Source organism: Pyrgilauda ruficollis, unplaced genomic scaffold (genome assembly GCF_017590135.1).
Source record: "Pyrgilauda ruficollis isolate IOZ18807 unplaced genomic scaffold, ASM1759013v1 scaffold1, whole genome shotgun sequence".
Classification (NCBI taxonomy): Eukaryota; Metazoa; Chordata; class Aves; order Passeriformes; family Passeridae; genus Pyrgilauda; species Pyrgilauda ruficollis.
Genome location: NW_024508100.1, coordinates 23,357,769 through 23,646,126, shown reverse-complemented (window position 1 = coordinate 23,646,126; position 288,358 = coordinate 23,357,769). Strand labels below are relative to the sequence as shown.

Genomic DNA, 288,358 nt, shown 5'->3' with positions numbered 1-288,358 from the left:
AGCTTTTCCTTTTGCCCTGAGTTAGCTTTATATAGGGATATTTAATCAATGAATCTGCAGAGATGATAATTCACTTGTTATCCTTTATTTAAATTTGGAGCAGGATGATTTCCATAAGTACAAAATATCCACTGATGCTAATAAAGTCAGCACAAGTTATAGGTGTTTCCTAGTGCTAATAATACAGCAACAAAAGTTTAGGGGAAAATATATACAAGCCTGTGTTAAAAAAAAAAAAAAAAAAAAAAACAAAAAAAACCCAAAAGGGTTGAAACTTAGTATTCGTCAGATTCTGACAGAGACAGCTAGACAAAAGTTATTTCCATCTATTATAATTCTGAGGCCCAGAAAAATTGCTACATAAATTACTTTGGTTTGCTTGCTTTGCATATTTGCAAAAAGTATTTTAAAAATCCAGAAAAAAAGTATATTCCACAGCTATGAATTTAGAAACAAATGGCTTAAGAAATTTTTCTGGCTGCTTGCCAAGAAAAATCTTTAAGCTTTCCTATTCAATGTCTGTTGCTAGCAGATGAGGTTCAGTTCTTGTTTGAATTGTGTTCTCTGCTCTGAAATTCTTGGCACTTCCAAAAATAGTACTTAGTCTTTCCTGAGCTGTGAATCCTCTGTTGCCTGCAGTTCTGATGATGTACTTCACTCTTGGATGTTTCTGTGACTGTGGAGGTCTGACAATCCCTTTTAAAGTGAGATCATCTCTGGTTACAGACAAAATATGTTACCTTTGCCTCCCCACCTTTGCTAAGAATAGCTAAAACCAAAGTTAGATTACATTTATCTTCTATCTCTCTATTAAGTAGAATGCAGTTATTCTGTTCCTTGTAAGATTTGTCAGAAAGAAGAAAACAGAGCTTCATACTGGGGCCTTTTCCAAAGAGATTAACACCATTTCATAGAGTTGCACAATACAATGTGTCCAGAGGAGTAATCAATACTATTAAATGTGACAAATATTTTTACAATAATTTTTAGTTACAATTTTTAGTTCTAAAAATTTAGTGAAGCACTGCTAAGCTCTTGCTATAAACGTGCTCTTTTGCTGTTACTGTATATTTCAAATATTCAACATTGACAAAGTAACTGCATGTGTAAATTTAGGGATGAAAGTTCAGCATTTGAAAATCAGACAAGGAATTTAATAATATTTTATATTTGAACACCTGCCCAAATAAGGACTGGCTTTTTATTTTTCTGAGATAGCTACCCTTTATTTAAGAAACCACACACCAAAAAACAACCAAAGACAAACCCTTGAAGACTCTAGTGTGATCCCTTATCAAACTTCCCTTCAATTCCAAACTGTCCAGACAGGGACTCTCATCATATTGCCTATCCTCACAGCCCAGTCAGTTCTTGAATCCTGTGAGCTGTAACCAGGTGCAGAAGGGACACTCAATATGCTATTGTTCCATCCTCCTGGATTCCTAATGCCCTACTAGGTAGCATCTGAGCTGAATATATTAGTTCTGCTGCTGGTTTTAAAGAGCAATGGAGTGAAAATTGAAGATGAGACTCTTGCTTTTTTTCGTAAATATCAGCTTCTTATATTCCATGTATTTATTGAACCAAATGGTTTGCACAGAAGTTCTGAGTTAGTTATGAGCTGACAGCAAGATGTTATGGTGCATTTCCTCTACAGCACTGATCTTCTCAGATTGTTACCTAGAGACATTTTGAAAATCCTCTGTGGTTGTGCCTTAAGATGGGACAAAAATATCTTCAATTTCCTGGCATAAATCAATCTGATGAGAATTTATTGCAAATAACCATATCATAACAGAACATGTGCCGATGTATCTGCGGAACTCATGCCTTTCTATCAAGCACGACCTCCTTAGTTTTTGCAAGATAAAAATTATATTAACAGACTTAAGTATGCTGGTCAGAGTCTGGCAAAAATATCATTTGTGAATTTGCCTTAGGAAGGAATTTACCAATTTCATGGAAATACATTCTTATCATGGTGCAAAGACTTCCTTTCAGTGGGAAGGGAAAAAGGAAAAAATATTACAGAATTTTTTGTGATATTATACTAACGGACTTTTCTCTGTTTTCTGTTCATAGTTATTATTTTGCAGTGCTTGAATATAAATTTAAGGGTCCTTTTTCTTCTTACATGGGTTGAAACTTAGTATTCTTGACACTTTTCTGGAAATCTAATTCTGTGTGCATTTGTAATTTGACTTAGTACTTCTTTGAAAAGGCCAGTACATTATTTTGATATATGTGGGTGGTTACTAAAAAAGCCACACCCAAACAAGTGAAGATGAGCTTGTGTTTGACCAGATTATTTTGTTCCTTGCTAACTCTCTGTCAGTGCACTGATAATTGCTGCACAACTGTCCAGCAAATGCAACAACCATTTATTTGGTCAATCAGTTGAAATTAAAAAGAATGAAAGCTGTCACTTGCCGTTTTCCAGAATGGACAACATACCTCTTCCTATATCTGTCTGACTTAGCAGCAGTTCTCTAAACATATGTTTGTAGGAAAAACAAGGTGTTTGCCTCATGAAGATACAATTTCCCTAGTAGCTTCATCTCCTAGGTTTTCATTGGGCTCTTTGATATTATTTTTGTCTTCAGGATTCTGGTTGCTTCTATCTTCTGATTTACTTATTTTTAAATAAAAATTGCACTGCTACCACAGTTATAGAAAGTAAAGTGACCTGACTAGTGTATGGTATGAAAATTATTCTCATTTTCTGTTTCCAAAATCACGTTTTCTGTGTTGTATCCTCTCAGGTCTACCATGATAATCTGTTGGGTGCTGAGAAAATCCATATATTAGCAAAACAATGATCAGAAGAGGAGGAAAGTGTTGCTTTGATGGAGTACTCTCTGAAAGTAGCCTTATGTCCTGTAATCCCACTATGGTAGTTGACCCTGGCTGGATGCCAGGTTCCCACCAAAGCCATTGTAAGACTTCACTCCTTGGCTGGACAGGGAGAGAATACAGAACAAAAGAAAGTTGGGAATGGGGATTGCAGTGAGTTGTCTCTGTTGTTTCTTCCTCTGGGGAAGTCTTGCTGCTCTCTCCACTTGCTGCTGCTGTGAAAGTTGTTTGGGTTGGTTTCCCCCCCATGGGCTTGGCCTTGTTCAGTGTCAGATCCATCTTGAAGCTTGCTGGCATTAACTCAGTTGGACATAGAAGAAACTTGTCACAGAAGACATCTCTGTAGTCTCTGTTCCAGCCCATCTAAAAACCTTGCCACACAAGCCAGTACCACTTACCTGTGCCTGACTTCTCCATGGTCTTTGCAGCTGTCAGACTGGAGGAGTTTTAGCAGGCTGCCTAGGGTGGCAGCTGTGCTAATGCCAAAACAGAATCAAATGCTGTTATTTCCTTCTGTGTTGTTACCAGGGGCATTGGTACAGCCCCAAAGCTCTTTCAAATGAGATTGAGCGAGGCTTCTTGTTTGAGAGCAATGATATTTCTTCCATTTCCATGCAACAAATTTCCCTTTTGACTGGAACAAATTATGTAGTTCTCACAGCAAAGAGAAATGAAAGAAATGTCAGGGCTATTATCCAAGGTGGAATTCAATTCTTACCTTTTCTGTTACAGAAATTTTTGTCAGAACTACTGTCTATGGAGGCCCTGCTTACTGAACATAAAGTAATACAGTTCAAGTGAAATTGCTAATGATTTTATATGGAGAGACTGGTTGGGAAAATATGACTTACTAAGAGATGATTCTCCTTTAGTCAGAAGTAGTTACTCTTATTCCCTACTAAATTTATATCCTTTTTCCTTAGAGCATTCAGTGTTAAACTCAATTTTTCAGATTATCTAGGAGATGTGCATCTGTCCTGTGGACTCTTTCTAGAAAAAAGCCAGAATTGCAAATATGTATGAATGGTTCACTCCATCACAAGGGCTTTCTAGAGGGAAGCCACAGGTAGTAAAATGTATTTCTTATTGTTTTTCTTATTATTTGGATTTACTGTGCTCCTAACTAGAGCGATGTAACTGCTATATGCTAAAACATTCACTGTGTGCACTTGAATATTAACAAGCAGAAAAAAACCCCAGACCAAATTTGTACCAAATCTACTCATTTGTATTTGTCAGGCATAATATGCAAATTTCAAAAATGTTTCAATAAATTTTGAATGCTTACACAATTTTTCTTCTTAGGGGAGGGAGTGTGGGATGGAGAGATTTTCTAATAACCTCTTTTCCAATATTTTCCCTTTATTCTGATATAATCTTTGCACTAGCCAGAAGGGTGGTTCTGGTTTGAAGTTAACTGGCAGGTTATTCTATTTAATCAATTGTCAGAAGTTAGGCATTTTATTTTCTGTAAAACTGAGTTAGTTTTTTTATAGCTATCAACAAGCTCTTGTCATCTTTTTCACATCTATCCATCTATCCATCTATCCATCTATCTATAGCTAGCTAGCAAGATATATATATGAATATATGTGTGTATGCATATATATATGTCTTGCTCTGAAAAGGTTAAAAAACCTACTAGTACAAACAGCAATGGACATCAGTTGATACTGGAAAGGAATGGAATTGTTTTGGACAGACCCTTGTGATGGAAAGCAATTAAAAAGAAATTTATATGCCCCTCCCAACAGTACCTCTTCTGACTTACCTACATGACTTTCTAAATGCTGCTGTATCATTAATCTTCCTGGACACATAAATAATTAAGAAACTATGCATTTTGTCCAGAGCCTAAACCACATTAACAATAAATATATAAATGCACAAATAGCAGGGAAGGTTAGATAACACTGGTGTACTTCAGATCTTCTGCTTTATCCTTCTCCAAATCTACTAATTGATTCCTTCACATGCACATGTGGTCTTCCAGTCTGACCAAGCCAAGGCTCTGGGTGCGTTCTCCTTCACAAATCACTGCCCATTTCTCTCTGAAGCTAACTAGAAGGACAAAATCTGTTGTTGTTTTGTTGTGGGGCTTTTTTTTTTTTTTCTCTGTGTAAAGAAAAATGAGAATTATTCTTCCTTTGAGGTGATAGCATTGACAGTCAGTATTTTCTTTTCAGAATAGGAATTAGTTTTAAGAAAATGAAAGCATATACTTAAATATGTGCTTCAAAAATGTCTAATGAAAGTGATGAGAGGAATAAACTTCATTGCAGTGGTCAATACTTTTTTAATGAATAAACTCCTGCAGTTATTTCCCTTTGAAACTGAAGTATATCTGAACTTTTTGAGGAGTGGAGGAAGAGGGTTGAAACGAAATCATGGGCATGTGTTGAACAGTGTGAATTTCTCACATCTCCTTTTTATGAGCATGAATGCCTCCTTTCTTCTAATAACTTTGATTCTATTCATTTAGGAAATTGCTACCTCAAAGCAAACTTCATTCCTTTTCAAATTACTTCTCTTAAAAAAAAAAACCAAAACAAAACCAACTCAACAAACTGGTATCTGCCTAACTTTGTTAGTTTCCCTTTGCAAATATTTATTTCTCTGTTAAATACGTAATAAACCCCAAATTTATTTCATATTTATCTCATCCACAGAGGTGCACACTTATCCTAAGTATGCTATTGCTCCCTGGTTTATATGAAGCCATGCATGTAGTTACAGTCTTCACAAGTACAGCACCTTAGAAATATAGAACCAAAATAAAAAACAGAGCCTGCAGTCACAGACAGTAAGCCCACAATGGTTGCCAAAATGCACAGTATTGGGTTGACCTTGGCTGAATGCCATTGCCCACCAAACTGCTCTATGGCTCTCCTTCCCAGCTAGACAGGGGAGAGAAAATCACATGGAAAATGACAATTTACTAAAGCAAAAGCTTGCATCTCCACAAGCAAATAGAAAAAAATACGTTTATTCTCACTTCCCATCAGTGAGTGACATTCAGCCACTTTCCAGGAAACAGGGCATCAGCATGCATAGTGGTTGCTCCAGAAGGCATTATGAATAAAGATGCTCATGTTTTCTCCCCCTGCAGAGATGTTCTGCCACAATGCAGCAGCCCAGATGAGTTTACGCCTGTGATGCCAACTGCTGTGCTTCCACTGCCGCAGCCGCCCCCTTAGGGCATTAGCCACCCTCCAGGAGTCAGTATAGAGTACAGGCCACTTTTCTCCTTCAGCAACCTCTAGGGCTAGTTAGCTGGCTTTCACTTCTGCAAGTTGGCTTGACTCACCTTCTGCTTCAGCAGTCTCAATGACTTGTCCTGTGGGACTCCCCACTTCAGCTTTCCGATGGTTTCCTACCACAGCAGGATCCATCAGTAGATACAGCAGAGCCTCTTGCATCTTCTGATAACTCATTACATGGTGGTGCATTTTGGGCATGAGTCACCTTCTCAGGCAATGCTCCAAAATCCCTGACTTTCCTGGGCAATTTGGTTTCCCTAGTCAGGCTCTTTGTGTAACCAATGCCACCCACTTACTCCGTATAGCATGATGTGTTGAGGGGTGTTTCCTTTGAACATCCAGTGTAGCACAGGCAGTTGCAGTGCCAAGTTCCCTCCCTCACCTCTGTGAATCACACTTTAACAATTATCATTGAAATCCATATTCATCACACAGAGGTCACAGTATAACACAATTTATTAATAAACATACTAATGATAGAAAATTGTGACAGGTTAAGTTTTGAAGATTGCTGATGATGGTAACTGGCTGCTAAAGCAAATTTGAAGCAACATACAGGCAAGCTGAAATCACCAATGAAAGCCAGCTTGAGTAAATCATTTAGTGCTCATGGAGGAATGTTCTTACCCAATAGATGTCCCTAGGGAAGAGAAGACAGGTTCAGTCAACTGATCTCAGAAGGCACTGTGGAGTCTTTCCTAACTTCTCCTCAGTCTTAACCCATTTTTACTCTATTTCATTAGGTGGGGCTTGAGTGACTCTTGCCATATACACTTTTGTAGCTGATTGGTATAAAATTCTCTTGCTTTGCTCTTAAAAGATATAGTCAATAAAATATAGAGTGCATAGCTGGTGAGAGGTGGTCATACTGTGAGAGCAGGCAATTTTGGGATGGTGGTGTGAGTTAGTGTTACAGTTAGAAAATAATGATAACTGAATAATCAGTTCATCTGAAGAGACCGATATCCCCACAGCTGCTGGCTCAGCAGCAGGACGTCCCCTGCTGCTGAGACACATGGAACCATCACAGCCCCAGCCCTGCAAGGATTACAGCAGAGCCTGGCTCCGGTGTTTCTGCTCTGCTCCATCCTGTTTCATCCTGCAGCATGTGCTTAAGATTGCAGGCTGTGGGGAATGTATGTAGGGAATCATCATGGAATAGATTTTGTGCATGTCAACTGCATTCCATTCAGGAAGAAGCAGCTGTACTTCACCCTATCATTTGCATACTATTATAACTTCTGTTAGAATGGGAGTATAATTTCCCAATTTTCTAGTTTTACCTGCAGTCATCTTCCCACAGACACATTGTATGCATTCAAAAAAGGCTCTGTAATAATCCTTATATTGTATCATTGCACAGGACCATTTTAAGTCTGTATGTATTAAAGTATGTGATTATTTATTTGGTAATATTGAAAAGAGTATCAAAAATACCAGACCTGGAACAAGAAAATGAAAGAAATTAAGGTAATTTGTTTAAATGAAAACTAAATACCTTCAAATGTTTTTTCTCTTGTTCCGAGAATGTAATGACTGGTTTATCTAACCTGCTTCTAATGCATGTGATATACCAAAAAATTTACTAATGGAAAGAATGTATGAGCATCAGATAGCCAGTTCACTGATGCATACCATCTTAACAATGATTTTGGGGGCTCTTAGTGGAAAGAAAAGGATTACAAAAACACAAGAACAAATCTAGACAGGATCACTGAAAAACTCCTGATCAGTATTTCTGCGCCAACTTCTTCTTCCTTAATTTGGTAATTACTTATGCAAGGTAAACCCATGCCTGTTTGGAATAAAATATATGAAGATGAAGGGTTACCATCCTAATTTATCCTTTGCTTTAATCTTGAGTGGCAAAGCCATGTGCTTCCCTTTGCCTGCAGCACTGTAACATTTTAGTTGTTGTTCCATATCTCTGTGGTGCATGTAATAGAAAGACTTAATTAAACTGCATCTGGCTTCAGGTGGTCACACAGACTACAGCTAAGAGATCTGGCATTTCAGCTTAGTTAAATATCTCCAAGTACCGATTTCTTCTTTATATTGATAGATACAAAGTAGCATGGCCTTTGAGAGCCATCTAGCATGACTGAAAAATGCATGATGTGTCTTTGTATGTTAAGTAGGTAGGGTGTTCATGAGGTCTGTGCATCAAATAACTTCCCTTGGCTTAAGTAATTAAATCAAGTTTGGAATTTCTCATTCAAGTATGTGACTACTCTCCTGTCAAGTATTGTTGTAGGAATTAACACCTTATGTGTTTGTGGAGAAACAGTTGAGAGAGTTGTAAATCTAATCAGCATGCCTGCTGCAGAAATGTTATCTTGTTAACTCTGTTCTGGCTGTGTGCTCATGCAGGAGATTGGACATGTAAAGAAATTTCCGTGTATGTTTAGAAAATGTGGTAGTATTGTTGTAATGCCAAAACTCCAAAATTGTTCTATATATTTTTAAATATAATATTTGAACTTGAAATGAAAGTAAATTTCTGCATTATTCAATGCTTTTCTTCTTAAAAAACATTATCTGCAAACAAATCACAGAATATTTTTATTTTCATTTAGTGTCCAACTCATGTACTGATTTCTTATGGATTCTGCTTTGGCAAAATTATTTTAAGGAAAAAAAGTATATTTTGATGAGCTTGTTTGATTTTCTTTTATTAAAAAGCAAATTTTCATAAATGAGATGTTGCTGGGTCTGTGAAGAGCAACGCAGACTCTTTTAGGTAGGTAGAATGGGGATTACAGACTAGACAGCCACATCCTAGAGGAACTTCTTACCATTTGATTCTCCTCTTTTCCTTCTCTCTTTACTTTTGGTTTTAATTTCTTTGAAGGAAACCTAGACAGATTTGATCTCTTGATTCCTTTGTACTATTCACCTAAAGGAGCAAGCAGAAACCACAGCATGTTTTGATTTGTCTAGGTTGTTCACATAGCTTCTTTTAAGAATATGAAATTTCTTATGCTTTCGATCACCATTTAATTTCAAGTGGTGTTGTATTTAATTTCAAGTTGTGTTATATTTAATTCTACCTCTGAAATAAGAGGAAATATTTGCTACTATATTACATGTGGGAGGAAGCAAGGAGAAATTTTCTTTTCATCTGCAAGTTCACAGGAAGACTAGAGAAACATGAAACATAAAATGAACAGTATATTTTCTTCCCACAGATCCCTTTCAGTTTAAAGCATCTGTGTTTGGCAGTACATATAAATATGAATTCTCATCTGTCATGAGATTCACAGAAATTATTTCATTTCAAAATATCAGTAAATCTCGATGCTTTAGTTTGTTTCCACCTAGTTTTACAAATTGTGACCTCGGTAGCTGTGATAACCAGGAATCCTACCATTTGACAGACACTATTCCCTTAGAGCCTGCTGGGCCAGCCAGCAAAGACAACACAGAGATCTTTCACATAAATGTTTTAAAAATTGAGGAAAGCAATTAATTCTGACTGTATGATGCAGAACATAATATTTTTCCTGCATGTACAGTACACAGACATTGTGCTTATGTACATTTGCAGCTCTACAAGGGGACTGTGGTGAAATAGCAAAGCAAAGATCTGCACTGATTAATTGACAAGTTTCAACAAAATATTTAATTTCAAATTTATGTGTCTTTAGCCAAACCAATAAAAGGAAATGGTAATTTTGGACATTGCTGTAAAAATGCATTTTACAATGAACTTCTTAGCAGATATTCTACTGATAAGATAAGTCTAGTAAGAATAAATATTTTCTGGAGCACAAAAAGTATTTCTTAAGATTTATAAGCCACAAAATACGACTACAGGTAAAAATACCATCTTTCTTGGGTTCATTGGTAAAACAGATGAAGTAAGAAAATTCAGCAAAAACCCCAAAGAGTGTGCTGCCAAAGATATTGTCAGAATTGGGTAAAAAATAAATGACCAGCAGTAACAGGAAAAAGGAGTAATTGCTTATATTGTCATGCATTTAGATGCATGTTGCCATATGCACATTTTTGAGTCTAATAACAAAAATACTGGACTATGAAATAAAGATTTGGCAAAGCATGTCATAAAAATTGCCATGGATTTTCAAGAACTTTTGAAATTAAACCCTTCAGTTTCGTCAATACCTTTAGTTCAGGAGAATCAGACTCCTCAGTATATGCTACAGAAGAATATGAAACAAATTGTTCATGCCTTGAAAATGATAATGTCTTGTCCTTCACTTTTGTGTTATAGACTCATGCGGCATCAGTTCCATACCCTTCTGCAACAAGGACATGCCATGACAAAATCCTTATAAATTGCCATGTAGAGAGCCAGAATAATCTGAATATCCAAACTGGAAAGAATTTAGGTTTGTTTTTTGAGTATGTTCATATATTATATTTATTCATAAGTTAAATATATCAAACAATTATCATTAAAGGATATCCCATCTTTGCACCTATAAAATTACTGTGGTTTTTTTTAGTCAAATTTCCTGTTCAAAATCATAATCTGTCATCTATAAAAATCACTATAAATATACACACACATTCATATAGATACTACAGAAGTATCAGGTGCCAGTTGTATGAAATTATCTATCCTCAGGAGTCAAATTTGCTGATGTTTTCATAATTTACTTCTCAAATTCTCAACTTCTGTCATGCCTGTATATTGACTCTTATAAAGGAAGGAATTTTTTTAATTACTTTAAAAATATTAATATTGTATGATATTATTCTGGATAAGGTAAAATATGACATTTATTTTGTGTACTTTTTGGTTTTATTCTACTTAATTGTGGGAATTCCAACTTTTCAATGCAAAAGCAGCTTAGTCTACAAAACCTACACTAATGAAACTTTCAAGCACTATTATTATCATCTGCTATTTTGTTTTGGTTGGGTCAAAGCCACATTTTCATCAAGGAATTACTTAAAAGTAGTCATATATTAGTAAAAATTCAGGCTGAAACTTTGGCAGCTCTTAGCTCATTAACAAATCACACTGCAGTGGTGAGCTTGTTGAATAGCTTAAATGGCTTAATATTAGCTTGAGTGTTCACTCAATTAGAACTGATGTGGGCATAGCTTGTGCTTTCTTTGTGATCTTCAACTTTCCATTGAAAAGGGGTGCTTTTAGTTATGGGGTTTGGATTTTGTTCGGTTTTAAGAGAGATTATTGCAGTTCTGATGTATGAGGTTGTTCTAAAGCCACTTCTATATATTAATATTAATATTTTCTCTCATTCCATGCTAACTATGCTGTAGTGCTCCAGATCTGTTCCATCAGGATTAATTTAATCTCTTTCCCTGAATTACATTCTTGCAAACTATTTCCTTTCTTGCTCAATACATCCAATCACAATTTCATTATTGATCTGTCCTTTGGAGAAATAAATTTTCATCAGTGAAAGGTACTGGGGACAGAAGATTAGGAATATGAACATGCACACTTGTTTTTGCCAATTATTTAATGCAATTTTTGTCCATAAATTAAATGAGCTTACTCATACTAGAGTGTGAAAAAGTCCACAGGCACTTCTATGAAAACTTTCTCTTATAAGGCAAAATATATTTGATGAGGTAGCTTCTGAACTTATTGGACCGAGTAAATCTTGGCATTCAGTTAAACAATAACATATGGCAACAGGGATACTGCTTTGAGGCTGTCTTCACAGCTGGGCTGCAGAGCTGTGCATGTAAGCATTTCTATAGCAACTGATTAAAAATTCCACAGAAAACTCTGGTGCCAGTAAATAAAGAAAATTACCTTGAAAGTTTGAATGGCCAGGTTCAGCTGAAGCTTAGAGCTTTCACACTAAGCCTATCAATTACTGTTCAGAAAGCTTAGCCATATTGCTCTCATTTTTACCAAGTTGTTCTCCACAGCAATTTTGTTAAAGACATCAGACAATGCCATGACTATGTTCTACAACCAAGCACAGAAATTTGGAGGTCTTTCATATCTCTGTTTAACTTCTTTTCCCATGACATGGATTTATAGGCAATGAAACAATTAGTGTTGGTAACCTTTTCACGACCTGCAGCTTTTAAAGAGTCAGAGGGGTTAGGGAGAGGACCTATTCCAGAGAGCAGGGAGAAGAACCAGAGACTGGTTTCCCTATTCCCTAAAAGAGTGGGCTAACAGCTGAATTGCCTCTAGCTAGATTTCCCTCTTGTTTAGTGACAGGATAGCTTTTCTTTTTCCTCAAAGTAGCCTACAGGCATATTGTCCCAAAAATGGGTTCTTTTTCCTGGTGTCCAAGAAGCTGAGCCACAGAAAGTGTTGAGATATTTGTTTCTTATTTCATGTCAGTATAGATTTGGGTGCTAGGAGGTAAATGCACAAAGCCAACACACCCAGTTACAGCCAAGCAGTATATTTATAGTTTCAAAATACAACAGTACAGGCTTACCTAATTTCTAAATATATGCCTACTTAATAGCTGTTGGACAATCTTTTGCTCACTTTGATTTAAAGGTACGCTGCATCTTAAATTTAATCTGCATGTTCAGTGGGTAGAGACCTTTAATTGGAGGTGGGTAGCATAAGATTTAGAGGTGTGTTTTTCACATTATAATGAGCAAATTTCATCTAAAGGACAAGTTTTTAGCTGATTTAGCCGACTTGAATAAAACTTATGTTGCATTGCCAAATGCAGCATCTAGTATCTAATTCAAGGTCCCCCTGTTCATGTTATATCTTTACTTGTTTCAAAACTATTCTGCCATTTCCCATTTAATTGGTTCTCAATGGTATTTATTGTTCTTTATGATTTACTCTGCAAAATCTTTTCTTAAACCACTCAGCTTTCATCCCTATGACTAGGGTTGTTTGAGGTGAAGGAAAAGTATACTGAAGTTTCTTCTGAAAAGCAAAACACTGGTCTCCCACTTACTGAATAATTTAACCACTTGGTTTCAAAGCAAAAGGGAGTAGTCATTTCTTCATTCACCCTGTGTCTTCAAAAGTAAGAGCTGGTTGTGCTGGACTTAAGACACAGTTAGGCATATAGATGATTCATTCATTTTATCATAGGTGTCTAACTTTTGAGTCTGGTGCTTAAGCTGGGCAAAATGAATTTCAGAAACAGCAGTAGTTGTTCCCGAATGGTAGGTACAGGATGTACCTACTGTGAGGCTTTCCCTGAGAGGCATGCATTTTGCTATTCAATAACAGTGAAAAAAGTGTTTAAATTTGAATTTATTTAACTTCAGCAGGTAACTTTCAGGCACTTCAATATCATTTGTGTACTTTTGGAAACAGCAGCATGCTACTGCCTGTCAAATATTTAACACTGTATAACTCAGCAGAAATGTAATTTGTATGCTACAAAAGTGATCATGGTGTAAATTTTTTAGTGTCCAGTTCTGTATTTATTATCAGCTTGTATCTTGACAAATAAATGTTCAGTAAATGGACATTTTGCCCTGAGAAAGTTTTCTTTAATTGCAATAGCACAGGAATAGTGGTATTAAAGTACTTCCATCAGATTTATATTCTTTTTTTTGATGGTGCAGGTAATATTTCTTATTTATTTAGAAATGTAGTAATTAGTGGTGAATTTCTTCTTGATAGATGGTCACCTCTGCCCATCTCCTTCACCTAGCCTCAGTGAAGACAATGTGATATCATACACTGAATCTTACTCATTTGAATTGTTACATTGAGGGTAATATAGCAAAGGTTTGCATTCAATTAAAGTTCATAATTCAACCTGAAAAAAGCTAGATTTTGAGGAAAATTTAAAATACCCCAAAACATTAAAAAGTCCTATTTTTTAAAAAACAGAATTATAAAGTTTGAATTGCTAGCTTATTTTTTTTTTAGCTTTTCTGCATCCTACTTTGTTTTAATGGCTTGCTGTTATTTCAAGGGTTTTTTTCCCCACAGATACTCTGTTACTATAATTATTTTCACATGTGGTAATTTTCCAGCACTTTAAAATTGCTATGAATGGATATATTGCTGTTATACATTCAAGGTGATTGCATATATTTCTGCATTTCAAACTGCTACTACCCCTGAGAAAATGGCCTCCTTGTCATGTATATCAAGGACTCTGTTAATTCAGCCAGCGTCTTCATCTGATTAATTTCTTATTCAGTATTTTATTACTGGATATCTATATCTATATCTGTATCTATATCTGTGTCTACATTATTATCTCAAAAAGCTGAGAAAATTCCTGAGCTGCCACTACAACCTCAACCATGCATTTCCTTTTAGTATTTTTGATCATATTTCAGCACCTAAGAGGAAAAGAAATGTGTACTGATTAAAATAGTAATTAATAAATCTCAGAAGAAGGTAATTATTCTTTAGTTTGATTAGATCAGTCTGGAATATGATCTTACCGTGTAGACTCATGAAAAAAAAAAAAGGCAAAAAGCTAAATTTATTCAGTATAAGCAGCTAAATTTATTCAGTATTTCTGTCAATATTTTATAGCAAATGCTAAACAGAGTATGGTAGTTGCTCTCTAATATCTAATTTTTAAGAGTATATAAGCCAGTATCTTGTGTCTTAGAACAGAAACAAATCTGTCATTCTTTGCTATTTTAATACAAAGTAATTAGAAACATCCTTTATAGTTTGGTTTAATATTGTATGTTACAATGTACTGGATGTTGGAAAATAAAGAAGTTGCTTTAATAGAAATATGCAAAGGTAAGATTGCACTTCATTAATTTTTAAATATACACTGAGATGTCTGACCAAAATGTCAATTTTTGTTTGTTAACTTTATTTCAACAGCAGATAGTGCCTATATGTTTGAAACAGACATTTGCACAATATCTATTTGTAGGTCTGCTCTTAGCAGCTCAGGATAGATCTTTCATACTCTGAAGCAGAAGATTAATTTGAGCTGTTGTACTTTGAGGCTTGGATGCCTATTAGGAGATGAAACCAGCCTTTACCACTGACAATTACTCTAAGTGTTTCTTCAGATTTATCTTTCTTATTTAGCACTGGAGCAGAGATAACCTTAAAGATCTAGTGCTGTCGTATTATAATCCATTTATGATAGATGATGATGCATTGGACCAATTCTCAAAAGGGCAAAGTAAACTGTCTGGGTTACTAGAATCTGCTTAATCTTTTATACTCTACCTTTTCATGACTGTCTCTGCATAGCAACCAGGATGGAAGAGAGTTGCCAAGTCACCTGCTCCTCAGATCAGAAGGTGATTGTGGCTTTGAGTAAATATTAAGCAGCCACAGCACTGCCTGGTCAGAAAGAGCAAGTGTACTAGCCTTTTACATCTTGAAGATCTTGGTCCTCATGAAGTGCTAATGTTTGACATCTAGAAGAGAATGCTGTTGCTTCCTCTGTGGACACCACGTTGCAAACTGCCTTTCCATATAATCTGTATCATTTATCATAAGCTCTCTTCAGAAGAATCCTGGAGCAGAGTATTGATAATACAGGTGAGGGATAAAATGCCAGCCTCTGTGACACCTGGCATTTCTTGTACTTTGCCCTATGACAGGAAATTATTTTCTTGAAAATATGCCTCTAATCACTTTTGCAATTATAAACAAAGACATGCTCAGTAGGGAATACTGTAATGTAGTTTCTTCTCAAATGTGAACAAATTAAGCTTTTATAGAGCTGAAATCTATTTAATTTCTCTTACAGAAATAAAGAGTTATGTGGATGCTTTGAAACACTAAGAATGAACACAGTGCTTTGGAACAGCAATACTATAATCTCGATGGAATAAAAATGTGTACCATGTTTGCTTCAGACTGTAATTAGATCCTAAACATCATTGCGGTTGTACTGCATGAAAATACTCTGTTCTTCAAGAGTGTCTGAGGGCAGTAAGACTGTCAACAAATAGATTTAGAAAATGATGAAATTGTATGGCCTCTCTAGGCCACAGGGCTATTGTTTGGATCATCAGCCAACAACAGTTCAAAAAAAGTAGTCTTAATTAAATATCTCACTAAATACTTGGCCTGCCTCATCCATTGAGTTGAGTCACTTTCTTTTGTGATGCAGGTGTGTCACTCTGCTGTCAAGCAGCAGTGAAACAGTGTACTTTATATAGGAAGCAAGTTCAGTTCACCAGTGACACTGTAAATATGTTCAAATATTCACCTGTTTTACTTGATGAAGCTATGTGTCTCAACACTGTGAAGCACAGACATTCTGGAGAAAACAGAATTCCCTCTGAATAAACAAACTGAAAAATGAAGTGTTAAGTTCTCACTGTAGTTCTGGTTCTGCTCTGCAAGAATGGTGTCATGTCCAGTAACTGTTGTCTCTGCTTTAGATTTTCCATCAGTGGGGGCAATCATTTGAATCTGTCTTACTGCTGTTCTAATTAAATAAGTGAAAATTCATTGAGTCTAGACTTCCTTACCAATGTCAAATTTGGTTGGATATGGACAATGACTTTAAAAATGGTAGGATTTTCTTATTCCTTAAAAACAGCCAAGAGCAGCTAGAGAAAGGTCTTGGCATATCACTTTCTTAGGAAACAAAGCTAAGAAATATACTTGCTTGTTCTAAACAAAAGCAGTAGCAAGCTACAAGAAAAAGTGAAGACAAGTTCTTAATCATTAATTCCTGGCTAGATTTTCTTGGAGAAAGTACAGCATATGTGCAGCAATACACCAACCAGGAAGAGAATTCTTTTCAAATAACTGCAGTAAATGAGAAAATCTGAATAAAATAAAATGTAACCCTAGATATTCATGTACTCTGTGTCAGCTCAGTTTGATTATACTATGTTTATTTGAGAGTGGTAAGCTACTCTCAAACCAACTGCAAGTATAGCAAATACTTAATTCTTAAATACTTTATTTCTTTTTGTATAAGAATTTTGGAAGAGTTGCCCATGACAATTCATGGTATGAATTTATTTTTATAAAGTGTTTAGTTTAACTGAAAATACCATAACCATTTGGGTTTTCTTTGAAACACAATGCAAGCAAAGAAGGGTTCTATTATTTCTGCATTGCATTGCTTCAATTTTTGCTTGCTAATATTCATACATGCTTATGGTCATTTTTTCTACAATATCAATCCATAATTTATACTAGATTTCTGTAAGTATGATAGTAATGTTGTAGAGATCATCTTACACATTTGAGTAGGTCTACAGTGCTAACTTCAATGTGCTCACATGTAAGCTCAAACTTGTTTACAATGAAGATGTATGTTCAAATGTGTGACAAAAACCTGGTTTCAGTGTCATTAATTGGACAGAACAGGATAAAAGAAATATCAATGGGTTTTATTTTTGGATACTTTTGTAATTATTACATGCTATAAGGTTGAGGATTTCAGAGGGTCTTACAAAGTCTTAGAATGCTGTAAGAATTATTATAAACAGTCATTAAGGAAATGTTGCAAAGATGAGAAATATTTTGTGAAAATAACTATTCAAAATTTTGGTTAATGTGCATGAAGAATTGAATGAATGAAATATTAATATTTGATTTAAAGTATTTTAATTGTGATATTTTAAATCCCCTTTTCACTAATGTAAGCATATGACTTAGATACACCTACCTATGTTTGTGACAAGTACCTTCTGCTTGCTCTTACAAATGTCTAAAAGACATTTAAGAGAAATTTTAAAGAGTACAGAAATAGAAAAGACACAAAAGAATTTTCCAAACACACTTTATTATTTGAAAGTGATTTATATGTATCTAGAAAGATGGGTAGGTGTGTTGCTTTCATAGAAGAAAATACTGACCTACAAAAGTATTCATACAGTGTGTGCAAATTCTAAATATTAGAAGAACAAAAAACCTGGGAACTACTCATTATAACTTCCCTTTGGTTTTCATTAACATTGCTTTCACCCAAGAAAGCTGTGTAACCTCGGTCTTTTAGTCCTCAAAAGCTTCTTATTATAACTGAGTAATCTCAAACTTCTGAAGCTGCATTTGTTATACTTTGTCCTGGTAAGGTTTGTTCCAATGTGACTCAAGCTGATGCATTTTCACATCTAATTTGTCTTCCTAAATCAAGAACTTGGAATATGTTACACAAAGTATATATCACGATTAACAGAAATCTCTATTTAGTCCTTGTTTGGGAATACATTTGCTCTCAAGACATTACTAATGCATGTTTGCGTGAGTAACTGAAACTGGTCTTGAGATGGAGTGATACTTTTATGTCTTTGTAATTTTATTCTGAAGAATGTGGATACATCGCTGTACTTTTGCAGACTTACCTTTACCTATCTCAGGTTCCACCAATCTAATGCAATCTTAATGAAAGAGCTCTGTCTACTGAGAACTACTTTAGATTTTACAGCCCATGCTAAAATTACTGTTTGTTGCCACAAGGATCTGGGCCGAGAAATTAGAGGTAGCCTGCATGTGTGTGTCAGATTCACATCATTAGTCTTGTATTTGTATATTTGTTACAACATAGCCTTGGTTCCCAAGATAATTTCATTTTTACTGGTGGGATATTTTTGATAGCAGAAATCTTCAGTGTCATCCTTGGTAACTACAGAATTTACTTCTGAACTTTTCCTATTGTTTACGTAAAATAGACTTCTCTTGTATCTTTTAGAAAGATCAAATATGCATATTTCTTAACAAAGAAAGGGGAAGATGAGTTCTGATCACAGTACTTTGGGGAAAAAGTGGCTGCCTCATTTATGTTCTTATGCTTCAGTTTAAGTACCTTGTCTTTCATTGTTCCTTAGAGTTTCTTATTCACATTATAAAAGTGTACTTTTCAAAGCAGACTTTTCTGTCATGCTGTATATTGACTAATAGCCCATTTGGCCATTTGTAGGGCTTCCAAATACTTTTGTGTGTCATATATTACTGATTCTATGCATTTGTCAGTGCCAAGAATGGATTCTCTGAGACAGAATGCCATACAGATTTTAGAAATCTTCAGAATGTATTCAGTGACCATCTGTCACTACATGCACAGCAAGCTTGACTTCAGTGCAGTTGAGATGCTGCCCAGGAGTACTGGAAATTGTGTTCTGGCTGAGAGCTAAACTGTCTGGCTGGTGCAGAAGATGATGACGTGAATGGGCACCAAACTGTTCAAAGCTCAGGCTCTGATGACTTGTGGTGGGGATAGTTGGTGGTTTGTGCATGACTCTGATCAGATAAAAGTGTGGTGGGGTGTTGCATGGTTGTTGTCTCTTCTTTTTCCTCTGACTTGCTGATCTGACAAATTAAACTAACTGTCTGATGGTTCAATGTCCAGTCTGTATGCTACTTCATTAGCAGAACTACAACAGGGGTGCATACACCCAAGACTGTTATAAGATTAAAATATAAACCTAGTCTCAAATTAATATGTACAAATGTTTCACATGGGACTTCTATGAAAAAAAACCAAAACAGCTAAATAGTGAAATATCATCTGCTAGAAATGAGTGGGTTTTTAATATTTGAAGCAGCATAATAAGGAAAATTTGAAGTCAACTTTTTTATGGTGGTCAACTTTTATCTCTTCCTGAGAATTGCATTCTGAGGAGTTTTGTTTTCCTTTTTTAAAATAAACCAAGACATTATTGTAAGTTCAGCTGTTAGGACAAGGAAGGGAACTCTATTCTTGTTTTATTCAGGTCAGCTATTCACAGCAAATAATTGATCAAATATATTATCAAGGAATTTGATTTCATAGTTTAGAGACTAGAGTTTTATGAAAACATAAGTCTATGTCAGTCTCTGTGAAATGAGGACTTTGATATAGGATGTTTAAGTGGAATTTCATTTTTAGTCAGTCCAAACAAAAATTCTGAAAAAATGAACCTTTCCTGTATTGTCTGAGACAGAGAGATACAGAGACTGATGTTACTAATATTCTGATAGATATATGTGGCCCTGGAGAACATTCCATGTAGGTAGTCTTCTTGCTAGCTAGTTCCAACAGTAAAATCTTAAGGGCAGTGATGTGACAAACTATGGGGTATATATGAAAAATGTGTAAAAAGTTGTGCATCACCTTCTGGAACAGAAGTGCTTGTGTGAATCAGTCATACCTCTGACTGGAAATGATTGTGCTTGCAAGTTACACACTCATTTGATGTCTTAGCCCATTTGTATTCAGCTGAATTGCACTTGAACAGAGTTTAAAACCAAGAATGGAGTTGGAAGTTTATGAAGCAAGTGAGAACCCAGTGAAGGATCCCCTTCATTCCCTTCCACCAATCTTTTAGAACTTGTTATATGTATTTCATGACATAGGCATCAACTGTTGTATACTGTTTTTTCAGCCATGAAAACAATCATACTGCTGGCTGCGCTACTTTCCATGGTCATTAGTCTACTACTGTCATGCCTGTTTGAAGACCTTTACTCTGGGATTTTAAAAGCACTGATTTTTTTTAATGATTATTGTTTAATAGATGTATTGTTTTAAATACTGCAGTTGTGTTTCCAGTCTTCTGCATACACATTAATTACAGATGCAAGGGAAATGTAGAATGACACTACTGATTACTTAAAAAAACCCCAAAAACCAAAACTACTTTGGCTTGAGTTCATGTTATTCTGATATTTCAGTTTAACACTGCTCAGCAGACTGTGTCTTAGGTTGAAAAAATATTCTCTGCTGCAGAATTGAATACCATACTTTTCAAGTATTACGAGTGTGTGTGTCTCCCCCAAAATCAGCAAAAAATGCTGATTATGGGAGTATAGAAATTGAGATCTTAACCAGTGGTGATAAACCAAGCAGAAAAAAACCCAAACCCATGACTGTTATCTTTTTCCAAGTTTCAGCACTGTTTCACCAAAATTTTAAAAGAATATGTACTTAAGAGTGTAACATTCTGACTAAGAGGTAGCTAGAAGGATCGTCTTTTTTGTGCCACTGCCATTTCTCCCTGCTGACTACAGATTACTTACAGGTTATTAAACAGAGGGAAATAGACTAATGCTAAAATATAGGCAATACACTGCCTGCATCAGGAAACTGGGAAGAAAACCTAATGCTCTGAATGTCCACCATACTTAACAGTGTTGTTCACAGGATTAGTTCTAACATTAAATAAAATATTTCAGTAGATTTCTTAAGAAAAAATGGAAATTCTGTACAAAATTCAGCTATGCATTTTTGGAAATGGAAACAGCCTCATCTAAGCATCTGGCATCAACACTTCCTTGGAAGAGAAAGGAAACTGAATATGTGTATTGAATGTGAGAACAAAATATCTTTTTTGCCAAACCCCATACAAATCAACAGTGCCAAAACAAAGTGCTTTCAAAAGCTTGGCTGGAGTCCACTAAGACTTACTTTAATCAGATGTAAGGAGAAAGGAACAATATCAAGCTATTATTTCATGTTAATATTTGTTCCTGTTAGCTAGAGCCCACCAAACAAAACCCCCACACACTTTAAAAAAGTTTAATTGATTAAACTGTATCCCAATTCGTCAGAGCTGTTTAACTTCATTCTAGTTTTGGTAGGAACTCTTGGAAACCATCATTGTAACTGATTACCAAAAGACAATGATTTGCACTCAGATCAGTTGTACTGTCTAGTACCTAAGTCTTTCACCTCTAAATAACTCTGTTTACAATAGTTTTTAAGGTAAGCAGGAGCTAAGAGCTCTGAAAGCTACTGAAATGTATTATGGCTGAAATGGCTGAATTATGGCAAGAAACCAAAACTCACAGCACACTCTCCACACCTCAAAAACACATCTAGATACAGATAAGAGTATAAGTTTCTAATGGAAACAACACATTTTAATGCTCTTTCTCTGTCTTTGAACCTACAAAGATAAATAAAAAGCTCCTGCATAATAGACCAAAAAGTACCACGTTGTGGGACCCAGCAACATATATAGTAGTCTTAGGCTCTTAGGATCTTAGAGTATTAGTAAGAAAGGAGGAGAGGAATAGGTGAGTGCTTACAAAATAAAATATTCCTGTGCTAAGAATCTGAATCTTTCTTTTGTCTGCTTCTTCTTAACAAGCTGAGAGACATACCCAGGAAAACAACTATTGCACCTCTGTGAAAATAATAAAATCTGTGTGTACTACATCTTCCTGCTTCCAGTGCCCTCCTCTGACAAAAGACAAGACTGAAACCAAAGTTTTCCTCACAATTTATAATATTTCTCACCATATTTCATTTCCCATGTTCTAAAACAGTTCTAGAAATGTCATGGGTCAGTACTCAAATAGTTCAATTATCTCCCTGCAAGAATATGGAAACCTTTATTTTATCATTCCTTCCAGATATTTTTGAAGTTTGATAATGACAAACGAAACCCCCCCAAAGGAACACAAAAATAATCAGCCTACTCTGCTCTCCCAGCCCCCAGCACTTCTAATGAGTTATTGAGGTAAAAAGTTTTCACTTTTAATTATTTTTTTTCTTTCATTTCAAGGCAGTCTTCCTTTCACTCAGAAGAGTGTTTTTAGTCTGTCCCATCCCTATAGGGAAATACAATTATACTTTGACATGTCTCTCTCAACTCTTCCCAGCCTTAAATGATGCTGGCAATTCCATAGGCTGTAGCTCTCTTGTGATGCTTCCCTGCTGTCAATTTGCTTTGTTTTGTTTTTGGTTGTTTTTTTTTTTTTTTTTTTCATCTAGAAAACATAGTGGATTTGCTGCCTTTTTCATTATAAAAGTAATGTTATCCATGAAGTATCCTTTTACTGAAATAATAATTTTTTTCTTTATTGCATTTTCTGTGATCCCTTTAAAAATGAGTCTTTGTTAATGGAGCTATAGCTATCAGATCTATCTCTGAACATATTTTCTAGCCTCTCTGATAGTATTCTTTGATCACCTTCTCCTTTCAGGCATGATAAAAGGAGTAAAGGATACAATCAGAATTAGTGGGACTGGAACAAAATGTTGAGATTTCTATGATGATGAGAACTCTGGGACCATTCTCCAAAGCCTTCTCTCCTCTGGGTGTTTTGCATTTGCATACAGACACCATCTAAGCTTCCAAAAAACTCACCTGCTCTTTTATGTAGCTCTAGGAAGAAAGCCATTAAGAGCCAAGACTGCTAGCAGAGAGCAGGTCCCGCTTCTGGAAGCAGCACCAGTGCATCCCACCTAGTCAAGCATCTGACTCATGGGGCAGTCTGAAGGCTTTGTAGTGTGTGATGGCATGACTAATGGTATGGTTTCCTTGTTTCTGGTTTTTCCTTGTTTTCCCTTGTTTTTGTGTTTCCTTTTTTCATCCTCTCCTTAAAAAGTGAATTACGTGCAACGTGCCTTTGCCTGCAGTGTCTTTTTCTAACATTTTGTTTTGCCTTCATCTTCTCTCCATGAAAAGAAAATTGCTTCTATATTAAAAAAGTCAGGAGATTTGTGACACTCAGTTGTTGAGAATATTAATGCTGTTGAATCAAACTGTTTCCCACAAAAAGTTTAACAAATAAAGTAGTTAAAATTTCTCACGTAATCTCCATGTTATATTACTGATTACTTATAAAGTAGGAACTGATATGAAGAGGCCTGGTGTTATATTAAATTATATCTCAGTTTTACCCTAACCATTGTAGATAATTTGAAGGCTTGCTTCAACAGAGAGAGTCCATTGGTTAGTCCATGGTTCTAAAGTGCAGATCATAATGACTTCTCTGCACCTTCATGAAAAGATGCAGGACATCCAAATGTGTGAAGGATGGCAGTGTGGCAGGATTACGACGTATCTCAGAGGGGGACATGTGCCTCACTTTACACTGCTGCAGTTATGTGATGCACTAAATCTTCCACCACCACCAGCAAAGAGCTGCCTTGCAGAATGGGAACAATGGGGAAAAGTGGCAGACTGGTCCTGCTGTCTTCGTGCATTCACCAGGGTGAGCAAGGAGACTCCCTATAGCAAATCTGCCTTTTCATGTAACCAGACCTGTGACTGCATAACAAATTTTCCTTTAAGTCTTCCAAAGCTGCAGACTCCAATGTTGAGAGAGTCCAACAGTCAGAAATATAGTCTCTCTAAATTTCTTACCAGTTCAGCTCCAGAGGGGGAACCTATTCTCAAAATCTGGGGAGCATTATGCAGTGCAGGACTCAGTAGAAAAAGGCTCATAATCCATTTGTATTCATGCTGAGTAGTATCTGTAAAGTGAGACAGCGAACTAAACAGAGAAATAAACAGTGAACTTTCTAGTTCACCAGCTCCAAACACTTTGAAATGACCAATCTGCTATGAAAACAGTAGCATTTGCCACAAATATTTGCACATATTTGATACTACAAAATTACTTACGGCTGAAGGAATATTGATTTTCTTTTTTCTATGCTTGTTTTGATTCCCTAGAACAATACTTTGCACATAATGTTTTGGGGCTTGTCCCTTCTGGGAGTCCATGCTTTTTCAGATCAGACTGAGTAATTTTGAAAGTTGTTGCTGCTTTATTGATTTTCTGCCCAAACCCATTTTTCTAAGTAAACTGTTACAGGAAGTAGGGCTTCTGACCATCTCACAGACACAATAGCCAAGCCCTACTCCTTTCCAAAACTCCAAGGCTTTATCATTCTTAAATCTGATTTTTATTAGACTTAGGTGACCTGTAAAATAGGAGAACCTCAGATCTGCTGGGTAAGATGGAATAAAAATAAACAAATTTGCAAACCTATTTTCTCTTGCTCCCTGTGTCCTTGCAGGGTTGAGTCCTTTGCTGTGAGCTTCTACTCCATCAACTCAGACACTCAGCAGCCACAAAACTCCTCCAGTCCCCCCACGTTTTATGAGAAAAGGCCTGTAGTCCATTTCCAGAAAGACCCAGCCCACAGGGCAAGCCAGCCTACTGTCCACTCCTGGGGATCTGCTGCCTCTCTGGTGCTTGAAGGCTCCACTAGGACAGGCAATTCTGGTCCCTTATGGCACGCGTGCAGCCAGTGCAGCTCGCCCTCCCTCCCTCCCACCTCCTCAGCCCCACTGACCCTCCCTGTTGCTCTGCCTGCTCTCCCTCCCAGCCAAGGACAGAAGCTTTCTGTGGCAGGACGGTCAGAGAGGGAGGTGAAGTGGGAGCTGTGCTTCCCACAGGCGGTGAGTCAGCATGCTCTGGTGCCTGGCTGTGTACGTGGCTGCCAGGGCACACCAGGCTCCTGCTTTCCAGGCCTGTTCATACTCCTCAGCTTTTTTTCTGCTGCTCTGCTCCCTGCCCTGCCTGCTGGCACTGGTGGAGCTGCTGGTGCTTTGGTGCACGGGTGGAAAGGGGCACTGAGGCTTCACAGCCCTTTGTGTGCAGCAGGCAAGGCATCTCTGAAAGCTGGGCAGCAGCTGAGACCGGGGCTCAGTAAGTGGCAGGGTTTAGGCGCTTTTTATAAATATGTACATTTTTAATTTACTTTAATAATAGTGAGAGAAAGAGCAGTTACCATTCTGTTTGCCATAACTAAGGTTGCATTGCTCTGATGTCCCTGACTCCTGTTCCTTTCAGAACAGAAGCACCTTGCAGAGTTCAGTGCTCTCTGGGGTAGCTGTTCTAGGGGCTGCCCCACTGAGCCACCTTCACAGACAAGTAGTGTTCCCTTACCAAGCTGCTGCACAGAGTAATTGAGCCTCTTTTTATGCTTGTGTGGAATAGTTAAGAAAGGAATAACCAAACCATTCATAGAGAATGGGGGGGGGAGGAGATAAATATTCCCGCGTTCAAGTGTAGTTATCTCAAATGAGTTTGCATGGTTTATTTCTTTAGGCTTATGGGGATATTGCATTTCTGCTCCTATGATGCCAGGTGCCAGTTCAATACTTTAAATGCACTGCATAATTTTGAAGACAAACTCTGTAAAACTTGTGTGTGAAAGTTTTTTAATAATGGTGGATATTGACTTCTACATTTTATATGGTCAATATATACAGCTATGGATGTCACAATAAAAATATCCCACATTACTGACCAATAGTATTTTGCATGGTTACTGTATTTTCCTGGCTTACTTGGTGGAGAATAGCTCAAACTTCTGAGATGTTTATTTGCATTTCATGAGTAATGGTTTACAAATTTCATGGTATTTAATTAATTTTTGTTTTATCAACAAGAAGGTTTAATTAGTTTTGTAAGCTTTCCCTCATTTCACGTCTCCTGAATATAGGGATAATACGGCTGTTTTAAAGTTGAAGTTGTATCAGGACCATTCTTAAAGTTTATACTGATTTTTTTTAATGGTAAACTATATCATTAAGGATCCATTTGATTTTGTGACCTGATGTCTTTTATATAAGACTGTAGATCTCTCAGAGATATTTTGGTTAAATTAGTATGTGAAAGAGACCTTGATTTAGAAATTATTTGATTTGGTACTTTTTAATTAATTAAAACTTAAAAAGCTGATAATCATCAGTTTATTTAACTTTAGCAAACTAAAAGCATTAATAATGATGTGTGTATTAGAAAAGTATAAGGATACAATTCTTTCAAATCAAGAACGAGTTCTTGACAGTGGAGTGATAGAATTATTTTCAGACCTAAAGCAATTTCTCCAAGGTACTGTACTAAGTCCCGTGTCTCACAACTTGTTTTCACCAAGTAAGTGTAGCTTCTGCAAAAATAAGTTCTTTTTTTGGAGATATAAAAACAATTTCTATGTACTGTTGTTATCCATCATTAATGGTAAGGGATATCCTCGCTTCCTTACGTCCCCTTGCTTTTTTCTGTACTAATTTTCTGTAGGTTCGTGGTTGAGATCTTGCCAACCAAGTTTTGAGAAACAGGTTTTAAAGTCAGTAATCTTATGCAATTGTGTACGTAGAGTTTAACCAAATAATGAAATTTCGGTACATTGTGGGATAATTTCATAAAATCAATTTCCTGTAAGAGCTGCTATGCATAATGTACAGAAGTGCATACAAGGGAAAAAGAGGTTGCTGAGAATGCTGCTTCAAAAATTACAAGTTAAGACATTTTTAAGGCCAGGACCATGATTACTAAAAAAAAAAAAAAAAATAATAAGGCAGCAAACCATTAACTGTAATCTAAGGGAGTATAGTGGCTTTGTTTAAAGGATGGAAGTATTTGATGGCACCAGTACTGAGTGGTATGTGACAGGAGCAGGTGAATGTTAAGTTAGAGTCAGAAAGGATATATTTTACTTGCTGTCATTGGTGACATGCATAGTTACAGATATTTTGCTTTCAAATACGTTTGCTCTTTTTGTAAGCTTTATCGAAATAAAATAGAGACAAGAACAGATTTTGAAATAGAAATAATGAAGACAAGAAAAGGAGAGTGTGGATTCCTATCACTATTTTGTAAGTGAGGGTAGACATAGAGAAGGCTAGAGGAGTTTACTTTTGTGAGTGGTTTCAATTTAGGTGATTCCATAATTTCTTAAAACAGTTCTTTAGGGAACAGCTTACCCTAGGGTGGGAGGAGAGCTAATTTTTGCATTGCCATGATACTCTGCCGTAACATATCTGTTATGTGTGGTCACAGTGAAGGTTTTGCTCAGCTTGAGCAAAGTGAGGAGGAAGAAACCCTAACTGTTTGCAGGCCAGAAGCAGGAAAGTTGTTTTTTCATCCACTGAAGTGACATTACTCATCCATATTCTTAGCTAAGGCTTCACATCTTCTCATTTCAGTGAAAGCCTAAGCTGAGTCTCAGTGGGAGGTTTCAGTCAAACGAATGACATGGGTCCTTGCTTTGATGAAAGTCTATTTCAGTATTTCAGTCTGTTTCAGTAAAGACTGCTTTGGGGAGAGGGAAGATGGACTTGAGGTGGCCAGGTCCAGCATCAGGTAGGATTTTCCTTGGTGGCTGGGGAAGAGAAAATTACTGTAAAGCAAGTGATTAGCTGACACCTACTGATTGGCCACAAGAGTGTGATGTTTATTTTGATGTATGAGGAGAAGGTAGACTGTGGTTGTTTTAACATTTAAACATTTTTGATCTGTGGATTTCATAAGCCACTCACTCTTCTAATTATTACAAATGTTTCTGGCCCCTAATTTCTTTTAATATGATTTTCTGAAAGGATGTACAATGGCATGACATACTTAAGGACTTAGACTGCTTTTAAGTGTAATTCTTTTAGTGAAGAATTCTAAATTTTGATTTTTCTATGAATAAAATAAATTTTTGTCATTTTGTTTGCATGTGCATAGGACTCTGATTTTTATTAGTCATCTTCCTATTTCTTTGTGTCCTAGCTGGCCAGCAAACATAAAATTTCTCTCTTACTCTTCCTCCTCTCCCACTTTCAATGCAGTGACAAAACTATTCCTCCAAATCCAGGAGCTGTGTAGAACAACCATCTGCCCATCTAGAACAGCTTTCTTTTTCTATTGATTGCCAACTTCACTCTTTGTAGCACAAAGCATACTGCAACATTTTCTTATCCAGATGGAAATTGCATTATTTACTTTTTTTTTTTCTGTTTTCTCAGGAAGTCATGAGTACAAAACTGTGTTATGCATTGTAACACCATTGGTAGAACTGACTTAGCCAATCCATTTGCATTTCTGAAATACAACCCATGTCTTTGCATTCATTATTGCTTAACTTTGATAGAAAATATCCTAGAGAGCTAATTTTCTGGTAGTTCAGAACAGTTCATTCTGATTTACCACTGCAGCATCACAGGGATTAGTGAAGTTGGACCTCAAAACCAGAGTGAGTAGTATATGTAATATCCTGCTCGTCTGTAGTGAGCTACAACCAATGTCCTATGTGATGACTCTTAATAAGAACCAGTGTTTGTCCTGAGCTGTTCGAGGAGCATCAGTACAGTATGTTAAAAGGAAATTTCTACATTTCTAATGAGAATGGCCACTAATAGCTGTATTTCCCCACATCTTAAAGACCTAATTTCTGTATTCTGTTGCAACTCTTATAGAGAAGCTAGAAGGTGCCTTAATCTCAGAGCACCAGCTTGTGCCACCGCACCCCTGTGAGTGAAATGTGTTCTCTAGGCCAGGAGTACAAAGCAAGCTGGGGTTAGGTAACCTGCCAGTTTGGCTTGGAGCACTTTTAGGTAGAAAACTTTAAAGTCCTGTCATGATGCTTGTCTGCCCCTACTGCCAGCAACATGTCCTAGCTCTGAAAGAAAACTCCTGTCAGTTCTGAAGCTCTGGGAGTTGAACAGTGGGGAAGGCTTTGATTTGTGCTGCAAGATGCTCCTCTACTGTGCCAGGTGAATCTGTACTCAGCATGTCTGCAGTCAGGCAATGCCCAACATGTACAAAAACAGACAACACTTTGCCATGAATTGACAAAAAAATCATTAAATGTCATTAAAAGAAAACCTAATTTCCTTTGTCTAAAAAGCATTGTATGTATTAGGAAAAGCTGAAGTCTCTTGGTATACTCTTACTTAACATTTTTATAGAGGCAATGGATAAATTCAGAAATATTTAAATCCACAAACTTTTTTACATAGCAGTTCAGATTTTTGTGAGAAATTGATTTATGAAGGTTGTAAAACAAAACAATATTGCCATCAGGGAGCTGAATTATTGTAGTTTATGCGTAACAACCAAGCTGTATCAAGGCAGTGTTTTGCCAATTCTTGCACGATTCTTAAGTATTATTAGAAATTATTCCTCATCGATATCAAAAAACCCTTAACTAAAATTATATGATTAAATAAGTATTGAATAGCTGCTAACATTTGGTTTTGAATAGTGTTAGCTTGCTTTGGGAATAGCGTGGCTGGAACACACTTTGTGTTTTGTACACCTGTGGTCTCCACAAGTATGGTTAGGAGACAGCTCACTCAGTTTTATGTTAAAGCAGGTCTTCTTCTGGTGTTTATCCTCAGTTGCTCGAACTTATGTGTAGCAGTGGAAATGGCTGCTAATCACCACTATTGAGGAAACATAAAAAGCAGCATAAAACTATGATTTTGATTGAACAGATCCACCAGATATCACTTTGAATTTGCAGTGGATATGTTTCTGCATAAACTTTTCTGCATAAGCCTCAGGAATAGGTTTTTTGCAGGAAATTTAATTATCAAGAGTTGACATTCTGGAAATCACACCTTTCTGCAATAGATTTTTACTGTCCAGTCCTTATATACCAGTATCAAATAGAGCTGTGAGGGAGAAGAAGATATTAAAAACCCACCACAAAACACCAGCAGTTGCAGATTCAAAGAATAGATTAATGAATTACATGTTAAGCATGGCACTGTTTTTAAATGCATATATGTGTATGATTATATTGAGAGTAATTGGAATGTGAAAATAGCATAATTATGTTGATATTAAGGCTGACATTTAATATATAATTTAAATTGAGACAAATCCATTTCATTTTGTATCTCACATGTTTCATAGCCATTATTAAACTTGAAAAATTGAAAATTCTTGTGGTGGTGAGAATTTTAGGCTTCTTTACATTTATCTGTAATCAGTTACAAGATCTGTCTTGTATTCTTTTATCCACCACTTCTCTCTCTTTCCGTCCTCACCAGTTTTATAATTCCTTGTGTTTGTTCTATTCATCTTCACCATACCTGTTCTAGTCCAAGAATTTTGATTTTTGCTTGCAGAAGTTTTTGGGTAGGTGTAGCCAATAAAAGAAGCTTATTAGAAAATGTCACACATTCTAGCAATTAATAATAGTAATAAGATGAAGTGTTATGTAATTCAAAACATTATAGCAACCAGTTTATTACCTAGCTAGCCAGCTGAAGGCCATATCACCATATCTTTTGTACTACTATTTCTGTTAATAATATTTCTCATGCTATACATAAACCTTATGTTACACGTATATGATTTGAAAGACTGTAATCAGTCTGTGAATTTCTTGCATCAAAGACTGAGAACTTGATCACTGGACAGTATCCTTTCCTTACTAACACATAGTGCACAGTGTTGTATTTATAAAATGCAATCCCTCATCATCTTGAGTTACTTGCAACAGCTTTTGCCAAAGATTTATTAATCCCTAGCTGATGATATTACTAAGAAATTGCAAACAATTATTGATGATAAAAAAGAAAAATGAAAAAGCGTCCAGAAAAAAATGTGTTGGAGAATAACAGCCCTGAAACCCATTTTTTATATTCAGTTCGCAAATTTAGGATCTCATAACACTAGACTGTAGTCTCTGCTTTAGTTTTAATTCTCTCTATCCTATATAATTTATTATGCATTTATATATAAATGAATATATGTATTTACATATTTGTTGTATTTATATATTTGATTAAAATTTAGTTCACCAAAAATTGTAATTTATGTCCACCATGAGTTTTATATAAGTGATTTTTGTGTTTCTTATGAACTATTAATATTGGAGTGAATATTTTAGTAACTTAATACTATTACAAGTTGTCATTGTCACAACTGAAAAATATCCAAAGGTTGAGTAACTGTGAATAACAGAGTCAAAAGAAATAATAGCAACTTAGCAGCATTTTGCCCAGACATCTTTTGTCACAGATCTTAAAGAACCTATGTGTCTTGTAATGAGCTTTATCTGGAGCAGTGTTCTCTGCTTCATAAAAGAAGCTTTAATCTTGACTTGTGAGCCTTCATGACTGATATTTTTTACTTTGTACTTTCCTCTGCTGCCAAGGCTATGTGCTGTATTGTTACACATGAATGTACACCTGGATTGAAAGCAAAATCTGGTGGTTTTTTTTTATTTTTCCTCTTTTCATAGTTCTACCAGAAAGGTAAAAGTTTATGCCTAATATTCCTCAAATAACTTTTAAAGCTTTGTTCTTATGTGTCAATAAGAACTGAGTCAACTCAAATGTTCATGTTTTATCAGTTTTCTACTAACTTGCAAAGCTGAATGTTTATTGTGAAAACTGAAGAAATCTGGGTATGTGTTTGATTGCTGATGCACACATCTCTAGTTTGCAATGACATGCGTGTTTGTGTGTGCTGAAATAGTTACACACAAATATATCTGTATTTTTTGTATTTATATCTGCATACCCTTCTCTACTACCTTCTCATCTATGCTGCCTGATTCTGTAAAATTGTGTTAAAATTTTATAGTCTGTTTGATCAATCCCATGGCTCTATTAATAGTTCATAGTTTGACAAGTACATCTGCCTTTTTATTAATTAAAAACTCAAAATGTGTGTAAGGCAGAATCTTTGTCCTAACATGTATTGAATAGAATAGATCATAAAATAATTCCAGTATCTTAATCAGAACTCACATAAACATAACACAAAGTGTGTGTCGTTACAGTAGGTTTGAGTAGTTTGTTTTTTCTAAGTGTATTTCAATGTTTATTAATTATTTCATTAATATGTGTAGCTATTACTGCCTTTTGCTATTGCTTTTTTGCAATGGTGAAAAAAAAAATTACTTAATTTCATCAAGTAAAGCCATCAGTTTTCAACAAGTGCCAAAATCTAGGCATTTGAGGTTCAGGTAATCTTGAATCTTTGTCTCTCTGAGTACGTTAATGTTTGCGTATGAACTTTTTTTTAAAAAGACTAAAACTGTTTAGTGGCAAGTTGAGGGCACATGGCAGAGTGTTTAATTTCATTTGGTAGGTTATCAATAGCTTGACTCTAAAAAAAAATGAAAGAAAGGTAATGATGTGATATTATGTGTGCTATAATGCTATGAATTAAAATATATCAAAACATAAATCATGCTAGAGGTATAAAACCTGTAATTTGTGTACATTTTGAATGAAATGATGAAATATGCTTTGAATCTGACTTTTTCTTCTTCCCTGATTGATTTGTTAAGATTTGAAATTTCTTTTCATCAGGAGATTTACTTTCACACCTTTGTTTAGAGAATTAGAAAGGTAAATAAATCCACATTTGAGTGTACTTCACTGTTGGTAGTATGTGAAGTATTAAGTGACAGAACTGTATTACTGTACTGTGATAGTCTTTCAGAATCTTATCTTTTAATGTTTTATTTAAATTCTGGCTCATACATTTTTGGGATATATTGTGTGAACCATATACATACAGGTAACACCGAGATGGCCATGATCCACAGCTGAAGTGGGAAGAAAAGGTTTATTCCATTATTTTGCTGGCAAAACAGGGACATATTCACTGCTAAGCTTATGTCGCCTTAGCAGGGGCAAAAAGCGCTCAGGCTGTTTCCTGGCTCACATACAAAAGAGGGCTGGCACAGGCACAGTTCTTCACAAGGCTGTGTTTTATGATCTCCGGGCTTCTTATCTCCCTCCCCCCCTTACTAGGCCTGTGAACAATAGTTTTTGGGTCTTTTACAGCATTCTGTTATGTGACTTCTCAGGATAGACAGAGACAGTGAATTTTCCCAGACTGAATATTTTTAGCAGTCCCCCAGCCGCAAGGTCATCTTGAGTGAAAACAATTCTAAAAACAAGTCTTTATCCTTCCCAGTCTTCCAGTTTTAACCATTTCCTCCCCACATATGTTAACACTAACCAGGAAATTATGTTGTCAAGAACTTTTTGTTGAGCTGGACAGAATATATTAGTAACATATCATTTGGTATAAGCTACTTAAATTTAAGTATAATCTATTTGTACTTAAATGAAGAAACTGGATTCTCTATAATATTCTCTATAATACAAGCCATTCCTTTATTCCCAGTATATGTGATTTTAGATGTCAATTCTTTCTTCAAATTCAGGCTGACAATGTATAATCTTGTTATGAATAGTTTGAAAGACTGGATCTTTTCCAACCTAAATGATTCTATGATTCAATAACTATATCATGTTGCTGAAGCAAAACCACTCAGTATTAACTTAAATGTGGGGAAACTGTATTATATATCTCAATATTACTATTTTTTTTCCTTCAGAGTTGTTGAAATGTAGGTAAGTGTGCATATAACTACACTTGAGTGCTGCTATGTAAGGAAAATTCACTCTTTGGTTCCTCTAGAGAGGAATGGATTATACAAAACCATTAGAAACAACTACAGTTGTCTGTCTCTAGATTAATATTGTGAATTTGCCTTGATTTAGGACTGAAAAATATGACAATTTGATGGCTGATTTTTGACAGTCACAAAATTGAGAACCAGGAAATTGATTGAATGGAGTTGTGAATGGTGTAAGCAGAACATTGAAATATAGGTAGAAGTTTGAAAATAGAAAAATATGATTGATTTTGAGTCTAGTAAGCAAAATAGCTAGTGTGTCATTGTTTTGAAAGCTTTTCAAACAAGGTAGGCTAGTCTAATTATCAGAAAAGGTTTGTTTTGTAAGGTGGGGAAAAAACCCATCGGTGGTACTGTGTACTGTACTTAGTCATTCAAGCTTACATCTGAGCTTGACTGAGCTGATCTTCAGTCAAAGAGAAGCTCACGTCATGATAAGTAGGAGCAATTTATGTATAAGAAATCTGATCTTCCACAGATTTATTTTTGTCTTGTAGAAGGGCAGTATGTAATGAAATGAAGCACAGTGACTTAATGCTCAGAAATAAGTAATGAGTTCACTCTTCAGAAATGTCTGAGTCTTCAGGGATTGCTGCGCTCAAATTTCTCGAGTTTCAAAACCCACGGTGAATAACATATATGAAGGATAATGTTCCTCAGTTCTTAGCATTATACTTTCATGGGTGAAAACCACAGCTTCTCTACTGTGTTGCTATGTAGGAGAGCTCTAGGGACGGCATAGAAATTACATTTGTGCTTCTATTAAAGCAAAAATATTTGTAAGAGCTTTCTTATTTGTTATTTTTTTTCCTATTCTCCAATTGTAACAAAGCATGACAAGCTAGAAAGAATGACAGGAAGCTGGTTTTGGAAGGTTGGGGAGGAAAAGATGTTATGAAAATGCAATGATAATCTTAAGATGGAATATGCCTTATGCACGGGGAGGTACTTGTTCCTCATTCAGTATATTTAGGATTTTAGAGAGGGTTTTCTTTGGGTTATGGTGGGTTTTTTTGTTGTTGGGCTTTGTTGTTGTTGTTTAGTTTTGTTTGTTTATTTGTTTTGGTTTTGTTTTGATTTTGTTCTATTTTAAATCTGTTTAGGTATTTTATTTCACAGAAGTCTATACAGATAGTAGCAAGAAAGATTTCTGCAACAGAAGAAAGTCAGGGAGATACAAAAACTAGGAGACATGAGCACCTATTTCCTTTCTACATCTTCACTATTGCACTAGTACTTCCCTACTGCCTTATTTTCAGACTTCCTACTTTCAGAAAATAAAAGGCATTTGTCAGATGTGTTCCCAACTGTTAAGGAAAATGTCTGATACTGGGTGGAGGGATATGTAGGGAGCCAAGTGGAGCCCCTCTTGCTTTCCTGGAGCTGCCCTGCTGTTAAAGCAGTTAAAGTGTCAGCAATTAAAGTTTCAGATGTTGGGAGTGTGACTCCTGGAGTGGCTCCTGGATGGTCAGACAGGAAAGTTTCCTTAACAAAATGCTTTGCTGAGCCTGTTTCTCACCTAGAGTCTGTCATGCTTTGCAGCTCAATAAATCATAGGTAATTAAATATTCTCATTTAGTGGCTACTTGAATTCACACTGATTATGTAATTAGATGTAATGATGTAAACCATTGTGCAAAAACAGTCAATCTAAAGATAAGGAAAAAGCCAGAAACATTTACAAGGTAATGTATAGGCATAAGGCTGTGGGATGAACAGTTCTTCATTGCTCTATCTTGCATTTTCTTGTTATTGTGTACTTCAGTAAAGAAAACCTTAACATTCCCTTAAGAACCTGTATGTCAGATGTTGTAGAAATATTCAGAAAAGCAAAACTGCTGTAGAAAAAGAGACGAAAGATTTTCCAGTGGTATTCCTCGTTAGGATGAACTGTATGAAAATTGTTATTTTGGTTACTTTGGTTACTAATTGCAAGTGTGAACTTTGAGCATATAAAAGCCTTTTGATCTCTGTCTGCTGTGTCACTCCTCCTCAAATTTCAGGTTGTGACCACACTTGATCACTTGCAAAGAGCTGTAGAAGATCACAGTGCCCCTATATTGTCAGTGTCTTCCAAACACTTCTGTAATTGCTGCAATTTGAGCTTCAACAACAGCTTCTTATTTCATCTTTAATCCACAAGTTAGATATTCTACAACTGAGTGTAAATGAGCAATCATGATAGGTTCTGTGCTGGTCCTATTTGCTTATATAAAGGTTATTTTAAAAATTTATGAAATGCAAGCTTTCTCTAGTCATTAAGCATTATTCATAACTTCCTCTATCAACTCTTGCAGAGTACTTTCTTTGATAATTTTGCATTGAAATTGTAATGTTTTCCAATATATGCTGAATGCATAATGTTTGTCACTTTGTGAAGTCTATCTTACATGAAATTTTTATGTGTGGTTTAGAGTTTTTCAAATGATCAAATGTTTGAAAGATGGTCAATAGAAGATGCTGCTCTAGCTGGAAGAATAACCATGAAAGATAATGTGTTTTTCCCCCCTTACTCTCCATTTCTAGAGGAGAGCCCTTTATTGTTGCTAATGTCTAGAAGAAAGGATATTAAAATGCTGTGAATCTCTTTCAGATACCTATCCATCCTCTATCACACTCTATAATGAATTATTTACTATATAATGCTATGTAATATTTTCCTGTTTTGACTCCTTTCAGCGAAGAAGGTGAATTGATTGCCAAATCAGTTCTTATTGCTCTGCTCTTTTGGATGAAGCCTAAAACCAAATCTTGCAGGTGTTTTCATACTAAGAGGTCATGGATTTTGCTGACAATGACATCTGCATGACAAGATGCAGTGACTTGTTTTTTATATTGAATGTTAAATTTTACTATAGATTATACTCAGAGTTAAACTTAGTCTTGCAGTTTAAAATAAATCTTATTTATTAGCTAAATAACAAGAGTTCAGGGGTCCAGAGTTTCTTCAAGAGATGGAGGGCTGGGCATTGATGGTAAAGCAACACTGATTGTACTGTTGAAAGTGTGAGGCTTTCTGCTGGGGTATACCAAATCCAACATAACATCAGAACAGTTATATAACAAAATTTTTTACATAAAAATATTAACATAGGAAGAAAAGAGATTTATCTTTAGAGACAGATTTTATTTTTTTTTAAATAATAATTCAGGGTAATTTCTTGGGTTTCTATAGAATTTAGTCAAGGACATAATGTAATAAAATATGACGCTGAAATATTTTGGTTTGGATTTAAGTGCTATGGTGGTAGGAACTGTAAACTTACAATGTATTATGACAGATAATTGTTGCATAATATTTTAGATATGTAGCTTATCCCAAGATATTTTCTCTTCCTAAATATGGCAAGTTGTAATGTCTTTGTTTTGGCTTGTTTTATGAAATGTGAAATAAACATGGACTATAATCTGTATCTTTGTAGGAAAGTAAAGGTGTTTTTTTGCATGATGCTTGTATAAAGAACCTTAAATTCAATAGAAATTAATTTATTAATATAGTTGCTATTAGTTTCCCCTCTGTGAAAATACACTTCTAGAGAATAGAGACCCCTGTTTCGTATTATTTTCTCTCAGGTTTGTATTCATGATTTAATGAGGGAAATAATAGTTGTAACAATATTAGATCTCAAATGTATGCCTTAGAGCTGATGTTTATGTGTCCAGACATCTGCAAAAAATGTTTAAACTGACTTTTATTTCTGTTTCTTAAGCCCATTTGAGGAACAGCTCACATGGAATAGCAATAGCAGATTTCATATTTAAGAAAAATATGCTTTCAATTTAGTTTATAATGATGCTTTAGGGGAACCTCCTGTTATTAAAAAAGTCAGTTTGCTTTCTTTTCTGACTGCAGTTTTCAATTAAGAATAAAGTGTTCTGGTCATGTGTCAAAGGAGAGGGAGGTAGGGGAAGATTTTTTCATTAGCAAATAATGAATGTGAGTAGGTGCTTACAAGAAAACAGTGTATTGTACGTATATGAAAGATTTTTTCTAGATAGAAAGAGTCATATCTACTATGATTAAAGATGTACTTGAAATGCTGCCTGTCACAAAAATTTTCAAGTTCTGTTTTTGATAAATAGTTTAAAAGTGTGTCTGTGATAACAAAGTAGTAAAACCATTTTGAGTTGGCTTACACTAGTCAATAAAAAGATTGAATATTTTATACACACACAGTGGCAGAATGATCTCAGCATTATTTTTCAGAAGGGTGTTTTCCTACTTTTGAATGTTTTGGCCTATTAATAGGTCACAAAGCAAAAATTCATTATTAAATGAATTCATTATTAAATTCAGTATTAAAGAGTAAAGTTGCATTGTATGTGTCACAGTATCTGTATCATAGTATTTTTCCCTTTTCCATACCTCTCCTGTGCTTTCATAGACAGGTAGAAAGATTGTAATGTAGAAAAGCAAGAGGGGGACCTTCAGAATCCCTGGATGGGTGTATGTTTCAGCATGAAGAAAACCTGTATGTATTCTAAGTGTGAATTTAATGAATGTAGAAGGACAGTGTAAGCACTCTCACCTCCAAACTGTAGAGTTTGTTGGGTTTTTGCTTGGTTGGTTTTGGTTTTGTTTGCAGTTTTTGCTTTTCTTCCTGGATCTGGCTTATCGTAGAGGCTAGGGGATGAGAGGTGTTCTGGCTGGAATTTGGGAACCAAGATATAGAGAAAACATCATGGAGGAAAGACCTAAAGAAGCAATCGTAAAAAAGTAATGTATTGTCTTCTCACTTACACTCATTTAAGCATTAAAAAAGTAAAGTTTGTTAAAAAGCTGAGTATGAAGCCTTAGTGAATCCTTAGTTGAATTGAGAGGTGTATTCTCCTACTCCTTCAGAGGGCTGAACATATTGAATGGATTATTCTTGCAGAATTTCTGCTTTATTACAATCTGCTTTAATCAGCACTTCTACCTGATGAGCTATTCACTGTAAACAGCACAAGTTGGGAGGGAGCCCTTTTACTTTATCCCCTAAAATGCCAGGCTGTCCAAACAATGATTTGTAGATGTTTAGCACTGTTTGTAATTTTCCGTTGTAAAACCTAACCAGTAAGCTGTGAATACTCCTACACAAGTTCTTAAAACTGAGAACTGAAATGCTTGCTCAGAAATGTACTGTGTTGAATGAGTAGTAGGATTCCTCAGAATAAGAATGGAAGAAAAAAAAAATTGCACATAATTTATAAGATAGCCTCTGAAAAATAATGTTAATCTAGCCAATTTAGCAGAAAAGTAATTACAATATCATAATATGCTATCTTACCTCTTTTTATAAATTGCCTCTGTAAAATATCTTCTACCTGCTTCCTATCAAGGCATGTTTCATGGATTTGCATCAGGCAGAGGCACCCTGCCTGTCTATCCAAACACCACAATATTCTACTCAAACGTCTTGCACAGCCTGCAGTGCCCTATTGTTCATTTTATGGCTTTCAGCTCCTGGGAGGAGCAGGTTAGAGACCATCACAGAAGGATGTGCTGTGAAAGTGGCAACATTGATTTAGATAATTGCAATTTATTGCTTTTAAGGCTACCATTCTGACTTCTATGCACTTTGCTAGATCAGAAACAACTAGTGACAAAAGCTGTAACTTCTCCTCTGATTGCAGTGCACGAGAGCTGTTCCTATTGAGTTTCTGTTGAGGAGTCCTGTGATGTTCCTGATGGGCTTTGCTAGGACAGTAGGTAAAACCTGAAGGATTCATTGCACAAGGCAGAACTTTATAACAGTTCAGTTCAAATGGTGCACAATAATTGAAGAGAAGGAATGATAAATCATTAAAACTAGACATCATTTGCAAAAAAAAACTTGTATTTGGAAATGGGACTTCCAGTTTAACAAAACATGGAAGTTGTTGTTTGGACATGGCATATGAGCTTGTTTCAATCCTGAACAATATTCTGCAGAAGTAGATGTCAGTGGATTATTTCAGCATTCCTCTGTAAGTCACGTGTATGGAGGCAGAAGATTTGAGCAGTGCTGAAAATTAGCTGAATGTACATCTCATCTTCTTCTTTCCAATATATACAATAACAAAACAGTAAAAATTTGCTGACATTTATCTTCCTCAACTACTTCGTTACAATTTTGTTTTGGTTGACTTGGAAATATCTTTTAGTAAATATTTTTTACCAGGAAATCTTCAAAATTAAGTAAAAGCAGTTTTCTAAAGAAAAATAAACAATGTAGTTTTTTTGTGTCCATTTTTTAAAAATTTATTTACTCAGTAATGGTAATCATATCTTGCCATTATATAAGTCAAAACAGAACCTGTTTCACGTGTGACTTTTAGAAAGATTGCTGTGCTTCAGTAGATAAAATAGATAAAGGTGGGTCTTTTTATGTTATTGAATAGGAATTGTAAGAATATGGTGTAAACTATTGTATTTGCATAGAGTAGAATCTATTTTAAGGATTTTGTATTTGATGTATAAATAAGCTGTCAATAATAGAAAATTATACCTGCTTTATCATCTGTGGAAATTGGAATCCAGCTATTTTATTATTTCTTTTACAAGATTTTCCTTGAATTTTGAAGCTCTGTGGTCTCTTCTTTCTTCAAGGAATGCATACTAAATATTTTTCTGCAAGACTTATAAATAAAATCCGTAAATAGCAGATTTCATTCAGTGGTTTATAAATTAACTAATTGTCTTTTGTTGTAATAGAGTTCTGTGTGCTTTTGGTAAAACAAATGATACTTTAGGAATAATTTAGTCAACTTAGTAAAGGCTTTAGATCTTTTAAAAGAAAGCACACCACTAAGGAGTGGGTCTATAAATTCAATAAGGCAAAATTCTAAAATCTTTGTCTTGCCTTGTAATTTTTATTTTCATGCATCTCTGGAAAAAAAGACTGTCTTTTTGGAACCTTAATAAGGAAGCAAGAAGTGATTGTACATATGTATGATTCTCAAAAAATGTTTGCAACTTGTAAATGTATTCCTTGGACAAATGCTTAACATATATATTCCCTGTCTAATATTCCTACAGTGGGATCATGTATTAGTGTTCAGATGCCTTATTGCGTCATTGTACACATAACTAATTATCATGTATGATCTTTTGTTCTGTGCTTGACAATCTCTGAAATATCAGTGCAGAGGCAGTCCTTTCTGGCCAGCCTCTCATGGCACTTTGGTTCTTATTTACTGTGTTGAATGAAGAGATATGTTAAGCTGCATTTATTTATGCACAGTGTATTATGAACTGCAAGAGAATTTTCCCCAATCTTTACTGGGATTGCCTACCACTTGTTTACAGTTTGCAACTGCCAGTATGTGTGTAGGCCATTTATTTTCCTATCGAGGTCTATATTTCCTGAATCTCCCCACCTTCTTTCCCCCTTCCTCCCACACACTTGAGCCCAGCCTTTTGGAGCCAAGATTTGAGTGGTTGAGTATATTGTCACATTTAAAGAACAACTGATCCTTTTGGCTAGAACTTGAAAAAATTAATTGAAATTTAAAAAGGAAAACCTCTGAAAATAATTGGAATTACATAAAATAACCTTTGGTGTTTGGGTAACTGTACCACTACTCTGAAGCTAACATTTGTGAGGGAATATTTGTGGGTTTGTATATAGTCAAAATGAAAATGAAAGCTGAGTTGATACAGAATTAGTAATATAGGATAAAGGGGTTTAGGGAGATGTCAAGCTGAGTATTAAGGAAAATTAATTGTTATGATTAAATGAGACATTTGAATATATTTAGTTGAAGTCGTAATTAAGACAGTCAACCTTAATTCTGATCTTTTTTTAGTACTATCCACTAGCAGCATAATCACAGTTGTGATAATGCAGTATTTCTCCATATTAGATTAAACAGTTTCAAAAAGTGTCTTTGCTTCCTTTTTGGCTTCTTACCTATTTGGCAGATATTTCCTGTATGATAGTTTATTACTTTTCTGTATCTAATGCAGAGATATTTTGAGGTTTACAGTCTTCTATTGCTCAACATCTTAGTGTTTCTAGAGTTGTTTGTTTTTTTTTTTTTTTTAAATTATATATATATATATATATATATATATATATATATATATGAGAGTGTCATAATCTACTTTAGAAGAATCATATTTTTTGAATGAAACTGTCCATGGTAGAGAACTAATTTTAGCTTATAACTATCTGTCATAAATATTTATTTTAGAAGCATAATACTTTAAAGCATTACTGAAAACGACTTATTTTTTATAAGTAGTTTGTATTCTAATACATGTTGTGGTTAATAATTTTTTAAAAAATAGTTTAAAATTTAAAACAGATTAGAGTCAAAGTAAATTATTTTTGTAAAATTGACAAAGTGATGTTATAGAATTTTGGTTAATGTAAAAGTTTTAAAAGTTGATTTAGAAAGTGAAGTCATATATTGAAGACATCAGAATTTAAATCTATTTCTAAATGCGCAGTTGACCCACCTCTAGAGTATTCCTCAAATGACCTGAAAAGGAAAAAAAAAAAGAAAAAGAAGAGAAAAGTATATAGGAAAAAGTAAAGGATGCTGTGTTCTGTTTGCAGGTTTGTAGATGATATTGCAGAGGATTACTGAATTTTTCATCTGTGAGAATTGAAGGCTTTGATCTGAGTCCTTAAATATTTGTGAATAAAGCCTGTGCCAGTTTTTAATTAGTATTAATTCCAACAGTGAGGATTGAAAAGCAGAAGGATAATATTAGTCAGCAATTGTAAGAAGATGAGAAGCAATATTAATATAAGTTCTGCCTACTGTCTGCATATTAATTATTTTGGGGTTCTCACAGTAAAAATAATCCCAGGTAGTAGAGAATCAGTGCTAAAAGTTAAGCAAAACAGGTGGTGATGGAATGTCATGTTATGGAAGATACTTTTCTAGGTAAATGGTATTAGTGAATTAAAATAATATTAAAAAAACTTTTTACTCACCCTGATAACAAAATAATATAATTTCATATTTCAGAGTTAGGAAATATCTGAAATATTTGTAGCTGTTTATCACCTTCTGTTGCATCTTTCTCCCTTGTGTTTAATATGTTATTCTGTATGTATGTAGTATTTATATGGAGGCTTGTTTAGCTTTTTATTTTTTTTTTAAATTCTCACTTGGATGTGCAAAGGCTGTGCAAAGTTCAGAGAGTGATATTTTCTTTTTTATTACTCTGTACATGACTGATTTCCTATTCATTTTTAAGTATTGTGTTGTGCTCTAAATATAGAATTCCTCTGTTGCCTTACCTTTCTTTAATAACAATTATCTTTATGGTTCCCAAATGCTTCACAATTTTAAATTTATTTTTATGGTATCATGAAAGGTGAAATTCCCATTTCCATCCTTACTCTCATAATACATGACAAAGTATGAATGGTGGGATTTTAAGTCTGAAGTACCAAGTAAACATAAATATACTTTCTGGAAAAGTGAATATTTACAAACAGTTGTGGGTATGTAATTTCAGTATGTTCAAGCTACCTTGGCTTTAGCTCCAGGTAGAAGCTCTGAGCATTTCTGTACATTAGATCCCTTGGTCTAATTCAAATTCCCTTGTTTTGTTTCTGGAAAGATACCAGTATTAGTGTCTGACATCCCAAAAGTTTTACTTGTACATTCATTTGAGTACTTTGGTTTCTTTCTTCTGCTTAGATGCGGAAGTAAAAGAAAGTATAGAAACAAAAAATTCAATACTTGCAGTGCAGAAAGGGTTTTAAACTGACTCTGTGGCATCTAACGTAACCAATTCTTCCAAGAAATTGAATTTATCTGTTTTCAAGATATATGGTTTTATGTGAGTATATTTTATATATTAACTTGCAAAATGCAGTTTTAAAAGTAGGCTAATGAAGAGACTTGAGCTTTTTCAGTGCTTGATATAGGTGACATGACATACACATATCAGTCAAAGATGACTCATTTGACTTGAAAGAAAATGGCCTGACACTTGGAAAGAAACAGTCAGAACTCCTTAATATTCCTTGATCTTTGTTTTGAAGTTTTGCTTTGATGTATATTCAGGCCTGTGAGAAATGTTGCCAGCTAATGCTTGTACTAGCTTTTCCTGTAATTTGCATTGCAAATTGAATCATACACTTACTCAGATGGGGAGGGAGGTCCTCTTATCCAACCCCTTGCTCATAGCAGTTCCAGTTAGATCTGACTCTGTAGGTCTAGCCCACATCAAATTTCAAATGTTTTAAGGATTAAAATTCTTTATTTCTCCATGATTTGACCATTCTCATGTCATATTTTTTTCGTTATACCTTTTCAGATTTTCCTGTCTCGTATTTTATATCTGCAGTCCCTTGACTTAGCTCTGTGAACATCTGAAAGCTAGGGAGCTCGACACTTGCTTGAATTCAACAAAGGGAAACAGGAAGTTCTAGAATCATAGAATCCTTTAGGATAGAAGTGACATGTAAGGTCATTTAATCGTGTCCCTCAGTGCCATATATACAATCTTCAGCTGAACTGCTTCACATACCTTCTGTAGATTAACTCCACCTCCTCTTTAATAACTTGAATGCCTTTCTTTTACTGTAAGGTTAGCTTAGAGTAGCTTACACATACATGTTCATGCAATAAGTCAAGTTTCATCAGTTAAAGATATCTCTTGCTCCAAGAAAGAAGACAGCAAGCATTAATAAGAGAAGCTAAAACTCTGGTAAGAGCATCCTTATGAAGAAAACTGTACCAGTATAACAAGAATGGCTCATCATTATCATCATGTGAGTAACAGATAAAAGATAGCCAGCTTAAGATGAATAAAACCTAGGTCAAAAGTAATTAACATTTCAGAGGGATAGAATGAGAACCTTTCCTATGAGGAAGGATTAATAGAGTTGGAGTTCTTCATGCTGTAGAAGAGAACTCTGCAGAAAGATGTAATTTCAGCTTTTCAGTACTAAAGGGTTCTTATAACAAAGATGGAGACCCTGTAGTGGTAAGACCAGGTATAATGGTCATGAAGTACAAGAGGGTTGATTTAGATTGAACTCAAGGAAGACATTTTTTACAGAAATGGTGTTGAGGCACTGGAATAGATTGTCCAGAGAAATTGTGGGTGCCCTATCCCTGGAAGTGTTCAAAGTGAGTGGGACTTTGATCAACATTGTCCAGTGAAGAGCACCCCACTCTGTGACAGGGCCTGGTGTACTAGGTGATTATTAAAGGTCCCTTCCAGCCCAAACCATTCTATGATATTTTTTTTTTGTTGTTGTTTGCAGTGTTCTTTCTATTGAAGACACCTGGTAATGATAAAAGCCTCTGGTTTAGATTGAAAGCTGGAATCCCTCTTTTTGCCACAGGGCATAAAACACCACCTGAGTATTACTCTGTCCAGAAGAGAACCTCAAGATCTGCATTTATTTGCTGTCATCAAAAGAAAAAGTGACATGTAATCATAACAGTAAAAAGAGTACATTTTTTTCACATTTGAAGTTGTTTCTAAGTTACTCAGTGGAAAAAATGGAAACCATCCTGAAGGACATGGACTGTCTTTTTCTACTTTTATAGAATACAAATATGTGCATTTTTTATGTTTATAATTGAAATCTTAAGCTTAATATTGACATAGCAGTCAGTCACTGGAATAGATCAATGAGAAGACAGTTTTCATTCTCTACACAGCTGCTGTGGGGTTTTGTTTCAGTTTTTAAGTGGTGTGTGAATGGAGAGAGGTTCTATTTTCTGCTTTGTTTTGACTGGAATATTAGCTGGTCCTTGGATTTTTTTTTCCTCTTTTTAGGCATGCTGTGTACTTTTTCTGTAAAGTGACTGTTTTTGAGGTGAAAAAGTTACCTATATTAGTCATAAAAGACCTCCCATGTGGTAATAAAATGATGAAAGATAAAGTACAGCCTTGACTGCATTGCTCATCACTTCATCTTTCTGCTTAATAAAAAACAAACAGAATAGAAGAGCAAAGATGCCATAGGAAATTAGAGGTAGAGCACTGGTGGAATTCTTTGCCAAATATGCCAAACCTTTAGCTTTTTTCTAATTCCCTGTGACTGATACTAGATCCTTTTGTGCATTACCTGCCAGGTGGAATGAAGTCTGGCATACAAAAAGGGGTCGTTTGACATTAATGCACCTTCAGAGAAATTAGATTTTCTGTAATGTTTTAGCAGCACTGGGGATAAATACAAAGGGTTATAAGCAGTGTAATGATCTTTGAATCTGCAGCTTCATCCTATCTTGTTTCCCAGGAGGCTAATGTAATTTCACAGCAAAAGGTACCAAGACACATCACTTATCTTTCTCCTCCATGCATATGCTATCAACTCTGATGTAATGCATTAACATTATAATAAAAAGAATTTGTCAATCTGGAAATAGATAGAAGCATGTATTTGGAGGCAGAAAGGAAGGAAGAGAAGGAGAAATACAGTCATGTTGATGCAGAGATTTTTACAAATTCTGACATGCTATTAATTTATTAAAATCTCTCCTTTGAAGTATAAATAAAAAGCACATATTCTGTCATTGATGCTATCGTACTGATTTTGCTAGCCTTTTATTTATGCAGTACTAATGTGAAAACTTTTATGTAAAGTAATTGTGGAATTCGGAGTTAATCAAGGTATTTCAATAGAAAATCTAAAATGAAAAAGTCCCAATGGTTTTAAAAGCTGTGAATAGATTACAGCACTGGTATGAATTAATTGAAATGTAAATTTTCACGATGACAGAAATAAGTTCAAAGTCTCAGCAGTTCTCATCCTCTTTATTCTACCAACTTTACTGGCCATATTTAGGTTTTTTAAAGGAAATCTGTAGAGGTTCTAACTAGCTAAATATTATAATTAACAATTTTTTTCTCATTATTTTGTATTTTCAGGTAACATGCATTTGGAACAGGAATGAATACAGGTCAGGCAAAAAAATCTTTAATATCCCATCTAGGCAGTTTTTATGTAATTTAAAGTCTAATATCAATATGCCTATTTTCTCAATATAATACCTAAATAATACCTATTTTCTCAATAATGTATCTGATCCAGAGTCTGTTTATTTGGTTTCACAGTTACTGACTGTTGTTAATATTCAGTGTTTCTTTCACTTGCTAGCCACTTTGATTTCTATTTTTTTTTTTTTTTTTTTTTGCTTTAGTGGCCAACAAAAGCAAGTCCCTTACTTTTTGGCCCTAATGATAGAAATCACAGCTCAAGATCTTAGTATTCTTTTTTTTTTTTCTTGTGATTGTTTATAGATTTCTGGTTTTAATTGTGTTTTGTATTATGTAAAATTCTAGTGATCACTGGCTGCAAGAAACCTCGAAAGTACTGCTTATTCTGAAATTGCAAACATCATAAAAATCCTATAGGATTTTTTGGCATAAATTTTGTCTTAAATTGATGATTTCTTAGGGAGCTATCAGAGGTAAATTCTAGGATATTTCCTTGAATTTGGGCTGCGTGAGTTCTGCCCACCCATATCAAAATTTGTTCTCTACTGAACTAATTTTGAGAAAGCGCCAAGAATCTGTATCTTCTCGGAGACCTTTAGAAATATTCAGTAAAAGAAGTCTTTAAAATTGAGAAACAATTTTCTTGGAAAAATATAATTGAATGATTTCCATTTTGCTTCTCAGGTATATTTTTAATTTCATTTTAATGTGAAGGCACAAAAAGAATATAGATAAACCAGTTTGCATTAATATAAATCATAAAATTTAAATTTATAAATTTAAAAAGGAATATAAAAATTTATAAATTTTAAAAAGAATGATTAAATTTGGTTTTGCATAATGGAAACAAGAGCATTTGTGTCACGCGTTGATACTAGCCACTTTATGGCCCCTGTATATTCCAAGTTATTTTCCTGCTGGTAAAATGGAAGTTCTGCCATAAGTATTTTTCTTTCATTTATGAAATTACAGATACTAAAGTATAATTTAACTGTGATAAATTATTCTTATTATTGTTATCGCAGAGGTTCTTTGGAAGCTAAATAAACACTAGTGTTCTATGTCAGTATTTAAAATAAACAGGAAACTTTGTCTACTTTAATGTATGTAAAATACAGTCAGTACTTATAGATTGTGACATTTTAAGTGAGATGTTGTTTTCAGAATAAGAAATATTTATAATCCATTATTTGTAGGATATGAGGTCAATGAGAAACTGCAGTGGTTTCTGTTGTGTTTGGGTTAAAGCTCTCTAGATCTTGGAAATCACTAGAAACTACTCCAGATATAGTTTTAAGTAGTTGACAGCAATGACTGTACCTAGATCTACATAAACTTTGCATAAACATAAAGCTTTTACTTTGAAATTTTCCAGTTAGAATGATTAATGAATTGCAAAAATGCCTTCAGGGAAAAGATGTCCTACATTAGAGGAGAGAGAGCCAGACAAGATGTCTGTTTAGCTTAAAGCACTACCTGTCTCCAAAGGCAAGACACTTACTTTTCAACTAATATTCTACATGTCAAAACCATTGAAGTCTAGGAACTAACTGTAGCTAAGTGATGCTGTCAAATGATTTTTTAAAATTGTATTTTAAGTAAAATTACATCTAATTTTGTGCGCATAAATCTGTGAAACTGCAACTTTTTGAAGCGATAATGGATTCTTATTTCTGAACATTGATTATAAGGATCTTTTTTATCAGTTCATGAATATTTTTAAATTCCTCTGATTCATTTTCATACAGGTACAGTTCTGTAAATAGTAGAAAACCAGTAATAAATAATAATACTCTACAGTAATTGGTTTACATTTACCATACAACTTTTTTGTTGTATTTCTAGATTGTTTCTGTCTGTATTTACTTATTCTTGTAATTACACAAATAACTTTGTGTTTTATTTAGAAATTATTTGGATTAACATATTTGTTTAGCACTTATTGCAGAATTACTGAGGCCAATTGCATTACTCTGAGGCCCAGTGGATTGCTTGGAAAAGTGCCAATATGAATAAACACCTTTTAAGTAAAATTTTTGGAATTTAATGAGGTGAACTATCCTACTTTAATATTCTGGTCTGAATTCCTTAATGTCTTTCACAAGCCTCAGTTTCAAGACAATGAATTTTAGAAATGTTACAGTTATTTTAATTAATAAAACTTAATGTTGTTCCTGAGAGAATAGTTTTTCTCTTAGGTATGCTTCTGAAATACCAACTAGTCATATGTGGCTTTAACATTTTGGAAAGCAGCGCATTCAGTTAGCTGTGGAAGCTGTCTGAATGTTTAGTTCATGAAATGGTAGATGTTAACTTTTTTTTTGTTTTAAAATACAGCTTTCACTTTAAATTCATATCCTAATAGATGTATCTGCAAATAATCCCAGTATCTTTACACAAGCCGTATATTAGGTTTTTGTTTTAAGAAAAATTTACTCCTAGCAAATATTTTCATATTTGGTGGTTTTGAAAGCTTTTAAATATTTTTTTCTGCTAACATCAAAGAATATTTTTGTACTGTTTGTTAGATGGATTATGCCTTTAATTTGTGCAAAATAATGAGTGCAAAACATTTAAGAACACCTTTGTAGATATTATTATCCAAAGTGCTGTTGTGAAAGACTGTAGTACCTAATTTTGTGGGTACACTACAAAGATAAATTATTCTTAGTCTACAAATGACTGAGTGAATTAGAATTATTTCATCAAAAACAATTTCAAACCTGACCATGTAAATTACTTTAATTAATACTATAACTCAGAGATGCAATGGTCATTATTTTAGTGCAAACAATAATTATCTAGACAATATTTCCTTTACAGGATTGTTTAGTATATTATTATAATCGAAGAATCATGAAGGTTTGAAAAAAATCTGTAAGATCATCAAGTCCAACTTTCAACCTAGCACCACCACCATGTTCATCACTAAACCTCATCCTCAAGTGTTACATCCACATTATTTTAACACTACCAAGGGATGGTGACTCTACCACTTCCCAGGGCAGTCCGGTCCAAAGCTTTTAAACCCTTTCCAATCTTCTTTTTCCTACTATCTAATCTAAATCTCCCCTGGAAGAACTTGAGTCTGTTTACTTTCATCCTGCCACTTGTCACCTGGGAGAAGACTGACACCCTCTCACTCCAGCCTACTTTTAGGTAGCTGTAGAGAGAGATAAAGTCCCTCCTGATCATCCTTTTCTCCAGTCTAAGCAACCACAGCTGATAAACAAACCTCAGCTACTCCTTGTAATGTAAGATGGAAGATGTGGTATCAATCTTACTCTTTTTTCACTGGACAGTGATGGTTTTCATTGTGCAGGGATGATGTACAAGCACTGTTTTTAAGTTAGATCTTTCAATTTTTTCATTTTAGCTACCTGGAACATTTTAAAGGTTGTGGGTTTATTAATGGTCATGTAAACTTATTGATAGCTGGGAAAACAACATCATCACTGTACGGAGCCTTTTATTGGTGTTTTGCAAATAAAAAAGATGACCTTAATTATATTTGAGGGCTGAAAACTAAACTAGTCTTTCTGACATGGTTAGACTGATTCTTTGGGTACAAAATGCTGAGCAAGAATTTCTGTGTGAACTGTCATAATATTCAAAGAGGGAGCTGTTGGTGTTTTTTTCCTTCTTGTAGTTGAAACCAAATACCAACTGCAAAATTAACAAAAGAAATTATTTTGTTCTTAGAACTTCATCACTTAGGAATTACCATGTTTCCTTTAACTACCAGTTGTAATGTCACATCTCTGCCTGTGAAAGCAATGACTTAACACTGCTGCTTTGAAATGTTTCCTTTTGGGACTATGGAATCCTTAGAGCTTTCTACAGACTGTTAAACTATAGTGTTACTCTGAAGATGTGTTGCATCATTACACAGAATATAAAATGTGTATCTGGTCCATGCTCTCTAGAGTAGCTGCCTCTCTGGTTTGACATATTGTAGTCTTTTCTGTCACTGATGAATGGCAGTTGTGCAGGAACTCCTTTTCATAGACATTGTAAAATAAAATGTCTGCCTTTAAATTTATAGAGGCAAAAAAATAGCAGGGACAAGGGGAGTAATGTAAGGTCATGTAACAAAGAGACAATTGCAAAAGTGTAAAGATTTTTTTCTTCTGTAAATTTTCATCTAAAGGAAGGATGCTAGCAAATGCTGTAAGGATAAGCTTTCCTTTAGACTGGAACTCTTTCCTTTTGAGAGAGACTTTGAAACTACATTGATTAGGTGATCAATTGGTAATTGATTAACAAGTACTGAGTACACTTAGATTCTGTTTGGGTTTAATTGTCCATTTTTTGTTTAATTTTTTTTTTAATTTTTTTTATGGTGGTCAAAGGATGATTGTGGAATTAATGGCAATAAGGTTGGTTGAAATATCAACTGGTTTTAGTAATCTCTGAGCATAAATAGTGGGGGACCAAATTACTGGGGTTTGCATGTTACAGTTCTTTTTTTTCTCAATTTGTTCAAGGGCTTTATTTGCTCTTTTAGGTTTCCACAGGTAAACTTAAAGTCTTTTATATTGCTTTGAAATGACTGTGTTACAATTTAGAAATCTAATTTTGTGATTAAATCATTGAGGAAGCAAAATATAGACTCCAGATGAAGAAATGTAAGTGCTTCTGGGGGTCTGGGAAGATGTTGTTTATTTCTCCATTTCCATTGTATGCTTTTTTCATGTTTGTTTGACTGCTATATTTTTATCAAAATCACTATTAATCTTAGGATAATTTAATTAGGCTTTTTTTTTTTTTTAGTAGTGACTGGTATCCTGAGAGGGTTGATAATTATGGATTAGAATTTGTATACTCTTTAAAAATGGACCAGTGGGGATTTTGAACAAGCTGTCAATTAGGCAGATGGATCCACTAAGTAAGAAAATAATACAAGTTAAGTGAAGAAAAAAGGTAATTGTAATGTTTCTGAACTCTTGGAGTTTTGTGGGTTTTGTTTTGCTTGTGAGCATTTCTTGATGGTTTTTTTTTCCTCCTCCTACTTTTCTTAATCATATGTTAACTGCTGAGCCAATTCTGAAATAATCTGTGTAAATACAAGAGGGACTCTTATAAGGAAACAGTGGTGACTCTACAGAAAACTGACACAGCTGTGGTGTAGAATTTTTTTCACTGTGTATCAAAAAAAAAGTATAAAATTTCTTGGATCTGCTGACTTCTAACTCCTATCCTTTAATTAAGATTTTTCTTTGTCTTGAAACTACAAAAATATAATTCTTTATCAATGTTATAAAACATTGTCAGTCTCTGTCAGTCTTTTTAAACCTAATCTGCTTGGGCTTTTCCTCTAGTCAATGAAAACCAGGTCCTTTATAGTGTTAAAGGTAAACACCTATTCGGAATTGCCTGTTTTTTGTGATCCAGCAGTGGATGGTAAAGATGGGGATAAGCAGCCACGGCACCCCACAGCAACAAAACCCTCTTCAACTCTTCCTGCTATTCACACCTAAAAGAAAAAAGTGCTATTTCTGGAAAATTAAAATGGTCCTTTTTTGGGCTAAAATATAATATATGAGGAACATGATGGGGTGGAGAAAATCTGTTGACAATATCTGACTGCAGAAAATAATGAAGTGAAATTTCTGCTAAGCAAAGTAGTTTTCAAGATACTCAGCATAGGTGTGCTGATCCTCCTCAATGTGTTCAGTGGTCTGAAGTCTTTTGTCACAAAGGTAATTGAGGAACTTGCCTATTTGTATTGTAACAAAGCAGTGACACGTTGAATATATTTAAATAGCTTTTCCAGTGCAGGAGGCTCCCTCATAGGGGAGAGACTTCTGATGAGGATACTAAAAGGAAGATAGGCTTAGTTATGTGTAAAAGAGTATCAGAAAGGGAGTAGTCTTTCCAAGGAGGAAAAAAGTGAATTTAGGCTTATAAAAATTTACCAAGAGTTGACTGTGCTAATCATTCAGTGGACATTCTCAGCTGAGGTATAACACAAATGGCCCTGAGTAGTAGTAGGGATAATGATTAGTGGTAAGAAAGTGGTTGGATTGAGAAATGAGTGATACCTCCTCAGAAAAGAGAGATAATAACTGAAATTTGTCACAAACTGAAATCTGTTTTTAAATTCTCTCTGGCTGAATGGTTAATAAGCCATAAATAATGGTTGTTGGATTTATGGACTGTTGTCCATAAAGAGGTGAATTCCAGGAAGAGACTATAGACTCTCAGGCAGCACTACATTTACTGTTTTTGGAATATCTGAGAGGCAAAAGGATTGTGGATTGTAAGGACTTGAGGGTAAGAAGAGTAAGAACTGTGAAATTAGAAAATGAACAGGAAGAGAAAAAAAGATAAATTTTTTATCGTCTCCCCTTTATTCTACTGTGCAATAAAAGACTTTATGTTCTTCTGTTTTGTTACTACTACAATAAATAGTAACTGCGGTCATTAAGAGATCTGTTACTTTTCTAGGAGCTCTAGGATCTTTTAAGTGACTCTTGGTGGTTTGTGCTTTTGATATCAGATGGAGTTTTTATTCTAAACTTGAACTTCATTTCCTTGCCTTCTTCTTCTTTTTGGAGGTATTCACTTTGTCAAAAATGCTCACTGTCTTCTGATTGTTTTCTTACTGCAAGCAAGGCTTTTAATTTATTTCCATATTTCTTGTATATAATATTATACTGAACCTCTTAGAAGTACTGCAAAAAGATCTGTTGACTTAATTTTCCAGTCTCTCTAGGAATTCAACTTAAATGATACTTTCTTGAGCCTATAAGCCTCTTTTTTTTTTTTCTCCAATTAATATTATAATCCTTTTGTCTCAGTATTTTTTCTTTCTTTTGATCTTTTTGTTACACATTTTAATAATATATAAGTACAATGGATGGTAAGATAATGTAAATATTGAAACTTTATTTTAGATCTTTATGTTAAATTGAGAGCTCACATGTGAAGTACGTTTTGAATGTACTTTGATACTGTAGTAGTCATAGACAATAGAATAAATTCTGGGCTTTTCAGCACTCTTAGGGATTTCATTAGATCTAATTATAACTAATTTATTTAAATTCCCATGAGAATAACTTAATAGTCTAAAATGCATTCTATTGTACTTACTTAATTACTTTTTACTAAAAATCAGCAACTGAAGGCCTACAAAGAATACCAAACAGAGACATCAGTGACTGAGACTTTCTGAAATCATTAGTTGAAATCTTAACTTGACTTTTCCACTTACGAGTTTGTTGGTTTAGCATATTTTAGAGCTGTATATGTGCTATTTCCCCTCAGAAAATGAACTGATACACCAGTCTAAGTTGTCTGTGTTTAGCAAAGCCATGCTGGTGGTATTTCTGGAAGGAGATTCTACAAAGTTGATTCATTGTCAACTTAGCAAAGTCAATGAAGCCGCTGAACTTGGAACATGCAAAAGTTACTACTGCTGCAACAGCCACACACATCAATATGACTTTTCTGGTGAAAATTGAGAAGACATTTTTTTCTCCATGACATTATTTTGCTAGAGAAAGATTAATAGGCTGTTAGTGTAACAGTTCTTGGTCATAATGAGGATTTGTGTCATATTTGTCTAATACCCTCTGCTCACCACACTCCCCCACAACCCCCACCAAAAAAAAATAAAGGAATTGTAGTGACTTTTCATGCAGTGAAAGGTACCTTTCTTGAGAGTTTTGAATATATTACTCAAAAGGTCTTACAACCTTTCCACACTAAAAAGGATAGTTATTTTCATGTGGTCTTTAGTTGCAACTGTGTTGAATAAAACTGCATTTAAGTTGTGTGGGGCTTTATTGCTTTAATTTTTTTTGAAGAAATGGCTAGAACTGTTATTCTTCCTAATTCTCTATAGTTGCCACATGAATGAGTCTAAGAAATGTTTCCCAAAAAAATAGAATAAAATGGTGTCTGTTGTCCAATGCACAGTTCTTGCTTGAAAAGTCTCTTTTCACAATAAAGCTCAATACCAGTACAAATCTGTTCAGAATTTTAGGTATAGGAAGACTTTCTCAGCTGCACTTAGCCAAAAGCAAGAGTATCAGCCTACAAAATGTTAATTCTATGAGCACTGTCTTGGTTTTTCCTTTTGTTCCAATGACCTGCAATTCTAATAACAAATATTTTTTTGTAAAGTCTCTGGGCAATATTCCTAAGACCACACCTCTGTTTCTACTTTCTTTTTACAAAAATGAGGATTAAAAACCTCTCAAAAATATTCCAAAGAAAGATGCAAATATGACCAAGATTTATAAGAAGCAAAAAAGAAAAGGGATGAAGTGCCCCATGTTTCACACTCAGGAGGATGCTTTGCTTACCTAGGGTATGGAAAGTTGGCACCCAGTATTTAAAGGAAATTGTTTGAAAACATGGAAAATTCAAACTGGCAAATTTGGAGTGAAACTGCTTGATAATGCAGCTAAAATTACAATAGGGCTTCTTTGCTGAAAAGATTGAATCGATGGTAAGAACTAGGACTGTAATTCATGCTGTGCATTCAAATTTAAGACCTATTTTATTAAGTATAGTACAGTTGTATGGGTGAGAAAAGGAAGACAGGAATTGCATCTAAATAACTATGGTCAGATTCTATAAAATTCTGCCAATCTTTCTCTGAACAGGCAATAGCATTTTCAGCTAATGAAATAGGAAGCATGTTAATTAAGTTCACTTTACGCTTCTTTTAAAAAAATATGGAAATTGTCCTTTATCTATAGCAATAGAACAAAATGATTTTTTTTACATGTCAAATATAGCTGGAGCCAGGTACTTTAAAAATGGCTGCAATATTCAGCAGTAGATTGTCAGACTGACTTCTCTTTCTGGTTTTTTTTTTGCTTCATACTATCTGCAGGTAATAAAGAAGACAGTGAGTTATCTAGTTTTAGTACTCTTTCACTGCAGAAAAATAGATGTTTCCTTGGCATGTTTGATAGTAGTGTTCCCTGAAATATTTAAACAAAAAGGTCAAAACTATACAGTTGAATCTTGTGGCATTTTAATCTTCTCTTTCTCTTTTTTTTTTTTTTTTTTTTTTTTTTTTTTTTTTTTTTTTTTTTTTTTTTTTTTTTTTTTGTCATCATGTGTTGCCATGCATTCATTTGTATAAATTAGGGAGGGTGTTAGAAATGAGTAGCCACAAAGCCAAGAGGTGTCTTGTCATCTTTAAAATGTGCTTTAAGCTTTTCAGGTCAAAGGGTGTGCTCTTCTCTCTAATTTTAATGATTATACACCATAAATAAAAGAAATAGATAACATGTTTCCAGGATTTCTGCAATTCCTTTTCCTTCTCCTCTTTGTTCAGCTGATAATGGTGTGTGTGTTTCCTGCTGCTAAAGCTGTTGAGTTTGTCTCTATTATTGTCCATGTGTGTGATTTTTGAATTCCTAATGAGAAGAAAGGCCAGCTGAGGTTTGATTACAGGAAAATTTCTTGGAATATTTGGATCCTGCTTTAGAATTGAAGGAACCACACCTATCTTGGGTGAATACTTGAGCCCTAGATCTCCTAGAATAAAGACTTCAGTCTTGTTTTGATTTTGCATATCACAGGACAAGGTTCTTAACTCTTGAAGAGTGATTTAAAAAACAGTTCCAGGACAGAGCAAGGGCCTTTCCAGCAGGCTATCAAGGTACAATATTTGAGGTAGGTGGAACATCACTTTAATATTTTTTATCAGTTAAGAATATGTTTCTTATCAGGAGCAAAGAACATTTTGTCTTTAAAAGCTAAATAAAAGCATTTCAGTGTATTTGCCCATAACACAAGTGTTTGGTGACCTACCAGCATAAGATGTAGCCATCCTATGTGCTCTTTAGGTAGTCCTGCTAATAAATAAAGGCTTACATAAGAGCACATTGCACTGTGTTCTTATGTATATTGTAAGAATGATAGGGAAGACTGATCTCTAGTACTTTGTAATACTCTGAACGTGTCCCCTATTGGTACAATTTCTGAACACATTCCATAGTAATATCTCTGTGCCTAAGAGAGCAGGTGAGTTTATTGACCCGCTGTGGCTGTTCTGTAAGACTATACCAGGCAAAGCGAGGCAGATAACCTGAAGAAGTTTCAGGTGTCATTGCAGGGATTCTGGGGAGAAAAGAAAGGGTAGTAAAAGATAACTCTCCTCTTAGATGTAATAAATGCCCTGTATGAGTAGAAGTCCTAAGAGCATCTCCTCTTTGGGTGGTGTAGGACTGGTGTTGGTTGGTTTAGGTTTTATTTTCTTTGTCAGTTGTTAGCACTTCCACTAGTTCAAGTGTCATGTTTTATCACTTGTAATGCTGTCTTCTCTGTGGTCTCTTTTCACTGACATGAAATCTAACAGTAAAGCAATTGACACTTTTGTGCTTTTCCAACTTGTGTATCACTGGCTGGTTGGAGATGTTCTTTTTGAGTAACAGACATACTTTCTTCATATTTCCTGCTTCTGCTGTCATTCCTCTTTGTATTGTTTTCAGTTGCAGAGAAGCAGAGCATCATTTTCATGAAGTAATAGCACTTTCCTACATCTCAGATTGATTTTTGTCAGTGTTGGCACGTGTCTGAAAGTTCCCAGCATCATCAATGCCAGTTTTTAACATCACAGGCATATTTTTTCACTTTCATGTTGAAGAAAATGTCAATAGGTGAAACCAAGTTCTTCATTGATGCTATTGCATAATGTGAATTGCTAAATACAACTCTGATCATTGCTCTGTCAAGTTACATTTTTTGTTCAAAACAATCCTTCAGTGTGAGCTCAGCTATGGCTAAGTGACTAGATAAAACACCTGCAGTAACATCCTGTATCCAATAACGAGTGAGTCTAGCTAATTTGTGTTATGACTTCTTAGGGATAGATTAGTGATTACCATGGAGCAGCTAACCCTTGAAGGACATCCTTTCCCATGTGGTCAGCATTTTTACATAGTTGCAATTTCGCACTTAATGGAAAAATATCTTGGTATACAACTGGTCTGTCACATGAGTATTTTGAAAGATTATGAACCAAGCATTATTCTGTTTTAGACAAAATCAACCTGAACTGTAATGTGACTGAGATCACTTTTAGAACAAACTTTTTCTATCTATTAAACTAGAGTTACAGTGACCAGAAAGATAGTTTGCAGACTTTGATTCCATGCCTTAATGGAATTCAGGTAGTCCTCACCATTCTACAGCACGTGGGTGGAGTTCAAAGAGAATGAGAGACAGGGATTTATGGTGATGATGGCATAAAATTGGGATATTTTCTGCCAGACTGCCTCTCCAGGACCCACTGCATTTTGGGGCTGATAGGATACAAGGAAACAATGATTTTAGGTTCTAGTCATCCAGGATTGTTTATGCCATTTAGTTCAAATCTTTTCAGAACAAATAAGTCAGCAGCATAGATTTCAATCTGTGATGTAGTAGAAGAAAAGATAGCTGTGATGATGGTGTTTGTTTTGAGGTTGTTTTTGGGGTTTTTTTTTTCAGTCTGGTTTCATTGTGACCAGTTAGCAAATTTCCAGTAACCTTTTATCTGTGTGGCCATTCTGATTTGTTTATTGCTTCATTGTTTGAAACGCAAGAGTTGGGGTTGTTCAGCCTGGAGAAGGTTCCAGGGAGACCTTACCAAAACCTTCTAGTGCTTACAGGTGACAAGGCTTTGTAGTCTTGAAGAACTTTTTGTGAGGGTATGTAATAATAGGACAGTGAGGAATGGCTTTCAACTGAGAGAAGGTTTTTAGATTAGATAGTAGGAATAGGTTTTTTACTACAAGGCTGGTAAGTCACTGGAACAGGCTGCCCAGAGAATAATGGGGATGCCACATCCCTCGAAGTGTTCAAGACCAGGTTGGATAGGGCATCCTGGTCAATGGAAGGAGGCCCTGTCTGTTGAGAGGGATTTGAACTAGGTGATTTTTAAGATCCCTTTTAAAACAAATCATTCCACAATTCTGTGACTTCAGTAACAAATTCATTATTTAAGACCTATATTGTCAAGTAGATTGTGACATTTGTTTCCTTATAGTCAGTTTCAAATATTCTCTTGATAGAGATTTTTATTTAATTAAATAAGTGGGATTTTGACATAATCTGAGAGAATCCTAAGTTTCTGATTACCATCAGAGGAAATTCAGACTTGACACTAAGAAGCATTTCCTTACCAAGAGGTAGGGCAAGTACTAGAACAGACTTACTAAAAAGCATTGATACCCCAATCCTGACAGCGTTATAGAGGCATTTGGACAATTCCCTCAATAACAACTTAAACTTTTTATGTTTGCTGAAGCAGGCAAGCAGCTGAACCAGATATCATTAGAGGTCTGTTCCAGCTGAAATATTCTATTCTATTTATGCAGTGCTTGGGGGATTCTCACTTTCAGCTAGATTTTTAGATCTAGCCTTTATTTTTTACTATATCAGCCACTTTTTCTTTCAGCTTTTTTTGCACAAAAAATTCACCACAAGATATATTCATGAATCACCTCTGTATATGGTAGCAGTATCAGGAGCAGAAATATTGACTTAGCACCACTGGTTTAGCCTTTCTTTTTCTTTACATTTTTTTCCTTTTTTTTTTCTTTTCCCATAAAAGCCTTTAAAGAGTCTTATGATCTTACTGAAGTAATTTATCCTATGTGCTTAGTCTTGTCACGATCCTTTTGATTCTATCCTTAGAAGTTTCTTTCAAATGCATTCTTATGTTATTATTCATTCCTAGTTGGTCTGCTTATTCTGAACAAAAACACTAGGACAGAACACCCAGCCTTGTAAAGTGTGATGCAAGGCATGAATTTATAGCAAGAGAAACAAAAGAGAAGAAAAAAACCCACAGCTTTTAATTTATCTCACATGGTACAGTAAGTGTGTCAAAGAAAAATGAAGTTTTGTTTTCCTTTTTGTCAAATAAATTCCTTGAGAGAACCCAGGGACTCAATTTGAATGAGGTTTGTTTACAGCTTAGCACAATAGTAATTTTGAAGGAAACTTTGTATCGATAGGTATTTAGGAGAGAAAAAGATCGGTTTGGCACTTAATAGGTCACTATCTCAAAAAGATGGGAAGAAAGAAGTGGCAGTTACTACAAGAGAGGTAAGGTATCTTATTTTTTTTACTGTCAAGAGATACTAATGAGCCAGCAGCTGAGGTACCCTCCTGTCACGTTTGGGGTTTTGTTGAGGTTTCTTATTATGCTTTGGAGAGATTTCTATCTGTGCAACAGATTTCCTGCACCTGCAAAAAGAAAATGGAATGTGCTAAGAAAGCTGTCAGCACTTCTGTCTGCAACGGGTTTCATGGTAAATTGTAATTTCTTTTAGTATTTGTAATGGAACTGTGGACCATTAATGTGCTTGGAAGGGAGCTCTAAAAGTCAAATTTCATCCTCTGTTCTGATCAGTTACAAGTGCAGTGGAGTTCTGGAGTGTTTCCTCCTTTAGGTGAAATTTGGCCCAAAGTATGACGGAAGATGATTTTGAATATCATATAACCAACAGCTGAGACTCAGTCTTTTCTGATTAAAACAGAAGAACATAGGTTTGATTTTCATCAAAGCCTACTACAATGTAGGTAGATTCACTCTAGATCAATTCAGACCAGCAAGAATGCCAAATAAAATGAATAGCCACAAAATATCTGTCAAGTAAAGTGACAAATGAAAAGCAGAGAACCTGTTTTTCAAAAGGTGAGTTTATTGGTTGTGGACGTGGTATCTGAATAAAAGCAGATTCTGTCTTAAGTCATGCTGTATGCTTGAACAGAGAAACTTTTTGAGCCTGTTTGTCTTGCATTTACTTCAGCCTACCCTTTTCTTCTGACTAAACTTTCCAAGTGCTGTGACAATAGAACAGGTAACAGTGTTCAAGTAATATTTGGAATTCTTAAAATAAATTTCAGTTTTCCCAGATCAAAGTTGTGCCTAAATACTTTGATAAACCACATTATTTTCCCTAACGTTAAGTTGAAAGGCAAAGAAACAAAGGGTAAAATTTAATTAATTTGAGTAGAGATCCATAAAGAAAGCCGAAGGGTGCTCAGTCTTGGGAATATGTAGTTGTACATAGATTGATGAGAACTCACACAGTTAGAATGATCAGGTGGCAGGAAAGTCTAACACAAGAGCAGACATCATTGCTGTATTCAGTCACGGGGTATCAAGCTCCAAATGTAAGTCAGTGTGCCTCAATGATTTAGTGAGGTCAAAATGAATGTTTCTAGTACTCCTTAGCTTTCCTGTCAGATGTTGTTTCTAGGTTTTTCCAGATTAACTTTGGTTACTTTAAGCATTGTAAATGGACCATTTCTTATTTACTATGATCTAAAATATCTAAACAATATTGCTTTATCCATACATGTGTCTGCATTTTCAGTGTACATTTGACTTCAGAAGACATTGCTGTCTTATAGTGAATATTTTGTGTGTCATTTGCATAGAAATTTTTATGGGTCCTGTTTAATACACACTACAGGAGAAAATACATGCAGTTAACCAAAATAAATTTGGATTTATTGTCCTTTTTTTAATATATAAATGGATGTTAATTGGTCATTAGACTTCTGTCCTTTTAAAATGCCATGTTAGATGTTGCAGAAAAAATACAGGCTATGGAACTGCCTGTACTTGCTTCTTCATTTTAGGTGACAGGTCCAGGTTATTGTAGAAGCATGTTTCTGGTATTTAGCATATAAGCCCTGATTTACAAGTAGTAATATATATATGTATATATATGTGTGTGTGTGTATATATATATATATCCGTGTGTGTGCGTATATATAAAAATGTATGTATGTCTGGGGATATAGGGAATGAATTATCCTTAAATGCAAAGGTTGGAAGCTATCCTGATTATCATAATGAGTACGAGCAAATAAAAGCAGTGATGAAAAATAAATCACATTTCCAAAGAGGCATATTGGTGATATGTGCATTTTACCCTGCAAATCCAAAGCAGGCTTTTTTTTGCATCCTCATTATTTAAGGTGTGAATAGCATATATTCACATTTCTTGGGTTGAGAGCAGTGCTATGCAGCCTGTTATCAAGCAGTATTCTTTTTGCCCTAAATTGCTATTCCCAGTCCCTTCAATGAGCTGAGAATCTTTTTATTATTGATAAAGCAATCTTTTTGTGTATCTTGGAAGTACCCAGCTTTGCTATTTAATTATCTTCTAATTAAAATACCAATTAAAAGAGTTTATTTGATTATGCAGAGACAGTTAGTAAAAAGTGTATGTTGTAGATTAAAAAAGTGGGTCAGATGTGAGTAGCATTTAACCTTTTTTTTTTTTTTTGAAGTAACAAATCAAAAGGAAGGGCTCTGAAGTGTAGCATAACTTCAATAATGGCAGCCCAAATATGTACCAAACTTACAATGCAATCAATATTTTCAGGCTTACCTTTGAGATTGCTTCAGGAATAGGAAAATTTAATTAGCAGGCCCAGGTTCTACACAATTCTGGTGATGGACTCTCACTGGAGAATACAGCCTTATTTTTAATCACAATGTATATAAACACATTTCCAGGTTGTTTGTATCCCTACCTCCCCATTCCTTCTCTTGCAACTGAATGTCCAGCAGGACCTTGGATACCAGAAGAAATGTTTTGTGGTATATTTTTTTTTGTTTGAGTTTGTTTTTGTTTTTTGGTGGTTTTTTTTTGTTTGTTTGTTTTGTTGGTTTTTGGGTTTTTTTTTTGTTGTTTGTTTGTTTTGGGGTTTTTTTTGGTGCTTCTCTCTGGTTGCCACGAGCCAGGGGAAGACATATCAAATTTATCCTTTATATTTGAGAATGTTGCAGCTGAGCTGCTAGTGAGATTAATAATTTCTATATTAATTGAAGATTAGTACTTCCTAGTACATTTGGCACAAAAAAAGGAATTAAATACAATATTGGATCTTTTCACTAGTTTGTTTGACTTTTTTACTGTGGAGTTATCCTCCCTTTATTGCTGTGTGTGTTGAGAAGCTGATGTACATCTGTGTACACATCAGGGGAGTTCATTATTTGAGAACACAAAGGAGGTAGGTGTCAGGTTTTGCCAGATACTATTATGATGTTGCACACCCTGATGAGCCCAAAAAGACTAATAAATAAGGCAGGACGGAATCTAAAAAAGTCAACATGGTTAATATATGCAAAATAGTTTTTGTTTATTAATGGAGAGTAAGTAGGTTACCTGTGTCCTGGCTGAGTCTCTGAAGTAATCTAAGAATACATATTGAAAACTCTTGAAATATGAAAGACTTGACTATGACATGAGATCAAGTTATAATCATGCTTTCACTTGTGGGTGGAATCAGTTAGTGCTCCTTACCTGTGTTAAAATGAGTAAAATCAATCTTCCTTTGTGACTTCAATGATGCCACATAGATGGCTGATGTCTGAAGAGGTGGCCTATAAAATTTAACAGGTCTAGTGTTTTATGATGGCATCTTTTTCCTAACTGATACACTGGTACATGGCTTTAAAACACTTTTATCTGGCAGCGTGTTTTTTTTTTTTTGTTTTTTATCTGATGGTACATGGCTTTAAAAGACTTTTATCTGGCAGCGTTTTTTTTTTTTTTTGTTTTTTATCTGACATGACTATGAATGGATGTAATAATACTTTCTCTTGAATAAAAGACAGATTTCATTCAGTTCAAATGTAAGTTGGAACTCTTTTTCCTTTTAATGTTGATACACCACAAAAAAGATCTGTTTTCTCCACAAAATAACACATTTTGAAGACATGCAGCCCATCTCTTTGTGGAAAAAAACAGAAATAGGAGAGATGAATGAAGTGAGCTTAGTTCAAGGTGTATGTTTAGGGATGGAAGTAAGGAGAAAAGCTGATTGTATTACAGCACACTGCTACAATATGTGCATAAGGCTTCTTTAGGCAGCTTGTGCAAAAAGAAGCCTAATTATAGTGTTTCAAAATACAAGCTTACTCAAGAAGCAGAACTAGAATAGTTGCACAGTTTGTGTTGATTTCAGCTATTTGGTATCACAGAGAGAATGCTTACAGATATTTTAGATTTATCTATAGTCTGGCATAGTCACAGTGTGATGATGAGACACATGTTTTTTGAGATTAAAACCTATTAACATGGTACAAGTGAAAAAATGGTTATCCATAACTGATATTATCAGGTTTAACTTATCAAAAGACAAAATCTCTTCTGCTAGGATTTTGTATCTCTGTGCTGGGGTGGGGTTAAAGAAAAAGGAATCACATAAGTAAAATGAAAGGCTTTCACATGCTCTTTTTCATTTTTCTGGCTTCTTTCAAAATTATATCTTTGGTTTTTCGGTCTGCTTTTATGTTCATTCTAGTGAAAATTGTGGTTGTTTAGTCATCTGTGTGTTTACTTTTCCTTCAGTCTGAAATTGTAAATTGACAATAAAATTATTGTGAGCCAATTTTAAACAGGATTTATGCAGCAATTGGTGTTTGGAGATGGCAGAGAAAATTGAGCTGTAATCTTGGAGGAGACAGTGGAACGTGAAGGGAATTATGTTTACGTGGATCATAAGGGGAGAGCTGACTGTGATTGTTGCAACAGAGGTCTACAGTATGTCTGCTCACAACTGCTGAAAAAGAGCTAAAGAACCAAATTTGAGGTTGTCCCGGTCTAAGGTCTTCCCTTGTCTCCAAATAAGATAGAGGAAAAAATACATTTTCATGTTGTTTGGTACTGTGACTTACCTGTAGATTAAGATAGTTACCAGTAGACTGTGAAATACCATATTTTGTGAAATGATAGCACAGAAAGCTTTTGAGTGTGGTTCCTTGGGGAAGTATTTCCTGTGGGAGATTCTGGCTGCAGTGAAATGGAAACAGTGGCTCATTTGGGACTGATTTCTGGAAAACTTTGGTCTTTAAAAGTATTTATTAGTAGTAAAATTATTTGATAACTTTTCTTTTCATTGGATGCTTTTAAAATTATCTTCTAATATTGGTCTGTCCCCACCTTTGATTAGCATTGATCCTACATGCTGCTGCATGACTGGTAAAGATAAAAATACTCTTTTTAGTAAATTACAAAGCTTTTTTTTTTTCTAATGTACATTTTGGTTTTCACTGTTTTACAATAGCAGGCTATTCTACTCTTCTATAGTCAGCTTCACTATCTTATTTAGTACACTTAATAACTGCGGAATGGAGTGAATGTTCTCCAATAGCTTGCAGTGTGCAGGCTATTTGGAGAAATACTGATTTGAAATCTGCATCAAATCTTAGTTAAGGGGTGGAAACATAATTTAGAAGCATAATAGAAGTATATCCTAAGTAATGAAAAACATGCTGACTGGCAACTCATGTTATCCAGGAAAAACAGGAATTTTGGAACACGCTGCTTCTAACTAGAAATTAGCTGTCTAGTCTAAATTCATTGTTTTTTCTTATGGAAAAGCTGAGCCATTCCTTCTTTTGACTGTTTTGTTTCAGAGTCTTCAGATAAAATTTTGATTTTAACTACTGACTTAATTCAAAGAATGAAAAATCTACTATGTGTAGTTTCAGTCAAACTCTTGAAAATCATGTGTTGTGGTTTCAGTGTCTAAAGTCTGTGAATCAAAACTGTCAACATTTTTTCCCCTAAGACTGAAGAAACTAAATCCTATTCTTTTTTCTATATATATTTGAGTTTTTAAATAAATTAAGTAAAGGCATTATTTTATGATAATAAAATTGAGTTACACAAATATTCAGAGAAGTTTCTGCACTTAAAATTGTGTCAGTCATTAGCCAGTCCTTCTTCAGGGAAAATCAGCAATAAATTTAGCAGCTTTTGTGAAGGTTAATGGAATCATAAATTGGAAGACTAAAGGAAAGAGGGAATTCAAAAGTGACCTGAAAGTTTACAAAGTGATTGGTTACAAGAAAAAGGGAATACTTCTGCAGTTCTTGTATGCATTTATGTTCTGTGTATATATTTTCATGCACACTTGTGCTTGTAGTGCTGTCTTAAATTTGTGACCTCTTGCAGATTTATGTTTTTCTAAATCTCTTTATTGTTTTGCTTCATATTTTCCTGTGGGTAGAGGGAGTATTCTAATATGACTAGGCAATGATAGGTGAGTGCTACTGTGATGAAATGTGAGTTCTTAAAACCAATTAGAAATATGAGCTTCATCTTCGACCATAAGAGCTAGAGGGAAAGTAAAGATGTACTTGTCAGTATAAGTTAAGATCACCCCTGCTTAGGATAGACTAAAGAATTTCTAGAGAAAGAAAATTAGACGAGTCAGATAAGCTTCAGAAAATACAGACATTTGAAAAATGCTATTTTTATCTAAAACTTCTAATGCATTGCCCTGTGACTTGTCTCAATGCCTTTATCAGATATCTTCCAACATTTTTAATGGGTTTTGTTTTTCCTTTAACAAAAAGTAATTGCTGATGCACTTGTATCTACTGTTATGGCTGTTGTAGCTACTCCTTCTTTTTGTCCTCCTGAAGAGCAGTGATGTGGATTCCCACAATCTGCATGTCCTCTCATTTCAGCATATCCTGTCTTGGCATTCATCCCAATGTCATTAATCTTTAAAACTTCATAAGTGTCTTTTTTTTTTGTAGAAAAATCACTATAGTTTATTATGAATCTTAATTAAGGTATTGGAGGATTAGGAAACTTCTAAGAGGTAATGCATAGATTGGACCAATTCAAGGCAATTTATAAACCAAGTGGCACTCTGAAATTATAAGTACAATTTTAATAAAATGGCTACTCGTATGAAATTCAGGGTTGGAACATAAAGATACTCATTGCCTTTTAGAGACATGAATTTTCTTCTTTTTTTGATTTTAATTAGTAACATAGTTTCATAGGAAACTTGTCGTGGAAGATCAGAGGAAAAACATTGGGAATCTAAATTAGGATGGCCATGAGATATTATTAATTAATATTGGATCTCAAAAGATATTACTAAAAGAATATATTGAAATTAAATTATTTCTTTTTCTTTGTTCATACCACTGCTTTGAATGTAACAAGAAGTTTACTGGAAACTAAAAGCTTAGAAATAGCTTGCAGGTATCAGCCAACCTCATCTATAAGTGGACATGGATAAAAAATTCCATCAGTTAGGAAGCAACCTAAATGGAACATATTTTGAAAATTCTTCTAATTCTTAAATTATCACACTTGCACAAATGAATGAACTGTGAAAGCACTTTAAATCTTTGCTATATACTTAGAAGCCATTTCTATCAAAAAGAGTTACATGTGGTTTGAGTGCAAACGTTATCTGCGATGCCAATGACTAAAAGTTGAGAAGTCATTAGAACTGTTCTCTTTTCCAACGTGTCTTCACAGCAACTTGTACATAATGTTTTATAATTTTTTGTATACTCATTATCATTTTTCCTCTCTGAAAATTGCCGCCTTCTAGTCATGTAATGCGTATATGATTACCTGGCATCTGAAGCCTAGAATTCATATTCAGAGAAAGAAAGAGAATTGATTTTAATAACTAAGTTTAGAGGCAATGAAGTTCTTTGCATGACCAGATTTTAATTGCACAGATTAATGTGTGTTAGTAAAGGCACAACAAAGGTTTCTTAAACCTTTTTGGAAAAAATCTGCTTGGCTAAATAATAAACTGCTGCAGCTTTTCATAGGATGTCCATGTCTTGTTCAGCTGAAGTTTTGAGAGAGCTGTTTGTCCCAGTAATAGATGTCATGTAAATCAAAGTTTCTTTTTTAAAGTGTAGGAGTCTTGTTTAAGTAGGTGGAGAGCAATGAGGAACAACATTAATAAAGCTATTCAGAACCACGTATCTCTGCCCTGCAGAGTAAACATTTCTAAATTCTGCTACACTTAATGGTTTTTCTCCCATCTCTTCTCCCCACCAAGTGTTTGAAAAAAATTTCATCTTGTCTTTTACTGCTTTAACAGCCTCATTAACAGTCATGATTTCAACCCTGAGTTATGTTGTCCTTTCTACCATGTGGAAATAGGCTGCTAAATTTTTCTTCACAGTAAATAATTACTTTTTCTTTGTTCTACAGACTTCTCTACCCACCACCCTTTTTTTACTGGGTCTTATTTAATTGTGCAGTAAATGCATTCAAAATGAAATAGTGTTTAGCTTCATCTAGTCATCAACCTGTATACTTGTCTTCCACCTCCACATCCTGGGAATACCAGTTTGGGTGCCTCAAATTCTGTTTGTGACTGTTTTGGTTTGGTCGTTAATTTAAAAAAAAAAAAATTCTTCTGGCATACACAATTCTGTTTTGGTTCATTCCTATGCTAGTTCTTGTTTTAAAAGTTTGATTTTTTTCATTTTTTCCAAAATACATGAAATAATAATTCATTGAATACCTTGTGTGTCCCAGTACATTGTATTTTTTTTTGTTGTTGCTGTCAGTTTGCAAGTTCTTTAGAATATACAGATTTTGTTTGTCACTGCTATAAGTGAAATTTCAGACAGTTGTAGTCAAGGTAATAATGAACACCAATTTTTTACCATGAAATGGGACTGGGAATAGATTTTTCTTGCAAAGAACACTAACAGATGTTTAAGAACACAAGTAAGACACAGACATCTTGTGAAGCAAAGTGTCTATGTCCAAAATATGAATGAAAATACCTTCCTTTTTAAACAAGGCACTGAGTGAAATAAGTCCTCGGAGTTAGTAAATATTGTGAAATAATAAAGGTAGAAACTGAAACTAGACTAATACATTTGAAATAGAATTGAAGTGTCATAAGCAATGTATATTGCTTTATTGAAATGATGGAGACGGATGTTGGAGAGACATGCCTTGAGCATTAGGCAGTGCTTTATTCTAGATCTGTACAAACTGGAAGCATTATTTAATATGTACTTTAAGGTTTTAGTCACTCATTCTGAAAATAGAATAAACTTTAAATTTTGTGGTTAGGATCAATACTATTCACACAGATAACAAATACGTAGCTGTTAATGAGAGGACCTGATAATCTTGGGTTGGAGTGTACAAGGATGTTTTGAAGTGGGGGAAATGGGGGGTTTGATATATTTTTCCCCCCTCCTCTTATTGGCATTATGGTAATTATGGTGACATAAACCCACAATCTCTTACAGAATGAGACTTTATGAGGAAATAAAATGAACTTTTTACTCATATGCTTTATTCACCATATTTACTTTCACCCCCAATAAATTGTCTCACTGAATGCAGTTTGCTTTTTTGATTCTTTTTGTAGGCAGTCTGCAAATCAGTTGGTTGAATGAAATGTTCTATATATCTTCTCTATTCCTAAGGTATCATCAAACAGTAGGTTCCTTATGACATCTATGAAAATACTGTAAAATCTCAGAAAATCTTTGAGTAGTCAGTTTGATATTTACGGACTACCATATACATTTTTAAATCTCTGTTTAGATGCCATTCATTCAGGATAAAAGTTTCTACAGTTTATATCATTTTAAATTGTCATACATTTGTCCAATTTTGTATTCCAGCTTCTATTGGATAATTGTAAGTGTGTCTTTCATCTGGATGAAAACATATTTGAGTTTGGAAATAATACTGCAGGTTTTACTTAGAAGGTTATACGTAGATTTTCTAGAGGTTGTTTTGTTTTGTTTTGTTTTGTTTTTGGTTTTTTTTTAAGGAGGTAAATATTTTCTGAATGGAAAGACTGACATGAAGATATGGTTAAAATTATTCAGCTAAGCTCTTGAACCTCCTCTAATTCCAGATACCTGAACTGCAAGTCCATCTGGAAAACATATAAGTAGTTTTGTATATTTGCATGCATTTTTAATTGGATGAAGATATGCCTGACCATTCAAAATAGTTTGCAACTAGAGGTTATTTATTGTTGCAATGTAGCTGGAATGCTTCTTAATAATATTAAAAGAAATAAATTTTGCACAATGAACTAAATTTTCTAAAATATCCTTATGTAATGAGCATGCATTGATATTTGGCCCAGCAGCAGAAAGAGTGAGGTTTTCAGAATTTGAAGAGAGATGACATTTTTTCAGGTCATTTAAGTGCTATGTTTTTGAAATAGTTTAGTGATATAATGAAACACAGAAAAAAGAATATTTTTTGCAAACTGCTAGTCTTGTTAGAATAAAGACCTAGCTCTCCAACTGTGCAAATCTTTGCATGAGCTGTGCTGAAGTTATGAACAGGAAGATAGCCAATAAAAGTATTTTCTGAAAGGAAAATTGAAAAAAAAGGGGGGAAAAAGTGCAAATATGTTTTATATCCTCCAGCTCATTTATTTAACCTTACTTTATTACCCTTTTGCTCATTAGTACCAGTCTGGTAGCTTCTGATAGCCTTTTCATTTAAACAGTCACAGATTTTAAAGCTCCAATAAAGCCAGTGGTACGTGATGATACCTAACTGTTACTGTTCCTGAATTTATAATATTCACCTAACTACATTGAAAAGGATTATTTTTCTAAAAATGTTGATGTTTCTGAAACAGGTCTTTTTGGTTTTTTACCTTAGTAACCTGAAGTCTCAAAAAAATATTGTCAAACCATTTCATTTTTATTGTTTCAGGAACTGGAATTCAGAATTTTTTTAATGCCAAGGTTTAATTATTTTTTGCTATAATTTTGTACTAGATTGTTTTGAAAATGCCTTTGAAAATTGTGAGCAAAATTTTCTGACCAGTACTCTGTCACCAAAACCAATTTATTTATGTCATATAACTTATTTTTAAAAATCTGGACTATAATTAGAGAGGTTTTTTTTTTTTTTTTTTGGGGGGGGGGTTTGGGTATTTTTTGTCACTTATGCAATAAAATTCTTTTATAAATTAAATCCTAGTAATAAAACAAAAAATTCTAACTATATGGATGAGTTAGATGTTAGAGACAAATAATACCAAGAATTAAACATACCAGCATGCAGCTTTTTAGTTTGTTTGTTCTTTGCTTTTGTTTTCAGCAAATAAAAAAACCTCCTTAGATATGTGTAATTAAAAAGAAAACCTCAGAATTTGTAACTAAAATGTCATCCCATCGATTGACCACACTGCCCAGGATTTTCAGAGAAGTTGTATGATTGTGATTTTACAGGTAATAAGAAGAAAAATATAGGCAAACTCTGCAAAAAAGCATAAGAAATGATGTGTTTGTTGTGTGATCCTTCTATCTTGTCTGTGTGAAGATGTCCAAAAGGTGGCATGAAAACAGGAAAACTTCTTGCGAAAGATTAAAGATTTTCTCATTGGTTCATACCTTTTTTTTTTCCCTTGTAAATTTTGGAGCAGAATTTTAGCTGAGTTCCAGGAAGATCTTTTTCTTACTGTGGTTCATACGTTTACCAGTTTCTTAAAGAGCACATGGAAAGGGAAATACTAGCTATTTCAAGAAATATGTATAAAAAGTACATGATGTTAGTATCTGTGAATGATTTCTCTTTAGCTAACATTAAGCTACAACATGATACTGTCATCTACTATATTCTTCACTTGTTTTATAAGTGAATAATGCAGTAAAAACATATTATTTAAAATAAAAATATTTGGAGGAAGGGTTTTAATTTTCTCCAATCAGGCCAGTAAATCCATTACAGTGTAATATAGAAATTATCAATATGAGTTTTATGTGTTAATAATCTGCTGAAATATGTGGAATTATTCATTCAAAAATGAGGGGTAGTGATGAAACTAACTTTTCAAATATATCACCAACCAAATTTTCTGTAGCTTAGGCAAGTTTAATTCATTTTAAATATTCATGTAATTTCATGTTTATGGTACTACCTTCTTTTGGCCTAAGTCATGTCAAGAATTTTAACATCCTTTGTAAATTTTTAACCTACTCAGTAGGAGACTACTCTGTTTTTCTTTTTCTTTTTTTTTTTTTTTTTTTTTTTTTTTTTTTTTAACATTTACATGGGTGGGTTTTAGAGCAGATTACTCAAAACCAATTATTTTTTAAAATGAAAGCAGGAATTTTGTGATCATAACTGAGTATGTTAAGCAATGCAGACCAGAACTTATAAACATCACTTTTGTTATCAAAACACCATAGAGTGTTTTCAGAACTTAATATAAAAAGTAACTGTAAAAATCCCTCTGCTTGAAATCTGATAAGACCTGTACAACATTTAAAAAATTATACCCTGTACAACAATTTTAAAATTTCTCAGGCTACTGAAAGTTATTGCTGATTACTTCTGCTTTTATGATTTAGCATTAAAAGCTTCATTCTCATGATTTACTATTTACTTCTACTTCTGAACTGAACTCTGATATAACTCATTTGAGCAAAGAAAAAATTAATCCAGGATTTGTGTTCTAACTTTCTATATTGGATTTAATGTTTGCTCATTCTAGGGTGACTTCAGGTAATATCTGTCACTGGATTCTGTAATAAAAAATCTTACCTTTTGGGGTGGTAGGTAAGGACAAAGTGAAGCAAGGGCATTTGTGGTCCAAAAAGTGTCAGAGTCTTCATTAGAGTTTTGTAACTTTACTTTTTTATTGTAAAAGTTTCAGAGATAGCCTATGTTATTACTTTTTTTTTTAAGTGTTAAAATATTTTTGTTAGGGGTATGATTCATGGGTATGATTAATGAAGGCTGTTGAACTTTTTCATGGAAGAAAATCTCTAGTCATAATCTTAGTTATGCTTCATACTTGCATCAACTAATGACTAACGTGAAATAATTTTAATACAATTTTTTGAATTTTAAGCTTTCCTTTCAGTTTAATCCATTGTGAAACCTATTTCTGTCCTTGGATTTATATGAAATTTTTCTTCAAAGTTTTAATGTTAGAGAAGGTTTACATATTAATTAGTTTTGTGCAACTCAGTGTTTTGTTAGTCTAGCCCAAAAGTTAGTATCTCATACTTGGATTTCCTAACATGAAACATAGTTTCCTAAGATAAGATTTTATAACATGTTTTTTCTTTGTTCTCTCTGTACTTTACAAGAACCTCATTTAATGAGGAAGTATAGGCTAATCACAGACTGAATAAAACAGATAAAATTAAGTTGCTGAATGCCACTTCAATACTTCAGTTTTCTTGGTGGAAATCTATGTATAATTAAAAGCAGATCAATGTGACTCTTAGCGTACTTTGAATAGAGAATTTTATCATCAAAACATGGGAGAGAAAAAGAATAATTCTTACACAGAAATGGGATACTTCATGTCCTCTCTGGATTACTCATAGAAATGTTTTATTGACAAGTTAGAGAAATTATAACAATTGGTCGGTAATTTGTTTCTATGGTTTCCAGTTTATTTCTGGGCTTGGTAGACGCTGTAAATGTCTGACTGGAGTTTTGTTCATCAGAGTGTAAACTCAGTCTACTGGTTGCTCATTCTTTAGCAAATGAACATGAAAAGCAGAAGGGAAATTTGTGCTCAGTACAGGTAATGTAAATATGATTGGTACTAGCTTTGAAATCAATTGATCTGCTGCTGGAATATACTGACTTTTCTTTTAATTACTCTGCTGTGTGTGACACATGTGCCCTGCAATTAGGTGCTGTAAGGCAAATAGTTTTCCCAGTGACCTTGGAAATCAAAGCCGTGGTTTACTTGCTTTGTACCCACAGCAAGAGGAAGAGGAAGGAACTTCCAGCTGGAGCCAAGGTGTGGGTAATGTGGGATCCTGGGGCTGTTCACTGCTAGGCACTGAGCATGATGTGGGGTGGTCCTGAAAGCTACATTTCTACGTTTTTGTGGGAGTGCCAAATAAGTAGCTCTGTGACAGCCTAGATATATTTAATTTTAATTCAGCTTATATGATGAATTAAATTTCATCAGAATAAAATATCAGCTGTTTGTTGTAACAAATTATGTGTTTATGTTATATTACACTTTAATGATTTCATGATTACTCTGACAGCTGCTTTCCCACAATTAGTCCCACATTAATGTCAATGCAATCTGCTCATATCATTTACTCTTTTTTTTCCCTCAAATCTTTAGGCTTTTCCCCTGCATTGTTCCAAAACAACCAATCTTTCACATCTGAATTATCAGAATTACTGAAAATCTGTATTGTTGTTTTGAAGTTTCTTACAATCTTTTTGATTACAGTTGCCTTAATAGTATCAATGCCCATTGAAACATTTACATTTCACTTAACAGTGAAATGTCAGTAATTCACAATAAATTTGCAAGAACTCGTGAGATTAATATCCTTTTACATTTTGAATATTTATGTCATGCTGATATTTCTTAAACACTTTGTCTCTTCTATAACATAATTAATGATTTTATGCTTCCAGACAAGATGGCTATAATTAAGTTATGTTTGTAAAGATTTTAGCTTATGTGATCAAGGTTTTTCAGTTGAGTATCTGTGTGGTTTTCTCTGTAATGACAATAAAATATATAGATGTTAATTGTTTGGACTAGAAAATCTCTTCACTTGTGTTTAGGCAGGAGATATAAGACATGATTGCTTGCATCTAGAATGCAGATTGCAGTTTGTTTCCCTCATCAGTTCCACCTTTCCTCCATCTTATCTAACTAAGGAAATTATAAAATAGTTACAGTAGTTTGAAATTATATTCTGGATTGAGTTCTGGGCAATGACATGATTTACACAAGGGAAGAATCACAAAATACCTTTAGAAAAGGTTATGGAAACCTTAAATATTATATTATCTGACTTCTATGAATCCTATTTCATTTTATGATTCTCATTCTTTTATTTGATGAACAGTATATGTCTAGCTTACAATGAAAAGTATGCATTTATTTCATTTTCTTGTTTTCATTTTCCTTTGTTCAGACATTATTCTTCAGCTTTACAAAGATGAGACAGCAGGACTCCATATCTGCCCAGTAAAAAAATTACAGCTCACCCCTGATTTTTACAATTGCCATAATATAATTCTATTCTCATTGCTCAAAGTCTAGATACCAAGTATTTATCACTGTATCAGGAAAACCTCAGCACTCCAGATTCTAATCACATGTCTAAAGATAATCTTGCAGAAGTTAACAGAAAGTCTTGGCTAAACCTGTGTTTTGAGGTTTATGCACTTAAGGATGGTTTCACGAATAAAATGCCTCATCTAGAACTGGGCATTTTTTTCTTTTGTTTTTTTTTAATCCCTTTAGGCTGCAACAATTTACAAATTTCTGTTGGTGAATTACAGTGCTGCATTTCTGTCGACTTTGACCTGTTTTTGGAAAATAGAATTGCTGACCTGGTAAAGGAATATTAGTTTCCAGCAAGTACACACTTGCTAGGAGAACTTGGCAAGACTCCTTGATTTTAATCATGCTGCCATTGTTAAGAAACAAATAAGGTCACATCACTCAGAACAGGAAAACTTACCATGTATTTAGGGTGCTAAAAACCTTCAGTGTTCAATTAATACTGGCTTGATTGATAGATGATTCAATATGAGTGTGTTTTCAAGAAATGTTTGAATGAGGCATAACTGCAATATACCTTCCGTCAGTGAGAGCTGCAAATAAAAATGGAAACTTAAAACAGTGATTGAAAATTTGCATGTAGTGAAGAAAATGAAGCTTACAGAAGGAGAGATACGCAAGATGGTATTGGAAGAGAAATGGTAGGAAGATATCCACTGCAAAGATCATTACAGAGAAAGACCATTTGATAAAGTCTTGGAGAAAAATGATGGTTCCTTAGAGATTTCTAGAATAGTGTGAAAATAAATAGGTTTAGATAGGATTAGGAAAAAATATCAAGGAAATATCCAAGAGCATATGGGAACCTGTTCTGGTGTCCCTGAGTCTCGTAGCCTGCATTGATGTCAGCTGCAAAGATGTGGGACAGTGATGAGAAAGAACCCCTCTTTTATTGCTTTGCCTGAAGTTACTTTATCCTTCTATAAAAAGCTTGTAAATTATGGAAATGTAAACATTTCAGATAAGATTCAAGTGAAAAGCAGATGGTAAATATGAATTCAAACTCAAAACCACATATCAGTGTTTCTTATTTATTCCTATATTCTCTATATTGTTTCTATACATTACCTTTTTACAGTATATTGTGCATACAGTATATTTATATGTAAACTCTCATTTTAGTACAAATTTTATTTTTATTTTCCTTCAGAACTGAGGAAAATCTCTTTTAATATACATTTTTTGAGGTATATTAAGGCTACTAATGTCTTTTTCTTGCGGTTTTGGTTTGCTCCAGTATTCAACTTCATTAGTACAATTGTATTTGTACTTGTGCGTATAGGCATTTGTTGCAGAATGATGACCTGAGAGAAGTTTAATTTCTCTGGATGGTTCATATTTTGTTGCTGGACACTGAGTGATGCTTCCAGAGTGCAAAAAATCCCGCCTTAGAGCTGTCAAGGTACCATATCAAGATACTTATCTTTTGCTACTCTAATAGAGAATGCTTTCAATATATAGGCTGCCTGTCTGAGAACTCACTGGAATGACTGAATTGCAGTGCTCAGCTAGATGTGAGTACAGTTGGTGTGTGTGTAGGTCTGGAGTGCTTCTTCTTTCTTGGTGAAATTGGCTTTTTTCCACCTAGGAGGGATACTGTAAAGTTCTGGTTCATCATGCAGTGGCCTGTTTCTGGTATATTGTACATATTGTTCAGTATATTTACACTGGCTGATTAGCAAAAGTCATTGGCAGAACTACTTTGCATTTGTGCCATGGAAAATATATAACCTTCACCTCTTAGAACTTTGAACTCTGCTTGTTGTTTCTGTGTAGATGGAAACACAGCTAACTCTGCAATACAAAGCACCAGAAAATTCAGTAGTAATTGATGTATTTTCAATTAGATAGTTGGTGATTAGTACTATTTATTTAGAAGTAGTAAATTTGCCTTTTAATTTTGTACGCTGAGAAAACTGAATATTGCAAGTAGGTAAAGGAAATGAACACTGAATGAAGAGTTGCCAGCTTTTAATTATGCAAATGAGCAGCACTGTAGAAGAATTATTTAGTAATCTTTCTGTGCTTAGAATTGCAAATCTATCTCCACAATTGTGTTTAAAACAAATGAAACTGGATTTTATAACTTCTTTTCTGTAGATATTTGCGGTTAATGAGATTGAACAGAAGTATCAGTAGTCTTAAGAGACTCTATGTAATGTGCAGTGGATCAGGGTTATAGAACTACAATATTATTGCCAATATTCTTTTTGTAGGGAATCCTATTATATAGCAATGTAATACTTGAGAAACAGCAATTATCTATTTCTCCTTATTTTTTAATATTATGTTTTTATTAAATGTTTTATTAATTTTTGTATGGCTGGATTTTTTTTTTATTCTCATTCTGCTGAAGAGTCCAGTTGAATATCTAAGCTATGACTCCTCCTAGGTGGTCTACTTTTCATTGTCTCTCTCTAGTTCTTGGAGCAGGTTTTTATTTTTTGTCTCATGTTAATTTTACAGCCTAGCGTCACTCTTGCTGGCAAAGTGCTTAGTGCTGTGACACTGACTCAATAAGTAAATAGTAGTGAAAGAGCAGGCTCATTTATAGTCTCTTCCCATCACCCTAAAAATGTATCTGAGCTTCAGTAATGCTAGCAGGCAGTAAGAAGTGTATTTTTAAAATCCAGTGGGGAAAAAGCAAGGAATTGAAAACCTTGAAAAAAAGTATTATGACAGAAGGATAAACGATGAATAAGATGCATTTAGAAGATTCTACAGTAGCAGTGAATATCCTTTCCCAACCAGGGAAAGAGCTGGGAGTTAGGTGAAAGAACATGGTACATCACTCCCCACCTTGACTGAGCTTTCATTTTCTGAGTGAGAGAGAACTCTTCACTTTCTAAGTCTAAAAGTCAAATTATGCTCTACCAAACGATGGTCGGAGGCACACATGTGTTCCCCATCACTGAAGACCTGGTAGGTATTGATAAATAGCAGCCATCAGCACCATCCAGTAGTGAAATTCATGCTTGCCTGTAGATCTGGCCAAGGAAATAGAGTCTTGTGGCTGGAAAAATGAATTGGCTGTGCTGCTAGCTCTTGCACCCATGAAGAAATAAACATTCATCACTGTCCCAAATGCTGATCATTTTTCAATATCAGCTTTGATTGTCATTATTTATTCTCATAAATTCCAAGACATGAGACTCCAACAAGGTTGGAAAAAAACTAGCTGTAAGATATTTCTCCTGCCTTCAGATTTAAAAAACAATGTGGACATATTCACACCAAATATTGAGTTTTTTTCCATGCTTTTGCTGCAGGATTAATCATCAGCAACATGCTTATTCTCCTGCTGCTATTTAGAGGAAGGCAAACATAACATTGATATATTCTGCTCATTATCTTGTTGATGGATAGGATAAAGAAATGTGTGTGGAAAAGGTTGTAAATATGATAGTTCTTTACTGAATTGGGAAAAAATGCTCAGTCACAAGAAATAAATTTAGAACTATAGATGGGTGCAATTCTATCTCTTTGCTTCGTTCACTTCTAGTTGCAGATTTACTAATTTGGAGACTGGGAAATGAGTGACTTTAGTCAGCCTTTGCAATGTAGAAAGATTCAGAAGATAGAAAATGTTTCTTCTAGCAATTATATGTTTTACAAGGTAAAAGTAAAGATAGGAAACTGGAATAGTTAGAAACTTTTTCCCACTAGGTTAAAGGGGTACAATATAAGAAATATAATATGTAATTATTTTACAGTAGGAGGGTATTATTACAGGGTGTTTAGTGTGCTGCCTATCAAAGCTGTGGGTAGTTGAAGATAGCTTAAACAGTTTCTGTTTGCCTCGTCTAATTTAGGATTCACAAATTTCTCCTTTCAGCAGAACTGCGTGCTTTTTAAGAAAAGGAAGAGAAATAATGTCATTTTTAAAATCTTAGCTTGAAGACCAAAACCTATTAAAAGTATCTGTGAATGACATTAAAAAAAAAATAAAATCACACAGAGAAACCACTGGGAGGAAAACCCCACATTTCCCACAGGACTTTCAATTACACATAATCTTATCATCAGAACTTTACTGTTTCTGTAAATATGCATATGCAGCTTGGCTTTAGGGATTTTTTTTCATATATTCATTTATATTTTTTTTCATACGCAAAATAAAAGTCACAACTGCATCGAAAAAGGATGTTGTTTACTTAAGGTTAACTCTTTTTTTGAAAGGCTTATGGTGGAAAATGTAAAAATTAATAAATTCTAGCTGTTGTAGTCAGTTGGTGGGAAGATTGAAAAAATCCTGTTTCTCTGCTGCATAGTTTTTATGTCAAATTTTTATTAATGTACTTTACAGTATGGTAAAATCTTGTGTTAGTTACCAGGTTCAGATATAAACAAGGGAACATATTTTCTAATTTAAAAAACCTAGGTAGCTCGTGCATGGTTTTTTGTGTTAGGGTGGGTTTTTTTGGGGGGTGTGGTGTCTGTTAGGTTTGCAGGTTTTTTTTTGCTTGTATGTTTGGTTCCTTGGAGTTTTTTTGGTAATTCCTTTAACTAGCCTCAACTATCTTGATATTTCAAACCCAGACCTCAGAATTCAGGCAATTTTCCTCTTTCATTGATGTTTCTCTTGCAGTTCAAGGATAAAAGTAATACTAAGGGGTACAACTATAAGATCAAAACTGAGTATGTGGTTCATTAATGTGTCCCAGAGTGCTGATTAATTTCTCTCAAATTTCTCCCGAATTCACTGTCAGAATAGAGCTTTATTTCATGGTTGTGGATAAATTACTTGCCACTGTTTTATAACTAACACATTCCTGAAATTTGCCAGCACCCTTTTCCCATTTTCACATTCAACTCTTCATCAGGTATTTGAGGAGCCTTAAAATGTTTTCATAACTTTGGAATTGTTAAACTGGTGTTCTACCTTTTTTTTTTTTTTTAGGATCTTTGCAACATTCACCATCTAGTTGGAATAAAGTTAGAATGTTCTGTAAAATGTTGCTATTCAAACGACTGAAATAAAACAGTCACCAAATTATTTAGGTCAAAATACTTTCATACTGTGTATGTTAACTATTTGTTATTTGTTATAACCACTATGCTTTTATAACTACTTGGTCACACCTCAGGAAGTTGGTATTGACATAGCTGAATCCTTTGTTCTCCATTAGTCCGTCAAGATTGATTCATGACTTAGAAACTCCATAAAGTGGTTGTGCTGTTTTGAAAAATTCAGAAATTTATGCATTATTTCATATATTTTCTTTTGATTTGGCTAAATGATTTAAAAAATACAAAGAAGCTAAAAGCATAGAGATTTCTTGAATTTGCCATAAATTGTTGAATTGTTGGCTTCTTTTTTCTGTATTATTTGATTGTTATTATAATTATTACTATTTCAGCAGCCTTCACATAACAAAATGTTACATAAGATTGTGGGATTGTTTTCACACTTCATTTTGAATTTTGAAGGGCTAATAACTCCAGATATAATGTGCATTGAGGTAAAACTTGACACTGAAGAACCTACCTCAAACATAATTTTTAAAATTTGGGATTTTTAAGAATTTTGTGATTTGAAGGATTGAATGTATTCTGAGTTAAGAAAAAAAATATCTTTGTTTTGAACTTCTTTGCCTACAAAGCAAACACGCTTGAAATACATTAAATACAGTGTGAAAGAGAATTTATTTGATACCTCTCTACATGCTGTCCATGAAGGAGGGGGAAGTAAAGATTTAAAAATAAAAAGCTGATACATGTTGTAATGTATGCTGATGCAAGAGAGAAGCCAAAGATCAGCCTATGCATCAATTAAATCCTGTAAAATGATTGCTACACAGGACATTTCATTTCAGGCCATTGTGAAAAGTTGTGTTGAAACTGGGAGATATATTGCTATTCAACTACAAGTATCTTCATAGATATGTATTATTTCAGAAGTGGACTTTTATTAGGGAAGAATTCTACATATATCTTGAGGTCTGCATTGCATTTTCTGTAATATGAGAGGCCGAAAGAAGAATGCTCTGGAGGTCTTAGTGGTAATAATAAATGAATAGTACAAAGATATTTCTGGAAAGGAGAGTCCAAAATGTTACTTCTGAAATCTGGGTTCCAAAATTATGTTGATTCTGGGGAGACTTTACTAACTTCATGAAAATATACATTCTTTTAAGGCCTTTCATGTACCATATTTCATGGTGTTATTTCAGTAAATGTTGAATTTAGAAATGCATTGTACATATTGCATTGGGATGTATTGTTTAAATATTACCATTATTGGGAATCTAAACTGTAATACTTTTATAGCATTTAATTTGTATATTTTCTATATTTTGACTTTGCTAAATGGTTCAGACAAATGTTTCAACATAGAGAGTGGGATGAAACTGCTTACACAGTGTTATGTGTGAGGCTTCACAAGCTTCCTTAAATGGTCACCTGTCACAAAATTATGTGGAGGGTCAAAAGGCCATGCATTGTCTGGACTCAAGGAAAGGTGAGGAGCAGTTCTAGAGGATGAGTTTGGGAATGAAGGGGGTAGGTGCAGACAGACTGGCAGTGGTTGTCTGAAAATGTTCATAATGCTGGATGCAGTGGCAAAGCCTTTGTGTGTGCTGAGCAGGAAAGTGCAGGACGGAGAAGTTCACATCCAATAAACATTGATGTAACTTCTGAAGCTGCAGGAGCTCCCAAAGTGATGAGAATCACCATCAAAAGCCAAAGGAAAGAGGTTTATTTCTTAAGTAAATGGAATAAAATTACATTTGGATTAATTTACATGGTTATTTATAGGGCTTAACAAATGCAGTAGAAAATAATACATATGAAACAACAAGAGCCTGAAGATAATTCTTTATAGTCATGAAACTATATACAAGTTCTCTTTCTTCTTGATAGGCAGTGACAAAATTAAACTTTGAAATGACAAGGAACAGCCCAGAGAGTGAAAGTCCCAATCAGGCTGGTGACAGAGAGAAAAGAAAGAGACAAAACTGTTTCAGTTGAATGGACAAAATCAAAGAGGGAAGAGGAACACTGTCTTTTTCTGAGGATAATGACTGAACTGATAGTTTAGTGAGAGGAAGAGTTGAGAGAATTGTAATGCCAAAGTACAGAGGATATAAGAAGTTTTTGTGTAGGGGAACTGGTGGTGATGATACATATTTTAAAAAGAGAAATTATGAAAGCTAATGATAAATCCCTTTGGTTTTTCTGATGGTATCAGGAGTAAAACATTTTTCAGACCCTCTAGGAGCAATGTACAGTCAAGAAGGCAAAGCTTCTGAAAGATAAGACTGCAAGAAACATGCAGCAATATTTTTGCATCCATCTTTGTCAATCGGCCTTTAGTCACATTCTGCTAGGAAATCTGTTGACAGAAGAAAAAATCGACAAAATCAACTGTAGTAAAAAACTTACACTTTACTTAAGAATTCTTAAGCAACATAGCAATGGATAGAGAAGGTACAAAGCATCATATATAACCTCTTCCTTGAAGTTGTCTTTGCATTGGGGATGAGAAAGTGACAGATATTATGCAGAACTTTTAAACTGATGTAGAGTTCTAACCCTCAGGAAGAAGTGAGGTAGGAAACAGCAAAGTTCTGGGAACCTACTTACAGGAATTTATGGCTATTAGAGTAATAGATTTTAAATCACTTTCTTTAGAATGTCAAATGCATTACAAGAAAGTACAATAAAGCATAGGATTAGTGGCATAATGAAAAAAATAAATCAGGGAAAACTGTAGTATTTGTAAAAGGAGCTCTATGGATACAGTCCAATAGAATTTTTGAAGAATTCTCTGAATGCATGGATAAAGGAGAATTTCTTGGTAGTTCTTAGTTGACTTGGATTTCCATAATTTATGTAACAATAACTATTGTCTGATGGAGAAATAGAAATAAATTATCACCTATAGAATGAGAAGGAACTCATACTCTGATGTATATTAAGACTATTTAAAAAACACAAAACAAAGGGATATAATATATTAATGGTAAATTTTAGAATTTAACTAGTTCTGGTGATTTGAGCATTAATTCTCTACACATATATTGAAATGAAAGTACAGAAAACAAATGCAATTTAAGACTGTTTGCAAATCTTTGCAGGAGTCTGGTTTTTTAGATACTGTTTTGTTCTTTAAAGAGTATGGGACTGTTATAGAAGAGGTGTGCTGGAATACGATAAAAGTGTCAGGTTGAAGTTATGTTAAATGATGTGAGCAATTTTTAGTTGAAGGTGGAGGAGCTTAACTTTGCATATTTACTGAAAAAAAATCTTCCCTTAAAATATTTCACTATTAATGTGATTTATAAGTTTGTATCTATCTATTTTATACCTTTTTCTTTGCAAATTTGTCTCCTCGCCATCAATTTTGTACATTTATATTTACCTCTAGAAATCTGTGTAAAATTAAATAATAGGATGACTGTAACACAAAGAATGTTACTTATTATATTGATTGTTTGTGAGAGGTTGCTTTTTAACTTCTTTCACCTGGTAGTAACTAATCCACTATATTCAATAGTTTTATTCCATAGGCACAGGTTTTTATCTCTTTCTCCTCAGAATAGCAGCACTCATCTCACTTATCACAGTAGTTCTTTCCTTAAATGACTCAAATGTTTCAGAAAATTAGATAGCAGTTACGATATTTGACTTCATCTTTTTACTAATGGAAATTATTTCTTTGGGCGTATTAAATCAAGTCACAGTTATTTCCCCCTGAAGATATCTGACACTGTAATACTTGCAATTTTGTATTAGTTAAAATATCCATTACCAAAAATTGGACAATTTCCCCCTTCTTTTTTTTTTCTTTAATGTAAAACTGAGTAATTTTAATAACAAGAAGAAAGTTGCTTTAAAGGAAGCAGTAGAGGTATTCTACTCAGCAGTAGAGAATAGCTTAGTGTTTTAGAGCTGACTTTTTTTACTGCTGTGATGAATGTGGATTTTTGAATTTATAATTCCATTTCTGGAGTCAGCCTAAATAACCTAGTGTGGATATATCTCATTATTGCTTTAGAACAGCTGTTGTTTTAAATTCATGCAGCAAATCCTAGGCAAACAACAGGCTGGAGAGAAGCTTTAATGAAGGTTTTCTGAAGTGTCAACACTACATTTTCAATGTCCTTCCTAAATAATTCCCATCATTGTATTGCCTTATTATGGCTGTTATTATTCATTGAGCTGATAATTTCAGAGAAACATTACTAATGACCCTTAGATTCCTTTCCTTCATTTTGCTGCTAAATCTGAGTTCATGGTTATGTAGACATGGCTTAGATTGATTTCTACAGATACGTTGCCTTGCAATCATCAGCTCTGAAGATCATCACGCTCGTTTGATTTGGCTGAGTCCACCCTGCAGAAGTTGTGCTGCCTCTTTCCAACAGACCATGTTTGTCAGCCTTCCCACTGACATCACACTGAGTCTTAAGGGATTGCCAGAAATGGAAGTCAGGATCAGTGGCTTGTAGTTCCTCGAATCACTTTGGAAAGAAGTTAGTCCTCTTTGCAGATGGATGCTGCACTGAAGACCTGAGGCTGTCCTGCTGCCTCTGTTTTTTGCAAAGACATTGCAGAGCTTTGCCAGCAGTTCTGCAGTTCCAGTTGGTCGTTTGGGTGAATGCTACACAGGCCAAGTGATTTACTAGCACCTAACTTACCTATTGATCTAATAATCTGCATAGACACTGTTAAACATACTTTTTGGAGTGGAGATGATAGAGAACAGACTATTTCCCCTGTTTCTTTTTTTTTATTTGATTGGTAGGAGTCTGACCAGTTACTGATTGGTGTTGGGTTTTTTTGTTTGTTTTTGTTCTATTCAAAATGCCAATTGCATCCTTAGATGTTTTCAAAAAGAAAATTAATTGAGAAAAATCAGATAAAACTGAGGACGTAACTTTATAAAAGATGGAAAAGTTAAAGTGCTAACAATAGATAGATACAATCTTAGATATATAAAATATATGAGCTGGAAAATAATATAAATTTAATTACAAAGACTCTCATAAGAGTGTATCCTTCGAATCTCTGATAGTCTCTTTTTTTTTTCCCACCAAAGCTTTCCTGTATGTTAAGACTACATGTGCTTTATTATCTTCCAGACTATCAATTAAGCATCATTAATTTGAAAACAATTCCATATAACATGTGTTAGGATAAAATATGTGTGATTCTACACAAATATGAATATGCTAGACTGGGATTTTCTATCCACTGTTTTATTACAAGCCAAGAATTCTCCCATAGCCAGTTGTGCTCCTGCCTTATTAATCTTTTTGGCATCGTTAAACTCACATTTGTTAGATGGACAACTTACGTTGATGGAATAAGTTATTTTGAGTGGTGCTCCAGTACTCATTAACTTCATATTGAACTACTTTTCAGGGAAATTTTTTTGTCATATTTGACATTTTAAAGTTGTAAATAGAGCTGTTTTATGTACTTTCCTCTTGGCTAAATATGTCAGTCTACATATAGCTTCCTGCCTTTTTTCATAAGTAAAAGGTTTGTATGTTAGCATACTTAATTCCTTTTTTTATTTGTGTGTTGTGTTTCTAATTCATCTAGTGAATTTCAATGAGTATTTGTTATTTGAAAAGTAGAAGGAAATGACTGATTTGTTAATAGAAAGTGCCAAGCCACTTCAGTGATCTTAAGTGAAAATTGAATTGCAGATGTTAAATTTTAAACTTTGTTTCCTTAAAGTAGTTGTTTAATCAAGGGAAAAAAATGCAAATAACAGGACTTTCATTGTGGTGATTAATTTGTTGTAATTCTTCAAGGCATTAAAGTTTCAAAGATTTTTAAGATTTGTGGTTCATAATTAGAGAGTGGAAATGCTGAAATTGATAATGGACAAATTACTAGTTGTTTAATAAGGAGGATTTTAATCGTTGACAGCTTTCAAAGTTTTTTGAATAGATGCAGTTTTTTCAGATATTTTAAAACTTGTCACGTAAGCCTAGTGTTTAAAGGGAGACCCTGCACAAGATCTGTGGTTCTGCCTATGGCAAGTATGTGATTTTGCAAGGAGGAGTAATATGTCCCTCTGTAAGCATTTAATATGTTGATATATGTGATAACTAGCTAGACACTCCCATTGACAAGTACAGTTTTGTGGGACTGTATAGATCACTTGTAGAAGACCAGAGCCATGCAATGGTTATTTTTTAAACTTTGCGTATATTATGCAGAAAGTAAATACAGAACATTGTGGGGGGAGATGCTTCTAAATACCATTTAATATTTTTCTTTGGAGCTACAAGTTGTAGAAAGGACAAGGTGAAAGAAAAAAAAATTCTTCATTTTCCTTTATGCAGCACCTGGTGTATAGCATCATAACATTTTGTACATCTGTCTGAAATATTAGCAGAATGAAAATGGAGCATAAATTAAAAGAGTTTGTCATAACTAATGACAGGTAATTAGGCTGTCAGATACAAAGCAACACAATAATTCAAGTACAGAAATAATAATATGGCTAGTAAGAAATGCACTGGTTTTCAAATATGTCTTTGAAGTTTTCTTGCGGAGACTTAAATGGGAAGAGGAAACATTTGTAATGCATTGAGCATTGTGTAACAGGAAAATGAATAGTGCTCTTCATGAAAGTACTGCTTGAAATTCTGAAGTTCCTTAATCAGAGATGAAAAACAATCTCATTCTAGATAATGTTTCAGTTGAAAATAAGCACCTATTTCTCAATCAGCTTTATTACGTTTCCAAGTTATTATTTAAAAAAAAAACCCAAAAAACCCAAAAAAACCCCAAACCCACCAAAACTAAAAAGCCAAAAAAACCCATGGCATCAGCCATCTGTATGGCTAAAAGCAGCTCTCCATTCTTTAGTGCTTCAGGTGCCTATTTGCACATTTATTTAAGAAAATTAATTCATGATGCAGTTTAATTTAAAAGTAAACAAACTTCCCGCTTTGGAATCTTATAGAGTTTAACTGCAGATGCTAAATTGCAAACTCTGCTTCTTTAAAGAAGTAGTTTAATGAAAGAAAGCTCTTCCAGATATTCCAAAATTACTTTCAAAAGATGTGGCAGTCTATTTCACTGAGCTTCACAGGGATGATTGTGCTGCTGTTGAAGGGTTTTCTCGAAGAACAAAAAGTTGTCAACAGATTTCTCCTTTGAAATAAGGAGCAGAAGCTATTGGTGCAACAGCACGTATAGAATTAGTGCAAAATTCCCTTTTTTCTCTTCTCCCCTCCTCCCCCTTTCACTTATTTCAGACAGTATAAAGCACTCCTGTTTCTTTTTCAGAAAGGCGTTATCAAAATCTCTGTAGACTAGAATACTGCATCAACAAACGTTGGTTTAATTAATTGCTTTTAAAAACTTGTATTCCACTAGTATTCAAGTTTCTATCCATTTTTTTGGATTGGTGGTGTATCTTTTAATATTGAAGAGTAGATAATTTAAAGTGAAAATTATCAGAATGCTATTGAGCACTTTTTTTTAAAAAATTACTTTATATTCAGGATAATTCTGACTTAATGTGCATTTTGGAAACATCAATTAATAATGGGATCAATTTTGTCTTAGAAGAGATTTTATCAGGTTTTAGATCTGTATGCGAAGGTATTCTCTGATGAGTACATTCCTATATGCCAAAATAAAAAAAACCCTCATTCCTGAAACACCTTTTTGTTGTTTGTTTTGAGTAAATGGGATTTGTTAAAGCTTGTGCACATACTTTGGAGGGGCCTGGTCATTGCATTTGGAAGTTTTCATGCAAAACAGTGATGCTGATGTCTCTAAAATAAGGCTGCAGATGGAGATTGGATTTTCATTTCCAGACCATTTTAGACTATATTCATGGCTGGCAGACCTTATTAGGGTTAGATAAATCCTAAATCAAATGTGACAACTAATTAATTAATTTTGGGTGCATTGTTATCTCCTATTATTCTCCTTGCCTCCTAGTTTTCACTGTGTCCTTGTTTTTCTGAAAATAAGTGGAAATTATTGTCCAAATCACAAGTGATCAGAACAATTACATAAGGAGGAATTGGACTGGGCATGATGTGTTAAGGATCTTAAGGATCTTTCTGTTCTCCTGCTAAAAATATGTATTGAGACTGGTCCTGGGCTTGTCCAGCTAAATTATTTCTAATTATTCCTGGATCAGCAGGAAACTTTTAGTTTTACTTGGTAGTTGCAACAATCTTGAACAGTGTGGAGAATTGCAGCTTTTATCAGTGTAGCTATACTTTCAGGTGATGCATTTAGAAACTTAAAATACTTTTTTAAAATGTCATATGTATTAAAATTCAAAGCTAATTACTTCTTGCAACACTGTGGTGATATTTTAAGGTGTTATAATAATTATTGTATAAAATATTGATAATTTGTCTACTTTTCAAATGGCAGCAACTCATCTCTATGCTCAGAAAAAAATGCCTACAAGGAGCAGTTTTTGAAAAATGTGAGGTGGTGATTTGTCTACAGTTACACTACTGCAGTCATGCTTTTGAGATACTTATGTCAATTTAGAATTTGTAGAAGAGAAAAAATCATATATTTTAGGCTAATTAACTTCAGAAATTTTTATTTGAATGCACTTTTTGTTTAAACCAGCTGGTCACATATGAAAAATGACTTATTAAAACTGTGATAACAGTTTTATCAGCTCCCTTGTGAATACTTCTATTCATGTTATTGTCCTCCTGAATCATAAACTCACAAAAGCTATATTTTATAGTAAAATACTGGTATTAGAGACTTCTGAATGTATATCATATTCGTGCTTTCTAGATGTTTATACAGGCAGGAAAAATATATTTTACTGGGAAAAAAAATTAAGTTTTACATGGGAAAAAAAGCAAGAACACCAAAAACACAACAACAGGTCAAAAAACAATTGTCAGTGTGTTATAAGTACACTATTGACTGAAGGGAATGATATGAGAACACTCTTGAATATCGATCTCAAATTCAGGCATTTCTTCATAATTTGCTGCTCTTGCACAGGAAGAGCTTGCGTCTTTTCTTAGTTGTAGTGTTTCCTATTTCTTGAAAATTAAGTTCCTTGGTATGCTGTTAAGTGGGGGGGTTTTTTGCCTCTTTTCTCTTTCTTTTTGCTCAGTGTTATAACTTTTATAACATGTGTAACTCACACATTTGGTGCACAATAGCTGAAATACAGCTGAAGTTTATTTTAAATTGTGGAGTGTAGAAAATACGTTGTTGAGGGTTTTCCAGTGTGTGATGCAATAGGTAGAATTAGGCAGTTTGGCGGAAACCAATTGTGGTTTCTCTCTTTTCTACTCAGAAACGTTAGGGTTTTTTTTTCTTTCTCTCTTTGGATTGTCAGGGACCACATTAATGGCATACAAGGGTTGTATCCACAGTGATGTCTGATGTAATTTCATTTTATAAATTGTTATTCTTCATGTTGTTGAACTTGCAACTTGAATAACTAAGTGAAATATGCCATTTGTCTAGGACTTCACAATGGCCTGGTGCTTACAGTATTAGCTGAGATTGTGTGCATATTTTAGGATATATCCTCAATACCCAATGACATCTGCACTTTTTCCCCCCTGGTTTTGAAATAACTTCTAGAAAAGGGAAAGGACATAAAGATCTTTGTTTAAATGTAATAATGATATGGTGGGGGACTTGATTCTTCTGTTTATTCCAAATCATCATAAGCTGTAGATGCTTTTAATACCCTTCAGCTCTTTTCTATTGCAAGGTTCTATTGCCAGTCTTGTAAAAGTAATGGGATAAATTATTCAAACACATAGCATAGTTAATAAAGTTGCAGCAGGAAATCTTTACCAACAAATATAAAGCAACTCTAAATACATTTCTGTAGATAATAATTTTTACATCTGTAAGAATCTGCCTTATTATTAAAACAGTAGAAAAAAAAATCACACTCAAAAAAGATAAATTCTCAGATAAAAATTTTGTCTTGACCTTTACACATAACTAAGTTTCCAGGGAGTCTAATAATCAGTATCCTGATACACCTGACCTAGAAATTTGAACGACAATATTAAATTCATTCCCTTTCTAGGACAGAGGCCCCAGTTTTAGCTGTATATATGCCAGATGGCCTTGAAAATATTTTCTGTGGATCTTATGAAATGATGTCCCAGAAACTTGACTTTTAAGGCAAGAATGACTCACTCTCTATGAGCTGAATGCATAAAACACAAAGCAGAGATAGAAGTTACTTCCTAATCAATTTTGTCAGTGCATCAGAAATAGTATTTCAGTAGTAGTTTCTAATAAGGTGAAGTAGAACTGTATTTCATTTTCTTTTGGCAATAGGTGCTTCATAATCCAAGCTATTCATAATTAAAGGATGCAATAAATATCTCCTCTAAGCACAAAATTTTTAAATTTTTTTCTTCTTTTAAATTTTTATCCATATTAATTCAGAGACACTGGTCTTGCTCAAGAAAACTGCTACTCATCATTAAATAGATATCATCTTAAATTGCAGTACTTCCCATTCTTACTACACTAAGTATAATGCAGAGACTTCACCTCTGTCATGGTTTAACCTCATCCAGCAACTAAGCTCCATGCAGCCTCTTCTCAGTCTTCCACCCACTGAAGAAAAGAAGGGGATGAGAATCAGAAGGGTGAAAGTAAAAAACCATGTTGGTTCAGGTAAAAACAGTTTGCTAGGTAAAGCAAAAGCTGCACAAACAAGCTAAGCAAAACAAGGAATTCGTTGACTGCCTTCCCATGGGCAGGCAGGTGTTCAGCCATCTCCACAAGAGCAGAGCCCTGTGTAACGATAACTTGGGAAGACAATTGCCGTCACTCTGAACATCTCTCCTCTTCCTTCTTCTCCCTGCTTTATGTACTGAGCATGATGCCACATGGTGTGGAATACCCCTTGGGTCAGCTGGAGTCAGCTGACCTGGCTGTCCCCCCTCCCAGTGCCTTTTGCACCCCCAGTCTCCTTGCTGGTGGGGTGATACGAAAAGCAGAAAAGGCCTTGGCTCTGTGCAAGATCTGCTCAGCACTGAAAAAAGCATCCCTCTATTATCAACGCTGGTTTTGGCACAAATCTGAAACATTTGCCCGTACAACCTACTATTGAGAAATTTAACTCTACCCCAGCAAAAAACCAGCAAAGAATAAAGAGCCAGCTGAAAGATTTTTGTATTCACTCGGTGAAATATTTTTCTGTGCAGGGGGCTCAGGGGAATACAGCAGTTTCCATTTTTTTGGTCTGCCTGGAATTTAAAAGCCTGTATGATAAAATGAGATGTTTTGTACATAAACAAGAAGATCAATCTAAGCTCTCAAAGGGAAACTTATTATGAATGGTAGTGGTTACTCTGATATATTTTTTCTGCTAGATTGATTTATCCATTATAACTGCTTGATTTCAATCTAGATATATCAAAATGGGACTAGCATAACATAGCATGAATAGATTTTACTTAATTTAGAAGATCATAACATCACTAAAGTTTTGGGTTGAAATGTTTAATGATTACAAAAGCCATGCCTATTGTTCTAAAACAAAGAACTAATTCTGTCCTTGAAGGAGAAAAATATATATATATATGTCTTTAGCTCATGTAGACATATTAATTGCATTTTAGGACTTATAAGTCCAAAAAGGGTATGATTACCCACTCTTTTCTAGTATTTTTGAATAAATAAACAAAATCTCTTACCCAGTTGTAGAATCCTGAAGATGTGGTGGCCATTTCCATCCTAGTCGTACACATAATTTTTCACTTTTACAGTACAGTATTGCCTTTTTTGCAATGAATGGCATTGTAGGCTCAGGGAAAAAAACAGTACTTTTGATCTGACATTTCTCTTTGTTCTATGTACGTTTGTAGTGCTTATTGTAAATGCTTTCTTGTGTTTTCCCAAGATGGCCTAGTGAAAACAACAGGAAGGTACTGATGGTGATGAGTGTGTACTTGGTGTACAAATGTGGAAGTGGGCACAGTTTGCTCCTGAGCTTGTGTCTGGTTACAGGGGCTGAGGCTTCAGAGGGGAAGAACTCTACAGTATTTTGGCAAAGCTCAAAGCAAGCTGTGCATACATTGGAAGGTTTGATGAGGATCATGCTTCATCAGACAGCCCAACAAGTAGCTGTGCAATGCCTTGCTACTCCAGTAGTGGTTTCTAGTGAGGAGCATTTAAGGTGAAGTTCTTCTAGGGAATCTAAAAAGAGAGTAGGCCAGTTGCTTAGAATCACTAGCTAAAATATTTGAGCATGAGTGGTTGAGTCTTAATACTCATTTTAAAAAGCCAGAGCTAACTATTTTTTTGTCTGCCCAGTAGTTTTTCTTCTTTTTTATTATTCTCTGTGAAGTACTAGAAATGCAGCATTTGAAGTTTTGTCTTCCCTGAGGTGCAGAAATAGTGTTACTACCCTCCTTTGCACTATGATGCTTCTGACTGTGAATTCTGAAAATGGTCCCTGTTCCTGTCTGAGCTAGACACTCTTGGCTGTACTTACCTTTTTTTTTTCCTGTCCATCACCAGCCTCATGTTTCCTTGTTCCTTTGAAGATTCCTAAAATATTTTTTCCCACTTGACAACAGACTTTTTATTCTTAGTTTCTTTCTGAGAATCAGCTTGCATATTTTGAAATAAAAAATTGCTGTATGATTATTTTAGTATTCATAATACCAGGAATTTTAAAATTCTGTGAATACCATTTCTTAATCTTTAGTGGTGGTTTTGTGAATAAATGATGCTGCATAGTAATTCTCTGAAGTTTTTAATGAAAATATTGAACAAAAAGAGGCTCATAATTACTGCATTCAATCGGATAATACATTAATCAGTTCAGAAAAAATATCATTATGTGATATGATAGCTAATCCACTGAAAATGTGTTTTGCAAAATGTTTAGGTGCACTAATACAAATATTTTATGAAACCAAGTTTTTATTCTCCATTTTACATTTCATTATAAAGTAATTATTCTTTGAGACAGAATTAAAACAGATATGTGAAGTCTTTACATTAAACCTCTTTTTCCTCTGTAAAGAAACACTTTGTGAAAGGATCCTGATTTGTTGACCAATTTCTACTAAACAATGCCCCCTAAATTAAGTATTTAGTTGCTACTTATTTTCCTAGGCCTGCTCCACTGTTGCTCATCAAAAGCTCAGCTATATGATAGCTAATTCCCAATATGTGTATTTCCTGTGCTTGATTTGTATTTCCTCTATTTCAGATGACTAAGGAAGATGAGTCAAGAAAATAATTTCATGCATTTATTATTTTCAATGCACTAATTATGTTGATAGGAATTGAAAGCTTTGAAAGACTAAGAATGCCAGGTTCCCTGTTTCTTTAGCAGAATGGGGTGAGATTAATAAGGAATGGTAGGAATGGGTAGTCTTAGGCAATTATGAGGTCATTTTCTCTAAAGGAATTTCTTTATAGCTTTACAGCTATACTTCATTAGTAGGCTGAAGCTAATGAGGAATTAGCTTTCCACGGAGATAGAGTTCAGCATGGAATGGCTTTAGAGTCTTAAATAAAGGTCCTAAGTCCATTGATATCTAAAAGCTGAAAATCTGCAAAAGCTGCATCACCAGAAGTTTGCATAAAGAAGAAAAAAGTACCAAGACATAGGGTATGTCCACCAAAAAATTACTGTTGGTGAAGAAAAATGCATCAATGCATGAGGAATTTTCTATAAGCATTAGAAACTATTTTCAGTCTTTGTTGTCATATCTGAGTAGGTTGGTTGATCAGAAATATGAAATCTACAGATTTTTTTGTAGAAAAGATTCCTTATAAGAATATAAAGGATGAATTTCAGTACGCTAATTCGGATTTTTGCAAACTCTAACTTTAGACAGGATCTAGTCTGGACATTTCTGATCAGAAGGTTTGATTCATTGATCCAAAAGTGAGTGGGTAGTTGGTCAAATGGGGCATTCTGGTTCTGCCATACTTCCTGCAACTTGTCTCTGTCAAAGGTTATCATTCATGTTGAGATTCTGGTGAGAGTGGATAGGAATGACTTAATTACTGGTGAGCTTACAGGAGCCAACTGTAAGAATAACAAACTGGAATATTCGTCTGACAGATTTCATCTAAAGGAAACTCTGGAGGCTCTTATTTGTTTATAAGACAAGTGCGGTATTGAAAAAATAATATTTTCTCCTTTTTGTTGTTTTTGTGTTGGTGAGGATTGTTGCTGACCCTTGAAATTTCATTAATTTCCTGGATTGTTCACAGTAATAGTTGCTTCTTGCTTTTTGACAGTCACAGATAGTTTCTAGGCTATGCAAAGGTGTTTTCTGCTGATGCGGTAGCTGCCTTCCCAAAATACCTGGAGAATTAGCTTACTTTTGCCAATTTGAAGAGAGAATGTTTGGCTACTTTCCCAGTTCTTTGTTTATTGAAAAAATTGTTGTTTCTTCAGCCACAGCTATGTCCCTTTTACTGAGTTTTTTTGGGGTTTTTTTGGTGTTTTTCTTATTTTCTTTACACATTTTTTTTAACAACCATACTGATTGAATCATCTGGGGTTTTTTGGTGTTTTTCTCATTTTCTTTACACATTTTTTTTAACAACCATACTGATTGAATCATGACAATCTTTCTCACAGCTCATTTTTTATGCTTTCCCCCTTATCCACAGATGTCCAACTAGTTGTAAATTCCACTCTGAATCACTTGTATGTTAAAATGGACTTCTGGAGGACATCTGCTTATTTTTCTGTATTTTTATAGCTGTCTTCACACTAGCATCTTCAAAGACTGTTTTCCAATCTTTTTTTTTTCCAGATCATTTTTCTGACTCTCTTTTCTGTACTTGAGCTCCCTTGAATATCCTGTTCCCAAGAATTAGAGTTAGTAATGACTTTTGAGTAAGAGTCTTCAACAAATCAAGTGTTTGATATTTGTCAGTTTTCCATTTTGCTGACCATGGCTTCTTCAGGGACAGGCAGCTGCACACACTCTATTGATAAAGCTGGCTCAGTAGAGTTGCAGTGAAGAGCAGTTATTTTTTTCTGTTCTTCCAACTGTGCTTACATATATCTTGGAAGATAAAATGGCATTGGCACTGGCTCCTCCCTCCTTCAGTCTCTTCTTAGTATGAAAGGAATGCTACATTTGTTTGACTCCAATCAGTCATCTCTTCATCAAGCTATATTGATTCTTTTTTTCTTTTCACAGCAGGGAGAGCACATATTCTGTAGGGTGAGTCTCTTTCATTTTCGTTAATCATTTGAGGAAAGTCGGGAAAAACCTCTGCCTGCCTGAGACTATGAAAGGATTTAACCCAGTTCCTTACAGTAAAGAACGGAAGGTAGTTGAATGCAGTAAAAATGAGATCTAGATGACCACCTGTATCTCTCTAGTTTTCCCACAATACCTGAAAGAATTGGATATTTTTCATGTGGAAGTTATTTGAATTCACTCATATTGTTTAACCCACAATGTAGTAGCATCCTATTAATTGCTCAAAGAAAAAAAAGTAAAAAACATTCTCAGTACTGCCAACTTAGATAGTGAATATGGAAGAAATATATGATTGAATCATTACATATTGAATGACTTCATTTTTTGGAAGTACTTGAAACCCCTTTTAAATAAGGAAAGAACTCTGGTGTGATTGAGCTTCCTTCTCAGGAAGGAAGCTCAATTTGGATTTAGTATCTTGCTAAATCCAAACAAGTTGACTGTTGGTCAATGAATTTTCATGCATGCATTTTCAGGAAGGAGCAAATGCAAACAGAAGTAGAACGGAGAAAGTGAAAAGGTGAAAATTATTCTAGTAATGTGTGTGATTCCATTTTTGGTGAAAAATATTGCCAGGGTGATTTAGGAGTTTAGATCTGCTTTTTGTAATTAATACTACACATTTAACACTGTAATCCATGTTTCAAATAGTTTGGAAAATATTATTAAAATCTTTTTCATCTAGGGATCTTAAGTGATTTGGGAGCTTGCAATCAAAATGTTTATCTTTCTTTCCAAAAGATCAACATCTGAAAAGATAGTCAAACTTTTTTGCACTTTAAAGCACAGAACTAAATTGTTTAGTTATGGAATATAGTTCTAAAAGTGCAGTAAGAAATAATTTCAAATTTCATGTAATAAGAAATTGTTTTTCCACTGATCTACTTTTAATGCTGCTTTTAGATCATTGATAATAATTCTGAAGGTTCCTATTTCTTGAAGGTTTAACAACTTGCACTTCATGTTCAGCATCTCTTGGTATTGTTTGGGTTTTTTTTTGGTGAGATGTCATTGGTTATGCAGTGCTAGATACATCTTTTGTCTTTTTTTACAGTATTACAATGCCGTGAAGATGGTTTATAAAAGAGGCAGGCACAGCAACAAGCCATCACAGTGAAACCACATTTATAAATTATAAAACTGCTGATCAGGGTTGCATCCATTAGTAACAAGCAAGATGAATAAGCTAATTAAAGGAAGGAAATACTGAAGAAAAAGGGAAACAAATTAGACTCTTAGTCCTGTATATTATACAAAATTAAAAACATGTAAGCTTACATTCCTTGTTTCTGCACAAACTACTTAGGTGTGCTCTGTAGATTTTATGGTATCATCTGAAATACATGGTAAACCTATAGATTAATGACTTGAATCTCTATTCTGAGAGTATTTTAAGAATTGAATTTTTTGTGAGTGTTATTTTAGTAAAAAAACGGTGATCAGAATGTTAATATTTTAAACACCTGGTAAAACACCTCTCTTGTTAAATTTTAAAAATGTTTTCCTTTTAGACTGGAGCAATAACCCATATCAGCAGGTTCTATAAAATTAGAGATTACTGTATGTGTATCTACTGTATGTGTCTATCTATCCATATCTAGATCATCTATCTATATTTACACACATATATGTATTTTTAAATCTAATTCTCACAGTGGTCTCTGTCTTTTTCTATTAAGAAGAATTCAGCTCTTTTCTGCCTGTGCTCTTATCAGGCAGACAGGCAAAATATAGCTTTTATTTTTAGAGCTTTGGATAGTAGTAAGATTTGATTCATGCTTGTGTTACTGTAACACCAGTAACGCCTTTAGTTTGCATATTGATATAATGATGATTACTTATCTATATGATTGTGATTACTATTGATTAAAAAATGTCCTGAAGGGATGGGGAATCTATTAATATTGAATATGAGGATATTAAATTCACATTAAGGTAAAACTGATGAAAAAAAAAAAATCAGTGTAGCTGTGCCTATGTATATTATGAAGAAGCTCAACAAATACAAGTAAAACCCAAAATGTAATCAGTCTCCTTTTAAGAAATACTCCTGTTCTTCATATCATGGCACTTACTCAGTGCAGCTTTTTCTGTACTCTGATACCTGGTCTGTGTTATTTTTCATATGAATTTACAGAGTTCTGTGTTTTAGGCCAGAAGAGAAATGTGGATTCAGATCTACAAGTATTGGTTTTCTAGCCATACAATGGAGTTGTGCTACACATATACGAAAATAAGAGGAAAAGGAAGAGTATTTAAAAGCTTATTTTCCATCTTTCTAAAAATTCAGGTTTCATTCATATTTCCTATCTTTCCTCTTCTTTCATTGTGGACTACACATGATTCCTCTACCACATGAAGTGTAGAATCCAAACTACAGGCAGAAATGAACTATTTAACTAAGGTATTTCCTCATAAAGTGTTCATTGCACCTCTGCTTCCAGTCCAGATGCGTTTGGTGAATCTGCCACTCTTAAAACATCTTTCCTGACTCTTGAAGATTACACTTTTGCCACCATCTACTGAAACTGATTTAACAAAATGTGTAATTCACAGAGGAAAATTAGGTCCAGTTTTTGTGAAGCTACAGAAATATTAGTCCTATCATCTTCCATTGATGTGATTGCCAAGTTTTCTCCTCATGAAATATCCTTAGCAAAGACATTATTTCTTATCTTCTCAGTGGCCTTAACAGAAGGAGCTGAGCAGATGTAAAGTGCTGGTCCTAGCACTTGTGAATGTGCTGTGCCTTACTGTGATATGTAGAGCAACAGGGATGAGGGCCCACCAGGTTTAAGAGAAAAGTCATGGGTTTTTAAACTGGGATCCAATGGTTTGCTGTAGTTTTCCTGACTTTTTGCTATTTCATTAGTCTTTTAGAATTTATTCAGTAAGACAAAATTTATCGCTTTGTCTAGCAGAAGGAATATTTGAGATAAAGTCCAGAGACCTATGACAGTTGCTAGGGCAGAATGCTGCAGTTGTCTCCTTAGGCATCTGCTTTTCTCTAAGACAGCTCAGCTATATGTAATCCTGTGTTGCTGTTACTAAACTTCTGTGATCCCACCTAGTTTGATTAAGGTTGTCCGTAATAGTCAGTGTAGCTAGACAGAGCACCACAAAAAGTTGTTCTCAAAAACCACATGCAGTTGGATAATTATAAAGTATAATAAAGTGAAATAATAAGTTTTTTAAACCAAAGCTTCTTTTAAAATACACTAAAAATGCGCTGAAATGTGGTTCAGTTATGAAAATGTAGCTTAGAAAGGCATATTTTTAGAGAAACATCAAGCCTGAGCTGGATTTGAATCCAGCTTCCTTGAAAATTCAGTACTGCACAATATTATTATTTAAAATATTTCAAGTCACAGAACAGTTGTAAAAAGTATGATTCTATTCATTACATGATTATTTATTCTTTTAACATGCTGTGAACTTCATTGTGCAGAGAACATTACAATTAAATATGGTGAACAGAACAGCCATAAATGCTCACACTCAGTGATAATGGTAATAGTATCAGGTGACTGATATTGATTTTTGTGAAGTGATAATTTTATAGGAGAAAAATATCCAAGATGCAAACATTTATTTTCCTTTTATAGACAATTGTTTCAGTAAGTGTTTAGTAAGCACTGGCATCACAGGGAGAAAATTGTGTACCTCAGCTGCTGTCCTGCCTGTGGCTATAATGAAGTCTCTGTAGTAATCTAACTGTATTGAATTAGGAAAAAATTAAATTCTAATTGTCAACATAAAGCCCAGCAAATTGTCAGTAAAAACATACTAACTTAAGCCTCATTGACATTGATGACAAAACTGTACTTTGTGGCCAAGGAAAAAAGAAGATTCTTCTGAATTATTAAACTTCAGATCACATAAATTATGTAATCAACTGACATTATGTACAGCTTGATGGTGGAGTTGTTTGCATGTGTTTTTTCCTTTAGGTTTTCAAGGATGCAAAGGGATTTTCAGATGTCTTCATTAGAAAACACAGTTTTGGAGTGTTGTGTACAATTCTACCTTTATTTCTAAAGGTTACAAGAAGAAAAATCCACAGCAGAACAAAAAAGCATCCAACCCTCAGAGCAGAATCTTGAAATCCCTCTGATTTGACACCTACATGACAAAAGTAGTCTATGATAAATACTTTTTTATTTTATTGTCACGCACAGTTTGTTTAGTCTCCATCCTTGGGGTTGGACCAGATAATCTCTTTGAAATCCATTCTGTGATACCATGACATATCCTAGTTCAAGTCTCAGAAGAACCACATTCTCCAAATTCTTTTGAGCTGCTGAGGCAGTTTTAGTAATGATCCCAATTATACTAAAGAGAAAAATAAGTAAAATCCAACAAATAAATATTTGCCCATCAGGGCAATAAGGATTTCTGCTGTTTTGCATGAAATGTACAATAGATTCATTAGGCTTTTATCTCATCTGGTAAATGATTTGTGGTAGGGTCAGTTGCTGACACAGTTTTGGCTGCCTTTGAAAGGCTTGAATGGCTAATGCCAAAAGGAGAAGACTTAGCAGGTGTCAGGTGTAGCCCATATAAAAATTTCAGAGGAAGTTGCTCTCTCCCTCCAATATTTAATTCTCTAAGAATGCAGCTCTACTACCTTGTCAATCAAGTCATAGTTGATATAATCCCAACGAAATCAAGATAATACAATACTTTTCTGTTAATTTTGGAAGAGTTCTAGATTACCAAACACCTGCGAAAGAGAAGGAACAATTAATCTGCTTCAGCACATACTGAAAGTCACAGCAAGCATTTTAAATTCTTTCTAAGAAAATTAATCAGTTTATGCATCGGGCTTTTTCAAAAGATACAACTCACTTACTTGCCATCTTCATATTTGTTTTAATAATGAGCTTCTTGATTTCATCCCAAGTCTTGATTTTATAGTCCATGTGGGGATGTAACATTTGTGTATTTGCTACACAAGTGCTATGGTTCTTATAGCACTTCCTGCTCTGTGTGATGCAGTAGGGTAAACTTTCAGATAAAGTCTACAAAGAAACCAATAACATTATTTTCTGCTGTAAGCTTAATGCCACATACTGTGTGAGGGGAGGGAAAATGAATGGCCTGCTGTAGTGTCATGCAAAGAGAGATCTCCACAGCATTAGCTGCTGGCCAAGAGGCTGTGTTACTTTCAGGGAGAGTGGGGAGAGCTAGCTGGTTCAGGTGAATCATCTCTATGATGTTTTGAAATATGGCTAGTCATGACCAGATTGCTTTTTTGATTTTTGTCCCTTTAAATGATGGTATGATGAATTTTCCTTGCTAGCTATCATTCCTGCATCTGAAGCTCTACAGCTCATCCAATTCCTTATCAACTCAAATGAATATTGGGTATAGATGCTGTTATACTCTGAATTTATATTTTAAATTACCTTTATGTTTTCATTCTTTCTATGAATTAAAGGAATAATATGCAGAGAATCAATCAGTAATGAAAATGTCTAGGAGTAGTGTTATGTTCCAGAAGGTATGGGCTCCTTTCCATGGGTTCTCAAGTCCAGACAGGCTCCTGTTTCAGCATGGGCTCTCAAACTCTCACCTCTCAGGCTATTCCAACATGGGATCTTCCACAGGCTGTGGTGTGGATTTCTCCTCCCCTATGCCTCTCCATGAGCTGCAGGTGCAGAGCTTGCTTCACCAAGGCTCACAGAGTTGAACAGTATACAGAGGGAACTGAGTGGTGCCTGGCTGTGGTGATGGAATAAAATGTCATTGTATTTAATGATTGCGTTGCAAAGGTCTGTTCCATGGGACTATGTTCACAGTTTTAGGAATAGTGCTACTTCTGACATTGTCATGGTCTGAAAGTTGACTTTCCAGTTATTTCTAATGAATTTTTTTTTTCATAGGTAATATATAACGTTAAATCAAGAAAATGGAAACTGTGTAGAATTAACCAGTTACTTTTAATCTGAAAGTTTAATCATACATTGCATTTTTTGTTACAATGGTTGGCTAAATAAATGTGTAGAAAATCATTATAAGGAGGAAGCTGATTAACCTATTTGTGTACTCAGTTTCTGGATTTATAAGGCATTTTCACACAATTAGGATGAAAACTGCCAGCATATGATAAAAGATGATGCAAGGTCTTAAAACCTGGCCATACCTTGTTTTGGGAGGATTGAGAAATGTCATTGATGGAAACTTTGCTTGTAAAATTCGCCACATAAATAAGCCACTAAACATTGCATTTAATTGAAATTGAGGGCAAAGAGAAGAAATCATTATTGGGAAAAAAAAAAAAAAAAGACAAAATGCCTGTTTGCTAACTTACTTAAAATCTGCTTATTAAATTCTTTATTTCTGACTTGACTTATTTCAGTGATATATATACTGTCACAATATGGACTGTGTGTTCTATGACTTATGGCTCTAATTATTCACTGTGAGATAATTTATTCCATTAATATCTCATTCACTAGAAGAATGGTGAAACCTAAAGAGTGTTGATTTGGATAAATATCTAGCAACACAGATAATTACATAAACATTTTTGAGCTTCACATTTTAAAAATATAAAATCAACACTTCTTTGATCCTTCAAATGAATGTAATCTGGTTTTTATTTCTCGTTGGATCGACTGACTCATTTTTGTGCATTTTTACTTTTTTTTAGTCAAAAGAAAGGCAGCTTTTAAGCTCAAAATTGACTGTTTTATCTGGTTTATAAGTTTGTTGAATTTGTGTTTGTTTGTTTTGTATTTTCGTGTTTTGTTTTGTATTGTCTTCTTCCTCCTGAGCACAAAGCCTACTAAAATAACATTTCTAATGGGCATATTATGGAAAGGACTCATGCATAAACAGAATGATACGGCTTTAATTTAATTTTTAAATCACAGGGAAAATTTAATACCTTCTGGTCTAAAGGCAATGTGACAGCTGAATATGAACACCTGTAAAAGACAATTGTGGAGGAAAAAAAAAATGAAACAGTTTCTTATTAAATGGCATAAATACTTTTGTTTTAAGGAAGTATTAATAGAAAGTTCTTTAAGCAGTTTCCAAATGGTTACTGCTTGCTTGTGTGTGAGAAGAATTTAAACTAGTTCAGGAATTCAAAGATAATAATTGTATCCATCTCTTAAATGGCAAAAGAATTTTTTTTTTTTGTAAAATAAGGAGGATGTATAATAGCATCAATTATTAATTCAATTTGCTAAGTAAAATAAAAGACTGAAAGCTTCATTTATGAAAGATATATTTTAAAAAGATGAGATTTTTCTTCTATTTGTACAAAAGAGTGTACTGGCTCCAAGCTATGTGAAAATTGCTTTTACCTCAGCCAAAACCAGTACAAAAGAAAAGGTACATGACTCTCTTTCTCCAGAACCATATTTTTCTAAATGATCTCATAAAAGACAATAAAAAATCATTAAGAATTAGAGTGTAAAATACATGCATGGGTTACTTTTATATTTCTAATAGTTTCTTGTTGATAAATTTGAAATTCAAATCTAATTTGAAATAGAAACCAAAGGTTTACTTTAAATTCAAAGAATCCATCAAATTCATACTAGATGCCCAGTACAAATAACATTGATGTGACTAATGCTAGGTGAATGTATCCCTCCTGTGCTCACAGAAACTGATTTTCTTTACATTCTGAGATAATTTTCATGTAATATTACATGCGAAAAACAGACCTCTCATTTCCTTACTTATGCTTACATCTTTCTTTTCCAGATGACACGAGAGCAGTATATATTAGCAACACAACAGAACAGCCTTCCAAGGACTGAACATCCTCAGTTTTACCCAGTAGGGATTTATGGATGGCGAAAGAGGTGCTTATACTTCTTTGTCCTTCTGCTGTTGGTTACCATGATTGTTAATTTAGCAATGACAATATGGATTTTGAAGGTTATGAATTTCACAGTGGTAAGTATTACAGTAACTTTCTGTACCTCATTTCTTCAAGTACTAAATTCTAGGTTATTTTCTTTTTCCTTTATCATGTTATATAAAAATCGTATCATTTTGGAGGAAAAAACATATGCACTTATTTGAATGTTGGTTCAGATATTTATACTTTTTATATATATTCTGCAGTGATGGACTAGTGCCCTATGTATTCTGAGGATTTTGGTTAAAAAGCATATCTTCTGAAATTATATCTGCATCTTAGATTTTTTTGTTTCCCCAAATCAAGTGTCATTATGACTACTCCAAGCATATTTTGATTTCTTGCCACCACTAAATAACAAGCAAGAGCAGTTTATTATATCTGTTCTGTATAGTATTTCTCTTAGGAGGGAACTTGATTGGTCATATCAATGTATAGGTGCTTGGGTTTTTTTGGTAATTTGTTTTTTTTGGTTTTTTTTTTTTTTGCTCTTTGTATTTTTTTAAAGCTTACTGGCAATTTGGACTGTGTTTCACCCAGAACTTAAAGTAGCAATTTTGGTGTTGATGAGGCTGCTAGGTGAGTCTAAAAGACACATGCTTTAATGAGTCAATTTCTGCCTGGAATCTTTAATATCAGCAAAGTATTTCAGATGTACACTTGAAAGCACATCTGTGTTCAGTGGAAACTGTGGTGGGAATGTGCACTGGCTGGCAGCAGAGTAGTGACTTTTTGTATATCAAAAGAAAAGACAGGACTCCACACAATTTAAAACAGCAGTGTTTCTGCTAGGATCAGTGCAGTCTTCCTCTCTGGATTTTAACCTTCATAATCCATATTTTGATGTATTTAGTTATAAAATTCCAATTCCTATGTCACAGCACATTTCTCTTCTTTATTAGTTTATCAGAAATAAAAGAATAGCCAGCAAAACAGCATAAAACCTGCGTCTAAAATCCTTCTATATCTGTTGATGATCTGTAATACATTGGATTATCTGAAACTGTTGTCTGGTGAGACATATTGTGCAAATACATTTATTCTTCTGAGTTTCCACTAGTGGGTGAACTTGCTGAATCCATATTTTGACCACTGAATGACTTTAATGTTTGTGTATAGAAAAGTTTGTGAGAATCTTTTGGAAGATTGCCTTTTTTAAGAGGGGGCTTTTTTTTTTTGTTCTTTTTTTTGTTCTTTTTTTGGTGGGTTTTTTTTGTGGTTTTTTTTTTTTTTTTTTTTAGCACAATGTGCTTTTAAAATAGGACACCCATATATGTTTTTGCTTATTAGAATAATTATTCATTTGTACTGGAAAAATATTTAGGCATAACTCTTCAAACAATTTTAAAGTATAGCTTTTAAAAAGCACAGAATTTTTCTCTGTGCAGAAGATTGCATTCCAATAGAATATTTTAAGGTACTGTTTCCATATCTAGGGATTGTTTGTCCATCCACACTACAAGCTGTTATAACACTATGCAAACACTATCCAGTTTAAATATTTTCGAAATTGATCATGCCGTTTTTTAAAACAAAACAAAAAGAGAAATTTTGAAATATTTTTCTTTCCTGCATGTTAAAGTGTGTTGGAAAGTTAAAAGTTTATGGTGAATTACTAAATCAGTGCAGGAATCTAGTGCAGAAAACAAACAGATTGTTGCAGCACTTATAATAAACACCTTCTCCTTGACCATATTCAAATACATTTTTAAATTATGTGCTGACGAATTAATTTATTTCTGCAGACTCATGGAATGGAAGGTAGTCTTCTACTTTGAGTAGTTAGTACTCACATTGGAATCTCTGTATGCTAGAAGATTGCAAGAAAATTGTCATGTTAAAAGTTGAGTAACATCTTCATGCTCATGTCCTCGCACACACATTTGAGCAAGAGTGGGAAATTTGTATTAAGCCTGAAAGAGTCACATTCTTAGGGGCAGGTGTTTGACAGAAAAAAAAATTTAGTTTATGAACCTGAAGTTCATGTCTTTTAAAAGGAAATGGCTTTGAAATAGATATATATATTTATTCCATGTGTGTGTATATGTGTACAGATAGATAAAAACGAAGAAATATAATTTGTATAACTGGAGAGTGATAGGATATCATAAGTGCAGCTAGAAACCTCAAGAGTGTTTGCACAAAAGAGGAATATAGCCATGATAAAAGTAATTGCTGAAATTGGACTGCTTTGACATTTTGACATTATTTTAAAATATTTCCTGCTCTAGCATAAGTCAGTGTTGAGCTTTCTATAGACAATAGTAATTCCAGCATTTCAAGGGGTCAGGAAGAGGCAGGTCATGGTTGGTCACTGCTGTCTGATGATTGCAACACTGTTAATTTGTATTAGCTGTTACCTTTCTATTTTTAACGGTAAAGTTACAGCCACTGACAATTTGGCATAATAAAAGCCTTCCTGCGATCAAGTTTCTGGTTGGAAAAGTTTTCTGAATACACTGACCTTGCACATAAAAGTCATATTCTGAATCTGAGCAGTTCTCCCATGTTCTTTTTATAGTCAGAGTGTAAAAAATAGGGTCTTGTGTAAAGCATTAATCTCACAGTAAAACAGGCAACTAATATGAATTTTTCTTATGGATAAATGTTGAATACCTTATCAAAGAAGTCTGTGTAAAGCATTAATCTCACAGTAAGACAGGCAACTGATATGAATTTTCTTATGGATAAATGTTGAATACCTTATCAAAGAAGTAATTTTAAAAAATGTTTCTTTGCAATCATGTAAAAGCATAGTACAGGCAAGGTGTGCAAGCCTCCTTTTATCAGATTATGTAATGTGGCTAGGAAAAAGAGAAATGTTCAGGGATACAATCTCTTCTTCCAGTGTAAAAGGTCAAGGTAAAAAACTTGAAAGGTAACAAATAATTGAAATTAACTTGAAAGTTACAAATAATTTCCCTGATATATAACACATATCAGATGAGCAAAACTGAAGGTGATTACTATCTGTGTAGCGGAAATATTAGCTGGAGGAGTTATAGATGAAGGAATAATTTTTTTAAGATATTTTCCCACTGGTAGCTTAGTCTTACTGTCCTTTAATATCTAGTTGAGCTTTATTATCTCACTGTTCAATTATCTTTTTAGAAAGATGTGGCCAAGGAGGCCAATGGCATCTTGGCCTGTAGCAAGAACAGCGGCCAGCAGGACTTGGGACATGATTATCCCGCCTTACTTTGCACTGGTGAGGTCGCACCTCAAGCACCGTGTTCAGTTTTGGGCCCCTCACTTCTAGAAGGACATTGAGGTGCATGTCTGGAGACAGGCAACAGAACTGGCAAATGGTCTAGAAAATATGTCTTATGAGGAATGGCTGAGGGAGCTGGGGATGTTTAGCCTGGAGAAGGAGAGGCTAAGGGGGAAACCTCATCACTCTCTACAACTGCCTGAAAGGAGGATGTAGTGAGATGGGGGTAATTTTCTTCTGCCATGTCTCAAATGAATGGATGAGAAGAAATGGCCTTAAGCTGTGCTGGGGGAGGTTCAGATTACATATTTTTTTTCACTGAAAAAGTAGCTATACATGGAAATAAGTTTCCCAGCCAATGTGTGAAGTCATCATTTCTGGAAGTGATGAAAGAGCATCTGTATGGTTCAGGGGTGGTCATGGAAGTACTGAGGGGATGGTTGGACTAGATGATCTTGAAGGTCTGATTTTCAAAGGAGACGTGCAAAATATCTTGGAAAAATCAAGCCAGGAACTAAAATCTGTAAATTTTATCAGTATATAAAATAATAGCCTTAGGGGACTTGGGTTTCATGGAACACTTATATTTCCTCTCTTTGTATTACCCTTGGCATGGTTCACAGGCTACCCCATGGAAATGTTTCTTTCACTTTCCATCAGGATGTAATTACCTCTCACTTAGTCTGTGTTGTATGAGTTTAATGAAGCTCAGAGCTGTTAGTCACTTTTTGCTGTCTGTACAGTTACTATACTAGGGATTACAGGAAGGATGGACACTCAAGTCATGAGCTGGTACCAGAGCCAAGGGGTAAAATATTAATGGTTTTGTGTTTAGAACATCCTGATTTTTTTTCATATATGTAATATATGTGAATTTTAAAGGCTTGCAAAGAAATAAATATTTTTTACTGTGTCTGCATTCTTGTCAGCTTGTATTTACATGGACTAAAGCATAAGTAATTAGCTGATTTTTTTTAAAGATCTAATCACTTTATTATTATTCTCCAATAATTTGTTTTATTTTGTATCATCTTTAAGTTATTTTTACCTCAACAGAATGATAATTTTATATAATTTATTCTTTATATAGCTGTTAATGAATAAGGCATATTGACACTGTCAATCTGCATAATTACTTTTTAAAAGAGATTTACTATATATTTTTGTTACTAACCAAATACCAGTGCATTGGTATTTCATGACTGAAAGTTTTCGGCATGTATTTCAAATTAGCTTTAAAAAAGGGAATTCAAAGCATTCCTCTTATTGTTGGGATTTGACATTTTGAAATAACATGGAGTAATCCATGTTAGCATAGAAGCACAGGTCCAGCTCTTGGTGGAGGAAGCATTTATACGTTTATACTTCTTTTATACATTTTCTCATATGTTCACAAAAAAATCACTTATTTAATGTTATGTTGTTCCTTTGCTTATTACATGGCACTGATGTGTGGGGTTTACTAAAGCTTAAAAAATGGTACTGTTAGAAAAAATGCTCATGTGGTTCTTAGATCTCTTTTTGTGTCCTGTAGCAGCCACATAGCACCAAGTTATTTTACTGGTTTTGGTTGTACATCTGGTTTTGTGTGTCTTCGTATTCTGATTACCCCTAGGAATCCATATATGAAAAGACATTTTGTGATCCCCTGTGAACATGCAGCCACCTACTTCAGATGCTTTCTCTTGCTGTAGCTGCAGTGTTGCAGGCAGTTCTGACTGCTGTCATGACACAATGTTGTCTGTGTTGATCCATGTTAAACTCCTCTTGCCAGTACTACCATGGGAATTACTTTTAAGATCAGGGCCCAGACAACTTATCTGGGTAGAGACGGTTTATTTCTCCAGAGACTTTGAAGAATGCTTTAGCCTCAGACATAAGCAGGGTGTAAAGAGCAGTTTGAGTTTCCTGGCTAGAACACTTGTGCTTCGTGCTCCCAACTGAGTATACTCTCTTTGCAGGCTGCCTAGCTCTGGATTCAAGTTGTATGGACAGCAGCTAATTTGCAGGGGGAATGTCTGCCTGAATTCCACCTATTCCATATTTAATTCCTAATTGCATCTTTAAAAGCCAAGTAAACATGATTTCTTTCTTATGTGACAGCATATATAAGGCAGAATTAGGTAAACTTTAATTGCCCTCCATTTCCATCATAATAGTTTATACCTATATTCCTTTACAAGTTTCAGTTTTACAATTTGAAACTTTCAGATCTGCAAAAATCCAAATCTGAATTGTAATTGAAATTGTAAGATTACTTATGGAGACCAGTAAACAGTATTTTCCTGGGTTTTTGTTAATGTGCAAGAATGTGGAAATCTTCCAAATATTTAACTCTCTGTGTTGGGACACACACACGCTTCTGATCTTAATATCCAGTATGGAGACAACACTCATAATTTCTTTAGAATTACAATTGCTACACTAAGGTTATAATTTGATGCCTAAATGTTTAGTGGTACAGAACTAAATCAGCTCTGTTCAATACTTTTATCTAGATGTAGACCAAACTGTCTTGGCATACTGAGGAAAACTAAGTCTGTTTGTGAAACTATTCTGTAATAGAAATTATTCATTTCTCAACAAGCATGACAGTGATATGAGAAGTTATGTTTCTAATATTCTTTGGCCACTCATACGTCCTTATTTGATGGTCAAAACAGTATTTGGTTATCAGTTCAGTTGGTTCTGCTTAGCTATGTGATGAAGATAGTATATAATAACTAATACAATTTCAAGTAAAACTAGGGCAAGGGTGTTTCCCATTTCTTAGACAATCTTTGAGACATGTCCAATTCGTAGCAGGTTGGCATTTCAAAGTTATGAAGTTTCGTAATTGAACTTATCTCAAAAAAAATTTTGTCATTTAGCAAATAGAAAACTTCCTTTGTTTGACAAAGGCAGCAGTTTGCTTTTAGGTTTTGAATAAATACTAATAGAAGCAGTTGACGTATATTTAATAAATACATTGTCACATCTGCAGGTTCAGTTTACTTCAATGGCAATAATTTATTGTCAATAAATTTTTAAAAACTGTAAATTATCTAATTTTTAAAACTTTTTTATCTTATTAACTACATAGAAAATTATTTCTCTAGATCCATCAGTGTTTTATGTTTCAAGAACATGGTGTTCTGTTTTGGGATGAATGTGAGAAAACTCTTGTTTCCTTTTTGCTATAGTGACAAAGTTCCAGTCCAGAGCAGGCAATATAATTAACTTTTAATGAGCATGAGACTTAGTCAAGGTATGAGAGACCAAGGCTCCAATTGTCCCTAATGTAGATCACATTCCAGCTGAGTGTTTTACCTGTAGGTTATTAGTCCTTATAATTTCTGCCATTTCCTTTTGATAGATACGTGGCATCTCTCTTACAATTTCTTAATGTCAAACATTACATATCAACCTTGTAACAAATTTTATTGAAAATTCCAATGAAGTGGCTGTGTATTCCTCAGGAGTATTTTCTGCACAGATTTAGAATTCTTTTAAAATTTTGACTTTTAAATTATTTGGAGAAATGTTTAGAAAATCTTCAGCTAAAGTAAATATTAGAAACCAGATGTCTGCACATGGACATGTATACAGGTATGCACAAAGTCTTATTTATATAACTGGCTATGTTCACATATCCTTATGGTGCACTGGAAATCAGAAATGCCATCTTCTTGAATGAACCTGTCAGCTCTGTGAATAATTCAACAACTTACTCATAGAATGTCAGCAAATTAATCTTGCTATGAGTTAATTTTGCTTGGAATTTTTTATCCCATTTTTTAACATTCATGGAAAAGCACAACTTTAGAGAGCTGGAGGGTATTTTGTACAATTCATGTCCTCTTTCATTTTCAGTGCCACAGGCAAGAATGAACTGATTTATTCCTACTCTCTTTTGAGCATTTCATATATTTGCTCTCCTGAGCACAATGAAAAACTCAATTTGAGTATTTTTAATACCATTCTGCTAAATCACTTTTTTTGTCTCATCTTGTATGTGTACCTCCTGTATTGTATACCTCTTTTCCTAGTCCTTATGGGGAGGAAAAAAATCAGTGTCAGTGTAAGCACGGTGTAGGTTTATTGACTGTACAGTAATTAATACAAAATCTGTTGTGTCACAGGGGAAAGGTGACTAATCTGATGTCACGTTTGTGATACATAAGGCAACAGCTTGCATGAACAGTCAAGCCACTGTTAAATGTATTTTCTTAGGTATTATATAGTACTGGAACTCTCATGGAAAGATATCTTTCAGTAAAAAGTGGGAAGGTATTGTTTAAAACAATCCTATTTAATAGCACTTCTCAGCAAACATTGACTCCCTTGCTTAATGTGCAGGTTACATTATTTATTCTGTGTGGCTGAATGCAGATCTTAAATTATTTATTTCTGAGATGGTATGTCTTGTATTTTGGGATTTATTTTTAACCAATGATCTCGCATGAAGGAGGAATGGGATAAAATTATTTTCTCATTTTTATATTTGTTTGGTCATTCAGATTTAATGACAGAGTACTAGCAGAGTTCCCAGTAGAACAAGGAAGCAAATACACTGCACCTCAGAAAGTCTTGTAAAAATGTGCCAGCAACAACAGTTTAAATACGTGTAATAGGTTAGCTGAAAATGTGTGTATCCATGTATAGACATGTGTGTGTATATATGCATCTATTCAGCTTGCCAGCATTCACCTTCTCTGAAATAATCACGTGCTCAAGCTGAGTGAGCAGTGTTTACTAGACAGCTTATTCTTAATCATTCACTGCGTAAATAGGCTGGAACAAGTATCTCAGAATTTTTTTCAAATATTTGCTTTCATGAAAATGGAATTAACTTAATTTCCATTGAAGGCTTTTTGTTTCCTTTCTGAGTGTATTCTAGCATGACATTAGTGTTTATAGAAAATGAGATTTTCAAGAGAATATTATATAAATATATTTTTGAATTCTTCAAGGTTTATGGAGTAAGATAGTTCTGACACTTATATTTGTCCAAGTGCATAGTTTGAATAGCAGATATTTGAAGAATGTTTTTGGTGTACAGTCATTTTTAATGAGGGGGAAAAAGGTGGAATAAATTAATTTTGTATACCAGGGTTCATGAAAATAATCAACAGAAAGTCATAAAAAGAAAAGAAGGCTAATGCATCAGCATGTTTGTCTTAAGTGGAGCAACTGAATCGGAGTTAATTTTATAGTTCAGGCCAAGCAGTAATATTTTGTAAGTTTATTTAGCAGGATTAGAGCAATATCAAACCACTTGAACAAACTTTAGTTACTTAAAAGCACCAACAGTCTGTAGGAATAATGAAATGTGTGATTCGTATTTCCTTTCTTTTATTGGAATGACTTATCTCAGTAAAGAGTGCAGTAAAGAATTACATTCTCTGCTTGGAATCCTGCTTTTATTTGTACGAACCTTCCATCTTGAAATAAATACAAGTCTGTGTATTAAGTACAAGAGCAGAATGTACTTATGTAAATCTAGCCTAAATTAGACCTAGCACATTTAAGAATTATAATAAAAAAAAGAAACAGGAAGATAAGATAGAATATGTAGTGATAAATGTCTTACATGGCAGAGTATTTCCTCTTCTCTCTTATAAGTCAGGATATTAAATGTGTGGTTGGAATCCCAGACAGGATTAAATGATGAATCAAATCTTTCACTGATGCAGAAGCAAGGAGATTTTTTAATAAAAAATGTGAATAAGGGGTTTGTCTGTCCTGCAGCCAACAAGGAGAAAAATTTTCAAGACTTACCCAAAAGATACAACACTGATGGAGGTATCATTTCTAGGCCTGGAAAACATATTTTACTACTGCTAGGTACAATCAAGTAATGGAAATCACGAAATTCAGTAAAAGCACATGATAAATGGTACTGCCAGAGACAATGCAGAAGTAGTGGAAATACCACAAAATAGAAGTCAATGTTAATACCCAGTCCTAAACCTCTTAATCATAATCTAAATGCCTTTTCTGGAGAAGCCTGGTGCGTCAGAGCTTGGCCAATGATTTGTTATTCAGGCAGCACGGTGCATCCCCTGTCTGTCACATCAGTGCCCATCAATAATGTGAGGAGCACATTATTTTTCTGTGGCACTCAGTTAAGTACAACAAGTTGTGTACAGCCTTGTGCAAAACCTTACGAGTTTTGAGCTTACGGTATATTGCAAAACAAAACCCCCAAAAACCCCAGATACATATTTTAGTGTCTCTAATAATGAAATCAGGATTTTTGTGATACAAAATCACTATCTATACAATTTTTTTTAGTTATAGATCTTCCTTTCCTCTCACGTCATTGACATCTATTTATACAGTAGAGCAACATCAAGAAATGTTTCCCCAAAGAGAAATTTCTAATTACTGTGTTTATGTTTCTTTTTATCTTCAAGGCTCAGTTTTACAACAGCAAAGATTTGCAAGAGGGTAACAGGTTTCTGTCTACATCAACAAAAAGCTAAAATTGGAATAAGTATTATAATAATACGATAGGAATTAATATATATTAACTTATATATTAACTCATATACTGGGATGGCACAAGTCAAAAAAATGACAAGCAATTCTTTTTATAAAACTAAAATCAAAATTGCTATCATACTCTCCTCAGTTGAGATGATACTTTAATAGTAAAGGTAGATGAAAGCATATATAAAGATAGAAATTAAAAAATATATACTTGATCATCTTCAAATCATTCTTCCATCTTTTAGAGATGGAGCTTTCTCATTTCCTTCATTGTGTTCAGGAATATACAATTCTTATCAGTCGTCTTTCAGGTTCAGGTCATGCTACATAGAAGTATCTGAGGAGACAAATATCTATATTAGTTTTATTGGCTGAACAAGCAATATGAAAGACACATTTTAAATAGTTTTTGTCACATATTCTAACATTGTTATTTATTTACCAAAATATGATAATCACTATTAAAAATGTGTTCATTTTTTACAGTAGTCAATTCAGAATAAAAATGTATTATGCCAACAATTTGCTTGTGGGTTTGTTCCTCAGACTGATTGATATAGGTTTATGTGTATATAAACATCCAAACTTATTTTTTCTCAAGGGGCATGTAAACTATTTATATTTGAATTTCCTGAGGGTTTTTACAGATTTTTTTTTTCTGTGTTATCTTGCTCGTACTTTCAAACTTCATTAATTATTTGCAAAATTATTTAGATTAAATCTTATCTACAGGATGGTACTATGGAAATCCTTTTGTTGTGATTGCAAAAAGGTCACACTCTTTTGTGGCACCTAAGGAGGACCTGTTGGACAGGGAAAAAACATCAAAGAGTATGGCAACACCAAGTCTGTGGCAGGTATAAAACTGTGGGGGAATATGCTTGCTCTAAAATCTCACGTCACTTTTTATATTAAGCATGAGTGTCATGGTCTGCAGTTCTTAATATGAACTGTGGAAAAATAAATATCCTGTTATGAATTGTTATCTGAGCTTTTGTCTAACTGTCGAAGGACCCTTATACTTCTGTTTCAAGGTTTAATAAAGCTGTAACCTGGAGCTTGCTGAAGGTTAACACATTTACTTTCAAGAAAATAGAATTCAATGGCGGATAAGGGCATTTATTACTGTACAAATAAAAAATTAGTTTTTGTAGTCTGAAGGGAAACATTAATGGATTTTGGATTCATGGTGTGTGTGAATAAAATTACTTCAGATACCCTAAGGTTCAGGTATAGTCATATATAAAGTTGAGTCATATGTAAAGTAAAAGTAAAATAATAAAACACCTGATAATTTTTACCCATTTTTAAATATTCTGAGCACACTTAAACCACTGCCTTAATCAAAATGAAAATAAGTATAGGTTTTACAGTAGGGTACAGTATAATCACAGGTTCTCAAAGGTATAAGCTCTGCTAAAATATTCTGCAGACAATTACTATTTGTTGACATCTGAGGAGTCCATCGAAGCAGTCCAGTCATGTAAATATTTCACAACACTCTTTTCTAGTTAACTGAAAATTATTGGTACAGTTATACTGAATATTCAGTAAGCTAACATAGTATAAATTTGCACACACAAAAAGATATTGCTGAATAATTCTTTTACATCAAATAATCCTTCTGTATTACAGAGAACATTTCCGAAATCTTACTTGTCAGCTTTTAGTTTACTGGGTATTAAAACCTCTCACTACCTGGTAGTGCACTATATTGAATGTGGTTAGAAGTATTTCTATAAACTTTTTCACAGTTCTGTGTTTTTTTTGTATGCTTTAACACTTGGTATTATTTTTATACACACAATCTAAAAGATTCAACTGTCAGGTTAGCAGTTAATGGCTGGGTTTTCAAAAGTAACTGGAAGTCGACCTTAACGGCATGTATGTTATTTGAAATATACCATCCTGCACAGCTTTATGCTTGTTGGTGGTGGTGTAAGATGCCCTCCAGATCCATTCTATGTGAAATATTTCCTTATCAAGCACAGTATTTGTTGTGTATAGTACATACGCGTAGTATGCTGGGTAATAACAGCTACATAAACTAACTAAATAAATAAATTAACAAATAGTCTGTTATAAAGGGTGTGGAAGAGCAGTATGCTCATGCAGGCTCTAAAATCTCAAAATATAGTGCTGGAAGTATTGATTCTCATGAAGGTGGAGCAATAAAGTATGCAAACAAAGAATTTATGAGACTGGGCAGGACAGTGAAGGTCAGGAATTGTTCATTAGAGGTGTATGTGAGACATAAAAGTCCTTCTCCTTCCTTTTTATTTACTGATGATTAGAAGTACCAATTCCAGGGTGAGTCCAGGAAAATAAGGCAGTCAGGAAGAGGTGTCCATATAGTAGACATGTGCCAGCTATAGAGGAGAGACAGGCCACAGAAGGAACATTCTGTGGTGGGTAGCCACTTGGATGGAGAGGAGTTGTTAAAAGTTGGGGAAAAGTGTTACTCTGACAGCATCATCTGTAGTTACTCTGTGGAGAACTTCACCCCATGATGTGGATGTTAAAAAATTGATGGATGTTTGAGGATTTAATGGATAAATGCGTGGCAGGAAAATGTACCCAAAAAAATATCAATTCCTGGATCTGAATATCCTATTTTAATATTTGTGTGTCTGATGCTATTGGAAATGAGACATTGGGGTTAGCTTTTGGTCTCACCCAGAATGGCCATTCTCATGATTTTTTGAAAGCAGGGCTGAAGACATGATTCTCAGTTTATCCATTATATCGATAAACCAGTGGTTTGTATTTTGTATTTCAATGCATCACAATATGCAGTCAAAACAGAAAATTAAGGATCACATTAAGTCAATAGAACTAAGTGGTTTAGTCCTAATCCCAGGAAATTGGAAATTATTTAAAATATTTACTTCCTCCCATAAATAGAAGAAAAAATAAAGGGGTAGGCTGAGTAGCAGTGTTGCAGCACCACAAAACAAAACTAAACTGATTTGTCAAACTAAATTCTGGATTTGGCTCTGTAAGTTATTGCTCTCTGTCATGAAAGTGTGATTTAGTTGACTAAACGATTTCCAAGCAATGTCTGCTTTCATATAATTTTTCCAACAGTTTAAGACAATCTGAAGAGATGGTAAAAAGAACTGTGCAAGCTATTGGAATAACAGCTTATAAATGCATTTAGGATATTTTACAAGTTAGAATTTCAAAGGGTTTTATTCCTTCACGTTTACAAATATAAGTTTATATTGATTGTATAAATTCTGACAAAAACCGCATCAGAATGTATTGAATAGAAAACATTGATCAGTTGTTTCAGTTTTTGCCCTTGGCTTCAGATAATATCTTAGGCAACACAATGTTACACTTACATAAATTTGTCAAACAAAATGTTATACGTGTTCTTTTATAAATGTTTTTTCAGTTTACTAGAATGGATGAAGCTCACTTCAAATTACTAAAAAAAGAACCCATATAATCCATATACCTAGATTACTTTCTGTGCTTATTCTCAGATCTGTTTCTCTGTCCCTCTGCAAAACCTGCAAGGAAGCAGCCACTATATGGGTAGCTGAGATAATTTAGATTTACTTTTTTTTATTTCTTAATTGCTGTTTATGACAACAATTTAAAGAAGCAGAAGCATGTTTAAGCTATCTCCATCTTCCTAGAACTCATTGTGGGTCTGTTCCATTCTGGTGTATGCCTTGTGTTTCCATGTGTGTGTATGAAACACACGTGTGTATGGCTACCCATGTGAATCATAGACTGCCTTTCTTATGCTGGCTGCATTTTAATATTCATCTGCTGCTTGCCCTCTGACCTTGATCAAGCCAATGTACAAGCAAGGATTGCCAGAACTGAATATGTGGAATATATGTCCACATATTCAGATTTGAATATACTTTAGGATCTAGCTACAGAAAAGTCATATAATGAGCATTTTGCTTGACTTTGACCATGTGATTTTGGATGATTAATCCTTTTGAAATGGAGTACCATCACAGCATGCTAGAATATTTTCCATAGTTAGTTTTGAAACTAAAAATATTTGATGTGCACCTCCAATTATTTTTAATAGAATGGCAGTTTTTATTTGACTGTCAGATGAAGGAAATGAAAAATGCCATAATCTCTGATCAACACACAGCATGTTAGAGGTATGGTGGCAATATTATTGATATCTGAGGAGGTATTTTCTAAAACTACCTAGAAACTAAAAAACACTCAGTGTAAGAGACAAAACAACCTTTCCAATTTAAATTTAATGTAAAGTTAAAGCAGAAAAGCCTTGCATATTTTCAGTAAGTATTTTTTTATTATTTGAAAAAAAAATTGTCTTTATATTAAGTGCTCAAAAATTCTCCTGTTTTTGATTAAATCTCCTGGGAAAGCAAAACAAATCTATATACCAGTATAAAAGCAGACTTCTTAGGTATATAAAGTACACAAATCAGCAAAAACTTCATGACTCTTCAGTTAAAGACATAATATAAAACTATTTTTCCTTATTTCACTTTTATAAATGAACCTCAGAATCATCATAGAATCATAGAATGGTTTGTGTTAGAAGGGGACCTTGATCATCTAGTTCCAGCCCCACTGCCTTGGGCAGGGGCACATTCAGTTAGATCAGCTCAAAGCACCATCCAACCCAGCCTTGAACAGGGATGAGACATTTACAGTTTCTCTGGGCAACCTGTTCCAGTGCCTCACCGCCCTCACAGTAAAGAGTTTTCCCCTAATATCTAATCTAAATCTACTCTCCTTCAATTTGAACCCACTTCCCTTTGTTCTTTCACTGCACACTTTTGTAAATACTTTCTTTCCATCTTTCTTATAAGTTCCCTTCAGATACTGGAAGGATGCACTTAGGTCTTCCTAAAGTCTTCCCTTTTCCAGGCTGAACAATCCCAATTCTCTCAGCCTTTGCTCTTAGGAGAGGTATTCCATCCCTCTGATCAACTTGGTGCCTCTCCTCTGGACCAAGTGCTAACTCTGTTCCTATTTTTTCCCCATCCATTTTCTTCATCACTGTCACTCGTGGTTATCAAATCACCCCATGTGGTTATCTCAATGAAACTGATATTACTTGCATGTTACTTTAATGTACTCACACTTCAGTGATGAGCATGAGGACAGAAACCCCACAAAATAAAATGCTTCAACTACTCCTGTTTTATGTGAGTGGAATTATTCATATAGCTATACTTCAGAATTGGTTGCATAAATTTGAATTTTCTCATGCTGCGAAGTGAAAGCTTAAAGGTGTACAGGAAAGGAACTATAGGCAAGGGAAGAAGAAATAGGAGGCAAAAGAAAAGACTAGACAAAGATGGTAAAATTATGAGATTAAAAAAGAATTATGAGATGGAAAAATTGAAATAAAGAAAAAAACCCATTTATGTTTCATATAAAAGAGGTTTCTTAGCTAACTGATGTATTAGCTGCAGGCAGCAATAAGTTTTAAAAATGAAAAACAATACATAATTTTTAGATCACCAAAATTAAAATGGTGACAGCACTAGCAGATCTCATATATTGCAAAGAAGTATTCTAGTCTTCTGAATAAATCATTGAACAGCTACTCTGAAAATCAGAGTTTGATTTTTTAGCACTCTTTGCAGTTGTCTAGCTGAGAATATTAATGATTATTACTTCTAAATAGAAGTTTTTGGAAAACCAACTTGAATGAGAGCAGTCCTGAGAAGGATGTGGGGATTCTGGTGGATGAGAAGCTTGACATGACCCATCAGGGTGCAGCTCAGAGACCCAACTGTATCTTGAGCTGCATGAAAAGAAATTATGCCAGTGGTTTGAGGGAGATGATTCTACCCCTCTACCCTTGTGAAATCCCACCAGGAAATATCTATTTTTTTTTCCTGGATTTTGTCATTCTTGCTCATAATAGATTGTCTTTAAATAAACATTGTTATTAAGAAAAGCTTTTCTGATAGTAATCAACTTAATTATGGAACTCAGCTTTTTAAATATATAGCTTTGGAAAGGAAAGAAAAGGAAATGAGACTCAAGAAAAAAATGTGGACATAGCAATGAACAGAAAAAAATAAAAAGATAAAAAAAGAGCATGAATCAAGACAAAACCAAGACAAAATCAAGACAAAACCAAAAACTGTAGTCCTTATTTTTTTTAAGTGTCTAATGCAGAACTATGCAAATTTTGCAAGGATAGAAATGTACTCTGAAATATACCTAAAACTAGGTTCTTAGAGTGGTTCTGGCATTTTATTCATCTGGAACTATACTTTATTACCTTTCAAGGAAATAGGCACTTGGTTTATTTTCTCTGAAAATCTTTGCTAAAGGAACTATAAATTTATTCTTAAAAATTATGATTACCTTTCACATCAGTGGAAGATAAATTCTAGCATATTTAGCAATACCAGCAAGGTGTTATTTATGCAGGTGTGAGTTTTAACAGTGCCACTACAGATGCAGCATGTGTGTGTAAGCAGAGAGGCATGAAGTACATGGCACATTCATTTTTATATTATTTATAGGTTTAAATGTATCTTGAAATATTTAAGTATGTGAAAAGTGTTCGAAATATCTAGTAGGTACTCATTAGTTGTGTCTTCATTAGTTTTTTTTTTATTAATGGAGGGCTATAACTTTTATATTAATTTAGAAATGCTTTTGGCCTCTGACAGTTATGATCTCTTGTGATGTGCTAGTGACATTAAATAAACACAATTGCTGGATGCTGGAATTCTTTTAGAAATGTTTATTACTTATAATAAAACTGTCTCTAAACTCTATAATGATACTGTAAAAATTACAGTACCAGGAGAGAAAGGTCTTTAGGAAGAAGTGGTCTCAGGCTCATACTAAGGCAGAGCAATACAGGCTGAGTTGAAAATGAGAGTAGAGGAAGGAAGAAAAGGAAGGAGAGAGAAAGGGAAAAAACATTTCTTCAATGCAAATGATGTTGGCACTTTCTGGTTTTTGATCTGAGACACATTATCTGGGTATAGACAGCTAAATAAACTCTAATGAGTATAACTGGTGAGACAAAATAGAAGTAAAAGTGGATGGATTAGCATAGCATTATTGATGCTGACAGCCCTGTGTTTTCCAGGGAAACACTGGTGTGAAGTGAGGAACAGATGCTGAACAATATGGCACATCTGATTTCATGCTGCTTGTGCAAACTGACCCTTGACATTCCGTATGAGGTCAAAAGATTTCTGAAATTTCAGTGAACAGGCTCTGTGGGCATGGAGGTTGACAGCTCAAATCAGGTGTGTGTTTTGCCTCTTAGAAAATATCTGATGATTGTGGGTTCAAATAAAATCTAAGGCTCAGCAGAGAATGTCTGAAATGCCATTTGTTGTAGAATTTTGCAGCTGTTAAAATGTGTTATATAATCTGTAATAACTTATTCCTGATCTATTTTTATTCTCTTCATTTGAAGGGTAGAATCTATTACTGAAAGTTATTCTCACTACAGAAAATTGATTTCAACAAAGCAACTTGTAATTCACAGTTTAGGAAAGGGTGTGTAGAACTAAACTATTAGCTAGAATTACGTTTATTACTTGATGTACTATATTTTTTTTAAATTACAAAGGAAAAATGATACATCCAAATAAAGTTCCAATTTTCATTTAAAATTAAATAACTGTTCTCCCTGTCCTAATCTACATGCTGATTTTTATCATTTAAATGATGTTATTTAAGCAAACCCACTGTTTAGAATCTAGCTGTTTGAACAGAGACATTTGTCTCTAGCTACTTTCTTTCATGCACTTTTACTATAATAATAGCAATAATTAATTAGTAGATAATTTCAGTGTCACCTCAGTTAAGAATCATGGGAGATTATGAGAAAGTGCAGATGAATTAAACACACTAGAGTGTGGGGTATCACAACTTCAGATATAATTTCACACGTGTAATGTGTAACAAACAGGTACAAACTGAGCTGCTCAGACTAAGCAATAGGGTTTTTCCTGATCCTTTGAGAAATAATCTGAAAGTGCATTCCATCTGAGTCAATAAACATGTCTTGTTCATGTGTTTTCAATAGAAGTAAATTTCAACAAAAATAAAGATTAATATAGTAATAGATCTGTGCAATCTGAATAGACCTGATAGAGATTTTATGATTGATTTTCTTGAAATAAACTACAGGAATGCCTGACATGAGTGGAAACAAGAATTTATTCTGGACTGGGGACATCAGCATGTAGGAAATGACTGTTACCTTTTACAAAGGATTCAGTCAGCCTCGCTGTCCCAGAAAGGTTCAAGACCTGGATGTGGTGACAAACAGTAATTGTTTGAGAGGTTTATTTGTTTACACAGACAGATTTATAAATAAAAAAGCTAATTAGATAATAAAAAGGATTCACATAGAACAACAAAATTTTACTATTTTGTATACAATCCAAGGCAGTAAATATAATGGAATGCCACAAAAAGCTAACTCCTGTTTAGTATTAATTTTTTATCATGGATGGCTAATTTCATGCCTGATGATCTATCTGGTTTATGATAATTAGTCTTCAAATTTTGATGTAGTATTACTGGTTTGGATATATATTGAGTACTTGCTGGAAAAGGTACAAAAACTGCTTTGTCAAAGTCTGCAATATTTATTTCAATAGCCTTCACAATGATACAAATAAGAACAGTATGCATCTTCAAGAAAGGACTATTGCTTTTTTCTTGTGAAATTTCCAGCATCTTAGGAGAGCATCTTGTTAATGGAAGTAGTTTGGCACTTCTGCCTGTGTACTTCATTAACACTTTATGGGGATGCATGAGCATGGTGATGAAAAATCCTTTCTACTTATGGGGAAATTGATGCATATTAAGCATGTTACTCAGGACAGTTTGTTTTTGGTTTTGTTGGTTTTTTTTTGTTGTTGTTGTTGTTTTGTTTGGTTTTTTGTTTTTTTTTTTTTTTTTTGTTTTTTGTTTTTTTTAATTATTATTTTGCCTAAATGGTTATGTCTGGGATTTGAGGACATTGAAAATCACACAATTGTGTGTTGTTGTATTGTTGTGGACCTGATTCTTGCCAGGGTGCAACCAAGCAGTTGTCCTCTGGGGATTACTTACACTAACATCCAGGAAAAATCAAATTTGTAAAAAACAGTATGAATTGTATAAGAACAGATTTATGCTTTTTATTTAGATTTCACATCATGTTGGTCACAGAAGTTCCCCTGTGCCATTGCTACTCTATCTCACTAGATGAAAAAACTTAGCCATATGTTGCATCACATAAACGAAAGTTGTTTAATTCCCAGACTTATTATATGAAAAGTAATTCAATAGAATTACTTGTTTATTTTATATTTTTCCATTTGTGTGTATTGTTTTTCACACTGTGATGTAATTTTATGTGTTCTTTTATGATTCCTCAGGATCAAGACTCTGCAATTTGATTGAGCAGGCATTAACTTTAAAGCAAGAAAAAAACAAAGAGTAATGAGTTTACAGTAAAAGAATGGAAAGTTGAGGTTGTCAGAAGACTAGAAGGGCATTTGGAAGATGTCAGCAAGGAATGCAGGAATAAAAATCCATTACATTACATTGTTGAACAGAAACTTCAAGTCATGGGCACATCTCCACTTCTATGGAATGAAGTGATTACAAGCAGGGAAATAAATTTAAAATACAATATGAAACTTGAAATACTGAAATACAGAAAATATCTAGAGAAATAAAGGAATTTCAGTAAATGAGGAAGACTGGAGGAAAATATTTCACAATTTTATAAACTTTTCTAGTTTCCCACTGAAACAAATATAAACTTTTCACCATTTTTAAGAACTATGCAGTAGTCTGGCACTGAAACTGCAATTATGGGTTGTAGGAGACAAAGTCCAAAGGGGGCAATACAGCAGCCTTATAGTGTTTGATCATGCATTCCAGTACTTCTGAAGATATCTTTCCAAATAAGAAGTCAGCACATTTCTAATATATTTTGTAATAATCTTATAAACTAGTATTTTCTCTGGAAAAGTTTATCACTTGAAAATTCTGCAGTTACCTGAATAATGACAAAAAATGTATCTGAGTTCATGAGGTGTACTTCTTGGGATTACATCAATGGAATATATAATTCAATTTCACAGTTTTCTTTCTGAGAATTTGTCATTCTTTTATTGTGTTTCATCAACAGAGAAGCTTACTATAGTGCATCCTCAGATTTTAAATTATCTCTGATTTTTAATTTTTTTAATGAGCTATTCTTGATGTATTATTGCTTGCAATTTTGACTTGCTGCTTTGTGAGTTATCTAGATACAATCTATTCTGGTAGAGGCTGTGGCTCTCAGTTCATGAGCTGCTAATAGCTGTAGGCACTCAAAATATATCTCAATAGCTGTAGGCACCCCAAGTATATCTTAAAACCCATCCTACCTTTTTCTTCACAGTAACCAACTACAGGCAAAGTTTAAATACTTTTCTGTTTGCTGAAAAGGCATATCCACACTTAAAGGTATTTGGACTGGCATATAGTTGAAGAGACTACACTAACTGCAATTATTTACTCCTAAAGTGTTTGCTTGGATATATGAACACAGACCTGTAAACAAAATCAACCACTTCAGCCCTTCTCTCACATTCTCTTGACCACTGTAATGAGTCCATTGTGCTTGTCATGGTATCTGGACAGCGCCTGCAGTTGGGATGGGGACAGTGTCAGAGCTGCCTCTCTGCTGCCATGGGCTGTTTTATCAGGTCTCTCTTCTCTCAGGAGTGCAGTCTGAAGTTGGTGGAGTCATAACTTCTTAGGCATTTGTAAATCCCTATTCTCTAGATTTTATTAAAAAGAGCCATGTAGCTTCTGCATTGTACCCCGGTGCCAGGACAGGAAATCTTTTTCAAGCAGCCTTTTTCCAATAATCTCTTCTTTCTTCTACACATTCCCGTTCCTTCAACACAACTAGCTGTGTTCTGATGTTAATACTTTGTTCCTTGTTTTTTTTTGTTTGGTGGGTGTTGTTTTTATTTGTTTTGTTTCTTTTGCATTTAGTCATTTGGGTGCAGCGTCAGGAAGAGTAAGAAAATATAAGGAAATCTTAATATTTTCTTTTTTTTGTATGTGTATGATTTTTCTTTAGGCTCTTATCAGTTTGTTTTCCCAATGGTTGAGGTATGGGGAAAAAAAATTGAAGTAGAGCAGCAACTGCTGCTGCAAATTTCACTTTGAAATGTGAGACTACATCTTGAGCCGGTGTCAATCAGTGCTGCCTGCAGCCACTGTTGCCCAGTCTGGCTGTTACTACAAGTGTCTTCCAGGTCTCCCTCATTCCTCTTCCACTCTCTGCTATTTGATTTGGTAAAGTCTGACAGAGACCTTGATATGTGCTTTGTGCTCCCTGATTCAAGTGAAAAATACAGAATTGTGAGAGATGACAGGGTTTGTCCATGGCTATCACAAAAAAATTCTCATTGATTACAGTCAGTGGCAATTGCAGTCACTGTGGTGGGCAATTTATGCCTTTCTATACTGGATATATATTTTCAAAGTTGTTTCAAGGTATTCAAACTTAATAGAAGCTTTACAGCAAAGAAGAAAAAAAACAATAGCTTACTGTTCCCTCTTAGGAGTAAGGTTTCAAAGCTGCCATCTTACTACACTGTAGTTTCCCTTTTTTTCCAGGTTATTTTGTGAAGTTAGAACAATTTGCAACTCTGAAAACTATTTTGGGGTACCAATTCTGCTTCAGAAGGAGCAGTAGTCTCTTTTATGGAATTTAGGATGAAGAAATCTCTTCATTCTGCTCTATCAGAATCCTTCTATCCACTCAGAGCTAGTGATGAACATGAGATTAACCCTTTGTGAAGAGATTAAGAGTGCTTTGTATCCCTATGAACAGCAATGGATTCTGAGACTGCAGAGGGAGCAAATGGGGTGGATCTGTGTGTCTTCTGAGGTCTTGCTTTTTAGTGTACTTTGACACTACCCTGAGATGGAATCTCTGAAGTGGGATCTGTAATGCTGTGTAAAAGAACATTATTGTATTTAAAAGTCAGTACAAGTTCTGTAGTATAAGAAATGTATTCTGTGCAAAGCAATGGAATATGCATTTTTCAGTCAGTAATTGATAGAGACAGTACACAATCAGGAAATTTCTTCAGAAGCTAAAAATAATTCAGTGCTATAGCACTGGCTGAAATTTATTTATTGGTCGAAATTAATTTACATAATTTATTTTTTATTGATGAAATATTGCATTTCCCTATGGCAAAGGAAGCTTTTCCCCGCAGACATTTGTAATATTGAATAACAGAATAGTGGGGTTTTTTATATATGGTTTTAATAGGATGTATTTATTTGAGTGCTCCAATGTAGAGTTATGGAACTGTGCTCTTCTGCTTTCTATAAGCTCTACAAAAATCTACACTGAATAAACGAACAGATTCTAAAACTTCCTGTGATATCTGTAATTTACTCCAATATCTTCCATCAAATTTTTCCACATTTATAATATTAGAATTCAGTACTATAACTAAGTTCTAAATTTAAGTGATGTTGGAAGACCAAGGGATTAGGTTAAAGAAGGGACTTTAACATAAATATCTTAATAGACATTCTTCTATTGTGTCAAATTTCAATTTCAGTAAATAGTAAAAAGGATGAAATTATTTGATCCTCAATTTTTTAAAATAACTTAATATAAGGAAAGAAGATACCCTAAGATTTGAGAGTTTCTTTTTTTACTGATTTTGCTGTAAGAGTTTTTTAGCATATGCAATTTATGCAGCAATTACCCAATAATTGCTTCCAATTAAACAGTCATAAATAGTGATGCACCAGTAAAACATTAAGTGTCTTACAAAGAAGTAGTGCTGCCCTTTCTTTGGCAATGCTGTGTGATTGTTCCTTTTGAAACAGAAATATCTGCCATTATCAGTGCTTTTTCACAGCTTGACAGACCCTGTTCATATCCACTTAGAAATGTTTATCTTCATGCATTGAAACCTGTAGACCTAAAATCCCTAAAAATTGACATCTTATTTAAATGGGAAGAATTTGCAATTAGAGTGTTATGCAGTGCCTGGACAGCAACTGATTCAAAAATATCAAGTGTTATTTGCTAAGTGATTATGATGTGTATTTGGTACAATTATTTTTCTTTACTGTGGTTGACCCTTTCTCTGCTTCCATTTAAACCATGATATGAAAGGATTACATTTCAAAACTAGGAAGTGTTTGCCATCACTTGCAGACCACTGAAATTTTTCAAGTTTATGAACCTCTCTCTGAGCTCTTTGCAGATTCCTCTATCAACATACATGATGATATATTGATTAATTTTTCTGAACATTCACAATGTGCTTAAGAATATTAATTAAACTCTAGCAGGATGTAAAATCCAACTAGGAAAGGTGGCTACTATTATCCCTTTAAAATCCAAGTATTGTTTTTATATGCTGTACATTTAAAAAAGGGATTTTTTTTGGTCAATGACAATTTTCATTTGCATTTTCCTTTCAGAATTATATATACAATATATATTGTATTTTCCTTTCAAAATATAATTATATTATATATAATTATATTATATATAATTATACATAATAGATTTTATTCTGAATGTATATATCTTTATATACATTCAGAGACTTATTTATATAGATTTAAACTACTAACATAGAAGGTTTGATTATATTGTCCAAATTAATAGTGGCACTACACAACTCTGAAAGTACATTAGCACAATCTAGATCTAATGAAAGAGCAAGTGCAGAATCTCCTCACACTGTTCAGACAGTCCAGTTTATTACTGACACATCATTCTGTCTATGTGAAAAATAGCAGCATATTAGATTTTCAGATATTCCGTGTAATGGCTACTAGACAGAAAGTTTGGGATTGACTGATTTTAATGCCCTGTGGATATGCTGCTTAGTTGTATGAGATTGCATATCAGTGTTACTTCTCTTGAGTTTCCCCTTAAATGTACTGGTGCTAATGATAATTTGGCCAAATTTCCACTGATTTCACAGTTCACCAATCCAGTTCATATGTACATTTTTGGCTACCAAGACCTAAAATCTTTGTTAAAATCAATATAAGTTACATCATCTACTTTCACTTCCATCTACAGAACTGCTCATTTGATTTTAGAAACAATTACTTTAATCAAGTGTGATTTGCTAAATTGCCTCTTTATTCTGTAGTTGGAATATTAAATAGTATCTGCTACAAATTAGTTTAACACAATATATTTATAATATATTCATAATGGATTCTGAGAATAGTTTGAGTTGGACGGGACCTTAAAGACCAGGCTGGATGGGGCTTTGAACAACCTGTTGTAGTGGAAGATGTTCCTGCCCATCACAAGAGTGTTAAAACAAAGATTTATTTTGCAACTAGACTTGGAAAATCAAGTTGCATTTCTAGTTAGTGTTGTTGTGAAAACACATGACTCGGTAAAAATTTTCCGTGTAGGTTTGTCCGTCTCAAATCCCAAAAATGAAACTCAGGTTAAACTGCAGCGTTATTTGAAAGACAAGTAAATCCAGCAGTAAGTGCTAGTCACTCTGACCAGAAGATAGAACATGTGATCCCTTGCTAGAAGCCCAATTCCCATTTAATCCATCTTTTGTAGAAGTTTATGATAGTTACTTAGATGACATCAGTACAAATAGGTAAAGTGGGGCTATAAATGGGTTATAAAACAGTGTTTTTCCTGTGGTGGTGTAAGTTATTGTTATCCAGATTGGTAACCAAAGAATTTAATAGAGATGGTGCGATATGAAAGTGTTGATAGTAAATTTGCTTGAGCAGGAAACAGATGGTCCAAATTTTTTCAGCTCTGCAGTTTAGATCATTAGTGTAACTGCAGTAAAAAAACGTCTTTGTAATGCCAGTGCATTTGCCTTATTACTCCTGGGTAAGTCATTCTTGTTAAAATCATGAAAGAAATAATGTTGTATGTGTGGATTTTATATAGGAGACTATATTAGTGGCTGATGCAATTGCTATATCAAAACAGTAAGATGAATATTTAAAAAAATTGCAGAAAAAGATCTGGTTTGGATTTTAGGTAGAATAAAATCTCTTGTGGTCAGAGGAGAGCAAATAAATACAAAAAATACTCAGTCTTGAGTGCATGAGCCTTATGTTTTTGCCTGTTTTTTAAATACAGCAAACAATTTGCTGTATCACCCTACAGATTCATGTGACTATTAAATGATTATAAAAGATAAGATAAAATATTTTGTGCCCATATAATAATAATAATAGAATTTAACTGAGCAAATCCAGCAAGATGACATCATATACAAGTTATGGCAAAAACTACTTTCTGAGGCATTTTATAGAAATGAATGGAAAAAAATATAAATTTTTCAGTCTCTATGCACACTTAGATGGAACTAAAGATTCATACAGGAGGAATGTTTTCTATATCGCTACAAAAGAGTCGTAGACATTAGTATCATGCAAATATATCAGTTACTTAGAAATTCTCTTTAAATGCTGACTATTCAGTATTCATAAGGAGAATATACATTCTAATGTTGCCTTAAGCAGAAATTCTCTGCAGCATTTCAAGGTTGCACTGGTGTTATTCAATTGGTTAAAAAATTCTGAATGAGGCTTTCTCAGAATATTAAGCTTCTCTGTCTTCTGGACTTCATCAAGATTTTTTTAAAAAAAAATTTGGTGTGTGTATGAAATGTTTTTCAAGAAATGTATCAATTCTGAAAATTTTTTGCTTGAATTTCTTGCAACAATTCTAGCATAAATTTCTAAATTCTAAATTTCTAGATGGAATCAAGGGGTCCTAATTTGGCCAAAATTGTTCATTAAAGCAGCAGAGAGAATGCAGCTGGGACGCTGAACCATCATCCTAGAATTTCCAGGTGCTAGGATGTGGAGCAGGGTCTGTGTGGCTCAGACAACAGCAATGCTGCCATGTCAAACAGCTAACAAGCAGTGTGCAGAAATTCCTGATTGTATTGGTGACATCAGATGGTGTAGCTTAATAGTTTGTACTCAATGCCTGGAAAAAGTTTTTGCATAAAATCTGTGGACGGATGGAATGTGGGAGAATAGAAATAGTCATGAAGATAATCTCACCCCTAAGGAGTTACAGCTATACTAATTACCAAGAATTAGGAACAGGCTTGCCTTTAATAGGCCAGCTAGGTCCAGTTGGGATGGGTATTGTAAAAGAGTAGGTTGGGTGGTCAAGAAGTTGGAGTTTGTTGGCTGTGCTGTGGACAGGTGTCAGTACTGCAGTGAGCTGCCCATGAGAAATCACCAAGAAGGTATGGAGCTTTTGCAGTAAGGTGACAACAAAAATCAACCTATATTTCACCTGAGTCTGTAACAAATTTGGTTGCTGCTTGTTGATCTCTGTGTTCAATGTTGATTAGATAAAGTTTGTAAAACTTAAGGTTTCATTTAGTCTGTTTCACAACACTTGTACATAATTCAATTTTATTCTCATGTAGAATATTTACACAACCTGTTTTCTAGTAGTTTATTACATACACAGCAGGAAGTAAAAATTAATTTGATGCAGTCTTTCATATTTGTTCATTTTAATATTGTGAATTAGAAATGTGCTGCATGCTGAAATTATTTATACCTATTTTTGCATTTCTTATCAAAATGGATGCCATAGAATCATATAAATCCTAGGAAGAAAGATATATATTTAACCAAGTCTATAAATTGCAAGGAACTTGAAGGATTAACACCAAATAAATCGTTCTTTTGTCATTAACGTTTTCTTTAGACTTTGCAGTCAGATTTCTAAATATGTGAATAAAAATCTTGTTAAGTGCTGGCTATTATCTTTAAAGATGACATCTTTCAAGGCAAATTATTTGAAAAATTTGAAATTAGTTTAGGTAATGGCTAGGCAGGGAAAGGTAATAGGAAAAAAGTTCTCAAAAGATAGTCTCCTACTCTAGTGGGAGATTTCATTGCTTGTGGTTTCTTGGGTTTGTTTTGTTTTTTTTGGTTTTATTTTTTTTTTTGTTTTTTTTTTTGTTTTGGGTTTTTTTTTTTTTTTTTTGGGTTTTTTTTTGTTTTTTTGGTTTTTTTTTTTTTTTTTTGGGTTTTTTTTTTTTTTTTTTGTTTTATTTTTTTTTCTTTTCCCCCTATTTTTGGCAATTTTCAGTTCACAGTGTAGTTGACTGATTTTAATTAAATGTAGTTGCTTTTCTTTTATGTAGCCATTGATGAGGTTGTACCAATGCATGCAGTGTGGGTAACAAACAGGAGGAGTTAGAAAACATGATGCAGTTAGAAATCTGTGACCTAACTGCTCTCACAGAAACATGGTAGGATGAGTTACAGAACTAGAACGCTGCTAGTGAGGGCTACCAGCTTTTCAGAAGGATAGGCTGGGAAGGAGGGGTAGAGCTATTGCTGTTTTGGAATTGTGTTAAGGAATGGATAGACTGTGAAGAGCTGCCTCTGAGTAACAGCTGTGAACAGGTTAAGGGCATGTGGGTGAAAACGAAGGCCAGGACCAACAAAGGACACTTTTCAGATGGAGTCTTCTATGGGTGCCTGACCCCATGAGGTTCTTGCTTCAGACACAGGAAGCATCACACTCACGAGCTCTCATCCTGATCGGGGGCTTCAGCCACCTGGATGTCTGCTGGGAAAGCAATACAGCAGGCTGTAAGGAATCCAGGAGACTCCTGGAGTGCATAGAGGCCACCTTCCAGGTCCAGGTATTAGACAAACCAGTCAGAAGTGAGGTCTGAGGGACAGCAATACCAGCAGGTAAAGAATTGGGATATTACAAAATTTGAGAGATTTGAAACAGATTGTACAACTTGTTTTAGGTTCACTACATGGAGGCATTGTGTTTTCTCAGATTTGCTGCACATAGTTAATGGCATTATGGAAAAGATTGCAGAGGAAATAATGAAATCTACAGAAGTGTTTTGTGTTCAATCTAGAGCTGAAAATGTTTATTTTATCGCAATGCCTTTCTTGCTTTACTAAGTGGATACATAGGCGCATGGAAACTAAAATCCTTTAGTCTTGCTTCAGTCAGCTGTAAAAGGTCATCTTCATTCTGTTCAGCCATACCTTCCTTTTCTTCTCTATATAAAAATGAAGACCAAGAAAGCTGTCTGTGAGAGTGCTAGAAGAATACATCACTATCTCCTCAAATCAGACCATACAGAGCAAGAAAAATACAAAATCCTGCTCAATAATCAGAAGTTCAAGCTCAGTGCTGCTCTCCATGCTTTTTCTACTACACTGATGCTATCCAACTGTGGACAGAGCTCAGCACAGGTTAAATAAAATTTTTTTCAGTGAAATCCTCTACACTTACACTTCTGATATGAAAGTTCCTGAAACATCTGGATTTACTATTTTTCTCTCTATCAGAAGCCTTAACACCACACTTCCAAGCTGTAGTCTGAAACCATTATCTATCCGTTATGGGGTTTTTTTGTAAGACTTTTTTTTTTTTTTTCTTTATTCATCTTAGAGAGTGTGGCAGTGTGTGGGTGAATTTATTCCTTATGATGTAGTTTTGACAGAATTATACCGCAGTCCTATCTCATGTTCCTCTATAGGGAATCCCAGAAGTCCACTTGAATCAGCCAATGCATCCATTGTCTCTCCAATTATATGTGACAAGGTACATATGAAGACTGGATACGGTCAGTTCTATTCTGTTACTTGAGTGAAATGGAAGTTTATCAGGTTCTATGGCTGCACTTACTATAATTATGTCATGAATCCCAAAATACTTATTTTAGCTGAATGTGAATCTTTACTGTTAACTCACCTCAATACACCATGGCATTGATTCTGTTCCTTACTGCTACCAGGTCATTCCTTAATTTTATCACAGAAAAAAAAGCCAAATCTATATGTCTCCTTGTCTCTGGCCATATACGACCCTTCTGAAAGGAGCTTATTTAAGAGCAGAGAATCTAAATTTGGTTTTAAATGTAAATTAATTGCCTCAAAAATTCTAAGCTTTTTGCAATGGAGCACAGCATCCTCTGCCCTTTAGTAACAAGCTGATACGTGCTGCTGCCTTGCAGACTGAGTTCAAATAATTTATTTTGGCTCTTTGTTAGATATTTTCCTTTGACTACTGAGTTGAAACCAGCATCTTGCCAAGAATTTTTTTAGCTGTCACCTAAATGGGAATTAGCAATGACATATCAGGGAAAAAACCCCAGATATTCTGCAAGACATAATTTCTGAGTATCTTAGCATAAAGCCTCTGACTCATTTTCTGAATTTGTCCTCTTCATAATCCTCACCATCAAGATGCTTACAATTGTAAAGCTATGAAGACAAAAAAAATCTTTTTAGGTCTTTTTTTTCAGGGTGCTCACAAAAGCCAAGAAAAATCTGATATTCTGATTTTGGGTTCACGTATATTGTTGGACTTTCCTATGTTTTCTGTGTAAAATTTACTGGAAGTCATGCCAGTAGAAAGTAGCCTAAGCAATGAACTATGAAAAAATTAATTTCTCCCCAGCTTGCTGTGTACAAATGTGTTTTAATGAGCTGCATAGCATTCATTACAAGATCTTTTCCTGAACAAATACAATGTAGATTTTTACAGCTTAAAAGAAATCTGTTTGAATAAAGTAAATCTCTCATCTTTGCATTCTTTGAAATGAATAATGGTGCTTACTTTAAGAGGTCTTGAAAAGAACAGAAATCTTGCTCAGGTTCTAGTTTAATAACCTTCATATAATGCTGTGTCCTTTCCTTTCTGAATGGCACTGGTAATTGATACTGACATACAAGAAAAAGCCAAGTTCCATCCTTCCTAGCACAGACAAAATTTATCAAGGACTGAAATGAGCTTTGGCTTCCTAGCTGCATTTGCAGCAAAGTACTGCCAGTCTTATTGAAATAAAGAAGTGTGTTTAAATCATTACATGTTAATCTGGTGTAAAACTATCTTTGACAGAAAGGTAGAAGATGTGAATGTTCTATTTTGAAAATTATGTTATGACAGTAGAGTATGGAAACACACATTTCCATTTAATGGGGGAGTACTGAATGTCTTAGAAAATGTTGATTATATTTTCTAAATTCACTATTAGAAGTTTTGCATAATATGTTAATTCTCTAGTAGGCTATATCAGCACCAGATCTTACCAAGTTCTCCTCAGTGGATGCATGCTCTAGGGTCATCACTGATGGTGCTGACCCTTTGTTCTCTCATGATACATGAGAGCATCCATAACGTTCTGAATCATTTGTAGGCCAGTCATATATATCCATGCTGAGTTCAGAAACAAAACAAAACAAAACAAAAAAAAAAAAAAAAAACTGGAAATAATAAAGCTTAGCTGAGATTCAAAATATAAAAAATAAAGGCTGATTAAATTTTCCCTTAATATATAACTGATTAATCTCTTTGGTCCTTAGAAATTTTTGAAAACTTTTCAAACCAACATCACACCTTCCTCTTCTTTAAGCATTTAAGTAAAGAACATAGTTATTTGTTGGGGTTTTTTTTAGGTAGAAGTTTCTTTCCATTTTGTTTGTTTACAGAAATTTATACTTCTTTTCTGGATAAGGTGGATAATGCTACAACTTGGAAGGAAAAACTTTCTTAAAAATATTCTACAACCTACTATGCTATATCACTAGTGATTCACAGAATTTGCACAGAAAATTTAGTGAAGAGCCATTACTGGGACCTATTTAAAGGAGAAACCTTATCAGCCATTTTGTATCAGAAATATATTTCTGAATATATATATCTCTATCTATTTATACATCTTTCTGATATAAGGGGAGGAGGTCAACCTGCAGAGAGTTACCTGCAAGACATCTCAAAACTTCAAGACATATTAGAAACTACATTCAAACATTATATTAGAAACCATATTTACATTATAAACCATGTTGAAATATGAGAATTGAAGCAAATGTGATAATTTCTCATCAATGAACGCAACTGGTCTTTTAATACTTCACAAGTTACTGAAGTATTTATATAAAATAGCACCCAAAAATATTTGAAGTGACTAAATAGCATTAATACTAATATATCAAATTAAGATTTAAATAGTGACTTTCTGGTGCCTTATATTCAGGACATGTTTTTCATCAGGTAAAATAAATAGGTTTGAATTTTCTGGTGAAATGAAGAGATTATAGTGAGTACAGTGGCACTCAAAATGATATTATATAGAAATAAAAGACTACGGGCAGTATCAAAAGAAGAAGAAACTTGGAAACCTGGCAGACACTTGCCATATTGAAGCTCCTTTTGTTGTGCTCTGATAGATAAAACCAGTACATTGTGACACAACATATGAAAGAAACCTGGCAAACACTTCCCATATTGAAGCTCCTTTTGTTGTGCTGATAGATAAAACCAGTACATTGTGACACAACATATGAAAATACTGTAAAGGTTCTTTGTAACACAAGCTGTTGAAAATAGATGTAATCATGTTGGTCTGATGCAGGCTTGTATATATAACACTCAGAAAATATGCTTAGAGCCTGTAAGTGGTAAATTTCCCAACCACCATAACTACCACCTTAATTTTCAGAACTTGTTTGGAAGAAGGAATCATCTCTGAAAATGACAAGTTAGAGACCATTGCCATTTTGGGGGTAAATTTTGTTGCAATGCATTCTATAGTCTAGAAAACTAAAAGCAATTTGAAACCCAAATAACTTTTGGTAAAAGAGGTATAATTAATTTACATCACTTTCAGTGTGTATGCTGGACTGGGAAATTTTGTTTAATGTGCATATTTAACTGCATTCAACATCAAAATCCACTACAGAAAATAACACTTTGAATACATTAGCCATATCACACCAATGCACAGACCTGCACTGTTGGAAAGCCTTTTTTGTTTGGCAAGGGCTTAACTACAGATCACCATAAATGAGAGGTATTAAAGGAGTCTGAGCTGGGCACTCACAAAATTATCTGTATCTGTTTCTTTCATTGATCAGACAGGAACTGGGGAAGAGGGTGAGTGGAGGCTTGGCATTCACCCACTGATAATATCTGACAAGACATGGTGATGCAGTCAGGAACTGTCCAGGACCAGCAGAACGTGGGCCAACCGCAATCTAGAAATGGGATGTTCCTATTACATCCCATAACCTGCACATTGCAGTACACGTTATACTGGAGAAGCAGTCTTGATTCTTCACAGACTCTAACAATCAATTCCTGTCTAAATCAAAGTCTGTCTGCCCTTTGAAGGAATAAACACATATTGCCCCTTATGACAAGGATCTTGTAATTTACAATTTAGAAAAATATTAACAGTTTCTACTGCCAAGAACAATATTTTTTATTTACTTACTTACTTGCTAACTACACTGCAGTGTAGATGTGATTTTCCACGATGCCTTTCTATCAATATTCCCACAGCATGTGTGTGAATATTCATGATGCTACACTTCTCTGGATGTTCTTGGATAAAGCCAGTGTCTGCAACTGAGAGGATGATAAAAAATCAGAGACCTTACTGAGGGAATGTTACTGCTTAGTGAAGGTCAAGGGACTGAGCTTTATGAGTAGGGGTATCTCTTGTAGTTGTATAATCCTGTTTTAAGTCAGCAACTAAAAAAGTTTAGAGTGTAAGAAAATAGAATTGAAACAGAATCTTACTGTTTGCACGTGTCTCTCTGCAGATAATGTCTTAAGGCTCACAAAGCAGCTTTTTACAGTTCTCTGATAGTCACATCTAAATTATTTTCATACTTATTATGCTTGAGAAATCCAAGAATTTTATGAATATGATATTGAGCTTAGTAGAATTAAAACTAATGGAATAACCTGGTGACTGCATGAATTATGTAGTAATTTAATTGCTTTTGATGATTGAATCAATTCATACAAATTAGTGCTCATGTAAACTAGAATTGCAATAGTGAAAGAGAATAGACTATAGACGCTATGGTATAATTTTCCTCTGTTTTATTTGTATCCCTTTATAGTTTAAAATATTTGCATCTGGTATGTGACCACATATCAAAGCTGTGTATTGATAATGTATATGGAACATACTTGAAAAGAAAGCAAATATTCCAAAAGAAAAACATAAAAAAACAATGCTGTCAAAAATATTCCATTGTTCTCCCACGTGTTATTTCATTTTTTGAAAGCTTTGCCCAAATTTTAAAGCTGCAATTTTGCATATGGAAAGTTCTTTTCTGACTGTTTTCTTCAGACTGGATTGACACATGTAATTTCAGTTAGTCTTTCTTGCTGGTACTAGAGAAGTATCTTTGTGTAATCCTGTGCCATCTTAGGTAATGTGCCTCAGCAATGGATTCAGTACCATTGGCTACTCCCAAGATGTGCTTGGCAGCAGTAGACTCCAGATGGTGAACTAAAAAACTCTGCTTTTCTGCAGCATCTGGGTATGTGGCTGCCTTTCTTGTTTTCTGTTCAACCTACTTGGCTTGTTTCCCTGTTCTATATCAGAAGATAGATAGTAGATATCAAAATACTTGTGAGAAGGGCTCTTTTTAGGATTCATTTTCTTGTTAGTGAAAAGTGATTAATCTTTCTGATCTGCTTCAGAAATTTAAAAGTTTTGGAGTGAAAGTGGTAAAATAGGCAGCATGCTTTTGTTGTCCTGAATTGTGTATCCCACCCTTTAGTGATTTAGAGGCCATCTAGTTTCATTAGAAAGTACTCTAGTTTTCACATGTTTAGAGAATTAAGCAGCATAAGTGGGAATGATCTGGAGATAATCTTCAGCAGATTCACACCTCAACTAAAACCATAAATTTAAATTCACTATTGGAGTAATTTGCAAGGCTTGTGTAGGCTTTCAAGAAGTTCAGAAAATGAGGATCAAGCTAGATAAGGGCTGTAAAATTATGAGTGTTCTGCAGTAAAATTTGAGATGTGTGAATTTAGAATGAAGAGCACCTATCAACTTTGTCCTGCTCTATCAAGAGCTTGATCTAGACAAAAACAAAGATGTTTTTTCTCTGTTAAGAAAAGGAAGCTGTTAGTCACCTGTTAATATCAGAGTAAAAACTTGATTTTTTTTTTTTTATTATAGGGAAAAACACAGAATCTATTTTTTTTTTTAATTTGACAGTGTTAAAAATAATGGGAAAACTATTAGTCAGTCCTTGCACTTAGGTTATTGGATATTGGTTTTGAATGTAGTAAGAACATCCATTCTAGCAATCCAAGCAAAGGCTGTTTACAGTTGTCTGTGTGCACCATATCAGATCTCTTCTAAAAATAATGCAATAAATGCTATTTAGCAAGTTCAGAGTGAGAATAGATGGGATACAGGTGGGTCATACAATTTTCAAAGGTTATGCAAGCCTATGCAAAGAGGAATGGAGATCTGTATTTTCCACATCTGAAGACTTTCACTGATAGTATGCATTTGCCCATGCTTGAAGAAAAATTGTCATGGGCAAAAGAGAAATTGTGTATGCAGGAAATTCAGACTTATTTATTAAAACAAGTGTTATATCTTATTATCAAGTTAAAAAATAATCTACCCTTGTGTTTGCAGAAGAAATTTTGCATCATAGAATCAAGAATGAGAGTAAAGGCTTGCTATTAAACTGCACAGAATGACAATTTTACTTATGATTTTTTTTTCTGACAATTAAAAAGCCCAAAAGGACTTTGACAAACCAAGGTACTCAGATCCCAGTTGTAGAACTCCCAAGTCAAAGACTTCAGAGTAGGATTTCTTATACCTCCATTTCACAGAAAGAACTATTTGGTTGCAATAGATATTTTTGATTCTACTCTATAATAACTCATAGAAAATAGCCAAACATAAGCATCATTATTTGTAATACATCAAAAGTGATATCCACTTTTGCAGCTTCATTTTTCTGGCACAATCTCACACATTTTATCTGTGAGTGGTTTGAAAAGTACTTTTTTGTTTTTAAATAATTGCTCTCTGAAAACCTGTAAACCTTTTCTGTTAATAAATATGTCAAATATCCTTGGTCTTACCCAAATGTTTGCTTATTGTTAGTTTATGTAATTTAGTTTATGTAATTGTACATGACAGAAGCAATACAAATATAATTCATAGCAGTATTTGACTTCACAGTGCATTTATCTGTCATTTATTCTGTGTGTTGCACTGGCCCCAGTATTTGTTTTAAAAAAAGTTCTACTGTACTGTAGAGCAGTAGAAGTTTTCTAACTGCATTGAAAATTAATACATATGGCTTGCATACATTCATACTTAAAAAATCATAAATGCTTCATGGGGTCTGAAACTTAGAATATGATTACAGTTATGTAAAAGTATGCTAGATTGTGATTTATGGTGACTAGTATTTTAAAATAGTCACTTGCATTAAAGAACTCTTTATATATTAATAGATGCATGGTTTTGAATAATGAAGGCTAGAGGATTTAAGATATTGTTCTCGAAATGACCACAGCAAAGGATGTAGACTTCCACAGATAGCTCTGATCCCATTCGTATCCTATTCCTTTGATACAGCAAGTGCTTGTCATTTCTCTGGCCTTAAGGGGATTGAGGCTAAACTGAGGAGACCAGACCATATCTAAGCATGCTAATTTACCCACACTGTAGAGGAATGTAAGAAATAGCAGCTATGACTCTGCACTACTTCACCTTCTACTTTAGGATGGCTCTTCCTCAGGGGTGAAGTTGTTTTCTCTCATTTCACACATATTGATTTGTTTTGTGTAATGCTTTCTTGTACAGCTTTTGTAAGTTGATAATTCAATTTGCATTCCAATTGTCCAGTTTAGCTGTGGTAAGGGGAGATTTGGCAAAAAGCATTGTGCAGTGCAAAAATGCAATTAGTCATGAGGTTAGCCTTAGTGCTTCATTTTTCTGGATAATGAGTAGATTATCATAAGTACCATGTTACTATTGATTTTGGTTTTAAATTGATGTTTGTAGTCTTTTGGGGGCTTTTTTGATAGTTGAATAATGCATATCCAAACAAAACTTTACTGCTTAAAATTCTTGGTTGTTCATGGAATAATTTTCAAAGGAGTAGGCACAGCCACTGGTACTTAAAATCCCTTCCAAAGGACTTCTTTTTGTTAGTTACAGTAGGATTTCTATAGTACTGTTTAAAATAAATTCATCTTCATAAAAATTCAAGTACCATAAGCTGTCATACTAGTTTCTGACAACATAGACTTTTTTGTTAGGATAACAGCATTGCTTTTTTGGGGATGACATGTCGACATGTTAGCAATTCAGAGTATCCACATCTGGGATGTACAAAAGTGTCACTTGTAAAATAGCAAACTATAATAGTGGATGCACACTGGATGGATATTGTGAATTTGTATTTTGTAAGTTTAGGTGCTGCTTGTAAATTACCTATGATGCCTTTTCAGGATGCCCTGAACTTAGAGCAGAGTATGCTAACTGAACCTGATTTTGACAGACCAGTAGAAAGGCTTGGGTTGGAAGGGACCTTAAAGATAATATAATTCCAAGCCCTTCACTAATGGCAAGGATTAGTGCTCATTGGATCTGTTTGCTCAGGCCCCTTTCAACCTGGCTTTGGACACTTCCAGGGATGGGACATCCACAAATTCTCCGTGAAATGCTGTCCAGTGCTTCATTCACAGTAAGATTTTTTTCCCTACCATCTAATCTAAATCTCACCTCTTTTAGTTTAAAACTGTTCCCTACTGTCCTATCACTATTTGCATGTGTAAATTGTCACTCACCTTCCTTTTCATAAGCTCCCTTTAAGTATTGGAATGCTAGCAGACACTTTTGCCAGATCATCATTGCTATACAAAGGATGTTCATTAAACAAGTGTCCAGAACAAGGAGTTTCAGCTTAAGCAGTGAGCATAGGGAAAGAATTATACATATTCCCCTTCTTCATAAGTGTTATGATCCAGTTATTAAAATCTTTACATAACGTGACAGTCTCTCACAATAAGTGACAGAATTACTGCATTTCTTTTACAGTGTCTTATCTGTGTTCTATTTTTAAAAAGTCAGCATTACTAGATTCAGACCACATAAAACTTCCATTCTGGTCAGCAAGATCTAATCAACAGTGTCTCTTTTGTTCACATACTCTTTAACATATCTGTTGAAGAGGTGTAATTATACACAGTATTCTATGATTTTGGCTATGTTTTAGCACTCTTTCCATAAACCTACACAGAATGGTGTCATTGGTTAGAAAGGTATGTTTTTAATATGTGGCCATCAGCCACATATCTCTGTTTAACCAGTTGATAGAGAGATATTTCATTGTAATCTCTCTTTCCTGTTGTGTTAATTTGCAAACATCAAAAAATAGTGTAGTTTTTTATGTCTGTGTAGCAGTTATCATAATCACTCTAACGTAATTAGCTTCTCTAAGCAGTACTGCAATTTAAAAGAAAAAGAAGAGAGGAAGGATAATTAATTTATCATGTAGCTGATAAAAGATCTACTGTGGCCAATTCATCAAACTTCCTATGTAATATTACCAAGTCCCTTCATTTGATAGTACAGTATGTATGGTACCTTGCTTTTATATTTAGTTCCTAGATACTGTATCAAGATTACTATAGATTTTTTTCTTTCACATAATGAGTGGGGTTTTTGATTGTAGCTCCTTAACTTTGACTCCTGTCCATAACTTCAAAGATGGAGGTCCATGTGTCTTTCAAAATAAAGTATAAGGCTTTGCAACATTCTTCTAGTCCTTTAATACTTTGTCTCATCCCTAAATTTTCTCATTAATTTATCAACATACTTCTTGATTTTCTCTTGACCTTTACACTTTGAATTTCATATAAAAATGAAAGAGCCAATATTTAAACTCCTAATACTTGATAGGTGCCTGTCTGTTCCACCATGAAGGTCCAGAAGAAAGTTTTCACTTTTTAGATGAACTTTTTTCAGAAACAAGTCTCCCTTCTTAAAGTATTTTTAATGCTGTGTTGGGTTTGTGTGGCAAGGTTTTGATAATGGAGTAGAAGAGTGAAAGTGGTCTATAGGGGTGGCTTCTCTGAAAAGATGCACACTGAAGAGAGGGTAGTAAGGGTGGCAGAGACAACATGTGATGAACTGACCATAACCCCCATTCCCTTCTCTCTCTGCACCACTGCAGGGGAAAAGGGTAGAGAATTCTGGAGTAAATTTAAGTCTCATTAGAGAGAGGCTTCAATTACTTCAATTTTTATTGCTTCTTGGCCTGTTATTTGATGCAGCACAATAATCTGCCTAATTGTTCTAAGCTGTTAAGAGTAATGTTTGTAGTTAAAGATGGATACAGAACCTAGGTGCCCAACTGATACTGTGCATATTTTATATAAAGTATATATTTTTTTACCAAGCGAAGCAAGGATAATTATTTCCAGAAAACACTGCATTCAGTCATCTCTCTTTTTTTTTTATTTATTTATTTATGAAGGGATAAATTTTCAGAAATATTTTAATTCTGTATCATTCATCTTGTGCTTTGCTTACTTAAATGTTCAAGACATTTTAATGGCTATAGAAATACATATCAAATATACAGACTAAATGGTAACACTTCATATCAAAACTGGATTTATTAGTATTGATCAATCTAGAAAGGCCACATAAGACACTTATGTTCACTGAGTGAATGGCCCCTACACTTAACATAGGCATAACTTTTTTTTTCCTAACTTTCATGAGGGTATGATTAATAGAAATAAGAATAGGAGAATGTGTTTGTATATGACCTGTAGAAATGTGCAAGAACTTCTCTAAAAAGGCTGCAATAAATACTTTTTAATGAGTTTTTGCTTTGTGTTACAACAAGAGTGATATTATCTCAGTTTATAGGTTTACCTTGTAAGCACTGTATAAAAGAGTTTTCTTACATTTTCCAGCTCCTCAGTAGAAGGTGTCCAATGGTCTTTCATCAGAGATAAATTCAACATTTAATTAAGCTTTTCATTAGGTAATTTGCTTTTAGGATAACTACTATTTATGTTAGTATGTACACAGAAATACATGTATATATCTACATATGGATTATAAACAGAAAATTTGAGAATTAGTCCAAATTTATAACTAGTAATATCTCAGTAAAATGTCTTGATAGCTCACCTCTTGACTCCTCCAAGTCATTGATAAAGACACTGAAACAAGAGGCCCCTGTGGTACAGCACTTGTCACCGGTCTCCAGATAGGGAATGAGCATTAATCACTGTCCTGTGTGTCTAATTATCCAGCCCACGTTTGCTCACATACCTATCCACCTGTCCACAGCCTTGGATTGTCTTTTTGCCCTCTTTTGAAGCTGGGTGCAACTGCTGTCTTTCTCCAGTTGGTGTGGACTTTCCCTGATCTCCATGACTTTTCAAAGATGGCAGTGAAGGGCCTTGCAGGAACATCAGCCAGTTTCCTCAGCACCCTCATTCAGCCCGTTGGGTCCCCCTGATTTCTGTGAGTTGAATTCTCCCAATTAGTCCTTGCTTCAGTCCTCGTCCACTGCTGGTAGCTCACCTCTTTGAACTGTTTCTCAAAGTTCTCCTCATGGAGAGGCCTGGAAGACTCAGGTGGTGAGGATGGGGTCCCACTTTGTGCAACAGGTACTTGAAGGGTTATGCCACATCATTATATGTAGCAGTTATTATCTCATATGTGATGTTTAATATATCTCTGTGTTTTCAGGAAAAATGAATCATCTCCTGTGGTTTTTTCCCCTCTGTCTCTGTATTATCAGTATTTGTAAAAAAACCATAATCTTGCTGTTTAAAGTTTAACAGTTACTATTAAAATTCAACATTTTGCAGCTATAAAAATTCCCTGTTTGATGGCTCGGGTCATTGAATTTTTCATGTAACTGACGGATAAAATAGCTCACCTAGTAGAATCTAAGCTAAATTGAAATTCATTACTGTTATTTGGAGGCTTAGCCTTAGATAAATAAAAGAAGAAAACAGATTTCTCTTCTTGTTTTTGTTTGGTTATTTTTTTTTCTACTTTAACAAAGTAAATCCTCATCAGAACCCTGCTGTTAGTGATTGCCAATTACCTGCAACTGCAGGAGCACTGGTAAAGCATTGCCTTAATTAGGGAGGCCTAAAAATGCCCTTGGGACCTAAGCAAGCATAAATGTAGCTGAAAGGTTCTGTTTCTCCTTGACAAGCACAAAATTTTGTGCAGAAACCACTGATAGGCATTCTTGAAAATACCTTCATTGAGCTACTCTGAATATTCTGCTAGTCAAATAAGGTAAATTTGCCATTTTAATATTAAGGGGTTTTTAATGGTATTCTCTTAAAACACTCGCTTTGCAGTCATAGGCAGGTATACAGTTCCCCTTCATTCAGATTTATTTGCTATAAAGTATTTCCTAACTTTCATGAATGGGAAAAGAATATCTCATGTGATACATTGTAAAACAGGAAAAAGCAGTGAACTTCAAAAGAATGAAACTAGTTTGGGTAGTATACAAACCTTAAACCGTAAACATTTGTGTTGGTTTTAGCACCATCAGGAAAATTAAACTACAAGGAAGCCACACCCTTTCCTCTGCCCCTTTTGGTAAGGAAGGGACAATAAATGAGATTATGAGTTGAAATAACACTTTACTAAAAGCATGCTGACAACAACACTATTAATAGCAAAAGTATACAAAAGGGAAGGGGGGTGGCTGGTGGGCAGCAGAAGTTCAGCAGGGGTTTTAAGGGCACTGTCTCCTGTGCCTGGCAGAGACGGCAAACTCCTGGTTTCCAACGCCTGCTGTTTCCTGCTGAAACCATCATCCCAGCAATGACCTTGGTGGTGTTGAATAAACATTGTGGTGACCCCCACTCAGTGCTAAAAAACTCCGCTTCCTCTCTCTGTAACTAAGACACCAGCAGACCTGGCTGGTTTTGACGTCCACTTTTCATGTGTTAGGGATCTTATGATAATTATTAAATCTTTGATATTTCTTTTTGCTGTTTGCTTCATCTTTTTTTGATGGTTGGTGGTGAAGTTATCATTACACGTGATTATTAATCCTTTTAATGTTCTGTTTGCTATATTATAGTTGTGTTGTAAAATTAGCATGAAAGAAGGTTTTAACATAGTTGTATTTATAGATAGGAATCTTTCTTTGTTCTAGTCTATCCAGAGATTAAGTTATGAAAATTTGTTGTCTACCAAATTGAAAAGGCCTTTCAAATTCATCTTTCACTTTACTGTAATACATACAGTGAAAACCATTTAATAGTGTTGGCAAAAGGTTTTGTAATGGTCATTTGCAACAATAATGAATTTAGCTCCTACTCAGTTATTCTCTAAATTCACTTTTCTGGCTGATAAAACATTTATATGAACATTTATATTGTTTCTTTCAGTTGAGATGATAAATATATTATTTTCCTATGTTTCCCATTATAATATATAGCTCTGCTTGCATTATTTAGATAGAATAATGATCACTTAGGTGTAACAAGATTTTTTGGTGGTTTTACCTTCTTTGGGTTTGATTCTTTTTGTCTGTTTGTAGGTTCTTGCCTTTTTTTTTAAAAAAGTTTCAAGACTATTTTTTGAAAACTTGATCAAGTGTTCCTGAAGTATAAATTAAGATATTTTCAGTATAAAGATGTCTAGATGCCATGCTGCATTCAGACATTAATTTCTCTTTTATGTCAACAAAATTAAGCTGGAAGTGAAGATTACTTCATGATATGTGAGGATCCTGGGAGGAGTGGTGTGAACTGAATTTGGAAGAAAGGTTGTGAAAGTGGAGGATGCCGACTTGATTCTAGAAAAATCAATGCTTTATTTGCTAGCTCCTAAAATAAGTGTGTCTGGCTCTAAATCCAGAAAAAAAAAAAAAAAAAAAAAAAACCAGAAGAGAAATATCTTAATAAAGTAATTGAATTTCACTAGAACTTCAAAAAATCACTTATTTGTTTAGAACTGCAAAAAATCACTACCTCGCTCCTTTTCTGAATATTTCTATATGAATTGTATGAACTGTGAGCTTTCTAGCCTTTATTTTTCTTCATGGTTTTAGGTCTTTAATTTTCAAAGCATTGTATCTACGTATTTCACAAGGACATTGTTGTGACATAGTTCACTGGGACAGTATCTCCAAATTTCAAAAGTTCTTACTTTCTGAAGAGCCTTCTGATTAGGCTTTCTGGAAAAAGAAATTAAATTCTGGATTTAATGATACTTTTTAAGGCGCCACAATGGACAGCACTGTTGTGCAATGGTACAAAAAAAAAATCAGTGTGTGTTGGCTTTTTTTCTTTCATATTATTTCAGTTGTGTGGAATATCAATTTATGCCATAGTCCGTGCTTTAAGCAGTTGAGAGTGACAGTCTGGTGTCCCCCTGAATCAGAGGGAAATCTGCCAGTGATCCTGCTAAGTCTCACTGATTTTGGAGGAGGGAGTGTTCTCATGTTCAGCTGTTATTCTTTCTTATTTGTTATTTTGTGCTGCAGAAGAATAGCATTTCTATATTTTATGCATTAGAGTTATGAAAAATAGTAATATTTTTATAATAAAAAATGTTGAAAACTGAAACTGGAATGAAATAAAGGTGCAAAACAGAGTACTGGCACAGATTCCTGAAGCAAAGAATAGGTGTCTGGGTTTGGTGTTAATTTTGCATAATGCAATTGAATTTAATCAGGAAATGTTCACACTGAGTATTTAATTAGACTCTAGGTGATCAATCTTGGTAGGGATATTGCTAATTATCAAGTGCCTGAGTCACTGAAGAAAGTCAAAGTAATGCTTCAGAGGACTGTACTTCACTGAGGGTTTGGAAGTGTGAGCAGAAGTTTTTAAGGTGATAAATGTTAAAAAAGGTTAATAAATAGTTTATAGTTAATAATGAAGTTGCAGGAATACTAGATGGAGACACAGACATATGAGAGACTGGAATGGTAGCCTACAGTAATTTTTTATAAATTATAATTGATCCTCTGAGAAGTATATAGAGGTTAAAATGCTGAGCAGAAATAGTTCAGAGAAAAGCTGTATCTCTCTGGCAAGGCCATGTTAGCTCTAGATTACAACAGTAGGAACGATTCTGTTCTCCTTCCTTCACATATCTCTGATGTATTAAGTGGGAATTGCATAGAACTAGATAAGCTTTTACAGAACAGGCCAAGTGCATGAAGACTTTCTCCAGAAATGCAGTAACAGTTCCGCTGACTCCAAGAAAGGGTAGAAGAAAAAATGCAAAAATCAGCATCTCTGTTTCTCAACTCTGTCCCTCTTTATCTAAAGATCTGTGGCATTCCCTTAAGCTGTCCTTTGTGTCTGTGTGGCTTCTGTTAATGCTTTGCATTTCCCCAGCATTCCAGTGTTTTCTGAACTTTATTACTGTGGTGGGTTAGGAATGGTATTCTTGAATTTATTGTTCCCTCTAAAACCACAGGCAGATTCCTCTCCCACTTCTCCAGTTGGCAAAAAAGGCAAAACCCATGGGTTGAGATAAGAAAAATTTACTGGGAATAGCAATGAGTTAAGAGAACAAACAGTAACAACAAAAAAGACTAATGACAAAAGGCATGAGAAAATAAACATTTCACAAGGAAAACACGTGACAATAAATAATACTGGACACCTTCCCCCAGCACATTTTCTCAACTTGCAGGAACCTTCTCCTCTGAAGCAGTCCTTTTCTTTCCATCCTCAGCAACTACCTGAGGGAGGTGTAGAAAAACCTCTGTGTCCTAGTAGCCACATCCCCTCCTGGCTACTGCAAAAGAACTATCCTGCCCAAACCAGAATAGCTTTTCTGCCCCATTTAAGACACATAAAATGGTGAGTTGGAACACATGTCATTTCTCAAACTTGGAGCTACAAGCTCTGTGCCTCTACCAAAAAGCTTCATATCCATTGAAATCTGTAGCTGAACACTTGTGATCTTGACACCCCACCTAGGTTTTTTTGCTATTGGATCATTTCTTCATCCATCAAATATACACTTCTAGTCCTTTTGTAGTTCTGAGTAAATCACCCTGCTTGTGGAAGTGCTCTCAGTTTATCACCTTGCTTCCAGTTACTGTGCCTGGCTGTGAATCTAATGGTGGTAACTGGATTTCAGTGGCAGTAAAACTAGCTTTCAGGTAATTAATTTAAATTTTATTTGGAACATTATCACATTTTAAATGAAGTTGTGCATGAATACCTGCCAGGTATTTCAGCACTGCTAACACAAATCTATGATCATTCCCCACTTCCCTGGGATTCTCTTCCTGGAAGACCCTGTGGCAGAGCCTGCCTGCTGCATGGAAGACAACTGGCTGATGTCAAAGAGTGTGGAAATTTCAGGGGCTGTTGTTAAAGTCTGCTTAGTAATTATGTTTGTTTATTTCCATATTTAAATTTGTATACTGTAAGCTGTGTATGAATAATTCTACTGTATATGTAAATTCAAGTTTGTACTAATGCACACATAATTTTTCATTACTTGTTTCTTGCAGTCACATTCATTATTCAATGTCTATGATTTATTAGATTATGAGGTTTATGTTACAGATATCAGCAAGTTTCATCTTCTCTTTGTACAGTGCTAGGCACAGTTGGATTTTTACCTGGTAAACTGTAACACAAGTAATAAATCAAATGTATTATATTAGTGCAGTCATGGGATAAGTACAGTTAGTTTTGAAGCATTTATGCAAATAATCTGTTTTCAAAAGTCCATGCTTAGACACATACTCTTCTACTCTCAGAATATTAATGTGATTACTCCATGTATTTTAATGGGCATTTGAAGACATATATATGTATGTATTTATTTTTAAATCCATACATATTAAATATTTTCTTGGGAAATAGAACAATTTCAGTAGGAATGGCAAAAATCAATACAGCAATAGTTTATGTACAGTGTGGAGTTTGACTTCATGGGCTCCTTTCAAAAACTGGGGGTCCACATTTTTGGCTCTGCACAGTTGAGACAGTTGGGTGCTCTACAGAGTGAAAATAAATACATAGGCATGATGAAACTATACTCTCTGGTTTGTGTTTGAAAGAAAAATATTTTCATAATGACAAAAGTGGGATGTTAGTATTTTTAAGGTTTTTTTTTTCTCTGAATTATTTCTGCATTATTTAATCTCCTTACTGTCTTGTCCCATCAGCTATCATTTTACAAGGATTATTCTAATCCTTAGTTGCTTTGATGGTCACAGTGCAGTAGAGAACACATACTCAGGAATGTTTTATGGAATGTTTTATGGAGAGTTATAGAGTTTTGGTCGGAATAGATTTCACAATTCCAAAGCCAAAAAATGACTATGGGTGCAATGTGGTGAATTTTAACTGACAATGTAGATAAATATCTTATGTGGATTTTGGTTTGGGGGTGGGTTGGTTGGTTGGTTTTTTGGTTTTGTTTCTTTGGGTTTTTTTTCTTGGATTGTTGGTTACTTTTTTTATTTTCGGGGTTTTTTGTTGTTTTGATTTAAATTTTTTTTTTTTTTTTTTTTTTTTTTAAAACCCATTTTTTTCAGGGACAGATTTGAAAAAAAAAAAAAAAAAACTACAAGAAATTCACAGATGAAAACTGCCAGAGATCATTTTACAGAACAATATCTCCTGTAGCTCAGAAAGCACCATTATCTCACTGTTTGTCATTTCACCCTCTGCCATCCAAACCATTTTAGTAACCAAACAAATTGTTCTCCTATTTCCCTGTATTTGTTTTCTTTTCGGTAATGTGAAAATTAAGATGTTAAGTGTCATGTGAACAAAACTCTAGTTGCTTTTTGTGAGGCTGTGTTGGATGATGATAACAGTCACTATGTCTGACTATCTACCTGTGGCACTCAGGAGCTGAAGGATATTATCCTGGAGTCAGCTGATTTTTTTTTTTTTTTTTTTTGTTTTGAGATAATTTCCCCTACCTACATAGACTTAATAACAAATCAGTTAAACAATGTAACTTAATTTTAAATAATGAGAAAACAGTGGTAACTTGCTTTGATTGTTACTAGCATTCGAGAGTATACAAATACATGTCAGAGTCATGCATTATTTCTTTCTTTTTAAATATGCGCTTTCAGTGTCACAGTGACACATTTTTCTGAAGATCATTTGTTGAACTCAGAAATAGAAAATATTTTTCCTTTGGAGTATTTTATAAGTAGGAGTACCAGTCTTTGTCCCTGCCTGCAAAAACAATTTAACTGTGCTCTGCAGAGGTCTGTCCCCTGCTAGGCAAACTGTAGTTTTTAATTATTTTTAATGCATTATTTAATGAGAAAATTAAACAGAGTAGGATGAATTATTTTGTAATTATAAGCACAGCTATTGATATGAAATTTATTTTAGTTTCTTAAAATTAAGGACAGAGGATTTTACATTAGTACTCTTAAAGTTTCAAACTTATATATGCTGTTCAACATCAGATGAAGGAAAAAAGACTCACAAGCTCCAAATAAGTAGAAAAAAGTAATGTATTTAAGTTCTTCACACCTTTAAATGTTTTTTACTGTATGAAGGAGCGGGGAAAGATCCAAGCCCATCTTTATATGTCCTAAAGTTCTGGAATTTCTAACTGCAGAAATTAACAATAAGTCATAAAATAATCCTCCATAACCCTACTTTCATTATCTGAGTAAATTTATTTTTGTTAAGAACAAAATGTTTTCCTCTACAGTGGATGGTCTTTTGTTGTCCACTCAGTGTTATTTGGATGAAGGTAGTCTACTGCCTACATCCATAATAAGGCAGGTGAACTTTAGAACTTTTGAAAACTTGAGACCAGTGGCTTAGTCAGCTACAAAACTATATATCTGGAATTTATTAGTTAATAAATTAACTAATAAATTCCAGATATGAAGCTGAAGTCCTGAAGATATGAAGATGAGAAATCCTGAACACCTAAAGTATGCTATTATCCTACTCCATCCATCCATATACCTAAATTTCCCCATCAAACATACCATGAAACTCTTCTCATTGCATCTTGGGAATAAAATCTTGGAGAACTAGATCATAGAATGGAAAGCTATGCCTTATAAGGAATGGCTCTCATGGAAGAACAGATAAGGAACTATAAAATTAGGAGTGGAAACATTAAACACATTACTTCAAATTAGTTCTGTGCACATTTGAACTGTGAAGATTGCACCTGGGAAAATGTACAAATAGGTTTTAAAGAAAACTCTTAGACCAACTAATAGAAGATATATTCATCAGTGTTCATTAAACACAGTTAAGGTCTCATGTCAGAGCCTTTTTGGAACTCTTGGAGGGTTTGGGGTTTTTTGTGTTTTGATGAGCATGTATTTTTTTAAGAAAACCTTCTTACACTCATAACTGAATGTGTTGGTTTTGATGTTTTCATTTAGAAATGTTTCTAGTTTTGGAAATTGGTGTATTTGTTTTCACTTTTCTGATAAAAGCTTTTTGACTCTGGTATATTAGGATTTGTTCAGAGCAGGATTTGATCTAGCTTGTAGGTCTTGCTAGCAGCCAGTTTGTTCATGGGCATTTCAGAATGTAGTGGTGAGCTGGACAATTACTCTGCTCACAATAGTCTGCTCCTAACATGAAAAATTTGGGGGGGATTTCCCCAAAACAGTGTTTAAACAATTTCTATAGCTCACTCCTCTCGGCTTCTTCAAGGGAGAAATTGGATCTCCTGTTCATTCTGAGTCTGCTGTACTGCATGTGCACAGAACCTCTATGATGTGAGCAGAGGAGTTCTTGGGTTCACCCCTTCCCTGCACTTGCTACAAGTTGTATGGGCTGCTCTGGTAGAAGTATTGGAGATCAGTGGACCACACAGAGATTACACTTTTAGCTTAGCTGTTATGAAATACTTTTATCTTTTGGGGTCTGAGATCATGTTAGAAAGTTATAATTTAGGATATCTCATACCAAATGTTACTGATAGGTCCCTCACATACAAAAATACAAGATATTTGGGAATTATGTCATCTTTCATTTTAGTCTCTGGTGTGAGAAAATAATACTTATAATAATAGTATTATATATGATACTATAATATACTCTATACTATAATATACTAATTATACTAGAATATATTATACTATAATAACAGTGTCATGCTAAAAATATTGGAAGGACCTTTAAAATATCTGAATATTTTTTCATACGTGGTTGCATCCCAAAATATCACATTTCTGTTCTGTTAGGTAGGGATGTCTGGTTTCCATCCATCTCTCTCTCTCACTCTTCCCATCTATATACGTGTGTGTGTGTATACATATAAATTTATTTGGTTTTTATGTGTGTATAGCCTACTTTTTGGAGTTTGTTCCTTCATTTTGTTGTAAAATAACATACACATAAAAAAGTATATGCTGGAAATTTGTGTAAGTGATCAGTGTTCACATTTTGCATGCTTCAGGCAAGTTACAGTGATACAGTACAAACAGAACATAATGTAATTGGTTTTGAGCTCAAAAATAATTCATCTAGTGTTTTAGAGGATATCATTTTCTCAAAAGCACTGGAAGAGAGCAGCAACATTTTTAATTAATTTTTTTTCTATATCTCAAATTCTTCCTGTGGCAAATATTGTTGAACTTTTTTTTTCTTCTCCTTTTGAGAAGAAAGAAGAAAAACATACTGTGTTAGTTTCTTAAAGGTACTTTGGTACATAAATAGAGACTTTTATTTTTCTTTTATATGAGACTCATGCTGTGCACATACTCAGATACATGTTAGAAAGTTAATGATTTCTATCTTTTTAGTGTCATCCTAATGATCCCTGCACTCAGTTGAGCAAAGAATTCTTCTTTGACGTGGTTTTGGTGCTTTCAAGAAAAACCCAAAAGAGACTTGAGGAAACCATTATTGCAGTTATTTTCAGGCCCACCAAGCAGCTCAGGCCCACCATAACAGAGACTATGTAAAATGCAATATTGCATACTGCTTGATAAAATAGTTGTGATCAATGCAATTCAGGGCTTTTGAGATAATTCTTCATTACTCTTTCTTGTTCAATGTAAAATGAAATAATAAGAGAGATGCATCTACCAGTTTAAAAACTTTCTAATTAGTCTTGGAGCATAAAGGGATCTCATAATCTCTTCAGTGATTTTAGTATTATTATTTTATTTAGTATTAGATGATCTGTAGTTGATGCCAGAGATTAGTTGCATACAGGGCATAACATATACATTGGATGTGTGAATGTTTTTGAGGATGAAGAATTGTTAACAGAGCATTATAATATCATGTGGATCAAACATTCATACCAGTGCCATGTTAAAACACACAAATAAAACCCAGACACCGATCAAAACTTGAATAGAAGTTATTTAGCTAGGGACAAAAATCATCAATTTTGCAACAGGTTGAGGAATGTTAACCTGAAGGAAAGTCTTTAGAAAATAATTAAAAGTCATAATGGATAACCTGACATAGCAAGAGACTCATGCTCCTGCAGAACCTTTTTAAAGACAAAGAAACAAAACCCCAAACCTAATAAAACCCCTAAACACACCTACTCTCCAAAGCCCAACATCAACAAAAAAACCTTCAAAATGAAAAAATGAAGAATTTTAGCACCCCCCCCCCCACTCATGCCCCTGCACCCCCAATGATTTTGAAATTAATTTGGGGTTGGTGCCTCAGTGGAAATACTGGGGTGCAGTATTATTCCCAAAGGAATAAAAATAAGGCAAAAAGAACTTAAATGCTCAACTACATACATATGCAGTGGTTTGAAAATGAGTTTTTTTAAAAAAATGCTTAAGGAGTTCCATTTATTACTCATAATGAAGGGGAGCAGTTATTTGTTCTTTAGGTGTACTGTCTCACTTATTGAAGGCTATGAGATAACTCACCATCTCGTCAAAAAGGGGAATACCGTTCAAGATCTTTGTGCAATGCTGCTGTGTGTGTTCTTTTGGCAAGGAAAACCTATACCTCTGTAGATACACTGCCTATGCAATCTCTGAAAATTTTACGTTTTACCCCAGGATGTAGCGATTCAAATTCCCTGAGCTCTCAGTACTGTTTTGAAATCTTTTCTTGTGAAAACCTTTATTGTCTTTAACTGGTTTTTATTGCCTCAGTTGTCTCATAACTGTGACCCGACTGAAAAAAAACAACCAACCAACCAACCCAGAAAACCTACAAAAAAACTCCCACCCTGTGGCATCAGTCTGAGAAAATTTTATTCCCTGCCTTCAGGTAAAAAAGAGTACATTTTCTCCAAACTCAACTGCTGGTGCCACTTTTAAGCTGAAATCGTGGCTCCAAACTACTCACAGTGTTTTTGGCATCTGTTAAATGACATAATATAAGGATCTGCTTTGTATAATATATGTAAAATGTCTAATACAGAAGAATCAGACACAATACATAAAGGGAATGTACAGTCATCATGTTGCAATGACTCTACAGCTGAACTCTTGCATCTAACTAAGTTCTACATCTAACTAAATTTGTGAAATAACATTCTTGGTAGGATAAGGTAGTTCATGATCAACCTATTTACTGATACATTTAATTCCATGAAACCTGCTGAGTTATATTGTGCAGTGCAAACACTAGATTTTGTTAGGATTCTCAGGTACTTTTATTCACCCCTGATCTAGAGTCAACTCAAATATTTTTGACTCTGTAGTTATTTCTAACCAGAAAATAAAAGGGAATTTGAAAGTTAAATTTAAAAAAAAAAAAAAGTCATCTAAACTTACACAAGTATAATGTAATAATATAAGTTATAAATAAATATAAGGTAATAAAGTAATACTTTTCCCAGCTTTTGCATAAATTTAGGGTTCTTCCCTGTCTTGCCTTCTCCTCTCCCCAGTTTCTAGTTTTAAAAATGTTATACTAGATTATAATTGCTGGTAAAGCTAAATATTAATGTCTAGGAAGACTTTTTTGCCTGATTATACTTCTGCTTATTTAGAGAGAGTAGCATCCTTTAGAATTATTTAAACTTTAAAAAGACACCTGGCTTAATGTACGAGCCAGACTGATTCTCATTTTTTATAGCTTCTGTCATGGTTTAGAATATCAAATACTTTATGTAACCAGTAGTTTCTAATTAAAGCAATGCCATTCCTCTGTCTGTGAAGAAAACTTTGATGCTTTGTCATCTTGATGGAAAATGCTTTGTGTGTGTTTACTATACTTGCAAGCAGTGTGCTCTTCCCTGCAAAAGCTTGTACCTCAGTTGGCAGCTATTCTTATCTGCTGCAAAGTCAGCTCCAAAACCAGGACTTTGGAGTCTGGTCATGCAAGATGCTTTCTGTGAATTGCAACTATCTGATCTTGTTGCAAAGCACGTTGTGTTGCCTAGTGAATAGGTGGCTTTCTTAAACTGAGCAGCACAAAGCACTTCTGATAAGTTCATATAACTTGATGGGTTTAAACTGGAAAAATACCCAGCTGGAAGATCTATGACACTTCTGTATGTCAAAGGATATACATCAAAGGACACTTTGCATCCTTACTTTACATTTTAATAGTTGAGTTGCCTTTGCCATATAAATAATTAACACCACTAAGAATTTAACATCTGAAATGATAAATAGCACTTGGCAGTAATAATGTATTGTTTTTATGCTAACTGGGTATAATTCTACCAGCTGGAATTCAAAAGGCATAGGAGAATAAATTGTATCACCACTTGATTTATTATTATGGAAAAATGGAAAGATGAAACTCCTGGGTATTGTCACATGGGTACTTCAGTGCTGTCAGCCTTTTAAAAGGTAGAGGCTGCACTGAACCTGTCTTTTGTGTATGTGAGGCTTTCCACCCTTCAAAGCCTTTTCCAGGGACACCAGTGAGCTGTCTTGCTCTACATTCTGGCAGTGGCCAGTACAGATTGTAGGAAATATTTCAGAAAGTCTGTTAATGAATGCTTCATTGCTGAAATCCTAACAGGATGGCTTTCTTTCCAGATTCAAATTTCTATTACTTAATCCTGGGCTTTTTTTAAATCACAGGGCTTTAGTGCTGCATTTTGGCATGGAGTTCTACAAATTAGTTACATACCTAGGCTATTTTCTTTTTTTTTCCCCGAGTTTTAATTTACTTTTGCTCCTCTCATTTTCATATGACAACTCTCTGTGGCACTCATTTTTTCTCTGCTCTACCTCTTGCTGTGTTTTATCTTTCTGCTGTGTACCACCTTCGTACCATACCTAAATTAAATAATTTCTTTTTTTAAACATCGGTTTTTTAATGTGCAAAGCTTTAATTTCTTTAGTCACATTTTTGTTCCATTTCTACGTTGCTTTATCTTATAGGAAGCAGCATTTTTCAAAAGCACATACCTCTTTTATAGCAGTAAATCTGTAGAGATTAAGAGATTATTCCAATTAATTATTTTTGCACACAAATATTCATGGGAATATGGATAGATGGAATCTCTGGAAGTCCTTTGTCCCAGCCTCTTGTGCCAAGTACCATGAACACCAGAGCAAGCTCAGCTGGTGTCCTGAAAACCTCCAAGTATGGAGTGTTGCACACACACTGTCCTCCTCTCCTAGAAAAATGGATTTTCCTAATGTTCAGCCACAGAATAGTAGTGTGCAATTTCTGTTGCCATAGCTGAGGCTCCACATCTTTGTAACTGTCCCCCATGTAGTTAAAATTTGTGTTCTATCTCCCCATCTCTACATCTTCACCAGACTAAACAGCTCCAGCTCCCTCAGCATCATCTTCTAAGTCACGTTCTCTGGGATCCTGACCAACCTAGTAGCCCTGCTCAGAACTTTCTTTGGTTTTAAGTCACTCTTGAGCTGGGGTGGGGTGAATGCAGAACTGTCCATGTATTCCAGATGTGACCTCATCAGGACCAAGTAGAGGGAGATAGAAATTTTCTTCTGTCATATATTTAATTTGTCAAGTGCTGTAAGCCTTGAATGTATTTCAGCAGGATTGATACTTGGGAAATTTTTTACCAGCCTGTTTACATGCATGCCGTTATTCTTCCCTTGTGTGTCTTGGCAGAAATTATTAGATTGTTGTTGCCCTTCTCTGCAGCTCTACTATTCAGCATAATCAGCTCCTCACTTTTCCATTTAGCATCATCTATGGATTTGTTGGGGCACAGGGGGGGTGTTCCATCTGCTCATGCAAGTCTTCAACAAAATTTTACAGTGTAGGGCTAATTATAGAATAATTTGAGTTAGAAGGGACCTTTAAAAGTTTAGTTAGTTCAACTTGACTGAAATGACCAGGGACATCTTCATCTAGGCAAGGCTCAAAGACCCATCATGGATGACACCCTTGAATGTTTCCAGGGATGGGGCATTCACCACCTCTCTGATTTTCAAATATCATGGAGAGTGGCTTGGCAACTACATTAGCTAATTCCCTCAGGATTCAGGGATGCATGTCATTGGGTCCCACAGGCTTAACTGTGTTCACAACTGTGTTTGTGTGGTCAGAAACTGGATTTTATGTTACAGTGGGAAGAATTTTCCTACTTTATTCCCCATCATGCTGTCCACCCACTGGAGAAATGTGGGAAGAGAAGGTGCCAGTGAAGACTGGAGGCAAAAAAAAAAAAAGTGTGGCGTGTCAGTTTTCTCCTCATCCATTGTTACTGGACTGTCAGTCTTGCTTGTAGGGGCATGCCTTCTTTCACCTGCCTTTTCTGATGACATACCTGTAGAAGCCCTTATTCTTCACATTCCTTGCCCAGTTAAACTCCAGCAGCACTTTGGCCCTCCTGACCACATTCCTGCATAGCCAGGCAGCATTCCTCTACTCTTCCCAGGATATCTGTCCCTGCTTCCACTGCCTTTGCATTTGCTTCTTTTCCATTAGTTTGATCAGCAGTTCTCAAACATGTTGGTCTCTTTCCTTTGTTTTTTACCCAACTAGTGGTTTGTTCGTACAAAGAATTTCCTCAGATTCCACAGAAGAACATGGCTGGCTGTGTCAAAAGCCTTGAATGTTTGTCATTGTCTGCATACATATAAATTTCCATAAGAAATCCCTTGCTGACTACACAGAGTGTGGGGACATTTTACATGCAGGCTGTTGAATTTACTGAGCCATTTATTCAAGCATATATGACTCAGAAATGTCATTAGTCAGACTGGAATTATTGTCTGCATAAAGTGACTGAAGTGTTTTGAAAATTGAATATAGCTCAGTGTTCATGTTAATTGTTATGAAATGCTCTGTAAGTTATATAATTGTTCTGCAATGGTCTATATTTTAGGCTGCTGTTAGACATCAATCAAAAATAATCTACCTTCAACACAATTTTGAAAACATGCAATAACATTGAAAAATGTTATGATAGAGTTGATCAAGAACTACTGGGGAATGTGTCGAGGTTGTTAATTACTGTATTTGAAAGGAATATTATCTAGTACACATAGAAATAAAGGTGATTTCACACAAAAAGCCCAAAACCAAACCAGACAAACAAAAAATCCAACCAACAAACAAAAAAAAAAAACCCACCAAAAAATCAAAACAACACACAAAATGCCTCAAATGTAGTCAAAGTCAACCTACTGAGAGTTTTTTGAACCCGGCAAGTTTAGTCAATACTAAGGTCATTACTAAGTAAGAATGAGGAATGAAAAGCAGGTCAACCATCAGTAAAAAGTAGCAAGTAACAAGCAGCAAGTAACAAGCAATAAATTTCCTAAGTTACAGTTCTATGGAAAGAGACTTACAGGAATGAAACAGCCTGGAGTAAAGGGGCATGGAGTAGCAGCAGAAAATCATAAAGATAAATGAGGTAAATAAGGGTGAGAAATGAAAAATGAACACATCAAAATCCACATTTTTTGCTAGTTTTAAAGCTCTAAGGATCTATGGGGGTTTTGTTTGGTTGGAGATTTTTTATACCAGCCATTACATGATCACACTTATTATAGGGCAATGGAGAAATATTGTATTTCAATTGGTGAAACAATATCATTACTACATAACATTAAACATTTATATAAAAGCAAAACATATATTGCTCATTTTAGATGTTCGTAGAGGTCTGGGAAAAACTCCTTTGAATCCCATTGTTCTAAGTCTCTTTACAAATACTGATCATTTTTCATCGCTGAATAGTTTTATCTCAATAAATTTTCACTCAAAGTAATTTTTGTAACTTCTAAAGAAAATAGGTTAAGTACTTCCCTTTTAAAAATATTTTTACCATTTTAAAAACTTGTTTCTAACTCCGTTTCTTTGTGGTTTTTAATTGGCTCTGTGCAAGGGAATGTAATATGCTTTTTCTGCTTTGCAACTATAATTTAGTAATGAACTTGTATCAAAAAGACAAAGGCATTGTGTATTTTTTATTTTTGTAGAGAAATTTTCATGCTGATGTGGTATTCACTCTTTTTTTTTTTTTTTTTTGCAGTCTTTATTTTGTTTTCTGGGAAAAATATTTTGAGAAAAGGGAAGTTAGAGAGAATACTTACAGACTTGATATAAGCAAATATTTCTGTAGTTTATTGTTCTCCTTTTATTCCCAGAATGGAAGGAAGAGGGAAACTAGTTTAAGTTTTCTTTTCTTTCTTTTTTCTTCACATGTTCTCAGTTTCATGTATAGTAATATTGAAAAACTTGTCATATTAATAATTTTTAAATCTAGACCTTCACCTCTTCTCAGTACTTCTCGTTAGCCATTAGCATGTCATTAAAAAGCCTTTAATTGTGATGTATACTAATGTCAATACAAGATCAAATTAACCTAATAAAACAGCATATAATCTATCCCATACCTCTGTTATGTTTAGCCTGTTCAAAGGGAATAACAAAACAGATGGACCTGATTACAATTTTTCATTACTTAAAACTGAAATCTGTATGATATACTTATGCAAAAGAAAAAAAAAGACATATAATGTGTACTTATTAAAATTCTGTTTTATTACCCTTGATTCAATCTAATTTCTTACACATGTAAATTTGGACTCTAATCTCAGAATGGTACTGCATATATTTTATCTCAGAATCTGTAGAGATAATAGATTTATTTGAGAAATGTGTTAAAACAGTACATGTTAGAGATTATGAGGCAAAAGAGCATTTAGGATTCTGGTACCATGTTGCTTGTTTTAATGTAGTCCTTTATTTACTCCCTGTTCATGTTTGTTTTGCTGGTTAGTTTGGAGTTTTTTCCTCTTTCTAATATCATTCACTGGCAGCCTTAATTAATCATGCAATTGTTAAATATATTCTTGAAATATATTGTGGAGTCTTAGATTCAAAAAAAACTTGTTTGTAATGTAGGATGTTTTGGCCAATGCAGTCTTGTCTTCCTAGAGTGCTATATAATATTGCAGATACTCAGCATTATGTGACCGTATCTGTCAGTGTGATGCTCATGAAATAACAATGAAATATGCAATTAAAATCTGAAAATATGTTCTGGAAAAGGTACGTTTCTGAAAACGTCCAAGTCTTGATATCATTGATTTCTTTAAGCTCTTTGTGGTGTTGACAACCAGGAGCTTGGAGACAGAATGCTTTGATTGTGGGAAATGAGGTTAACAACACATTTTTCCTTCTACTTTTTTTGTTATTATGTAAATTGCTTGTGATAAAGATAGGGACTAACATGACTCTGAATGTTTGCAAACTTTGGATTTATAAAGATAAGTTCAGAAATGTAGAGTTAGGATGCTTTTCAGTCTGCATGTAGCATTTATTGGACCTGTTAAGTGTACCTTGAACATTTGTAGAAAAGTGTGCAGTGGAAGGTAGTACCAACCTAAATGATGACTTATCTCTAGCTTTGTATCATGGCATCACAAGTCAATATCTATCTGAGAGAAAAACTTCAAAGCTCTGGGCAGCATCAATGGGAGGATAACTAAGTAAAATTGAGTTGCTGAAGGAATCAACTCAGGTTCCTTATGGTCTACATTTAGTTGTGAATATTATGATAACTCTTGGGCTGCTATTATAAGAGTTTGAAGTAAACTTCACATTTGACCAGTTTGTCATTCTAGGGTTGATTTTCACTAGGGAGAAAAACAAAAAGACAAAGCACTAGATCTCATCCTTTGTCACATTTATATTTTTGGTAAAAACTTTGTTAAGGTATTAAAACTCAGATACTGAAAATTATACTGCATGTATTTGCCAAAATGCTGACAAGAAATGGGCAGCAGAAATCTCAGTGCCTTCACCTGACTTATGATTTCCCTTGCAGCAGGCACTAGGGGCCTCTTCATTTCACTGTATGAGCTTCATGTTATTTTGGCAGATTCCAGGTTTAAGCCCTGGCAATATGTTCTGTTCTCTTTCTCTTTTGTAATGAAAAACAAAGAGATAAAATCCCTAGCTTTCAGATTTAAGTGCACCCAAAGCACCTGGTTTTTTGGGTTTTTTTGTAAGCTTGATCAGGCACTGAAAGAGGTTGCCCAGGGAGACAGTGGAGTCCCAGTCCTTGGATGCAGTCAGAGCTCAAAGTGGACAGTGTCCTGAGCAAGCTGCTGGGGCTGCTGTGAGCACCCAGTGGGCTGGATGAGTCAAAACCAGAGGTGCAGTCCAGTTACAATGATTCTGTGTTTCTATTGCTGTTTTAATTGGCTGAAGGAATGCACGCACCACTACTGATGCTGCATGAAAATACTTTCTGTAATCCAAGACACTCTTCTAAGTTTCCATGGTTTTTAGATCTGTTTTTCAGTTATGTGTGAGATAAGTTTATAGGTTTGCATACCAGGCAGATCAAATATTATATTTTATGTCTTTGAAAGCTTGATGCCCTTTTCTCTGCTTGAGAAATTCTTGCTTTATTATTTTACAGCTGCACTTAGGTCTGACTGTGGCTTATGGATATGTTTATTTTGCAGTGTGCACAGTGGTACTGTACTCACAACTGGATTTGTGCTCTCTGGTGTTTCATTTCAGTTTTCTGTTAAAAGAACATAACCACATTTATCTCAGTATATTGTCAGCCCAGTTTTCAGGGCTTTTCATCTTTTGTTTTCCATTCTGTATCTAAAAAAGGACCCTGCTCACCCTTCTCTTGTGAGTGTTGGGGAATATAAGTAAATGAAGTATGTGAATAATTCCCTGCATATTTAATTGCACTGCAGAACAACTTATGTAGGTATTCTTGAAACTGCCTTACTGTCTGCATAGTAAGAAATTATGCTTGTTCCATTGTTCTACTACTTCTTCCACAAAAAAACACCCCACACACCCTACAGATACAGATTATTTAGACTATAAAGAGGTACTTTGTTTTCTTGCAATCCAATAAAACTGTCAATTATTGGTGATTACTACAGTAATTTTATCATAATCCTGAAACAGTCAAGACAAGTGTAGTTCTTAAACCAACTAAGTGTACACACATTTTCCTGAATAATGAAGTCAGCAATAAGTCTTAAACTTACATGTTAAATATGCTTCTGTTTGGATGCAAGGGCGCTATTAGAACAAATTATGATGCCTGTAACAACCAAAAGGGGCTTAAAATTCAGATATATACTTCATTCTTCATCTCATAATCTTCTTTCTTTCTTTCTTTTTAGTTTGTTTGTTGGTTTTTTGGGGGGAGGGTTGTTTGGTGTTTTTCTGGTTTTGTTTGTTTGGTTTGAGTTTTTTTTAATTTTTTTTTAATATTAACGATGTTTGGAAAAATATGCAGATATGCTGCATTTGAACATCTGTAAGATGTTGCATGGAAACAACATTCTCATTTCCATTTGTCTGTGGATAGACTCAGTGAAATGCTGTACACACAGTAAGCATGGTAAAAATAAATTCCACAAAACATAATAAAGTATAAATTTTACTGTATTCTATCATCTACTGACTTTTCTTTAATTGTGTGGCTTAGATATGTGTAGTGTTGTAGAGTGAGCTTAAAAGAGATTTAAATGCATTTTCTACAAGGATTTCCTCAACAAAGATGAGGCTTACATATCTTGTGAAGATATCTACTGTGTGTAATAGTTTCTGCATGGAAATCTAAAAAGAATTATAGAGAGAATTTCAGGAAAAGGTTTCCAAAAGTCACTTTCTCCACCCTTCGCTGCAACATAGCTTGAACTGTGCATCATTCTTTATATGTCTGCCAAAAAAAGTTATTTAAAATAATTTCAAATGGATATTGCACAACCTTGCACGATCTTTCTGGTCCAGTTTCCCTATTCTACTGACACCCTCTTGATTCTCAGTTCCTTCATTCACTGTGTAAGTTCACTGTTTATTGTTTTATTATCAGTAGCCATGAATCAAGTGTTTTCATATTTTATTATCGTGTGCTTACTTTCTCTTCACCAGTTTGAACCTCATCAATTTTAGCCCTTCTTTGTATGTCTCTCTAATTTTCTTGCCCCCCCCTTATTATTTAATGTTTATTTGCATTGTCCCTTGTGTCATCCCTATCCTGTGTTGCTTTTTCATTGCTTTTGCATCTCATAGATCTCATGGGCATCTTCCAGCTTCCTACAAATAGCTTGTTTGATTATCTCTTCTAGTAGAGTTCATGATATTTTTCAAAGGATTCAAGGTAAGTTGATCTTTACTGCCACTCTTTTGCCTTTTAAAAGATAAATGCCAATTCTGCCTTCTAGTTTTCACCTTTACAGTTTGCTCTCATCCATCCTTAATGAGCTCTCAGAGGCTTTGTGCTCATAGGCTGCATAATTATGAGCCACACAGCAAAAACTACTGTGGTGCAATATGAATAGATCACTAGAAAAAACAGTTTGTAGCAAGGACCCAAAAGCTATAGTATAGGTATGCATATTTGTTTACTTTATGATTACTCTGGTGCCCTGGAAAAAACATCCCTGTTATACATGTTGCTCAAAGACAGCCAAAGGAAAGATGCTTTACAGACTCTTGCTTTCAGCTGCCCAGGCTTCCTGATGTTGCTTCAGCAAGTGCCAGAGCATATTCTCATCTGTTTAGTGGAGGTGACATGGGTCATTTCATGCCCTTTGCCATCAAAGCAAGTCTTATTTTAGTTGTTGTCTTAAATGCAACATATAGTGCCTGTTGCTTCCTTAATTTGTGTTTGAGTATTGGCTAGAATGGAAGAGATGGTATCTTAAGTCTTGTGGTGGAGGCAAGTGATCAAGTAGACACCCTGAAATTATGAGTTTCAGTGTCTCAGTTGTTTCTTTGTATGAGCAAGAGGCAGGATAAATTGGAGAGGATTTGCAGTTTTGCATTTGGACAGTTCAAAATCTTGGGGATAACTGGTGGTAGATGCAGAACTTAGGGCAGCTGAGACCCTTGACCATGAACTAGTACTATGGCTGCAATGTATTGAATCTTCTATGAGACTGAAGAAGTTGATGGGAAAGGAGGAATGGAAAAGGAAAATCATTGTTAATTAAAAAAAAAAAAAAACAAAACAAAAAAAAAACAACAACTAAAAGGCAGGCAGGTGAGACAAGCAAATTAGAAAAGTACTGAAGGGCTGCTGATACAGCAGCTGAAGCTAGAAGAAAATATATTAAACCATAGGAGGTCTTGATATAATATAAAGAAATACCTTTAGCTTGAGGGCATCTGTGTGAACTGGTTACCGACTTTGAGACCTTTAGCCTTTTAAGTGGTACAAGAAGCCGGACACAGGAGGTCTCTGTAATTTGAGAGCATTCTGTTGGTGCATGTGCACTTGATACTTACTGTGAGACTTGCTTGTGCTGCAGATCACACATTGATTCAGACCTTTCTGTTCCTTTTAGAGACTGTTGCTGCACTTTGAACAGATCTTCTGATTTAATTTCATCCAAAAGGAATTCCCTTCACATGCAGAAAAACTGCCCCACAGTGTGAGCCAACATGGAGTAAGTGGGGAAATGAGGGATTGCTGCACTCTACTGCTCTGAGCTATGTCACTGTTGTAGACACCTTTTAGCTAATATTTTATCATTTGCTGATTTTGTATACCTCAAGATGAAGTTCATTTCAGTCAGTGGGCTTGAAAATACCTAGGTTATACAACTATTCATAAATGCATTCATCCTTTCCTTGCAGGATCTTAATCCTTTTTCGCCAGTGCACCAATTAAAACAGAAAACCAATTTATTTTGACCTTTTGGCTAAAGAAGAAATTCAGAAAGCAGGAAAAACATGCTTAAGAAATGTCAATATTCTTCAGTATCTATCAGAAGCCTTTCTTCTCCTTTGGGTAAATTAGTTTGTTAAAGAGCTACCACTTCACTCTAATTTCTTTTTCACCTTCGGCAAGTCTCCCAGGAAATTTAAGAGTACTTTCACTGGATTTGCCTTCTTAAAAAAGCACTGCTTTTCCTTTGAATTATTTTCCTTCTAATCTAACTTTCAAGAATTTTGTCCTTTTGTGACCAATCTCAACTACATTACCACTTAATCTTCCCATTCACTCTTCATTCTCTGTTAATTGGAGCCAAATGGGAAGCAGTGCCTATCCACCCTTTTTACTCCTCAAGAAAGAATTTCAGGAGCTTCCTCTTCATTGTGTCTCCTGTTGTATTCATAAAATATGTTAGCCATTAACCTATGTTATCACTGAGGTCTGTGCTCTGGTTTGCTCTTCACAGATAGATTATCTAATTGATCCGTCTGGTCTTTGAGGGAAATCCCAAAGTGGTAATGTTGTTTGGGGTTTGTTTTGTTTTGTTTTTCTTCTTTAAGTTTGTATATGTCCTTTGCAGTCACTTAGCAGTTCTTTCTCTTTTTTGGTCTGAATATCAAAACAAGTGGGTTCATCCATGCTTCCTTTCTCTTCTTCCTCAACAAGATGTACTACATGAATTTGAATTCTTCAAACTCTTTCTCTCCTTAGATTGTTATATTACTACTATCATTACAAATTAGCTGTATGAGGTCATAATCAGGTAGGTGGTGAATCTGAAGTCCAGTCTAACTCATGATTCTTGGTGTAAGTGACCTATAGCTTCTGTTCTGCTAGGACTGAGGTGGGTTCTATATTTGCTGTTGGGGATTGGACCATTTGCTTCCTTAATCAGCTGCTTTGGAGGTGTCCATTTCAACCTCCATGTCTGGCATTCCTGCATTCCTTTCCAGCTGGTCAATCACTTTTTAACTGGAATTCCTCACGCCTAATGTTACTGGTATCCTTTTGTATCATATGGGCTTCTCTGTTTCACCACTTTGTCTATAGGTCTTCTGCCAGTTTCCTGAAGGGAACGTGCAGGGACACTTTCATTCCTGATTTCTGCTTTTGGAAGATATAGGTCTGTGTTCCCTGGTTTCAGCACAGAACCTGAACTGAAGAATTTCCCTCCACAGTTGCTTTGCAGGCACAACTGCAGGTAGCTGCTCTGTGTCCAGCCTGCACCCTCAGAGCTGTAGGCTGAAAATGATCTCATGACAGAGGTTTCTGATGCTGTGCTTTTAAGGGGGTGAATTGTGATACTAAACTTCTTTCTGAAGTCCCCTCTCCAATCTGTCTCTAAAGTTTCCCTGTTATGAAAGTCAGCGAGCTATTGAAGTGTTGATTCACAAATGCTTATCTTTCATTGTGCTTCTGTGATCTGTTTAGACACACCATAGGAAATTTATATCTGAGAACACACTATCATCCCTCAAAATGATGTAGTACATCTTTTTGTCATGTTTTCTTGTGAAATTATCCCCTTTACAAGGCTTCTCCCATTTGCCAACATAACTGATAACTTCTCAATGATTTTTGCCATGCTGAGCTATATGCAAAGAGATTAGGTAGGTCCTTTTTCCATTGTGTTTTAACACTCCCTAAAAAACTGAAGGTTAGTATTTTTACTCCCTTTGCACTGCAGAGAAGGAACTGAAAGCTATCATTTGGGAGATGAGTGTTCTGTTGGGCAGGCTGTTAGATAAAAGAGGAGCTATTTTTAAGCAACTTTGTGGCATTTCTTACACTTCCATTTTCTTTGCCCTGATAGCACAAGATGGATCTCTGCAGCAAACTACTTTGCTCTTTGTCCCATTTATTTTATTGAGTGTATCAATGGAGCAAGGTTTTGTTTAGTGAAAGATGTGTAGAAGTTCTTTTGAAAAACATGCAGTTTTCACTGTAATACTGTTTGCACTGTAATACTAAGTAACTGTCTAAACTCAGATCATATTGAGGCTTCAGTGTTATACCGTCACGCTTCTTGAATCGTAAATTGTTTGATACAACACTTTTTCCTCACGTGCAAATAAACATTTTTCATTTTGACAGTAATAGGTTCTTTAAACTGGACTGCTTTGAAAATTGTTTTCTTTAAAGCTATTTAATCATACAATGTGATCAAGGAAGCAGTGTAATAGGTCCTACTTAATGACATTTGTTTTGTTGTAAGAAAAGCACAGTTTGCTAAATACAAGTGCCAGTCCAGCGTGCTACAGAAGTCTTTATAAAGAATACAGAGCCATAGTATAGCAAAATATTTAGGAAAGTACACATGCCTTAATATAAGAAAGTAAAAATTAAGAATCAAATTTCTTTGGATGCTGAAATCGAAATCAGAAATATTTTAAATCTAGGACTCAGATCTGCAGGTAAGAGTCCAAGCTTGTGAACCTTGTCTTAAAATGGCTCTCATTCTTTTGGGATGGAGCAGCATGGATTTTAATATTAAAAAAGTGTTTTGGGACAAAGAATGTTGTTATTAAGGATTTTGAAGGTAAATTCATTTTTTTCCAATAAGTTTTTTATTATTTGTATGAACTTGGTGGTTACCTAGAAAAGAGCAACCATTAGAGCAATGTGGCTCTAGTATGATAGCAATAGAGTAGTCATCACAAACTAAGGAGGTTAAAAAAGTTGTCCCCTACATAGACAGGGAACGTACTCTAATAAGTACATAAAAGAGAAGCTACTGTCTAGCCAGTTTGTGGAATCCAGTATCTCAATTCATTTGTTCTGGTGACAACATCTGATTTGTAGCATACCATCGATCAGAATCAGAATAATATTGCAGAAATACCAGACATGCTGAAATCAACAAGTGAGATAATTTTGCTCTGCTGAGCCATGGTAAGTGTTCACAAGTTGTGCTTGTTCTGTTTTTTTTTATTCTACTTAGAGAGATATGGGCAATAAAGGCAGACTAGGAGCAATGTGAAGCATTACAATGCAGAATAACATACAGAGAAAATGATCTGTGATTATTTAGTCTAAGCAAAAATGTATCTGAAGGGCAAACTAATGTAATTGCATTATAGCACTGGAGTTTCAGGCTATGTATGGAGAAAATTCTTTTAAAGATAGTAGAGGCAATATAGTACATTGCTTAAAGAAGATATAGAATCTGCCTTTAAGGGAAAGAATGGGAGAAAAGCAAACCATTATGTCTGTAGTAGCTAAGGTAAACTTTGCAATATTGTAAGAAAATAATACTCTTTACAGAACCTCTCCACTATGCCCAGAGCTCAATTCAAGACATGCTTTATCATTTTTCAGTAGGTATAAATGCTGCCAGAATCGTTACAAATGCTGGTTTAGCACTTGTTTTTTCTGCTGCCCCACTTAGAGATTAGTGTCAAAAGAGCTGAAGTTTTGGTTGTGTCAGGGCAAAGTGCAAACATGAAAAGCACAAAACACATAGTTGCATTATCACAAGGTATTTCATGCATGTGACTGACAACCCAAATAATATTTTTACTTCTCAAAATCTACACAAAACTGCATTAGTTCAGTGTATTTCACCAGAATACACAGTAAGGGTAAGTCCTAAAACTTATTTGTAGAAATTCCTAGAAAAATGTAAATGTCAGAACCTCTTCTCTATTTTAATTGTCATATGTGTACACAACAAACCAGTGGGACTAGTTTGTTTTTTCTTATAGGTAAATATTTTTACAGGTTTATCAATGTTGACTGCTTCTGTATAGAGTATATTTGTTTATTGTCCTCTTATATCAGTTCTTATTTTTTCTTTCTGAAGTCAGGCAATCACTTTCTTGAAAAATAAAAGAATAATGTATGATTAAATTTTCAGCATGACTAAATTATCTTCAAGATTTTGTGCTGAAATTTCAACCAGGACTCAAACACAGGGAAGTGGATTAAATAAACTGCAATTTATGTGGACAAAATAAACACACTCAATACTGCTGGCTCCTGCACAGCTTGTTTTCACCAGGACCCCGAGGTCCTTTTTCCCGGAGCTGCTTTCCAGCAGGTCAATCCCCAGCCTGTGCTGGTGCATGGGGTCACTCCTCCCCAGATGCAGGACCCTGCGCTTGCCTTCCCTGAATTTCCTCTCTGCCCACCTCTCCAGCCTGCTGAGGCCCTTCTGAAGGGCTGCACAGCACTCTGCGGTACTGGCTGCTTCTCCCAGCTTGGTGCCATCAGCAACTTGCTGAGGACATCTCTGCCCCTTCATCAAAGTCATTGATGAATAAGTTAAACAACTCCCAGTATTGAATCAAGGGGGACACCACTAGTGACTGGCTTCCAGCTAGACCCTGAGGCCACTGATTGTGACTCCCTGGTGTCAACCAGTTCTCAATCTACCTCACTGTCCACTCAACCAGTCCACACTTCCTGAGTTTGCCCACAAGGATATTGTGAGAGACCAGTGTCAAAAGCCTTGCTGAAGTCAAGGCAGACAATATACACTGCTGTCCCCCCATGCCCCCAGGTAGTTTTTTCGTTGTAGAAGACATCAAACAATGATTTACCCTTAGTGAATCCATTCTCCTGATCTCCTTCTTGTCACCTACATGGATAGAGATGGTCTCCAGAATGAGACACTCCATCACCTTTCCAGGGGTTGAGATCAGGCTGATTGGCCAGTAGTTCCTTAGGTCCTTTTTCTTGCTCTGTTTGAAGACTGGGGTAACATTTGCATTCTTTCAGTTCTTAGGTACTGTTCTGGCTGCCACTTTTCAAAGATGATAGTGGGCAACCTCACTATGGTGATATTAAAGGACACAACTATGTTTGAATGAAAAATAGCATAACTCCTCTTATGATGGAATGAAATCAAAATTGTAAACATCTTATTGTCATGATAGGTATATATTTTATATTAATGTAGGTAGTTTATAGTTGAAGAACCAGGTCATAATCCACACTTTCAAAAACCATCCTAAAGTAACATGTATTCAAGGAATTTTAATTCCAGTTAGTTTGGATAGCAGTCTGACTTTTCTTTCTTTTTAATGGGTTTTCATATTTTTTTTCCTTAGTTTGTTTCTCTTTAAACATTGCTGCACTGTGCTACAGTAATTTCTTCCCTATCTTCACCCTGATATCTACATAGTGTCAGCATTGTAGATGTTATCTATTATTGCCAGCAGATGGATGAAGGCAGGTGTTTGCATCAATCCATATTTTTGCCATTCCAGTGAATAGCTTGCCTTTATTTTACCTTTACTTTTGGCTGTTGAAGTTCAGTTATCTTTCCTAGTAATCCAGGAAAATACTCTGGTTTTGTTGCTTATACCACTACCTATTTTGTTTATGCAAGACTTTTGCTGCCTACAGTTTTTCCTTCAGTTGTACACCCATAATCACATCCAAGCACCATTTTTCTCTAACTGGCATTATTTTCCAGCTCTGTTTATTAAATCCAGGGTTTTGCATGTGTGAATACAATACAAATAATTTCCTTTGTCATCTTCCTTCCAGTCTTTTGTGTGCATCTTCCATTTTATCAGCAACATAGCTGCTAATATAGTGCATCTTCCTAATCATCCCCATTACTGTCCCTTTACATTACCTGCTTTTTTGTGCCATCCTATCAAGTCCAGTATTCTTTTTCTGTATTCACTATAATTCACTGCTGCTACATTGGTTTGGTCACCTTTTTTCTGATACCATACCCTCTTTTTTTATTTAGCATGGCATTTTTGTATGCTTAGATGTTTCACCTGTGCTTTTTCATACCTGTTCAGCCACATCATCCAAATTCCATTTCATGTGTGGCTTGTGCTATGATGCCTACAAGGCAACAGACATTGAATGCTTATTAATTTATAGGATATCTGATGTAGGCACTTTGTTTAAGCCCTACTTTTCTATTATAATAATTTTCCCCCTCCCTGTTTTGTGTACTGATTCCTTCTTCAGAATGTGAACTTTTGGAGACAGAGTTTGGGCTTAACTATATACTCAGAAAGCATGCAGAATGTCACATTTAAGTTCATGTAAGTGCATATAAGTTCATGATCCTAAGGAAAAAGCCTTAGTTAGCCATTTTAGTTAGCAGAGTTCTTTACTGCCTTCTCACTGCCCACTTCATGAGACGCATGACAGTTTTTGAAATTACTGGAGGATATATCTGAGTGCTGTTCTCACCCCACGTAATGAGAGTTTTCCTTCCTGACTTGGAACATCATGCCTTCCAACTTCTTTTCTCCAGACCAAGGAATTGTGAATTCTTACACGGAAATTGCAGATATTTTGTCCACTTTAATGTCTTCCATATAACAATGTTAATTGATAGATTTGCAGAATTTTCTAACATTAAAGGACTGGGTTTGATCTCATTCAAGGAGGTGTTATTTCATCTGAATGGAGTGAGTTTATAAGAGATAGTTAATGACTTCCAAAATGTTATTTCTAATTGAAATATTCCACAGCTTGGCTTCAAAACTACCCTTTTTAGTAGCTTAAAGATCTTCTAAGCCAGCCTAGTGAATCCTCTCCTAAGACTTCAGTTGTTGTCATCTATGTCACAGAGGACTGGCTCTATTATGTAGAAAGCTAAGCTTGTTCTTTCACACTTCTGGTTTATCAGCAATTTGTGTAGAATTCCTTATCCTCCTCTTTTTTCTTAGAATGTCTTAGTGCTTAAACAAATAAAAGTAAAAAAGAAACAAAGAAGGAAAAACAAGAGAGAGAAAAATAAAAAAAAGAAAGCACACCACGACATATTTCATTAGATAGCAATATGTGTAGTCCAGAACTAGTTATAGTAGTTTAGATTGTAGACAGACTACTGCAGATTGTAGTCTTAGCCAATTTCCTGACTTGTTGAGAAGTATTCATAGTTCTTGAGAAGTATTCATAGCATATACTTTATATTTGTAGTTATCATGAAACATGCTGCTGTAATAGTTTATTGGGCAGAAATTATGCAGGCTGTATAAGAAATAGACCCTTGTAGAATTCTCAGCACATTGTGAAGAATTAACTTAATCTTTTAAAAGATCATCCTGCCTTTTTAAAGACAGTGTGAATTAATCTCTGGTTTTCTTATATACCATTTACAGGATCATCGAAGAACATAAATCTCTGCCTGTTTATAAGCAGGTCAAAGCCTAAAAATGCTCTGAATGTCAGTATTGTTGTTTGCCTCCCAGAATATTTTTCTGGGGAGTTCTTTTACATTCTGATTCAGATTTATACTCTCATTATCACAGATTTATAGTGAGCATAATTTAGGACTTCATTGACTTTAATGTGGTGTTCAAAGTCAGTAAAACTCTTCCTTAGGTTTCTGCAGTTTTAAGACAAACAACAGCATGAACTAAATGTTTGGTTTTCATATTTTAATAGCTTCTTATTTGAATTTCTGGTTTTAATAACTGAAATGTGATGTACTCTAAGAATAACATAAAATATTGATAGTGATGTTTGATTTTTATTTTTTTTTTACTATCTCTCTAAGACGTTTATGGATGTAAAGGGGTTGTTTTTCTTTGTGTCTGAGGGAAAAGAACAATGTAAGTGAGGCAGGGTCACTGTCAATTTGTTTTATATTCTTAAATGACAAACATGCAAAGTTGTACATGGTATAACATACAGAATAATAATATTGAATAATAATAAAGAGGACATAAAGTGATGCAAAGACAATCACTCACAACATAGCACAGACTGATGCCCACTCTGTCTTCAAGCAGTGGCCTCTTTGAAAGACAATCCTTGTTCTCTCCCGCCCCCTTCTTCTTCTACCACCACTTTTTCTCACTGACCATGATGGTACAGGTATGGAATATGCTTTTGGCCACTTGGGGTCAGTTGGCTTAGCTGTGTTCCCTCTCGACTCCTTGGCAATCCCCACTCTACTTATTGGGGGCAGAGAGGGGGGAAAAATGAGAAAGGCTTGACACTCTGGAAGCACAGTTCAGCAACAGCCAAAGCATTGGTGTGCTATGAGCACTGTTTTAGCCAAAACTGCACACTATTATATCAGCTGATGTGATGAAAGAAAACTTCCATCTCAGGCAGTCCTAGTACCAAACCTGACACTTGTTTTAAGTACTGGCATAGTTTTTGCACTTGAATAAAATCAAATCACAACAAAAGAATAATCTGAGTTTTATTTGCCTGGAAAACCTACTCTTTATGGAGTTTATCTGAGAAATGAGCAGAAGGACCTTCCTCTGATTAATCTTTTTAATATTAATAACTTTTTAACCAAGTTGTGTTAGTTCAGAAAACCCTTGAATTTTTCTCTTTAAAAGCATAGTTTGTTACCCAATGAAACAAGAAACTTGTCTTATTCCAGCCCCTGTTTACACTTGATGGAGGGGTTATTGATGAAAAAGCATACTGAGAAGTAATTATTTTAGTGGGGTCATCTTCATTAAGCATATTGTAGTAGTACGTGTCTGACTATTTTCTGTATTTTACTATTCAGACTTATTTCATGTCAGTCATTATGCATTTCAGGAATTGTCTGGAAGATTATTGTGTTTATCAAGGAATTCAGGTTGCAGTCACTGTATTCCAGTTTAAAAACACCTTTTGTGACTTAGGCTCTAGAATGTAGTGTTTTTTTGTGTTGAATCATGTAATTTCACTGAAGCTAGAGTGCTTCTGTCTGTGCAGAGCCTGTCTGCATTCAATCTGTTGGTTTCTGCTGAAGGACTAAAGAATGAGTACCTAGAAAGGTTACTCAGAAAAATGAAAGCCCTTATGGACATATAATACTTTGTTTCTGAGACCCTGACAGTTTAATCTTGCTATACAATTTCAGTTCCCGCTGCTGAAAATAAACAGAGAAAATATGATAAGTATCAAAAAATAGTGAACAAATTGATTTTGCGCTTTAAGTCTGGCAGTAACATAAGAACAGTACCACCATATAGTTACTGAAAGTATTTTGAAAATTAATTAATAGTTGTGAGGAACTATATTACTTCAGTAATAAACACTTATGTGAACAGAAGTCTAGAAGAATACTGACAGTACTGTCTTCACAGTACAGTTTTAACAGAATACAATAAATGAGGAGCAAAGACAATAATGATTTGAAAGCAAAATAATGAGTAGCTGCCGACTGAGGTTTGTGTCAGCCCTGTGTGGAATAAGCTGAGATTCAGGAGGGTAAATATCACATATAAAAATATAATTTTATCCTGAACATACTTGCAAGATAAGAGCAGGTGGAAGCTTCTTTGGCAAATTTAATTTCAGCATTTCTAGTTTTCTGAAAGCTTGACTTTACATTTTTGTGTATTTTGTGTTTATTTTTTACATCCTCCTTTTCCCTCCTTCCCTATTTTTCTTGTAAATATGTTTCATGTGTGTCAGTTAGAAACATTCCACAGAAGCAGGTAAAATGAAATATTGAATTTGCCTCTTCAGTTAGAAAATATGTTTATATCCAAATCAATAAATAAAAAAATACCTAATTCTTGTTGAATATTTATTCACTGACAAAAACTACAGCATGCTTATTGTATTTCCCAGGTTATCCTTTACTATTAAAATTTTATATTCTATTACTATAGGATTTATCAAATTCAGATTCAGTTTTTGTTAAGGCAGATTGTACATTCCATAATGCATTTTTTATTTCCTTTTCAAAGACAGGTATGGCTGTTTCATTTTGCACTTTTTGTTAGAAAGCCCACAAATACCTGTAGTTTTCCATGTGAAAGTATTTGTATAAACACTACTTGACTTAAGATAAATACATTAACATAGATCATCACTTTCTTAAGAAGCATTATTTGACAATTCAGCTACAGCAGTCGAGGACTTACCCAGCTGTTTACCCAGTAGGCAGAGGTTGCTTGCCTCATACTTCAGCCAACAGAGCAAAAGTGCAAGGTCTCATTGTTCCAGTACACTAGAGTCAACAATGGCTTTGAAATATATAATTAACAATTAGATTAAATGTGCTTATTTTGCACTTAAGTGGATCAAGTTAAATTCCATTGGCTGTACGGTGGAGAATTACTCTTCTATCAGGAATATAGTAACAAGATTCTTGAGATAAAAAATCTTAACTTTCTATTGCTGTGCAAAATAATTTTGTCTCTTGAGTATAAAGCATGTTTCATTGGTTTTTTCATGTAAGAGTGCAGCTGAAGCCTTATTATGCCAGTTTTCTATGCTAATATTTTATTGAACATTGAGTTGTGTGGTATACTTTTTCATCCAGACTTTTACAATGGTGCCGTTCCTATTTCTGTTGTGATAAATAAATACAAACAATCAAAATTAGCATTTTGAAGTTGTTCATCAGCAACATGCTCTTAGTAGTGATGAGCAACCCCTAAAAATTATTTTCTTTCTTCCTACGTGATATTTTCCTATGTATTTTAATCACTGGGAAAAGCAAAAACACTGGATTCAACTATAAATTGCTTTAAATGTTAAAAAAAAAAAAGTTACATATATAGAGAGAAAATTAAATACTTTTTTTATTGAGCAGTTGTAAAATTACATTCAGCAATTGCAATATATTCACCCTATACAGGGAATAGTGGTGATCCACAGTTGTACCCTGGCATTAGGTTCATCCAAGAAATCAAGTATGCAGGTCACCATCAGGTTGCACAGGTAAATACTTCAGCCCTAGGTGAAGCTAAATGTGCCCATCTACCTCCTGCCTAAGATCATGAGAAGAGCTGGGGACAGTGGGAAAGCACTCATTATTTTTAGGGGTTAAGCCAACTACTGTCTTATTTTTAGGTTGTTCTGGATAAGTTTATTTCCTAAAGTGAATATATATATATATTATTGATTGTAGGATGGAATGGGAAATTTGAGAGTCACTAAAAAAGGAATACGACTTGAAGGAATATCTGAATTTCTGCTTCCATTATATGTGAAAGAAATCCATTCCCGAAAGGTAGGTATTTTTCATCTTTATTTCTTAATTTGCAGCTAATATAAATTGACCTCTTCAGTCTCAAACTACAAAGTTTAATTCTTACACCTCCTAGATTAGCAATCAGCAGAGGTTTGCTTTGAGAATATCTTAACAGTGAAAGCTTCCTTCATGTCAATTTTTTTTTCTCTGAAACCTTGCTTACTTCTTAAAAGAAATGTTTTATCCTAAAGAAAGGAGATTCAAAGCATTGTATTTTATACTTCAAATGACCTCAGCACAGGGAATGGAACATTTGACTCTCATTTGATGTAAAGTCCAGAAAAGCAAGAGTGGTGATAAGTTCAAAATGCAGTGAAATAAGGAATGGTTTTGTTCTTTTTATCACCAGCTATCATGATTTCTTTTTCTTTTTCATTATTTTTTTTAATTTTAATTTTTGTTTGGGTTTATTTTGCTCATTAGGCAGAGGAAATCCTGCTATACTGTGTGAAGTCTCTAGGATTTAATTTTTCAAAGCAAACCCTTTAAATGTTGTTTAAATGAAACTGTGATATAGCATCAGGTTATTAGAGAAAAAAAGAAAAGCAAGAAATTTTGTCCTATGAAATTCAGTGTAGGTAATTTTAACTCTTTTGTTTTTATTCAGTTATGCTGTTTATATTAACATTGTCAATGAATTTAAAATAAATATTGAAATGCTGGAAAAATCATCTTTTTACTGTGAGAGTCATTACCTATTATCTGAGTAAAATGTTATGTTGGCTTTCAGTCACTCGTGAAAAGAATTTCAGTGTGCATACTGCAACATTTGATAGGAATCACAAGTATGTTGACCCTAAATTCCTTTGTGGAAAATTTTTTTTTTTGAAATCTGTCATCTATGTATATAAGAAAAGTCTTGAGTACCTTCATAAATGAGATGTCAGTTTCCCATTTCTCTTAATTAGTTCACTCTTATGTTAATAAATCCTTGAGGTAGTCTCTTCATCCTCTTGTTCTGTAAAGCTAAGATCTTCCAATGCTTGATAGAGTAGCAGTATTGTCCTAGGTAATGAAAACTTTTATAGTGTCTAAGTAACCTTGCAGGGAGCATACTGTGGTGTCTGCAGAACTATGGGTTTCTACCCCCAATTCTATGTTTACGCAAATTGACTTCTATTTTTTCATCAAATGGCTTCTCTGCATGTCAGAATTTAAAATTATGTATCAGACCCTGAGCAGATATGGGCTCATTTGACCCTGAATTGACATCTTCATATCCCCAAAACCAGGGCATGTGTAGTCTGTGTAATTAATCTTACAGAGAATTACATTTTGGCTATGAATGGTCTAGCTGTATGCTTTTGATCAAATTGCTAGCCTGAAACCAGTAAGTTTCATCCAGACCATGTTGTATTTCTCATGTTTATATAATTTGCATTGTTATGATGCAAACTTTATTCTTTATAGTGTGTCTTTAATGAGATGTATGAAATCAAATAACACATAATGCAACATCCTGAATTATTTCAGTATTTTAGTTCTTTTGAATTAAATGTTTTTATTATCATGCTACTCCATCCATACCACTGCACTTCAGAATGGAAGCAATCAAGGTGCAGTCTTATTAGCTTGTCACATAACAATAAAAGTAGCTCGTGGTGTTTTCTTGAGAATGTACTCCTGGGTTTAGTAGTCTTTTTAATTTGCACATAGAGTTCTTAAGAGCCAAAAAAAATCCAGTTTTCTCTTTGTTAAATTGTTTCCATCACATAAAAGAAGAAACCCATTGTCCCTTAAAGTAGAGGGGGTTACTTTGGGGTTTTTTTTCACAATTAATAAAGTTAAAAATGTATTCTCTGAAAGTAGTATGTGTTTTCCTGAGATATCCTTAGAGAGCACAGAATTTAATAATTGAGTTAAAAGTCTTGGGGAAAATGTCAAGAAAACAAGAAATAGTGAACATATATGAACTTCTCACTGAACAAGAGAAACTATGAAAACTTTGTGTTTATCTTGTGTTTTAAAATATGTGATTCTATATGAATTAAGAAATTGTAGGTGGGGTTCAAAGTAGGATTTCTTTCACGTATTTTTTCCTCCAAATTTTTACTCAAGAGACAGAATATCTTTGTAAGTAGTTAGAGAGCTTTATCTTACACTGTTTTATTTCCAAGCCTGGATCAATCTTGACAAAAGCAAATCTAAAATATACTTTTTTCATCAATGTTTCTCTGAGTGTATATAATCATCAAAATAGAATTGGTTTTTTCTAATTTCGGCCAAATCACTGCATGTATTTAGGTTTATGTTTGGGCCTTAGGTGCCTTTGTGACAACCTCAAATTCTTTTTCTGAGACAATGTCTTTGTTGAGCTTCTCTCTCTGATGGAGTTATAAGGATGCAGCATAGGAGATCACATCAAAAACCTTGATGAAGTTGAGGAAGAACATACACTCTTCTTGTGCCTTGGGACAGGCTTCTCTTTTTGCAAGACCACAAGCTGGTGCTCCTTGCCTTTAGTAATCCCATGCTTATTTTGTCCCAACTGACTTTTTTCATATCTATGTTGTAATAATTTTTGGGGCCTCTCCCACATAATCTTGCTAGGAACTGATGTGAGACTAACTGGGCTGTAATTTCTAAATTCTTCCTTCCTTGCAAGATGCTCATACTCTCTTGTATGAGAGTATGGCAGCCTGGCAGGATGGGGGTTTTGTTGATTTTGGGGTTGGGTAGAAGGAGCATATTCCCCCACATTCCACTCAGACATGTTCTCCCAAAATTTCAAGGCCGGATTTGCTATATCTACCCTCTTTTCTGCTCTGTGAGATACCCTGCTGCCATGCAGTCAAAACTAGTTCAAGAATCATGCAGTCCTACCACTACTGAGGTATATATTTATCAGAGAAATTCCGTTTAGGAGATGTCATTGCACATGTTTTTGTAATATTAAAAAAAAATCACAAAGGTACCCAAAGAATCTGCCTCTGTTATTGCACAGGATGAAATGCAATACTTGTTTCTGTAGCTACATGTCACAATCCACTCAGCTAAAGCTTGAAACGCTTCCCAGTTAATTTTTCTGATAACTGCTCTTCAAGCCTTACCCTTTGGGATCACTCACATGTCACTAAAGCTAAAGTCACTATTACGGCATTGTCCTGGTTTTGAGAACTAGGACAGTCATAAAGGACTCCTTAAGTTCTTTTGGCTCTCAACACCATGTCATTCCAATAGCGTCACTTTTATTGATAGGAAAAAGATATAAGGTTTTCTTCATCACAAGCTTTACCGAAGGACAAGTCACTCCTATGTTTGTTGGTGGTCTCTGGAGGGACTACCACTCTGAAATTGAGTTGGCTGTGCTCACTCTTTGCTGACAGCTGATAAGAACTTCCATGATTCATGATTTTGTTCTTGATTTGCTATACTTCAGTGGAATCTGTCTGGGGATCATTCAGTTGAACAACTTTATCTTTTGAACTTCACTTTTTCATGTCAGCCTCTACTCCTGTTTTTATTTATGAGACTTGTTGCTCATCAAGGAGGATCTCTGCTTTTTACACTGAAACATCTGACTTACTATTTCAAGTAAGTTGTTACTATTTCAACCAAGCCTTTTTCTTTGGTTGATTATGGTTCATGAATCAAGTCAGGAGAGGCCTATATCCACCCAATTTCATACCAGCCTGAGGAACTGAATTTGATTTGAGAGCCCTTCTTCAGATGGATGTGGGAAAGTTATTGAAGTTGAAACTGTTTTTCTAGGGGTTGGTCGTTGTTTTTAGTCTCAATTGCATTTTCAGTTTTCCAGGTACTTCCTTCATGTAACACATCTGTGTACTGCTGGGGAAAATTTCAATGAAACTATGTGACATCTCAGTCTGATGTTCATAATGTTTTGCCTCTAATTCTCATGTAAAGTATATTTAGATTGAGCTGTTTTAACTGTAAGGGCATCTTATGCTGAGGAATGACCTTTTATTTCCTGAACAATTTTTAAATAGTATAGTTGCAGTTTACACAAGCTAATCAATTAAAGAAACACTACATGTTTAAAAAAAACTATTTCCATAGAAAATCTGTTCCAACAGAGTAAAGTGAAAGCAGATTACTTGCAAATGACTTGAAAAGAGGGAAAAAAAAATCTGTCTTCTTTAGCTCTTTGTGTATGAATTTGCTTATATTTCTTTTTGGAGAACATTTATCCTTTGCATGGCATTTTATAATCTTGAGGAACACCTTAGTTTTGCTCCTCTGTATAAACCTTAGGACTGTGGATGCACAAATGAAACTAAGAGGCAAAAATATGAGTCATTGTGGCAGAAAAACATCCACAGAAGGCATTAAGCACAAATGAAATACATTAACATAGTTTATCTCCCAAAAATACTGATAGTTTTTTAGCCCTGACTTGAGGGCAGCTGAGATAGTTTTAAATGTATTTCTTCCAAGTGTAACAGCCTCACTCTTAGGCCTTTGGTAGACAAAAGACATATATTCACAAAAGCCATTGTAAATGGGTGTGTCTTAAGTTAGAAGATACTTCACATCCAAAGACTCAGTGTATTAAAAGCTACAAATATTCATGTAATAAAATTATAAGTCTAATGATGTTGGAAGTTGTCAGAATGGATTTCTGAACAGGAAATCATGCCTGCCTAAGCTGTCTTCTACAACAAGGTGCCATGCTTGGTGGATGAGGACAATTATTATTTTTAATCTTGCCTTTAGTCTCCCATCACATATTCTTGATTGATGATGTACAGTCTGAAAGAGCAGCGAGGTGACCTGAAAAATGGTTTAACTGCTGGGTTCCAAGGGCTGGGCTGTGACCAGTGGAGGCCAGTGGTGTAGTCATGGGGTCAGTACTGAGGGCAGTATTGTTTAATTTCTTCATTAATAACCTGGACAATCTCTGTGCAATCTCGACAAGATTGCATATGAGACATAACTCGGAGGACGAGTGTACTAACAAGTAATTTTCAGAAGCAAAAGAGAACAAGAAAAATAATGAAAGCATTGGAGTTTTAACTGTTCAAAATTTTAATTATTCCCAACTCATTAGTAATAACACTCTTTTTTCTTTTCCTGTCTCACATCAGATGAATCTCAGAAGTATTGAGGGTAATGATCAAATCACAACTTCAAAGATAACACTTTCAAAATGAATATAAGATTCTCAGGCTGTTTATTCTGAAACAGATGTTGTGAATGTGTAAATTCCAGAAATACATATAAAATAAATTTTACCCATTATATATATATATAATTTTTTCATCTTGAAATAAGACAGAATTGTAACAATCTTCTTTTACTTTGTCAGCTTTGCTTTCAGAATACTTTTTGTCTTGCATGATACTTCTCACTTTAAAAAAATTTGTAGTGAAATAATATAAAATAGTCAAGTCATTCATAATCTACAAAAATAAATATCAATAAAATTCCCTAAATTCCCCAAACCTAAAGATTGCTTGTTACAGATCAGAGGTGAGAAGTTCTGAACCAATTTTGGTTTTGATGACATCTGTGACAAAGTCACAGAAGCTTACTCACAGAGTTTCATGAGGCAGTTTAGAAAAAATAATTATTCTACCTATTTATGTCATTTGTCACATCTGTACTGTGTTAGAATGAGGGTTATTGGGTGGAGAGTTTGTTGGGGTTTTTTGCTATTAGTATTATTAGTATTTCTATACTCTATCAGGAAGAAGTCCCTGAGCAAAGAAAGAAAATTGCCTTCTAACTGTTAAGAAATACTCTATGTTTTGGGACACCACACACAATATTGTGTCTGACATCACAAAAGAGAAAATTAATGAATATTTCAAAGTTTATGATGAAAAAAGAAAATAATTAATCTCATATCCAAAAGCTGGAGTGAAATTCAAAATATAAGTTATGGAATAATTATCACGACAGTGTCTTATTAGGACACCATTGCTCTCTCAAAAGAAAAATCTGCTTGCTCCTCCACAGCTTCTGACAGCCACTACAAGCAAATATAATTGTTTCATTTAAAATATTGTCCCTCTCCCATTTGAAATGAGCTTTGTATTTTCTGCCTTTCAGAAAGAACTAAGTTGAATTTTACTGCTTCATAATAAGCAACATTTTTTTGTGTGAAACATATATATATGACCTGCTTGGTCAGTCTTAAGAGCTGGAGTTTTTTATTCCAGATAGCAGGCATGCTTTTTGGTTTTGTCATAATGAATGTGTCATGTTATAACCTCTAGTTTCAGAAATATCTTGTATCCAGCAATGAAATTTTCTGCTTTGAAAATGTCTTTACAGAGTGATTGTTGGGTTTTTTTTTACCATTCCCTGAAGGAGTTACCTGTCCATCTGGTGTTGTGACTTAAACTTCCATCTCTTTTATATAGTTCTGAAATCCCTCCCTCAGTGACTGAAACTTCTTGGGTTTTTTTACTGTCAGATCAATTTCTCAGGAGCCTGCTGAACTTCCTTCACTTTTAGGAAGCAATATGTCCACAGCATTACCTGTATTGGGGAAGAATTAGGTTAAAATAAGGTAAAGAAGGGAAAGAGATGCAAGAAGTGCTACAAACATTTTAATGAAATAGTGCAATTTACTAAAACATTTTAGAATTAAAAATATCATTTTTCTCTTTCCCTTTTTAGGCAATGTAAGAAATACATGTTACTTTTTTTTGCTTGTAGATATTCAATACATGGTTAATTCAATTCATCCTTAAAAACAGGCACATAGAACAATCATTATCCTTCTTAGATGCAAAATAAGTACCACATTTCATCATCTTATGGATTACATTCTTGAGTCTTTGCTAATGATGTTACTGCAAAACAACTGGAAATTTATTATTTGAGGACATGAAATGGAAGCATTGATTATACCATAACAAGGACTGTTTTTTGACACTGGCCGCCATCCCAGAGTGATAAGTAATGCTAACATTAGTTGAAAGCCTTGTTGACTTGAAGAGCATCCTCAGGAAATAATTGCACAAAACCAAACAATTTATATTCTTTTCATTACCAAGTGTATGATGAGTCACTTCCTTTAATCTCAAGCTATTATGGTATGTTAAAATTTCAAATAAAAAATTACCTAATTTCTCATCTTTAACAAATTATATGAAGTTAATTTTTAAAACTCTGTTTAGATAACTCTGATAATCCACTGAAATGTGATTTTTTTTTTTAAGACTTAGAATTAAATTTCAAAAAATATTTTAAGGTAGTAACTGAGTGTTTAAGTTCTTCAAGGCTAAATCTCCAAACTATGCAAAGACCTCACATTAAAGAAGGAAAGTCTTAAAACAGCAAACCAGTTCATTGCTGTGTGGTATATTGTTTCTATCTCATAGACACAAACTCAGAGAAAGATTTTTTTTTTTCTTTTTGGTTAGAAAACCTAAAGTAGGAAATAAACACTAGCAAGAACTTCAGACTATCAATGGTGAAATCCATGGGTGAGATTAGGACAAAGAAAACTCACAAGTAGAAATCTTGTAATAAAAGCAGCTGAACAAGTTAGCATCCTGTACTGGAATTGGTAATTATGGCTTCAGCATTATGATTGTACAATAACAGCTGGGGATTTACTGTAAAGTTGGCTCTTGGGCTTCAGCCAGAGGCTCATTTGTATCTTTTTCTGAATTTAAATCAGTTGTTCTGCAAAGGAAGTTACTATAGTTCACAAAATTTGTTAATTTAGACTGGCAATCTGTCATGCATAATTCTACAACAGCTACATACTCTTGCTGAACTCTTTGCAAGTGTAAGTGGAAATTGCAGTAGTTGGCTGAAGGTTGACTCTGAATTTTTTTTGGTCTGAAGTAGAAATTATTTTTAAAAATATGAATAAATGTGATTAGTAAAAGTGAAATCTGTGTGATACTAAACTTGGCACTCCAGTAGTGATTTACATGAAAGTTTCTTAATAGAAGGGACAATTGAAGGGAGAATATAGAATGCCTAGATTTTTTTTTTTTCCCTCTTGCTAGATCAGCATATAAATTACAAGGTTTGAACAAAGTTTACTTTTGCCTCTAGAATGTAATAGAAGGGACAATTGAAGGGAGAATATAGAATGCCTAGATTTTTTTTTTTTCCCTCTTGCTAGATCAGCATATAAATTACAAGGTTTGAACAAAGTTTACTTTTGCCTCTAGATTTCTCCACTGGCACCCACCAGATTGGAATCTTCCTATAAATCTTTGGTCTCTCTTTCTGAGTGTAGTACAAAATCCCAGAAGTGCTCCATACTTGTATTGTCATTTTGATAAAGTACAGATCTTTTAGAATGTCAATTAACTCTCCTGACAAGCTGAGCCAAAACACTGTCACAGAAAATGCAGAAAGCAGCTTGGCTTTTTGCAGGAGAAACTACTTTACATTCTAGAAGCAGCAAATTAGTTTTAAAAATATTATAGTAAAAAATATTATTATGACTATATAGATCAGAGATACTACTGAATGCTCTTTTAATGTGCAGGTGCTGCTTCTCTTATAAAATATTCTCTACTAGGATGCAGGGGTTTTTTGAAACAGTGTGGATCATATTGAATAATATACTAATTTTGGAGTAGCTTCACTGGTTGGTCAGCATGAATAAGGACAACAAAATTTTGTTCTGAGAGTGAGGAAAATTATACATTAGCATAATAATTGGTGGGACTCTTATACTGCTCAGATAAGGTGTTAGGATTACCTGAAAGCAGTCAATGGAGGAGTACAGTGGTCTCTCTTCATCTTTTATAAATGGTTGTAATTTAATACTTGCCCAGAGTTGTAGATGCTCCATCCCTGGAAGAGTTCAGGGCCAGGTTGGATGGGGCTTCGAGCAATTACCTGGTCTAGGGGAAGGTGCTCCTGCCCATGGGAGTTGGAAAACAGATGATCTTTAAGGTCCCTTCTGAAAGAAACCATTTGATAATTCTTTGATTTTTGTTTCCTCAATTTTTTTTCTCCTATTAGAAGAGAAACAGTATCTTGAGATGGCTTTAAAGTCATCACACAGAAACCACAGAAATTATTAGCTGAAACATTGTTGGTAGTGTATGCAAGAAGTGAAGGTTATATTCTCCTAGCTGAAGACCACTTTTTTTTTTAACTCCATATTTTGCTCTTGCATTTTAAAGCATTTATAAATTTCTCTCTGGAGTCAGAAGAGCATTAAAACACTGTTTTTAACTAAAAATAGAATTGGTGTTAGCTTTTGTGTATTTAGGGCTATTCTGTATCTTTCTAAGGTTTGCAGGTTTTTATTGGTCTGAGTTTTTATCTGTGGATTTCAGCAATTAGATGTAATTGCCAATCAAAATATTGGAAGAAGCATCTGATGAGCATGGCACAGATGCTTTATGTGTGATTCCAGTAGTATAAATCAGTATTTACGAGGCACTCTATAAAGAAATATGTTGCATGTGTGTATTTTTGTAAGAATAACAGGCATAAATCTCATTTTGACCTTGAGTTTGGCATTCAGAAGATAGTGTCTATGTACATCCATATTATTTAATCTCTCCACCCCATTTCCAGTTCAGGAGCAATTTAATTAACACAGTCTTAGTGCAATGAGAAACAGGTGGGCACTAATTACCCCTTTATCCACCGGGTATCTCAGTTCCTACATAGGAACCACTTAAGCACACACAGACTACAGATATCTGGTGCTCACTACAGTGGAGCTGAGATTACAGGGTGTGCTGCATAGTGTAAAAGGAATTACAGATGCAACCAGCATAATATAACCTTCCTGCTGATTCCCCTTCCATTGAATAATCCAAGTTCAGTCTTGGAACACAAGCAAGTAGAGTAAATAAACATAATTTAAACCATAACTGTGGATACTAGAATGTAATATGTGCCTCAGGCTGAAGTTACATCCCTGCCCTGGCAAAAGAATTCAGTAATGAAACATTAACACAGTAATGAAATCCTTTATGAGGTACATAGAGACGCTTGCTTCACACCATCTGAGATTTTTCCATGTGAATTCCAGTGTGAATTGAGACACTTTTAATTGCATGTTTGTGTCAATTTCCACTTCATGTACAAAATTATGTTGTTGAATTACTTATCCCTTAAAACAAACTACTCTTGGATCAAATAATTAAAAATATTAAGACTAGGAGTGTTTCCCTATAGAAAAGCACATAAACATTTTGATGATTATTTCGATGTTCTGCAGATTTTTGATTTTGAGAGTTTTTGAATAGTAATTTAATAATAATTTTAAAATTGAACCCCCCTCCCAACATTTTAATTACTCATTCAGGTTGTGTTTTTTTAATAGAGCAGTTTAAGATTTGTTCTTGAAGATAAATTGCAGGTGAAAGACTTACTTTCCAATTGCTGGGCATAGTCCCTCAGAATTTCATCTTGTAATCCTTTTCAAACGAGTCTAGCTCTTTAAAACAGAATCTTCTCTGATCCATATCATAATATTTAGCATTTTAGTTTTCATCAAAAGAGCACTTCTGTAATGTCTGTCCTAATCCTTTCCAAATACTGTGCTTTGGTATGTGTCATGGCTTGGTCTTGCAGCATGCAAACTGGATTTCTTTCTGCACAGTATTAGTGCTATTTCCTAGTGCTATGTCCTCAGAACTGCCAGTTTCATTATAAAAGTCTGTTGTAATTAGATCACACTGCTGTATGTATAACCAGTTTCTCACTTCTGCTAATCAACCTATTCACTTTCTTTTGCTTCCCTTCCTTAATGATGCCAAGGGCTCTGCTCTTTTGTCAGCCTGCCTGAGGGCTTCAGCAGAAGGCTTAATTAATGTCTTCAGCTGTGATCTGGAAAATGCACTCTCTCAAAGACAATTTGGATAGATCCCTATGATTCAAATAAAGTAAAACTGAGCAATCTCTAAAGGCTGAAAGTTCCAAGTCAGAAATGTAACTGAGAAATCATTATCCTGAGAATGAGCAAAACTCCTTTGTTTTTAATTTTTGACCTTTAGAAGTTCATTAGTTTCTTAAATATTTTAATTATATTAGACCTTGAATATCTAGTCTTCTTGCTTGTGATCCTATTGGGCTTTCCCATACAAATAAGAAACTATTTTAACTAAGTTTTAGTGGGCAGGGAATCTTTATAGAATTAGAATCCACATTTCCCCGTGCATATACATAGGGGCTTTCAGAAGTTTCACAAGTACCTTTATATTTCATCTTTTCTTTGCTAAAAGATTGGGTTTTTTTAAAATTCAGTCACTTTTGAATCTTCAAATATCTAGTGTACATTTAGGAAACGTGTTTAAAAACCTATTTTACAAATCGCTGTAATGTTTTAGGATCACAGTGTCTTGAGAATTTGCTCTATATGCCTACTTACATGTTTATTAGGCCTCTAGCTTTATTCAGTCTTCTTTCTGTATATTGGAGTAAACTTTAGTGATTCAGTGTTTTACTTTTTTGCTTTTTTTTTTTTTGGTTACAAAAATAAATGCATTCTAAACTGGTTGTGATATTGTCAAAATAAAAAATGTGTCATTAAAAAACCAAACCATTATTGTAGAAAGCTGGAAAACTGAACAATTATTTGCTTCAATTTTTATATATTTTGGTTTTCCACTCCTTTAACAAAAGAAAGAAGGGTAAATTTGGTAAATCTCTCTAACAGTGAATAAATTAACATTTTTCAGACTGAGCTAAGCCTTTAAAGATAAAAGATATCTACAAAGAATGTCTTGCCCTCCAGTGCCTTCATGTTTCATACTGTTTTTGAGACCAGAAGGCACTATTTCCAGACAATACATGAATGCTTAGAATTTAGTTTTATTGCCTTTATGCCACTTGTGTTTTGTATGATGATGGAGTACAAAGGTTAGTAGAAGCAGAGCTAGGATTAGTATTCATTTCTAAAGGTCCATAGCTTTCTCCAGCATTTCAGACATGGTTTCTGCACCTCAATTTCTTGTCTGAAAACAGGGCTAACAGCACATCCCTATCTCGCAGAAGACCATCAGCTACATACTTTAAATGATTGTTTGTGCTTTTAGACAACATAAGCAAGTAAGAACATCAGACAATGGGGGTATTAATAAAAAGTACAGAGGTATTACTGACTCTTATTTACGTGGAGTATTCTATATCAAGCATACTGAGATCATCCATTAATATTCAGTGCCCTCTGTTGTTATTACAAATATTACTTTGTTTTGAAGATCAGGCTTGTAGGCATCATTCTAAGCTCATCCTTCCCTTATAATTTATTTCCTTTGTGTTTTGAGACTGATGAGCTATAAATCGCTCATGAGATGTAATGGGTTTTCTAATCAGAAGCTGTAAAGAGTAGAGCCTGGCATTATTTTACTGCTTTGCTAAACAGTTTTACTAATGAGGCTACTAATACAATGTCCCCATTGAAAGATGAAACTCGTGATGATATTTCTCCTGATTGGGAAGAAGGATAAGCAGTTTTATTGTGAATTATTTCTAGCAAATATCTTCATCCTTTGAGATTTTTGCAGGCAGGACTACTAACACTAGAAATATGAAAGTAAGCAGTAGCTCTGTCCAAGTAAGATGGAAAACTATGAAAGATTAAATTCATCATTCTTGTCTCAAATATTTCCTTCCAAAATAATGCAAGTAAGCTCTGACTCTCAGCAAATGCATTTACAGCATCATAATATCACATTTGTTACAAAAATGCATTAGGAATGCATCATCACATCCTGTAACACTTTCACTTTCAGGACATGCTTTTTTCCTTTGCAAAGTGAATCAAGTTTGATCATAAAGACAAATATGCAAAGTGTACCACGTTCAGAGGAACTGAAGGTGTCACTGAATTTCTGGAGACAGGCACCCTGTGACTTGCCTTCCTCTCTCTATGAAAAGTTTCGTTTGGTTTTGGTTTGTTTTTTCCTCTATCCTCCATGAGAACTAATCATTATCCTCTGCAAAAAATTAATCTAAATATTTCTGATTCTCTTGTGCACGTATTTCTGCATGTGTGAAAGAGTGGGGGAAAGACATCCTCATCACAGACACAGAGTTGTACAAGATTAATATTCAAGTCTCTGATCTTGTTCAAGGTGACTTAAGAGGACTGTGGTCTCCAAGGTCATGCTTTTTTTTCCTGGTTTTAATTTAAAAAAAAATTCAATTTCAGAAACTTGTCTTATGTAACAATTAGTTAACAACTAATTCGTTAAAGAACTAGTTTGACTCCAGGCATCTCTTGAATTTCCAGATGAGTGGGGAAGTCCTACCTGGTTCTCATGCTTTTAAAGCATGGCAAGAAATGAAAATAACTTTCCCAACTAGTTTTGGTGGCTAAGAAATAACAATAACAACATGCTGGAACTTTGACAGGTTTGCCTGGCAGTGGATGCATGGTGCAAGGCAGAGGAAAAAATTCTGTACCGTGAAAAAGATTTTGAATTTTTTTTTCCTTTTGTAATTGTAGAAGTCGATTAATATTGCTTTCTGATGCAGCTTCAGGTCTTGATTTGAAAGATAAAGAAGTGTGTTAAATGAGTTAGTCTCTTTTCCTCTCATCCTTTAGAGGAATGTGGAGTGGAGAATGGACCACCACCATTAGAATTTCTTTAAGTGCTGGAAATTTTTCATCTTTTTGAAAATGAACCAATTTTCCATGCTGGTATGCATATTGTTCCTTAGCCAGAAGAAAGGTAGGATGTCAGCAATTGTCTCTTCCTATTATTCTTCTCAGCAAAAGGCATAACTCATTGGCATGCAGGCCAATGTGACTGAAATAATAACTGTGTCAAAACCTTAAGATAAGCAACATCTACTGCTCTTTCCTCATCCACTGAGTCAGTAATTTCATTGTAGAAGGCTGTCAGTTTGGTCAGACATTTCTTTTTCATAAATCCATTCTGACTACTCCTGATCTCCCTCATCAATTTGCAGTTGCTAAAATCATTTTGAGAGTGCATGTTTCCAGCCCCATCTGTGTATTTGGGATGTCAGTGTTTATTCTAAGTGACCTGAATTGAAGAAAATAGTTTAAGAATTGTTTATAAATTACTGTTCCTCTAAGTTTTCTAATTTAGTAGATTGCTGCATGCTATTTTTCCCCTGCAAAAAGAAAAAGAGAAACATAAAACATTCTGTATAAATAAAATTATACTGAACAGCAATATATCATGTATTAATGAACTTTACTGCAGTAATATAATATGTATTAATGAACTTTATCACATTATGTAATATTTCAACTAAAGAAGGTAAAAATATGACTCAGGGATGTAGACAGAATTTCCCTCCAAGCACATTTCTAAAGTAACATCAGCAGGGAAGAAGGCCATCTGTCCATGTGTTTTTCTGAAAGGATATTCAGGTTTCTTTGGAAAACAACCAGACCTTGTCCTTGTAGAATTTGGCAAATCTGAAAAAAATGGAGTCATTTAACAGATTGAATGTTTTTGTGCAATCAAGAGACTAGAATGACAGGGAAGACAACTGCCTTAGTATTAAAAATCAGTGTATGCCCTGTCCTCATGAATTAATAATAATGATTACCATTATTATTATGCTTAGAGTTTGATAGTTCTTTAAATGTTAATTCATATAGTACAGCCTTAGCTAAGGCAATATAATCTGCTGCACGTACTTTTAAAGCACTTTATAAGCATATTCCCTGTAAGTATCTTCCCTGAAAGAAGAGGATATAGATTGTTTTTTGTCTCTGCAGTACTTTGGTACTTTAAGTCCTTTATTTCTGGAAATTATGCTCATATGTGGTACCTGCAATTAGTATATTGAAACTTGAAGTTATATCAAGAATTAATTTGAACTGTAAACACGAAGAACTTATGCACTTTCTCTGAATAGAGCAATCTTGTTAAATGCAAAATTCTCATTTGAGAATTTTACCATCAGGCTGTTTATGGTAGAGATAGTCAATACCTCTAGATTTTCTCACCAAAGTTTCCCACTTTGAGTTCTCAATAATTTACAAATCGTTGAAGATGTAAAAGAATGTTACGTGTTGCAACTCATGTGATTAAGACTGTTCTTCATGAAGAAATCTTCTGTATTTCACTTCTGTCTATATTTTGTTTTCCTACACTTAAAATTAGTTATTTTACAAATCTTGGCGTACATTGATATTTTGATACATATAATTCATTTTGATTATTATTGGGAAAGAACATGGTTTACCTGAGGGATGTGGGAGAGAGACTATTGCAGTAGTTATTGGCTTAAGGTTCTGTGATCTAGATTGTAATGAAATATAGGTTAATAATTAATTGTTCTGACTTGAAAATACATGTATATGACAATTCAATTTTTTTTTCGTTTGTCAAAGCAGTGAGATAATTTCATAAATTACATTGAACTCAGACTATTGAGAGAAATTGCTTTCCCTGCTTAGTAGCTTTTGACTTATAGATGCATTGTTGTTCTTGGATATCCTTGGTTTGATGTGCTGCTGTTGTGACATACAGGAAGAGAGACTACACTATGTTATATTTAATATTGCTCTCCAGATTATACAGAACTTCATAGGTTTACAACAATACCATTTATTGCGCTCAGAAGATGAGAGTAAACCAATTTTAAATGAATGCAATATGTTCTTCAAGGAAAAGAGTAAGGGAAGCTGCAATCTGTTCTTGTGGTTTCAGGACCCTGTAGAGCAAATGCAATTCAGCAAGGATATCATAAATGCCAGAAATATTCTGGGAAGGTCTGAGCATGACAGGATATCTTGCAAATAATAAATTAAGAGAAAAGGAGAAAAATACATTTAGCTAGATATACTTTAGAGATCTGAGCACCAAGCAAAAATCCAAGAATTCCTCTTAAAAAGGAACAACACAGATGAAAAAAACCAAGATTTTTCAGGTACTGAAATTTTTGGAAAATTTTTCATATTTGTGGTTTTTTTAATCTCTCTAGAACATTCTCACACCATATTAAAAAAAAAAAAAAAGAAGTGGACTACATATTAGAATTTCATAACATTTCAGTTTATATATTTATAACTCAGAGAACCCAAAGAGGCATTCAAAGTATGGTATATACAAGATACATGAGCATTAAACCCCCTTGGGTTGATTGTGACATATCAGACAGCTATGACTTTTAAGCTCAGCCATTGGAAAATTAAGTGACACAGCAGGCAGTGTGCATTCAATATAACCAGTAGTGCACAGAAAGTAACAGTTTATTTATCTTAGAGATTTTATGGTCTTTTTTAAGGGAGGAGAACTGAGGCGGGAGAATCAGGAAACAGCATTTTAAATAAATTTCTGAACAGAACAGCCATAGAGAAAACTGCTTCCAGTGTTTAGCTGATAAAGAGATCAAATTTTTACATAATCTTTTGTTTTTGATAATATTTCCCTATATAGAAACATCAATTTTCATTCCCAAATTAAACAATCCTGTGTTACAGATATGGAACGTATATATTGCTTCATTTCAGTAGGTATAGAATGAAATGAGTTTCTTGAAAGAGAAAACAGATATAAATCATACCTCATAGAATCACAGAATATTAAGGGTTGGAGGAGACCATAGAGATCATCTCGTCCCAGTCCCACTGCCCTGAGTTGAAGCATTCAGCATTACTTTTGTTTTCTGTGTTTGACAGATAAACTCATGTTACTCTTCTAAAAAAACTCAGACTAATGATGAAATTCAGGTTTTCACACATCCAAAATTTGTAAGTTTAAGGAACAGCTGGCCTTGTAACAAAGGCTGGTTTTGTTTCAAGAAAGAATGTTTGAAAGTGATATATTGTCTAAAGTATTTTTTCTACTATAATATGGCAATTAGAACAAATATATATTGTCATTTTGCCATGCAATTTTGTCTTAACCTTTTGAAATCCATGTACAAGTAGGCATACAGAGCAGGTGGAGCAGTGTCATCTCAGGAACACTGGACTGAAATATAATTCTTTGTTATATGACTCTTAGTAAAATGATTTTAATAATTCTGAGACATTTCTGCAAGCCCTGACACTTAGCAAAATGCTGGCAATTGTAAGCAATCTTCAGTAAGTGAGGCAGAGCTCCTTATATTTGACCATTGCATTTCACACACACAGCTGGACAAATGGAGGAAGAGCTTGCCTCAGAGAGTTCCACAGGGGATCCCATGCAGTATGAAGCCTATGGGAAAGAGCCTGAAACATCGACAGAATAGATGGACACTTTTATGTGCTCTTGTTGAAATGGCTCATAAAGGAAGCATAGATGCAGCCAAAATGGCTGTGGTAGAAGTTGCCAGAAGTTCTGGGATTTTTCTTGATTTCTCTTAAATCCATGTATGTGTGTCTAAAGCTTTATTCACCCTGTCATTTTCATAAAATACAAGACTCCTCTGTTTTAAACACAAATATTTATTTAAACACAAACACTCTCCCTATTGTTGCCTGAAAGTTGTAAATGAGCTAAAATACGACCATTGGCTAATTTGCTAAAGTGTTGGTCATTCACTGCGTTAATATTTAGTTGCAGTTGTAACTCTTTTGTTTTCTGTTTCAAATAACTATGAATCTAGGTTTCTTCTCCCAAATCACTGTTTCACAGGTTGATTCCTAATGATACACCAGTATTCCCTGCTGATTTTTACTTATTATTATTTAAAACATACCTGGGTTTTTTTTTTTTCTCAGTAATAAACTAAAAATTATACTGCCATTTTTCTGAACTAGTGAATGAAGAATTTTAAGGTAACTTAAAATGTTTTCAGGCAATAAATTATAAAGAACACATATCTACATTGTAAATTCTGTCCTTCTCCAAAAAGCAGTTAGTGTATGGGAGAGTCACAGATATCCAGCACACAGTTCAACTCGACAAATTTCACCAAGTTTCTCACCAGCTGCGTGAGAGCACTGGGCTGTGGTTCTTTGATACTGTTGTGACAAAGTGGAAAAGAAAATACTGCTGTTTTTTTTGTTTTGCTTTACTTTGTTTTGGAAAGTTCGAAAGATTCAGATTTTACCATCTATCTTGTAATTGCAGTTTTGTATCAAAAATATTTGCTCATTTTAGGTGGCAGTAAAGTATAGACAGTACAGCTATATCATTGCCATATACAGATACTGAAATGACATTTTGTAGTAAGCAGACACCATCAGAAATAATTGGCACACAAACCTATGTACACAAAAGATCCCCGTCTGAAGCAGCATAAAGAAGCTTACATCAACTCTAGCACCTGTCTTTCTACAACTGTTATTAGCTATTTACACCTCCTAGAATACCTAAGCACAAAAGAACCTTTGGTTGATAAAGCATCTACATCACAAAGTCAACTAGTGACTGATTGATGTGTGCGCCTTTATTCTCTCACAGCAAAGCCAAGCCAGCATCTCTTCTTCTGCTTCCAGAGATAATGAAATACATTGTGATCTAATCTATGTCAAACAACTGAATGAAAGACTTTCAAAAACCTTTTTTGCTATTAGCAGTCTACCACTTTTGACTAGACTTGTCATTCAAATGATCTAAAATTGAAAATTAAATTAAACTTTTGTAATCCATTGTCATTAACACTAAGAAATTGGTTACTTACATTTTCTGGAGGGGATCCTCAAAATTAATCACACTGTGCAGAACTGGATTTTACTTTTAAATTCTGTGAAATTTCCATTGTGTTTATAATTCTTCTACAACACTTGAAGAAAGTTTATCCCTAATTCAATCATTTCTCTCACTTAGGGCTTTAGAAGAGCCTGCAGATATCATGAATTACTGGTAGCATGGTACAATTGAATGACTCCAAATGAGTCTCTATTAATAAAAAAGAAGTGGTAGATGTATTATACAGTGCATTAGGGAAAAGAACATTACATTTCAACCTTAAAAGATAGCTGTGGTATTTATTGCAACTTCTTAGGAAGTTAAAGCAAAGGCTGAAACTGTTCATGCAAGACAGTTGTACAGAAGAAGGTAAATTGCCCACACAGATAAATATCAGTCCTCTTCTCATCTAGAAATCTGTTTTAAAATCATCTCAGGTTCAGCCTATTGCATTAATATCTACTAAAATCTGTGTTACGACCTGACAATGCTGGAAGTGGATTGAGTGTAGCACCTCAGATAGTGAAAAAACATGAAAATTATGTCTGAAAGGTATAAAGCATGGGGAACACAAAAAAACTTCCATCTTCTGTGTAAAAATTGAAAAGCAAAAGACCTGGGAAATATATTTGTGTTATAGCTTGCATTTGAGATTCCACACTCTGTTCTGACTCTCTTGCTGTGAACTTCATTGTGTGCATGAATTCATTTTTCTTTCTTTACCCTTAATGAAAATAACATTCTAAAGTGTTAATATTGAACTGTGAGTATTGAACATTGTTTTAAAAACTGAATGAACTAGAGAAAATCATCTTAGAAAGTAAATAATTTTTGGCTAGGTAAAAGAGGACTTCCAAGACCATAAAATACTTCACTATAGAAGTTCTTTGGCAAGATTTCTGTCTACCTCATAGGAATTGGTAGCTTAGTCTCATGAAAGAAAGATTAAGGGTCTAAAAATGGACAGACTATTTGAGATATGTGGTATTTTTAAAGCCCCTGTGGAAAACGTTCCAAGTTGTATGAATTATATGCTTCCTCTAGAGTCAAATTGGGAAGAAATTCCATGGGAATATGGAACAAATTTGAGAACCTGTCCTTGAAACCTGGTGCAAGTTCAGCTTGTCAGGAGAAAAAGACAATGGAGAAATGTGTTGTGGCACTCAGTTCCTAGGTCTTGGTCTTCTCTGTTCTTGACTTCACTCTGGCATGAAAGTCAGACAAATTGCATCTGTCCCTCCTTGCCCTTCAGCAGCAGGAAATTGAGTTGCCTGAGCAAGGGAAGAAGTGGTTGCTTTTAATGCTTCCTTGGAAAGGGAGTCAGGGCTAGGAGGTCTGGACAGGTAGAGCACCTGCCTTATTGTGTACACATGACATAAAAAGGAGTTGTACTCCTGAAGGAATGCAAGTTTAAAAGCTGTCACTGTGTCCCTGGCTGCTTGTTGAGGAATTAGCTAGGGCTTTTAAAAGGAGCGTCATATCAAAGCAACATGGAAAACAATTATATGGAAGAGTGTTTTATTAGTTTGCTTTTTATTTATACTGCTGGGAATTTTATATTTGAAAATCTGTTTCTATTTTGTTGGCAAAATGCTGTTTTGAAAATATAGCCTTCCTGATTATGGAAGGGATACTCAATATTTTTTATCAATTTGGTATATAAAAATACACCCAGAGAAAGCCAATGAAACTGAATGTCTCCTTCCTGATTTTGTATTAAAATGCAGCTAGTATAGAATTCTGTCCCTGTGACACAGGGGGAATATCATAGATTTTGACAATCTCCATTTCCCTTTATGTAAATTTGAACTAGTCTTCTATTGCTATAATTCCTTTTGTATAACTTATGAGACATAAAATTATGGATTATAATATAGGTTATGACTACATTTTTCCTTGTCTTTTACATTCTCTTATAAAAATTTTGCCTGAGCTTTTCACACTATAAACTAGACAGACGCTGACTCAGGGTAGATTTTTCCCTAACTAAAATTCTTCTTTTCCCTCAGGATCTTTGACACTTCAGAAATGCTGACCTAGAGAGAGTACACTCTTAAAATACTGTTTTATGCTAGAGTCTCAAAAAAGAAACTGATAGATGACTAGCATTCACAGCCTGTGGCTGACATAGGTCTATTTGCTGATGTCTGTGCAGGAAAAAGAAGATTAAATTCAAGCTCAGGAAATTGGGAAATGCAACTGTGTTTCATTATGGCTTTTGTAATTTTATTGGTTGGAAAAAAAATCCACTAGCTAATATTAGCATGATGGAGTAAAACTAATTCTGTTGCGATTTTCCCCCCATTTTATGTATAGTTCTACTTGTTGGGAAGTTTATTATTATAGACAGATGAAAGCATTGCATTTCATAATTGGTAGCACTATTAATCACATAATGACAGAATATGCTGAGTTGGAAGGGACCCACAAGGATCATTGAGTCCAACTCCTGACCCTGCTCAGGACCATCCCTAAGATTTACACCACGTGCCCGAAAGTATTTTCCAAACACTTCTTGAACTCTGTCAGGCTTGATGATGTGACCACTTGAAAGTATTTTCCAAATACTTGAACTCTGTCAGGCTTGATGATGTGACCACTTCCCTGGGAAGCTTTTTCCAGTGCTCAAGCACCCTCTGGGTAAAGAATCTTTTTCCGATATCCAGCTTAAACATACCGTGACAGCTTCAGGCCATTCCCTCGGGCCCTGTCACTGTCACCACAGAGAGATCAGTGCCTGCCCCTCCTCTTCTCCTCAAGAGGAAGTTGAAGACTGCAATGTGTCCCCTCAGTCTCATGACACAGCTTCAGGCCATTCTTTCGGGCCCTGTCACCACAGGGAGATCAGTGCCTGCCCCTCCTCTTCTCCTCAAGAGGAAGTTGAAGACTGCAATGTGTCCCCTCAGTCTCCTCTTTTCCAGGCTGAACAGAACAAGTGACCTCAGCTGTTCCTCACACGGCTTCCCTTTCAAGGCCCTTACCCATCTTGGTTGTCCTCCTTTGGAACCTCTACAGTAGCTTAATATCTTTTTTATATTATGTCACCCAAAACTGCCCCCAGCACTCGAGGTGAGGCTGCCCCAGCTCAGAGCAGAGCAGGACAATCCCCTTCCTTGCCTGGCAGCTGAGGATGTGCTTGATCCTCTCCAGGACAGGGTTGGCCCTCATGGCTGCCAGGACACTGCTGACTCATGTTCAACTCGTCACTGACCAGGACCCCCAGGTTCCTTTTCACAGCTCTGCTCTCCAGCATCTCGTTCCCCAGTACATACATCCAGGATTACCCCTCCCAGGTGCAGTTCTTTGTTGAACTTCATATGGTTGATGATTACCCAATCCTCTAATTTGTCAAGGTTTCTCTGCAGGGCCTCCCTGCCCTCAAGGGAGTAAACAACTCCTCCCAGTTTTGTATTGTCTGTAAATTTACTTAGAATCCATTCAAGTCCTGTGTCCAAGTCACTTATAAAAATAAGAGCACAGGGCAAACTGCTGTGCCACACCCCTGTCTGCCTAACTCCTGTTTTCTGTGCTCCTGGCTGCCTGCATACCCTGGAGAGATTTAAATCTCCCTTGGCTGTTCACAGCACTGGCCCTCCTGGCCTGGTTGGCTACCACGGGTCATGATGAGGCTTCTGAACCTTGGGGAGTCCCTGTACACCTCGATCTCTACCCCTGGTCTTTCCTTCAGTCGTGGCGGTTTGAGATTCGCCGACTGAAATAAAAATTTTAAAAGTGTTTGATCAAATTTGAATTTTAATGAAATGAAGTTATTGAAAAAGAGAATTCAAAAGAAAATAGTTTTTTCAGGGTATCAAGCTGATATTGGAGTATGCCATGTAGAATTATTGCCATATTATTAGAGGAACCAAAACAATTGTCAAGATACATGCATGATTATACATTCATTATTTTATTCAAAGGTCTCCTGGTGCAAGTTAATTCATCCATTATATCATCTATATACACACATATATCTTCCATTACTTGCTGAAAAGTTACCACACTGGGTTAAAGGTTACTAAATTTAAAATATAATATAAATATAGCATTTTCAGAGGATGAAAATTTAATAATACAGATTTTCTTATATAAAGATTATAGGTTAGCACAAATACATCTAAAATTAGCTTTTTTTTTTAGATTGACATTTAATCAGATAATATTTTCTTGTATTTTTGAAATAATGAACTTAACCTTCCTCCCCCACCTCCATGGCATTGACAAATGGAAGAGCAAGACTGATTAAAGGAAAAAAATTGAAATACTGTGTTGAAATACTGCATAAGTTAGCTGGGATTCTCTTTAAAAGATTTTAAATTTGCCAGTGATGGCAAACATGTTCTTCCAATTAGATATTTCATAATTTTTTTTACAGGGAAGAATATTTAACAGCAGAGTGAAAATTAGTTACAAAACTTGACTTGAAATGACTTTCCACTTTTTTGGCTGGCAATCTCCTGTATTCAGTGTGCCAATCTACAAATCATCTGTGTGCAAATCATCTACATAATTCCCATGGCAAAATGGATAAAGTAAAAACAAAATAAATGTCCTCTTTGGAAGAAGAATTGTCACCCGGTCAGTTACCAGTTAAGGGCATTTACAAATCTCTTAGAGTCCCAAGTTGACTGATGGGACAGTTTGTCTTGTAAAGAATATGCTGCAATTTGGCACAAAAATCATTGCAATTTGTTATATAAAATTTATTTTTTTAATTTATTTATGTTTTTTAATTTATTTTTAAACAAAATTGGGTTTTTTAGAGTCTATAAGGACTTAACTATAAATGTCAATGCTGTATAGAAGCTGTATAGAAGCAAGGACTAATCACTGGGATAAGTGATGATGTATGTTTTTATCTGAAGGGAAACTGGAGTCTTTCAAATCAATTCCTGATGGTCTCTTCAACTTTAAATACTTACTGTCTGAAGCTGGTTTAAATTCTTAATGACAACGAATGCATGGTCACATTCTGCAGAAGTTCTGATGTAGTTTCTCTCACTTGGCCATAAATCATTTGGATAGAAATTATATAAACATTGGAAGACTGTAGCACAATTGACATTAGGTCCTTTGGCAGAGAAATACGTATCTATGCTCAAACATAGTTTAAGTCTCTGCTCTTTCCTGCTCCTAGCCAGTCAACCACATCCACTACTGCAGAACTTCCCTCTCATCTCTAACACTTCAATGGTTTTAGTTGTTTTAGTTGAGTTGTTGTTTTAAATTGCCTTAATAAACAATCTAAATTCTATTTTTTGCTGCTATCTCTTTACATTCCTTGGTAAGCCGGTTCATTTGACTCATGGGGTGAATGCTTTTCCTTAGCCAAGAAGGAAAAACAAAGTTATATACTGAGAGAAGGTAAACCACTATTTCTTTCATTATTCTTACTTGGTCTGGAAGAATCTGAAAATTCAGTCTTACATCATTGAAAGCACTGCAAGGAGATGTTCAGTATCTGTTTTTAATTATCTTTAAACTTCTGAGGACTTTTCCAATCTTCATTATTATCTCTGTAGTACTTTTATTATCTCTTTAAGTATACATTGTCCTTAAAACTCTGAGGAATGAGCGGTCATTTGCATCGGTAATCTTTGTTGAAAAGTCACTAACCCACTTCCCTACACCAAATATTCTATTAAAGTCTGTTACTCACATACAAGAATGTGACTGATGAATCTTGGTAAAAATAGCTCTAAAAATATAGATCAGCTAATAGTCTTGTTTGCTTGTTTTAGTGCTAAAAAGAAGTTAACAAAATTACACCTGATTATATGATAAACTAGCAAATTATTTTCATTGCCACTTAGAATCAAATAGGAAGACATATTGATTTAATTATAATACTAATAGTAGAAATTTTATAAATTTTAATATTTGTTAAAATGTTATTTAGTAGACTAAGCAATATCTTAGTTCAATATAAACTAAGTTCTTATGATAAATTTTCTTAATTTTATTTGAATTGCAGTACTGAGTTTAAGGGTAAAATATTTAAGGTCACAGTGGTTTTAAATGTGCATAAAGCTCTAGAATCCTAGAAGGCCTGACAAAATTCAGGGAAGAAAGAAATTGTTAGACAGGTGTTTAGGGTCTTCAAGGATTTCTTTTAAAAGTGCACTGTTAATTTCTTTTTTAAGTTGTTATAAAAATGCTACATATACAGTTTTAGAGTACATCTAGACTTTGACATAGTTTTCATATATTTAAACACTTTGACAGTTCCAAACCAAAGGCTTTATGCTTTATAGGAACCATTCTATGAGATGTATTAACCAGGTTTAAGTTTTGTTCATTACCTTTGTTCAAAAGTCAGAGCTGAAAACACAAATCAAAACCTTTTTCATTGCCTTTTGGGATAAATGTGGGGAAGAGCAAATTAGCATCTCAAGTTTTATTGGAAATAACTAAGGCGCACTGGAAATATTTTACAGAGTATAATAAATGTATAAATTTATATAATAATATTATAAGATTACAATGGGAAGTTAAGTGTACTGGTCTGTACTGACTATTAGTATAAAATTCTGATACAGAATCACCTGGAACTGTTTCATCTCTTTACATTTAGGACAGCTTGACTAGCTGCCTGACGTACAACATAAAATATTAAAACTACTGTTGTGCCAACAATGAAGAAAAAAAAAACAGAAAGCATTCTCAATTTATTGGTATGCTGTGTGCACTGCTTTGTGTATGGAGAACATGAAAAATAGTCAAACACTAATGCAAGCCAGAATGAGATCTTTTTGGCAGTTTACCTCTGTTACTGAGGAAATACAACCATTTTTAATTTCTCATATTGCTCAGTGATCTTGAATTTAAAAGGAATTCAGTCTTTGGGACTCGATTCATTCTGCATGTTGCAGAAGTGATCCAGGTTCATGGCATTTCTCATGTTTTTCAGTCTGAATGTTACCTGTGAAAAAGTGCAGTTGTGAAAATCTATTTGATGTAGTCTTTTTAAGTAGAGAGAAGTTTTCCTCAGTATTTTAAAATCTCCAGTGAAAAGTGTTTGGTGTGGAAAAAATTACCCAGTTACTGAAACAGAAATATATTCTGAATAGCTACAGAGTTGAAATGAAAGTCAGATTGTTAATTATATCCTTTGGAAAAGATCTGTGTTACTAAAAGGTGGCAATTATCTCAATGGCAAAGTTGACAACAGTATAGTTCCCACTGGGAAATAATATGCTTCCCTGAAGGAGCATATGCCACAGCCTGCCCTGAACCACAATCCTTTCTACAGAATTTTATTTCCTCAATTTTGACCTTCAGAACAGGTCCAGTGACTTGTTTTAGTGATTGGCGAGTCTCAAGGCAAATTTCCTAACAGAAAGGCAATTTACTGAACCACCAAGATATGTCCTACAATAAATGTGGGGATGAATATCTCCTTTACAAAGAGAACAAGTTTTAGAGTAGACATGAAACAAATTCTAAGCTCACATATTGGCCAACTTTGTGTCATACTAATGTCAAGGCTACTTATTAAATATTTTGCAAGGTTAAAGAATACTGAACAGCAAAACCTGAGATAATACTTTTCAAGGTCACATTCTAGATGTTGATGTGCAAGGATTAAGGTGAATACATGATATGCAGGAGATATTTGGGGTTTTCAATATCAAAATACTCTCTTCTACTTGTTGTTTTCAAGATAATGTAGCATTTTTTCTTGATTGTTCATACCCTATGGTGATAGAAAATGCATAATTTGTTAAAAAATAAGTAGTCAGATTAAGATGCTGTTGCCGGTCTGCCTAGAGGATTGGAAAGCAAAGAATGTTAGAACTTACTCATTAGTTGTTTGTATACTGTTCAAAACTTGAGGATGCTGTACCAACCAAAGCATGATGCATCTTCATTCCTTTTTATGTCAGCAATGTTTGTTAACAGAGAATTTTATGGTTGTCTTTCAATATGAGAATACCACACTCTCCTCCCTCAGGTGAGAAGTTGCCAGCAGATGTCATTTCCCCAGGGAAATTCAGAGCAGCCTTAACCATAGAATCAGGAATGTTGTGTAGTAAAGAAAGGAGGATGAAAAAGAGGTTTTATAGTCCACTATCATCTAGGGAAGTTTAATGATCAAGAAGATAAAGTGATAAGAAATCATGAAACAGATCTTTTCTCATGAGAAGATAAGAGACAGCAAGGATGCAACTACCTGTGGTCCTCAAAAGACTGTGACTGTCTGCAGGGAGTATGGAAAGGTGTAAGTAATAGTTCCGTAATTAAAACAGCTAAAAATTAGCTTTTGTTCTTTTACAGCCAGAACACATGGAAAGCTATCTGACTCTTCTAGCTGAACAGTCAAAATTGAATTTTCTCAATAACACCACAGAAGTTGCTTTCATGAAAAAAATTGCTGCACAGACAAGTTTGGACTGAATTTCTTGCTTAGGAGCTGATAAAACAGATTCTGAGACCTTTGCAATAATGCTGAAGATTTCAGTCCTGGCACTTTTAAGATCCTCTAGTTCCAACCCCTGTGCCATGGGTAGGGGCACCTTCCATTAGATCAGGTTGCTCAAAGACTCATTTTGCATGGCCTTGAACACTTCCAGGGCAACTTCTCTGGGCATCCTGTATCAGTGCTTCACCACTCATAGTAAAGAATTACTTCCTAATACATAATCTAAAATTACTCTCAGTTTGAAGCCACTCCCCCTGATCCTGTCACTACATGCTCCTGTAAGAAGTCCCTCTCTTTCTTGTAGTCTCTCTTCAGGTACTGGAAGGGTGCAATTTGGTAACCCCAAAGCCACCTCTTCTCCAGGATGAACACCAAGTCTTTTAACCTTTCCTCACAGGAAAGGTGCTTCATCGCTCTTGTCATCTTGATGGCCTCCTCTCAAGTCATTCCAGCAGCTCCATGTCCTTCCTGTGTTGGGGACCCCAGAGTCGGATGCAGTGTTCCTTCCAGGCAAGGTCTCACCAGAGCAGAGGGCAGAATCCTCTCCCTCCCCTGCTGTCCACACTGCTCTGGATGCAGCCCAGGACACGTTTGGCTCTCTGGGCTAGGAGTGCCCATGGCTGGGTCATGTCCAGCCTCTCACCCACCAACACCCCAAAGTTCCTCCCAGCAGGGCTGCTCTGGATCTGTTCGTCCCCAGCCTGTGTTGATACCTGGAAGTCACACTGACCCAGGTGCAGCACCTTGCACTTGGGCGTGTTAAATTGTGTGAGATTCCCATGGGCCCCCTTTTCAAGCGTGTCCCGGTTCCTCTGGATGGCATCCCATCCTCTAGGTGTGTCAACCACACCACTCAGCTTGTGGTCATCTGCAGATTTGTGAGGCTACACTCAACTGCTTTGTCATTGGTGAAGACATTAAACAGTGTTGGTCCCAGTACAGACCCCAAAATGGTACAACATATCACTGATATCCCTCAGGAGCTGTTGATCTTGATCATACCCTTTGGATGTGATCACTCAACAAATTCCTTACCCACTCAACTCTACCCATCAAATCCACCTTTCTGCAATTTAGAAAGAAAGAGGTTTTGAGGGACCATGTCAAAGGCTTTACAGAATTACAGATAAATGGCATTTGTGGCCCTTCCCTTGTCACTTGACCTTTTTAATCACTCCATCAGAGAAGGCCACTAGTTCAGAGAAGGCCACTAGTTTGGTCAAGCAGAAGCTGCCCTTGGTGTAGCTGTGCTGGTTGTATCTCATCACCTCCCTGTTCTCCATGAGCCTTAGCACAGCTTCTGGGAGGATCTGCTCCATGATCTTCCCAGGCACAGATGTGAGTCTGACAGGTGAGTAGTTCCCAGGGTCCTCATTTCTATGCTTTTCAAAAATAGGTACATTTCTCTTTTTACAGTCACCTGTGACTTCACCTGACTGCCTTGACTTTTTAAATATCATTGAGAGTGACTTGGCAACCACATAAGCCAGTTCCCTCAGGATTTTGGAGCCTTCTCCTGCTCCATTGTTAGCAGTTTTCCACATTCTTTATTAGAGGGAGTTACACCTTCTTTGACCTTGCTTTTCTGGTTAGAAAATCAGTGAATTATCTGTAATTCCTGTAATTGCCATTCTTACTCATTGCTTTAGATACCTTGATCAAAGCCTTGTTGTACCTTATGCTAATCGTCCACCTAATTGATAGTCCTTGTCTCAATGAAGTGCAATAATGCAGCCTGAAAGCACCTAACAATTGTAATAGGCAATGGGTGTTTGCAGGGGAAGACCCAGTAAAGTGACAATAATAATAATAATAATATCCCCTCTGTTCACTAAGTATTTCAAAGTTCATTTGAGATGTGTTTGCTTCTGGTTATTTAACGCAGGAACAGTAGAGAGAACTAGCAATGCAGAAAGCTTTCCCGAGGTAATTAGGATCCAGCAGCGAGTGATTGTGCTTGAAGGAAGGCTTATCAGGAAATATGAACAAAATATAATATTGTAGAAACTAAGAGAGCTACGTGAAGAAACAAAAAATACAGGTAACTTTTCTCATTTTTTCTGTTAAAGCTGATGCTAATACTAGTGCTATCATTTGGTCATATAAGTTACCACCTGTAGAATAATTCTATAAAATAATAGGTTTAATATTCATTTAAAATAAACATTCAAACTAAAGGTTTAATGACTCATCTTGCCTTTTTTTTTGTCTTACAATTTTATTTAACATATTCATTTTAATGTGCATTAAAGACTTTCTAATACTTTTTGTTTAACAGCAAGTCTTTTTTTTTTCTGCTTTGAGCTATAAGCTTCATTCCAGAGTTCTGCTACAATTTATGTATTTCTAAAATTTTTCTTTGTTCCCTAAACTTTCTTTAAAATTTGTTTATTCATCTTCAGCTTTAGAATTTCAAAAGATCTGTCAAAGAAATCATAGTGAAATAAAAACTGCTGATGGAAATATTATTTTCATGTATTCCTTTGTTCTATGTCTGCAAGGCATCACAAAATAGGAACCCAGAACCTATTGATGTGCTGAAGGGTTCACATTATTCAGAACTTTTATTTCAGATTTTCCATAGAAATGGATAAATATAATGAAAAAAAAAAACTTATTTTGACTATTTCTTTCAATTGTATCAGTTTCTCCATTTATTGCCAAGTAAAAATGACGTACAAGTCCTGACATAGATCAAGTGAACAGGTGTTGACACAGTTTCCTCTGTCATAAGCATCTCAGAAACAAGAAATCTTGTAAATTATTTAAAAATATCCAGGCTATCAGATCGCTCACTACAGCATATTGAAGGGGTTTTGATGGTTTTTGTTTTTTCTTCTCTCAGCTACTTAATCTAAAATAATTAGAGAAATTCTCACTCAATAGGGAGCATTGGGAAAGAGCTTTCAACAGCATGAATATACTTTGATTTATATTGATTTTCCTGTAATAGCTTCATCCTCTTCCTGGTGTTAATTGTTACTATATTTCATGTTGTAGCAGTTTAGGTTAAAAAAGGTTGGGAAAAACAGTCCTGTTTCACTGTGATGCTATAGCGTGGTCAACACTTGCATACATGCAAGAATTGAAAGACTGCTTTCCAAGGCTGAAAATAGAGTAATGAATTGGTTACCATTGAGCATAACTTAAATGACAAAAATGCTTTCAATAACTAATGCACCCACACCACAAGAACTTTGACAGGTTTGAAAGGAGTGAAGTACAGTGATTCCATCCTTAATGTTTTTCTTTCTGATTGGTTTTCTACATTTGTCTCTGTTAAGGTTTGGGGGCGCTTTGCAGTTCAGTAATATACAGTTTTACTTTTTGTGTCACAAGTTTAATGTAGTGAGCTTTGGGCATTTAATAAGCTTCCTTCAAGTACATATGTAGTGCTACCTTATGTTTAGTTGGGGTGTTTATACCTAAATCCCTAAATTTTAAATTGTATTTGATGTTTAAATCAATTCCACAAAAGTCATGTCTTTTGTCTGCTATTTAAATACCTACTTCTGCTTTATCATTATGTTTTTCTATGCTTGATTGAATTCCTCCATAATAAAAATTTCATGGTGCGTTATACAAGGAAGTAAAACAAGTAGGTTGTTTCTGTCTGGAGCTTATAGCCATGATCATTGTTCATGTGGCTTCTTGGAACTCTGTATATAATTCTTGTTGGGTACATGTATCATACTTTGGTAGGTGTAGCTCTGTTTGCGCTGAGATTTGGTGTGTCAGGAATCTGGTCAATATCTGTGATTGCCTTTAGCATATAACAAGGCTGACATGGACACAGAGCAAAGGCTGGGAATCAAGAGAACATCCTTTGACCAAAAAAGGATTATCTAGAAAATATGTTTCTTGAAACATTATCAATAACCTCATGTATCAACTGGGTTATTTTATTTGTTTGTTTCAAACCATTTTCTTGTGCTTTTCCAAACCTCCTCAGTGTGTAAATCTCATACGAAGAAATACAGGCTTTTAATAACATTTGGTCAAAATTTTAAGACATCTGAATGTTTCCTTAAAGCAGAAGTCCAAATGTGTTTACTGAAAATTTTCAGACAGATTTGTGATTTTAAGTGTAGTTAGTAGCAATTAAATTCAAACTTTCAAGTTTGAAAGGACAATTAGACAGAAAGAACACTAAAATGTGAAACTTTGGGAAAGCAGAGCTATAGAAAATTTCTATAAATAAGAAAAAAGCATCTAATTAAATTGGACCAAAACTCATGTTAACTCTTCAGCCCAGGAATAACTCAGACAATAAATTATTTTAATTTCTCCCTATTGAAAAACACATGTGTTGGGGTCCCTGCTGTCCTAACACCTTGGGAAGATTCTTGGGAATTTTTTGAGAATATTCTTGGAAATAATATTGGTAAATATTGATGTAACAGAACATTGGAAATATTCTTGGAAAAAATATCGTGGGAATAGTTTGATGAATAGTTTTCTTTAATTTGTGTTTTAACAGTTCCAGACTTGTGCAAACTTCCAACAGTTTTAATGGAGCCTTCAATTTTTTAAGTACTCAAGAACTCAGCAATTGCTTTCATTTGTAGGTCTTTTTCTTTCATCTTTCCTAATGCAAATTTCTTCATGTTTGTTTAGGGCTAGTAATAACCTTAATGATAGAAAAAGTCTGCCTCTGAGACTCCAAGCCCTACATATGTGTGTTTTTTTAGATCTTCCATCTCTCCCCATTTGCAAGGAATGTTGCTAAAACATGCTGATGCTTTGATTCTGGACAATGGACAAACTACGGAATGTTTTTCCATCTTCTCACATCTTCTTAGCTCTACTTTCTACCCTTCTTGACTGACACTGTGTCTTTCATACTCTTCTTCTAAAGATTTTGCACTGAATTCCTCCAAGATATTCCTCACACTTGTTATGTGCCTTAACTGCAGTTGCCCCTGTAGTTATTGCACATCTACTGATCTGTCCTTTGACTCCTTTGGTCTTCTGCCCTGACCAGAGTACTAAGTACTTTCTATTTCTTGTAGTTCTCGTTTTGTTCCTATGGAGTGGACAAATAACTCATACATTTTTCATTCTTCTGTCGGGGTCACTGACCAGATGCAGACAATCAACTTGTTCAGTGGCACCCACAGCATGAATCTCTAAAGCAACAGACTGTAGTGCTCTGCAGCAGTGAGGACACATATTCCCTGTATTTCTTAAAATCTGATGATGGTGATTTTCTCAGCAAACCAAAATTTAATACTGATTTCTTTTTTCTGTAAAGGTACCTTGGTAATGCAATGGTGATTCTGAGTCACTAGTGCATCAGGGCATGTTTGAGAAGTGTTCTGTAAAGAAATCTTCTGCCATAATTATTTTAGCTGCCCATACTGGGGGTAGGCTCAAATAAAAGAATATATAGCATTACATCCTCTTACAAACAGCCAGTAGATAGTGTGCCAGATCTCGTCCTATCTGCTTATTACATTACTTTTTACATCTGTGTGACACCATGTAGAAGTACAGAGACCTGAAGTGTTACATTTGCCTAAGCACAGAAATCAAATCATAAAAGAGCCACTGCTTGCACTATAACAATGTAGACATATCAGTACTGCTCCTGAGTGTCAAAGTTGGTGGTATTATCATAATTATCTGTGTTCTGAGCATAATTTGGGAATATATTCAATTATACAGTGTACCATCTTACCTAAAGTAAACCAATGTTTTATTAAACTAACTGGAATTGAATTGCTCCATTTAAAGTGTTTCTAATTTAAAAGGCTCATTTTGGAAAGACTCTTCAAAACTGAGCTAATTAGCTGGGATTGCCTATTTGAATACTGTATAAAATACATGACATTTTTCCAAAATGTGTTAAAAATAATTGAACCAGCTGTGGAAAATAAAAAAAGGGTTTTGCTATGATTGCTCATGCAGAATATTTTTTTGGTAAAATGATTTTATAAATGATTTTATAAATTATTTTAATCTATCAGTCTTTCATATACTTAGAATTAAATGCTTGTCTAATTCTAAAACCAAAAGTTGGTATTTATTACTGAACTGTGATTCTTACTCAAAAAACGCCAAACCAAACAAACACAAAAACTTTAAAACCAAACATTTTTTCCTCAAAATTTTCCTTGTATTTATAGCAGGATTAAAATTTCAGAAAGCTTTCTGAAAATTTTAATTAATTAGTTTGTTTTTACTTTTATGAATCCTAGCTGTAAACCTGTTTCAGATAAGAAGTAACTATTGTAACATTTTAATCTGATTTACCTTTAATCTTGAAGTTGTAATGCTTTGCGGCTTATAGGGGGGAGACAAGTAGCACAAACACACCAGAAGTGGTTCAGGTGGGGCTGGACTGAAATGGGTCCTCCATGGGATGTTTGGTAGGGCCAGTGAGGACTGGTAGAGCCCTCATGGCCCTGAGAGTATCCTTCTGTAATATTTTGGTTATTAGCATATTGACATTATTAAAGCTCTATGTAACTGTAAGAATGTTCTTATATTGTTGGGTTTTGTTAACTACAGAGTAATTTTTGAAATGGCATCACAAATCATTGTAAACTGAAGTTTGCATCAAGAGAGTAACAGGTCTGGTAATGGAGAGAGAAAATTATGCATTAGATATGGTTGTATTCCTATGAGTGATATTCATTGCACTTTATACTCATCTTACAGATCAATAATTCCACTTATTTCAGCTAAGTCTTATCTGAATGTCTAGCTCCTTTGAGCAGACTATTTTTGAATTTCTTGAACTCTGTCTTTAGGCACTTCCTGCATAAAATAAAGTGCAGGTAAACAATGTGGATGAAATGCTGGACTTCTTTAATTGATAGGAGTTTTGCCACTGCATTTCCTCTGGTCCAGTATTTAAGACTGCTGCTCTATATTTGTCATCAGAAAATGAGAAATATAGGTTTAAGTTCTTAACTTCTTCAGCCCTCTTTTTATTTTTTTATATAATACAAATTTTTCACCTAATTTTTCATTATCCTGCATTTCATAATTTGATATCCAAGGTTCTTTTTTTAAAACTAGAACATGGGAAGCAGATTTTAGCCTGAGGTTTGTGTTAAGTGTTTTTCTATGGTGAGAGGAAAGAAACCTTCAGATCAGACTGTGATCAGTCTTTGTGAGCGGAAGTTTCCAAACCTTTGCTGAACTGGCAAAAATAGGCATGGCTGTATCCTCCCTTGATAAGGATAAGATTATTCTAACTGAGAAGACTTTTAACCAAAAAGTTACTAAACAAAAGTGAAAAGGGCTCCTAAAAGCCTTTGGCCTTGCAGATGCCTATTAGGACAACTGCTTTTCCCAGAGCAGCAGTTGCCTGGACTAATGATTTTCAAAAGACCATAAGGAAAGTGGAAATCAAGTGGTGAGAAAAAGGTCCTTAACAGCTGCTTTTGTTGCTAGAAGCTCCCTTGATTGCATCACATGTTCATCTCAAACTAGTAAAATTGAACGCAATGTCTCACTGATAATTATATCTTTTTATCTGGAAAAATGGACAAGCCAAACAGTCTCTTTCATCTGCCAGAATCTGTGAAGCAGAGGTAATTGGCAGGATGTTAGAGAGGTCATAGCATAGTCCAGTGAGAGATTAAATACACCTGAACTCCTTGAAATTATCTCAGAATCATTTCAGGCTTCCCGGGGAACCAATTATCATTTAAAGTTAATAATCATAGTGAAAACAACTGGGAAGAATGTTTCTTGTACAGGAAAATTCTGAATACAATGGAAAGGACTGTAAAGTACAGAAAATTCTAGAGAAATTATGCATCATTCAGGTAAAAAAAAAAATCTTTATCCATGTCTCCTTATGTAATTTCCTTCTTATCTAAAAAACTTTCAAGAACAGCAAGAACCAACCTATTAAGAGACACACATACGAGATCTCTTTAACCTTACATGCTTAATCCAGGGATGATCAATAATGGATGCCCAGGGAAGAATCTAAGAATATAACAAGTGTGTAATAAATTTCCCAAATATCTTCCTAGCCTTTAGTCATTCCTACCTAAGGCACTCCCCACCTGTTTCTGTCAGATGTCTTGATGCTGTTGGATAAACATACGTAAGCATACTGAGTGCTAGCAGACTGCCAGAAGCTTTACAGTACCCATGGTCTCTCTGCATGCTTCAGGGATAGAACTGTATGGTATCAGGTGACTTCAGGGAGAAAAGTGTCTCTCTACAGCAGCAGAGACAATCCTGCTTTTTTCCTTCTCTCATGCACTCACGCCACTCCAGTGAGAGCATGATTGGTGAGCCTGCACTTCTTTTTTAGTCTGTTTCTCTTGGCTCTCTGTTGCAGCTCTTCCCCTTTCCTGCACATCTGCGCTTCTCCTAAAGGAGTGCATCTGGCTCCTCTTTCTTCAAGAAGCAGAATTCAATTATTTTTGGGATTGTTTATGCTGGCTTTGAACACAGGATAAGCTTACACCTATATATGCAAACATTTTTCAAAAGCTCAAACCTAGCTGGATGCCGAAAGCCAGGCAGTCATCCTGCCAACTGACTCCAAAATTGTTAAGACTGTGTTTAACATAAAGTGTTTGTCTCCTTGCTGTATCAGTTTGATCCCTAATAGTAAATCCCTGTAAAGTACTAATGGCAGTGGATCAGGGCTCTCTGTTACAAGATCTTGCCTTCCAGTGCTCTCATTGTTTTCTTTGAGAGTAACAATTCTCTTTATCTTCAAAGAAATGCATGTCTGTGTTTGTAAGATTTTAGTAAGTGCAATGCAAATATTACAGATTGTGCAGATTAATGGAATAATACAATATAGTGTTGGTTAGGTAGTTAAAAAAGTGCAGGTTAACAATATATGGGAAAGGCTAGTGGAACAGGTTTGCATTAAGGTTTTTTGAGTTTGGAACTTTGTAATATTAACAGGAAATTAAAACAAATTAAAGAAATCAAGTTCAAATCTGATTTCTGGAGCAGGGATTGTATGCACAAGGATTTCAAGCTTAAAATAGTATTCTTGGAATTCTTTAATATAAAAATTTGACTTGCAAAATATTTAATGAAATTATTAAAAAGGGCTGTTATACTTGGCACAACTTCCCTCTCAGCATGCATGTTAATATTAAGTTCTAACGTAATTTTACCTCAATTTTTTCTTCTCTCATTTATTGTCTCATACATGTTTCCCAGGATAGCCCACTGGTCTTACAGTCTGACAGAAATGTAACAGTGAATGCAAGAAATCACATGGGACAGTTAACTGGACAACTGACAGTAGGTGAGTGTTCTTTATTGGCTGTTATATTTATCAATTAGCTTTATTAATAGGTTTCATTTATTATCTTCACGTATAAAATATTACTGAAAAGTCAGGAAAAAGAATCTCATCACCATGCTCAAAAACCATTGCATACAATGGATCATAAGAGCATGATTCAGCATTAGCTCAAGGAAGAAAAACTAGAAATGCCTCAAAATAGCTAAAATGAAAATAGCTTAATAAAAAATTATTATTTTTGAGACCATTGTAACAAAACAAACTGAAAAAGCCTCAGCAAAATATGTTTCAACAACACTTTCAGTGGAAAAATAACCATAATTTTCTTTTTCTTCTTCTTATACTTTCTGTAAGTCTTCCATTACTTCAGTGGCAATGGCTTTGGCCCTGTCACTTGTTTAGGGCATTTGTATCAGCACACATTCAAAGTGGCTGGAGTAACAGAATGTTAAAAATCAGAAAAAAACCCCCCAAAAAAAAAATGCTTTCCTAGTCATTCATTAAAACTGATATTTTACAAAGTCTAAAATATTGCACGTCCAAATGAAATGGATATAAAAGAATCCTCTACTTATCTGTTTCAACTACCATGTATTTCCCCCATTTTATGAAATTTATTGTGTTATACTTTGTTTTTAGTATGAATCATACTTCTTGTGTTTATAAAGAAGAGTACTGATATTAATTTATTTTTAAGGATATTGGCCAAAAAATTACTGGAAAGTGATTTATTAGTTCTGGTACAAAACAATATATTTTGACTGGGAATGGGATAAAAAAATAACAATATATATTCATAAGACATTAGTATATAAAATTCAAGCAGACACCTCTTAGACTTTGTTTTCATTTTTTTCATTTTACTTCTGGATTAAGATATGTTCTATTCATTGTTTTTTCCTCAAGTGCTGAGCATATGCCCACAAATAATTTTAAGTTAAACTCCAGTTGTGATCTATACTAAGTTTTCATACTGACAGGAGGCAGTGGCTTCTAGTTGTAAAAATCTTTTCCAAGTGCACACAGTGACACACCATCTGCACTGATTTCCCTGAACAACCACATTGAATGAGTGTGCAAAGGTAACCAGACTTGCTAGCAGGTACAGATGAGCAAAATTAAGCTAACACCTGTTCTGGCCATATTGTACTTGCCCAGTGCAATTACAAAATGCAGTCCTCTATCATCCGGTAAAACTATTGTTAAAACCTCTACTTCAGCTGGTAATTGCAAAAAGGTGAGTTATCCATGGCAGACATTCACATTGGCTGAAATGGGTATCATATTTTTATCACTGACACTATTCTGGCTGAGGGAATCCAGCACTGAAAATGTGTGTGAGTGAATTGAGGCTGACCTACTTAAAGGCATCACACTAGAGGTTAATATTCTAAAAACGTGAAGGCCTGAAAAAAACATGTTTTTGTGTTGCTATCATTAGGGTGAACACCTTAAGCTTCTTGGTGCGCAGCTGGTGCCGTCTCTGGAGACTAGAAGCTAGTTAAATTGCAATATTGTATTTACATTATTTCTTAATCTATCTTCCACTTTGTTTCATATATGGCCTTTGTTATTTCTTATATTGGTATAAAAACTTTTTTTTTTTTTGGTGAATCCCCTGTACAGTATTGGATGCATGTTAAAATACTCCTTATCTCTTATTAAATACTTCTTACTTAATAAAGATAGTCACAACTGCCAGTAGAATCAGTAATACCTGAATGTTCTGCTTTTAAGAAATCAAAGAAATTAACAGGAACCTTAAAGTAAAAATATATTATTAAGGCACTCCCTTCTAAATTTTTTGTTGTGAAAGATAGAATAGAGACAAGTTTTTACTTTTGCCTAGGTAAAAGCATGGCCACATCTGCTGAAAGAACGGGAGGGGAGTTTTCTATACAGAGTTGGCTGACAGGAGAAAATATTTTTTTCTCTTAGTTGTAAATGTGCCCCAGAAAGTCCCTGTTTTTAAAAATGCTCTCTGTCAATTCCCTAATGATGTGTGCTGAAGCAGCTGTTTATGAGGCTGCCCAATGAAAGGAATGAAAATAAACAGTGAGGAAAAATGTTTTAAACAACAAAAAAGCAAATTATCATGTCTTGGGGAAAAAATTTTCTTGTTAAAACTCTGAAATATTATCTGTTCATTCTTTAAAGAGTTGAATAATAATAATTTAAAAAAATAGACTACAAATTAATATGCATGGCAAGAGCATTTTAAAAAGAAAGAGGAATGCCAGTGCATTCAAAAGGATGATAATGCCCTTTTTATACATGTGATATCATTGGCATTTTATCCACATTTCACAGGACTGAAGTGATACTACAAACCAGCAAATAGGCTGGTCTCATCCTGTGCTTGGCAACCAAATTGCCACTCATGCCAAATTCTAGGACAACTAAAAATTCTTTCTGTGGTGTTTGAAACCATGCCACGTAAGACTAAGACAGCCTTAAGAGCATATAATTAGGGAAGATGGATTAATGTAAAAAAGTATTATTGTTATTGGGCTGGGAGGAAGATGGCAATATGTTCACTCAGGGAGATGGAAAAAAAATCCAGTGAAACTCTTAATGGGTATTCAGTTTTGTAAGTGACAAAATATGTCATTACAGCCATCATTAAGACATCTTGGGAAACATCCTAACCTAGGTGGAGTGAAGAAAAAGTATATTAAATAAGTCTTTTAAAAAGTAACTAAGTGTATTGGATGATTGAGTGGTTGCTTGTGTAAATGGTAAAAATTCAAGTTATGCTTCAGGTCATACAAGACCAAGGGTACACCCATTACTGCAGTACAGTAATTTTTATACTGGCACCAAAGTCTGTACAGAGAGAAAGTCACAGCTGTAGCAATGCTCTCTGTTGGGAACTGTACCAACTGAGCAAGAGATGTTGGTTTGTACTCCAGTCTATTCATGACATATGGTCTGGAAACTGCCAAGTTTGTGTCTGGATCTCCAAGAGGACTCTGCAGCCTTCAGTTTAGACATGCCATTTAAGACCAATGGAGCAGATGTAGCACAGTCATGAATTGTATGTACAAAATAAAGATGAAAAGATGACAATCCATTGAATTTTGCTGGCTAAATTGTCAGATCTCTCCCCTAGCAACCCTTATTACTAACACTTCTGCATTGTACATTCTACAGAATTACCTTTACACAACATTTTGTCTCTGTTTAATCAATGTTTGCACAGTTTATATGGAAATTTTTTTTTCTACTGATCTTAGAAATGCATATTAGTTGCTCACCTTGAGCCACAAGTCTTTTGTCTCCATGCTGTCTGCACATATCTTAGATACCTCTGCCTGCCTTTGAGTGGAGTACATTAGGCTCACAAGCACTAAAAAAATGTAATAGGACATTTGAAACTGAAACACACATTTGTATTTAATGTAAATTCTTCCTCTGGTTGAATTATTATTTCAGGGTTTTTGTTTTTGGTTTTTTATTTTTTTTTTGTTTGTTTGGGATTTTTTTTTTTTTTTGGGGGGGGGTTTTTGTGGTTTTTTTTTGTTGGTTTTTTTTTCCTGTTTATGTTTTTGTTTTTTTGGTTTGGTTTGGTTTTTTTCCTTACTCTTTTTCTTACTGCAATAATTGTTTCTGACAGATATTTCATCTACTGTTTGACCCTTTTCTATTCATAAAGAACTCTTTGAAATGTGCACGCAAAAAAGAAGCATTTAATTTCTGCTAAGCTTAGAACCCTCAGACAGAATCATAACTCTCAAAGACATCCAGACATGTACAAGTCATATCTTTAGAGAGCTCCTGAACCTCCTATCTCTCTAGTCACTGAGATCTACAGAACCATGCAAATTCAGAAAAAATATTTGAATACCAAAGTTATATCACATTCTTGCAGCTACTTTTTGAAAATAGCAGGCAGATGTATGATTTTCAATTATAGCATTGCTAAAGACTGATGACACTGCTGAAAGATCTACTCAAATAATTTGTCAAGCTTGGAGATCCTTTCCATATATTTACCACAAAACTTATCTTGTGTATTCCGAGATGTTTTTCTTTAAAATGTGCTTTCTTACTTGCGGTGTTCCATCAGGAGTACTTGGGTTATTGTGCAGAAACTCTTGGACATTAGAAACTGCAGGTATGTAACTTTGTGGGAGTGGGAGTCTCCTTTGTCATTCATACCTATATCCTGTAGGGCAGTTTCCTATGCTTATATCAAGTGATACCTTAACAGGTAACACACCCTACTACCCCTTTGCTTCTGAGGTCCTCAAAGTAACTCATCACCTAAAGGCCATTCCTGATGTTCCCTTTGCAACATTTAGATATCAATGAAGGTCTGAAGCAAGATACAATATTTCAAATATTCTTGCTTTTAGAATAATTTGTAGGAGTAACAAAACATAATAATATATTCTTACTCTATGGGGTACTAGCAATAATAATAAAGTGCATGTACAAATATGTGTATAGGTGTTGCTCTAAATCTTTTGGATTATTGTCAAATATTTACTTAAGATTTTTATGAACTTGAACTAAGTATCCATTAATAACATGCTTAATGAGACAAGAAATGTTTCTGGCTTTGAATCTTGCTTGCAAACACTGTAGACTCAAATGGAAGGTCTTTTCTCCTAAGTATTGCAAGAAGAGGGTGGTTTTAGAATGATCAGACACTCTTTCCTCAGTGTTGGAAAAGGGAGAAAATGGTCTCAGCTTTTCTCTTATCTGCATAATTGTTCTTGTATCATCTGTAGTAGGGTGCTGGGAGGGAAGGGATGAGTTGGTTTACAATCCCTCATCAGCTTCTGCCTTTCAACAGGGCAAACATGGATTAGAACTTCTCAGGAATATGTGGAAGAAGGGCTTTCTCCCGCTTACAAAGAGGTTTGCCTGCCTGTCATCCCAAACTACAGTGAGATTTCCAGAATCTGAAATACATTAAACTTTCTGCTAGTCTAATTTCTATATTAAGACAATTGCTCTTGTAACCACTATGGTACAGTAGGATAATTATTATTACTAAGAAGATATGGCAAAACAAATCCAGATAAATGAGTTATCAATTTCTCAGCATTTTCCCAATTTCTATTCCTTAACTGAAATACAGACTGAATAAACACAAATTTTGGTCCCTAACACCACTTTAATGTATGCAAATAAGCAAAGCAGACAATTCATTTTACCATACTTAGATGAATTAGTCCAGTTTTTGCAGTTATATACAAAGAGGAGGATTTCACATTGAAATTCAGACTGAATATGTAATAGCTTAAAATCTTCTTTTGGGACATTTTTTCATTTATCAAGTTATTGTAGTGAAGGTTTTCAACTTATAGTTACTTCACTTCCTCTTAATTTTCTAATACAGAAATAAATGAACACAGAGTCCCTAATTTCTGGGCTAAATTACTTGCATTGCTTACATATTTTCAGATTTTTTGCACCTTATATGGAATTTTCTGTTGACAATCATTGGTTGATATTTTCCCTTTTACCTTTAGATTAGGTAGTTGTCATTCAGAGAATATTTAGATAATTTACACAGCAAAATCTTATACATTCTGAGTGTAATAATTTTAAAGTATAATACTTCTTTAACTTTTATAGCCAGTTAAACACTCTTCCCAAATATTCAAATTTAAACAGTTTATCAGGATGTGAAAATGCTTCTTGTATGCTAGTTTGTGGTACAAATCCATTGTAAGATCTTTTAAATGGAGGTAAATGGAAGATAGCTTGCTCTTTTTTATACAGGTTAGTTTATCTTGTACTTAACTGCAGAGTTAAAGGATTTCTTTCATCTTCAGGAGTCACTGCAGAAGGAATGATGGAGCAGTGCCTGGAAGGCCATATGGCTTTATGTCTCCTCCTGGCAAAGCATGTGAGACAAGCCAAGAGGCAGTCAGAAAGTGAGCCATGTTGCTCATAACAGTTGAAATGTCCAGCTGGAATCTGCGTCTCATCCCTCCTCATAATTTACAGTGCAGCGTGATGTTGCCTCCATTTCTGTCTGTCTAGTCCATGGAAAAGTCTCTTTACAAACCATATGTGCTGTAACAGGTTTTGTGATAGGAGTTTACCTAATATATACTCTTAATCACTTTGGCTAAACTATCATGGTAATCCACTCCCATTAATTAATTATCCTGAAGTGTGATATTAGGAAATGTGAAGGTCTCTGAAAACTGGCCCAAACTTTGACCTATTTGCCAGCACTTTGATGGGTCTGCCAAACTAATCCTGAAAAAAATAACATCTTAATTTATTTGAAATTTATCCATATTTCTCTTGTAATTGTCTGTTTAAGTAGTTTGCAAATAATAGAAAGTATTGAGGTTTGGTTGTTTTGATTCAGAATCAAGAGGAAGACAACTCCTTTCTAATTTTTGTTCCTATTTTACTTGTAAATTAGTTGCATCATTTTCTGTGTTAAACTTCATATGTGCATTTGAAATTCAGCTATGGCAAATATGCCTTTGTGGCAAGCAATTGCATTAACTGGATTGAAAAATAATACTTTTTACACATCCATTACCCAATTAACTCATAAAACTATTAAATATACTACATCAACCATTTTCTATCCAGTTTGTGCTTGGTTAACAAGGTCTCTTTGAAAGAAAGAGATGCTTTACACAGTACTTCTGATTGCATTTGATGAATTAGGTATCTTTTCAGTTTTTAGCAATATCTTTCATATCATTATGATGATCTTATTGTATGTTATGTGCAGACATAACACTAAATTCCTGTTTAATATTTGAAATACTGTATGGTGTAAAATATGTCTTAAGTTTCCCTCATTGCCACAATAATTGCTACATGAAAACTGTGCTGTAAAAGTAGATTAATAAGATATCTCTCTGTCAGTTATTAGGGCAAAGTAGTAATTCTTTCTTGTAGGTATTGCCACTATTTAGTCCAATACCTCCTTCCTGAAATACAAAAGCATATCACATCAGTTGAGATGTCAAGAATTAAAAATTCTCTATGAATAAACACAACTGCAAGCAGCGGTAGATTAGGTAGACTAATTGAATTCTGTGCAATTTCAGCATGGTTATTTCAGGGGAGAGAGAGGGTGCTTATACATTATTGATATTAAACAGCTTATCCAAAATGTCTGTGCAGTGGATATGATTCTTTGCTTTAAGTTTCATCATCCTCAGTAGTGTGTTATACAGAAACTTCTTTGTATCTTAATATGAATAACTTCAGTACTTCCAGAGCTGAGGTCTTAAGACCTCTTCCCTATCCCCTTATTTCTGCGTTCAATATATTTTCTTTCTTCTTTCTACCTCCTTCAGACTCTAAAAGTTTTTGTCATTTGAGTCTTGATCCAACTTTTCTTCTCTTTTTCTTTCCCTCAGTCTGAGCTCAGGAAGACTATTTCTACCTCGGATACAAGGTACACCTCATGTTAGTTCATATCTGAAGTTGTATTGATCTAAATGGAAAGCATCTTTTCTGTCCGTAACTGACAGACGAAAAGAAAAACATATTTTATACTTTTATAAATAGTCTGATATTTTTCTTTTTGTACCATAGACAAAATACATGCAGATTATTTTCTTTCCTTGTTTGTCCATCATCTAAATATGGAGGGAATTTTAAGGTCCGGTACCTTATTTTTGATGTAGTGCTGGCAGGAACACCTGGCATGCTAAAGACTGGTGAGGTGCTGGCTTCCTGCAGGGGAGCCTTCAAAAATAAGCCACCACAAGCCTCTTTTTCTCATGAAAGCACAATGGTCTATACCCTCTGTCACTTTTGAGGTGATATGAAAATGATGAAAGGGAACACTAAATCAGTGTTTTCCAGGCAGGGATTATGGAGGGGAGCAGGAGTACAGCAGTGACTGTGTAGAGAGAGGTGCCCAATCTGCTTGGTACGAGCCTCAGCTCACTGCCTTAGGGTTTCATCTCAGTGCTAACTTTGACCCCAGAGCATTTGTAGTGAGCCTGGACATATACTGAAGTAGATTTTAATTATCAATAGCTATTTGGCAGTGTACTGCGGTCCTCTGCTTACTTTGGTGCTTTATAGGCTTTTTATTTTACCTTATTGTATTTTAAATACATGTCTGGACCTTTCCACTGTTTCTAGAAAATTGGCACTGAAAAATGGGAGAAAAAGGTACTCTGTTGTAATTCTCAAATGTTTTATCCTCTTCCCATCCCACCCAACCCGACCCCATGACAAATCAGAGGGCCTGGAACTATGAGCAGTTGATTGATTTAACTGTAGAAGAAGAGTCTGAGTGGGAAGAGGTAATTAGTGTTTTCATGGTGGTGCAGAAGTGTTAGTGTTTAAACATTAATCCATTGCCATCTGTCCTGCTGCTGTTACCCACATGCTGTTGGCCAGTACAGAGAGCATAACTGCTGCCCAAATGTTCAGAGCAGGGAAGGAGAAGTGGTTTCCTTTTGTAGGAGAGACATCCCAAGAGTCAAAGAAATGGGTTTATGCAGAGGAAATAAGTAGGTTTTAGAGGTATAGGAGTAGGTTTGAAGGATGCAGCATACATCTTCCAAGGATGGTTCTAATTCTTTGTCTTTAGCTTTATCTGAAGCTAAGACTTCATTTAACTTCAAAAACAGCTGCTGTGCATGCCTTGTGACATTCACAAAGCTGCTGCTGGGTGATAAGCATTATTAAATTACCTACAACATCTGGACCTTTAACAAGTCTCTGACAGGACATTAAGGTTTTATTTTTACCCCTTTTTTCCCTGATGTTCAGACAACTCACTAATATTGTCAGGAATATATTATTCTGAGGGGTGAAGGACAAAATAGGGGCAAAAAATGAGAAGCCTATTTTAAATTAATTCAATACAAAGACATAATTTAAAAGAAAGAGAAAAGCAGTGAGATCTTTCTGGTGTTCTTTATTTCATATTTGCAGAGAACACTTGGAGGTAGAAATTCAACAGCCTGCTGATCTTGTTAAAGGTGTTGAAATAACAGCAAAGAGATTTTTCAAACATAGGGGTGAGAAGTAATTTAATTGTAGACTTAGATTCTTTCTTCAGCTAAGTCATCTTTAAAAAGTCTGAATTCTATCAGTTTTATTATTGAAGCAGCTATAGGAAATTAGCCTGTTTCTGTTTGTAAAAGATATTCTTGCAAGTGAACAGTCAGACTTGGAAACATTTGTTTTTGCCCTTGAAAATTATTTGTCCATCTGAGATTGTGAACCTCTTAGATAGCAAGTTCTGGTTCATATAAATTAGATTACTAATATTAGAAAAATAAATAATAAAAATATTTCAGTTTTATGGAATTTTCCCTCACATGTCTTTAGACTATTCAAAGTTTCATCTCAGCATTATGTTGAAATTATGTTTTCTAAATTGTTTTCTAAAAAACTTCAATATTGAATTTTAATTTCTATTCATTGCACTGCTCCAAGTCCCATAAAAAAAATGTACTTCCAAAATGAACTTCAATGTAACACTGAAACTTTAAAATACATTGGAAAATAGCAATTAATAGCCACAGCTAGAACACTGCTGCTTTTTTGTGCTTATTTACAAATGAAAATGTTTATTTCCCTTTTTTTTTTTACCTCCATTTAGTACAGTATTAAGTTTCAAGTTCCATATTATGCCAATACTAGACATGTTTAATTGTGCCATTTGTAGATGGGCAGAACTATCTTGATGTGATTTGTCTCAAGCATGTACAGCATTGATAAAGATATATTTATTATGGATTTTAAAAGTTTCTTTAATACACAAATATATCTCTGAAAATAACTTCTTTTTCCTTAGGCTATTCTTAGAGTGATAAATATTGTAGTTGTGACTGAATTATGAACAGATGGCATTGAATTAATGATTAGCTGAATATTTTTAAATATAACTAGATTTCTTCCTGTGAAAAAAAGTATTCCATAAATCTGAAATTAATTAGTCATTGGGAATAGTTATCATTCACTGCGTCACTACCATGTGTTAGAGATCAAAATAATACAGAGTGAGCATTTTTTTCCAAATCAAAATTAAGGGCTCTCTTGCCTTCAAAATAAGTTATTACAACATTAGGGTTCCAAAACTTCATGATTTTCCTTGTGTGTCATTTTGCACAGATATTTTGGTTGCAGAAGTTGTTTTGCTACTCTTTTATTATACATATTACCCGTAGCATCTGGATGTGTTATGACCTCAAAGTTTTCAGACACTTAAAGATTTTTACCCATTTGTTTTCTGATGCAGGAGAAGAAGTCAGGTGCTTATTTAGCGCATTTATTTTTGTCTCGTTGGGTGATTCTGGTTGGTTTGCCATACTTCTGAAGCAAAAGCTTTCAGCTAGACCAGACAAAAACTCCACCTATGCTGCAGGTCTTGTCTCTGAATTTGCACATCCATCTGCATCTAGGTTATATTTCTTTCCAGATATGGGATCGTACACTCTTTTAAGGACACTTCAGATTTCCCAAGGGTATCAGTGTAGCCTCCATAAGTGGGGTATTTCAAAGACAGACAATCTGGCAGTGGTTCAAATCACAAAGATGCTGAATTTCAGTGTCAGCAGGGTAACTGGCTGAGGTAGATGTCTTCACTGGTGAATTGAATTGCATCTTATGTGTTACAAGTCAACAATGAACTCCACTGAGAACATTAATCAAAAGAGACACTTCCAGAAGCTAAGAGACAAAATATGCTTTTATCCTACTTCTACAGCTTTCTGGCTCTTGTCCTACTGTCAAGGGCAAGGAGACAAGTAATTTCCTAAATGGATAATGCAGAAATCCTGAGAGCTGGGTTAAGCCCTCATCGTCTTGTGCCTACATCATAGCGGATGCAAGTTTCTCAGAAATCTGCAAATGCATTTCACTGGTCTGCAAAGTAGCAGAAGGGTTTAAAATTATAATTTTCTGGTAATCAGGCTATATTTTTGCCTCTTGTTTTACTACCCAGTAGTACCCAGTGGTAGTGTTTTTGTGGATGAGTCATGTGTATCTTTTAGTATTTTGTACATTCTTTCATTAAATCTTTCTCAGATAAAGTGTGATTATATGAAATGCCAAGACCTTTTCTATAGATAGCTTCAGGATATTTGAACTCCCTAGCTAAAGCAGATAATTGGAGAAATAGTCAGTTTGTAAAAATTAGACTTTTATAGTCTTCCTTATATAGTAACTATCAGTATTGAATTAATATTATAAAAATGGGAAATAGGGGGTTTTCACATTTCTTTTTCAAGAAAGTTTCTGAGTACTCTGGTAACTTGTGTCCTTTGTTTAGGTCTCTCTCTCCAAGTGTGATCAATTCAATTCTTTATCTCAAAAAGGTTTGATTTGCATTCAGATACATTATAATGGTATAATTCACTACACTGTGGGTAATATTATAAAATACTTTTGAGTCACAACAGATTTTATTTAAAGTCTATGGGAAACTGCCAAAAGCATCTGGAAGAATAATTTGTATCTTTTTAATCAAGTTGGGGGAAAAAAAAGGAAGATGCAAAGCCAACCTCTTAGTAACAAGGATACATAAAGAATATATTGACAAGGTGGAGATAGGTCAAATGTTGAATTCCATGATTTTGAAGGTCTTTCCAACTTGAATGATTCTGTGAATATGGGCAAAAATATTTGCTAGCTTTTAATTTTTATTAATAAAACACCAGAAAATGCCTACAGGGTAGAAAAAAGTCTCAGAAGAACTAATATATACAGAGAATATTACCAGTAAGAAAGAAAAAACTGAAATGCTTGTCTTTTTAAATCTTCACAAAGTAAGATCCATAACAGTTATTTTAAAAGGTCAGAGGATAAATGAGTAAGTGGAAAGGTAAAGAACCATTGGGTTACATGAATGTATTTCACTTCATCCAATTTAATTTTCAATGCAGTTACCTCAGAGTGATAAAGCAGGATGCATAAAGGACTTTTCACTACTAGCAGGTATTTTAGACAGCATGCAAGTGAGAGATTAGGCCTCAAAAGATGCAAATACGTCAAATATCAGATTTATTTCTAAGAAAATAATAAAGCAGAGATGTAGAGATTTATACATCAGTGAATTTTCAGTAGAATTTCTGGTAAATTGGTAGAGCATTCAATAGAGAAGTCTGGCTATAATTCTGACCTAAAGGAAATATATAATGATAAACACTAACAGGTTTAGCAAGGAGTGATTTACATGATCTGCAAGATGTTATATTTCCCAAGGAGAAATTCAGAAGTCCTGTTTTGTCTTTGAGTTTCATCTATCTAATGAGGACATTTCATAACTCCCCTTACTATTTCTGTGTTCTCCTGCTATTTGATTTGAATGTGGTGTTCATCAAGTACAGCAGGTAGTCAGGTATCTCACAATTAATTGTTCTGCCTATTTTCAACTCTCATTTCTCTTCAGTGGAATGTGCAGCTACTTAGAAACAACTCAGTGTTTTCATAAAAGTTAGTGACCAAACAGCATAATTATAGCCTTACAGCCTAGCTCAGCTAACAGAGAGAATGGAAAGATTCCCACTAATTTTGTATGGAAAAGTAGTTCCCAGACTGCTTCAGTAAGCCTCAGCTTCCAAAAGGTGTATGTTCAGCTTTGTAAATTATTTATCTTGTAAAAACTAATCCCATCACAAAAAGCTCAAAATTACTGGGTTAAGGATAAGACTGAAAACTTGGAAAATTCTCTTAGGATTTAGTAATATGCAGGTTACATTCATCATGGGTAAGAAAAACTGATTAGCTTTCTACTCCCATTCACATTTTGTAGTGCACAAAATATGTTAGGTTTATAAATAATACAGTTGCATGAGCTGGACTTTTATGCTTGTCAATGAAAGCTAAGTTGATAAATACAGCTATAAAAAGAAGTTAACATATTGTGGCTCTTTATTGATATCCCAAAGAAACATTCCTGGACAGTAAAGGAAAATATGTAGGAAAGATAATGTAACAGAACTAGTAATAAAAAATAATATATATTTATTTATAATTTAGCCTACTGTTTATTTTGTATTTTAAATACTTTATTTAATAATCTAATTTAAAATTTATTCATTTCCAGAAACCATGTATATTTATTATTAATATATGTTTATTATATTTTTAGTATGTTTATAACGCATCTCTAGTATTGTGAGAACAATCAGTCTGATACAAAAGTCATTTTACTTGCTACAAGACTCAGTTCAAGAATCTAGATCATGTTTTGAGAATATTAACCTTAATGGGATTATAAAAACAGCAAAAAATACAGTGTGAAGTCCTACAGATAAATTTTGGTGCCTGACATATCTTCCTGTGTCTTGCTTATCTAAGGACCCATATAAGCAATTAAGATAATACAGCTAAAATTAGACAATGCACATCCTTTTAACCATTACAGAAGCAAAATAAATGTATTGACTTAAAGCTCAAGCAACTTTCAAGAAGCAAAGAATCACATTTTGCTTTCATTCCCCATGAGTATAGCTTATAGCTCATGAAATTATGAACAGCTGTATCTGATCAGACCAAAGGTCTGTTCAGCCATGTAATTTCTGAGTCTCATGGAAATTACCATATGTTAGGGATAGTAGGCAGAAAAGCACAGAATTGCTCTTGAGTAGTTGTGGCCTCATCTAGAAAGGAGGATGGAGAGTGTTGTCTGCTGCTGTGGCTATGCTACTCCCACATACTGTTTTCACAGTTGGGGTTCCACTGTCAAGATGCACCAGAAAGACAGACTGCAGGAAGGATGAATTCTATCTATTGCAGAGGTGACAGACAATATTTCAGATGTGTTTTTCAGTGAAACTGATATACCATATCAACAGTGGACTTGACAGTGCCGGGCTAATGTTGGACTCAATGAACTTAGAGGTCTTTTACAACAGTGATGATTCTATGATTCTACAAAGTTCCTAGAAGTAAAATCTGCTTGGGAGGGCAGAACTTTTCAGTCAGATGTCATTTGACAAAGTCCTATACCTGTAATATCACTAATCTTTCATGGATATTACTGGGTCTGCAGGTAATGATGAAGGAAGTGTCCTGCCTGATCCGGATGGTTCTACTGAGTTTCCTCTTATAATGTGGCCTTATTCCTATGCTAATAATTTATGTTGACAGCTGATATTGTTCACTTCCATAAAAGGTAACAAATGTGTGCTTTGTTTCTTCTCACCCAGCCTTTGCTGCAGCTTCCCTTGTCTGAGTAGATAATCATTCAGAATAGGAAACCTTGAAGATCAACCTCTCCTAGAAACAGTAGCTTTCTGACATCTCTACAGCATGTCCACCAACTACTGACAGAGCGAACCAAGGGGTCTTTTACCTTCTACTTTCAACTTTTTGGTTATAATGTAGATGTTCCCTTCCCGTCCTCAGCAAACTGGACACAGAAAATGTTCTGATTGTTGTGAATTGCTTGTGTAGAAGTTTTGCTCTCAGCTGAAAGTTCTCTTTTTCTTTTCCAAATTCCTCAAGGCTTCTGTTCTGTTCAGCTGGTTATGAATCCTTTATTTGCACAGTTGCTCTTGCGTTCACTGAAATTTTTTTAAGATGCCTGCTAGCTAAAATACCATAATAGCAAACATTCCTATGAATATTAAAAAAAATTACCTAGGTGTATACTTCTCAAAAATTGATCTTAGACCCAGATGAATGTTGAATCTTTATTAAAAATTCTTTATCTCTTTAATCTCCAATCTCAGAAGCATCGACACATTCTCATAAAAGTAACTTTGTCATCCAGACTCTGCATAAAACTCTGCATTTAATAAATGTTTAAATAACCCATTTTTCATTGAAGAACCAGAAGAAAGTATATTGGACTTTATCATGTTTCCTATTTACAAGGATCAATTTGTGGTAATTCCATCTGAATTCTAATCCCTATATTTAATTTAAGGTTGTTGATTTTTTATCTTTTTCTATGTCTGAATTAGTTGTGTGCCAGGTGGACATGGAAGATGATTGATAAATCAGACACAGCTGCTAGTGTTTGTAATCATATCTAAACCTTGTAATACTGGAGAGTTCTTATTTCTATTTATTATCACAGCAATAATGGTTCTAATTATTATTTCTGCATAATAATAATGAAGTACTGTAAGTAATCATTCACTTTAAAATGCAAAATGTTAGAACATGCATTCTTCATATTGTTATTATATTACTTAATTAGTAAGTCAAACTCTCTACAAATTCAAAACAGGTTTTATTTTGAAATTTAATCTCTATTACTGTTAATCTGGATTACAGAACCATAATTTTCTGTATTTTTACAGCATGTACTGCCCAATATTTTCATTTAATGCATCTTCACTACAGTTAAAGTGTACAATTTTAGGTTTTGTACCATTTTAAATGTAGCTGGTTTAATGATAGTTTCAATTATACAGCTGCTGTGCACCAAGCATGTGTTGTAAACCATCATTACATACCATGTATATATGAATATGATATATATTTTTCACTTATGTACTTTAAATGAAGGAATTTCACAGAAACTTAATACTTTAATTGAGAATTATATCTCTGAATTTACAAGTAAATAGTTTTCCTGAGCACAAGATGAGAAAAGAGTTCATCATGGACATCTCTTGAACCTGATTAAAGCTGTTATGTGGCCAGCTCCAGTCTAGGATGAAGTAGAACAATACAGTAAGAAGTAGCAAAGCTAAATAGCTTTTCTGGTAGCCATGTGTTTGATAAAAATTACCTTTCCAAACAGAATTTAGAAAATAGATTTTCATACACGATTCTCTGGACTGAAGTATGCATTATTCAAGCAGATATGATTTGCTGAAAATAGTGATGGCTCTACAAATGTGATATTAGAATTTCAAAATACTTTCTTTGTTCATGCATAATATTCTAAGACTTGACATTGTTTTTATTAGTAGTACTATTAAAGATTCAAACATTTTATGAGACGTGTGTGTTGGTAGAGTGTTTTTGGAACACAGCAATTTGCTTTACAGCTAAGATAATACCCTAATACATTGCAAATGCAACTGCTTGCTCCTATTTCAACTGGGAAATGAAAATGAAACTAAACAGAATTCCATTTTGATAGCACTGAGTACTCTGTAGGCAGTTCAGCTTTTCGAAACCAGTTTTATAACATCCACACCTGGTTCTATGTCAAAGAGACAGATGTAGCATGTATTATGTTTTTTAGTAATCTCTCAAGTGCCTTGAACACACTAACTTCCATTTCAGCAATAAGTAATACCAAGTAATACATTATTAAGTCCTGTGTAAAACATGAAGTAAAAGCCCATTTATTTTAGCATTAAAATTTATTTACTTCCTGTAATGGTGTTTTGGACTAGCTGAATTCTAGGAGTACTTTTATGCAATATGATTCTGAAACAGCACAAACAGCATCTAAAATATACACATTCCTTAGTCAAAAGTTCCAGACCTTTGTTATTTAAGTAATTTTAATGAAAACCTGTATTATCCTAAATACATCACAAGTCTTTAAAAGCCGTTATTGAAACATGGGCTGTCACTTAGAGTGATATATAATGACTAAGAATGTGGCAGGTCTTTTCTCTTTTTGATTTCTGACACATTTTTTGTTAATTTCTTTTCCTTACAGAGCTAACAACTTTGATGGGTGTAAATTAGTAATGTCACAGTACTTATAATGCCACTTTCTTTTAGGTGACTAAGCTATCATCAGCTCTTAAATAAAGATGAAACTATTTAGTATTAAGTTATTTGTAATTATCCTTTGGCTTCCTGAACCATAAGTATGGTGGCAGGACAAGGGCATCCCCAAACCTCTGCATCTGAAATCTGCTCCTGTTTTCACAAAGATTTTGTATTTTTTCAAAATCAAAGCCAGCAACTTGATTAACACATTTTAAAAAAACTTCAGTGGGGGTGGAGAGTGGGAAAAAATACCATTTTACACATTTACAGAATAAACATATCTAAATTCAACAAAATGCATCATCACAAGTATTTTGATAATTCTTTTTCATTTTCTTTTTTCTTTGTGAATCAAAAATAGCCAGAATTTTTTTTACAGTACAAACATAACTTTGTCTGGAAGTAAGAGGAATTGTTTTGATCCCATAGCTGATTCTGCAAATTATGAGCTGCTAAGGCAATTCCTTGACCAAAATTCATTATCACAGTTTTTATATTCCTTATTACATATTTTGATGCATTTGCATATTAAATTAAAAACTTACATATTATGGAGCAGGAGATTTTTACAAACTTTTAAACCAGATTGTAAAAATGAAATACATATATAAATTTATTTGTCCATAATGCCCTCCACATAATTTTTACACATATAGATTTATTCCAGGAATGCATTACAAGTTTAATTCGGGATCATACAGAAAAATTCAGATTGTTATTCCCTGAAATACTGTATCTTGCCTTATGTCATGTCGTGCCATTGCAGTTGGTTGCTTTTCAACACCATTTTCAGAAATGATGTTTGCTTTCACTTACTAATAAAATAAAATTTTCAGAAACAATTTAGCACACAAAACATTGGAGAGTAAGAATAAGACCCATAAATTGAAAAGCATAGTAAATTTACAAGTCTTAGTACCTGCAAACTTTCTTCATTGCAGTTAGATCAATCCATATGTCTGTTCAATTCCAGAATTATTTTAGGATTTTTTGAGCTTTGAGACATTTGGGAATATTGTTTCATAAAATGTGACATAAATTTTGATACCTTAGTCCATGGTTTTTTTTTTGTTTTGGTGTTTTTTGTGCTGTTTTTGTTATTGTATTCCCTAAGTTTGCAGGAGAACTGAATGAAAAATACCATTTTCTGCTGTGTTGATTTGTATGTCTTGATGGAATAGGGTCATGTGTTATCTTTATTTGTTCATTGGCAAGAAACTGTGGTTTAAACTGAACAAATCCCAGAAAGCTCTGTCTGAATTGGCATTTCAAGATCTCAGTGTTGAAGTACATTCTAAATTTTAGTGTTGATTTCCTCATAATGCTGAAATAGATGTTTTTCATAGTTATGTCTGTAAACTATTTTAACAGTATTTTATAATGCAAATTATCTCTCAGGCTTACAGAAAGCCAAATATTTTCATAAAGCATCATGTATTCAATATGTTTTGGATATTCAATTTATGCCGATTATTAATTCTTACAAAATATATTAGAGGTAATGATAACTTCCTTGATTTCAGGAGCTGATGCTGTGGAAGCTCAATGTAAGAGATTTGAAGTGAGAGCAAGTGACAGTGGAAGAGTATTGTTTTCTGCAGATGAAGATGAGATTGTCATTGGAGCTGACAGACTGAAAGTAACAGGTATGTAATAATAAAGATTCAGAATGCATGTAAACACATATTTTTTTTTATTACCTTTAGTAGTAATTAAACTATCAATCTTTTACAAAATTTCAGTCCACTGGAGAAGAAAACGTCTTCTCATTATCAGAGATTGTTTGACCAATCAAAAGATACTGTATAATCTAAATATCAATTCCTCTAAAGGTAGATTTAAATTTAAACTCTGCAGGATCAACTGTGGTACAAATCACACTTCCTACTGTGTTTTGGCTTTCATATGTTACCATTAAGAATTGTTTTGTTGTGTGTGTGCCACTTGTTTAGGTAATGCTCCTTCAAAATGATAAAAAATATTATATATATGGTAGCCTTTATTTTTTCTGTATACATAGCATCAAATCTAACTTCCATATGAATTAAGATTTCATGTGGCTCAGCTGAAAAGCCTTGCCTTGACTTGGGTATATTAGTTTGTAATGAAATACAAGTTACGGTTTCAACACAGCCAGCAACTAAGGCTTGCACTCACTCCTCCACCAGTGCGGGTGGGGGAGAAAATTGGAAGGATGAAAATTAAAAAAAAACCTAATGGGTGTAGATAAAGACAGTTCATTAGGCAAAGCAAAAGCCACACACACAAGCAAAGCAAAACAAGGAATTAATTCACTGCTTTCCATAGGCAGTGAGGTATTCAGCAGTCTGCAGGAGAGCAGGACCCCATTGTGCATAACGTGGGAAAAAAGAATCATGGTGAATCCTGCTAAGGCTCAAACTTAGTCATAATACTAAATGCTGAGAAAATTAATTTTAAATGTACAATTGACACAGGAGATTTCAAAGTATCTATCATAAGTTAAAAAATAAAATGACTTATAAATGGTGCTAAGAATTAGATTCCCCGCCAGCGAGAAATGCAATCATAAGTTTTTGATGTCATGATCGTTATTTTTTAATCAAATATTTGGCACCATAAGAATTAATTTTGTCCAAAGATTGTGTGATACCTTTAAATTCTTCAGCAAACACATGAAAGGTGATGAGTCCCTGTGAGCAACATCAATCAGACTGTATTACTTCACATGGCATGATATGACTGATGAAACCTGGCAGGAAATCATAATGTCAAACATCAACCAGAATTTTTTTCTTTAGTTTATTTTTCTCAAGCTTCTGTTTTTTATTATCATGGTGCCTTGGGGTGAATATAGGAAGGGAATTATGGAAGAAGAAATAAAACAAAAGTTGAATATAAAAAAGGGAAAATGAGATGTGTATATTTGGAGATAAAACTCTCACATGTATTTTTTTAAGGGTAGTACTACAATAAAATTATTTTCTTTTCTTCTGTAGCAATCAATAGGGTCTCTTTGAAAGCACTTCACTGTGAATATGTCCAATAAATTATTTATTTTGGTAATTAATTTTCAAAGTATGATTATGGGTGCTTGTAAACTACCATGGCAACGTGGGATTTTTTGTATATTATTTTTCCTTCATTCAGAAGAATGCTTTTTAATGCTCAGCTTTTAAAAGCAGTCTATCATAAGTCAGTCTAAGAAACTCTTGATTAATAAAAACTGAAAGATTAAGTTGACAGCTTCTCACTGATTATTTTTGGTAATATTTTTACTTGTAATTTTTTATGTAGGCAGCCTATTCCAAGCAGAAAGGCGTAGTAGAAACAGGGTAGTAATCCAGATATCAATTTATTTCCCATATAAGAAAAATATAGTATCAGAAGTAGTACTTTTTGATTTAGAGATATTGCAGTTATATATTTGTATAATAAGAGTCTCTCACTTTAAAATTAGGCAATTGGCTGTTTTAGTTTAACTTCTTATACTTCCTCACAATTGCTAGTTCTGCTTTTTCTTTTAACTGCATAAGCTCTTTTCTGCTTTATTACTCAAGGAAAGAAGAAAAAGGATTCAAATTTTGTGTTAGAGAGAGCTGTTAGAATTGCAGCTGTCTATTGTCCTTTTGCACAGAGATGCCTCCTGCCAACAAGTTGAATGTGTATCATGGAGCTTTAGAGGAAGGAAAGAGAAAGGCTTGATGAAGTGAACATATTGTTAAAGAACTGGGGAAACAAGTAGTAACAAGAAGCTCATTTTCTGGTGGGCTCACAGATTCCTTTCTGCACATGGTTAAACCTTTCTCCACTTTTTTTGTGTTCACCCTGCTGTTCCAAGCATCTATAGCATCACAGGTTCTTCTTCTGTCTCTCTGCACATATAGAACAAGAGCATCTGTTTGGTTTTTACTTCTCTTATTTAAATCTTTGTTCAAAATTTTCTTCCCTTTGCTTTTATTTAATTTTTCTTATAACTGGAATGTGATCTCTGTAAGATACTCTTGTAACAGAACTGTTACAAGAACCTTGTTCACGAGAGTACAAGCACACATCTGGCAGCTTTATCCTGTCAGAGCCTTTTGAGAAAGATTAAGAATCCCTTAGGTCAGTGTACATTTTCCTGAGACAACGCTGTGAAATAAAGTTAAGTAAAAACCTTCTCTGGATGGCTCTGTTAGTATAGTTTGGGGTTTTTTTTTTCTTTTTTTCTTAAAGCATACTCATAGTTAGCAGCTGTATAAGAAGGATGAAGGAACCTGGAACTCACCTAGTTTTAGTCAAAATGCAACTACTCTTTCTTGACAATGTAAATGAGGTTTTTACTACTTTGTCTTCTGAGGTGTCTTTCTTAGTTAAGGCTAAATGCACACTACCAGAAATTTTCTTTTTTTCCCATTCAACTCATACTTTTCTATCCAAATTTTGCAACTATTTTGCTTTTTGGAAAGGTTATTTCTCTCTCTATGATTTCAAAGGAAAAGAGATAGTAATTTAACTCTCATGTTGTCTCCTACAAGTTCTTTTGATCTATGTAATTCCTTCACTTTTCTATAATGTTCTTTATTTAAACATGATTTTAACTCTGACCCTTCTTCTGAGACCCATAAAAACTATAGTATAATTTCTTTTGTTTCAGGTTTACATAGCGTACATAGCTTCTGTATAAGTTGTACTTGCACACGTGGCTTTTTATGTTTATTAATTATCCTTTAAAAAGGCAAAGCAAAAATAGATTTACAAATTAAATTAGATAGGTCATCAATCAGAAGCCATTGCTGTTCTGCAGTCAAATCCAATTATGTTTTCTAGATGTAACAAATCAGCTATATAATTTTCTCTAAATAACCCAGTCTAAATTGTTTGGAAAATATTACTTACCTTTAAGGAAATTGAATTAATCTTGTTTTCTAGTACTTTCTTAATTGCTGGATTATTTTATTTCTTACTGCTGCATATCTGGGTTGTGTAGTCTGTTTCAGTCCAGGACTTGAAGTCCTTTCGGGATAGAACTGAATTTTTTTTATTATGATAATTAATATGTCAACAGTAATCATTTTTCTCTAAAAAGAAATAAGGAGCTACTTAGAAATTTGTCGGTCATAGTTCTACCAAGATTTTAGTTCTGTAAAGTTCAACCACTTCATAATTTTTGGAAACACAAATTTTTCAGATACATGAAGTTCCACATCTGTATTGTATAACCTGATCTAATTGGTTGAAGATCACTTTTTTCCCATATTTCAAACACAGAAATAGTTCTCACTGGGGGAATTGCAGTTGTACAAAGGTTTGCACATTGTTGCTAGCAGTACTAGGAGAAACAGAAGAGGCATAAAAAAATTGCAGGTTATTATGACTTCCTAAGACGCTTCTTCCTTGTCAAATAGCACAATCATGTGGAATAATGGAAATTGGAAAAGGACAGTAGAGCACATACTGTGGTAGCTTTCTCAGATTAATAGCAGGATGTATATAGGGCAAATATACATTTACACCAAAACAGTTTCAGGAAAAAGGACTGCAAGTATCTTTTTCATTACACTGAATGTGCTTACAGTGGGCTCAGTCTGGCTTTTGATCAGTCATTGACTTCACTAGATGAAAGATGAGAGCCTTGATGTGTCAAGGAAGCTTCAGAAAGTTCCAGCATACCTATATTCCAATAGTATTCTAATAATAATCAGAATTAATATGCAGAGGAGTGCATCAATACTCCAGTTTTGATTTTAAGACTATGCTGCAGGACTGGAAGTCTGCAGGTAATTGAAATATAGAAAGGTCTTCCAAGGTAGTTAAAAGGAAATGATAAAATAGAAATACGGTTTATGGCTATAAAAAGGAAATATGACAGAATTATGAGGAAATATATGTGAATTGCAAATTAGGTTGGAGAAGTAGAAATAAAATATTTATAAGAAGTACTGAAATGTAGAAAAATAACGTATTATTTGATGTATGTGGTTATTACAGTAGACTAATATCTAGTGCATTGAGAGACTGAATGGGAATTTCAGTATGAATGGGAAAGAAGATCTTTGATTTTCCATGTTCAGTGGGTGGATTGTCATTCAGGACAGATGGAGTTTGGAGAGTGAAGTGGCATGAGATGAAGGGAAGCATTTAATAATTTTAAGGTGGCTTATGGAGCCAAATTATCTGACCCCAGTAAAACAGTATTTGATGTGGTGCTAAAATTTAATCCTTTAAGCAGATATGACAAATTCTTGGTATCCTGAACACTGAATGAACCTGAAATCTTTTGTCATCATCTGTCAGTAACAAAAATGCATCACATATACAGGATTTCTTCATTTCCTGAGTAATGTGTACATTAATATATACTCCAGTGATGAATAAGGTTTCTGATAAGCTTATTTAGGTCTCAAGAAAACACTTAATATCTGTTCTTGACTTTAAGGGAGCTCTGACTGAAGGATATTATTGTGGAAGTCTAACCACTTGACAAAACAACCTGTCAGAGCATGACTCTGGAGGTACAGCTACAGAGCTGATTACAACCACATTTATATATCTGACTCCAACTTGTCTGTGGACTGAAAGCTTTATGGGCAGGCTAAAAATGGAGAGAATAAATAAATGAAAAAAATAAATGTATTATCCAGGACATTGCTTAAATGAATTTATATCTTCTATTTAAGGGTAGAATGCATCCAGCCAGCACAGACTCTAAGCAGTGTGTACCTACATCAGCCTGCAGATGTCTTTGTAGACTGCTAGAGGAATACATTAACCTAAGGATAATAGTTTATTGGCAAAAGAAAGATTTTGATTTTTGGCACTTAAAATTGTGGAGAAGCAAAAGAAGACTTGGTCTCAGAAACATATGTAAAGTGAAATACGTCTTGGTAAAAGAAATTTTTTCCGAAAAGGGAATAAACCAAAAAGCAGGCAAATGTGCAAAGAGTTCTGTCAGAGAAGGAAAACACGTTCAGTTCCTCTACAGCCATTTCAGTGAAAAATACTCATCTAGCCTGTTCTGTAGAGTGAGAAATAGAAGAAGCCAGCATATAGTCAGGCAGAAGAAAGGAAAAGGAAAAAAACCCAACTAAACAGCTAAATAACACTCTTTTGCAATGACGGTAGAAGAAAATAGTCTCCTACCTAGAGAGTCAACCTTTCTATAATCCATACTTTTGAATAACTCTCCCTAAGTAATGAACTTTTTTCCCCTTTTTTTCATGATAACATCAGTTACAAGAGAAGACAGATTTTAATCCTTTCTTCTCCTTCTGGGCTGTAATCTATTTAATTCTACTAAATAGGGTTTATTTTTTTAAAGCTGATTCTGTTCTTGTCTGAGCTGTTGCTTTGCAGAATGCAGCCAGCATTTTCTCAAGGTTTGTGGAGACCATTTTCCCTGTTCTGGTACAGAGCAGCATCAATCCAGAGGCTGGCTCAAACTTACCAAGTGAATCTGATTTTCAGGTTAAACATTTAAGACCAAGTTAATAGCAATATCCACTATTGGATATTTGTGGCCAATGTAAGAATTAATGCTTTTAGGAAAAACTGCATCATATTCCTAGTCATATTCTATGTTTCCTGATGAAGGATTGTGTAAAGTCTATAGATGCAATTTAAAATAGTTCTAGTTTGAGGTATCTGAATTACATGACACCAGGCAAATCTACATGAACTAGGGAAGGGTCAAAGCTCAGTGGAAAATTGTCCCACCACTAGTAAGCTAATTCTTAAACCAAAACAGCTTCTTTGGAAAATACACACTAAATCTTCAGAAGGCTTTGATGCAGGTATTAATTGGGTTCAGATTTTGTAGCGACCTTTTGACTGTTAAACCTGAGCTAAGTCTGACACTCACATGCCCTCAGGCTTTGTAGTTTTGAAAATGCCCATTTAAATTGCAGCAGCCAGACCCATCTCTATTTTTAAGCTATAACTACTCGCAGGAGGGAAAGGTGAATCATAAAAGAACTCCAACACTCCAATTTTCCTTTTTTTGGCCTTAAAGAACTTGCTTGTGGTTTATTTATAGCTGGAAAAAAAATGTATGAGATAAGGGTCAGACTGCAGAACACTGTAGGATTTCAGTTCAATAAAAAAGAGCATTTGGTTCCAAATACTCATGCTGTAATGGTGACACTACAGGCCAAAAAATTTTTGCTTTGTCCTGGAGCAGTATTCTCATTGGGTGCTAGAAGATGAAATCATTTGGCTATCAATTCATAACACTTTCAGAATAGGAGAAATACTGTTACTTTTTCAGGATGTATTGTTGGCATCTGACTTTTCACTAAGAATATACTGATGTGCCTCTTACTGTAAGACATGTAATACATGTCAGAAGTGCACTTCATTTTCTCTGAATTATATTAGAAACCTCTACAGAGTGGCTTTTTTTATTTTTATTGGACCTTAAGCAAATTGTTATCCCTACTTTAAGCGCAAGCTAATTTGTTTAGTAACCACAAACTGCATGGTGAGATTATAGAACCATTTGTCATGACATACATCCTACTTTACAAACTTACATGAATTGACTCTAAATTTAGGTGGAAAGTAGCAGAAAGCCTCACATGAAGGCTTGAGGACTGTTTGAGTCCATGGCAGCGGCAGTTTGATACAAAGCCTTGCTCAGAGGAAAAGCTAGCTCACCACCAGTAACATCTTGGACTTCACTGTTTGCCCTGGATCAGTTTATAAAGCAGGTATGCAGGTAAAGCTGTGAAAAACATAGATTCCAACAATGTCTGCTCTGCAACACATTTCAAATTTTATTCAGAGCAGACTCCTATAAGCTAGGAATAATTTCGCACACAGAAAGAACTCCAGAAAAAAAAATAATTTAAACCAAAAAAAAATATGGCCTGCAGCTTTCAGCCTACATTGTGAATTTAAATTCCTATCCTCATTGTGGCTAATGATGAGTTTAAATTTCACAGTGTCTGACAACATTAAATTCAGCACACTAAGACACAAACATAATAAGCCATTATTCTGGCTGTAGAAAAATATCATCAATATATATAGGACTTTGTATTTGAATTGTGTATTACAATGTGGCTTTGCTCAAGGCTCAGAAAGTACATATATACGTGTTACGAAATTCACGAAGTATAGATAGAAATGCTTAAAAATTCAGAATAGATAATGTAAATTCCAAAAATAAGAGTGGCAAAAATCAACACCTATTCTATGAAAGACATTACATTATCAGTGGTAAAAATTATCTCACAAAAATAGAATGAACAAAAAAGCCTCAATATCCAGGCAGAAATGGATGCATCTGAAAGCTAGATAACTGCTCTCAGATTCAAAATAAATTATTATTTGTACTTCATGAGTATCGAAGAAAAGGCAAATAACCTATGTGGTAATGTTGACCACCAAGCAAAAAAAAATTAAACAGATTAGGCTTTTGATAAAGAAAAGAATTATGTAATGCACAGGGGCTAGTGAGAGCATTTTGGAATATTTGGGGGCCTCTTGTTTCTTTTAACTTCAAAAGATTTTTAACTATAGAGACAAACATCCATTGGGGAAAAAAATGAAAATATCAAGATTGTACAAAAGAAATACAGATTGTAAGGATGACACAGTATTGAAAAAGTAATGTGAGAAGTGTTGCTGTGGGGAAGAACTGAGAATGTGAAGCTGAAAAGAAATCTTAAATTTATTTCAAATTAAAACATCCCCTGCTCCAAAGTTATAGGGAAAGATAACAGGAAAACAAAATTAAATGGACTTCTAGGGGTCAATTTTCAAACCTCAAAGAAATCCTAAGTAATACTTAAATGTACCAGAGAAAAAGATTTAGAAAGCATTTTGATCAAAGGTCAAGAGCATAATGTAAAACAAGAAAGTCAAATATGAAGCTAGAATGTACAGGAGTAGGCCCTGAAGATCTTCTTACCTTTTCCACTCTGGCAAGGTCCTCTTCAAAGTGTTTAGTCCTGCTTGGTGTACCATTGCTCAGTAAACATCTGGACAGAACTGACATCCATGGGACTTATTAGTTGTCCAGAAGAATTATTTCTGAGGAATAGGGAAGAAGTTGGTGCTATGTAGCTTGAAGAAAAAATGTCAAAGACAATTTCATACCAGTCTTGAGGCCCTGAGAATTAACTTGTTGAAAAACAAGGGATGCTATCTATCAGCTAAAACCAAAATCCAAAAATAACACCCAAACAAAACAAAAAAACCTACCCCCAACCAACGAAAAAAGAAACCCAAAAGCCCCACAAAATACCTCACACCAACTAATCAACAAAAAATACACAAATCTTTTAAATGAAAGAATAGAGGAACAGGGAAATAGTTTGGCTGTAGAGAACTGTAGAGAATTTTTTACTTCAGAGCTAATTATATCATCTGTTGAAGATGAACTGGTTTCATCAACCAAAACTTGATTTGGTTTTGAACTTAATGATCAGAGAGGAAGAAGCCTTAGCAGAGTTCAGATAGTTCCTTTTTATGTCTAGTCACAAGTTATCGAATATAAATTCAGTACATTTTTTTCTTTCGAATCTTAGTTCTTACAAACATATTAGGTATAGTCCTCTTCATGGTAGTTTTATTTATATTCTTTTGGTTTTTTTTTTTTTTTTTAAGCTATAACACATTGGTTAGAATGAAATGTGGGTAGCATGACAAACACGTAGGTTAATTGCTTTTGGGATGTATTGTCAACTTCACTTTTGACTAAAATTTGGTACAGTGTGAGGGGAAGGTGAGAAAGCTGCATAGCTAAGCACACTTTAGTACAAGAAAGGATAGAATGAATGAGTGTAGCAAGGTACAGCAATCAGAAGGATCCTCTCTTTTCAGAAACTCATCATACTGGAACTGGTAGCCCACACTAAACCTACGTGTCCACGTTTCCTGATGTTAGCATAGATCTTGGTTTTTATTGAAGCTATCGGATTTATAAAACATTAGAACCTTATTTGTGAGTATGCTAGAAAAACACTGCTAGAGAGCAGGTCAGAGCGCACATATACACAGACACACATGCACAATCTTTACAGACAAATACCTTCCAGTCCTTACAGGCAGCCTTATCACTTTACAAATGCCAAAATGTCATTTACCTCAAGTAGAGAACTTTCCCTTAAGTATCATCCTTCTAAAGCAATTTGATTCATAAAGTGTGATAGAAATGACAGCAAGTTACATGACTTACAATGTAATAGGGTATTTTCCTGTTCTTTATCTACATCACTGTCTGCAAAGCATGTTGTGTTGGTCAGAATTCTAGATAACAGCAGCATGGAAAATTTTAAAAGTACTTGGATATTGTGCTATGACCCCAGATGCTTCCAAGTTCAACAAAGCAATATACTGGAAGTAGCCAAATGCCAGGTTCACTTGAAAAATTGCTGTCCTAATTTATGGTTGAAAGCATGAGGTGAGATTGGTAGTTGCATCTGAAAGTCTCTTCTCATCTAACATCAAAGGGAGATCGTTTTTTAAAAAGTATTTATTTTGTTTCAAGCAAGCCACTTTTATTATTTTTGGTATTTTTATCCTAGCAGCATTACCAAATGATGGACTACTTTTTAAATCTGTTTTTACACTCCCAGTGTAGAGCTGGGAAAATAGATAAAGCATAATGTGCAGGAACAGTATCTATCAACAAGTTTGTTTCATGTTTTAGCTGTCAGAACTGTTTTCAGGCTTTTTATAGTTGCAATTTTTTTACTTGTCACTGTCATTCCTGGCCTTTCCTCCCTGGTTTATATTTAGATTTACAAAGAAAGGAAAAGACAATTAGAATTTCTGAATTTGAAGTTTTAATGAAAACACTATTTTTTTTTTCTTCTTGACAGCAAATCTAACAGTAACTCAGAACAATTTCATTTAAACAAAAAATTAATGCAAAAAATTGTATAGATACTAAAGGGAATTTCAATGTAAAACAAGAAAAGGAGCAGAGGGAGTATCCTGCTGGAAAAACCAGAATATTATACTTATAGTGATGTCTAGAGGCCAGAGGGAGTCTAAAGGACAAGGAAGATTAAATCTAAAAGTATATTCCTTTGGAAGGCATGAGAATAAAAGAATAGAAGATTTCCCAGTCATGTTCTCTTCAGTGTGAAATGCTGGAGTGGTAAGCATCATGACAGTTTATTAAGTGGATAATATAGAGAAATACCTCTTACAGTGGATCTGAAGAAAACACAAAATAAAGAGAAGATTATCTTAATGTCTCTTAACCTGTCTCTGAAACTAGTAAGGGCTTTTGTTGATAGTTGGAGAAAGGAGATCTATTTTTTCTGTGTTTTTAAAAAAAAATTATAAAGCAAAATAACTAATTTCATGATGACTGTCAAATTGTATGACATTCTGTTCCCTTGGCATGACTGTCCTGGTGCCCAGGATTCAGTTTTCTATACTGAAAATGCCTGAACATAATGTACTTTAAGAGGATGTGAATAACATGTTTCTCGGGCAGCTGACCACGCTGAATTTTGATGCAGCAGTAAACCCTACTTTGCTAGTTTTAGCTGGACATGCATTTGTATGTAGCAAGGCAATGGAAAGTGCTTAAATCTTAAAAGTCTGAATTTATGATAGGCACGTGAAAGGTGAATTTATGATAGTTGTATTGCAGCAGTGATGAGAGTGTGATTTTTGAGTCTCTCCTGACTCACAAACAGTAAAAGAGCAAAGACAAGATGAAGGTTTTGCCACAAGACTCACAGCAGAGCTGGACTGTTGCCACATTTGCCAAGTAATCTGAATTGTGGTCGCAGTCTGAGTCCTGCATACTGCTCCTTGGTGATGTAGAAAGGACTGTTGAGACTGGCACTGATAAATTACTCTGTGACCAGCTCAGTCCCATCTTGAAAATGGAGTGGTAGATCTAGCAGTAAATTACTGCCATAAACCCTCTTCCTGCATCTGCAAGGTATGTGGCATGTCTCTTGTGGTTCTTGCCTGAAAAAAAATCTGAGTCTTTGGCAAAAGATGCATATTTCAGCCAACTTTCCCATATTAGACTATGCTTTAGTATCTTATCCTTTTCTGCAGAAAAGGCTGTCTTTCCTGTGGTTAGTACACATAACAAATAGGCACATGTTTCCTAACACAACCATTGGTGGTTTGCGGTCACTGCAGTTAATTGGTTTGAAATACACCTGCTTCCATTTTGTTGCTAAATTAAAAGCATAGCTTCATGGCTATGCAGACTTGAAGGTGAGAATATTAAGTGGCAAAATTACTGTTCCACATTCACACTTCCACTCACAGCTGCAGAATTTCTGTTTAAAGCTGCAATAAAGACTTCCCTAATTCCAGGTTTAAATGTATTCATCTATGTAATTTACTCATAGAGAGAAAAACAGAGCATTAATAAACAGCAGGAATATGAATTCATAATAGGTTATAATCACGAGTGCTAATATCAAACAGAAACCTTTTAACAACCTTGTAAGGAATTAGTATTATAGCTTCATTTTATTTCTAGTATCTGAAAAATAAAAAGACTTTCAATAATTTGAGTTACTAGTACTTTTGTTGCATTTTGGTCTAATAGGCACCAAAGTGTATTATATTCACCTATCCCTGTTTTGGCATTGTAGACATATACGTGAGGATTCATCACAGATTTTAAATTTTGTATGTATTCAGAAGTATTTGGAAGCATTTTAAAACTTTTTATATACATACTATGTACTTGCATATGATGAACTTCTACAGGGGGCACAAATGCACTTATTTAGATATCTGATTATAATTTATCAATGGCATGCTAATTCCAATAGAGTAAAAATACTATAGTACAGCTATTTAAAAAAATCTGGATGATTGTCCTGCTGCTTTGTGGCCTCCTTAGCATAAATAAAACAATTTATTAAAATTTATGAATGCAGCAGTAATTCTCACATTCTCATAACAATTCATCAGTATGTTACAGTAATGGCAAAGAGAACAGAAATAAATTTTCATTTACATATGGCACAGAGAACTTGCCTTTAAAAGGTAAACATGGTGCCCTATGAAGCAGTTAAAATGCTAAGGGTAAGAAACTTAGATGATTTCTGATATGGTTAAAGTGAGATTTCCAAACAAGATTTTCCCAGCTTAGATGAGATCATCAATTGCTGATCAGGTGTTGAAGGCAAAAGTTTCAAGGTGCTTGGGTTGTCTGCATTGTTGCTCTAGTCTCAGTCTATTATCATTAGTACCTAACCTCTAGAGATGCCAATTTCTCCATTTTGGCTACAGATAAAATATAAGTAATCTATGTTCCTAATTTAGACAGCTAAGTGACTAGACAAATAGACAAATTCCTGATAAATTCCTCTCAGCTTTAACTTTTCAAAATCATACTATTTATTTATGGAATGTCATTACTGAAGGGAAAATACCCTTTACTTTTATCAAAAGTGAATCATAAATTATTTTATTTTAGAGCTTTTTGAAGCAGATGCATCCTTGCCCTGTATCAAAACTAGTGTGGCCAGCAGGACCAGGGCAGTGATGGTCCTGTGTACTCAGCACTGGTGAAGGCCTCAGCTCGAGTGCTGTGTCCAGTTTGGGGCCCCGCGCTTCAAAAAGACACTGAGGTGCTGGAGCATGTCCAGAGAAGGGCAGAGGAGCTGCTGCAGTGTCTAGAGAGTGAGGACTATGTGCAGCAGCTGAGAGATCTGGGATTGTTTGGCCTGAAGAAAAGGAGCTTGGGAAAGACCTTACCACTCTCTACAACTTTCTGAAAGTGGATGGGTGGGTCTCTTCTCACCAGGGAAGTGACAGGACAAGAAGAAATGTTCTCAGGTTACACCAGGGGAGGTTCAGGTTGGGCATCAGGAAGAATTCATGCACTGAAAGGGTGGTAAAACATTCCAATGGGCTGCCCAGGGAAAAGATGGAGTCACCATCCCTGGAAGTGTTCAGGAAATGACTCGACATCACAATTAGTACTGTGGTTGATTGTCAAAGTGGTGATCAGTTAAGGGCTGGCCTTGATTGTCTTGGAGGTCTCTTCCAACCTTAATGATTATATGATTCTATGAAATTGGATGAACACTTCTGGCTAAGTTTTGAGGGTGAGCAGATGCATTTGTCAGAAAACTTCAAAATGGGATATTATTGCTATTTGTTCTTGAAACTGTGAGAAACAATTTTCTCATTCTCCCATTTTGTAGTTGAGATATCCAACTTTATGTAGCATTCCTTTACATTCCAGGTGAGTCCCCGGGTTACGAAGCTATTGACTGTTGTTTGAGAGTCTTCATATTCATTGATTCACTCATTTTTCATCAGGGAAACAACAATTCTGCTTTGAAACTCATTAACTATTCATTAGAGCATAAACCTGAGTATTCCAAAATCTAGGGTTATCTACTACAACAAAGGGAAAATGTGATCTTTTTTACCTACTAAATATGAAAATAATCCCATTTAATTCTATCTTTTGAATGTAGACAGGGACACTTTTTGTGTCTGATGAGCTACGATGAACCCAAAATAATTTACACAATTTTAAGAAAAGTGCACATCCAGATTATGATTTATGGGAGAAGATGATGAATTTTGAGGGGGGATTGGTATTAGAAATTATTTACTGTGAAATCTCAATATAATCTTTAAGTCTATTCTTATATCTAGCTGTTGTAAAGTTTCAAGGAGACTGAATTAATTCAAGCAGAAAATTATTGTATTTCATCACTTTTATTGTCATGTGTATCTCAGTCTGCCATACCTAATAGGGGAAAAAGTAAAAGATATTACAGAGATTATTATGTTTTTAAAACCTCTTTTCTCTAAACCCCCTATATATATATTTCAATTTCATTCATGTTTTGAGGAACTATTCAGATTTAATATGACTTTTCAGCAGTTTCACTTACATTTATTGGGTTTTTCATCTCAGAGGGAGCATTTAGAACAACAATTTCCAATTATTAATTGAATTATGTAACTGCTATTCTCAGTCCAGATTTTATTCAAATAGATTTTCTTTTTCAGAAAAGTAAATCAAGTGGTGGCCAAACATAGATTTTTGGATGTGAAACAATCCAAACAATTCTACAATTCAAACAATTCTATGACTAAGAAACTGAACAGATAGTCACAATCCAGTTTAATTTGCAGTGCAAGACAGGAGGTGTCTCAACTGCCCACTATTAGGAATCCATGTTTCTAAAGTTTTTACTTGATATGTGAAGATGCTATTTAAGAAGATAAATACTGACTGTTGCAATTTTGCAAGTATTTCCTGGATTGCAATTTGCTTTGATCAAAATTTAACTCACTGAAGATGCTGAATTTTAATTTACTGGTGAACTCGTTCTTCTGATTTAAATGAAAGGCTTAGTAAGAAGCTTTGCTTTAGTAAGACTGCCATACAGAAAATATGCATCACAAATTAGTCATATTCAAGTGCTTTGAGTTATAAATCTAAATCACTCCATTTAGAATTTACTTTTTGATAACAGCTTACCTGTGAAGATTTCAATGCACGTGCTTTAGTTTATAAGTAAACAACTGCATCTAGTCAGTCTGTACTACAACCTCCTACCTATAATATACCTCGCATATGGCCACATCAGTGTCATTTCTGAAACCTTCATCATTTAACATTAGTCAGTTTTGCTGCTCAGGGACCCTGCAAGATTGAAATGCCAGTAGTCATGTCAGTCATATTTTCAGAAAATAACTCACTGACTTTCATTTGTGTCATGTACATCTCCATAGCAGAAATCTAGTTGAATCTTACTTTTTAATACAAGTGCCTAGCTAAATTACACTTCAAGTAACTTAAAAAATGGGAAGTCTTTAAGAAATGTACAAGCAACATGAAGGCCAGAAGCTGCATTCCTACTCATCCCGAAATAAACTATAATAACTGGTCTTTTACAAAGAAGGAACGAATGTTTTATGCCACTTTTAATGATCATTGCTCTACATAGTTGAATATTTCTGGGATTTTTTTCCATTCTGGCAGTGATTAGCTCTTTCAAGGTCTTATTGTTGAACAACAGCTTTCAAAGTTCATTAAAAACCTTTTAAATTTTATCTATGTACACATGGTAAAAGAATTAAGATTTTATTTTTTATTTTAATTAAATTTTTAGAACATAAAAGTTCCAAACTTAAAACACATAGTCTGTGTTTTTAAGGTCTCTTCAATGGTAAAAAAAATCTTGATTATCTCTGCATCTTTGTGAAATCTGCCAATGCTTTAACTTAACTAAATAATGTGCAACAAATCAAATTGCAAGCTTCAAAAATAATAAATATTTTACAAACCCTTTTTAAAGTCTGTAACTCGGCAGACAAATTGGCATCTCACTCTAGTACTTGCATAATATAATAATAATCTCAGCAATTGTTACTTGATGTTTCTGAAAAACCTAGTGAAAAATCAAGGTGGTAAAACTGAGCTGTGTCTGTGATGCTGCAATGGCATGTACTTTCTACACATCAAAATGATTCACAATTTCATTGTCAGGTGATTTGCTTGCATGAATGTTGTGAAGGAGTGGGATAATGGTAATATGTGGGTCATTTTCCACAGCAAAATACTTAATTCGTTTTTAGTTCTTGCCTTATCAACTCTTCAGCCAGCATTCTTTTCACAAGACAAAACAAAGAACCAACCAAAAAAAAAAATAAAAAACCAAACAACTAAAAAACAAAAAGCCCATTCTCCTACAAGCCCCCCATAAAACCAACCCAAAACTGAAAAAAACCCCAGCTCAATCTTTTCATCCTAGTTGATTACAAAGCCACTGAAATGTACCATTTTGTTATGTAAGCTAACTACTCAGAAAGTATGAAAGGGTTATTTGCTAGTTGAATAAATGAAAAAAACTTCCTCAGCATACACATGCATAAGCAAATGCAATCCAGAACCGAATGCCAATGTTGCACTTCCATTTTTTTAATTACACTTGTCATTTCCCAGAGGCTGAATTTCAGAAACCAGTAAGCTGAGCAGAACTTAGTAGTCTATACTGGTCTTTCTGAATTCTGAATGTTCTGTTTCAGCAGGAATGTGTGACTGTTTTTGCTTGTAGCAAAAGGGTAGTTTTGATTTGCTCTGTGTCAAAGAAGTTCCTTAAAGGTCTGGTGTTTATAAATCTGTTTTAAAAGCTGTGCATAAAAAGGTTTCTCTATAAATACAGAATGGAACTTTTTGGCCTCTTACTTGGCTTGTGTTTACTGAGTTTTCTCCTGCAACCTCTATAACAACTGCCATTCTGTGATCAGTAATTTGGCTGCACAGATGCTTCTTTCTTAGTGAAGTCTCTACTTAACTCATTCTCTTCAACTGGAAGCTGAAGGTGTGGGTAATTTTGTTCAGTTACACTTACAGTTTTGATTTTAGATCCTTTGCACCTACTCCATGGCCTTGTGATTTTATTTCCTCTAAAAAGATAACTTTTTATAGTTATCCATTCTAACCCATGTTCCATTGAATTCAGTTCCCTAACTACTTCCTTTTGAGCTGTACTTGAAAGGGCTTTAAGGTTCAAGCCTTTTATTTTTGTACCTTTTTTGTATTCATTCATCTCTCACTAAAATTTCACTCATCTCAAAGTAGGTCTTAGCTATGATTCTGTAAGTCTGGGAATGCAGTTATTAGAACGTCCTCTTGTTTCTGTAAAAAATAAGTATTTTAACATTGTAATTTATCAAATACCTAAAGTATATTTCTTTCATTTAGAAAATAATGCTATGGACTTTGAATTTGGTTTTATAGTTCTATTTATTTAGTTATATCATTAGAAGGTACATGTATAGTAGCATTTCTTAAGAATACTGAACTACATCATCCAACTTCCCGTCAAATTACTACAGATTTGCATATAATAAATTGAAAAAAAGGATAATATAGTTTTTCTTCTGTATTTTTAGTAATGCTGATAATCTTCTTTTTTCTTGACCCTGCTGTTTAACTGCAGGAAACATCAATAAATTCTGGCTGATCTTTTTCACCTTTCTTACTAAAACCAAGGTAATTGAAAGTGTCTGCTTTTATTCCACTGTGTAATAAAGGGAATTGGAGATATTCTTGAACTGTTGAAAGTATTTTTTTAAGAATAAAGCATTTACTACAGGAACTGTTATAGAAGAAAAAAACATTAAGATTGCATTTTCAAATACCAAAAGGAGCATATTTGGTTTGGGTTTAGTTTTAACTATATTTTATTTAATTATATCGGTTTATCTTTACTTCTACCTGCCTGGATTTCCAGTGTGCTTGAAAACCTTGGTCTTTCTTTCAGATTTCTATTTTCTCAGGGAAGAAATGCCTTCTTGTTATTTAAAATAATGATGCTGAAAGTGAGGAGATACTAAAGCTGGGTTATAACCAGCTGTCATTTAACTTTTATTATCAGTCTTTGTCTGATATTACCTTTGGCACTTCTGATTAATGTAATGTCAGACTCATACTAGAGTGATTTTGCACTGATAATGTTCTTTCAAATTCTTTTTCACCCAATGACTTTGCGTTGATAATGTTCTTTCAAATATTACAGACATGGTCTTCTCATAAGTAAAGACTGGCAACTCTGCATTCTGCTCACTTATTTACATCTTCGTATCCCATTGCCACCTTCAAAAATATAGAGGGCCCTTGGCACTGAAAGCATTTCATTTTGCTGATGAAAATCATGAATGGGATCTGGAAACACTCAGATTTTGGATATTCAACTCCCAGAGAGGTTCATCATGGGGATGAGCTTTATTTTGAGTGGCAGAAGGTCTGGCTATACAGACATGATATTCTGGTCTTTTAAAGGAAAAAGAACCTCAAGTCATTGCCAGATCTAAAAAAAACAGATTCTGGGCAGCACATTTAGGAATAATACTAAGAAAAAAGAAATGTTGGGTTTTTGCCTCCTGTGGTTTTCCATAACACTCAGCAAAGATTGGTTATAGAAAATGGATTTTGTTCAGGTTTTTTTGTTGAGATCTTCAAAGCAGCCTTTGTAATAAAGTTGTTTTCAGTGTTCTTTGCCAGAATATTTGTAAAGATTATAGATTCTTGGAGATAACAACTAGGATTTTAATTCATTACTCTTCTCTTCCTCTCTTCAATACTCTATACTAATAGATCACTTTCCAATTAAGGTTTTGGGGGTTGGAAGGAGTTAGTTTTTTTTGTTTGTTTTTTGTTTTTTTTTTTTTTGTTTTTGGGGTTTTTTTGGGTTTTTTTTTTTTTTTTTGGTTGTTTTTGTTTTATTTTAATGAAGGTGGAGTTTAGAATATTATTACCAGCTTGAAGTTTGCTTAGCTTGGGGGTTTTTGCCTCTTGCTCAGGCTATTTTCCCCTTAACTCTAAAAAATAATGTTACCAATTTGACATTATTACCTCATTCTGCTTTTAAACACCCCCCCCCCAGTAATATTTTGAAACAAAATATCATTGCTTAACTGTAAAAGTATCTAATAGCGATCTTATTTGACATCCAGAGTTTCTGAAAAAGTTTGCTAACTATTTTAATATTTTAAAAATCAAAACTACTTTCTTGTATTTAAAATACTGTAGCAATTAAGAGTGGTGGCTAGAGCATTTCTTGCAGACCTACTGTGAGATATTGTAGGTGTATTTTTAGATCTACTCAGAATTCAAGTCCTGGAACAAAAGAAACCTTCTGCTGTTGAAATATAGCAATTAACTCAAAAATATTTAGTAATGAGCCATAGTTATCCCAGACATTTTCCTTGATCTTATTTTGATAGAAGATAAATGCATTACCCGTTTTACACTTTTTTTTGAGTTCTTTCACCTTCGCTGGAGGTTCTCTGTTGGAAAGATTTTCACTCCCTAGTTCTAGGCTATTTGCCTTACACAATGCCCAGTAAACCATCTTCAGAGAAGGAAAGCAAAATTTATGTAAGCGGATTACAAAAACAATGGCATTGGATGAAACAGTAAACAAGGTGATGATTGTCAGTGAGTGAAAAAAAGGAGGCAAATTTCAAATAGTAAAGAGTATACAGAAGCTATTTCTATCTATTAAATGTAAAGTGAGTGGTATAAATAAACTTTATGTGTTCAGTCCTTAGAGGGGAGAGGTAAGAGAAATGCTGATTTTATAGTGTTCCCTACGTATAAATTTCTTGAGTTTTCTATTACTTTAACAAAGAACAGAGATCCTTATTATTTTTTGTCTTTTGTTTCCCCCCCATCATTTTCTTTCAAGAAATACATTTAAAATTTATTAAAGAATTGTCTTTTTTTCAAACAACTTTAGTGAATGTTTTCTAGAGTTCTATTTTTTTAATTGAAGAGGAGTTTTAAAAGTCTTAAATTAAAAAGTATTGCTTGTCGAATGAAAACTGTGGAATTACCATATTCAACCTGGACCTAGTAGTATAAATCAAAATTCAATCGAGAAGCAGTTCACATTTGAAAAATTGTTACCTCTTTTCTCTGTCTGGATTTTAAATGCCCAGTAGGAAAAACCTTAGCGTCCACTTCTAACGCAACCCAAAGCGCATTCCATGAGAATAAAATCTTTCAGTGAGAAAGATCTGATGGAAAGAAACTCTGAAACTGTCAGATATCTAGATTAAGCCACCAAATCCAGGCAAGAAAAGTTATCTCAAAACTTCTAAAAGCTTGGTGTCTGAATTAAGTAATCAAAATAATAATCAGAATGTAAAATGCAGCAGATATTTCTCTACTGTGTTTTTCGCCACACAAATTTTTTATATTATTTCCATTCTCTGTAAAATAACTCTTCTCCTAAATATGGAGATAAGCATTCAGCCAAACGGTTTCTGAAAAATTTGTATTTGTAAGTGATCCAGATTTGTGTGTGAAAAAGCAGAAATCCAGAGCTTCACAGGATGTTGGTCCAGATTTTGATATAGAAATGAAAATGTAAATATGAAGAAACATTTTAAATTATTAATAAAGGATTTGATCAGATATTTTTTCCTAATAGTGTCAATTTGTGGTCATATATTTCAATGTGCTTTTATTTTCCAAAGTAATTTTACTGTATTTTATTTATGTATTTTAGGCACGGAAGGGGCAGTGTTTGGGCACTCTGTGGAGACACCCCATATCAGAGCAGAACCTTCCCAAGACCTCAAGTAGGTGTTGTTCAAAAAGTTGCTTTAAAATCAAGTATTCTCCAAAAAATTAAGTCTGGATTAAAATAACTGTATCTGTATAGTCATATATATACTGCCTATTTAATGACTCATAGATACAAAACCACTTATAGACTCCAGTTTGTTGTAACTGGTCAAAAAAAAAACCCCAACTCCTATTGCATGAAATGTAAAATACAGTGCTTTTTATATATGATCTGCCTCCCATAGTGGAGTTCTTAAAAATATATTTTCCCTAGAGTGTGGAATATTCAGGTGTTTGTAGGGCCCAATGTGTGTAGTATTGCTCAATAGCATCAGACCAGTTTGATTTTTTATCAAACTGTTACAGAGCTGTTACAGAATATATAGGTCAAGCTAAAGTGAACAGTCCCAGATTTTTCCATTGAGCAGTGTTTCTGGGTTGTTGGGCTTTTTAATACTAACACACACACTTTTCAGATATTCATTACCAAGTGAAGCTGCATTTCTAAATGTAAGTTTTTTCTGTATATAGTCAAAGAAGATGAGGAATCAATAGATAGCAAAAGATTAAAATTTACTAAGGAATCTGTAGAAAAGAAAACTTGGAAAAGTTTAAAGTGAAAACTTTTTTTGAAGTGCATGTATGTGCACTGCTAAGTACTAGTCTGTGATTCATATGGATGTGATTCATAATGAGAATTACAGAAAATCAAAGGTCCTTTCTTGTGTTCCTCCCAGCAGAACTGGTGAGAGAGAGTATAGGCTTTGACTCAATTCTACTGTGATTTTTGAACCTTATATAACTATCTCTTCACCTGCCCAGAAGTGTTTCTAATTAATTGCTGCAGAAAAGCATGGTTAAATACTCAGCCTTACATTTGCAAAGGCATTGACCAATAACAGTGTTGCAGAAATCATTTGCAGGAAGCTGTCCATGTGGACAAGTTTGACCATTGTACGTGGAATGTGTGAAGTAAATTGTTGTGCTTGATTATTTACACCAAACATTTTAAAGTAATGTATGGCTTTGGGGTCTTCCAGAGGATCCCGCTCACTGGATTTCTATCTTAAAAATCTCTGTCCCTTTCCATGACCCCTATCAGTCCTTTGTGGAAAAGAATTGTAAAGGCATTTATTAGTGACAGTCACCAAGGTGATATGATCTCTAATCAGAGGAAGTTCAGAAAAATCAAAGGAACATAACAAGCTTTTCTTTTTTCAAGGGACCAGCAATTTGGGTAATAGGCTGGAACTTGTCCCTCTCAAAAGAATATTTTCCCTACATTGCTTTCTCTACTTCTTTCCAATCATCAAATAATATTAACAGAGTGAAAATGTGTGGTAAAACAGATAATCCTGTGTCTTCAGGATTAATTTAAATTAGGTTAAAATCACCTCACTTTGCTTCTGAAATTCACACATGGGACAGTCACCCTTCCAGTCTTTTGTCTTTATCCATTGCCATGATTCCTATTGTTGCTTAATGATTTCAACTCTACTGTTACTTCAGTAACAGTTCAGTTTCCAAGGTGGACTTAAATTAGTAAGCATTTGGCAATCCACTTTCTGCCCTCTCATTAATAATTATTTTAACCCATACCTTTTATTCAAAAAATTGAAGAAACAGACACCCTTGGAGTTGGGTCAGGTAACTTTAGCTTACTTGTAAGTGATTTGTTCTTAATATATTTAGTCCATATTATGTTCTACAAGTTTTTGTACACATGTGCTCCTGTATATTAGCTGGATTCCATCGTATTCTTTTTTAAAACTCTCAAGTCAATTTAGCAATTTAAAAATTATGACAATTACTATTAGGACATTTCAGTGGGCTGGTCTGGGTCCTCTTACTTTTTAATGTTTTAGGTAAACTTACCCAAGGTGTCAAATAATGGCAGTCCTGAAATCACCTAGAGTATTTTTCCAAGTGCTGCATCTCCGTGTCTTTGGATAGTTAAACTTAATGGTAAGCAATGAGAGTGTAGAAAGTTTGCTGAATAAACATTATTCATTTTTTTCAGTGGACACAATTGAATGCAATCTGACAGCAAATTGCAGTGCATTGGTGCAAATATATTAGACTATGAGAATTATTGTATACAGGGATGAAAGATAATGGAATATACATTAGATCATTAATTAAAGTATATCATCCTATGTTTTTCATGTTGGAATATATATTTGTGGTCAATTAGTGAACCTTAGACTTTTTTTCTCTTTTCTCCAAAATAAAATATAATGGAAACCTATTCATCACCTTGTATATGTAAAATGATTGACTACTGGATTGAAAAAAATGGAAAAATGACAACCTTGATTACTCTGAATGAGGCATAAATATAAAATTTAGTCCAAGAATTTGATACCCAAGAGGATCATAGTACTTCTTGGGATTTTAGTTTAATCTATTATTAGCAGGAAGACAAAAAGATAAAGTCAGATTCACATTAGCTCAACATATCTAAACCTTGCCTAAGATACTCTTAGTTCTATAGTCAGATTTTGAGGTCTTCATACAGGGAAGATCCCCTAATATTTACTATTAAAAATGTGTTGTTTAAAAATAAACTTGAGTTGAGTACTAATATAATTAATTCCTGTGTGTCCCACCATTTGGGTCACATCTTTCTCCTTTCTTGCCTTTTCAAATAATAGCTAGAAAGGTTTTGCTTTCAGGCAGTGCTGTTATACAATCCTTTTGAAACCTTTTGTGTCAAATCCCAAAAACTAATTAAAGATGACATTCATTAGTTGGGATAAGTAGCATAAAAGAAGCATGTTTGAGAATCAGGAAAATGAATTATATCTTAATAATTTAATCTTCTTGTTTCTCTCACTACTGTTTCTCACAGGAACACAGTTAGGAAAACTAAACTGCCAATGTATTCCCCAAATACTGGTTTTAGGCCAATAGTGCATTAAAATATGGTGCACTAATAGGCAATACCCATGCACAAAATAGACAGACAGTAGTTAAATGCAGATAACGTTGCCCTTAATAACATCCTTAATAAGGGGATGAATTAATTTGTTGTTGTCCTCTGGAGATAACTGCAAGATCAAATTTAAAAGTTATTCTTGTCTTCTATGTCATGCCTCACACACCACAATCAGTTAATCCTGCAAGCTGATGCTGGGAATAATGGGATGAAAATTGATCAAGTGGCAAGGAACCATGCAAGATAGTTGGGTTCTACTTTGCCTCTACTAAGAATTAAAAATATTCCTATCTTGCACAGGAGGTCTGGTTCATTCAGAGTTGTCTGATGGTTTGTAAGAGGCACCTTTTTGACATTTAAGGGATGGTTTCCTAATAGGTCAGAATATTATATTTTTGAAAGCCTGGAGCCAAAGAACACATCACATTTTGACCTTAACTTGTTAATCGTCTGAGCATGTTGAGAGTGACAAAATCACCATGCCTCTGTCATCTATTTTTAGCCAGAAATCAAATAATAAACAAAACCTCATCAAAAAGTAGAAGATGCAGCAGAGTAAAAACACCCGTCTCCCTTCCTATGCTGTTTTAATGATGTCAGATTCTAGCTACTTTCAGTGCCCTTTTTTTACAAAATAGAAATAGTTACTATTTTTGTTTTCATAATTTATGTTAGCTATTTCATTGTTTGGGCATGGATATTGACAGAAACTTGTTTGGTTAGTCTTATCAGTAGCTGTTGAAAGTATGATTTTTTTAACATGCATGTTCATAATAAAATAGGTATGGATATAGTAAAATTTGAAAAATTTCCAAAATTTAAGCTTCTCTTTTAAAAACACATGTGTTCTTCTCCTTTTAAATATACATTATATGCATTTATATAGATGTGTGTTTGTGTATATATGTGTGTATATATATTGATATAATTTTTTAAATATTGAAGTAAACAGAGAAGAAAGCCAGTAATGAAAGGTTGTAACTGCTATGCAGACAGGACAGAGTAGAAACAAATGTAGCTGGGTATGGCTTTTAAATGGAAAGAACAATTTGCTTTAGTGTTCAGTGATGATTATTATATTTGACATTGGAAAGGGAAAGGGCTCTAGCAGGAGCCAAGATATGAAGGATAAAAATATTACTATCACAAGTGATGGAAAAATCCATTCAGTTTCATATGCTTAATTTAGGATACTGGAACCTCCTTTTGTCCAGGCTAAACTACCCTGGCTTCCTCAGCCACTCCCATGTCTTACACTGTAGACCTTCACCAGCTCCATTGCCCTTCGGTGGACTCGCTCCAGTGTCACTATGATATTCTATGAAAACTTCTTTGTTAGGATTTTCCTCTCCCGAGGAGCTGAGGGCCTCAGGAAAGAAATGTAAACAACAACTATATGCTGCTGTGGAATGCAACAGGTGCATCTTCCATTAGTTCATATAGATTGTTTTCAATTGATGACCAATCACAGCCACCTGTGTCGAGGCTGTGAGCAGTCACAAGATTTTGTTATTCATTCTATTCTATTCTTGTTCTTTCAAGCCTTCTGATCATCTTTTTCTCTCTGTTCTTTTAGTATAGTTTTTTATGTAGTACTTTACTATATATATATATATCATTATATAATATATCAGCCTTCTAAGAAAATAGAGTCAAGCCTCGTGTCTCCACACATGGGAAATCCTCAACACTCCAGCCCCTCAATGTCCTTCTTGTAGTGAGGGACCTAGAACTGGACACAGGATTCAAACTGTGCTCTTCCCAGCGCTGAGCACAGGGGACAATCACTGCCCTGGTCCTGCTGGCCACACTATTGCTGATAGAGGCCAGGATGCCATTGGCCTTCGTGGTAACCTGGGCACAGCTGGCTCATGTTCAGCTGCTGTCACCAGCACCTCCAGGCCCTTTTCTGTTGGGCTTATGATTATATTTGCTTTGTGATTATGCCATGTCATGCCTTCAGGAACCCACAGATGGGCTCCAAACGTAGCTGTCTCAGCCTACACAGCATTATGAGAGTAAATTTATCACCCTATCAATCTCATTTGAAAAGCCATATAAAACTTGTAGCTGTAGAAAGCATTTGCCTAGTGCTGGGTTAATGAAAGACATGGCAACTTTACGCTGCAATTATTGTGAAGGCAGCCGAGGATTTTTGTTTACATGAAGCTGCATCAGGTCTAACAGCAGGCGTGACCAGTGAGTGCTCAGAGTGCCAGAGGGAGATGGTGAAGGTTTCATTAGGTGCCCTCTTGTGTGCCCTTGGCTCCTGCAAGGCTTGTTTCAACTGTGGAGTTGCTTTTACACTGCTTCCAGATCCCAGCTGCTGCTTAATTCTAATTTCACATTGGTGCAGCCTAGGACTAGGCACAACAGCCCACAACTTGTTCAGGCTTTTCATTCTCACAGGTACTGTGGGTAGAAATGTTTCACTATCTTTTTAAATGGAAGTGGAGCAACAGTCCTCCATGCCCAGGAGATATTAGAGATACCAGAACTCATTTCTGACATGTTTTGCACTCTAAATAATCTTGTTTCACCACACCACCATACCTACATTTTGCTGTAGTTTTTCTGATGAAACCTGATTTGTTATACTACTTATATTCCATGAAAGTTGTACAATATATCATTAAGTAATGCTTCTGTAGCATCCATAATATTTTCATTTCATGTCTTTCTTTTGACTCTAACTGAACAGTCTTATCAATGCATTACTAAGAAGGGCTACTTACATATATATATATATATACAGATATATATATATATATATATTTTTACATTTGAGCAATCTTTAGTTTCCTTATTCTTTCCTTATACTAAATTTCTCCACAGAGATTTTTTCCTCACTCCAGCTATTCCTGTTCCCTTTCTGGGAGTATTTCCATTTTCAGTGACAATGTTTAACCACTTTCACAACAAAACAAGGCTTCTTAAATTCTTAGGCTCTGTGTGTGCCTATTCTCTCCTCTTATGTCCCTGAGAGATTGCAAAGCAGTTAGGCTGTTTCACACAAGGCAGAAGATCTTTAGGTTTCTCTGTGTTTTCTGAAAGCTGGTGCCCATCTGAGATAGCTCACAGTACTTGTATTTCCTGCTGTCACTTTACCCATTTGTATACACATGGCTCCAGAATACCCTCAGCTTCTGCAACATCTTGCTTCATGTTCGGATGAAGGCTACAGCATGTGCAGTACATGGAGTTTGCAGCAGGGTTGTGGTTGTGAGTGCAGAAGTATGGTTTGGCTTCTTGTCTTAGCACCATGTCAGAGCCAGACAAAGGATCTGGAGGTCATACAGAACGAGGAGGCTCAGAAGTTACAGGAAGTACTGAGAACTATTATTTCTGCAGTCTACCAAACAGCTCCAATTGCTTATATCTATAATTATACAGAGAATTCCAAAGATATAAACTAGAAAGAATGAATGATTTTACATGTCTTATCCTGCAATTCACATTTTATTGTTTGTTTGAATTCACTGCCAAAAGAATTAAAAAAACTATTTTACCTCTTCACAATCTACTACTCAATTTTGTATTGCAGAAAGTAAAAATATCTTTCTAGTTTGGACATGGTAGTTGTCCTTAAAAAGTGACTGAAAGTAAACTCACCAAACCTTTTCTCTTCTTTTTTTTTTTTTAAGATTGACTGATTTTTTAAATTTTCTTCTTGGAATTTTTGAATACAATCCAAATATGGGCCATTGGAAAATCTGTTCCAAGGTATCTTCTATGCTTAATCTGCAGAGCTTGAAGTAGACCTGTCAGAGGATTTTCAGCAGAATAATTTTCCATGAGATGCTGTTTTCTCAAAATGTGGATCAAGCCATATCACAGTTTGCCTCAGCTAAAATATATCTGTTTATGTCAGCTTAAGACCCCTTAGAGAAACAATATAGAAAATATAATTAGACAATTACAAGTGGTCTGGACTGTTACTTCCTAATCACAGGAAACTAATGGTTTTCAAAACTGAGACTCTTCAGACTCCCCCAGGCACTTTATCTTCAGATCTGACTCTTGACAAGCACTTGAGCATTTTCTGTGGGCATGTTGCTTCAATCTCTTTCTGACAAGATAGATTTCTATTTTAAGGAAATATATTCTGAAAGACAACTCAGGTAATGGAGCTATTTCTGTGAAGACAAACTTCATGTAAGAATGTTTACCAGAAAGGCAGGGCATGTATGGAAAGGGATTCAAGCTAGAATTAAAATAAGGAAGATAATGCAAAGGGAAATATTTAGGGTAGAATGGGGTAGCTCTAAGTTGTCAGGACTATGAAAAATCCTTTTCTCATACCTTTCCTTAAGCGACTGTTTTGGATTGTCTTATATCCAGAACTTCTTCTCACAGCCTGGAAATTTAGACTTTCAAGCTTGTTTTGGTATTTCTCTCAGAAATAAAAGCTCATGTTCTGAACCTCACATTTCTACTAATTTTCTTGAATTTCAAAGGTTTGTGTTTTGGATGACTTATGACTGCATGATTTTTTACTACCTGAGATGCCACTTATGATTTTCATTTGTTTTCTTCTTAATATTACTTCTGATTGGGATAGCTTTCTTGTCTTTAGCTATTCTGGCTATGCCTTCACCCATGCTAGGAAACAATAATGCATTGAGCTCTCTTTAACCTTCCTCACATCACCTGCTTTTTTAGTCAAGCTCTTGCATTAAATATTTGCTTTTTCCAGACTTTCTCACTTTTCCTTGATGCTTCTTCTACAACTCTTTCTATTCCTTTAACGACACTTCCGAAAAACTCCTCAATTACTTTTTGTTCCTTTTTATTCCTCCTCAGTAAGAAATATATATTTTTTTATATTCTCAGAAGAGATCCTTTATTTCCCTATGTGGGAGATTGTTTTTCTGATTTATCATCTATGCCAAATAACATTAAAATATTCAGTGGTTTCAGGTGTTGCTATGACAATGCAGACCTATTGGATTTAAATCTGTGGCATATACAGGGCAATTAGAACTCATATTTGAGGCCAGTGAATTTCTAGGTTAGTGAAAATTTTAGAAGTTACAATAAGAGCATGCTGACACATGCCAAAGTCAGCGACATACAGAGCATGGATATAACATGAAATGCAGTACTGAATGCCATTCTACTATTTTGATTTAAGTCATGTAAGTTTTATCTTTGTTTAATTTTATCATCCATGAGTTACACAATTGGAAACTGGGAGAAAAAAAAAGGTTAATATTTATTGGTTCACGCAAAAACTAATTTCAAAAAAACACTTATCTAACTCTGTTACTTAAGAATTGTGTGTGTTGTCAAAAAATGAGAGACAAATCATGCCCAAGATTAGGTTTTCACGTACATAAAAATACGTTTCCCATTAACATATGAGAATTTTGCTTCTTAACAAAGAAAAGATGATGATCAGTAAACAATATTAAGAATGTTTAGGCTTTCAAATCTACCCCTGCTTTTCAATAATAATAATAAAAAATTATTCTGAAAATATAAGCAGTTTGTTAAAAGCATCAAAATACAACAGGCTTCGAGAAATAGAAATATTTTGGCAATGATTCATATGCATCTTGAAGAGGTTCATATTTTGATACATGTAAATGTATCAAAATATTTTTAGTCACTTTTATATATATATGTATAATCTTGTAAATAGTATAAGCAATAAGGTTGGAATGATTGAATAATAATTTTACTTTCATATTATTCCCACTCTAATGTCAAATGTAGCTATTCAAGAATCCACTGTTTGAATAGTTAAAAAGTAGTCCTAATAAAAAGCTTTAAGATTTTTTGTTACCATGATCATAAAAGTCACTGGCTATTCTTTATGTTGCAACCTGACTTCCAAGAAATTAACTGAATGGAAAGCCTAATCTTATCTATCACCATAAGTGCTCATTGGACTCCTTTGAGGATCCTTGGTCTCACTGGAAGACTCTTTAAATAGTTTTCTTTTAAGATCTGGACAGCCAACTCTTCATAACAACAGAAATAGAAAAAATGTATATTTTAAATTGTTGGAGGTTTCTGAAAAACAACATTTTCAAAATTATTTTCAAAAAAATTCTTAATTCTAATTTGGTACAAAATCCTTTCACTCATGGGAGAGGAAGATCCTGCATTCTCTGGGGTTTTGGTGTTGAGGGTATTTGCTTACAATAAAACAGTAGGAGGAGGAATAGAGAGAGATTTGGCACATCCATTTGCCTTCCTTCTCCTCTTTGTGTGTCTTACCGACCCACAGTCGCAGTCTGCCACAACTCTTGATCTACAGGTAGCACATCAACGGTACTATTATTGTTATCTATGGAAACCTACAAAAGGCTTACCAAGTAAATGTGTAGACTTTCCATTGTTTTTATATTTGCAAAACTTTCTTTTTTCCTAGCGGGGTTCCTATGCTCACTGAAAAAAGGTACAATATGTGTTGGCAAGACCATAGTGTATAAAAGTTAAATACTGGGAAGTATTGATTTCTTGACCCCCAAATATAAAGATGTCAGGAAAGGGGAAATGAGTACCTGTTTTATGTGTGAGATCCCTAGCTGACATAGTTTTAGTTCACTGTTTTGAATAGAAATTTTAAATTGGTAGAGGTTTATGTCAGTTGTTTTACTAAGTAGCATGGGTTGGATATAGGGTTTAAATAGAGAGAAAGCAAATAAATTATTTGCTTCTGCACAGGGGAATCTTCTATTTCTGTCTGTTTTAGAGAAATACTTTCCACGAGCCAACAGAAAAAAAAAATTAACATAGATAAATTATATCCCATGTGAGTATGAGGGATATGCAGGAGGTAAATATAAAATATTGCTTAAAACCCAGAAGGAAACCTTTTCTTTTGGTTCATATTTTAAATTATTTTTCTCTAATACAATCTAGGTCAGCTTGTAAATAGAAAATACAAAATGAAGAAAAAATGTTTCTGCATTTCTGATGAGAAATATTTTAATACCTTCAAAGGAACATATTCGAGATACTTTAAAAGTTTCCCATTTTTAGCATTAGTTCTTTCGTTATTTCAGCTCAAATTCATATGGCTTTGATCTTATGAAATTTATCATCTTTCACAAATTAACCACTGATAATTAAAAAGAAAAAGCCCTTCTCTGCCATGGATAGATCATCTTGCTTCATCACATATAGCAAATTGACCAATTATATTTGTTAAAAACTCTTTTAAAAAGCCTTTTTGTCTTTCCTACAGTTCTGTAGTTTCTGTCTAATAATAGCAGCAGTTACCTTCTCCATCAGAGCAGTTTGTTGTTTGGGAAATAAAAATCAATTTTATTAATAGGATTCACTCATAGATGTAAATGCCACTGTGACAGGCCATCAGTAGATCTGAAAGGAAAGCAAATTTTCTATATGCTATTATAATGATACACTTTTTCTTGGAGGGATGAGCATTACAATGTGAGTGTTGCAATGAGTTTATCTCAAAACATTGAGGAAATAATCTATGTGTATAGACTTTTTCATTTGCAGTAGCATACTGCAGTCTCTTTTCAGATGCAGATCAGCCAGAGAATAACAATAAGAAAAGTAAGAACTGTAAAACAGATTTAGGCATTCAGTTTTACTAATAGATGGGTGTTGTTTTAAAATCTGCCTTGATGATCATTAGTCATTCCTTGACATTTCTACCACATTATTTGATTTCCAAAGGCTGCCATGAATCTCTATTGTCTAAAAATTTTCTTCTCCGTGGTGTGGAGAAGTCTGATATTATCAACTTTTCAAGTTGAGAAATTAACTGCCAAATATATTCTTTTTAGACAAACATAAAGTTATTTACTCTAATGTACTTCGTGAAAAACTGTGATGAAACTAGACTAAACAACTCTAAGCTATACACTGTCAAAAGTTTATTCTTCAAAGAAAGCCATAGTTTCTTGATGGATGTTCCTAAACAGATTTTAATTGTCCACCTGCTGAAAAGTGTTAGTTAGGTCTGAGGGATTTGGGTGTTATGAAACCAGAAATATTTTTGGCTTGGCTAAGACACATTAATTCAATGCAATAAATGTAGCTAAGATCACTTTTGTCTTTATGATTTTGAAATGGCATCTGAAATCACAGAGAAATAAATGTTAATATTCCTGTAAAGTAGATTATAAATCACACTGATAAGCTGCTGAAAAATATGGAATGGAAGAATAAAATCATTTTACATTTATACCATTCAGTTTCCTTTTAAGTTCAAGGTAAAACCTCATTAAGGCAATGAAGTACTTTCAGAAACCTCATTTCTAAACTTTATAATTTACATAATTTATAAAATATTTTGAAAGTTCTTTTTCTGCTGTCCTGTAGCCATCAGAAGTTCACAAACCAGAACCTGAGAAGCACTTGTGAATGTCATTAAATAATTCATGATATTTAGATTCTTCTCCAGTACAAAGAACTGCAGAACCTTCTATCAACTTCTCCCTAGAAAGCATAAAGAAAAAAAAAAAAAAAAAAAAAGAAAGAAAACATCCTAGCAGGCAGTAGCAGATGTAGATATTTTTCTATTGCTCCTATCTATATGCATCCCATGTATTTTTTTTTTTTATCAGTATCTACAAATTGTGTTTTTATCTATCTGGACACCTGCTTTTAATAGCTCCATTTTGTTTGCTGAATAAATGCTTTTCTTTTCTTCTTTATTTTTTTTTCCTTTCTTTTTTTTTCCTTTCCCTACTGGGTGTCAGTGACATGCAACAAACAGAAATGTTTCACAGACACCATCTCAGTGACTTTCTTTGCATGTAAATGTGGCACTTTGGTTTTAAAATGGTAATCCAGTGCTGTTCTCTGTACTTAAAAAATGCAACAGTTGAAATACTTTGAAATTCTCTTGTTCCATTGCTTGACAAACTTTATATGGCTTTTCTGCACCAAATTCATTATGCATCTAATACCTCATTATATTTTTGGATAGCTATGACCACTTTGCTGAAGAGGGGAATACAGTGTTTTCTTCAAGATACTCAGTCTAGAGATTTTTATCATTAACATATTTCATCTTACAAAAAGCCTTTGTTCAGGTAAAGTGGAACTGTGTCCTGCCATTGTATTACTAAGTTATAAACAGATAAAAAATTTTGTCTCCCTCCCTTATGTGCTGTGCAATAAGTCTACAACTGAACACAACTAGAATCTGAATTTTTGTTTTCTAGTTCAGTACAGTTTTCATCCTGTCATTTTCCCTACTGAGCATGTGAGCATGTTTTCTACAAAATCTTTGCATTGGTACTTCCCTTTCAAGAGAAATCTCTGCAATACTATGAGAAAGCACAGCTAAGAAAGTATCATAGCTCTGCCTTAAGGCTGATGGAGGATCTTGAGCATAGAGAAGTGGGAAGCAGAAAGACTGACAGTAGAACAAGAACTGCTTTGAGTAAAGATACCAAGAAGCAGGTACCAAGAAGCAGTGGTGTGTGTCTTAACCCTATTATAACAGGGTTATATGAAAATAATGAGTATTTTGGAGAATAGAAAAACCATACAATGCCTCCCAAAAAATAGCAACATTACAGATTTTCTTTCCCTTTCTTCATACATGAATCTGCTAAACATACCCAAAACATGAATGAGTCTGTCAAGGCAAAGTAATTTTAACCAGTTTCACATCATTTAAAACATTTAAACATTTTGTTTTCTCTTTATTTCATTAAACATTTGTCATCAGTCACTAAGAACATTTTTGTATTAAACTGTCATTACAGAAGCATTAACAGAGATGTGCAGATTCTCAAGCACCTATATATTTCAGTATTAGTACAGTTGGATGCATTAAGTGCTAGTCCCAGAAAGCATCACTAAGCAGATAAGTTTATATCAGTATATTCTTAAATGCTTAACATTTTTCTTCCTCTGTGTCATAAAAGGCAGTCATAGAATCACACATATAATCTGGTTTTCCTTTATTACCTTTCAAAATATGTTAATATATACCTGCATCGTGGGTTTTGAGGCTGGGGAGTTTTTGGTGGTTAAATTCAATGTATTTTTTTCTCAGTGATTGTTTTTGTCTTTCAGACTTGAATCTCCTACTAGATCTTTGGTGATGGAAGCACCCAGGGGAGTGCAAGTCAATGCAGCTGCAGGAGACTTAAAGGCTACTTGTAGGAAAGAACTGCACTTACAGTCCACAGAAGGGGAGGTAGGTTCAACCAGCAGAGAAATGCTCTACAGCTTTTCCCAGAATAACACAAACAATGTGAGGAGGGTTTATCCAGCAGCAAGGTAAACATGAAAAGCGTTCTGCATTTGCCTTTGTTAAAGTAATTTTGGTTTAGCTTGTTCAACTATTAATACTTATTTCCTTTTTTAGAAATATTTGAAAATATTTTAGAATATTTGAAATATTGAGTTTCATTCACACTGAAAATAAACCTAGCTAATACAGATCAGAATTGCTTGTAAATTAAGAGTGAAAGAAAAAGCTTCCATGGAACAGAATTTGTGAAGTGATACTGGTAAAGAAATAACTTGGATTAATCTGTCAAAATAAAACTGAGAAGTTTGGATTCATTTAGATTAATGCACCATTAAACCATGATTAAGAGGTTTAACAAGTGTGCTCTACCTGTGGTTTAGCTCCTTAGTCTTTTACTACCTCTGTAAGAGACACAGAGTACTTCCATTATATGTTCTCTCCTGTTTCATTAGTGTCTTGTTTCAGAGATCGCTGATAAATAAGGTTGACATAAAAAGACTTTAGTAAAGATTCATTGTCTTTAAACCTGTGTGAACACAGGCAAATGATTCAAAATTGGGTCACTTGTTGGGATAGCAATCTATGCATTGCAGAAATGCATGAAAGATTGCTGGTATGGGAGTCCTTTCATCTTTAGACCATAAAATGATATAACATTAAAAAAAAAAGCTAAGATCTCATTGAAGGCTATCAAGAGCTCTCGGATTTCTATTAGGCACTTTGGAGAAACTGATAAATTTTCAAACTGTTCTCAGAGGGGCTTGCTACAGTGCAGCATTTTTGGAAATCCATAATGTAAATATCTCATTGTGAATGCAGATCTTTAGAAATGTTTTCCCTTTTGTGTTTGTGTTTTGTATTCTCTACCAAATGTTTCTAGATGTTTTACACACTATCCAACATAAACAAAACCAAACAAAACCAACATTCACATCTGTGGCAGATAGTCCCCTGTAATGCAAACTCTGCATTACAGTGCAGCCAGGAACAATTTGGCCAATATATTGCATCAAAAGCCTATTTTGATAACATTTTTTTATTGATGCAAGTATTTGTCCAGCACTATGTTTCCCTAATTCAGAGTCTCAAATCTTTGTATACCACATGCCCCACCTTATTTTTGAGTTTCTCCAAAATCAGCTCTTCCCCCAGTCTCTCATCTTTACTTACCGCCTCTCTTGCTGTTTCCTAACATTGCTGAGATAGAAGTAAAAAATCTAATCCTCTTTTAATAGTAAATATTGTCCTACCTCATCATTGTCCTTTCTGTGGGTATTTTTGAGTCTAGAGTTTCCAGTAAGCTGTCTTGTTCTCCCATCCATAAATCCCTACCTGGTAAAATCTATTGTGTTTCCCAAATTTATTAACATAAATTTTACAAATAGAATGTATTTCTTTGTTCTTTCCCTTCATATTGCTGGAAGGGAAAAGTAAAACTTGAATTACAATTAAAGTTAAGTAAAGAAAAGCCAACAGAAATACTGTTACCATTCCTTACTCTCCCATTATTCTTTAAGCAATGCTTGTTTCTATATTCTCTTTGTTTTGCATCATGCACCTCTTCATCCAAATATTTTATCTGTGGATCCATCAGGTTTTTTTCTCTAGATCAACATTGCAATTTAATTGCATGGCTTCTCGTTTTTCTGAAATACTTACTATACCTTGTTGGAAAGGTAGTTTTGGAAACAATGTCCTATGGCCTCAGTTGTACTTTGACAATGGGAATCCGAGAAAAATATATAATGCCTATATTATGTATTATTCAGAACTGGATTTCAATTCGGTATTAAATGTTTTGTAGTAAAAAAAATGCCAGTGAAAAGCTGACTTTTCTGACCTTCTCATTGAAGATCACTGTTTTCTCTGTGTGATAGGACTTTGCACATCTACAATTACCTATATAGATGTTAGATTGAAAATTATCAGAAAACAAATTGCCAACCTTTTTCCACGCTTTCCCAATGAAGTGTTCAACAAATATACATCTGACAAAGTTCAAAGTATTGAATGTTTGCAATTTCAACAAGATCTGAAATGGACTGTAGCCAAAATCCACAGAGAAATTCTATTCTGCGGTCTGACCAATGCTTCTACAGTCCACTGTTTAATCTCTTCCACTGGAGAGGGTTAGAGGAAAATGCAGAAACACTTAGGAAGGCATATGACAGGACAAGAGCATTAGCTGCTGTGCAAAGTTACTATGGCCGCGTTAGGGAATTGCTGGACTAATTACAGCCTGGTGTGAGGAACCAGGGTAAACATTCGATGGATTAAATATCTACACAACAAAATATTGATTGCTTTTCCTGCTTACAGCCCAACAGACAAACCACATTAGCAGACAGTATAAAAAATGCTTAAAGGTTTTATCATTATTCATTTTTTAAAAAACACATTCTAAAATGACAAAGTATCTGTATTCAAAATAGTCATTTTAGCCTAAGAACTTAATGCCTTATAAGTCAGGTTTCCTCTACAAATAAATTAGTGTTGCCTTTGTGAATTGGATCTGTAAACCATTTTCAAGATAAGACAATTTGTACTAGAAGGACATGTAAGAGCTTTTGTACCATTTTTATTCTAGTTAGCAAAATTTAATTTTTTAATGTTTGAAAACTTTTTCAAAAACTCATCAAAGATATGTGAATTTTCTTTCTCTGGCAAAGTTATTGCCCTGTTATGACAGAAAATGGCTATGTGGCACCTGGAATCAACCAGTTATAGCCATGTTACAGAGCATTATGCATTTACTGACTAAGAAAAATAGATTTTCCTTTTATTTAAGAATAACTTCAGAATATTTTTAAGAACATAAATGTGTTTATGAAATACTTTTCCTCTAGCTTTATTTCTATGCAGTATAATCTTTAGCCTCCCGCATCACAAACTGAATGCCTCTGCAAGCATCCTGAATTCTGCTGTTTGATACATTTTCTTTTTATTTACTGCAGTATTATAATAATCCTTTTAGCCCTATTACGCATCATAGTGTGTGATCCCAGACTGAATACTGGGGGCTGTAATTTAGATTCAGATTCTGCTGCCCTTTCTAAAGCTCTTGAGCTGCACCCTTGTGAGCCGAGGCATCAGCAGAATTCTTTGATTCAATTATAACTTGGCATTTAATTGTGAACTATGTATTATTCTATAAATAAACCATAACCAATGGTTTAAAGCAGTAATCATTTACAAGGAATGTGAAATGTGAAGCTTCAGGCTACAGCTGAATCCACTCATTCACACAAGAAGAAAAAGATGATTTCTTGTCTGGAAATTCAGCACAATGACTGCTTTTTCAAATAAAAGTGTAATGCAAAAGCACAAATCAATTTTGAATTCTGTAGATACTTGATTTTACTAGACATAAAAACATAAAAACATTCAGATTCAACCTGAAACACTTAATTGTGTAAAGATAGCAAGCTGAAAGGTCTATTTGATGGTGTCCACTCATTGGCCTAACAACTAATTGTAATAGTTTTGACCATCCAGAATCACAGAATGGGTCAAGTTGGAAGAGGACCACAATGGGTCATTCGGTCTCACTTCCCTTCTCAAGCTGGGTCATTCTAGAGCACATAGGATTGTGTCCAGATGGTTCCTGAATATCTCCAGTGAGGGAGAATCCACAACTTTTCTGGGCAATCTGTGACGGAGTTCAGTCACCCACACAGTAAAGTTCCTTCTCATATTTAGATGGAACTTTCTGTGAAAGAGTTTCTGCCCATTGCCTCTTAACCTGTTGCTTGGCACCACAAAGAAGATCCTGGATCCATTCTCTGAGATCATCCCTTCATGCAGATACTCATAGATATTGATGAGGTCCCCACCTAGATATCTGTTCTTGAATTTGAACAGGCCCAGCTCCCTCAGCCTTTCCTCACAAGAGAGATGCTCCAATCCCTTACTCATCTTTGCTGCCCTCCACTGGACCTGCTCCAGGAGCTCCGTGTCTCTGTTGCCCTGAGGAGCCCAGAGCTGGGCACAGCACTCCTGATGTGGCCTCACCAGGGCTGAGCAGAGGGGCAGGATCACCTCCCTCAGCCTGCTGGCAATGCTCTTCCCAATGCACCCCAGGACACCACTGGCCTTCCCATCTGCACGGGCACACTGCTGGCTCCTGGACAGTTTGCTGGCCACCAGAACCCCCAGGTCCTTCCCTGGACAGCTGCTTTCCAGCAGGTCAGTCCCCAGCCTGTGCTGGTGCATGGGGTCACTCCTCCCCAGGTGCAAGACCCTGCACTTGCCTTCCCTGAATTTCCTCTCTGCCCGTCTCTCCAGCCTGCTGAGGCCCTTCTGAAGGGCTGCACAGCACTCTGCGGTACTGGCTGCATCAGCCTCTGAAGCAGAAGGCTGCTAAGCAGGCTCAGCTCTCAGGAGCCTTGAGCAGCTGCTATGTGTCTTTCCAAGGAGCTTCTATGCAAGCTATGCTCTGCACTTTCATTGCATCCGGTTGAGTGTCAAAGATGAAGTCAATAAAAGGAGAAAGATGTACAGAGGCTTCTTATTTTTATAAATGTATTCATATTAATCATCTTGTCTATGAATTTTTTCCTATTTACCTCTTTATGCCCTTGTATTTCCCTGTCAAATTACACTCTATCATAGTATCATTTGTAGAGTATATTTTGTTGTTTCTGGCATAATGAAGCTGATCCCTCATTATGGTAAGGCTTATAGCTGTCACATTAAAAATGAGCAATATTCTTTAACAGACAAAGTTTACTCAAAATCAGTATGGCAGACAAGAGGCCAAGTTTATATTTAGTTTTAGCACAGCACATTTAATGAAACACACAGACAATACTATTTTGTAGAGCCTAATAAATGCATATAGTACTAACATTTGATCTATAATCCTATCCAGTTCTAAATCCAGGAGATGTATTTTACACAGAGATTAATAATTAAGATTTATTAATATTTAATAAAACTGTAGTAATCTTCACTTGTGAGCTCAAGTAACTATACCATTTTAAAGCATTTGGTGGCATTTTTGTGGATGTTTTTTGTTTTCTGAAACAGAAAATAAAAAAGAAACAGGACTTTTTAAATTAAATAGATACACTGAAATTGTTGTACATGCTGCTTGCCATAACTATGGAGGAATGGTTGATCAAAGACAAAAACATTTCACAGATGAGTTCAATTCAACCAAGTTATGTTAGTCTGAGATTAAATGTATGCAAAAAAATTAAATTATTGTATGCATGAATTGAGTTCAATAAATAAGCAATGGCAAGCTCTAGAGCACAAAGAGTCACTGTTTATTCACCAAAAATTATCTAATACATGTAATGCATTTTGTTTTCAAAGCCTTTTTCATGGTATTAAGCAGTTGACTTCTTCCTGTTGTCTGTGAAGAAAGAGATTAGTGAAAATGAAGGGAATTTTTTTCTGTATTTTTTTAATTATAGGTTTAAAAAAAATCTATTAGGGTGTTTTGACAGATACTTCAAATCAAATGCATATTATTTTTAAAAAAAAACACTGTTCTGTACCAATTCACAATAAAAAATACAAAAGCAAAGAAATTTAACTGACAACACCCATATTTAAAATGTTTTTTCATGGCTAAATTTTCAAGATTCACACCATAAGAAATTTTATTAGAAAGGCAAAAGTGACAATGAATAATTTATTATATATCTTTTAATACAATATACCTTTTAATCTAATTATTACTTAAATGGTAAATAAATTTTTGTACTCTGTAAATTAAGCACAAATATTCCAAGTACATTTTCTTTTCTGGATTGTGTACATAAACCACAAAGAAGTCACATCTGTCCAAGACTGAATGAATTTGCAAGGACTGAAAATTATTTCCGTAACAGAAAGAATAAATACACCAGAAAGTGTCTTTCTTCAGTAGGCACCCACATATTGTATTGGGGTTATAACTCAGAAGTACCAATATATACTTTTGTCTATTACATTTACAAAAATTTGTACTTAAAATGAAACCTTTCCCTCACAAACATTTCTTTGGTACTGATGAGTCAAAACATAAATTCTTCCACTCAAGAATGAACTGTACAATTCACTAATGTGAATTTTTAACTTATGGATATGTGTTATTTTTAACTTATGGATATGCTATTTTTCGAATCCCTTTCCATTGTCGGTAATTGTAGCCGTACCATGGAGATGGGAATGGGAGCAGTGCTGCCACAGTGGCTGTGCTCAGGTGTACCAGGTATAATCTTCAGAAAGAAAACTTTCACCACACCAGGCCACACTTAGGCCTGAAGGTCTCATTTGTCAACTGATCCTAGCACTGTAGAGAATACATTTTCAGTACACAGTTTGTACTAGATAATTTGGTCTTCTCTGAATGTTTAGTATATTCAGTTTTATCTCAGTTATTACATTAATTTCACTGTTTAGCTGTTCCTCAAAAGCATTAATCATTATGACCAATATGGTTCCAGATACTGTGCAGCCGTGTGTTTAAATTTTCCAGTGTATGTGCTATCAACTTAATATTTTAATTTTTCATTATGATTTTTTGTTCCTTTTCTCAGAACTGTCATTTAGATTTAATGAAAGCCACAGATAAGTGTTAGAATAAATGGTCCATGCAAACTAAAGTACTTCAATTTAAGCTATAGTTCACCTTAACCTTGAATATTGAAACACATCAGCTTATGAAAATTATATAGTTCAATCTAGTGACCTGATCTGTATAATCTTCTTTGTAGTATGCTTCCGATAGCCTATGCAGAATAGCAAAAAGACTAAGACCAAACCTTGCATTCGTGTAATTCAGAATAATTGAATATTTAAGGGAATCCAAAAATTTTATCTAGTGAGGCATCACTACAGTGTCTTCTCATACTGGTCGATTAACACCAGTTAATCAGATTTCCTTCTTTTTTTCACGCTTCCTCCAGTTTCCTGCTGTTTCTTATCTACTTTAGACCTGAAATATGCCTTTGCAGCCCTATAGAATTGCCTGTTTAATTGAAGAGTACATGGATACAGAAAATTCTTCATTGTCTATAAATCCTAAATTTTTAATCTGGCTGTATGAATTTAAACTGTCATTTGCTATCTTGACTAAGACCCATTGGAGAATTTTATACATGACAGGTTCATATCTCTGTATTTAAGGCTTTTACAAGTATTTGGGTTTTTTTTTACCTCATGCCTACATATTTACCACTGAAAGTTTGCTCTTCAAGTTAGTTCTTTGTTTTGTAGATAATCTATGTTTTCTGGTTTGCCCCCCTCTCCCTTTCCCTCTCAATGTTCAGATTAACAATAGAGTCTGATGAGCACGTGAATGGCAGATCTTCATTAGCAAAAAGTGTATATAAAAAGAGTACCATTTTTCCATTCTTATCACTAGGCTGATTCAGTTTGATTCCTTAATTAGTCAGAAATTGGATCTACTTTTAAACCATATAGAACTAGTGTATTTTTCCCTGTACTAAGATGCACATGACAAAGCAATGATCTGGGATTTCTAAACCTTAAGTATTTAGAGAGCATGATGCTACTCAGCATTCTGCTCTCCATGAAATAACATTTCTCTGAGTAGCAGCTGCCTTTTCCATCTTGCAATCTGCCAGGCAGTCTCCCACAGTGTTTCAGGAATTAATGAAGGCTTTGGTTTTATTTGTGCCTATTTATCTTCTGAGGAGTGAGACTCTCAGAAAGAGTATGACTGCCCTGCATTGCCTTGATGCATGTGAGGTATTAAATAGCTTATCTCATACCTCTCACAGCAAAACAGATTAGAGAAAGACCATGTAGACATTAACTACTCTCATCTAGCAGCAGTGTTCCCTAGAAACATCATACTGTTTAATTTTTTGTCTTGACACTTCTTCCCTTCTCTTAAAACACCTGATAACATCAAGCATAAAGCAGTAAGTAGTTTAAGTTTTGCTGGTGTTGGAGGACTTTTCAGACATGAATTTCAGTTTTTAGCAGATCAGAGGACAGAAAACATAAATCCTCAAACATGTACACTGAAATTCCTAATATGTTGGGATACTTTGGCAGTATATTTGGATTCCTGCTTAACTAATAGATAGCAATGTTGCATCTCTAAATTTCATCTTTCATTATAACCCTGACAGCATATGTACAAGGTAGATTTTAATACTGGCTTTAAACCATCTTTATTAATCCTCTTCAACACAGGCTTCACCAGGGTGTAGTTATAGGGATGGGTTTAAATTGGACTCACTGCAACAGATATCACCCTCTCAAGAAGGCAGTCCAATTTTTCTCAGACACCATATCCTAGTACCCACATTGCTGACCAGATGCTCTGGGATGTATGCTGGGACAGGACTGGGTAGCTACCATGCAGGATTAGGATACCAGATAAACCTGGATTGTTGTACTAATGTACAGTGTGAAGTTCATAAGTACCAGTGCAAAAGCCTGCACAGCTATGCTTATTAAAGATAATTTCATTTAATGAGAAAAATAACTGAGCTACATTGTATTGTAATGCACACCAGAGTAACGTGCTCTGGATTAAAGTCTTGGAGCAGTACACTACAGAACACCTGCAATGAGAGATTGTAAAAGTGCAGCTGTCCTGATGTAAACAAACAGAAAAATTATTGAGCTCACAGCAAATAATAGAATAAAGTTCAAAAGATTTAACTCCAGATCTCTGACACATAGGCTTTCTGATCTTTTGAGTTAATTTTTGTTTGAATCAAAACATGCCTTTTAGAACCCATTTAATTTTGTACTACAGATTTCTCATGAACCTTCCCCATCATGACTGCAGCTAAGCTGTTAAAATGGCCAGTCACATAATCTGCCAAAAGTATAAAGAGCTCATCCTATATTTTGGTGGACTGCCTTACATGCATATCTTTTATTTTGAAATGCTTTTTATCATTGCATATATGATATTCTAATGTCTCCAGCGTCCATTGAAATAGTCTTTTTCTTTTCTTCTTTGGTATTCCAAGTATATCAAGGTGTGCTGGTTTTGGCTGGGACAGTGTTTATTTTCTTCAGTGGCTGGTATGGGATGTGTTTTGGATTTGTGCTGAACACAAGGTTGATAATGTAGAGATGTTTTTGTTATTGCTGAGCAGGGCTTAAACAGACCCAAGGATTTTTCTGCTTTTCATACTGCCATTCTGGGGAGGAGACGGGGGGTGCATGGGAAGCTGGGAGGGGACACAGTCAGGGCAGGTGACCTCAACTGACCAAATGGACATTCCATGCTCTCTGACATCAGGCTTTCTATATAAAGCTCCTGGGGGAAGAGGGAATAAGGGGAAGGGCCTTTGGAGTGCTGATGTTTGTGTTCCCAAGTCATCATTATACATGATGGGGCCCTTCTCTCCTGGAGATAGCTGAACATCTGCCTGCCCATGGGAAACAGTGAATTCATTCCTTATTTTGCTTTGCTTGTGTGCATAGCTTTCCCTGTTAAATTGTCTTTATCTCAATACATGAGTTTTCCAGCTTCTACCCTTCCAGCCTCTTCCTGATCTTTCTGGTGGGGGAGTGAATGAGGGAGTGGCTGTGTGGCACATGGCTGCTGGCTGGGGTTAAACCATGGCACAAAGCTTACTGAAAGTCCATATTAAAAGTCCACAAGGCTTACTGAAAGTCAGTATTAAAAGTCCAAAAGGCCACTTTTTTTTTTTTTTTTTTTTTTTAGCTGTATTTGTTAAAAGTTATCAAAAACTGCTGATTAAAAGCATGTGACATTACTGGCTCCAGTTTAATATCCTGTTGAATTACTGTTGAAATTGAAAGTATTTTATCACAGTCATGTTCTGACATCAATTTTTGATCTTTCTCCAAGTACAGAACTATGCTGAGCATTATTTAGTACAAAAGATATACTTACATAGACCTTGCATTGTTAAATGCTACTGGATTTTTATGCAGTGCTATTGATAATTCTACTGTTACTACTTTAATAATGGATCTGTTACTATTTGTTTTTTCTTTATATGAGAAGTGAAAGAATACTTTTAATTACTTGTCACTCCATTCATTATAGTGTCCTTTGTTTCCTTCCCACATTTTACCAGTTCCTAGTTTCTAGTTCGTTATTAAATTCTTTTCCCCCCATCTGTTATTTTGGTTTTGCATTATATTTGCTATGGTTACTTTCACATTTACTCTTATCTGAGCAGAATGTTTTAACATGTGTAATCTTTTTTTTTTTTTTTCCAGTTGTAATTCTAGCAGAATATTATTAAAGCGTTCCCAACACCATCCATATTTCTTACATAAAAACTATTTCTCCAGGGGTTGTGACTACTAATTGTCTCAGGTCTGTAATACTGGACTTTCCAAGCAACATTGTGTATATGTGTATGTCTAAATACATCATTCCTTTGTTGTATAAGTTACAGAACAAAATAATTTGCTACATTTTAGTTTTGTGATCACTTCCTCTATCAGTCATGATGTGAATTAAGGCAGGCATTGTGACATGCAGATGTCACCTTTGCCTCTGAGATTCTCCCTTTCTGTCCCTTTTGGTGCGTATTTCCTCCCACGACAGTATGATTACTGTGGGAGCTGGAGAGCTTACAGTGATGGGGAGTTGTAGTGTTTGGGGCTACTTTCAGACTACATTACTTTCAATAATTCCAGTCATTTATAATGCTTCTGCTAAGGATGGAAACATGAATATGCATCAATTCCTTTATGGAATTTTATCCGGACACATTATTTTTTTTCCCAGACTCTATTCCTGACTTCTCTATGGCAGGAGCTCAGTAGTGCTTCTGCACTGCTTTGCTGCCATATACTACTTATTTTATCATAAAATAATACTTGTTTCCTACAGAATAAAAAAAGCAATACTTTCCATACGTCTTTAGGTTCTTTACATGTACTATGATCATTGTGGTACAATGATGTCAAGTTGACTTCATTGATTTTAGGTACCCTATAAAAACACTAGCATGTATTTAAGGAATTCACCTTTTCCTAATCTTCAAGTGTCACCTCCAGAGCTTAATGTAATTTTGATTTGTTACCTGTCTTCTAGAAGTTCTTAGTCTACTCCTGAAACAATGACTGATTTTACTTTAGCTCGTATTTATTCTTTCCATAAATAAAAAATAAATTCTGAGCAGCTGGACACTCATCTGTTTGAATCAGTAGAAGACATGCAGTTTTCTGCAAATGTAAGTATAAGTACTGGAGAACTCAACAGAAATTAATTAATGTTACTGGTACCTACAGTTTCATACTGACTCATGTTATTTCCAATGGTAGATTGAAAGAAAATACAATGTTTTTTAATCATACTCGATGTTCAAAAACAAATGGGAATATCTTGATGGCCTTTTTAATAAGACTTTAACCTGAAATCTTTCCTCCTCTTAATTTAGGTCAAAAGAGCTCTTTATTTTGTGCATATGTCTTTGTAACCTCATTTAATTATTCTCTGGAAGTAGCACAGTTCAGCACATATTTTCAACTGCTTACAGGAACACACTGGGGAATGTGCTTTAATATCACTTCACACTTATTAAAATACAAATTCTGCCAGAGCAAGTATATGCTGCTGCTATGAATGAATAAGTGTTAATCATAAATTGTACAAGTAAAAATTCAACCTGCTCAAGAATATTGTCTGTTTTTGTATAATAATATTTGTACCTGAATAAACATATTAAGTATATATATGTATGCATATGAAGTAATTGCATATATTGTCATAATGACTATTAATGCAGAAATGACTATACAGAGATGAAAAACAATAAATGCTGACAGCTTTTTTACTTCTAAAAAGAGTAATTTCTAATATATATTTGTAATACTTCTAATAAAATATTTCTAAAATTTTAAATATTTTTCAGAAAATCACAGCTGCCTCAAAGCACTTCTTTAAAATATGTCTCACTGTTGATAGAAATTTATGTATTTCTTTTTTTCCTGTCTCTTTTTAGATATTTTTAAATGCAGATACAATCCGCCTGGGAAATCTACCAGTGGGGTCCTTTTCATCCTCCTCCTCCTCCTTCTCCTCCGCCTCCTCCTCACCCAGCTCTTCAGCTCCTCGCCAGACTATCTATGAGCTCTGCGCCTGTCCCAATGGTAAACTTTACCTGTCCCCAGCAGGAGCAGGCTCCACATGTCAATCCAGTAGCAACATCTGCTTGTGGAGCTAGAATGACTCCGTTTTATCCTCACACCAGAATAGCCTTTTGTTACTATCCCTCTGCTTCACAGTTCAGTTGGGTTTCCCTTGTGACAAGTCCGACGCTCCAAGCAGCCTGCAGAGCAACTTCTTCTGCTGTAAGGAGGAGTACAGCGCTGCCTTCTCTTGTGGCTTGTGCTGCCACTCAACACAGAGATGGGAGAGAGATATCCAGAAAACAGTGTATTCTTCATCAGGAAACCTAGAACATAAGATCACCTTATTTTCCAAAAGGGACAATAACACAGGTGCCTTTGCTACTTGAAGTGAAGCACATAGTTTTAGATTTTTGCAGGACCTGGATATGAACTGCACATAAATATATATCTAGAGAGACAGAGAGAGAGTACATTAATTTATCCAGAATCTGATGATGAGATGAATTGATTCCCCCTGTATGATAAGTAACTTTACTGTCTGAAAGCACAATTTTCCATTCATCTTTTTGGAAGTAAACTTTTATCCCTGAATTTTAAAATTTTAAAGCATTGTGTGATGCTTGCTTTACTAAACAAGTTCAGTAAATGGTTTTTACTACAAAAAGAGACAGAATTCCTCCCTGATTTTGGTTTCTTTAAATATGTGTTGTTACTATTTGTCTACTAAGTCTAGGGTTTTGTACACTAGGTAAATTTTGGAAATGCTCGGCAATATTCCTTTAAAAGTTAAAAAGAAATGCTCTTTGTCAGATCTGAATGACCTTACATTTTCGTGGCCATTGCATGTGAAGCGATTGCTTTGAGTAGAACATACAGTTTCTGGAAAAGAAGAACAAGGTAAAGAAGGAAATTCTGATGATATGTTTGTTGATCAGTGTATTGCTCTTCACAAGGGTCTTATAATTGGCAAATACAAAGCCAAGAGAGAAATCTTCAAAGGTACATCTTGCCCATTTTCTGCAGATACATCTATCTGCTGCCACTTGAACGCAGTACAAACATTGGTAATAGTATAACGTGTGGTGCTGAGAAGCAGTGCACTAACAATTTGTATGACATTCACATTTATTATTCTCTTTTGTTTACCATCTGTTGCTGAGGTTTCAAAGTAATAGTAGTATATATAAAACCACATATTAAATGACATTCGATATTAAAAAGTAGGTCGATATTACATTACCTTTACCAGGTCTCTGTTTAAATTATGTAGCCACATTTGCACTCAGATCTCATTACTGATTCTTTTTTGACAAATTTCATGTGGGATTTCTTTCTTCATGTATCAATGTTCATACCTATTTGGCTTCATTGTTAATTGAAATCTTATAAAAAAATGCTTTGGTATGCTGCTGATAAATTTGTCACAACATTGATTAACAAGAGTATCTTGAAACTTTCAGAACCCAGGAAAGTAAAACAATATAAAAATGCTTCCTATTGTGGAAGATGGCTTGATTGTGTGAGGTAAGTGTGTTTTTAAATTCTGTTCTTTAAATTAGATCACCTAGTTTGTATTTTTAGTGGCTTCTGAATCTAAGGTCACCAATGAAATGAGAGCTTTTGCAAAGTAATTCTAAAGTCGGGGGAGATGGTGCAAGGTGGGTACTTCTACACACTTTAAAAAAAAAAAAACAAAAACAAAAACATATTTTTAGAGAAAAAGAAATGAAAATGAGCAAACTAGTATGATGATTGCCTTGGCATCTTATTACCACCTAATAAGATTGACTTTGTTTTCACTTCAGGTGAAATTCACTCCTATGCAGAAGACCAGCACAAGACGTGTCAACGGCTTGACTGGTGCTTCCCTTACCATTGGTCCTCTTCAGAGGTGTGAATTTTACCCCATAGCAAGAATTCTGTATTTGCTGTTTTAGCAGTTAAAGGAAGATTTTGAATTTATTATTTTATGTCTTCAAAAGAAGGGTGTTAACAGCTGATTTGTTGTCTATTTGAGATTTTCTTCTTTGAAGGAAATTATACTAGAAAATATTGCAAGAAAATATGTTAGAACATGAGGATTTTTCAGACAGAAAGAGGGGCAAAAAGAGTTACAGATGAGAAAGAAGGTGACCATAAAACATGAAAAAGTGTAGCCATACAATACACTCTTATAACTCTAGGGATATAGATGTCTTTTTCTTATGCACACAAGTAATAGAATGGTGGAGAGACAGTCATGAATTTCAGGAGGAAAAGTATAAAAGTATGAGGAAAAGTATGTGTATGAGGACACATCTATGTGTGTTCATTATCTGTGCACACCTGCATACACCTGTTGCTTAAAAGATGACCAAATATAGTGACTGATCTATTTGGTGAATTAAAATGGGGCTTCCTACAGATTGTATACAGGTAAGCTAAGGAGTTTTTTTTCTCCTCAAATAAACCTTCAGCATGACTTGCAGATACTTTGTCATGAATTTTCCACTGAAAAATTCCTATTTGTTTGTTGTTCATCTTCTGAGATTATTTACCTGTTATTTGTTTAAAAAAGGTCTCTTTTCACTGGATGGAAGGACCCAACCTTAATAAATTTTAGACCAACTTGGTTGGGAAGAGGCAGGTTGGAAGAAAACCCTTTTGTTGCTAGATTAATTTTAACAGCAAGACTGAAACAATTAGCCAGTTGTATGAAGAGAACTCATAAGAGATATGTGGATAGGACATTGGACTCCAAAAAACCAGCCCAGTAAGTTCACATAGCTCTGCACTGTCAGGATATTCTTTATTGGAGTCCCATCAATATGAAGTAAGCATAATTAAGAGCTTCGACAACCTATGAGATAGAATAACAAGTTCTCATAAAATCTTAATATTCTGGTAAATTTCATAATATTGATGTCTTTCTTTAAATCCATTGAAAACTGTAAGAAGGGAAGAAAAAATTTTGTATTTTAAAAAGTATTTCTAGCCCACATGATTTCAAGGAGTATTCAAAAAGTGATTTCAATGCATTAACCATACTAAAAATTAAGATGCTATCCTTATGAAAGCAATGAAATATCTGCAAAGACCTCATTGGCTACATGTGTTTAATATATACAATAGATTTATCTCCTGTAAAAAAAAACATTTGTGTCGTATTATAGGATGCTGTCTCTTTCTTGTTAAAAAACAAAGAAAAAAGAAGAAAAAAGAGAAGTAAAAGCATCAGCCAACCTCTCTGAGCACTGTCAGCTGGTTTGTATTGCAGTTCATTCATTGGTTAAGACCAAAGACAGACACTTCTATTATATCCAACACTATGACACTGCTGTTTCTACTAATTCTGTTGGAATGAAGAGATGAAAAGTTGTAATTACAACATGAAATGTAACATAGTTTAGATTTGTGCAGCATTTTGAGCTGTAGATTTTTACTTTTTTCCAGAGTTTAAATTTTTTGTCAGTGTCTTGCAATTACATTACTGTTCATGCATATGGGGGGTCTTCTGGTGTTCCTAAGAAAACATGCCAAGACATTGCTTCTTTGAAATGAAGTTATATTGGTTTGCTTGAAAAATTGGCTTGATTGGATAAAAGAATTCACTTTCAAGCATTTTAGATGCAGAGCGTTATTAAGTCTGGATGATAGAGCCATAAATGTCTAGAAGGATTTAATGAAGGATGTTTGAAATATTTGGTTGCTAACATAATGTATCTTTTAGGGGGTTTTGGTTTTATTTGTTTGTTTTGCTTTGTTTTTAGATTCCAAATAATTGCTAAATAAAAAACAAATTAAAAACCCACAAACTTTGGACTATGGAATTGTTATCAGCTGATTCACTGTAATGCACATGAAAGTTGGATCAAAATCTGAGTGCTGTATTGTTCCAAACACTACTCAGTAAAGGTCTGCTAACCATTTTTGGTTTGTAACCTTCATGTTAATGGTTTTCTTGTGTATAGAAGTATATATAAAAAGATGGGAACTATTTTCTTACAGATACTATGCAATATGTTTGTAGAACTGCAATATTACCAAAATTACAAAAGCTGTGCTTTTGTACTCTCTTGCTTTATGTAAAACAAATCTTTTTTCTATTTAATGGACTGTCTGTCTTAAAATTGTGGATAACATTATTCAAAAGCAGTACTCTGAAAATTTTAAGATTTTTATTTTATTTACCTTTGTTGTTTTTTTTTTTTTCTTTTTAATGAAAATAATAGCAAGGTTTTGGAAGTTGGAAATTGTTTTTTTCTTGGAAAGCTAGAACTTTTTCAGCATGTAATTAACACTGTCTCCTGTACTTCTTTCATTTGGTCCTAGCATTTCCATCTGGTGCTACCATATAACTATAAATAAATATGATACATTAAACAGGAAACATATCAGAACTAATTTCAAGAATAATCAAACAGGAATCCTGCTGAGGATGGGGAGAACATATAGAATGGCTGATGAGAAACTTAGATTTTCTGGGGTTTTTTGGTGGATTTTTTTTTTTTTTTTTTTTTTTTTTTTTTTGGAACTTAGATTTTCTGGGGTTTTTTGATGGATTTTTTTTTGTGTATGTGTGCATTTCCTTTTCTCTGTCTACATTAGCACCATGGTAATAGCTTAATTTGTTTTTCAATTGTTTTGTTCCTTTCCTCTGTCTACATTAGCACCATGGTAATAGCTTAATTTGTTTTTCAATTGTTTTGTCCTCATACACAGACTATAGTACAGTTTTATTTCAAACATTTTTTGAAAACAACAGACACTGCATTTAAATGCAGTACTTATGTTAAGAAAACCCAATTTTAAAGAAGTGTAGGCTTTATTTCTACAGCAGCATTAGTAAAGTTTAAATTACGGTGCTGCTATATCATCTACCATAAAAGCATATTACACTTCTCAGGTTCCTTTGTATCTTGTCAGAATAAGCTTAAACTGCATATTCATGTTTATACTGCACTTGTTTACAAGCCACTTGAGAATTACAGAGTCATGTAAAAGGTTTTGTGGTGGTGTCATCAATGCAGGCAAATTCTCTCTGTGCTTACCCTGGGCAGTGTCAGTGCTGGTAACAGCGCAGCCTTGCAAGGGCTCGGACAAAAAGCAAGGTGAGCATTTAGTGGATCTGTTTACACTAAGCTCCTTGCTGCCATATTATGATTTCATCAATATCCAGACAGCAACTAGTTTCACAATGCCCAAAAAAATCAGCAATTTCTGTACAAGAGCAACAGTTGTATAGAACTATCAGTAATATATGATAATATATCAGTAATACAGACTGATAAATCTCAAGTGACTAAAACACTTGATACAGCAAGAAGAAATATTCTTAGCCATTTTACTCAGGGTTGGACTAGTCTAATCTGGGTAAACTACTGCCAGTAAAAGACAAATAGAAAATAAGTGAAAAAAAATCCGCCATATGCATCGTGCTGATTCAACACAGCCCACACTGAAACTAGAATTTAATACAAGCTCTCTATGTAAAATATAGCTATGTCTCCTCTGAAACTTTTAACTGAGCTTCAGATTATATTGTTTGAATTTGAAAGTATTATTTGATCTTTCAGCAATATATTTCTTATACAGACCAGAACAGTTTCAGAATAGTTTCAGAAGAGTTGAGATAAAATCTTATACTGTATATCCAGTCTGATCAGAATCCATTAACCACAATAAAATCTAGCCTACTTAACTAAGAAAAAAAACCCTAAAATTTGAAATTTGAAGGTTTTGCTGAGTTTTGGGAAAACTTTAAGTGGGTTTAGCCTTTTTAAGGAGTGTTCAGGTCAAGAAGTGTCTTCAATTCTGTAATGTTTAAGCAGTGAGAGCAATTTATATTAAAAAATTTGGCCTTGGGGCTAACCAGCTTCATTTAGTGCAGGACTTGATCTGAGAAGTAAGAGTTTCTTTTAGTCACATGTATGCCTCCTTGTTTGAGAGACCCACAAGGGAGAAGTTCATCTTTCAGCATCACCTAGAGCATAATGCAAAGTAGGACTTAAGCATAAGAGCTACATTACTGAAGGCAAGATGTATTCTTTTCTGTGCTTTATGATATTTTGAGAGCTTGCATACAGTCATTCTTTAGCACTGAGAAATTTGAATTCCAGCATAGCAACTTATTTCTAAGTATATGTTTCAGAACATGAATTGTTTTCTTTCCAGGGGATGTTTACTCAGTTTTCTTGTCCCAAACACTGCAACAGTTAGTAAGTCAAATCCTCCTTCTTAACTCCCACCCGCTCTTAACTCTTCAGCTGAGCTTCAGTTGTCCCCTTAAGCATCCTCCTTTCTTCACAAGGAAGAAAAATATAGGCAACAAAAAGAATTTTGCTGTCTCTTTATTAGGATGCTTCTTGTGTGACTTACTTAAACTGTGTCAAGGGGAAGGTTATTTGCTTTGTGACAGGAGAAGTTATATAAGAAGGAAAACACACATAGGTAAATGCAATTTTTAGTCTGTCTTACTAGAATGGCACTTCTAGAGTGAAAGATTTTAGATTAGATAAGCTCCTTAACAGCTTTTGATTTCTCAGATATTTTGTCATTCAATTAATGTATTTAAAATACCATAAAATTAAAATGCGAATTATCCTGTCCTGTTACATGTTTTTTTGAATGGGAAAGGAATCACTGCACTCATTATTTTTCCCTCTCTACCAATGAGTTTATTTACTTTTATAAATCTAAAAGGAAAAAACAGAGCTAAAATGTTAAATAGTATAAGGTAACTAATTAAAACCCCTATTAATAACAGAATATTGTTCCTTTTAGTTCATGACTGACATTCTCATTCCTCCTTGGTAAATTAATGCTCTGATTTGATTTCTTATACAGTGGCAAGCCTTTCTGTTGTTTTGTGTGATCTCTGGAAGGTAGGAAACCCTTGATGATAACGAAAATAGAATAACTACACAGTATTAAAAGAAACATCTGCAGTAATATTCCCCATGTTACCATGGAACCCAACAAGGTATGGGGGCATTTACTCATGCTGGGGGAGAGGGTCATCTGAAGTATTTAAATATTGTGAAGAAAACAGTCAGGATGCTTTCCATCTCCATGCTCCCCAGGATAACTGAGACACGGTGTTGCAATAGCCTTTGACGGACAGAAAGGAAGTGGTTTTCTTGATCTGCACTGGGATGTGGAGGACAGTGATGCACAGGCAGTAAATCTAAATCATGTCACAGCAGTAAAAACAGTCAGAAGACTTCTCCCTAAGCCTCAGAGAAATGGAAAGAAAGTCAGGTGAAGATATATCATCGATTCCTAGAATTGTTTGGGTTGAAAGGAACCTTACAGAGCATCTAGATTCAACTGCCCTGCCCTGGGCAGGGCCACCTTCCACTGAACCAGCTTTCTCAAAGCCCCATATCCAACCTGACCGTGAACATTTCCTGGGACATCCACAACTTCTCTGAGAAATCTGTGCCAGTGCCTCACCAATCTAAACCTAACCTCATTAAATTGAATGCCAGTAACCCTTGTGCTGGCACTACGTGCCCTTGTGAAAGGTCTGTCTCCAGTTTTCTTGTAGGCCACCTTTAGGTACTGCTCTAAGGTCTCCCTGGAGCCTTCTCTTCTCCAGGCTGTACAACCCCAATTCTCTCAGCCTTTCCTCACAGAAAGATGTTCCATCCCTGTAATAATTTTTCTGGCCCTCCTTTGTAACTCACTCCAACAGGTCTGTGAATTATTTTTGTGTCTTTATATCCTTGGAATTTTCTTTGTCCTTTATTTTCTTTGCTCTTTTAAAATCCAGCATCAGGAAGGAGAAAAGTAGTAACCTAGGTATAAATTTGGTGCTTCTCAGAGAGAAGGTGACAATGAGCTCTCTATTTGAATTTGTATCTCTGTTTATGGCAGAAAGAGGTGAAAATGGGTCAGTACAGTAGGGTGGATTCAAACCCCAGTAAAGTCAATAGGAAATAATGACAAACTCTATGTCTCTGGATTAAGTTTTAAGTGTTCATTAAAGATTTGTACCAAAAAAAAAAAAAATTGTCGTAGTCCATGACTTTTTATAGTGCATTTCTAAAATGCGCCATTAACATTACTGTAACTTTTCCTCTGCAAATTGTTCCAGCTCCTAACTGCAAGTACCACTTTGACTCCCCCACAAAGAGAACTCTAAATAATTGTTCAGTCTTCAGTCATTTGTCAAAACCAAATTAAAAAAATTACAAGATGCCCAAAATTATTCATAAAAAATGGTGAAAAAATCTACTAACCCTGGCTTTCCATATTTTGGCTCAGTGTTTTCCTTGCAATGGAGGAGCTGCCCTGTTTCTTGAAGCAATAGATTTGATATTCCTGGCCTTCCCATTCACTCTGCAGACCATGCTGCTTCCTTTTGCACAGGAGAGGAAAATTAGGAAAATTAATTCTTTCCATTGGGTTTTGGCTTTTGATTTTTTTTTTTTTTTTTTTTTTTTTTTTTTTTTTTTTTTTTTTTTTTTTTTTTTTTTTTTTTTTTTTTTTTTTTTTTTTTTTTTTTTGTGTAGTCTATCTTTACACTTCTCTTAATCCCTGTTTTTAAGTGTGAAGGGAAGAGAAGCATCTCCCCCCCTCCCCCCCCCCCACTTCAGCATGGGGTGGGTTATTGCTCAAGATAATAATTACTGCTATGGTAGAGCAAAATGCAGGAGGAGAAAGGGAGCATATAAAGAGAAAGCATGGAAAGATAATAAAGGCATGGGAAAAGAGAAAAAGAGTGGTATTAGAACAGGTTTACTGTTTAAAGGGCAAGAAAGTCCTAAATAAAAGTTAAAATTTCTTTTTACCTCTCTGACCTTGTCAAATATATCATGCCAAAATGCAGAAAGCAGGGGAAAGCTCCAGGATAGCATTGATTCAGAAGTCCTTTTCAAGACCAGAAATGTACTATTCATAGGAACAAGACAGTAAAAACAACAGCAGAAAATTTCTGTTGCTTCTCTGGCCTCTCTGTGAAGATAGGCACAGATGTGGAAGCTATAAGGTATGGAAACTGAATAGAAGACAGAAAGTTTTATGTACAAAAATGCAGTTCTGGAAGAAGAAGTCACTAAGGCTTTCATTAGGCTACAGCAGTCTAAATTGAAAATAGCTGGAACAAGAATTAGAAAATGGAGAATAGTCTATAGGTTGGTGAGGTTTTGTTTATTTGTCTGTTTGTTTGATTTGAGGGTTTTTTTAGAGGAGGGAATCCAGACTGTAAGGTATTTTCTTATTTCCTTAGTCCTTTCATTTTGTTCTGTTTTCTTTTCCAAACAGCATCTGAGAACAAAGAGACTTGTGCTGTGATTTCACAGCAGTCAAGAGATATGTGTGTGTGTGTGTATCTATAATAAATATATCTATATATATATATGTATGAAAGAATAATTAAGAAAGCAGTGCTACTTACAAGCATTTTGGAAACAGCAGTTTTCTTCTTGTTTCGTGGAAGGTTGATCCATCAGCTAAAGAATGGGACTGATGAAAGCACATATTTGTGTTCAGGTCTTTTAAGCACATTTATCTCTACTCACATCACATTACACAATTTTCAAGCCCAGATGAGTCCTCTTATATTACCATGTAAAGAAATATTTTATATCTCTACACATGAATTAGTTCACATGCAGTGCAAATTTTCCACGAAGGTATTTATTCTCTATGATTACTACTGCCACTTCAAGTTTCCTAGCATAAACTGCTGGACTCCAGCAGACCTACTAAAATTCTGATCTTAAACTCTTGGTACTTCAATTTTTACTTTGGGAAGGTCTAGGACACCATGCCTGTCCTTTTTGTGGTGCTGTGATAATAAACACCTCTTCTCATGCATGTTAGCATACATTTGTGAGCGAGTCACCACAGGCTTAAGCAGATTCCTGGAGCTGCTTCTAAAATTATTTCTTTATTTACCTCCAGTTTCCAAAATCTTGCATGGCTTTAATATAATGTGAGTTTTTACCTTTTTCTTTAACTATAGTACATAATGTACTTTTATGAGATTTAAATTATATACCTAGACCACAAAACTTTATTAATGGCCATATGTTCCTGAGAACTGAAAGGGAAAAATACATTTAAATCATATTATCTCACATTTTATTGAACAGCGTAATTTCTGTTGTTTTAGGTGATTTTCCTATCTATTTTTAGGAAACCTAACAAGCAAACTTTTAATTAAATTTGACACTGTAGAGTTTGCCTAAGAAATATCAGCTCAGTTAGACTATTGTGTGACAAAATATTAACATTCCAAAGAAACAATTCTAAATGGTGTATTATTCCCTTTTAGAAGTAAATAATGTATTATCATGTTGTGAAGTATCACAAATTAAATTATACTAATTTTTAAATAAATGTAAATAAAGTTCTTTAGTAGAAACTTCTGTGAAATGTGCACCTTCAATTTATTGACCTTTTCTGCTAGCATAATTAATTGGGAAAATATGTTAAGCTACATGCTAATCCTTTTCATATTTTATGGCATTTTGCATTGTCTCACATATCTTTTGTGTAAGTGTGATGTGTTTTTCTATGTTTTTTTGTGCAGAATTAATTTATTTTAGTTCTATTATTTAATTCATATCAATTTATCCTTTGGATTTATTTATTTTGAATGCAGTTTTGTCACTACACTTAACATTTAGGTCAAGTTCATCCAAAGCTCTGAATATGTATTTAGCTCTAAGTATGTGAGTCATTCCAGTAAATTTAATGGAACTTCTGAAATCTGAAGTTAGAATCATGATAAAATACTTTCCTGGATCAGTCTTCATAAATCAAGCAAAGTAAGGCAATACCTTTCCAGTCCAAAAATTATTTACTGTAAAATGATGAAGATGAAAGACTATTCTGACTATTCCACAGTGCTTCACTTTTGCTTATTTTAGTTGAGTAAAGCTGCTCTTGAGAAGATACATTAATCACTATTTTCCTTTTCAGATCTGTGTGTGACTTCTATGCACCACTAGCCCTCTGCATCACAACTATTTTTATTCCTGATTTGAATTTTATCAGCATCTATTATGTTGAAGTGTTTTGTGCAAGTCCTAAAAAGCCCTGCTGACTTTATAAGAATATACTGTGTCTTTGAGGATAAATGCCATCAATTAGCAAAGTGAATCAGTGGCATTATGCTATATTTCACATATAATCTCTAGAAATTATCTAAATTTGAAGCCTTGAAACATGGATAACACCTTTACCCTGCACATGAAGGGCGAAAGCAGCTTGATTCCATATTTCATCTGCCATGGTACAGTTTGCCCATTCTGATGTTCTTTTAATAACAATGTCTTCCCAGATGCATTGGATGGTGTGAACATACATTATCAGTCATGAATTCTGCAGGATGAAGAAAATAAATTTAAATTGTCAATAAATGAAGGTGGTGCAGATGGTCACTGTATATTGCCAGTTGTTCTGCAACTCTGGAGTTTTTGAGAGGGATTTAAAAAACAAACAAGGAATCAGTTTGTAAATTGTAAAAATCTTCTGAGCTTCATGACTGCCCTATTTATTATGATGAGACACGGAGAATCTTGAACAAAAGGAGAATGAAACTTTCTTCACACCTGCAATAATCATTGTATAGTGGAAGAGAGAAAAGGAAGAAAATTACAGTTTTTAGTTCTGCCCACATGAAAATAACAGCTCAGTAATAACAGATTTTGTATTGGGAGATCTGACTAGCTGTATAAGAACTCACTGCTCTGTCAGCTTTAGTCTTTGGAGAATAATTATTGGCAAAAATGTTTAGTTGTGTATTTTCTTCAATCATGATTATTCTGCTTGTGCTGTCTCTTTTCCTTATCCGTTAACTTTATAACTCCTTAGGACTATTTCTGTAAGAATCTGTAGCAAATAGTATTGGGAAAGATCTCTGGGTTAACAGCCTTACCTTCCCAAGATTAAAAGAATAACACATGGAAGTAATGCTTCATTGTATAAGACAAGTTTAAAAATCTGGTAATAATTACAAATTAAATTATCCTAATATCCCTCTGAATAAAACACCTTAGATATCACTCTGCATAGCTTTCCTGTTACATTCCCCTTGGAATTCTATGAACTCTGGAAGAAATACCCTGTCAATGAACTTAGCCCAACCAATGTCCAAGTCTAGGTCAGACTGGCAGTGGCAGCAGAGGATGGTATTTAAGGACAGCATGTGTGTCTGGCCACTTTACACAGTCCCTTCCCCAGAGATTCCCCCAGTACCCACAGTTATATTCCCTGCCTGACACCTTTGGTATTGGATTATGAAGCTGCTGTGTGTAGGTTTTTCCCACGTAATCATTTTTTAAATCTGCTGACAGTTGCTTTCTGTGGCAGCAAGTTCACAAGAATATTCCTTTATCTAATTTAAACACATCTTCAAGTAATTTCACAGACTTCCCATAGTTATTTTATTGTGGGATTTAGAATACAACAGAATAGACTGTTGCAGTTGGAATGGACATACAAAGATTATCTAGTCCAACTTCTTGGCCACTTCATTGCTGACCAAAAATTTGAAACGTACTCTTAAATACTGACAGGCTTCAGGTATCAACCACGTCTCTAGAAGTTTACTCCAGTGTTTGACCACCCTTTTCATGAAGAAATGTTTCCTAATGTCCAGTCTGAACCTCCCCTAACTGGATGAATAATAGCTCTGCAACCACTTTATCCACCTTCGTAAAAGTTAAGCACATTTCCTTCAGCCTTCAAGAGACCCTATCTTCTCTGCAGTTTCTTCTTCCAATACTTCAGAACTCTCAGATAAATCCCACTCAGTCCTGGTCACTAACTAACAACTAATTTGCTTGTTTTGGTAGTTCTGCATATATTCTCTAGTGTTTTAGTTCCTCTGGTCTGTCTGCTGTGCAGAATACATTGAGCGTGAGAATATCCTCAGTGCCATCAACATCCTCTGCATTAGGCTTGTAGCTCTGGCACAGGAAATAAATCTTACCTTTGCTCTACTTTGATTCCAAAGAAAGGACGATTTTCTTCACAGAAAGAGTGATTAGATATTGGATTGGACTGCCAAAGGAGGTTGTGGAGTCACCATTCCTGGAGGCTTTTAAGGAATGACTGGGTGTGGTACTTAGTGCCACGGTTTAGCTGCCATGGTGGTGTTGGGCCGTAGGTTGGACTTGAAGAACTCAGATGTCTTTATTTCTGGCCTGATTATTTCTGTGTGATTCTTTGATTCTGCATTTGAAATCGCACATGCCAGTCGGACAGCCTGGCCAGTAGTCTGGTTCGTCCACCCTATTTTTATATTTAGAATCTGTAGCAAATAGTATTGGGAAAGATCTCTGGGTTAACAGCCTTACCTTCTCAAGATTAAAAGAATAACACATGGAAGTAATGCTTCATTGTATAAGACAAGTTTAAAAATCTGGTAATAATTACAAATTAAATTATCCTAATATCCCTCTGAATAAAACACCTTAGATATCACTCTGCATAGCTTTCCTGTTACATTCCCCTTGGAATTCTGTGAACTCTGGAAGAAATACCCTGTCAATGAACTTAGCCCAACCAATGTCCAAGTCTAGGTCAGACTGGCAGTGGCAGCAGAGGATGGTATTTAAGGACAGCATGTGTGTCTGGCCACTTTACACAGTCCCTTCCCCAGAGATTCCCCCAGTACCCACAGTTATATTCCCTGCCTGACACCTTTGGTATTGGATTATGAAGCTGCTGTGTGTAGGTTTTTCCCACGTAATCATTTTTTAAAACTGCTGACAGTTGCTTTCTGTGGCAGCAAGTTCACAAGAATATTCCTTTATCTAATTTAAACACATCTTCAAGTAATTTCACAGACTTCCCATAGTTATTTTATTGTGGGATTTAGAATACAACAGAATAGACTGTTGCAGTTGGAATGGACATACAAAGATTATCTAGTCCAACTTCTTGACCACTTCATTGCTGACCAAAAATTTGAAACGTACTCTTAAATACTGACAGGCTTCAGGTATCAACCACGTCTCTAGAAGTTTACTCCAGTGTTTGACCACCCTTTTCATGAAGAAATGTTTCCTAATGTCCAGTCTGAACCTCCCCTAACTGGATGAATAATAGCTCTGCAACCACTTTATCCACCTTCGTAAAAGTTAAGCACATTTCCTTCAGCCTTCAAGAGACCCTATCTTCTCTGCAGTTTCTTCTTCCAATACTTCAGAACTCTCAGATAAATCCCACTCAGTCCTGGTCACTAACTAACAACTAATTTGCTTGTTTTGGTAGTTCTGCATATATTCTCTAGTGTTTTAGTTCCTCTGGTCTGTCTGCTGTGCAGAATACATTGAGTGTGAGAATATCCTCAGTGCCATCAGCATCCTCTGCATTAGGCTTGTAGCTCTGGCACAGGAAATAAATCTTACCTTTTCTCTACTTTGATTC

At 34.6% G+C, this 288,358-nt stretch overlaps 1 protein-coding gene across 2 annotated transcripts; it reads left to right on the top strand.

The window, feature by feature from the left end:
- The first annotated feature begins 102,472 nt into the window (after positions 1–102,472).
- Positions 102,473–274,083, top strand: SGCZ (sarcoglycan zeta). 2 transcript variants are annotated; one of them, XM_041490274.1, is made up of 7 exons: positions 102,473–102,667; positions 173,968–174,069; positions 210,124–210,211; positions 228,328–228,450; positions 248,755–248,827; positions 261,769–261,892; positions 273,862–274,083. In XM_041490274.1, exons 1-7 carry the CDS (start codon positions 102,473–102,475, stop codon positions 274,081–274,083), a joined length of 927 nt encoding a protein of 308 aa, XP_041346208.1. The 2 variants fall into 2 exon arrangements, with proteins under 2 accessions (XP_041346208.1, XP_041346217.1); XM_041490283.1 differs by lacking the exon at positions 228,328–228,450.
- The last annotated feature ends 14,275 nt before the right edge of the window (positions 274,084–288,358 follow it).

What these genes read in the sequence shown, in the direction of transcription:
- SGCZ (XM_041490274.1), top strand. Translation starts at nt 102,473, where the DNA reads ATGACACGAGAGCAGTATATATTAGCAACACAACAGAACAGCCTTCCA. An exon ending in AGGTTATGAATTTCACAGTG is followed by an intron (nt 102,668 to 173,967) that starts GTAAGTATTACA and finishes TATTGATTGTAG; the next exon opens with GATGGAATGGGAAATTTGAG. An exon ending in TGACAGACTGAAAGTAACAG is followed by an intron (nt 228,451 to 248,754) that starts GTATGTAATAAT and finishes TATGTATTTTAG; the next exon opens with GCACGGAAGGGGCAGTGTTT.